General features: G+C 40.4%; 13 protein-coding genes and 2 long non-coding RNA genes across 46 annotated transcripts; 8 read left to right on the top strand and 7 right to left on the bottom strand.

Moving 5' to 3' along the window:
* Positions 1 to 29,876: 29,876 nt before the first annotated feature.
* efcab14 (EF-hand calcium binding domain 14) lies at positions 29,877 to 36,965 on the top strand. Its single transcript, XM_037083414.1, has 9 exons — positions 29,877 to 30,587; positions 31,281 to 31,429; positions 31,567 to 31,712; positions 32,270 to 32,368; positions 32,483 to 32,590; positions 33,854 to 34,006; positions 34,570 to 34,678; positions 34,768 to 34,884; positions 35,431 to 36,965. Exons 1-9 carry the CDS (start codon positions 30,412 to 30,414, stop codon positions 35,607 to 35,609), a joined length of 1,236 nt encoding a protein of 411 aa, XP_036939309.1. The 5' UTR covers positions 29,877 to 30,411; the 3' UTR covers positions 35,610 to 36,965.
* znf830 (zinc finger protein 830) lies at positions 36,957 to 38,319 on the bottom strand. The gene has a single exon (XM_037083415.1). It carries the CDS (start codon positions 38,246 to 38,248, stop codon positions 37,208 to 37,210), a length of 1,041 nt encoding a protein of 346 aa, XP_036939310.1. The 5' UTR covers positions 38,249 to 38,319; the 3' UTR covers positions 36,957 to 37,207.
* A 93-nt stretch (positions 38,320 to 38,412) lies between these two features.
* Positions 38,413 to 50,089, top strand: LOC119010862 (ankyrin repeat domain-containing protein 13C-like). The gene is made up of 13 exons (XM_037083413.1): positions 38,413 to 39,286; positions 39,417 to 39,458; positions 40,107 to 40,211; positions 42,701 to 42,786; positions 42,990 to 43,035; positions 43,130 to 43,196; positions 43,375 to 43,519; positions 43,609 to 43,740; positions 44,869 to 45,030; positions 45,135 to 45,214; positions 45,555 to 45,653; positions 48,421 to 48,521; positions 48,618 to 50,089. Exons 1-13 carry the CDS (start codon positions 38,911 to 38,913, stop codon positions 48,746 to 48,748), a joined length of 1,572 nt encoding a protein of 523 aa, XP_036939308.1. The 5' UTR covers positions 38,413 to 38,910; the 3' UTR covers positions 48,749 to 50,089.
* A 707-nt stretch (positions 50,090 to 50,796) lies between these two features.
* LOC119011254 (serine/arginine-rich splicing factor 11-like) lies at positions 50,797 to 58,048 on the bottom strand. Of its 3 annotated transcripts, none has more exons than XM_037084217.1 (12): positions 57,927 to 58,048; positions 56,657 to 56,790; positions 53,862 to 53,977; positions 53,259 to 53,339; positions 53,112 to 53,149; positions 52,879 to 53,012; positions 52,688 to 52,772; positions 52,475 to 52,594; positions 52,309 to 52,398; positions 52,081 to 52,164; positions 51,558 to 51,726; positions 50,797 to 51,440 (listed from the first exon to the last, which is right to left on the bottom strand). In XM_037084217.1, the coding sequence occupies exons 1-12, from the start codon at positions 58,046 to 58,048 to the stop codon at positions 51,252 to 51,254; spliced, it is 1,362 nt and encodes a 453-aa protein (XP_036940112.1). In that variant the 3' UTR covers positions 50,797 to 51,251. The 3 variants fall into 3 exon arrangements, with proteins under 3 accessions (XP_036940112.1, XP_036940114.1, XP_036940113.1); XM_037084218.1 differs by having other exon boundaries at positions 51,252 to 51,440; positions 51,567 to 51,726; XM_037084219.1 differs by lacking the exons at positions 56,657 to 56,790; positions 57,927 to 58,048 and having other exon boundaries at positions 53,862 to 54,203.
* Positions 58,049 to 60,462: 2,414 nt separating this feature from the next.
* rpe65a (retinoid isomerohydrolase RPE65 a) lies at positions 60,463 to 65,388 on the top strand. The gene is made up of 13 exons (XM_037084347.1): positions 60,463 to 60,659; positions 60,825 to 60,975; positions 61,412 to 61,519; positions 62,380 to 62,521; positions 62,649 to 62,796; positions 62,881 to 62,962; positions 63,063 to 63,195; positions 63,287 to 63,426; positions 63,515 to 63,644; positions 63,730 to 63,844; positions 64,497 to 64,591; positions 64,687 to 64,798; positions 64,891 to 65,388. Exons 2-13 carry the CDS (start codon positions 60,929 to 60,931, stop codon positions 65,034 to 65,036), a joined length of 1,398 nt encoding a protein of 465 aa, XP_036940242.1. The 5' UTR covers positions 60,463 to 60,659; positions 60,825 to 60,928; the 3' UTR covers positions 65,037 to 65,388.
* A 1,688-nt stretch (positions 65,389 to 67,076) lies between these two features.
* Positions 67,077 to 72,566, bottom strand: LOC119011411 (RING finger protein 11-like). The gene is made up of 3 exons (XM_037084494.1): positions 71,912 to 72,566; positions 71,312 to 71,481; positions 67,077 to 69,680 (listed from the first exon to the last, which is right to left on the bottom strand). Exons 1-3 carry the CDS (start codon positions 72,032 to 72,034, stop codon positions 69,509 to 69,511), a joined length of 465 nt encoding a protein of 154 aa, XP_036940389.1. The 5' UTR covers positions 72,035 to 72,566; the 3' UTR covers positions 67,077 to 69,508.
* Positions 72,567 to 73,824: 1,258 nt separating this feature from the next.
* cacna1eb (calcium channel, voltage-dependent, R type, alpha 1E subunit b) lies at positions 73,825 to 137,080 on the bottom strand. Of its 8 annotated transcripts, none has more exons than XM_037084043.1 (49): positions 136,947 to 137,080; positions 133,478 to 133,925; positions 125,932 to 126,201; positions 120,074 to 120,179; positions 118,868 to 119,007; positions 106,209 to 106,312; positions 105,155 to 105,367; positions 103,770 to 103,960; positions 103,596 to 103,699; positions 103,398 to 103,513; positions 101,530 to 101,583; positions 100,123 to 100,203; positions 99,820 to 100,029; positions 99,611 to 99,723; positions 98,304 to 98,416; positions 98,028 to 98,159; positions 97,690 to 97,759; positions 97,136 to 97,253; positions 95,845 to 95,912; positions 95,542 to 95,609; positions 92,753 to 93,520; positions 91,688 to 91,950; positions 91,297 to 91,426; positions 91,081 to 91,210; positions 87,592 to 87,651; positions 87,341 to 87,447; positions 86,879 to 86,890; positions 85,825 to 85,921; positions 85,530 to 85,690; positions 83,867 to 84,004; positions 83,514 to 83,715; positions 83,256 to 83,420; positions 82,605 to 82,715; positions 82,411 to 82,491; positions 82,021 to 82,140; positions 81,795 to 81,860; positions 81,175 to 81,266; positions 80,777 to 80,951; positions 80,560 to 80,687; positions 80,150 to 80,246; positions 79,852 to 79,957; positions 79,391 to 79,498; positions 79,205 to 79,305; positions 78,870 to 78,973; positions 78,683 to 78,782; positions 76,814 to 76,918; positions 76,277 to 76,412; positions 75,963 to 76,111; positions 73,825 to 75,645 (listed from the first exon to the last, which is right to left on the bottom strand). In XM_037084043.1, the coding sequence occupies exons 2-49, from the start codon at positions 133,891 to 133,893 to the stop codon at positions 75,124 to 75,126; spliced, it is 7,221 nt and encodes a 2,406-aa protein (XP_036939938.1). In that variant the 5' UTR covers positions 133,894 to 133,925; positions 136,947 to 137,080; the 3' UTR covers positions 73,825 to 75,123. The 8 variants fall into 8 exon arrangements, with proteins under 8 accessions (XP_036939938.1, XP_036939939.1, XP_036939942.1 ...); XM_037084044.1 differs by having other exon boundaries at positions 76,277 to 76,409; XM_037084046.1 differs by having other exon boundaries at positions 75,124 to 75,645; positions 105,209 to 105,367.
* LOC119011149 lies at positions 85,933 to 90,553 on the top strand. The gene is made up of 3 exons (XR_005072132.1): positions 85,933 to 86,138; positions 87,981 to 88,243; positions 88,694 to 90,553. It is a non-coding gene; the product is annotated as an uncharacterized LOC119011149 (long non-coding RNA).
* Positions 137,081 to 137,094: 14 nt separating the features above from the next.
* Positions 137,095 to 137,710, top strand: LOC119011147. The gene is made up of 2 exons (XR_005072131.1): positions 137,095 to 137,230; positions 137,344 to 137,710. It is a non-coding gene; the product is annotated as an uncharacterized LOC119011147 (long non-coding RNA).
* Positions 137,711 to 142,458: 4,748 nt separating this feature from the next.
* On the bottom strand, positions 142,459 to 167,312 carry klhl14 (kelch-like family member 14). 2 transcript variants are annotated; one of them, XM_037083819.1, is made up of 10 exons: positions 165,951 to 167,312; positions 163,754 to 164,016; positions 156,550 to 157,450; positions 154,437 to 154,558; positions 149,664 to 149,753; positions 148,984 to 149,062; positions 148,399 to 148,589; positions 146,340 to 146,498; positions 145,137 to 145,294; positions 142,459 to 143,864 (listed from the first exon to the last, which is right to left on the bottom strand). In XM_037083819.1, the coding sequence occupies exons 2-10, from the start codon at positions 163,800 to 163,802 to the stop codon at positions 143,724 to 143,726; spliced, it is 1,890 nt and encodes a 629-aa protein (XP_036939714.1). In that variant the 5' UTR covers positions 163,803 to 164,016; positions 165,951 to 167,312; the 3' UTR covers positions 142,459 to 143,723. The 2 variants fall into 2 exon arrangements, with proteins under 2 accessions (XP_036939714.1, XP_036939715.1); XM_037083820.1 differs by lacking the exons at positions 163,754 to 164,016; positions 165,951 to 167,312 and adding an exon at positions 158,358 to 159,609.
* Positions 167,313 to 167,479: 167 nt separating this feature from the next.
* Positions 167,480 to 186,716, bottom strand: LOC119011044 (coiled-coil domain-containing protein 178). 10 transcript variants are annotated; one of them, XM_037083796.1, is made up of 23 exons: positions 186,574 to 186,716; positions 186,138 to 186,252; positions 183,071 to 183,225; positions 182,916 to 182,974; positions 182,745 to 182,824; positions 182,106 to 182,309; positions 181,793 to 182,013; positions 180,471 to 180,613; positions 179,904 to 180,057; positions 179,709 to 179,804; positions 179,343 to 179,479; positions 179,039 to 179,222; positions 178,883 to 178,945; positions 178,389 to 178,517; positions 178,168 to 178,281; positions 177,808 to 177,953; positions 177,335 to 177,494; positions 174,050 to 174,199; positions 170,451 to 170,585; positions 169,835 to 169,866; positions 169,205 to 169,402; positions 168,230 to 168,265; positions 167,480 to 168,148 (listed from the first exon to the last, which is right to left on the bottom strand). In XM_037083796.1, exons 2-23 carry the CDS (start codon positions 186,193 to 186,195, stop codon positions 168,097 to 168,099), a joined length of 2,706 nt encoding a protein of 901 aa, XP_036939691.1. In that variant the 5' UTR covers positions 186,196 to 186,252; positions 186,574 to 186,716; the 3' UTR covers positions 167,480 to 168,096. The 10 variants fall into 10 exon arrangements, 8 of the variants coding, with proteins under 8 accessions (XP_036939691.1, XP_036939693.1, XP_036939692.1 ...); XM_037083798.1 differs by having other exon boundaries at positions 169,219 to 169,402; XM_037083797.1 differs by having other exon boundaries at positions 183,071 to 183,207.
* A 1,632-nt stretch (positions 186,717 to 188,348) lies between these two features.
* Positions 188,349 to 212,344, top strand: dtna (dystrobrevin, alpha). 12 transcript variants are annotated; one of them, XM_037083807.1, is made up of 24 exons: positions 188,349 to 188,742; positions 193,207 to 193,274; positions 193,949 to 194,029; positions 194,115 to 194,328; positions 194,647 to 194,732; positions 195,254 to 195,408; positions 195,517 to 195,622; positions 196,122 to 196,288; positions 196,535 to 196,659; positions 198,095 to 198,103; positions 198,534 to 198,617; positions 198,856 to 198,936; positions 201,246 to 201,341; positions 203,338 to 203,419; positions 203,744 to 203,838; positions 205,693 to 205,806; positions 206,023 to 206,119; positions 208,068 to 208,091; positions 209,689 to 209,848; positions 209,936 to 210,025; positions 210,117 to 210,210; positions 210,328 to 210,445; positions 210,561 to 210,599; positions 211,090 to 212,344. In XM_037083807.1, exons 2-23 carry the CDS (start codon positions 193,208 to 193,210, stop codon positions 210,576 to 210,578), a joined length of 2,163 nt encoding a protein of 720 aa, XP_036939702.1. In that variant the 5' UTR covers positions 188,349 to 188,742; position 193,207; the 3' UTR covers positions 210,579 to 210,599; positions 211,090 to 212,344. The 12 variants fall into 12 exon arrangements, with proteins under 12 accessions (XP_036939702.1, XP_036939700.1, XP_036939701.1 ...); XM_037083805.1 differs by lacking the exon at positions 188,349 to 188,742 and adding an exon at positions 189,961 to 190,248; XM_037083806.1 differs by lacking the exons at positions 188,349 to 188,742; positions 198,095 to 198,103 and adding an exon at positions 189,961 to 190,248.
* A 1,276-nt stretch (positions 212,345 to 213,620) lies between these two features.
* Positions 213,621 to 228,847, top strand: mapre2 (microtubule-associated protein, RP/EB family, member 2). Of its 2 annotated transcripts, none has more exons than XM_037083822.1 (7): positions 213,621 to 213,749; positions 224,013 to 224,140; positions 224,790 to 224,935; positions 225,031 to 225,247; positions 225,472 to 225,614; positions 227,027 to 227,185; positions 227,437 to 228,847. In XM_037083822.1, exons 2-7 carry the CDS (start codon positions 224,020 to 224,022, stop codon positions 227,539 to 227,541), a joined length of 891 nt encoding a protein of 296 aa, XP_036939717.1. In that variant the 5' UTR covers positions 213,621 to 213,749; positions 224,013 to 224,019; the 3' UTR covers positions 227,542 to 228,847. The 2 variants fall into 2 exon arrangements, with proteins under 2 accessions (XP_036939717.1, XP_036939716.1); XM_037083821.1 differs by lacking the exon at positions 213,621 to 213,749 and adding an exon at positions 220,401 to 220,664.
* Positions 228,848 to 229,959: 1,112 nt separating this feature from the next.
* On the top strand, positions 229,960 to 262,236 carry spidr (scaffold protein involved in DNA repair). The gene is made up of 20 exons (XM_037083795.1): positions 229,960 to 230,193; positions 230,559 to 230,720; positions 230,816 to 230,879; positions 231,563 to 231,751; positions 232,011 to 232,150; positions 235,300 to 235,535; positions 236,380 to 236,480; positions 238,902 to 239,121; positions 243,678 to 243,882; positions 245,355 to 245,596; positions 252,454 to 252,612; positions 255,218 to 255,305; positions 256,702 to 256,842; positions 256,950 to 257,015; positions 257,513 to 257,711; positions 258,509 to 258,697; positions 259,904 to 259,997; positions 260,084 to 260,195; positions 261,228 to 261,284; positions 261,705 to 262,236. The coding sequence occupies exons 1-20, from the start codon at positions 230,179 to 230,181 to the stop codon at positions 261,822 to 261,824; spliced, it is 2,799 nt and encodes a 932-aa protein (XP_036939690.1). The 5' UTR covers positions 229,960 to 230,178; the 3' UTR covers positions 261,825 to 262,236.
* A 101-nt stretch (positions 262,237 to 262,337) lies between these two features.
* Positions 262,338 to 263,774, bottom strand: cebpd (CCAAT enhancer binding protein delta). Its single transcript, XM_037083823.1, has one exon. The coding sequence runs from the start codon at positions 263,546 to 263,548 to the stop codon at positions 262,664 to 262,666; it is 885 nt and encodes a 294-aa protein (XP_036939718.1). The 5' UTR covers positions 263,549 to 263,774; the 3' UTR covers positions 262,338 to 262,663.
* Positions 263,775 to 266,749: the final 2,975 nt, after the last annotated feature.

The following is a 266,749-nucleotide window of genomic DNA, read 5'->3' as shown; positions in this document are numbered from 1 at the left end:
ACCAGAAATAGATTTTTATCAGCAGGATATGCTCGTATGGTTACATTCTTTCTGCTGATGGCCACCAGATAAGACGAGACGCCTATTCAATCACTGGTACATGACAATTTATAGACTAGTCATTCAGTGTGGAGGATATAAAATGCCAGCGCCCATGGCTGTAGAGCTGATGGTGGAGGTTTTAACTTTTTCTTGCACAGATAAGGTCCCCTTACTGTCAATTTACATAGTTCCCAGCTGGAGATGTGGTGAAGCAAATCTAATTCAAACTTTTGAAACCTCAAAGACACACAGCAGCGCTCCAAATAGCAATAAAGCCACTGGCCTCTGCCCTCTGGTGTACTTCCCATTGCCACACTTTATAACCCCAGTTCTCGGTGTTGAGATTGGAACATGTGCTCACCAATGGATTCAAATAGAGTCAATAGGCGCCTCTCTCCCCTTCAGCAGTCAGCATGTGGATCTCAAATGGCAAAGCCGTGTGATTAGCATGCACATACTTGGTTAGAATTCAATCCATTATAATTTCCACTTCATATGAAACAGAATGGGAATATAAATGTTAACAGGATGCTAATCCTTCCTTTTGTTAAAAAAAACAAAACAAATGATGTCTGAACCTCACAGTGTACATTTTCTTTGAAGGGAATATTTTACAAGACTATAAAAGCTCTGGTATAATTTATTAAGAACAAATGTCGCAGCTATTCTGTCGAAGGGGAATATGGAGAGAGTACGTAAATCTGGTCCCCTGCTGTGCGCCTCTACCGGCTTTTAGAGTGATTGTCCTGTGCAGGTTTCCAGAAGCCTAGAGACAGGGGAATGCCCTTGACACACTAGGTATGAGAGAAAAAAAGAAAAAAAAACTGCTGAAACCCGAGGGATCAGCGGGGGCAGTGAAGCAGGTTGTTCCATTTCCCCTTCGTTTAAAAACTACTGCCAAGTCCTGCGTAGGCTTGGACCCATGTGCCTGGGCAGGAACAATGGGAGCAAGCTAAAATTAATGAAACAATTATCGGCAAACCTCGCAATTAACCAGCTCTCCAAATTCTACTCTGCATGAGTTGCTGACAGTATATCAGTTTGGAATAAAATATACATAGGTGCCATAATAGAAAAACAGAGACTATAATAGCCTCGGTGGGTCTCGGGTGCTCCTGGGACACAGAGATGGGCCTCCCTTTCCATTTCCTGTTTCCTTTTCCGATCTAAACTATTAGTAGTGATAATAGCTGGGCATGCAGACCAGCTGCTACCTTGCACCAGCATTTCAATTAGCTCGGTGTTTAAAGTATTTCATTATCATGGAGAAAACGTGATCACTGGTCTATACCAACCGAGGGCATTCAACACCCCTGACAATAATATGGCGCTAATTAATGGGATAAGCATGAGCCCTACTGTGAAAACATTCTGCATTGTCACCTTTGATCAAGTGCAGCCGTGATGTATGAGAGGTAATGGCACTAGCATGAAACAGCAGGGGTGTGCAGCATGTTGCAGCATATGGTAGTGTTTTGAATCATTCCTGATCCTGAAATGGATTTTTCAATGTATTGTGACATTGTGGCGCAAGCACCTTTGGGTACCTATTAAGTGCAATTTCATGGTGAGTGTGGCTCGTTAGTTAGACTGGTCAGTGTGCCAGCTGAGCTATAATGCAGGGGGATCTATTCTGCTCTTCAAAAGGTGGAAACACAAATAAACATATTACGTTCTGTTTTAGGTTTTAACATATGAATAATATACCACAGAGATGTGTTATATATCAGTAACTGCAATATACAGAGTTTAAAACCAAGCCAAAAAAGAATTTACCACAGCTGCAGCAAGTGGGCTGCATTGAAGTTAAAGCTGAATATACTGATTAATTCATCTGTAATCTAAAAATATATATTTCATGATAACTGACATCTAATCCAATCATTTAGGAGGAAACATCTAAACATCTCATCTCTAGCCAAAGCTAATGTAACTGGTAGAGTGGAGGTAATCCTCGATGACTAGTCACGTGGTTTGGTGAGGTTAGGCTGTATATAAATGTCAGCTCCTATATTGTTACTTTAGTAGTTAATAGTTTTAAACCCTTGTAAAATAATAGTAGCTGGATAAACTTTCACCTAGCAAGATGACCTGCAGATTGTAAATAATATATTGCAGATAGGCTATATGTCCTCCTACACTCCATCCAAAGGTAGCATTTTCAGGTATTATGTAGGGTTCATGGCAATATTTAAAATGATTATGACAAGCTGAGCTAAAACCAAGTCAAACAGATGTAGCAAGAGGGCTCTATCAAGTTAAAAGCTAGCTGTTGAGGTTAGACACAGCCAAAAACTAAAGCTCAATTTACATATTGATCTGTAATATATTTATATATCAATTTTAATTAACTTACATCTTGGTTATGTAGTTATGCCATGTGGCCAAATGAGGCTGTAGCTAAACATGATCATTATGGATGAATAATACCCGGCCAGATTCAAGCTTAAGCTAATGCAACGCAGTTCACAGAGTAGCAGTGACTATATTGTTAATTAGTTTATAATACTGAACTCATCTAAATACCTGGTTAAACTCGAGCTTAAGCTTACGTAATGGGGAGAGTAGCAGTGACTCTCAATGTGGGTTAAACTAACATTAAATATGGATGTGCTATATTGTAAATTAGTTTAAATATTGAAATCATTATGAATATTAATAATAGTTGGACAAACTTTCACCTCGTCAGACAGATAAGCTATGGACTGTAAATAATGTTTGTAGATACTCTCTTCTCTCCTGGTGCTGAGTGAGGATTATCCAGAGGAAGAATGTGTTATCTACATTTTTCAGAGATTATTAAGGTTTCATGTTAGTAATTAAAATGATAAAAATTAAGGTTAAATTAAGGTTCTATATGTTATTCAGTTTTCCACTCATTGTTTAATTTATTTCTCCACCTCACTATATATTTTCCACCCTTTTGATGAGTATTACTACCCAATTACTGATTGTTGTTTCATTAAACAAATAGTGAAATAACATGTTCAGCATGCAACAGAGATAGTCCGAACTCAGAAATATCTTAAGGGAAATGTGTGCTTCCAAGTCTACAATATGTGGACAGTGAATATTCATCAATGACAGAGATGCAACTTGTGAAGTAAGTGTACGTAAGTGTATTTCAAGAAAACAAATGCACATAAAATGTTTAATGCACAACTGGAACTTTGTCCTCTGGACAAAAGCAGCTGCGGCGGTGGCTGCATTGACCAATAAACAAACACAAGGACATAACGTTTCATGCCATGCAGTCAACCAACTGTTCAGGTGATTGTGTTTTAACTATTCTCTTGAGGCAAACCCCTTAGTTTTGCAATTCATCTCGCTTTACTATTTCGAAAAAAACATTTGAATTTGTCTGTTGTGCTGCCAGGTTCATGGTCTGTGTGTACAAATGCAAATGAAATAAGAAAGACTTGTGGCGCATTGGCGCACATTTGTCTGACAGTCCAGAATTATAGTAGGCAGACTGGATCCGGGCCGTGAGTGTGAGGAGAGAGAGAGAGAGAGAGAGAGGGCCCCCGGCAAGCTGCCCTGGCTTTGTTTACAACAAAAAGCCATTGTTTGATGTGGTCGCACAGCCGGCTCCAAAGCTCCCGCTCCCACAGGATATGCTCTGGGTAAAATGCCAGACGGAGGCCACTGCTGGATGACTTCGACCTCGCCATACTCTGAGCAAAGTCCTCCTAAGGCCCCTGAAGACCTCGAGAAACATATAAAACAACTGCAGTTTGATGCATTTTTGTTTATTGTCTATTACAGGAGAAATGTGTGAGTCATATCAGTCAATTTCAGATGTTCAAAGACCATTATAGTTGTCAATTATACTGTGTTCCTCAAACGGCAGGATTGGTGACATTTTAAGTAGCGAGAGTCATAAAGTTATTCATCCCCGCGCCGCATATCTTCTATTCACACTCCTCACTCCCCGAGAAACATAATGAATTTCTAATTTTTTTTCACTCACTCAAAGATTTCGCTCTCAGTCACGCTCTGCCTGACGCTTCTCTTCTCTGCCAAATCATCAGCACAATCAAGCCACACGCTACCAGTTTACAGAAGAAACAAAGAGAGTGCTCATTGTGTTTATGATATCGAAAAACAAATGTAGGCCACGTAAAGGATGTGCCGGCAAAGGACACTGCGAGCGTACCAAAAAGCTTTATTAATCTTTTATCACACACAGCGGCCTGAAAGGAGTGTCCGACTGAACGCCTGGCTGGCAGTCATAACAATAAATGGAAAAGGAAATGGCTCCCGTCATTATGTGAACCATAGTGTATGATACCAATAACTTAAAGTAAAACATCTGAATGTTCAAACTGCTGAGAGTGGCACACAATGAGAAGTAAAGGTAAGGCTAAACATTCAGTCCACGCATTGAAGCGCATCCAGCTAAAGCTCTCTAAATATGGCTCCCAGCTCTCCTTTGTTGATGTATATTTCAGCTGGAAATCCTTTAAGAAGCGCTTTAAATTCCTTGATGTTTGTGTATATTTTTATAAGTGAGTTGAATGAAGGGCTTCAGTTGCATAAATATGAAAGGGGAAAAAGGTAGGGAAGAGGGGAGAGTCTCCTGACACGCCAATCACGATCTGTCGTGGTGCTCCGGCCACAAAGGTAGACTGTAACAGTAGCTGGTATATGGTGATAATCTGAGCCTAAAGCAAGACCGGGCAAGCAAAGAAACATGTGGTGGAGAGCCAAGCTCAAATCCCCTCTGACCTTACCCCCTTTCCAGCAGCCAGGATGAGATGAAAGGAAGTGTTGATGCCTCTACTGCCCCCCAGAGGTGCTGGATTCACAAGCAGGAAAAGGGAAGCATCTTCAAGGCTAATCTTCAAATAGATCACTAATAGCTTGTGTGTTACATAAACTATGCGTTGGCCGGTGCAGCCTGGGTTTGAATTGTTATTAAATGCAACCTTTAACATTATGATTCACTGGACAGGAGGTTCAACACACTGTATGTCCTGGATGTTTCATGCAGGATCCATTCCTTTAATTTTTCATGCCAGTGGAAGTACAGAGTAAGCACTAAACCCCCTGAAAAGAGGCTACCTGCAAAGTCCTTGAGGAATCCAAAGAAACAGTCCTAAGTGAGCTGTTGGGAAATTAAATATGCTCTCTGTCCTTCCTTCAGAAGTGATGGCTCTGGCATAGCTGGGGAAATGTAGCACAAGCGATGATAGAGGAAATAAAAAATCATGGACACAAAGACCTTAACTGCGGCTGTCCTTCCATTTCTTTTCTCTCTCTCTCTCTTTTTTTTTTGTCACACAACACAAAAGTTTGTCAAGATAGTTTATGGCCAGCTGTTTCATCTTTCAGCAGTCATGGCTGGATTTAATCGACCCTTAAACACAGGCAGCTGCGAGTTTTCTATACTGTGGCTTGTGGCATCAGGAATAACAGTTGTTTTTCCGATATGATGAAACATCCCTCTATATAGTGTGGTGTGGCTGCATTATTTCATCTCACTGAGCAGACAGACAGCACGCTATGCAACTCAATCGAACAATCAGATTTACTCTGAGGTGGCTTTGATGAGAAACTGGTGATCTCACATTTGGTTTGCATAGTTATTAAAGAGATGCATTGTGTGAAAATGAGGCCAGGCTGGGATCTGATTGGCATCTTTTGTGGGTGTTTTTTGAAAAAGGGATTGATAAAAAAAAATAAATTTAAGTAATGGAAGTCAGTATGCAAACAAAAGGGTGTCTGTTTCACAACCAACTGTCACATGCAAATGATTGATTTGCTTTTTGTTTGGTGATATCACTGGCACAAAGTATAAGCAGATTGTTTTCCTCCAGTGATATGCAGCGGCACTCTTAATACTGCTTCCTGCGCCATGATGAGTCAGGGTAAATCTATACGCTGAATATAAATAAGATTGTGTCTGCAGAGCTCCGTAGTCTCGATCTGCACCTCCTCTCACAGCAGCAGCAGACTCTCTTCACTGCAGAACCAGAAATCTGGGAGTCTGAACTGTCAGTGACCTGAGCGGCGAGCAGCTCCTGCTGAATCTGCTCGGCATGCGCGTGTGCACAGGGCTTGTAAGCCTCACCAGGAGCTGGTTTTGCTCCACGCTGTCAGGACAGCTTCTTCTGAACTTGTCATGTCATGACAACACCTACCATCACGAGCTTTTCGCTACCCGATCAATACGCTGTTGGACGCTGTGCAGATACGGGCACCACTCTGCATGAGCAAACAAGCATCAGCCAACACCTCTGCACGATCGCCAGCCCGCTGCATCTCTCGCCATTCATTATGATCTTAAATTAAACATCTTAATAATTATTGCAAGTCTTTCAGAGATATATCAATATTTCACACTATATTTCTGTTTGGGTTTTCATATTTGGAAACAGCTAGTTGTCCAGTGCTACCTAAACATGTACGCATTCTCTGTTCCAGCTATGGTCGTTTTAAACAGTTACATTACCACCATCTTTTGTGTAATGATCCACTTTTTCCAAATCAATTTCCTTTACCTCAGCAGCCAGGTCAGTTTTTTTTCCCCTTGAAAGGTCAGCTCTACGCCATTTTCTTATTAGACTGGCATTATGTTTCTCCGAAGATACACATACACGTCTCAGGAGCACACATACAGGAAGGGTTGTATTGGCAACTGTAGGTTGTATAGGCTGGCAGAGGAGCTGACATGTGAGACTCACACATTTTGACTGTGTGATGTGCAGACCTGCATGTCAAGCAAGCTGATTGATTGACTCAACTCCTGAGGGAAGCGGGATCAAAACAGGACAAACAAAAATGTATACATCATACAATGTACAATAAACAGTATGTAAGAAAAAGCCAAGATCCCAGTGCATGTTTGCTCACATGCAGCCATAATTCCTTTCGCCCAGAGCTTGGCATGTTGCTCCCAAGCAGAATCTTATACCAGATATCTGTTACGAGGTTTCAATCCAAATCTAGCAAATATTTTAACTTAATCATGAAAAAAATCCACAAATTGTTGCTTGTTCCATCTGCCACCAATCAACAGGAGTTAATATGTTGAGACAAGCAGCTGGTTGTGCTTATTTTCCAGTTTGAGTTCACTGCAGGAGAAGGGAGCGCAACAAGGTGACAATGTCTAATGTCAGTGTCTTCATGCATTTTACCTTATGGTCTATTCATCACTCCACATGATTTGAGATGATATGATTTCTTTCATCTGCCACTATTTTTCATCTTGAGGGATCAGAGTCTTTTTTAAGTCGCATGCATCATGAGCATCAAGGTTTACCACTTCCATTGCAATTTGTCATATTCTGCTTTTAATTCAGCCAGTGTTTATCAGGAAAAACAACCCCATCGGTCAACAGTGACAGCAGCTAATTACAACAAATATTTACATTTCTTGTCAGATGCAAACGCGGTTCACGTCCATTGTAAAACCAGAAGTCAATGTTGAATCCTTTGAACTTACTATTGTAAGTTACAGCAAGTTACATCTCATATGAAACATAAAAGAAGTTGCTTATGATACATAGGTACATTTGTAACTGATGTTACAGATGTGACCTGGTGTTTTTTTTTACCCAAACCACAATGTTTTCCTGAACCTAACCCTAAAACTAAGTACTTTCCTTGCTTAAAACAAACCAAGTCGTTTTTGTGCCCATACCTGACCAAGTAGTTTAAAAGCCAAAACTTGACCAAGCAGCTCAAGTGCCTCAACCTAACCAAACAGTTGAAATTCCAGTACTTAACCAAGTAGTTTTAGTGCCTATACCTAACCAACTAGTCCCTAAAGCTCACCAAACTATGCACATAGGAAGAAGGTCCAGTGCACCTGGGCTGATAGATAGATAGATAGATAGATAGATAGATAGATAGATAGATAGATAGATAGATAGATAGATAGATAGATAGATAGATAGATAGATAGATAGATAGATAGATAGATAGATAGATAGATAGATAGATAGATCATGTTTATTTTACTTGTGAACATTTACAAAGCTTGTTTTTCTCAGCTGTATGCCTTTATGTATTCATTTTCTGTATTTGTATTTACCTAAAAGTTTTTTAACAATGGCAGGAAGCCAAACAACAACCAACACAACAAAAATGATAGAAAATAAGCCATAATAAATTCCTAAAAAAAAAATATCAACATAGATAAATTAGCATAAATCTTTCCCATTTACATCGTTTTTTGAGTGCTTAATTAGAGCTTGTCTGTAAAAAGGTAGCCACAGGTGTCACAGAACAACAATAGGGGGCATTTTGTTCAGCTAGTGACATTTCTGACACATTGCTGTGCTTGTCCGAACAGCTCATTTCTAGCCAATATGTGTATTATCCTGCATGGGAGTATTTGACAGCTCCACTGCTTTTAAAACTGCGATTAGAATAATTACATAGGACCGCTTTTTCAGCTGAAACCGTAGACAACTTTGAATGTAGCAGCGGAATTTCAATCAGGCTCATGCACAGCATCTTACATCTCTGTAGAACCATGGGAGAGTCAGAAACTTTCATGATCACTTTCATATTAAATGTATCTGAAGTTGAGCATCTCCTTGCAGTCAGACTAAACCAATGTCTGGCAGCTTTAGAAATACAACATAAAAAGAATTGATGATACACAAATCTCAATGGAACTGCATCCATATCAAAGCCAATGACTATGGGAGCAGAACCTTGTCTGATTGCAATAGCAGCCAGTGAGAGGGCTGAAAAAAAATGGTTCAGCATGTGATGTCTACCTCCATGCCTTTGAAGAAGCATTGCATGTGCTATAGGGGGTAGATTGCTATCATCTTTAAGTGGTGTCAAAAATGTGAGAGAGTCAAATGGATGTGGTGGCATCATTCAGGTGGCAACACATCGTGTCCTAACTCCCACTGGGCTGCAAAATGTCAGCCTTGACTGCCACTTTTATGAGGAGGGAGTAAGTTAGGTCGGTAGATAGATAGCTGGTGGGACCGAAAAGGGCAATTTCAACTTTGTTTCTGTTTCCTCGTGGCATATTTTTTCTTAACCAGGCTGCTGACATCATTCAGGCTTTAGATGTTATATACAATGGGTAAGTCTGACTGCTGGGAGATTTTTCTTTGATCTTATTATTGGCTTACTTTAGAGGTTGGCTTGATGGTAACTTTGTTTGAATTGTCCTGAGTTGTATGTCTGACCATTGATATGTTATAAATATATATATATAGATAGATAGATAGATAGATAGATAGATAGATAGATAGATAGATAGATAGATAGATAGATAGATAGATAGATAGATAGATAGATAGATAGATAGATAGATAGATAGATAGACCCCAGCTTCATATAAAGTAATGTTCTTATTTTGGAAGAATTTGTCTGGCCTGTGCAGAGCCTTAACCTCAACCCCTTCAACACCTTTGGGATGAATTTGACTGCACCGGGTGCAAGCCAGGCCTTATTGTCCAACACTGGTGCTTGACCTCACTAATGCTCCTGCGGCTGAATGAAAGCAAATCCCCTGCAGCCGGCATCCAAAAATCTTGTGGAAAGCTTTCCCAGAAGAGAGGGGACTGATATAGCAACAGATCAATGCCCATGGTTTTGAAATAAGATCCTTAACAATTACAGTACATATGGGTATAATCTTTATACGTGTCCACATACTTTTGGCAAGGTAGTGTCGACGGACGAGTACATAGATGAATAAGGTTCGTATTCGTGATAAGTATATATTTCTTGACCCATTTTCGACAGGTTTCCTAGCATCGCCGTGACAGAAAAACAAAGTGTGTCTCGCATTGTAACAAAAACACCAGATGTGGTGTCAGAAACAAGAGATGTGATCTCATCCACCACAAGTGTTCAAGAGAACAAAGTGCGTGGTGAATTGTTTAGGGCACATGTATTGAATCGAGAGCCTTGTGCTGAACAATCCAATATAATACAACTTATTGTTGCGCCACAAACAGACAGACGGAATAATATCAGTAGTGGAGGTAGGTAGTAGCAAATTGTTCAGAGCAACACATGTATTAAATTGAGAGCCCTGTGCTGAACAATCCAATATAATACAACTGATTGTTGCACCATGTAGAGAATAATATCAGGAGTAGAGGTAGATAGTGGTAGTAAATGTGCCAGTGGTGGTGTAGCGAGGTTCTCACAGCATACAAAGGGAAAGTTGTTAGTGTTCATTGGCCCGGCAGCTCTGCAGAGGCCTGAGGATAAGCCTTAAGCCAGAGCACAGCAGATAGCCAGGGGTGAGGTGAAAGCTCAGACAATACGGTTAGGCTCTGAGGCAAGCATCCCGCTGCAATGGCAGACTACACCAGATAATGTGTCACACAGCAGTATGTTGGGTGTTGCAAACAACAAGACCCTTATTCACACTGTCAGGAGAAGCTTCATGGAAAGAATGAGAAAGTACGCAGGGAAGAGTTTGAGAGGGAAGGAGCGAGCAGGGCAAGGAATGCAAATCTGTCGAGCAGGATCTTAAGAGTAGGTTAGTAAAGGTGTGATGCTGCTGGCATAGAGAATAGAATCTCTAGATTTCATTCTGTCCCTCCCTCTGTAGGAATTGAAAGGGGCCTGGCCGGATAATATAATTGGTTCCAGGAGCGGTGAATGATGCGGGGAGGGACTTAAACGTACCCCGAGAAACCTGACAGTACATGCCGGAGAAAGAAAAGAAAAAAGGAAAACAAAATAAATGCAAGTTGACAGGCAAAATGGGGGACAGTTAGGCTTAGTGTTATTACCATGACAAAGAGAAAAGAGCACAGTGTCTACTCCCTGCATGGAGGGTGAAGAGGTTTAAGGACAGAGCAGCAGGAGATGAGGAAGTGGCACACTGAGCTGTGTGTGTGTGTGTGTCTGTCTCTGTGCTTGTATCAGCCTGCGGGTGTGTGTGTGTGAATCCGTCGCTCTCCGCCTCCCTCTGTCATGTGTATGTATGTAATCATACCTCTTGCGAGGCGTAGCACTTTGTCTGCTCTGATATTAATACTCTGCAACCAGAACATAACTAGGGAGGCTCGCGGAGGATTTTCTCCACTTCTAACGACGGAAATGATCAAGCATGTTTGTTATATGCTCACACAGGGCCTGAAGTGATGTTACAGATTGAATCGGCTGCAACGGAGACAACTATCAAAGACTGATAACTCCTAAGGGGCCCTCTAGGCATGCAGGAGACTGATTGCTCCTCTGCAGGGCAAGAAGTGACATCATCCTGGGGCTGGAAGCTGTTACGGAGAGGACTAGCAGAGAACATGCTTCATATAGCATCCTTGCATGGCTCACACAAGACTCAAAGCATTAGCATGGTGACGGGCTGGTGCATCTTTATGCATACAGTTGGCTGTGCCGCTTTGCATCAGCCGACCACATCAAACAGCAGAGGACAGGGTTAATCTCTCCCCACGGTGATGCCAAGAGGTTTTCCACAGAGATGCAACTTTTAAGCTCGCAAGCGTTCCTTGCTGCCAGATTGCATGTCAAGGGCAGATGAAGCCCTCTTTTCCATTTTTTTCCATTTAATATTTAATAGAACTTAATTCATTAATTAACAGCCAAAAATAATTGGATGAATCTGTCTCAAGTGAAGAGCTTCATTCCTCAAATTAAATTTCCACAGAGCATAAAAATGACTTTTTATTACAATTCTAACAAAAACAAAAGGATGCAAATTTTTGGTGAATTTTTCAGGATTCTGGTGCTTTGAACATTTCAGAAAATTAAAGTACGAGAGCAGTTTTTTTCTGGAATTTAACTAAGTCATTTCGCACTAAGACAAAGGGGTACATGAGTGCAATTGCAGGTGGAAAAATGGACGAGTGAGATCTTAATAAAAAGAATGTTCTGTTGAATTTAATTCCATATGTAGCAGTTTGGAGCCCATAGAACTGACACAATGCAGCAGAAGCTAATCAGACAAAATACTACATTTCTTAGAAACGTCTTAGACACCATACATCCTCTTAACATTATCTTCATCTTCAATGATGTCCCTCGTGTTCATGATGTAAGGATTTAATCTCTTTTCTTATAATGTTGTTAGATAAACTAAACAAGCATCAACAGTATGCACTACAGTCTAAGCGGAATAAGCACTGGTGTGATTAGCTGATGAGGTTAGATTCAGCTAGCTTGATAGCTGAAAAAGCTGCTCCCCACGAGTGTCTTTAACCACCAGTGATTTCAGTTGAACTAGCTAGCCACAATACTCTTGATTTGCTCCACTAATGTCATACACACACACACACACACACACACACACACACACACACACACACACACACTGAGCCAATCACTGCTCTGTGCTTACAGGGACACGCCCATCTCATTTACATAAATCCCTCAGGAAAAATTGGGAATGTTGTAAGAAACGTGAGAATTGTTGCATAAGGAAATCAGGCCACAGATACATAATTTAATGTATGCCATGACAATAAATAAAATAAAACAGGAAAAAATAGGATAATGACGGCAATGAGCAAGCAAAACATACAACGACTGTTATTGGTAGAGGAAAAAAGGGAAAACGTTGCTTTTTTCACCAATTGAAGTATGAAGCCTTACATAATTTTTGCACTGATTTTATTTATTTATTTATTTATTTATTTAGTAGGATGCCCATTATCATCAGACTATGGGACTGCTGATGAAATCTAGCATTTCAGCTAAGTAAGGTGCTTTTCTGTTTGCACCTTAGTTAGCTGTTTGTTTCTTTTTGAATGTTGAATAATGTACACTGCCCTTTTTCAAAAATGAAGAACTGAATTTAATCATTCATATCACTGTATTCAGCAACATCTTTCCGCTTTCTCTAAAAATATCCCACTGCATTTTATCAGTTTTGTGGCTCTGCAGAAAGCTCTCCTATTTTGCCCAATCAAATCCAAATTCATAAATATGTGTACTTACTTAACAGCCGAGAGTGGTCACTTGCACAGAATGACTTCTCCCTGGGTTATCTATTATGATAAGTAATGTGGTGCATTTTGGATGCCTAGCTCGCCCCCCCAATCTCTCAGAGCCTTGCAGACCCTCATAAAAATATCATGATGGTTTTCTTTTTTGTTTTGTTTTTTATCAAAATTGCATGGTTATCACCGGCTGTGACACAAACAGATGGGTAATTCATTTTGTCAATTCCTCAACCCAATTATCTGATTAGGCATTATGTTTTCTCATCTGACTCTACTGAGTGCGCTATAGAATTAGAGTGGCCAACATGTGTTATTTTCTCTCGCTGGCACAGAGTGGTGTTTGGATTTTTCTTGCACTGGGAATTAGTGAGAAGCAGCAGGACCTTGCACAGCATATTCCCCCAGACAGGCAGGTTATGTTTGCCTAACCCCTTGTTTTTAAGCACCATACAGTGTGACAAAATGCACTGTTCAGCACTGGAAATCCAGAAGTAAGTGATCCGCAGAAAGTCGTGAAGAACAGTAGCAGCACGGCTCCACAGTTTCACAACACTGCACAGTCTTACTTTTTTGAGATTGACCTATCAGTCTGAATTTCATTTCATACAATAAACTGAGCACCTCGGGCTGTTTCTGCACTGATTATACAGCCGACCCAGAGTGTTACCAGACACCTATTACAGGAATTATGTTACTGTGAAAAAGACGTGTTGACAACATACAGCAATATGGATTTTTACATAGGGTCTGCACTCACAGCAGTTAAGGAGACCACCACAGTTGTGTTAACACGAGACCTGACACTAATATCACTCAATTGGTGGTGTTGTTGTGTTACACTCATCATGTTCCGGCACCTTGTGGACCAACTGACTCTTTGACTTGCTAAAAAGATGTTAAGCGGCGTTGTGCGCATTCCTGTTGAGCATCCCAGCGCAGTTTACAGCGCTGACAGTTGTACTTCCGAATGTTTATCCAAACGCAGCGTGATATGAGGGACAAACCAGAGGGTATGAACTGACAAATGCGTTGTGTCATTATCAGCATGACATGTAACACAGCAGTGGCACGGTGCGGTGTGAATTATACAGCAGCGAGACATTTAAGACCGTACTGTAGGCAGGGCAGGGATTATGGCGCAGAGTCCCGGGTCGCCCTGAAATATGACTGTCAAAAGATATTTCAATCACAATTATTGTGTTTTTGTTACTAGTCGAAAAAGTCCAAGTTATTATTAACTCTCTGGCGTTTGATTATGGCGATAATCTGAAAATGATTTACACAATCCCTCACTTTCACGCAACTATTTTTTTCTATTTTTTTTATTTTAGCAGATGAGTCGGAGCAGATTTGTGTTTGAACAAATTAAAAACAAATATTCCATTTTTTTTTCTTGACTTAAAAATTTTCACTTTTGCAGTATTGTAGTTAATAACCTATATAAGATGCTTACATTTGGGGGATAAGGCACTTGTTGGTTTTACCCTATTAAATACATTTAGAACATTTTATAAAATATTATAAAACATTTTAACAAATTCTTTTTTTTTTCACAATACACACCAAGAAGAGACAATGTTATCCAAACATTCATATGATGATATCAGTTATATTTGTCCTTTCAGTGTAAATCAAAGAGTTTAAAAGCAAACACAAACAAAAGTTGAAACAGCGTGTCCCTAAAAGACTTTCAACAAAAACATTATAACCTTTCATTAAGGTCGGATTTATTGATGAGGTGCTGTAAACTGTGAAATGTGTGATTGCTAAACCAGTTACTAAAGTCCTTAATTAAAGAGCCCAACCAACAGTTTGATAATTTTCAATTTTTATATATATGTTACTGTGATATCACAGATATGTAGGTCACAGCATCTATGTCCAAATACTGATATATCAGGATAATCATTTTACGGAACAAAATGCAGGATGAGATGACTGAGATCAATAATAATTATTTATTTCCAAGTGAAATTAACTGTTTCATTGCACTGACTTCATGGAGGACAATGAACTTTATTATTAAACTGTGAATCTTTGTGCCTCCATTATATATGTTTATCACAAGATGTCACATTTTGAGGGGTCATTGCAAAAACTGCGTGTGTGTGTGTGCGTCTGCTTGTGTGTGTATACATCCATTTTTACTTGCACATTTTATATACACATTTTTTTATATATAGAGAGAGATTTAAAGATATTTATAATATGTTTATATAAATACATTTAATTAATTAACTGACTACTGGATATTTTGCTATGCACCACCCTATATATACCCCACTGATAATTGCAGCATGTACATCAGATGAAGTACAACGTAACAAAGTCTATTAATTATGTTAGAAGCTGTGGTCGTACATAACTAATATTGAGGGGTTTTTTTTCTTTTTTTTAGCCTATTAAGAAGCCAGATTTTTGTCTTGTTATGCTTAAGTCATGTTTAATTAATTTCTCTGAGCGTAGATCTACGGTATGTCATTGCTCTAATTAATTAATTTAGAGATTCATTTCTATTCTACTGAAGTACAACAGCTATTAATACCACCGCTATGTTTTTGGAGGATTGTGTAACACATTGAAAGCTGCGGTAGGCACTGAACTTGAGTCTTTAGACTGAAAAAGTCTGTCATAAGGGCTCCAAGCTTTAAACTGTTTTACCTGTGACAGATCAAAAGGTTACTTCCTCTATTTTTGGGAGGTTTTATTTATAATATAAATGTTAACTAGGAGGCAAAGGAAGCAGGAACAGAAGGACAAAAAAAACTAACTTATCATCTTTTTTCTTTCTCCTTTTTCTTTCTCATCATGCAAAGGTTAACCTTCATCTGCAGCTAAAAGGAGGTTTCTGCAGAAATACACACAATCACGGAAGAGAGAATTAGATTCACGATGCAGCTAACAAATTACAAAACTTAATCGAAAAAGAAAAAAAAGAAAAAAGAATGAAAGAAATCTGACATTCTTCTGGTCTCCTTGTCAGTTCACGTTAGTCATGATCTGTTCCCTGAGCCTAACTTTGAACGCGACTTAAGAAGCAGCTGGTAACCCTGAGCGACAGGGAGCAGTCTCACTGCAGCATATATGAAGGAAGCACAAAATCTCAGATCTCACTTGTGAAAGCTTTCCTAAATTTAGGTCTAGCGGCCACCACTCGCCCTGTAATCAATTTGAAATAGTCAAGCACATCCAAGCCTCTGACCAACACCTGGATGTTAAAAAGCTTCTAGGTTCAGTTTTCCTCCACTGCAATTTGAGACAGGCAGAGAAAAAAAAAGCAACTTCACTGGCTTTGCCATGTTTTTTTCCACTCTGCACCCACGTGACAACAGTGTAGAAACAGTGACAGTCTAAGTCGCAGCAAGGGTTGTACTTCTAAAACACAGAGATTAATGTTAACCATGTCTCCTGCTTCTTATTGAGTGATATTTTTAACTCTCCTGCTAAATCACATCAACATGACTGTACATTTCTGTACATGCAGAGGTGTTAATGACTTTTTTTATTTCTCCTCCTGAGGAGAAAAAGCACGCTCTCTCTCTGCCAGGTTTCTCTGTATTGTTGCCGATGAATGGGATATCCATGGAATCCGAGGTTTCATTTTTCTTTCATTCTTGGCTATTGTGTCAACTGCATGTGTAGGGGAGTGTATAAAGAAAGAGAGAGAGAGAGAGAGAAAGAAAGAAATGCATACATGTCAGAGTTTAAACTGGCAACTTACAAAAGAGAGAAGGCGTTTTTCAAATGTAAAGCATTATCACAGAAAGTAAACACACCCTGCTGCTGCTGCTGCAAAGAGAGCTCATGAAAGCCCGAACTGACGTCATTTATACATAGTATTATCCTCTTTATCAAAAATGACCAATACATGTACTTATACACTTATTATTCAAATAAATAAAATAGAATAAATAAATAGAAAATGACTCTTAATGAATAGTGAAAAGGCAACAAGCAAAACAAAAGATGGACAAGAACTAACTTCACCTTCATCATATGTGTATTGTATTATCAATATATCCTGTTTTAATATCAAGTTTAGTGTGAATATTGCAATATCATGACGTCCTACTGTCAATCATTTTCTCAATTAATCGGTTAGTTTTTAGGTAAAAGAAGCGATGAATGGTGGAAAATGTGGTCCACGAATGTCTTGTTTTGCACTCAAGCCACAGATATTCAGTTTATCGTCATAAAGGAGTAAAGTCACCAGGAAACATTTAAGAAGCTGGAATCAGAGAATTGTTGCTCTTTCGTCACTTATCAAAATAGCTGTCGCTTCATTTGACAACTCATTAAATAATCGTTGCAGCTCTCTCCAACAATTCCCTTGTTAACATAACAAAACCTGGGTCACCTACACTTTATCCCCTTATTTCACTGTCTTTGTTCAGGTGTGCTATATCTTCATGAATTATAACACTGACTAATCCTGTCCATTAAAAAAGCTTAAAATCATACACATACATGCATACATAAAAATGATCCATGTTTTTCTGTGTTTTGGGTCAACATTTGCTAATCATAACTAAATGATCAATAAAACATGTCAGGATCTGTGAACCAGAACTTATTAGATGTCCACAAAACAATCTTTCCAGAGCTATACTTCTTTTGGGTCTGATTCGTGGAATATTGGCATGAAGACTCTGGCGGAGACTCTGCAATTCCGGCAACAGGATGTCAGACAAAGGCTGAAGTTGAGATGCTGCTTGGCAGGAGATTCTCCAGTTCTGCTGGTATTATAGACAAATTAGATACGCCGCAGGCCGACTTCTTCCCCCTATGGAAATGACCCGCATAGTGTAATTTAGGAAACATGCATTGGACGGCACAACCGCTCCACCTTCTCTCGTAATCCCTCCTGCTGAAGATTTTCAGGACAAGTGAGCAAACCGGCTGTACTCCTACACGGCAGTGGGGCTTCTATTCAGAGCCGCTGTAGTTGTTCATTGTCTAATGGAGATTTCCTTTTAATCCACTGAAAAAAGGACAGTTTAGCTGTTCAGTTGTAATAACGGTGGCTCAGTAAACTTTTTCACATATTTCTCGACTGTATTCCAAGGATAGTCGAGAGATATATTACCTCTTATATTAACTCCTATTTCACCAGTCTGACATCATTCTGAAAGGGGGTCGCTTTTGATTTAAAGAAAGAAAAAGTGGTGAATAGAGGGAACAGATATCACACTAAGCAGTGCTCATTATTGTGTGGGTCTTTATTTCGCAGGAGATAAATCCAGCAGGGTGGGTGCTCGGGCTAATAACTATTTCAAGTCCCAATAAAGCCCAAACATCTGATATGACTTAGGGAGTAGATAGAGGCTTGGCGAGGGGAAGCTTGTACAAAATGTTGGAGCCCTTTTTTTTTGTCAGAGACATCCTGCTTCAAAAATCCCCACAGACATACATAATCACCTTCCCCTCGTTTTATTTATTTATGTCTTATTAATGTTTGCGGATGGCACAAATGCCAAATCACTCACTCCGCAGGCAGTGATTTACTGTATGTAAATAAGGGCAGAGAGCGATTTTCGCTGCTCTGCCAACGTCTTCATCAGTCAAAGCCTTTATTACCTGGATTTGACAATGGGGGCGAATGTGGGAATAGTTTCTTTTTTGGCATGCATCCACCACATTTGGCTATTCCGTCTGGTTCTTCTTAAGCAAATAAACATGTGTTCCACTCAGTTGACTAATTACTTCAATTGCAAAATTTTGGGCTGAGTTAACCTTGAACGTTTTCTGTTGCTGGAATGTGCTCCAAATGCAAGTTTGTCAGTAAATCCTTTGCACATGGTGAACACAAAGGGCGGCGACTTAGAACGGCAAGTCTTCTTTGATAATCACATTTCTTAGATTATTTTTTACTTTTTTTCACCACGGTCGTTAAATTCACCCTTAAACATTTTCAGGATGCTTTGGGAGCATGTCTGCTGCCAAGGCGTTTGGACACATTTACTCACAATTTACAAGAGATTATAGAAAATAAGCTTCAGGTTCGGTGACAGCGGGATTCAGAACACGCGTTTCACCCTTGAAAGTCTGAACCTCGGGAAAACATCAAACGATACTTTAGTCCTTGTCAGCATTGTGCTGAATACATCTGTTGACCTTCCACTCTTTATCTATCTTATCTATTCAAGAAAAAATCACATCTGCCTCTATCAAACATCCCCCCCCCACCCCCCACCCAACCAATCAACCGCTCCACTTTTGTCTTGGCTATGAATCAATTGTAAACAGGCCCTCACACGAGCCACAGGTATTCTGCATCAGGGCACACTTGTCTTAGTGGGAGGCTGCACACACATTATCAGACTTAATCCTCTTATTTCCTCTCTCCTTTCAAAAAATTTGTCTTTCCTCTCGACCTGATCAGAGGAGGTAGTATTTCTATGCTTACACGCCGTCTAGCAGCTGCTGCAGGCTCTCACTTCATTTTTGCGGGGGCTACACGGACCTCGAGGTCCAGAGAAACACAAATAACACATGCTGCCGAAAAAGATAGAATGTCTTTTTCCATGTGCTGCTCGTCTGCACTATAGGCTGAATCACCAAAAGGATCTGGCTGGCGGGAGAATGCTTTGAAGGTTTTAGTCATACCCAAATGTGCTGGTTTTCTTCTTATGCGCCTCGTCAAGGTTTCTCCCTCGTGTGTCTGGATTGTGGATGCTGGGAGAGGATCTGGAACAAAGAGAATTGCAGATCAACTTCAGCTTGACAGTAGATGAATGCAGCCAAAGCACAAAGAGCCTAAACGCCGTTGCCTGCACCTCAACATAAGTAAGAAGCACATTTCATTAGGGTCCAACATGCAGAGGAGAAACTTGTGTTTTCACATCAACAACTATTTTTAAAATTCCCCTTTTGTTTTTCTGACAATGTCATCTCAAAAAAACAATGATGCTCTCCTGTTTCATAACTGGGGCACATCGCAATAATCGGGGAACCATCTTGGGTTTATTATTAGATGCGTTACACCATTCATGAAAGTGAGTCGCTTCTACAGTGAATCAGAGGCACATGGCTGCCGCTCGCAGTACAAAGCAAGCAGACAGGGCTTTGAGACGACACCGAGGGTGCTGCTGCGATTGTCCTTGCCAGGCACGACGGTTCCAGTATCTCATAAAGTGACACCCCTCCTGCGCTTTTCATGAATTGGACAACCCACAACCCCTCCAGTCAGCAATAGTTCTGGGGGCTCATTAATGGAGAGATTGAGGGAGACTAGCAGGAATCGGGCGAGTGAAAGGAATGGCCGCAAACAAGCAAATAACAGCACAGTACGGCATTCTAGATAGAAGAACCGCATGATGTTGGGGACAAGCTTAAAACGTCTGTGCAATTTTTTTTTTTATTTATTTTTTTTTTTTCCCCAAGCGCAGCTGTGCCAGTTTTCAATGACTAAGATGATGATCAGAGGGCAAAAGAATGTATTTCTGCCTCTTCATGTTTGTTTACATAGGAGGAAACATGGACTGGACCGTTTTTCTCTCTCATCCAACCATTCTAAAGAAAACCTAAAAACGTTCTAACATCGTGTTTTTCTCTTTTATAAATATCTTACAATCTAGCAAAAAAAAAAAAAGAAAGCTCCAAATCATTGGGTTTGCACCTGATTGTCAGATGTTTCTGAATAATTCCTGGCTAAACTACAGTACATGAAAAAGTAAATACCGTAATAAGGCTGTAATTATCCCATGACCGTGTGTATGGATGTGATTAGACCATTAGCTCGGTGTAGTTGCTCTCTTGGTTTCCCCAATCAGGTGTAGCATGCATTAACACTGAGCAGATGTTCCTGTTAGTTCAAACCCCACATGTGTAAAGACAATATGAAACGTGCGGGCCACAATTAAGGCATTATGAATGCTGAGAGAAATAATTTGAATTCTCACACCTGACACATTTTTGTGTTAGAGTTAGTAGAAATATCGAAGTTAGATCAGGATAATTAGACTCTGGAGGGAAAAATCACGCGACTAGCTGATATCGACACCTAAAGGCAGTTAGCAAAACACTGATTTTCACACATATTTCCGTTCCCTTGAAAAAGAAGTCTAGTGGGACTGCAAGCAATAAGTGCACAACAAATATACCACTTATTTTTTTAAGTTAACGTCACTCAAGTGCAAGTGAATATTTCTATATTCAACAGCATCAAAAGAGAAAGATTTTACTTTTTGCTATATTCATTTGACACCTTTAGTCACTAGTTTCTTTGCAGATTCAGATTGTAGGATGGATATTCAGTTTATTTCTCCCTATATATATTCAATATATATATATATATATATATATATATATATATATATATATATATATATATAAATAAATTAAATTAGCTTATCATTATTATTAGTTTATTATATAAATTAGTCTTTGGTCTCACTCAAAGTCCCGCTCACAACACTACCTGACTGGTCACAAGGCATGTTGCATGTAATAGCCTATCACCTCTGAATAAGTAACAAGTAACTAGCTCAAAAAAATGCAGTAGAATGGAAGTATGGAGCAGGGAGAAAATGGAAATACTCAAGTAAAACACCTCAAAGTTGTACTCAAAAAGGTCATATCTAATATGTATTAATTTGATAACTGCACAAAGGAAAATAAGAGCATAATAGGGAAAATAAGGTCCCCAGAAAACTGTTAAAGCTAGAAAGACGGCAGGGTCAACCAAATATATAAAAAAAAAAGTGAACCAGTCTCGTGTTGTACTTTAAGGTCAGTTTGTATTCGGTTTAAATCAATCATGAAAATGAACACAATGTGATTATTTCGCTTGTTGAAACATGAAGATCAATAAATGCCCCACTGATTAAAATCTCTACCCAAAAACCACACAGTGCACCTTTAAGGTGGTTCAAATTAGGCCCATCTTTAGCAACTGCAAATTCTAAAGTAACAATTACGCAATAATGCATCGATCACAATGCAATTACACAACTCAAGCAACGTCTTGAATGCTTTTACTTGTAACCATGTATGTTCTACACTGGGGAAACAGCTACTTTTTACTTGAGTGGAAATGTTCTTGCACTATAGCCACATTTGCCGTAAATGTTAAACTCTCTTTAACAACTGCACTCAAGAAGATTGCAGCCACACACACACACACACACACACACACACACACACACACACACACACACACACACACAATCCAGTTTATGCAACTGCCAATACAACTTACAAATTACAGTGTGTGGGATAGGATGTCACATTTCACTCCCCATCTTTGAGGGAAAAAATAACTCCCTCTGTATTTGCCTTGGAGACGTTTCTTCTTCTTTTGAAACCGCTCGGTGTGAAACAGACAGATGTGAGCTGTCAATGGTAGGTTTTCTAGGAAAACTCGAAAAGAGAAAGGAGCAGGAATACCAAAGGTGAACAACCATCAGACGAGTAGGGATGTAATGAAACTACAGGAAGTACAAACTCGGAATTTCCATCTCTGATAGCGGCAGCTACGGCGAATGCATATAGCTGCATTTCACAGCACAGAACCCATCAGCCCGTGTCACAGATGAGCTGCAGTAAAGGGAGTCTGGTCTGCTGCTGCAAGCTGGATGTGCTTAATAAAATAGCCGCTGTGTGAGAGAAATCTAGGCCAGCGCAGTATTTCTGTTTACCGCAATTTACCCCCTCCGAGGACTCTGAGGGGTTTCTTGGAAAAACGGGTACAATATCTGTGCAATCCATTTCCACCTTATTAAAACAGTTGTGGGAAATTAGCCCAGGTTCTTGTCTTCTCTGAGCGTCAATCTGCACGTATGCTGCCATCAATAAAATCAATTCCCCCTCCGTCATGCCGTAGTCACTCACATAAACAGTTTTTAATCAAATCGGCAAAACTTCAATGAATTTCTTCCCCTTCAGATGTTCGACGCCCCCTCTCGCCCCATGATTTCCTTTACGCGTCAAGTGTTCCTCCTCTTCCTCTGCTCGGCTTTTTATCCCCTCTATTGTTTTGTCTCCTTCTTCTTTCACACTCTCCTTGACTATGCTGCATTTCAGAAATCTTGCTTGAAACCATTTCCAAAAATGTCTCTTTTTTTACGTGATTATGTGGATTGAAATGATCTCTTATTGTGTTTTTTATTTCTTTCTCTTTTTTCACAGCAAATAACAGAGAACCTTTAAAAGGAAGAAAGAGAAGACACCAGGTGCACCGAAGACATTACCAGGAAAATGAAGGACCTTTTTCTGAGACATGGATTAAAACTAATCCTGGTCTAATACACTGAAAAGGGGGGAACTCTGGCCGTCTGTCTGTGAAACCAATCCTTAAATCTCATTGAATTTAAAATGCCTGATATTTCTGCGTCATACCCGGCTGTGGACCTATCAGTACAACTGCTTTATCAGAGGTTCTGTTGATTTACATACCCATGTTTAAGAGCAACAGAATTAATATAAACAGCAAGCGGTGTTTGAGTGCGCATACAGTTGGAACTTTACCCAAATGTTCAATCAAAGGATGCTCTCCCCCGTCTGATTATCTTCCCCTCACCTCTTTCATATGCTTAATATATTAATCTATTCCCTTTTATCCATTCTAGATGCTATCAGACCACTGCTGTATCACTGCAGCGGCGGCCTCTACAGTAAAGCGTCGCCACGCTGTGACAGAAGACAGAGAATTAAGTGCTAAATCATGATGTGCCCTGTCTCCTACATGTTCGGCTCACTTTTAAAGCATTCATCTGACACTTCTACATCCAGGCAGCCGCGCTGAAAGCTGCAAATAGTCGTCAAACTGTCGTCTCCCGCCTTCTGCCTCTGTGACTGAAAACATTCTCCGGGCTACCCCACAATGGCAAACGTTACAATCGCGTCAATTATTAATCACAACATGATCTCAAATGCATTTTTGCTGCCGAAACATAGCTGGCTGTGTATGTATGTAACTGATGTTGGCAGGGGTTTAAAATATTCAGGTGTACAAGCCCTTCACTATCACAAGGATAGTGGCAGAGGACAGTCATTGTTAACGGCACAGACACTGTCAATGATGACCCCTGTGTGCTTTATATGAAAAGTCTTTGCATTGTTGCCACTGCCAGTGATGGTGAGCTCCTCTGTCCTTGACTCAAGTGTTGTCTTCGTGCTGCACGTTCAGGACCGTTTGATGTGAGAACATTGCCCCCTGCTGATTCACTTTTGTACAGAGGCCTCCACGAGGCAGGCTGACTGACACGAGACATGTGGGACGGGGTCGCTCAAATGCTACGGATCACTCACAGCTTTGACAATTCTTACTTGGCTCGCTTTACTTCGATGTCGCACTCGTGTTTCTGAGCGTGCCGCCGATGTAAGACCGGACTCCACACAGCAAAGCAGCTGGAGAAACCACATGGAATAAAAGTTTAAGCAGTGTAAATAATTCCTTCACATTCAAAACAAATATTTGTTACATAATGAAAACAAACTAACAGATTCAGGGGCTTCTTATTCTCACTGCAGCATTAAAGCCCCCCCCCCCCCCCGATAATATGCCTTCAAATCTTAAACATTTCTCTATAACATTAAATATTCATAACAAAATAAGCAACATTCAAAGCTGAAGTTTGGTATACAGCCTAATTAAATTTTGAGTTTTAACATCAGTGGAGCCGAGGTGGAGCAGTTGAACAGTTTATGGTTCCTGGGAATCAACACTGGTAAAGAAAAAGCTCATAAATGTCTGTATTTCTTCGGGAAATTCAAGAAGGCAGAATTCCCAAGCTGAGTTCTTGTGAACTTTTACATCAACAGAAAGCATTCTGGCTAGAAACTTTAAAAAAAAAAAAAAAAAACTGGACGGGAAGGCTCTGCAGCAGGTGGTTAGAACCGCTCAGAAAATCTACTGAGCGTCCGTGACATCGCTGACATGAGGCATCTGCTCACAGGTGACTCTTGCTGCAGCTCTGGTTTAGGGGGTAGAGCTGGGTCGCCATTAATTGGAAGGTCGGTGTTTTGATCACCGCCCTCCTCCAGCTACCTGTCAGAGTTTCCTATAGCGAGATACTGAATCCCAACTTGCGTGACAGCCCCTGCCATCAGTATAAGAACGCGTGTAGACTGGACAAACTCTACATAAATGCAAGTCTGTACCATCAATCTACCACCACAGACACTGAAGGATACTAAAAGACAAAACCCACCCCAGTCTCAGTTCACCCTGCTGCCATAGCACCAGACTACAGAGTGGATTCTTTCCCCAGGGTGTCAGGTTTTACGGCCTGTGTCTATTTTAAAAACATATTATCCATTCATCCATTTGTATAATTTTGGCTTTGTGAGAAGCATTGAGAGACTATCACTAGCATTTTGTTATAGAGCCCTGCATTGTGTTGAATAATGAATAAATTAACCTTGTACCATGTAAACTTTTAACTAAACTGCTAACTTCACGGGTGCAGCTTGATCATATCTGACAGAAAGCTACCTGGCAACATCAGCAAACAAACCCCAAGTGTCATGATGTTTTGATTCACACATTGCTGAATCCCAATTGGTGCACGGAAGTCAGTTACATCACCTTTTTCCAACTATGCCCCATCTGCATTAGGCAACTGTGAGGGCAACAGAGAAAACAGCCCGATTAACACTTAATTGATTTAACACTGAATTTGATTTCAGTCACTCAGCTGGACATTGTGTCCACATAAGGGAATTTTCAGATTAGGCAGAGTGACACTAACTGGGTTGTTTTTCCAACATGAAACAGTCAACTGATTGCTTTTTTGATATGCAGAAAATTAATCAGCGGCTATTTTGATAATCACTTAATCATTTAAGACATTTTTTCAAACAAAAATGACAAAAATTACCTCGTTCAAGCTTGAGGTGTGTGAAATTATTGTGTCAATTTTCAAATGTTTTAAGGAGAAAGCCCCTTGTCTCAAATACAAACTGCAGATTAATGAAGACAACTGTTGGTTACAGCGTGTTCTGTTAGATAATTTCCTGCCAACATAATTTTCATTTTAAACTTAACGTTTCTTCAACAAACACAACAATATGTCGATTATGGATGTGTCAATTTATTGGTTGATTCAGAAAAACAGACTCGTTGGCTCTTGTTGCCATTTCTCTGTTGCCATTTTCTTAGATGTAGCTGGGTAACTAGCTCGCTATCTAGGAAGATAACGCACCCATTGTTAATCTCGCCTACAGAGGTTCTGATTGGTCAACAACTCCTCTTACCAATAGAGACCCAAAACGAAACTGGAAGTTCTGAGTCCTGTTCCAGAAGTGAGGAAATGTCATCGAAAATCGCACTGTTCTTACTATTAGCGCTGATATTTCCAACAGCGCTAACAGTTCCAGCCTTTGGACAGATGTGTCATGTGGCTCACGTCACATGTTTAGATCAGGGCAGTACGTTTTTGAAAAATGATCTATTATTGTTGTTTATTCAATATTTCTTTATCTTAAGAGTTAAACATGTACTTAAGAGGATAGTGTTGGTGAGTTTAACGATATGGACAAAACCAAGTTGCAATGACATAAATACCTGCATTTGCACTTCTAGTATTTTCTGTGCTCACACAGTAAAAACAAACCTTGTTACAAGACAACTGTTTTCAATTTTTCTTACAGCAACTGCTGGAGTAAACCCCAGGAACACGCTTCATTTTTCCAGAAGGACAGATGAAAGAAAACGTTGAATGAGAAAACTGCGTTGAGTTACAAGCTAGTGGAACAGAGGCTAGCCCGGACATGAAGTCATGACTTTGGCTTTTCTGTACGAAACAGCACAGACATAAACCTCTCATGTGAAATAAATAAAACCAAAACTGTTTCAAAGGAATTGGGGAGGAAAAAACGTGCATGCGTTTAGTTCCTTGTGAAAGCTCAACAAAGCTCATGCTTTACTGTAAATTATGTGTTTGCATCAGACGGCGGCTGTCAGAGATAGAAGTTCATAAATTCAAGCGTGTGTCACAGTTCTAAATACCATGTGGGCCCCATCCCATGTCAGCAGGCATACATTCATGATTACATTTTCATGTCCACTCGTTGAGTCATCCAACATAATGGTTGAAAGATCCTAAATAAATGGGGAAAACAACGCCTGGTGAGAGAAATTGGTATTCTAACAGCAGCACTGCTTCCAACTGACAATAATCTGTATTCACACAGTCTGCCATGTCAGATGAAAGCCTTCAATTAGCAGTCAATTCTATTCACTATTTCCTATCGTGCCACCACTATTTACATTCTCTGTCAGCACCCACGCCAGCTCCCAGCTGACAGTTGCAGGAATCACTCCTGGTGAGAATATGAGAAACCCTGCTGTGAACAAAGTGTGAAAACAAGTGTTTAGTAGTAATCAGAGTCGTGGGCTTCAGAGGCCTGATGCTCCCTACCTCGTGACTGTGGATGTGAGGAGCCATAAGTTGAAGTGTCATCCTTATAGTCTTAACCCCAGATAAAAAATAGAGACACAAGCGAGGAGATGAAACACCTCTGACGCTTTGATTTGCAGCCTCATGCTGGCGGGGTTCTGCGCAGGCCCTCAGCGTGATGCTTGTCCCCTCACCAGGTGTTCCGAGTGCAGGCGAGCCGCTGATTGAATTTCTACATGACTCTACTGGATTCACAGTAAATGCATTCAAAACAATGCAGCGGCTGTCCCCCTGTTTAATGCACTTAAATAACAGGGCAGGCACATCAGTCTGACTAAGCTATAATAACATTAGCTTTGTATTTGAGTGGGTGGCATCATGCTATTATTGTGAAATGACAAGCATTGCCTTGAGGTATTCTTTTCTGAGGATAATAAAGCATCAGCAGTGGGCCTCATCTCTTGCAACTCAATAACAAAACTCATACTGAGATACTGAGGAGCATCTCAGCTCCATTGTGTGTTTGTAAATTGGTCCAGTGTGGAGATTTTCATTCAGTGTCATTATTATTAGTATTGTGCCGTGGTAGTATGGGGGTCCAGCCACATAAAGGGCTATATTTTCAGAGCCAAAGGCAGGCCAGTGGGAGTCCCTTTTCATTGAAAAAGAGCTAAAGGCCACACTGCAGCAACCCTGCATCTACTCAGCCCATGTGTCTTGCTGGGTCAGCCCAATAGCTCTCCAGGTCAGCTGGATTTCTGGCCGACCCCTGCTGGTGGAGGCGAATTGAAACAAAAAATTAAATCCTGTTTCCTAGGATGTGGTGTATTCTCGAAAAATATTATGTCAACACCAAAATACGCACACAAACAAAGATAACAGGGGTCCAAGGGATAACCCGTTGACACAGCTACAAGCAAGCTACAAATGTGAAAATTAGAGCCACAAGGATTAGTCACATAATAAGTTAGTCTGTGTTAAGAAAATGATTGTGAATTTTGATAAGTGTCACATTGTTAAGTTAATTTATCAATATAAAATGCCAAACATTTGCTAGTTGAAGTTCTTCAAATGAAAGGATTTGTTGCTTTACTCTGGTTTGTAACATTTTTAACTAAACGTGTTATGTTAAGCAATATGATATTATGATCATTATTAAATAGTGCATTAGTGCAGCTAATTAAAGTTTGGGTAACAGTTACGTCACTGTTAAACAATGAAGTGCATCAGAAACAATGTATTGATTGTTTTAATGAAAAGTAGGAAGTGATATTTATGAAATGGTTAATAGATTACTGTTTAGCTCATCCATAAACATTTTTATGATTGCTATCATAAAGATGCAATTGATGTTAGTCATAATTTTAACAATTGCTTAATTAGTTATTTATAATATATCATTGATTGTTAACAATCCTATAACTATTAACTATAAATATACCATTGATTAATGATGGTTATTATAAAGTGTTGACTTTTCAGCACTTTTTGTTTGTATCAAATAGGTTCAAAATGATGCCATGATTAAATCATGTTCACCTATCAGTTAATAACTAAAAAAAAAAAAAAAAAAAAAAAAAGAAAAACATATCTAGAAAGACCAATACTGCAAACAGAAAAATTTTTTTGAAAAAAATATTTAACATTAAAGGGGTGCAATGTAGTTTTGGAGGGTAAAGTCAGAGTCAGAATTTTAATACTAACAATTTTTATTTGTAATAATACTAAGTTAGAAGTATTTTTCCATAACTGAGTAAATAAATAGTTCCCAGAGGAAAATAACATCCCCAGCTGGAAAGGTGGCAGGGTCCGCCAAATATAAACACAGTCAAACAGTATGAAATTCTATTGTGCTTTGAAAACAGTCTTGTTATTCAGTTATGGAAATGAAAACAGATTATATATTTAGTTTGTTTAGATATAGAAATGTTGTTGTTTTTTAGTCAGTCAGTGGAGATGGAGATGGTCTTTCTCTTTTTATTCAAAATCTCTTCCCCAAACTATATAATGCGCCTTTAAAGATGACCTGCTTTTCACTGGGATTATTTCACTGGACCTTGAAATTAGCTCCATGATTAAAGAAAAGAAAAGAAAAATCCTGGGTATTTAATGAGCAGAAAAAAGCTTAATGCAAAAAAACAATAAACACACTCAAATGAAGTGTGTAATTCATACTGTAAGATTAATTAAATTTACTTTTAAGTGGGAAAATAAAATAAAATTGACAGTGAGTGACTACAGATAGTCAGGTTTGCAATTAGCTATTTGGCACCTAGCAAGACTTTTATTTAAAGAGCACTGTCAATTTTAGCTGGTTACCTGTCCTGGAAGTCCTTCTTGTTGTCTTTAGCTTGTTAAATCGATGACTGATATCGCCATCTCCGTTTTCTACTTTTTCTAATTTAATTTACTAACACTACATTAAATTCTTCATGACATTGAGCTGTAACTGTGTGGAGAAAGAGGCTGTCGCTGGCAGGTGGTGTTGTGCTCTCTGTCGCTCCCCGGCCGAACACGGCACAGGAAGTTGTAGCTGCTTTTTGAACCAATCAGCTGCGAGGTTACTTGGACGCCCAGCCCAAACAATACAGACAGCAGGACAGATTGCAGGAAACACAGTGCCGCATATTGTGATGTTATGATAGATAGGTTTTTACTCTGTTTATCTTTTTTTAAAGGCATTTCGCGGTGCTTGTAAACTGAGCGACGTCGGTACAGGTGGTTATAAACCACGCCGAGACGATGTGACAGCACAGTAGCGACAGACAGCAGTTGTTAGCTATCGTTAGCAAGGTGTCAGATGCTACCAGAGTTAGCTAACGGATGGTATGCGATTACCGGCAGCTAGTAGAAAAAGTTGTTTTGGAGACGCTTTTTTGGGAGAGTAGCGAAAGTCTGATCAGCTGTTGAACGTTAATATTAATATATAAGTGTAACTGAGCAGGACACCCAGCCGGTGAAGTCCGATGTGTATATATCCGTTAGCAACCTTGCATGGTTGAAATTCAAGCTAGCAAGAGAACGTTAGCTTAGCCGCTACATAAACGACAACATCTACCAAACTGGACAAAACTTTGGATTTAGTCGGATTTAAATCGGGCTCGGCAGGTTCGCTGACCCCTCAGAAGAAGATGAAGAAGAGGAAGGAGTTGAACGCCCTGATCGGACTCGGGGACAGCAAGAGGAAGAAGACTAAAAAGGGCTCTGGTCACCGACTTCTCCGAACCGAGCCGCCGGACTCGGAGTCCGACTCGAGCTCGGACGGAGACGAGTTCAACAGCCTGAGCAGCGGAGCTAACTTTGGGAAGTGAGTAAAAATTTTAACAAGGCTTTGTTGTCGTGAAAGATAAAGTGTGGTCGTGTTTTTGTTCAGGCAATACCGCCAGTATTGCAACTTGCTGCGTATTAACTCCCCAAAGTATGGGTGACCTGAATATGAACGAGTTAAACAAGATGGTAGAATCAACAGGTTTACAGGACACTGGATTCAACAGCCATTTAAACTTTGCATGTTTGCTAATGTGTTTGTAATGATATAGTTAACCTGTTTTTTTTTTTCCAGGTTATTTTGGTACTTATTGCTTCATTTTCATTCACTCAACGTCTTGCTGAAGAATCATATTTAAAAAAAAAAAAAAAAAAATTGAAACAAAGAGTAGGATTTTACAGCAACACGGTTTGTGAGACTAAAACCACACAGAGAAAATATGAGTGTCGCCAAATCAATGCACTTGCTCTTTTCCTGTGGTCAGATTAAACACAGGCTGTGCACTAAGAACATAGAACATAGTCTGGCTTTTTTTCTGTATCTTATTAGCCAAATTAGAAGTAATCAATATTACATTCAGCATGAGTATGATATGATAATACTGTATGACAAAGCACCAGTATTTATCATTTTTCCCATAATTCCCATGACACAGCATGCCGTCTTCTGAAAATATCTCCTTCATTAAAAATGAAAGAGGCTCTAACATGATCATGTTTCTACTCCTTACAGAAGAAGCTACACACAGTGCTGCAATGTGTGCTACCCCCTGTTTCTGTTCATCATACTAGCTGCCTGCGTCATGGCCTGTGCTGGACTCATATGGATGCAGATTGCTCTGAAAGAAGATCTAGATGCACTGAAAGAAAAGCTGCACAGCAGTAAGACTTATTGTCACACACACACACACACGCAAATTAACCTTGTGACATTTATAAAAGCTCTGTGCCTTTTGGAAACATATCTTTTTATATCAAGCTCTTTGTCTTTCATAACATATTCTAATGTGTTACAACAGTGGAATCCAGCCAGAAGGCATCATCAAGTGAAATACCAAAACTAAATGAGGACCTGAAAAATAAGGAGAGAAAGCTTGAAGACCTTGAAAATGGGGACAAGGGGTTGAGCAAGCTTTGGTCTAACCTCACAGAAATTAATCATAAGGTTAGTTATTTTCATCAATACGGGTTTTGGAGCCATTGTAACACATTCACACAGTGAAGCAAGAACTAGAGCTCATTATAAATTGTTAGACAATATCTTGTCTCAGCTTCTCAAACTTCAGTAAATGCACTTTTGATATTTTACTGCTGAGAATCCTTGTTAAATATGAAATATACATCTGGTAGTAACTCAAAGGAAAGAAATTATGTCAGCATGAATAGTGAACAATTTTGCGTAGTTGTCTCGGGTTTGTGTAAACAAAGAATGTGAAAGTGCGAGCAGTACATTTTTCACATGCTACAGCAACAACATATTTAAAATGTAGAGAAACAAATCCTCGTACCTTGCCTACAATACAACAGCCAGTCAAGCAAGTATGCAGTTGTTCCTGCAAAATACAATTTTGAAGCTTAAATGCACAATATTTTTATTCTATTTCTCCCTATAGTCTCAATGTTGAATTCACTAAGTTACAGTAAAAAAGTGAAGAGCTAGATAGAGTAATTATTCCGTCTCAGAGATGTATCTCAATGTGTTGTGTCACTTTGTTCCTGCAGATCAGTCTGTTGGACTCTGCTGTAAACCATTTAAAGGCTAACTTGAAATCAGCTGCTGATTTAATTAGCCTTCCCACCACAGTTGAAGAGCTCCAAAAGGTAAAGGCAAAGCAAAATTGGATTAAAAGACAAATTTGGTTGACAGTCTATTATAAAAACTCTATTTATGCTTTCATAAGTGACCTCACAGAGTGTTCTTTTTTTCCTTACCAGAGTGTTGCAACAATTGGCAGCACACTAACAAGTGTACAGCACGATGTAAAGACTATGCAGGCTGCTCTCGAAAATCAGAAGAAAGACGACGACTTAAAGAAGACAATGGTAAATTCAAGATGGTGACATTTGTAATTGTTTCTAATTTTGACGATTGTTATGAGAGCCTGTTCAGATTAAATTGGACGTGAGTGCTTGCAAACCGAAACGTATGTCCCAGGACTCCAAATACTCATCTCTATGAGTACTTGGAGATTATTGTGAGGGTTTCATATTACCTACTTTAGTTCATGTCTTTTATCTGTTAAGGGAATTTTTATCTTTTATTTTGTTTGTTTTTCTGCGGCTTACGAACATAATTTGAAGTTGCGTACCTTCATACTGTAAACAATATGGATCTGCTAGCTCTCGTATTTCACTTGAGCAAAGCTGATGGATTTTTAATGAGCCCAATTCAAGCTGGATTTCTCTTATTTTGTGCGACAGCTTGGCTTTTTTTCTTTTTGCTTACATCTCTACACACTATGCAAGAATCAGCGGAGGCTGCTGTTCTCATCTATTATTTATGTATGATTGTATGGAGAGCAGTGTTTACATAAAACAATTTCAAAGTGTATAGTGCCTAAATGAATCAGTCATGCACCAATGTTTAATGTACTACTTCTCAATTGCTGGTTTTAGTGGCGCTTCAGCATATTTTTCTCACTCTGTTCTGAGGAAAGTCTACTTACATATAGCCAAGATGTTTCTGTTGATGAAATGTTGGTTGATCTGCTTAAGTGTGGCAGAAATCCAAACCAGCAGCCATGACAAACTTTGCAACTGCCAGATTAATTTATTTGTTTATCCAGCATGCAGGAATGTATTGCAGTTCTTGTCAGGCTTACATGGTAGGAGTCGTTGGGTTAAGAAGGTCGTGTCATTTCTTGGATCCATGCGTCAGGTTTTCATTCATAATGCATGAAACAAGTGCCAATCTATTTTGGGAGCTTAGATGCTTCAGTTCTCGGAGTAAAACTAGGTCATAGACAACTGCAGAATGTTTTCTCTGCTTTATTTTAAAAAGCAAAATAGAAAGGGCTAAGAAGATCATTGAATTATCACACTCTTCGACATATGTTTTACACAGTGATGCCAATAATTATGTGGTTCAGTAATAAATTGCTAGCTGGCAGAGACCTCTTAGCTTTGGATTATGATGCGCACACTTAACCTGATCATACATAAGAATCTATTCTTTTAATTCACATCAAATTTCTCTTGTGCTTTCTTGTGTCAGTAACTGGATGTCAATGATTCTAAGAAAACCATAGAAATCTCATCTATTAGTAACTAGCAGGTTACTTTGCATTTATTATTTTTTTGTTATAGGACTTAACGGACCTGAGAAAAGCTGTGAGTGAAGCTAACAAAACGGAGGAGCTGCACGAAAGGCAGGCTGAAGAGCAGATCCACATCCTCCTCTCTACGGTTGCAGATCTTCAGCAGAGAGTGTTGTCATTGGAGAACGGGTCAAAGCAAAGTGTGAGTAATGTGATGCTTCACACTTAACTACTGCATCGTAAAAGTCAAACCTCTGGTATTGTGATCAGCCTTGTCTTAGGTAACAATTTTAAAGGGGCACGATGTAGATTTGGAGAATAAAAAAGAATTAACTCAGATGTTTTTAATATTTATAGTATTAATGAGGTAATAGTACAAACTTTATTTTTCCATAATTGAATAAACAAGCTGTGCTCAGGGGAAAATAAGGTCCCCAGAATACAGTTTGAGGCTTTAAAGTTGACAGGGTCCACCACATGTAAATAAAGCAAAACAGTATGAAATTGTGTTGTCATCTTTACTTGCTAACTAGCCAACCATAATCTGATGTTCAGGTGTCATACCTGAATGTGATTACATTTACTTTTTGATTCAATGGTAATTTCTTTTTTTTTTTCAGATTAGTTGAGCTACTATGCAATCTTTCCACACATCTCCAGTCAACTGCAGAAATGCCCCAGGCATACCTTGGCTGGAAGTCATTGGCCTACAGACTAAATCGCAGCTTGACTCATTTTACATGTCATCTCCCATCTGCTTTACAGTCAAAAGAAAACGACGAAGCAGCTCAACTGCCGATCACTGATGAAAGTCCAGCAATCGAGGTGGTGAATGAAGCTGCAACAACCAAAGCAACACCTGAGGATATGCAAGGTGCAGTGCAGGAAAAAAGTGCTCATTGCAGCAGTTTTATCTTTAATCTGTTGCATTTTAATATACTTTTTTCTCCTTTGTTTAAACAGGGACAGAGCCTCAGACAAGCAGACGTCCACGTTTCTCAACTCTAAATCGCTCTAAGAGGAATGCTGCAACAAGATGTCCAAAGAGTGTGATCCTGCCAGGCGTCAGTTCTCAAAAAGGTGAACACAATTTCACATATCATCTTTCACTAAAGGAATAAAAGAAAACATACAAGCCTTTTGTTGTTCTGTCAAGATAAACTCCACTCTCATGTTTGTTCTGGTCTGTAAATGTAAGGCTATGATATATTAAGTCTCCACTGGTTGCCTGGCAACCTCAAAAGACTTTAGGAAGTCAACCCTCCCAGCCAAGAAATACTTGGCATATAACACCCCATAAAACTTTCACTCGTTGTTTGTACACTTCATCTTTTGTACAGACAAAAAAATGAGATATTATGAGGTCATTAGTGAGTTTTAGAAACGCTGGCATGAGGACTTGTTTTTTCTTTGCACAGTACCAGGTTAGCAGTTTCCCCATTATCAGTGAATGCTGAACCAGCAGCTAAGCTTTAGCTGCATATTTAACAATCAGACATGAGAATGAAAAGCAATAAAGTATATTTCCAAATATGGTGAACTAAAGATTCTGAATTAAAGGTTTTGCAGTGCTCTCAGCCAAACCTGTGTTGGCAGATTTCTGAAGTGAAACTATTTTCTTCACAGATTTGGAAGACATCCTCCAGCAGGCAGGCGTTGGACCGGATTCTCGCGGACTGACCCATCACGGCCTGAGTAAAGTATTTGGAAGATCCACGCCCAGAGCTCGTACCATGGAGTGTTTCGATGGTGACAGGGACCGGAGGTACTCCCTGCTGGAGCTGAGAGCTGCTGTAGGCTTATGAGCACATTATCACTGACAGCAGTGAACAGTATTGGAAAACCCAGCGGGGTCTGGGGGTTCGGAGATCCCGACCCTTTTCTGTAATTGCTGCACTTTTGTGAACTGAATATTTATCATACTGATTGTGGAACAATGGCGCTGGCATGCCCCCTACTCACCTCCCCTCCCCATTCCAACACAACTTCTTCACAGAATATGAGCTTAAATTTTAAAGTTAATCCATCTTGAGTATGCAAAATATTTAGCTGTTATTTTAGCAAAATCCATGGTAAGTCCGAAATAAACTGTGGAAATAATTGTACATCATTTTGACCCCCATTTTCCACCCTTAGTTATCAAACCCACTGTTTCCTGCACCTATGTATTTGTTTATTTTGGTCATTCATTCTGTCTCCTTTTGATGTCATTTTTTTGTGTATCAAGCTTCTCTGGAGGCTGTAATTGTCATTGCAGATGTCTTCACCCATCAACACGAGCACCTGGTACACCTCACCTGAACCTTATTTATAATACCTGAGATAGAATTTTATGAATGTTTACAAATGACTACTAGAAACAGTCTTTTGAGTCTTTTGTTTGGTTTTTAGACAGATTCCTAACTTTACTGAAACACAGTTGGGCATAGAGTGTGAGGACTTGTTTTCGCTCTTTTCTCAGTTAAACAAAGTTTCAGATTTATTTCTGTTTAGTTTTTTTCTTCCCCTCATTTATCTTCAGCTGTACATTTCTGTATTTTTGCTTGTTATTTTTTGCAGTTTTCAGTTCTACAAGTTTCGAAGGGCTATGAACACTTTGAATCATTCAGAAAGTTTTGAAGTGGTAACTCGTGAGGCATATGTAGCAATAACAAAATGACATAGATATTGCTTGTTTAAAGTTGCAGTAGACAGACAGGTGGCACACCTTGCTCACAATGTGTAACAGGTAGTATAAGAAGCACTGACATCACTCTTTACTTGATTCATTTTATTCCATTTTTATGGGCCTAATAATGATGTATTTACATAACTTGTATTCTGTAAAAATGGTTTAAATGTACTCAATAAATTATCTTGTGAAAGGGGGTCAGGTTGGTAAAATTTACTTTACAGTCTTAATCTCAACATTGTGCTTTTTTAAAAATAATTCTGTTGTGTTTTGCATGTTGCTTTTAATGTAACATGAACCAATTATTTATAAACTTAACATAGTTGACTCCTTGTTTTTTGCAGGACAATGGTTAGTTGAGCTCAACATGTAACAGCTTTGGCCATCATGATGTAAGATTTTTTGGATCCATGCTGCTACTGTACATGGGGGAGATTTTATGAATGTTTTTTTGTGCGAGCACCAATGAATAAACACACAGTTAAAGGTTTGATTTGTGGTCAATCTGTTGTTTTTTTAAGTCATGAACTGAGAAACCGTATTTTCCAGTTGCACCAAACAGTGTTTTACAAGAATATTGTACATCACTGAATCATATTTAAATCAGTGTGATACATACAAAAAGATGATGTAAAGATCTTTTCACAAAGATATTTACAGTTTTTGGAATACCTCTCTCAGCCCTGATTTATATGCAGTCTTTTCCAGGGTCTTATAAGCTCTTGGGGAAACTTAGGACAGTGCATCTTTAGCCCTCCAGTCCCGGGACAAGAGCCCCAGCAACTCCTCTTCATCCTCCTCTTCCTCGTCATTGCTGGCATCTGTCTCCATGTGCTGATCTTTCCTGGCCAGAGGCTTGCTCTTCACCACATCCCGTTTGTCTCTCAGCACCTCAACCCTCCTATAGCACTCAATTTGTTCATCAATTTCATCAATCTGACGTTCAAGGCGGCCCTCTTCATCGTCCTCCGCCACGATGGCCTCTGACTTTGTGTTCACCTGTCGGATCTCCTTCTGAAACTCTTCCCACTCCTTGTCCATCTGATCTTTGGGTGCGTCGACGTTGCGCACTTTGGCGTCTCTCACGGGATCGTCGAAGAAACCCTCCGGCAGGGCTTCGGCTGTGTTGTCTTTCTTTTCGGCGCTTTTCTCCTGGATGTCTGCTTTGAGGATGGAGCCCGAATGGGAGATGGCGGGTGTGGACGGGATGGAGCTGTCAAAGAAATCAGATGGTAGTAGTCCTGCGACTTCAGCCTTCTCGGGAGCGGGACCTGAGGTTCCCGCCTGGCATTCCTCTGCGGCATTTTCTTCATCATCGTCGTCCTCATCATAAACACCAGCCAACAGACTCAAGCCTGCAGACTTTTGAGTAGGCACAGCTTCCTTTTCGCTGGGTTTCGCAAAGAAATCTCCCGGTAGCTCTGACGCAGACTGTCCTGCACCTGACGAGGGTTTTGCCTTTTTCCCGTTAAGGTCCTCGTTGTCCGGCGCTTTGCGCTTCACCGGCTGACTCTGTTGTGTTACCGATTGAGTCTTTCCACCCTTCAACTCAGCAACTTTCTCTTTGTGCGGTTTTCCGAGAACATGTGTTGGCCACAGTAGCTCGGACTTCACCTGCACATTACACAGGATACAACTGAGGTGCCCGAGACCGTTGTACTTAGCGAAAGGAGACTCGACGCGCTTCTTGTCGGTTGTTTTCCGCTGTTTTTCCCTCATCAAACGCCGGAGTTCCTCTTGATTAACAACCTTCTTCCCCTTCTTGGAGGCCATTCTCGAAAATAACGCGGCTTGTTTGCCAGCTAGCTAGCTGCTTTCTTGCAGCGAAGTTAGAAAAAGAAAATGCGTCTCACGAAAATGACGTCGACTGCAAGAACTCGCGTTCAAACTGGTAGAGTGGTCTCGCGAGACTTCGCAACTCGCAGCATGCTAGCGCGGATGTAGCTGCTGCTCAGCTGGCTGTTTGTACCATCCCGTTCGCCCGTATTTTGCCGCACAGCGAACTGAATCGATGCCATTTAGAACGTCAAAGGAGCGGTAGAAGAGACAACGATGTAGCCGCTTGTTCCTCGTCCTCATTCATAGCTGTGTGTTAATTTAGTGTGTGTGTGTGTGTGTGTGTGTGTGTGTGTTGTGTTATGTTTAGCATTATTTTCTGTTTTCATCGCCGCACCCACCGTATTCATTTTTTATTGTGGGCTGGCTAGCTAACGTTCGCAGGGAGCTAAAGCTAACGTGGGCAGCAGGTGTAACGCTATTTGAAAGGAGAGCAGCAGCCAGCTACGAGACAGCGTCGCTGTTGTTGTAAAATAGCCGAGAAGCTCATTTGAAATTATACCTGCAAGACTGCCTCCTCCCGGGTTTGTGCCACATCTTTGCTCGCCAGCCTGTAGCAGTTATTTTAGTATAGCCCGGCTAAGCGCACGGTAGTCACAATGACAGGTGAGAAGATACGCACCTTGCGAAAGGACCACAACAAACCAAACAAAAATGACGAGATAATGGACACGTACGATGAGACCTCGAACGGGACTATCCCTAACGGCACCGGGAACCATTTCAAATCCAACAAGGCTTTCCAGAAGTCAGTCAAAACCTCAGCACTGCAGCAGCAACAGCAGCTCAACGCAAACAACATCAACGGGAATTCACCATCCATCGGCACAGTTGTCAATGACAATAACAAGAACCCGATAATCCTCACAAGCGAGGACCTGGAGTTCCCTGTCCATGAGTGTGTCTTCAAGGCAGATGTGCGTCGGCTCTCCTCTCTCATCAGGACCCACAGCATCTCTCAGAAAGATGTGCATGGTAAGCTTTCTATCGTTTGTTTGTTTGTTTGTTTGTTTGTTTCATTAATCAATTCAAATGCATTACATAACGAGGAATCTCTGAACAGGTGGATTCATTGTTGTTTATCCCTGTCATGCCTCTCTTTTAGGGAACACACCTCTTCACCTGGCTGTGATGCTTGGCCACAAAGGTAAAGGTGAAAGAGTAATAACATGAATTTAACTCGTTTTTTGTTTTTTGTTTTTTTTGGTGTGTGTGTGTTTTTTTTTTTTTATCATCTTAACCTGTTGTCATATGCAGGATTAACCTAAATGAACGGAAAAGCTTCTCAGAGGGGTAATCTAGCCCGGAAAATTATACCAAATCTACTGTGCTCCAGGGCTACGCATCTGTCATGATGTGGCTCTGTTAGAGAGTATTTAGCATCCTCATTTAAGGCTTTTTTTTCCTTTTTTTTTTAAACCACTTCAGTTCCCCTACAGATTTTTGGAGAAGCCTCTGTACTCCTGCTGCACTCAGCATGTCTTACCTGACCTCTGCAGTGTTGCTATGACAAAGTAGGTAGGCTGTACTGGCTTGTCCTGTGCAGTAGTCCAAGGTACTATTTTTTTTTTTTTTTGTTTTTTTTTTGTTTGCTGATTGTAATAAATGATCATTACGTAAAGGTCAGAAGCAACATGTTCGAGTGTTGTCATCTTTTGTATAGACTCTGTCACAAAGTTAACTTTCAACTTTGCCACTCAAAACAACATTGAATGAAAAGTTGTGTCAATATTAACACAATGAATTTTACATTATCACATTTGTCTCTATGATATTTGTATGTTTTTTCTTCCAGAATGTGCCCTCCTGCTCCTGGCCCATAACGCTCCCGTAAAGATCAAGAATGCACAGGGATGGAGCCCTCTGGCAGAAGCCATCAGCTACGGCGACAGGCAGATGAGTAAGTCGCTTCGACAACACTGCTCTGAATAGCTGTCTGCTCTCCTAGAGTTTTGGATATTTGGATGTGTTGATGGTTATCTCCACAGCATACCTGCAATCATGCACTCACTGTTGTAACATTTAGGTTGAGTGCTGCGTATCTGATGGGTCTATAAATTTGCAACGGCTTCGAGATGATGTCAGCTTTAGTCACTGTTTGTCGGTTCGTCAGTCCGACATCTGGAATGGCTTTTCTGCTTGAATGCTAATATTGTAGCAGTATTGGTAAATGTCAGCCTAATGGTTGTGATGTGTTCAGTATCACATTTGCTTGGATTGCTCTGATTTGTTCAATTGCCAGCTGAATGATAGAATATACTTCCCTAATGAAATATGAAGTTGTGATTTTATTCTCCCTCATAGTCAATCAAATATAAAATCTCAGTGTAAATTGAATCCTCACAGAAACATTTCTTGGCAGTGTGCACAGTTTAAAGTCGTCTTGGATACCTCTGCACAAGCTTGGCATCTCTGGGTTTCGGGCAGTTTTTCACTTTCTTTTCTGAGTTTGTGTGTCAGCTGTGTTGCCCGCAGTTGAGTTCCAGCCATGTTGCAGAGACGAAGTCAAGAAGGAATTCCAATATTTATTTCTTTTAGTTTATAGAGGTATTTCCTACATGTAAAGGTTCATCTGTGCACATCATTTACAAATTCTAGTTTCATCATCTTTTCTTATTCATACAAATTGTGGAAAAAGGCAAAGGGCTTTAAATACGGTTGGATGTCACGGCTTATGTGCGAGTGCTTGAAGGACCTTTTATGGGTCATTTAATTGTTTAAAGGTGGCAACAGCTAAATGGTCGGTCCAGCTAAAAAGCTAAAGGTGGGGATTTTCTCTGAGCACTCGTCATCCAGATGGGCTGGAACGCAGCCTGAACGATGGCTTAGTGTCGGGAAGCCCTGAGCTTAACAGCTCGGTCACTCGCCTGCTTAATGATGCCACTGCTTTTAGATCTGACATCCAGTGAAAAAGAGTCAAATGACATGTGAAAGGCACCAGCTAATGCCTTTGGGACTAATTCACTCCTCTGTCCTTTTTTGTGTGTGTGTGGTGTTAATTGTGTTTACATAACCAAGGATAAATAAAAGATAAAGGCCGGGCTAAATGTCTAGTAATGGAGATGCATACTAAATCACTTATTTCCATCTTTGCTGAAAAAGTCTGTTACTACGATTTGGCTGACTAGATATCCTAACAGGGAATTATCAGCATCATCTTCTTGTACAGCTTGTGATGGAGGTTGTGAGGCCCAGCAGCTTGAGCAATGACCCTCAACCTTGTTAGTATGCGTCCCGGCTCCCTGTGCCTGCTGTGGCACGCTGGTTTGGGACTGGGACCAGGAGTTTTCGCTTTGAGAAGGTCACATCATTCTTAAGGGTAAAGGGGGGAGGCAGAAAGGGGGTTGGGTGTATTCACACCATCAGCAAGGGCATGCAGAGGAAGCCACAGCTTTATTTAGATTTGAATAGCATGCAGCACACAGCTGGCTATCCCTTAATCATAAGGACAAGTGGAGAATAACATGTGCTAAATGCGCAGATAACAGCTTTTCCTGAAACACTGCAGTCTTGTCATCAGTCATCACCTTTCACTTCTACACGTGTGCACATTGCGTCAGCAGCTCACTCACTCGTTGTCTGCGTATGCAATGACAAAATGCCCCAGTGCAGCGTGTGCCTCATCAGCATTCCTCTCCTCAGTCACGTCCAGGCCAATGCTCCCCCACCTGGTCGAGATGACCAGGATACATCTGAGATATGTTGATTTGTTGTGGTCCATCCTGTATTATGAAGTGGTTGTTGTAGTTGTAGTATGAGAGAGAGAGAGAGAGAGAGAGAGATGCACCTCATGAGACAGTGAGTTCAGCTGATCGAGCATTAAGCATTAATTGATTGAATAAATGATATCCTCCCAACTGTGTATCTTACAATCACAAAAACAGTACAGTATAAACAGTATAAAAAAACAGTTAAAGAAAATTCACATTCATTATAGAACAACATCAGCAACCCCAACAATAACATGTTAAAACATTAAAACTCTACAACAGTTAGAATAAGACGTTTCCTTTATTATCATAAATGGAAAAAGAAAAGAGGTATGTTTTTACGTCTCAGACGCTGGAACTATAAATGTCAAAACAGGGCAGTGTCGCATGAATAAGACTCCTTTCAGCACCAGTAACATGCTGCGAATGGAGCCTGACAGGTTGTGCACTTTTGAAGCCAGTACTTGAGAGTTTTAAGTATGATAAGAATGTATTCTTTTCATCAAGACATGAGTGACATATGAATTGCAAGTTGTTTCCCTTTTTGTAGAGTGGCTATATTTCAAAGTGAAAAGTGGACCTCATTCTGAAAGACTTTGGATGTACTGGACCATCACCCTGTTGTACATTTGCAAAACTTCTAATTGAGATTTTTTTTCCATCCACCTTTTTTTCTCAGTCACAGCAATACTGCGAAAGTTAAAGCAGCAGTCAAGGGAGAGCGTGGAGGATAAGAGGCCAAAGTTGCTGAAAGCTCTCAGAGAGGTGAGGATCACACTGGCTTCATTTGCACACCAAATTCAAGTTTGGAACTGCATCACTGACTTTGACTCCTTTAGGGCACATGGTTACTGAAAAGCATAATGCGAAATCTTTCACTGTACTGCGCTCTTCTTCTGACCCATGAAATTACAGTCGTATTAGTATCTGGATCCCTCCATCAGACATGTTTTATGTCTTCTCTGTAGCTTGGAGACTTTTATCTGGAGCTGCACTGGGACTTTCAGAGCTGGGGTGAGTTATTACACAGTTAGGTTGAAACTAGAGTTAGAAATACTTGTTCACCAGCCACAGATATATTTATTTACACTCTTTTTTTTTGCTTTAGTGCCTTTGTTGTCCCGGATGCTGCCATCTGATGCCTGTAAAATCTACAAGCAGGGAATAAATATCAGGTAAAATGTGAAATCCTATTGTTAAGTGTAGTGGATAAAGGCTGATACTGTGCTTGTGAGAGAAACAAGTTTTCAAAAGCAACAAATGGTCGTTATTCAGGTCAGAGACTTCTTTTAGATCTAAAAACTAGGACGTCACAGTCTTCACACTGTGCTCTCCTCCTCTCTCTTGATTTAGACTTGACACCACTCTTATAGACTTCACCGATATGAAGTGTCAGCGCGGAGATCTCAGCTTCATTTTCAACGGTGATGCTGAGCCCTCCCAGTCCTTTGTGGTTCTGGACAATGAGGCAAAAGTGTACCAAAGAATACACCACGAGGTGAGTGAGCAGTACGACCAGCTTCACCTTGCATCATCAGCTGTTTGATGTGAGCCGCACAGCGTAACTGTCACTGTCCTGCCCCCAAGGAGTCCGAGATGGAGACGGAAGAAGAGGTGGATATATTGATGAGCAGCGATGTCTACTCTGCAACCCTGTCCACCAAGTCCATCTCTTTCTCTCGTAGTCAGATCGGCTGGCTGTTCAGAGAAGATAAAACAGTAAGCTTTATGGGACAACTCAGTACTAGAGCTACTGAAAGTGAGAAAAGGAAAACTTGGTTATCTATATTTTCACAAGGTCTTTTTTTTAAAGAGTTTACAGAGTGATTTATGGGCTCAATCATTACAAATTGAGCCTGACTGATACTCAGTTTTTGGGGCAGGTACTAATATTACCAAGTAGAAAATACAGATATCAATAAAGCGCCATTGTACACAGTGATTCCTCCAGTGTAGTAATCAAACACATGAAAGAGCTCCAAGAAGACGCAGGATATTTAACAGAGACTTTATTGTTTGAAATGACATCATTGCCTCTTGGAGGGGTCTCGACCCCCTGGGTGGGAATGACTGGTGAAAGGGACAGTTCTCCCCAAAAATCCAAAATGATAAATATCTTTCCTCTCACCTGTAGCTCTATTTATCTATCAGGATTAATTTGCTGTGAGTTGCCGAGTTTTCAAGATATCCACTGTCAAGATGCCTACCTTATCTTTAATATAATGGACTTGATGGCACTCGGCCTGTGGTGCTCAAAGTGCCAAAGAAATAGATTTTAAAAAAGATGAGTAGATGTACACTTCCTCCTGGCATTTGTCAGTTGATGAAGTGCAGTAGGAAAAGAAATGTTCCTCACAACAGTGTTAAGTAACCACATCATGATTTATGGAAAGAGACAGTGCTGTTGCGTTTCTTAAATGTATTTTTGGGCACTTAGAGCATCACAAGCCGACTGCCATCTAGCTCCATTACATTCAAGAGATGGTAGACATTTCTAGGGCCCACATCTCCAAAACTCAGTAACTTAAATGAAAACGATCTAGATGGATATATAGCACTATGGATTATTTTAAGAGTTCTTAAGAGAACATAACCATATGTTTTGTTGCCCTTTAATTCTGAAAAATGCTCGTAACCTAATTGCTCTGTTTAGTAATTTTATAAACTTAAAAAGAGATTTGTTTTGCTATGAAGATAAGAGAACTTAGAATTTAGGTCTTGTCTCCTAAGATGTTAGCTCAGACCAGCCATCAGGCTTCATGTTTAAGAAATCAGTGGTAATTCTTAAAATAACAGGGTAAATCCTGCTTAATCCACCAATGTCTGATGTTTTCTTTTTCTGCTCAGGAGAGGGTTGGAAACTTCCTGGCTGACTTCTACGCGGTGAACGGCCTGGTGCTCGAGTCACGAAAGCGCAGAGAACACCTCAGTGAGGAGGACATCTTGAGGAATAAAGCCATCATGGAGAGCTTGAGTAAAGGAGGGAGCATCAGTGAACAAAACTTTGAGGTGAGAGGAAGAATTGAGTGTTCTGGATTCGTCTACCGTTGGTAAATATTACAGTACCCTGAGGACTGTGAATATGCCACTGACTGATATTTTCTTGTGCCCAGCCTGCGAGAAGACAGTCCCTCACAGCTCCAGCACCCAACACCATTTCATGGGAAGAGTACATCACTGCAGAGCAGGGAAAGTAAGCATCTCGCCTTTGTTTGGGGGGCTTTTTTATAACTTTATTTGATTGGACAGCCTGAGATATGACAATAACTGGATTGGGGGAGAGGGGGGATGATCTGCAGCAAAGGGACACAGCTCGGACTCAGACCCTGGGCCACTGTAGTGAGGACACAGCTTTTGTATGTGGGTTGTGCGACTGAGTTTCTATGGTGGCCTGCATATCGCTTTCATCAGTTGATGTCATAATTACAAATTTAATCTATGTGGTTGCAAGAAAAATCTGAGTGTGAAACACGTGTGAGCCGTCATGGGTTATAAAAAGCTTTGTGTGTTTGTTTGTCCCTTCAAACCTTCAGGCCCCCTCATCTTGGGAGAGAGCTCGTGTGTAAGGAAAGCAAGAAGAACTTCAAAGCCACCGTAGCCATGAGCCAGGATTTCCCTCTAGGCATCGAGTCGTAAGTACAGCCCTCCCTCCTCAGATCTATTTACAAAGCTTTCTGCACAGATTGATCCTGGGTGAATGCGCAGATACACTTGGGACGTTAGTGAAGGGGTGGCGCAGAGATTAAATAGTGTGGATCAGATAATTGGGCCAGGCAGATACCAGGGTTTCTCAGATTGTGTGGGGTACCGACTGATGAGACGATTGCAAATCAACAGCTTCACTGTGTGACAACAGAATCACAGTGTGCTCGAGCTGTTTGAAGGAAAAATCACCTTATTCCTCTCATTTCGTATTCACTTATGCCTTACCCTTGGTGCATCTTTGCACTTGTGGAATCTGTTTCGGGTTCAGTTTGTAAGTGGATAGCCTTGCAGATTCAGGGTTCTTAATACAGACAGCTGTCTTTGCCCCGTACTGGTTATCCATTGTAGAAGCTTTATTTTGTCTAGTGATGGAAGTAGAGTAGTTAAATACAAATAAAGTGAAAATCGGGTCATCGCGAAGTCTAGACCCTGGTCCTCATCCAACCAAGCAGCAAGTCGGTCCTGACTCAGCTCAGCTGTTGAGTTTTTGCATTAACAACATAGAGAATAATTTGCTGTCAGCTCTTAAATAGAAATAAAATGCGTATGGTGTCTCATTTTCTGTATCTCATTACTAACTATTTCTGCAACTCATGTAAATGTAGTTAGAAGAATATGTCTGAGTCAGAATCAAAGTCCACCAAGAGCCAAATTTGGATCTATTATCTGTTTGATGAGTAAATCTGAAAAGGCTATCAACAACACTGGCACGTTAATGTGTGTGCCAATAGGCTGGCTGCTTCTCTCCATAGATGAACTGCATCAACGCTTCTCTCCTTTGCTGTCTGTGTCGGAGTTTGACACACAGAGGGGCTTCATGTTGCATTCAGGTGCACATCATAAACTCGAAAATCTCGAAAGTGCATGAAAGCTGACAGGATAGAGTCTATATTTGTTATCATTTTCTTGTTCTTTCATGACAGCACCCTAACCCCCCTAACAATAACCCTCTCGATAATTAGATGATGAAATGATAATCCCCCAATTATTTCTATATAGGCAGATTTGAAAATAAAATCTATTTAATCTGTTGTTGTTATTTGCCAACTCAACCATATTCTTGAACAAGAGGTCCCATTTCCATTTCTCCTTTTCACATTTCACTGCAGCATCTTTAAAATACTAAGATACTTAACACGTGAGATGTGATCGATGTGAAGTCAATTAAATGAGTAAATCTTGTTTTATTATAGCCAGTTGTTCTGGGCCCCTGACCCAGAATAAAATCAGATGCCAGAACTTTGAGTAATACGTTTGAAAACCCCTGGAGTAAATCGTAACAATAGCTTAAGTTTTAATGATAGCTGCTGGGTGAAAGGGTCATTGCTGCACATTTTCGTGTTTCTTATATGTAAGCAATGTAAAATTAAACTGCGCACAGATTTGAGTTTTGATTTTTGTGCAGCCAAGAATGCTAATTTGATCATGTAAGGGAGAAGCATGTTACACAAGTAAGATGAGGAGGTTGGCTTCAAAACAGGACAGGGTTTTGTTTTTGCATCTACTGGGTTACAGGAATTGCTGTAAAATATTACTAGGACCTAATGTAGTAAATTGCTTTATTTCCTCTACTGAATGAACCTTAATGGAGCTAACAATAACAACCAAGCTGTTGTAATAGCTAATGGTTTTTTAATTTGATTTAGTTATTTCCTCTGCATTCTGTGCTTTTATAATTAAAAAAATGTTTTATGTCCTACTCCTAAAATGTTCAGTTTAAAGTCATTAATCACCAACAAGAGACCAACGTTTAAAAAGAAGTTAGTTTTGTAGCTGATCACATTATTGTGGGTCTCAGACTCGCTACTCATTCTCACCATCTAATACAACTGGGCCGTAGAGTGACTGTAATAGAAAACCAGTGTTTGTCTGGACCCTCAGGGAAAAAAGTCTGTCAAAGCTCATATGTCAGGATACAAATAATTCATTTATTCCAGTGGTTTCCAACCTGGGGTCTCAGGAGAAAGCTAAGGTGGCAAGATTATAAACATTTCTGCAACACGTATTTGTTTAGCCAGTGAAATGCTGGTCTGGTGGTCCAACACTTTGCTTCAGACTTAAATAACTCTGCAACTATCTGATGGATTTCCATGAAATGATCTGTTTCCATGTGTGTTGGCAATCATGCTCCCCAGAGGATGTATCCCATTGTCTTTGGTGATTCTCTTACTTTTGCTCTAGTGCTACAATCGGGTCATTTTGAATATATGGTTATGACCTAATAACTTTAAAGTCCGTCTCACATTTACTTTTAGTTAATTAGCAAATATTACCACGCTAACACGTTAAACTAAAATGGCAAACTTAATGCCTGTGTATGTTTGCACTTTCATGTTAGCATGCTACATTTGCATTACCTCAAAGCACACTGTGTCTTAACATCAAAACAGAGCTGTCATAACTCTTTTACATACTCGACCTGTGAAGAAGACTTTGTTTTCTACCTAAAGGGTCACAATACAGAAAGGTTGAAAACCACGTTTTCATTCCATACATGTTTATACTCCTGTTCAAGTAGCAAAATGTCCTGAAGTTTGAACCATGAAAATTCTCTCAAGATCTCGAATTTGGAGTTTGACCTAATATCTCTTCCGTTCCTACTCAGACTTTGTGAGTTTGTCTGTAGCCAACGGCAAATGCTTGCTCAGAATAGACTTTTAAACAAATTGCTGACTCCTTTTTCTCTGCCTGCAGGTTACTCAACGTGTTGGAGGTTATAGCCCCGTTCAAGCACTTCAACAAACTGCGAGAGTTTGTTCAGATGAAACTTCCGCCTGGGTTTCCTGTCAAACTTGGTACGCACGACAATCTACTTCTGTTTTCATCTGAGTGGGTGCGCTTAAGGGGAAACATCCCAAAAATAATGTTGTCTCTGTTTTTCTCCCTTGCAGACATCCCCGTCTTCCCAACGATCACGGCCACCGTCACATTTCAGGAATTCCGCTACGATGAATTTGAGGAGTCTATTTTCGTCATCCCCGACGAATACAAAGAAGACCCCAGTCGCTTCCCCGACCTCTGACCTGTAAACACATCTGACGCTAAGAGGAAATGACCAGCGAGCTGATAGGTTTTGGAGGTGGAAAACAAAAATAAGGAATTGGAATAAGGAAATGTATTGTTTTATTAATATATATATATATATATATATTATCTGTTTAAACAAAAAAAAGAAAAGGTGAGAAATGATCTTACTCATCAGTTTTTCTTCATTTTGCTGATGGCTCCAAGGCAAATCAATGCAAGCAGATGTTACATCTCACTTATAGATGCATATCGGCAGCCGTTACATGTGAAATGAGTGATAGGTTTCATTGTGCTCGCTTTTCACCACGCAAGCGGCTCAATCCACTGCTCTGAGCTACTGTCAGAAGATGCAGTCTGGACTCCTCATCCTCACTGTTTTAATATCTCCTCCTCCTCCCCTGGAACTGATCAATGAATTCTCATAACTGAAACTGCACTGACACCATCATCTGTACATAACTCACACCTTATCTGTAATTCATAGCAAAAAGAATCACAAATAATCGCTATATCCTCAAATTGAGCTTAATATTCATTTATAAATTATGTACTATATATAAATATATATACTCAAAAGGAGTAACACTGTGTAGCAATACATTTACAGTACTTAAGAATGTTTTTAACCAGCTGGGAGAAAGTTTAGCATAAAAAAAAAACATTCTTAACAGTCTGATATCAAAGCCTTTTCCCCTGTGCAGGACGCAGTCTCCTGTGTTTTCAGGTTCACTCATGTTACCTCTCAACCGTCTCCATGTTTGTCGTGATAGTATGGACTCTGTGCTCCGTGTGAGTGAGTAATTGTACTGTATCAAGGATCGTTGTATGTACGTTTGTATGTGGGAGAAACCCAGATGGGATATCAGGTAAACTGTTCTTAGTTTAATACTGCACTGATATTAAGTATTTAAGGCATGCTATGGCTGTGTTGGCCTACTGGATCACATGCATCTTTAAGGTATATTCTCTGAACGTTTGTTACATTACCTGCAGGACTTACTGGTATTTAGATTAAAGGAAAAGTTGTAACACTAACACTTTGAAACACCTTTTAGTGCTGATAAAATCTCTCCTCGATGGTAGTCTGCGCACTTTTCCTTTTAGTTTTGTTTTTGTTTTTTTCAATCCAAGGAGAGCAAACCAAGCTGTGAAGTTAATTTTGCTGGATATCCCAAAACTGTCCAGGTGGGAAAATGATCTGATCCACTGAGTTGTCTCTGGCTTCAGCTAATATGTAATGCAACCATACCTACTTCACATCCCTTTAAATAAAGCACCAGCATCATGTTTCAACTGACTTTGTGCAAGTATAATAAAAATAGTATTGTATAAGAGACTTCAAAATAATACTTATTTGTCACATTTTCTTAAACTGGGGTTTCACTTTCTTTCAGCTTAGGACTAGTGTATAGCAAGGTACTTTACACTATTTGCTATGTTGCGTCATGACTGACTAATCTATTTGCTAGTTTAGCCAAAAACAGACTTGTCGCTTTTGATTAATCTGCACATTATGTTGGTAACATGTTACCAAATCAGAAACGATACTCATCACAATTTCCCAGAGCCCTGGATCAATCTTTTGATTCCTCTTAATTTTGAATCTTAATTTTAATTCTGACCAACAGCCCCAAATCATCTGAATATGATTTAAGCAGCTTTTTTCCATTTGGAAAGCTGGAACCATCAAATGTTGAACATTCTTACTTGAAAATGAGTAGAAAACAGTTAATTACTAATCAAATCAGCGCTTGTCTTGTTAAAATATCATTATAAATACATTTTTTTGTGAAGTATACTCTTAGCATGATTGGGAATGTTTACTGTACTGGACTTCCATACATCTAGTTTAGATGAATGCTGCAACATCGCTTTGCTGTTATACTCCTGAAAAGGTTTTTTGGACTTTGAAACTTCACCTGAAAAAACATCAATATATCACAATACAAAATGACATTTTAATGTGGAGGACTTTATCCATATCACGCTCCCGTACCCGAGGAATAAAAAAAAACAAAAAACTGCAAGAACAATAACTTCAAAGACTTTGTCCTTCAACTAGGCTTTATTATAAAAGAAATCATTGATAAAACAACACTTTCAGAAGACAAGAAGCAAAAATGTGTCGAAAATGTCGTAAAGAGGCCTGAGCAACACACCACAACAATAAACAATAATGTAAAGATTCAATAAGCGAGAAAGTGACAACACCTGACAACACAAGCTCAAGAAAAACAAAGCCTACTTCCAGTTTTAACCGATTACGTTAGTAGAGGAAAAAAGCATTTGGGTATTTTAAAGCAACGTGACAGTGTCTTTGGGCAAACTAACAATTCTGCATTTGCAAAAAAAAAAGTAGACGACTCTTCTGTACGAAAAATCAATACATTTCACGCTCAATTCACATTGTAGATTTACCCCAGTGGGCAAAAAAAAAGTCGTAACACGTTCACAACAAAACAAAAAGGGATAATGTTGGACAAACCAGGACGGACCGCTTAATCACTAACGTCCATGTCCTCTTCATGGCGATCGTCAGCGCCATTAACTTTAGCCTTCACAAGCCGCGCTGTACCGTTACCTTCTACTGACTGAGGAGACAGAGCAGAGTCGTCAGAATCCTTCCTGTCCTCACGCTCCTTCTCACTGTCGTAGCCTTGTTCTTCTTCATCATAATCCCTGGTGATCTGTGAAAGGAAACCACTGGATGAGATATTCAAAAGTATCAACACTTCCTAAGTCTTTCTACATCAGAACAGCAAAGCTCACAGTGAGTAGGAATGATCGCCGAGTGTCCAACTTACTTTACCAACCTTGACGTCTCCCTTCTCTCCATCTGATTTCCTCTCCCGCTCCCTTTCTTTGTCTTTGCTTTTCTTTTTCTTGCTAGAAGAGCGTTCAGGTTCCTCACGACTTCGATCTTTATCACTGTTGCGCTCCCTCTCCTTATCCCTTTTCTTTTCCTTCTTGTGTCTGTAGGAGGAGGAGAGGAAAAGGTGAGACAGGGTTGTCATAGAATGCCCTAGATGTACCCACACAAAGGATATTTACTGATCCGGACCAAAGAATAGAAGCCAAGATTCGCTTTTAAGTTCTGGTCCGGTCTGTTTTTACACTAGTGGTGGAATGTAGCTAAGCACATTTACAAAAGTAGTGAACTTAAGTACAAATTTGAGATACTTGTCTGTGAGGTATTGAACCAAACAGGAAAACAGACCAGAGTTTGTTTCAATCAACACACGTTAAAAAAAAAACATCATTACCACAAACCCTAAATAGGCATGCAGTTTTTGGTTTTATACAAATAATAAGCATCAATACACCAACCTTCTAGGAGACGGAGACCTGGAGATTCTCCTTTTAGGAGACACTTTAGGGGATCGGCTGCCGCTTCGACTTCTCCTGCGTCTCCTGTGTAGCAGACCAGGACAAAAAGCCAAGAATATTATTCTGCAACTTAGAAACTGAGAGGATTGGGTGGCTGCAGTAGAAAAGTTTGTATATATACACGCACATTTTTAAATTACATTCTGCCTGAGCTCATACAAATCTCACCTGCTCACACTGCGTGACCTTCTGGCTGTGCTGTAGCTTTTCGGTGGTGTTTTGGATCTTCTCCTCCCTGAATCATCCTTCTTTCTGTCTCTGTAGATGAATTAGATGAAGGTCAGCTACATCTTTAGCTATGATTGCCATAAAGAAGTCTGAACGCTTAACCCACCTGGATCTGCTGGGAGATCGCCTGCCTCGGTCTCTCGAGTGGGTGCGTTTTCTGCGTGGGCTTTTGGAGCGCCTCCTGTTTCTGGAGTTTGACCGTCGTCGGGATCTGCTCCTGGATCGCCTGAAATCAGATAATTTGCCAATTTCCTCCTTATTCTCAAAATACAAAAAGCCTCTCCATCTCAGCTCTTCAGAGAATGTACATTTTAATTACCTGTGTCTTGAACGTGATCTTGACCTCCTCCTTCTTGACCTGGACCTTGTCCGGGATCGAGTGCGCTTCTTTTTGCTCTCCTTATCTGCACGACAGAAAAAAACAGAAATGACTTAATGACATCAAGGCACAATTTGCAAAAAACAGTATTGTTAGTTAGTTGCAATGACTGCAGTATTTTGTTCACTCACTTCCAGGTTCAATGGCCGCAGAAATAAGCGACTGGGCCTCTCTGACTCTCTTCATGGCCTCTTCGATTTCTTTATTCGATGCATCTGCCTTCAGGCTTGCACTCAGGTTTAAGCCTGCGGCCAACGGATTCAGTCTACACAAAGGGATCTTAGTTAGTTGAGTCACCATCACTGAAGACACGTCCAACACAACTTTTGTCAGAGCACAAAGAAATTACTCAATAAAGACTTACTTAGGATCTGTCATGAACTTTAACAGCTGATCAGCAGCCTGTAAAATCAGAGGACAGTAGGGAAAATAGTTTTTCAAATACACTGCATGTCTACCTCAACGAGTTTAAGGAACAGATTTTTTAAAAAGTCACAAGAAAACCTCCCACCTGGGGATTCATATTGGGTCCTGGGAATCCAAATGCCGCCATTGCGTCCATGTTCGGAGCACCGAAAGGGTTCCCTCCCATCTGTAGAAAAAACGAAGGCACACAAGCCTGTAAAGGTGCTTTTATTATACTAGCCTACTGTTGAGGTCACATGCTCATTATGGTGTTGATATCATTTTCCCATTTTGACAGATGAGGTCATGCATCACCATTTCAGTTCTGAATCATCATCGCAAAAATTACAAGCTCTGCATCACAAACTGACTGCTTTCTTTGTTTGATAAAATATTGTCATATATAATCGCAGAGAAACAAAGGTAGTAAAAGTATTTTCCAATATCGTGCAGCCATACTATCAAACTGACTTTTAGGTGAGATTGTCTAGTCTACAGAGCATAATCTGATGTGACACGACGTCCCTGCTTCTGCATGCCAAGAGTAAATCCTCACAGTCAGAACAAAACCAGATCATTTCATATCATAAGGAACATGATTATCTACTGAAATGCACCATCAAGTTCTACCAATTTTTGTAATCTAATGCGCTTTAATATATTTCCCCATAATCAACATTTGTACCAAACAATGCATCTGAAGTCTTACAGGTGGATTGGGCATGGGATTGGGCGTTGGAAGAAGTCCTCCTCCTGGCAGAATTCCTGCAACAGCATTTGCTGGCGCCAACAGTGACAAAGCTTTAGCCTCATCTGGAATAGATCCTACCGGAAAATAAAATACAGGCATTAGGAAGGAGTTTCACAAACCTCAAACTACAGAGAAGACATGTTGGAAAAGACAAGAAAAAAAATGTCTTCACACTGCATTTTCAACAAAATGGTTACCTTACAGATCAGAGAAGAGGTCCCTTAATTCAACATAATCATTGCAGTGACATAACTATTGCTGGAATACATCACACTACTCCAATGAACACTGCCAAGAATATATCACCTGAACGTGTTTTTTAAGTCATGAACCAAACGTTAGCAAGCACAGCTGCTTCTCCAGTTGGGTGTGCCCTCAATTTTCATTTAGACGTTTACTGAAACAAGCGACTCACGTTGGCGGCTTCGCTACTAAAAGCACACAGAGAAAAATCGAGATACACACAACAGAGAGAATTTTAGGGATTTGGCAAGAACACTACACAAGCTATCAGTGTTTACTTACCAAAAACACAAATGTCAGATATACTATTGACAATAGCAGAAATGGGTAGCGTGCCGGCTGTACATAATTATTCTAGTATCCTTACCTGCCACTGCATCAATTAACCAAACCAAGGCAGAGGATAGCTGGTTTGATTAATCTGCGCTACCACAGTCCAATTAAAAATAATAATTGTATCATCTTTATTTGCAATAAGCCACTGATTTCACTTTTAAAATGGCCCCAATTAGCAAATAAGCACCTCATAATCATCTCACAATAAATCCACCCCCAAAAACAACTCTTTCACAAAAAGACATGACCTTGATACAGACACACAACAATGACAAACATTTAAATAAAAGAGCACACTGAAGAGAGAAATTGCTGCAGGAGACAAAACTGTTGGATGGTATTTTCAGCAGGGCCTGGTTTACAGGACTGGCTGAGCCAGGAAAAAGAACTGTAAAACACAACAACAAAAGAAGAAGACCACTGTTAAAGAGAATAGATTTTACCAACATTGTGTCACGTCGGCAGCTGTAGTCTGACTTTTATGTAAAATAACCAATCACTGACTATTATTGCCTTTAATTCCCCAAATAAGCTGCTCACATTGGTACAGCCTCTTTACCAACAGCCCCAAGTAACTGCTTTATAAGGCTGCACAATACGATTAGAAAAATAAACATTACTGCGATCATTTTAATTACAATTTTATTCATCATTAAAATGATGATGGGAAATTTACTGGGGTCTGTAACAAACATATATTCTGCCATATAGGGAACAAGGATTTGTAGACCAGGGCATCTCTGCAGCAGTACAACTCTAAAAGGCTGGTTCGTCACATTTTACCTTTAGCAAAAAAAAAAAACTGCAGACGCTGCCATTTAAATATCGCACATGGCAATATTTTACGACTTTGATAATATTCTAATTTGGTTCAGCCCTATTGCATTATAAAGTTTTGTTGTTTTTTTTTTTTTTAAGTTTAACTTGCACATTATAACAGAATGAGGCTGGCTTGTTGGTTATTTTCAACAAATCCTGTGAAAAGACCAAAACCAACATTAGCCCAAATTTCTGACTTTTTACCATACCTGTGACTGTTACATGAATAATTTGTTTTAATAAAAAGGCTAAGTGATTTCCTAAATCAAATGGGAACTTAAGATTTAAATATTGCATTTGGTGGGGAACATTTTCAGAGGGGGATTACTACACATTTAGTGTGCTAGTGACTATAAGCAACCACAGGATGGTGCCTATGGCAGTGTCTGCATCAGAATGAATAAACATGTCAACCAGCACAAAAGGTGTTGCTCACTGGTGGGCTTTTAATAGTTTTCTGGACAACAATGCTCTTTTGGTCTTTTTGAGATTTTGTGCTGACATCAAAAATATTAAAATATTGCCAGCCTCATCCATTAAGGCCACAAAACAAATTGCAAAGCAGTGTTCAAAACAATGCAAAATGAGCACTGCTTCAGGATAAAGATGAAGATAAATTAGACAAGAGGGAAGAGAAAGAGGAGGCAGAGAAAGAGAGAGAATAGAGGACACAAAAAGAGTGGGGTGGGACTTGAATGCTTGCTGGCCTTTGCAAATGTCTATAATCCCCTGTTGGCAGGCAGAGGACCACTTTCAGCCATCAACGAGGGCCTTCTTCACTACAAAAATCACACACACACACATACACACACAAATAACAAATAGAGAGAAGTTTAACAGAGGATAGTCCAATATGGGGGAGAAAATAAAATGCATATGGTTAAGAGTTTAAACAACTTCACTTCTGAATTTTGAGGTGTCTGTGGCGCCGGCAGCTTGAGAGTGTTCAACTCAAGTCTGCAAAGCAGATTTTGGTATACTGCCATTTCAATGTACAGACATTACTGTTTCAAGCAGACATAAACAGCTTCATATGTACTTTCCCATCAAAATAAAATCCAGGTTTTTTGTTAATGAAAAATCAGTGGGTTGGTTTGCGACTGGTTACACAGTATACCAAATATCTGACAGGTCTGCTTTTTACTCTTCTTACATACAATGGGAGGGAATGGCATTACCAGTATGACTGAAGTTACCAAAAAAGTTCATATAAACAGACCAAGGTGAGTGGATTTGTGCAGTTCACAGATGGAATGGATGAAATCCTTTTTACTCCTTTACATTTTCACTATTCAAGGGGCATGCCATTCGATCAACATGGAGCACTCATACAAGGAAATATCAAAGAGACAAACCTTCAGCAAAGGGTACCACTATCAACGCTCTGTCCACAAACACGGTATTAGTCAGATGTTGAGACACTCCAACAGACTCTGGCTCCTGGAACTTCACAAAGCACACCCGTGATGTCACTGGCATCGGAGAATCACTGTGGAGGAAGTAAAATAAATACATTAATATAGGAAAAAAAACTACAATGCTTTGTTTTATCATGTCTTTTGATAACATAAAGGGCTGGGGATTTGGCATGTTAACAGATTAATATGAAAATGCATTAAGACCATCCTTTAAATTCAGATATCTTCACACTCCACTGCCATAAAAACAAATGCGATCCACCCAGGGTTTGAGTCGCATCACTACAACTTCCCTGCTCTGTTGGCTGAAAAGTTATGATTACGTAATGATGTTCCAAGTTAAAAAATAACCAAGATCCACAATACACAATTCTGAGATACTACCTACGTCGATCAAGACAGTTAGCAGCAAAATGCCAAACACTTCCAAAAAAAAAAAAAAAAACTTGATAACCTGCTGCCATTTTCTATATAATTCTCTTTGTATAAACTTTACATAAACTTTGATTGGTCACACATTTCCGATCAACCCAAACATTATCACAGGACAAATCAATAATGTGATCATTGTTCATCATTGTCATACTATCATCACATGGTATAAAAAAATACGAGATCATAAATCAGACATGTGACACTGAGCAGCGAAAAACACATCTCAGAGCTTTCTCTTACTCAGAAAAAAATCACGATAATTGGGAAATAATAAACCAAATTAATATTTTTATGTGATTCATTCCTTGTTTTTTTATCAGAACAGTAATAACAACACTTTTTTTTTCAAGATACTCATCGACACTGATATAAAAGGAACCAACACGCTAAACGCTTGGAAGAAGGTGTATTATTTCACTATTGCAAAATCAAAATACCACAGGAGTTAAAGTCACAACCACATTAAATACAAATCTATATTTGCTGTCAGATTTGACCTATGATTATTTAGCTGCTGTTTTAACAAAACTTTCACCGCTAGTCATCATTTTAAGAAACGTTTGTGTACAGTTGTAAGACATGATCAACAGTGTTATCCAGGTTAGGAGTATTAAATTACTGCTAGCTAACGTACAACTCCGGTTAGCACGCCGGGCCTCCTGTTTATTACGTCTCCTTTCAACGAATGTTTGGGGAAAAATACACGAATAATATGTGAATACATTTATATTAAAAGTTAACGAGCAACTGAATCACCAACTAGTACACTCACTCTGGTGGAAACAACTTCAGCTCCTCGATGGTTCCAAGAAACCCGAACAGTGTTCTCATCTGCTCCGATGTTGTGCTCGGAGAGACGTTCGTCACCTGGACCACCTTCGTGGTGTAATTCATGGTACCGTCTAGAAACGTCTAAACAACAAAAACTAACGCTAATAAGTAAACTTAAACTAGAGTAACAGCTAACGACTGGCGGTTAAAGCCGCTTGTTTAAAGGTAATTAGCGGGCTAGGTGTTAGCGAGCGACTACATCAACAGAATGTTGGGTTTCGCCGCCATATTGTAATTCCCGATCGAAGTGCGCATGCGTGCAGTTAAATCTCTATTGCAGTGAAAATAACAGATTCATGAAAACATCTCAGGTTACCATGTGCATTATTTGTTTTCACCACATTTACTTGATCGATGTATTTCCAGTTTTGCCCAACAGCGTGTGGGTCACTGATATTATGTAGGTCAGCTTTTGAACTTCATTAAATAACCAACAGAGGTCTCCCTCCGCTTTTATACATGAAATAAACAAGGAGGGGAAGGGGGGGGGGAAGTAGAGCATGTATAACTTTGCCATGGCCAGCCTATGACATCACAGTCATGATGACATAGTGCTATATATTGCATTTTTTCTCCTACCATTTATATATATACATAAGTTGAATATTTGCATTGATAGTAGTTCAACTCAAGGATGTTTTTCTGCAGCTTTCGATCCATGTGCTGACCTGATCAAACACATCCAGAACCTAAAACTGTCAAAGATTAATCTGCCTTTGGATTTTGAAATCACATGCCCACAACTTGTTGTGAAATTTTACATTGACTTCCTATTTGCTTATTGGCTTTTATTCTGGAGCTTTTGATCACAATGCAGAGTTTTCATCAAATGATGGTGTTTGTTGAGTTTTCATAAGATGGATCAATAAACCTGCAAGTGTCATGATCTCCATAGCTTGGTATGAGATCCATGACAACTGAGCAGCCTCCTACTCTTGAGGACCATGTGCTGTGGTTGAAAGCCTCAGATTAAGATAAGTGGACTTTGAGTTTGAATAGTCATAAATATTGACTTCCAAATTATTTGCAGTAGCCTATGTGAATGTAAAATGAATTACAGAAATCCTCCCTGACTAAAAAGTATTAAATCTCTGACCCTTAATTTCTTTATTAATAAATCATAAGATCATTTCTCTGATGTGTTTGTGTGTGTGTGTGTGTGTGTGTGTGTGTGTGGTTTGCAGCTTTTGTATTATTATTGTCTTCAAAGTGTCCTTGGGTGACTTGAAAGGCGCTTGCATATAAAACATTATTATTGCTGTTGTTGTTGTTTGTTTATTCTATTATTATTATTGTAAAGATTTTTGCGAATAGCTGGTTAAAGTCAGTCCACGTGTTGGCTGGAGGAGCCAAGTCACAACACTGCCTCTGACAAAACTGCCTCTGGTGAAACTTTCTCTCTATTAATGGTGTTTTTTCCCAGGAGGAACAATGCAGCGCTTGTCTTCAGGCTACGTCGAGCATAATCCCTACACCAAGATTATAGCTGCACCGAGACAAGCAAGTTAAGGCATTTTTGTGCTCTGACCAAAGAACCACTGGCCACATTTCATCCAATTAAAACAGTGTGTAACCATCGCATTGTTCAAGATTGCCTAATAATAGTGGTGGAAGTTCATTGTTATTGTAGTTTTATAATGGACCTTTTCTATTTGTGTATTATTAAAGTGGTGTTATTGCACTAATATTATAAGAGGTTTGGGGGGGGTTTGCCAGTTTAGTCCTTATCACAATTCTTTTTATAGATTCAGATGTCATAAAACCTAAAAGTGTGTCAGTTTGTACTGGCTAGTAATGTAGATTGCACATGTTCTAAATTAAAGTACAAGTAAGTTTTGAAGTGCACATCCCCTCTCTGTTGTTTTGTTGCCCTACATCCATACTCTGAAATATACTGCACCTAATATGACTCAGAGTAACTCTTCAAGCCCAAATCAGAACAATTGGGTGAAAAAAAAAAAATCACATGCGCTATTGCGACACATTTGCCAATTCTGCGCAATTAATATTCTCTGCAATAAATCTTCTCTGCAATAAATCCGGTTTCAGTGTTCCCACTGAGTCATCCAACAGAGGATATTGGCACAATGGGATTCTTGTTCATGGTGTGACATGATTGGTCAGGAGGAAGGTTTAGAGGGTAGATTGCAGTGGCAGACCAAACGAATAAATATCCCCAAATCCACTGGGGGAGCAGAGACTTCCACTTCAGAAGTGACCAGAGGGTTTGTTCTCAAGAGTTTTTTTCCTTGTTTGCTACCACAACGAGAAGGAAACATGGTCAGCCGGTGAGTTTCTGATCAATCAAAGCCAGTCAAAATGAAATGTTTATCTCGTGTTGATTATAAAGAGGTAAGAAGAGGGCACCACATAATTGAAAACTAGACACAGTGATTTAAATGGTCGGTGTGTCTGCAGCTGATTGAGGCTCCAGACAGATTTAAAAGTTCAAGCTGAACTGCATGACCAGTCAGATTTTCAGCTTATAGTGACTTCATATCTTAGAGACTCCTACATTTGACTCTCTGGAAGTTTAATTAAGTTTAATGTACTTTGCAATGTTGGTTATTGTCATCACTTTTTGCTAACAGATTTGAACACCCAGCTGGTGGATACAAGAAGATTTTTGAGACATGTGAGGAACTGGCTGAGCCTCTCCCGGCAACAGTCACAGGTTTGTTTGCATATTTCAGACAGAAATAGACTGCAGGCAAATAAGTCTGTGACAGTCATATACCGCACTGATAGCAAGGGATACGGCACCAGCTTTCAAACTAGGCCCTGGATGCCTTCTTTTTTTTTTTTTTTACAAAACAGTCTTTGATTTGATGCTCTACAGGTAGGATTCCTTCATTTCTGAAGGGAAGTCTTCTCCGTTTGGGTCCTGGACTTTTTGAGGTTGGAGATGAACCTTTTTACCATCTCTTCGACGGCCAGGCCCTCATGCACAAATTCGACTTCAAGAACGGCCAGGTCACCTACTACCGGAAGTAAGACCTTGAAGACAAAACAAGTGTTTTGTCATTTTTCAGTCTGTATGCATCGTTTTACATTAAAGCCATGTAACAGAATCAACCTACGGAGACTCAAAACTTGTGAATGTTTGTGCATCAAATCTCATTTTTTTAGTATTATTGATGCATGGTAAATGCCGTGCAGGCCTTTCTGATCATCTGATCAAGCTGCTCATACAGCTGTTACCTGATTACCTAACACAATGCAAGTTCTCTGCAAGTTGATCTTCTCATGGTAATGTTAATAACGGTAATGGCTGTAATCAGTGATTTGCCATTTTAACACCTATATATTCAGCCTGTGAGGATATGAGGATTTTAAAGAATTGAACAATACATTTCTATTTAATATCTTTTAGTTTTTCAAAACGTGTGTATAATGAGATTCTTCTCCATTCTTTCCTTCATGCAGGTTTGTCAGAACAGACGCCTACGTGAGAGCCATCACAGAGAAGCGTGTGGTGATCACTGAGTTCGGAACGTTTGCGTACCCCGATCCCTGCAAAAACATTTTCTCCAGGTGGGTTTTTTTTTCAATGTAAAGACACAGAATCTGTCCATAGCTCGTCCTCACTTTCACCTAGATGGTTTTAATTGAAAGGAAAAAGATAAAACAATTTGGAAGTTGGAAAACTGATCAAGCAAATGTACATTATGTTTCTTCCTGATGAATCCAGATCCATAAAAGCACTCCATTACAGTCCAAGTCAAATGTCTGCACTTAAACAAGCACGATAAAGTATCATCAGGATAATGTACTCAAAGTAAACATGTCCCCTGTGACTGTCGTACTATTATAGATCATATAAATAGAAAAAACAATGTACTCGGGTATTAATATAAAAACAGGTTTAACTGTTGTAGTCGGTTTTACTTTTCTACCATTTGTGTCAGAGTGCATCTATTTTTTTATCTTATTTATTTATTTATTTATTTTTGCATTTATCTGCTGATTATTTTAAATTTTACTTGATAGTTTTGCCTGTATAATTTCTGAAAATGTGTTGGAATTACAATTACCCAGAGCCTAAAGGGTAAACAAGTAAACACAAATCCTTATTTTTGTAATTAAAGGGAAAAGGCAGAAATTCATCACATTCATGAAGCTGGAACCATGAGTTGTTTTTTTGCATAAAGAATTACTTGAAAAATTAGCAAGATAGTTAGATTCATAACAGAACATCCTACTTCATAAGCCTTCATGTGTTTTGTGTGTAAAAAAAATCAGTCTTCAATTATAAATGAACCAGTGCTTACAGTTGTCAAAAAATAGTAGTGAAGTAAAAAGCAGAATATTTCCCTCTGAAATCAATAGGGACTCATAGTGTTTCAAATGTACCTAACAAACATCTTTATGTGAAATCCTTATTTCGTTTGCAGGTTCTTCTCCTACTTCAAGGGTGTTGAGGTCACGGACAACTGCCTGGTGAACGTGTACCCTATTGGTGAGGACTTTTATGCTGTAACAGAAACCAACTTCATCACGAAAGTAAACACTGACACCTTGGAGACACTGAAGAAGGTACATCAGCTCAAATATATCATGAAATGTGTGAAATGTATGATAATGTTCTTCAGCTTCACACTGTGAGAATCTTCACATTAAAGCTCAATTAAAAAAAAAAAAAATCCTTGTTCTTTTACTCTAGGTTGACATGTGCAACTTTGTCAACATCAACGGAGTGACAGCCCATCCTCACATTGAGAGAGATGGGACGGTGTATAACATCGGAAACTGCATGGGGAAAGGAGCCACGCTGGCCTACAACATTGTCAGGATTCCACCCACACAGAAAGGTTTGCATCTCAACTAACATTTTATAAAATATGTTTTCTCTCAAGGTCACTAAATATAACAACCTCTGCCTTTTCTCCCCCTAGATAAATCTGATCCCATTGAGAAGTCCAAGGTGGTGGTGCAGTTCCCCAGTGCTGAGAGGTTCAAGCCCTCCTATGTGCACAGGTGTGTGTAGACTCCAGCCCCACAGGAATTCTGTCAGCGATCCAGCGTAATTAAATGTTGTCACAGAGAGTTTTGACATTCTCTCCTTTCGTATTTCCAGCTTCGGCATGTCAGACAACTACTTTGTCTTTGTGGAGACCCCGGTGAAAATCAACCTGCTGAAGTTCTTGAGCGCTTGGAGCATCCGAGGCTCCAACTACATGGACTGCTTTGAGTCCAACGAAGCTCAAGGAGTAAGAACCAGAAGTAGGATTGTAGCGTCAGTGGTTTTAAGTTTTCTAACCCTGAAATCTCATTATGTCTGTTCCAATGCTTGTTTTGCAGACCTTGTTTCACATTGCCAGGAAATACCCAGGAGAGTACATCGATCACAAGTTCAAAGGGGCTCCCATTGGCATGTTCCACCACATCAACACCTACGAGGACCAAGGCTTCATTGTTGTTGACCTCTGTGCATGGAAAGGGTAACTTAAGAACCAGATGCTGGACTTTTATTCCAGCCATCCTGTTTCTCTTCTCCTGTTTGATTGATTGAGACCTTATTTTGTGCAGTTTTGAGTTTGTGTACAACTACCTCTGGTTGGCCAACCTGAGAGCCAACTGGGAAGAGGTGAAGAAAGCGGCCATGATGGCGCCACAGCCAGAGGTCCGCAGATATGTCATTCCTCTGGACGTCCACAAGGTGAGTCTGCTGTTTCATTTGCACGAACTGCAAACAGCAAACGTAAAGCGTCACATTATTTACCCTCGTCTCTGACTTGATGTAGGAGGAGCAGGGGAAGAACCTGGTCAGCTTGCCGTACACCACGGCCACAGCGGTGATGCACGCTGATGGGATGATCTGGCTGGAGCCAGAGGTGCTGTTCTCCGGGCCACGCCAAGGTGCAAGCACACCCAACAAACTTAGTTCACTCAGTGTGTCGTGGAGGACACATTAATGTTTAGTACAATCTTGAAATATTTGCAATATTTTTTTTACACATCTGCAAACTTCATTGTAAGTAGGTGGTAATTACCGAGCAACATATTTTAATTTATTATTAAATTACCGCCAAATTTTCACAATAAAAACCTCAAAAGTTTATTGAAATTTAGAATAATATTCAGCTTTTTTCCAGTGGTTTTAATGAGTTGTTACTGCTAAATGTCCAACTAGTCCCTGTCTAACTTCTGCAGGTCTGAAAATGCAAGAACATTTTTTAACCTTTTACATTCTCACCCATTTCTATAATTTCAGCAGATCAACCCAGCTTTGGTATACAGTTAGCCACCATAAAAATGCTAATTGGTGACAAATACAGGGGAAGTTAAACTAGCTGGAAGTTTTCCAGGAAATGTCATTAAAGAAATGACCAGCTATTTATTAACTTCTTATTGGAAAATAGGAAATTATTAATGAATAGAACTTGGGTAATTTCAAGAAATATCAAATATGTTACAAGGTAACTACCACCTAATTACCCTGACATTTGTAGACCTGTAAGTGTTACCAAAATATTTTCACCATGTAATCATTCTGATGTTGTTTTTGTAGCCTTTGAATTCCCTCAGATCAACTATGAAAGATACGGAGGGAAGAACTACACATATGCTTATGGCCTTGGTCTCAACCATTTCATTCCAGACAGGGTAAATTAAAAAAACAAAACCTTAAATTATAAAGAAAACAAAATGTGTAAAACTTACTTTTCCCTTGACTTATTTTGTTCTTTATCCCTGTGCAGATCTGCAAGTTGAATGTGAAGACCAAGGAGACCTGGGTTTGGCAAGAACCAGACTCCTACCCCTCAGAGCCCCTGTTTGTTCAGACTCCCGATGGAGTGGACGAGGATGATGGTACATCAGCAGCACTGTAAACACAATATTTCTAATCGGACACCTACTATGTTAAGAATGGTTTTATGATAATGTAAATGCCGCCCCCTCAGGTGTGCTGCTGACCATTGTGGTGGCTCCCGGCTCCCAGAGACCAGGATACCTCCTCATCCTCAACGCCAAGGACCTGTCTGAGATCGCCCGGGCGGAGGTGGAGTGCAGCATGCCCGTCACCTTTCATGGGATGTACAAGCCATAGTAGTGCTTTTTCTCAGGGTTATCAACTGCCGCTCAGTATTAATAAATAATGACTACTGTATCATCATCTCAAGGAAAATAAAGCTTTATCAGACAAAATGGTTTAATGTTCTCACAATCAAATCACCTCTTTTGAGTCTAGTTGCCATGTCCTGACCCCCGAATCGTCAGCGCCGGTATGATGAGAATAAACATGGATTTGATTACATGCTGTGGATATGTAATGGTTGAAAAAATAAATCTGACAAAATCACAACATGTGGCTGTTTTGTGTTTTTCCTGCTATGTGATATGTTTACGCGCTTTGTACGAGGAAGCAAAGCGGCAAACTGAGCAGAGACTTTAATCCCAGTGAGACTGCATATTTAAGGATATAAACACTTTTGAAAATGTCACTGCACACACTCTCACCGCGTAAGGCCACAAGATGTTATAATGAGGTACGTTTGTAATGCTTGATGTTTTCTTACAACGAGCAGGCCTGTCTCTTGAGATACTGTAGATCGTTTAACACCACAAATAATCCCCTCAGCCTAAAGGCTTCAGATGTTTGAACAGATTTATAATGTTGCCACACATAATTCTTATCAGAGTTGCATTTGAACGAGTGACCTTTCCACGTCGATCCCTATTGTGTTGCCCAACGCTGTCTGAATGTGATTAAAAAGGCAAAAGCTGCAGGTCTTGCAGAACGGCAAAGCTGATTAGCTGTGTCACAACTTAATCTGACCAAACAAAGAAAAAGAAAGAAAGAAAGAAAGAAAGAAAGAAAGAAAGAAAGAAAGAAAGAAAGAAAGAAAGAAAGAAAGGGTGTGTATTTATTTCGGATGCTGACCATTGTGTGTAAAGTCAAGATGAGGCAACATAAACCAGGTCATTCAATTATTTTCAACCCATATTAAGTTGAAGAGACAGTATATTCAGTGTTCAAATGGATAAACATTATTATTCTTTTCTAAATATATACTCATAACCTCCACCAAGGTGGTAATATGTTGACCCGTGTCCGTTTTGTTGTCAGCAGGACTGCTCAAAAACTGCTGCAAAGATTTCACTGCAACTTGGGTGGAGGATGGGTCTTGGCCCAGAATAGACCCCATTAACTTTTGCGAATCTGGTTAAAGGGATAGATCTAGGAATTTCTTTTCTAATTTCCTTAAAGTGGAAATAGACAGCTTTACAAGTTTCCTTCCAGGAGTGCAACCGCGCAGAACAATGCCTGTTTGGGTTGCGCAATGGCAGACTCACTTCCTTTGTGCCGTGATGTGGCCTTCTCTTTTGCAGGAAAAAAAATCAAGCCCACTAGGCCAAATGACATATCATAAGGCTTATAAGGAACTAATCTAGGTGCAGATGGTGTCATTTTCCTATCGTCATCACACTTTGCAATCAGAATTTACCTGAGAACGATAACTGACAACAAAAAAGTTATCTATTTCTGACATTTTTGATATGTTAATGTTTCGATCTTGTTAACAATCAAGCATATTTAGGCGCCTGGTCTCTATGAGCGAGTATAATTTGAGTGCCATCCTTGTTTTGGATTTGATGCCTGCAACTACAAAACTAAAGAACCACAGCATCCCAGCTCTTTCTGGAAAACCAGACTGCACATAGACATCTGTTCGGTTTGAATGGATTTTCTGTGGAGAGGTACATACAGGGTTTTACCTTCTGTTACCTTCAAATGTTTAATTACAATTCCACTGTGATGTTTGTGTGTTGCATATAAAACAGTCAATTTGACTCGCATGTTTCCACCCCACAGCTGATGCAAGCAGAGGAAACAAAGCATCAAACATTACTAATATGGCTTGGACTTGCTTGCTACATCACCGTGATTATGTAGTCACGTTTTCAACTCCACTGCCAGATTTTAGGATTGAAGTAATGAAAGGCTCAGGGGAATATTTTGCAATCGTGTATTCTTTAATCTCTCATTTTGGTAATCATAGGGCCTTAAAATCCAGTCCACTTGGTCCAACTGACACCAGCACATTTTTAAAAATGGGTTAGAATTAATCAACAACAACAGTAAAAATGATTTTTATCCTGTTTATTTTATTTATTGTTTTACATGAAGGCTTTTTAGCCTCCCAAAAAGAAAGAAAATCAAACAAGATTACAGGAAATATTAATTTTTCAGAATAAACGCTGAAAAACACAGCAAAGGAAAAGCTGAATGGAGAAGTCGATATCTCAGTTGTTACTATCACACCATAAAAGAAGTCTCTTGCACTCTGAAATTCATTTGGGACAGAGGTTTGCACAGTCCGGCTTTAACCAGTGTAAAAGTTATATGCTTACTGTCCTACATATTCAGTGATTTTTTACACTAATCTAACAAAAATGTGAAGGAAACAGAACAAAAGTGAAAGAAAAAAACACAGCCATTCTAACATCAGACAATGCCACAAATCAATAACTGTAACTAAGCAACAAAATACATCAATTATGGTGAAATAAAGCAAAAAAGTGACATATACTAAAGAGAGTGATGTGACTAACACTAATGTGGATTCAAAATAAGTTCAAGTTCTCCTTAAATGTAGCCTCTTTTTCTTTATTAAAGGAGCAGATCAACATTTTGGGAAATGTGCCAAATCCTCACTGCATGTATTATGTGATGCTAGATGCCAGAGGCAATTAGCTTAGCTTAGCATAAAGACTAGAAGCAGGTGCAAAAAGCTAGCGTGGCTCAATCCAAATTTTAGAGAAGGTCCAACGGCATCTCTCAAGTTCATTAAGAAACTCACTATAAATCATTTGTTTAATCCCTCCTTAAAGTGCAAGCAGATGACTTTTCCTGGGGTATTATTGTTGCTGATGCTGCTGCCATGATGAATGAGTTTACCCAGTCATTTAGTTTATAATTGGATAGACAGAAATGGTGCCAATCAGCCTTCATTTCCCTGGAAATGTTCATTAATCGATGTAATTATTCCTAACCCATTACATTGTGCGATCCATATTTACTTTTTAATGATGCGATAAAACCAAAAACTTGTCCATTTCTGGTTTAAGTCCTAAAAACTACCGATTACTGTGTTTTAGAGGTGCTTGTAGGCACACCTTTGAGATTCTCAGCTATGTTGGCTGTTTCCCCCTCTTAACAGTCTTAATGCTAAGCTAGTCTGATGGCATGTTGGTTTCTGCTTCTTACTTTACAGAATTAGAATGACATCATTAGATATCAAGATTGAAATCTTACATGGCACGGATTAGCTTATTTCCGGAAATGTAGAACGTCTCCTTTAAACTGGAGCAAGCCTCTGTCCCTTCACTTACACACAAAAACACACAGGAATACAAAAATCAAGCAGAACGAAGCGGAGGATCACACTACTGAATCACAGATTTCATGAAATACATATCCAGGCTTACTTCGACGTGACTACTGACGGCTTTGAAAATCTCTTTTATCAGCTATATAATTTTTGCATCTCAGGAAATTAAGGAATGAAGTATTGATAGTGCAAGGTTATAAGGTACATATATTAATATATTGTTTAGATACTGTCCTATAAGTAAAGTGCAAATCTCTGGATCAGATGAAAAGTGTGTGCAAGCATTTGTAGTTTTTGACTGACTGATCCACCCACCTGTGCACAAATGAGCCCTTTACATTGGCTGCCAGCTACTTTACACACCGTTCGGGCAAACATTCATGTTACACAACAACATTTTCCCTTCAACTCAAAGAATTTTCTCTAAAGTCTGGAAATTTTGAGTGGCCAGTTATTATGTAGCCTTGAGCTCCTTTAGGTGTAGACAGTGTACTTATAAACTTTGGGTGGTTTCTTTTAAGCGTGTGCATAATTTTTCTGTAGTCTTGACTAACTGGACAGCAATTTCTTCTTTGTTATCTAAGACCAACAGTGTAAACTTTAGCTGTGTATTCCCATAACCTCCAAAGTGTATGGCCATTTTCATATGAGGGCATGTCTGGGGTAGATCAATATGTTGAGGAAGTTTCCGCTTACGGTTGCCACAGAAAACTGAATTTCCAAGCAACACCGGGTAACATTTTGGTCAATAAACTGTCAACCTAATTATCCATTTTAGTGACAAAGTGGGAGTGAGGGCGAACTGGGGAAGAATACCACTGAGACCGGCTCAAGTGGAAATGCATCGAACAGCCCAAACACACACATCCCAAGCGCTCACCATCAGCATGACAAACACACACAAACACAATCACGCAGGGTCGTCTGGAAGCAGTTCCTTACTGAGCTGTATAGCTGATGTTTAAGACCAGCCTTTTTTTTTTTTTTTTTTTTTAGACCAGAAGGGGCATGGAAGGCCAACATTAGGTGAGTAGATTAAGATTTTTTTTTTCAAAGTGCAAGAAAACAGAGAACACATGTTTTAGCTCCTCTCACTCTATAAGAGGGCAGTTGTTGGGTTTGCGTGAGTGCCGGGGCTGGAAGGGCCGTGTTTGACCTAAGCTCGGGGCGGGGGAGGGGTGAAGGATCAGTTGGTCTCGTAGGTGGAGAGCAGGGCAGCATCCACAGGCTCCATGCAGGAGGGGCAGGTGAAGGATCTCATCAGCCAGTCGTCTATACAGTCCATGTGGTAGATGTGCATACATGGCAGGAACCGGATGGGGTCCCCGTATACAAAGTCCAGCATACAGATCACGCATCTGAAAAGGAGATGAGAGATTTAGCGTCATTAGATGTAAATCCTTTGAGACTAAAGAGTAAGATTAATATTTATTGTCAATATAATGAAGTACAATGAAACGTTGTTTGGCTTCTCTCTTTTAAACACATAAAGGACATGTATCTAGAAACGGAATATAGAACACAGACAACCAGGTAAAGCTAATAAGTGAAAGCAGTATCACAGTCTAGTTATTGTATTAATATCTTTTAGTGATATTTAAGAATGCGAGTATACAGAGCTTAGATGATTCATCGGTTAATGTAGGTGAGTGACAAAAAAAAAAAACTGGCAGTGGCAAAAATTTTGATAATCTTTTCATTGTTTAAGCCAATTCAACAATGGAGACTAGAATTAACTGGAATTTGCTGATTTTCTCTTCTTTATATAAATAAAATTGATGTCATAGACTCTGACAATATCGGCTCAGTGATTAATCGAAAAAGTAATTGACAGATGTATCAACAGTTGAAATAATACTTGGTTGCGGCACTGCAGTTATTAGATTTTTTTTTTACTCGACTTGGTAAATAAATGAAACAATTAAAGCTTTCCCTGCATATGTGCTGTTAAATCCAAATTTCAAATAAGCCACAACCATATTGGAATTGCAACTCACAATTAACTTATTATGAACAAAACAGGTTCTCTTTGAATGTGTTCAACTAAAAGAATATTTTAAAACATTCTCACTTAGAAACAAAAACCATCCAATGTTTGGCATTTCTACACACTAACTGACTTTCAAGCAAGGTCAATACTATTCATACATACAACCAAAACAAAATCACAAATTTGTGTTGTCACGAAGTTGTACAATCTATGAAATGCTAAACTGAGACTTTGACAATTAATAGATGATCAAAATTGCTATTGCTTTCTTTTTCTGTCATTTGGCAAATCAATCAATCAACTCATCTTTTCAGCTTCAGTTAAAAAGGTGCCTTTTGTAAGAAAAGAGGATTTTGGTGTCCCATTCCCAACTCGTAAAAAACCTGGGGTTTGAGATGGCGTCTGACTCATCCTTCACTGTCAGAGTATCATTATTTGAAGAGTTAGGAATGAGACTCAAAAATCCACTTTTCTTACAAGTGGCATCTTTAATGAAACAGTTCCAGCTACACCTGCAATACAAACCCCTTACTAATGACTTGTTTCCCCAATTAATGATATCATTCACCGTTATTCTGAATTAAACATGGGTCACATTCAATGTATGTCAATATAGATACTATCTTATCCTATACATACTATAAATTAGGTATATAAAATTATAGTCAATAACCATATAGCTCATGATTAGTGGGAATGATTATTTTCCCCATCACATTTTATCATATTCACTGAAAAATATCAAAATCATGACTAGGTGACATTTGTTGGGGTCTGTACTTGAATATGTCTTCTTACACCTGGAACAAAAAGATTTGCAGGTCAGGAAATCTTTCTAATGAAAAAAAACCCGTCAGCTTCTGTGATTTAATTGTGCAGATCTAACAAAAAATGAGGGCTTAGTTAGTCGATATTGCTCAGCTCTGGTGGCCTGAGACATTTCTTATTTTACATCAACATCACATGCAAAAAAAAAAAAAAAAAAGGTAAAATGCTCACTCTCGGATCTTTTTCTCTGAACCATCTTGCCCTCCATCATAAACACCCTTAGGGAGGTGCTGGATGAGGCCGATGCGCTGAGCTATGCGGATCTGTTCCTCCTCCGTCAGCTGAGTGGCCAGACGGGCCTGACTAGGTGTGGGATGGTACATGGGCATGTGAGCCTGCTCCTGGTAAAGAACAAAGAAACATCAACATTTAACAACAACTGTTAGCCTCCTTTATCAGCTCGATTTGTCTAGACAAAGTGGTCTGGTTGGTGTGGCTCTGTGCAGGGTTAAACTGAAAAATAAAGCAGCTGTCTGGTCTGGACAGTCTTGACGGGCCAGTCAGTGGGAATGACTCCAACATCCTTTTGTTTACACAGGTAAACTACTGACTGTATTGGACTGAAGCCAGACAAACATAAAGGCCACAGACATGACACCGATTACCCTCAAATACACGACAGAAATGCATATTTTCATCAACACTACCTGCTGCGTATTAACATTTATATTATCACCTAATGTTATGGTCATCATGACTTGTTCTTTGTGTGTCAGAAACCCTTTTGTCTGGAATCAATACCCTGGAAGTTCAGTGTTAGCAGCCCCTCACCTGATACGGCGGAGGTGGCTCCAGGTCTGGATCTGTCCCGTCACCGAAACTCGCCCTGTCTGACTGGGATTCATGAAGCAGAGAGATGTCGTCTGATGTCGGAGACTTGAGACAGTTGCCCATATCTTCGTGTCTCCAGTCCTATCCTGCCCGACGCTAGAAATCCGATCTTTGTTGCTAAAGTTGCTCTCGGTGGCTAATGTTACTTTTGTTTTTCTAATATCCCAGAAACCATTTAGTTTACAGGTTCAGCTACTTACTGCCATAGACACCATGTGCATGATCATACAAGTCCTACATGAACGTTAAAGCAGGTGTCCACACTAGTTTCTCTTCATGTTTACACGGACCTCCACCTGAAAAACAAAACAAAGAACTCCCTTGCTAACGACAGCTAGCAGCCTAGCTAGCTACTTTTTCGCTAGCCAGCTGGGCTACTTCCTTGATAACTATCGCTCATTCCTTCGTAAGAATCGCAATTTCTGCGAAATGTCAACTTCGTCAGCAACTGTGGCTGTAACGGTGAGCGGTCTACGGGTTGAAGCGTAGCGACATCTCCGCCTTTAAACTTCGTGAGTAACATTAAACAGTTTGCTTCTTTGCTAGCTTTTTCTTCAACCAGATGACTTGTTATCGGTCCGTTGGATATGACGTATAAGTGTGATTCTGCACGGTGATTGGTTGGTTTCTCATGCGTGGCTCCATGAGTCCCACCCCCTTCAATGATAAATACAAATAATTAAGAATAATGATGATTAATGTTTACATGATTAATAATTGTAAATAAAGAATAATTTAAAAGATCACCACATTTTTGTAAAATGTTACACGAAAAGCTTTTTTTTTTTTTTTTTTTTTTAAATATCATGCTTCTATTTTGTTTAGAGATTAGCCAGATTCTCTTACTTTATTTAAGTGTAAGCTTTGGGTCAGATTCTTGATTAATTTTCACCTCTGTAAACACAATTTTATCTGTGAAAGATGTAATTTTGAGATGTTTTGAATGTATACCTTCAGACTGCATTGCATATGTAGCTTCCTGTGGTTCTCTGGTGCTCCACCTCGTAATGTTTTTTGTTATCACATTATAGCATTTATGTTTTATGTCATAACAATTAACAATATAAACTATATCATATATTAAGATTAATTCGTTTTATTTCACTAATTGTTTTTTAATGTTTTATTGCTTGCTTTTAATTGCTTTTAAAGTTTATCTTTTCCCTTTGCTTATTGCCCCATCAATTTGTGAATTACATTTTACTCAGATTAACTTAATACTTTATTCATCTGTAACCCTGTATGACAGACCTATTCAACTTGAGGCCCGTGGGCTGAAGGCGGCCCTTTAACAATGTCATTCTGAAAGTATTTTCAGTGCAATGCTCCAAAGATTGATCTCAATGCAAATGTTATGATCTTGACTTTCAATACAGCCTTTAAAATTAGACTGAAAGCCCTGCACACCCACTCGGACTCACTCTGTCTGGATCGCTTTAACGCTGTCGCGGCTTGAACAGAACAGAGACACCGTTAATGCTATTAGTCACGCCTGTGCTTTTCTTACAACAACAAATTAAATGTTAAGTCTGCAGTCTGCATACTCCCACACAGTTGCACAGGTCTAATCAGGCACCTGTGTGGAGGAACCATAGGTGTAAAAGACCTTTGCTTTTTTATATTATCTTATAAGCTATGAAAGTACCATAAATCTCTCTTGTTCAACACTATTATTACAATAAATATAACGCTGAAAGAATACCTTAATCACTTACCCCCATGACAAAGGTGGTAACAGCTAACAAGAACACTATGAAAATAAATCTTAATAACAGCACAAACCGTCAGTTTCAAAATGATTTTTGATGTTTTCGAGACACTACAGTAAAATGAAATAAAAAGACATCCAGTAATAGTGGCAATTTGAGGACACCTTTATTTGTATATACAGCTATTGTACACATAAAAACCCACAAAGTATTTGCATTCCAGGAACTTATGATACAAATCTCCATGTTTTTGGTTAAGTGAGTTTCACAGAATCGGCCTTTCTTTAGGCAAATAAAACAAAAACACAAACCTTAAAATGAACATCTCCAAAGATTCCTTTACCTTTAAAGCTCGTCAGCTGATACTGTTTTATTATTTCTTTTCTCTAAAGGTTACAAACAGCATAATTCCTCTGTACATTATTAGTAAGTAATAGAGTAATGTTAATTTGTGAAGCAGATGTGTCATGGTTTGCGTCTGCAGGAGTTTCCACAGTCATCGTCTGCAGCGGTTCGTACAATATTCACAAGGAAGAAATAGGTGAGAATAGATGAAAGGTTGTGATGTTTTCATATCATTTCTTTGTAAAATTAACCATCCAACAATCCTCAAAATTAAACGTGATTGTCGGAAAAGTCTCATTTAAAGGGTGTAGACTGCAAAAAAAATAACAGTTTCAAAGGATTATTTTAAAGGTATGAGGTTTGTTGGAGGTTCAACAATAACGCAGGGTGAAATAACAAAGAAGCATCTTTTTCTATATTATTCTATTACTGAATTCATATCTCACAACTTATAATGTTCAATACCAAAAAGAAAGATGACGGGGAAAATCAGGCAGTTTTTCCCCCTGCACCGTCATTCATACTGTAAAAAAATCCAGCATTATTGAGTGATACTTATAAGTATCCACATTGTCTGGTAAAGTATCAGATCGCCTCTTCATGATGGCTTCCTGTATTGATCTGGTCTGAGAAAATGGCGATGATTTGATGGTCACAATGTTATTTACAAAACAATTATTTTCTAAGAAAATGTAGTTACATATTCACACACCCCACAGATAAATACCGCTAAGAGCAACACTGAATCATTTAGAAACATCTTCAGAAATGAAAATACCTGTTGACACAAATGACATAATTTTGATTCCATTCTTTATTTTCTGCATCCCGCGACTATTTGAGATGTGTTATTATTACTCTCTATCATCAAGTACAAGTCAGGAAATAGACCTTAGTTATTGTCAGTGTTCTGTGTGAATTGGCAACTACAGTTTCAGGAAGTATTGTTCTTTTTTGTTTCGTTCGATTTGGGTTCACATTTTACCAAACATCAGGAGGGCTCGTGGCCTCGCAGCACTGATGCAAAAAGAGTCACATTGACCTTGACTCTGCACACAGAGTCCTCCAACACCTCCCCTCATGCTGTGCCTCTTGTCCCTAGCACCTGTCGTCCTCCTCTGTGTCGCTGAGAGGATCGCAGCCCGCAACGGAGGTTGTCTGCGCCAGGCGCTTTCGAAAATGTCCGTTGGGGACCTGCCAGCCAGTCCGCAAGCGCGGGCGAGCTGAGCTGATGGTGTTTGCGCGTCCCAGGCTGCAGGCCACAGCCGCCTCAAAGGTCAACGTCTCCATGGGACCGGAGGGGTCTGGGCTGTGGTCGTCCTCTTGGGAGGCGAGGAATGGCTCAGAGGGATAGCGTCGAGGCGGGGACGGGTGCAGGGACTCGTTGCCCCTTTCGCGTTCATCCCCCTCCTGGGCTTTCCAGCTGGACTTGCCCCGTCTCACGGTCTCTGGGCTGCCCTGCTCGTCCTCGTCTTCGCCGACGGAGGGGTGCGTGCGACAGACAAGCGGGGAGTAGGAGATGTGAGGGCGAGAGCGGGTCGGGGTCTGTGATGAAGGTCGTCGGGCACTGGGGGTGCTGGACTCTGAGGTGGAAGGCACCGGACTGTCCGAGCTGTTGCCCTGGAGACGGGAAATCAAGAAGAAAAATGGAACCCACAATGATGTTTGGCAACATAGAAATGTCAAAACATTTTAAAGGGACATTCCAGCAGTTTAGCATCACACTTCCACAATGTTGCACGACTAGTGAGAGACAAAAATACGGCAAACAGAAATGGCCAAACTGCCTTGTCAGTTCAACTTTATGGTTGAATTTAAATACAGAGTTGAGCTTACCTTTAATTTCCCAGACTTTAAAGTGTTAATTTGTGATGCTGTTTTGTTGCTCTTTTTAAAGTCCCTGAATTGCTCATCTGGACAGAGTTCGTCCGACCTACCTGTTTATCTTGGGGGTGTGCTCTCTCTGTGCTGGAGGATCGTGAGGGCTGCAAGCTTCTCTCCTCTGAGTTGCAACGAGAGGCGTCCGGAGAGAGGAGGTGACAGCGCTCCTTGGACCGGCCACGCTCCCCGCGCTCAGACCGAGAAACTAGAGGGAAGATGTTCAGGAGAGGTGGCTAAAGCTATAACTATTGGCTGTATTTTAACACCAGCGATCTGTGTTTGCAAAAAAACTGGTGAGAGAAAAAAAGACAATCGCTTCACACTTTATCCGCACAATCTGGTGTGACAACAACATGCGAGCAGGACTAACCAGCAGCTTTGTAGCTTTTGTGACGAGGTCGATAAATGCGCTCGGGACTTTTCTCCTCCTGCCAAAGACCGTTCACCCGCTGATCTGCGATGGTGGAGACCGAGCGCTTCATGGAGCCACTGGCAACCTCCGCCTGCTTTTGGCGTGAAAACACACACCAACAAAAAACGGCACAAAGTACACACACAAAGAAAATATTAACCATTCTGTGATTACCATCAGATAATTCAAACAGGTGGAAGATTTCAGGGAGCTGTCATGCTTTAGTCAGTGCAATAAAACAGTGCATCCTCATAGACTATTAAGGTTTAGTTTCCTCTATTCTGTAGATAGAGAGATGAAGGTAAGAAAGGCATCGGCATTCAGAGATCACTTCCCCTCAATCAGACTCCGAAAGGAGCCAAACACAAGCCAAAACTCGACTGATTTTTACTTCTCGTGCACGTGGAGAGCAAGGCACTTTGGCATCAGAGCCCATGCAACCACTGACGTCCTGGAGATCCAGCACAGAGGCCGTGTCGTGGAAGAAGTGTGTACCTGCAACTCTACAGCCAGACGGGGCATGGAAGAGGCCCGCACACACAGGCCCCTCCCTAGTGGAAGCTCCAGTGGGGCTTCAATCCCCAAACTGCACTCGCCCACCTAGGTGAGTACAGAAACACAAGAGGAGGGCAAGGAGAGACAGAGCACTGATCAGGCTCGTCCCCGCCAAGGACTGCCTCTATATACATACGGAGGTCCAGTTCAGGTGAGTAAACTCATCACTGAGGATCATCTATCAAAGCCATCACCATCCAATCAGAAGCCATTCCAGCCAAAAGAAACGGACAGATTAACAACCAGAAACAGGGAAAACTGACTTCGAGGAGGAGATAGAAGAGGAGCAAAGAGCGGAGGAGAAGAGTGGACAAGAAACAAACAGTTCACAGGGAAAAATGAGATTTGTATTTCAGCTTCGAGGGACATTCAGTCATGCACGTTCAGGTCTTAAGAGCTACACGAACAGAGCCACACAACAATCCGTCTACTGGCCGAACACATTCCTTTGCAAGACCAAACACTAATTTCAGAGTGATTTCATATCATTCTACGAGCACGCAGACCAGTAAAACCAGGCAGCAAAGACAGAGCAGAACATCGACAGTTTGACAATCTGTCCTCGCTATTCCGACCTCCACAGGACTAAAAGACAGGGACACAGAGAGCAGCGACGCCGTGCTCTGCAAGGCACGGAGAGAAGTTATAGCAACGTCATCCATTAAAAACATGTCCAGACCTTTTTTGTGAGGTTAAACACAAGTTGCTTTAAATAAAAAAGTTTGGAGGAGTTAAGCGTGTAAATCTGTGCCTTGAAGACAGTGGTTTGAAACCTAAACGATCACAGGACATTGTGACCCTAAAGGACAACACACATCAGCGACCTCAAAAATCAAACCTAATTTACCTTAAGGGCCCTTCCTTTAAGGAAAGGAGAGTTGAATGAACAAAATTATAATATTATGATAAAAAGTTTTATAGAGGAGGGAGAATTTTTGCCTGATGGTATGTTTTTTGAGGGTAGAAGTTACAGTGGAGCTGGTGTCTGTTGTGAGTGTGTGCTGCGCCTGGTGCAAGCTGCACTTCATATTTGAAGTGGATTCACTCATCACTGAGCCTGAATCCACACATCCAGTGATGGATCGGCTGATATAGGAACAGAAATGTGTTTTTGTCACGCTGAATGCTTTTACATACGGACGGTGTGTCGACCAAAGCACATATGTATCATGTTTTGTGGCTAAGAAATAGACAGAGGGACCTTTCTGATAGTCAGACTGTAGTCATATGTGTTTTTCTAATGACAGACACTGGCCCATTATTATTACAACTGCATATAATTATTATTGCATGCCATTGTGCAAAAACAGTGATATTCAACACGTGAATTAATGCAAAGTTTGTAATCACCAACCAAACTTTTTACATTCGTCTGCCACGTTTCTGCATGTGTGACCAAAATGTCATGTACTGAGTAAGTTTCCAAGTTGTTAAGGGTGGTTCTTTAGGGGTCATTTATTCATGAATGTTTTACTTTGAGTTCTCAGCTAGTCCCTTTACTTAATGATTTATTCTGCACGGATGATGCGCCCGATGTTATGTGCATCAATTAACGTGACACTTGGAGACAACTCGGATGTGTGTTGCTCTTTAGAGGCTGTTAAAGGATTAACAGGATCTACTCTTTGAATTTAAGCCCCAGATGTGCCATTTCATTTAACTGGTTACAACTCGTACATAAACTGCGTATGACATGTCGAGCAGGCTTTGTTTTAAGGGGTCACAAGTTATAAAAAGGTTAAGAACCACTGCTGTAAGACGTGTCTGTGCGATTATTAGCTTCATGCTCATGTCGGTCCTCTTTCTCACCGGATTCTGCTGTTGACTAGCTTCATTGTCGGAGCTCATGGGCTGCAAAAACAGTTCCTGGGGTGAGATGGGGCTCAACGCCACAAAGCCTCCTCTGGTCCTGTAGTGGAGACAGAGACAAACAAGTAAGCAAACACATGAACAGAAATGCAAAATATGAGGAATGTGCACATGGCCACGGACTCACAGGGCCGAGCCAGCGCTGTGGGCCATCAGCGGCATCTGGGTGTTGGACAGGATGTCCTCGGGGAGGGTGGAGGCATCGAGACGCTTGAACATTAAGCTGCTCTTCTGAGATGAGAGAAACAGAAACACAACATATTAAAAATACAACTGGGATGGCTTCTTTACAGTTTCGTTATTACATTATTTATCTTTAAAACAATAAACTCTAAGGCACGAGAAGACTTTACAGGAAACACGCTTTTTCCTCCCTGTGTGTATATAGCACTGTTTGGAAACAATGCCCTCTTAAGAAATTTGGAAATTGGTAAGGAACTCCTTCTTCTTTTGTATTCTGACCTGAGCTTCAAGTTGTTGCCTGAGCTTCTTGGCTTTGTTCTGTTTGAAGTAGTCCATTATCATCATGGAGGCGTAGATCTTCCCCACGGTCATGTCCGTATCTGTGAGGGCAGACGCTCTGCATTAGCTGCTACTGCGTGCCTGTCAGCATGACAATATGCATTTCTTTCATAGTTAGACTCAGACCTTTGTTGATAGGTACCAGTAGGTCCAAGGTCTTCTGGGGCAGATAAGGCCAGATGATACTGATCTCTTTCTGCAGCTCACTGTCCAGACCGATGCGGTCCTCACCACCTGAAACAAACCAGAAATTAAACATTCAGCAACTTTTTTGCCAATACAATACTTTATCTTTAAGCCATGTGAGTCCATTTTTCAGGCATAGAAGTAAAAAACACAATACCTTTCTGAATTGTGAGGATTTCCTGCATTTGTTTGTTTGTTTGTTTGTTTGTTGATTCTTATATGACAGTGAACTGAAATTTGGTTTTGGATTATTGATAGACAACAAGCAATTTTTTTCTACACTATATACACCAACCAATTAATCGATTATTACAATAATTAATCATATTCATAATAATAATCATTAGTTGCAGCCCTAGATGCCATATCACAGTCATTACATGCTTCTTGGTGAGGCTGACCTCGAGCTATTTTGATGTCCAGAGCTGTGCGGATGAGCGACATCAGGGTGGAGGTGAAGTGGACGGTCATGTCCTCGTCCACAGGCATGTTCATCAGCACCAACCTCTGAGATGCACATATACATCACACATTAAGTTAATACCATCCAGTTATTTGGTCTCTCAATATAATATAATAATAATTTGAAAATAAAATGTCCTTCTGTGATCATCATCTGCTGACTTTTACACAAACAGGTAATAATTCTATTTCTAGCCCGTCTGTGCTTGAGAAAAAAAGCGTTAATTTTTTCAGTACCTTATAGGCGATCTTTGCAGGACATTTTTTGCCCAGGCCCAGCGGAGGAGACATGTGCGTCAACATCTCGTACATGGCAGTGTAGTGGATACGACCACTGCAGAGGCAAATTAGGGGAGACAAGTGAAGAGAGAAGCAGAGGCAGAAGGGTGAGAGGTTGGCGATCAGATCTAATATAGACGAAGACAACCGTCTGCTTGGCTTTTCCAGACATTTTTAGAACATTTTCTTATTCTGTGGCTTTAGCACAGTGAACTCTGGATGCTCTCCTCAACATGACAGTTCAGTGTACTGAGGAAGCGTATGCACATTTCACACTCTTTGACAGCCCTCTGCTGGATAAAGATAGAACATGAATGTAAATCGGATCGGCTTTAAAAATGTGAAAATGCAGCATAGGAAGAGCTCACCATGCCAGACGATCGTATTCCCCCCAGATGCGAACAAACTCGTCCAGGTGATGCGGACCGAGGATGGAGGAGTCTCGTGTGAGGTACTCAAAGTTATCCATGATCACAGCCACAAACAGATTCAGCATCTACAAAAAAATAGAGAGACATGAGAAGAAAAGCAGCAGAAATACTGACAAAACACACAGACGGAGGGTTAAGGTGGACGAGTCCTGACCAGGAAGGAGCTGAAGAAGATGAATGAGACGAAGTAGCAGTAAGCGAAGTCGGTCCCACAGCCGCCTAAGTGGTCCGGAGACGTGGTGAGGGGGGAGATGGAGGGGTCCGGTTCACACTCCTGACCTGACAGACATGAAAGCATGATCTCCTGCCAGGACTCCCCTGTCGCACTCCTGGTGGTTTAAAAACAACCATAAAGACAGAGCTGAAACTGTAGGTGCAATAGGTGTGTGCTGCTTGTATATGGAGGCTGCTATATGTGCGCAGCATTTGAGTCCAAGGAAAAACTGTCCTTATGGTGACAAGTATGTTGTAACGTATCGTATCGCAGATGAGATTAAATTCAAATGAAAACTAAAGACATCGGGCTTGAACGATGTTCTTTGATAAACCCACCTGAAGAGCAGCATCAGTGCGCTGAAAAAGGTCTTAAAATTGTTGTGTTGATTGATGTGGCTCTCATCATTCAGCTTGATGTTTCCAAACACCTGCAGAAAACAGTAAAAACTTCAGTAAAAGGAATACTTTGCTTTTATTTCACTGGATCTGCCATAGCAGTAATCAGTAATCTTCCTGGAGTCTGTGCATTCAGAAAATAACATAAGAAACATAAATAGATTAAAAAAAAAAAAAAAAGGCAGCTAATCCAAATCCACAGGATCTACTGGATATTAGTACATAAGCAACCATATGCTTATAGATGATCTCAATTTCAACATATATATGTACATTAAATTAACTAAATTGTGCCTCTCTACAATTTAATTACAAATAAAATGCACACAGTTGTTCCAAAATAGATAACTTGAGGATACTGTGAGGATACTCAAGATTTAATATACTTTTAAATGTTATCTGAAATAACAATAGTCATAATGATCATAATTTATACTTTTATTATAACATGATTTAATATTATTCATAATATATTTAATTCCATATACGCTTCACCAGGGGGTACAGGGAGACTCTAACTGAGATATGTTATGTTACTTGTGTTTGATCTTGAACGGTACCTGCATTCCAATTATGGCGTATATGAAGAAAAGCATAGCGATGAGAAGACAGACGTAAGGAAGAGCCTGTTGGAGAAGAGACAACAAAGACAAGTTATTCAAACTTGTCATGGAGGCAAGAATACGAATTTGTCATATTGCCTGAAAAAAAAAAGAAAAAAAAATTGGCATCATCCTCGTGTGAGGAATGAAAAACAGAAGCGAGGAGATTGTCAAAATGTCCGACCTTGAAAGATTGCACGAAGGTCCACAGCAGTATGCGGATGGTGTAACCCTGCCTCAGCAGCTTGATCAACCTGGCCGCTCGGAAAAGCTTCAGGAAACTCATGTTGATGGTGTTCACCGACTAGGACAGACGCACAGGCGGTTGGAGAGAGGGTGACACAAGACGGAGGGAAGGAGAGCGAGAGCGGCAGACAGACGGGAGAGACAGGATGTAAAACACAGATGGTGAAATTCATCACAATATGACTAAAGTTGTGTCTGGAGGCAGGGATCGTAACACGCCAGGAAACTTGGAGAGAGAAAATGACTGCTTCTGGAGCTGGCTATTTGTGTCATTTTCATTTAGGGTCACAACATTGTGAAAATGAATGGTGTCTTGGCAGGAACTTACCTGTAAATCCACAATTATCTCGGTGATGCTGCCAAGAACAGTGATGAAATCAAAAATATTCCAAGTATCTCGAAAGTAGTTCTGCAGCAAAAAAAAAAAAAGGAAAAAAGAAGATGAAGTCATTTGACTGAATATAGACGAATTCCTGAAAATCAGTAGAGCTAAATGTGATTCTTCTTCTGTTTGACACTCACCACTAAACCAAAAGCCATGATCTTGAGTATACACTCCAGGGAGAAGAGGACAGTGAAGGCTGTGTTGAGGTGTTTCAGGACGGTGTCGTAGGCTGCCGGGGCCGAGTAGTACTGAAGGAAAAACAGGACGAGTCAGAAAATGTACAAATATAACTATTAATTCACTTTGCTGCAAACACAACATCCACGAAAGCCTCTCGTGATGACATACAATAGAATTCCAATTTTAGACAAGAAGCCATGAAGATCACGTCACTGCCATTTCCTGCCAGGAATTAAACATGTTAAGTTTTGATTATTTTATCAAATGTGCTCATTTTTGACTCAACGGTAAATGCCAACATTATCAGTGACCTTGAGGTTGAAGTGCTCAGTAACATGTGAAGCAGCCAAAGGGAATTTGTGCCTTCATGTGCATTTACACATGCTGTGCAGAGAAACAGAGAGACTAATATAGGAGAGACAAGCCTGTATGTGTGTATTATAGTGGACAATTAAAGGGCCAAATTTTAAATTGATTCTGGAGAAATTCTGGGTGTTGTTCTCAGTTTGGGGTCAGTTGCTGGAGTTTCATATCACCGGCACTTCATCAACATGACTTGCTTCTAAAGTATCTACTGTCCCACTTCTGTTAAATGAATCCTGTCTTACCTTCATCATGAGGACCACAGTGTTCAGAGCGATCATGATGAGCACCGTGTACTCGAAAGAGGGCGACGCCACAAAGTGCCACAGCCTGTACTGGAAGGTCTGCCTGTTCTGGGGCATGTAGCGGGTCATCGGCTTGGCGCTGATGGCAAAGTCAATGCACGCCCTCTGATGGAGAAACAGACAAGCGGAGCTGAAGACGAGCTTTTTGAAATACATGAATACCTTTGTGAATGCATCTGTGCTCCATCAAATCCACACCTCGTTCTTCTCCAGACTGCACTCCTGGATCATCTTGTCGCCCTGCTCCTGGAAGGTGATGATGATCAAAGCCACGAAGATGTTGACGAAGAAGAATGGGAAGACCACAAAGTACACCACGTAGAAAACGGACATCTCCATCCGGTTCCCTCGACTCGGCCCCATGTTTTCCTCTGTGACGTCGGTAGAGTGCTGCAGCACCCTAGCAGGAAGAAGGCATTAGAGGAAACAGAGATCATTTATCTTTTTTAGGCAATCAAAGCTAAAGTTACTATCTGTGAAACTACATTTCTGGAGGGGGGAATTGTAGGACATGATAAAGAGTCCATTGTCTTGAGTGTAAATCCACTTACTGAGGCCATCCCTCCCCTGTCGAGACGGTGAAGAGTGTGAGCAGGGCCCAGCACACATTGTCGTAGTGAAACTCGTGTCGCCGCCACTCTCTCCTCTTCACTTCCTTTTTGTCTCTGGTGTAGTCAATGTAGTAGCCTCTGCAGGGAACAGAGCGGCCCAGAGGTCATTGGCTCACTTAATTCGCCAACTAAATGAGCAGTTTTAATGAGGGGAAAGACATTAGAGTAACTCGTACTATTAACCGGTGGATCTGCAGACAATCACAGGTCATCTGCGGGTGTATAAAGACTATAAAGGAGCTGCTGATATTTGTGTAGGATGTGTCATTGCTCTCTTATAAGAAAGTCGTTTTAATTATATGGAGATGCTGTAGAAGATTTAATTCTTTTCTTCTTCTCTCCCGTTTTTGGGTAGTTAGATTTAGTGTTAAGTTAATAAAATTTCAGTGTTTTGGTCTTAATATTAGCCAAGGTTATTTGAGTCAGGGTTTTACTAGACGTTCTCTTCAAAACCCTTTCTTTTGTTGTGTTTGTGGATTAAGCAATCAAGATATAACATGTTAATTAGGGGCGAGACATTAGCGATATGGCTGCATATGATATCGCTTCCTCCATACATTATTGAATCCCTGGCGCCAAATACTGATATTTTATTAAAAGATGCCGCCTCTCTTCACAGATTCCCCAGACAATCTGACTCAACAGAGCCACCGTAGAGAAGCCAAGTCCCGTCCATTGTGCCATGAAATTTAAACAATAATTTTGCAAGCCAAGAAAAATGTTTGTCTTGAAGATGGTAAAATACCATTTCGTTTTGTGCAAAACCGTTCAGTGACACACACACATCGTCCCTCCCGATAAACATCACCAACGCTGACGTGTACATCACCTCGGCTCAGGTTAAAGTATTTAACATAACACTGCATTTCCTTTAGAACTGTATTTACTAGTTACTTTACAGATTTGGATCAGTAACACAAAATAAAATCCACCAATAAATTATAGTCACACATTATTATATGTTAAGATAAGGGTTAGGGTTAGGATTCAAAACCTAACAAGCAGTATTCTATGTAAAGTAATTAAAATAAGCTCCACCTTTACCAGCTGCAATATCTAAGTGATTAATTTGTCATTAATTATAATCCAGTAATCTGATCTAATGTATTCTGAATTTGGGCCACTCTCCATAATGATTAGCTTTACTCAACTTTACTTGACAACTTCGATGATTTTAATTTGGTTTTACGAAAAAACATTTTGAAAGCATGACTTTTACTTCCAACAAAGTATTTCAGAGTATTAAGCAGTGTTAATATAGAAAAATGGAACTGTGTGTGATTTGGCGCCCCCCACAGTGTCTGACTGCAACACCACTGAACATACAAATCTCAGGTATCTTAACAATTCATAAGTCATTATGTCACAACAATGTTACCTGTTTAAAACTTTAATGTTGCAGTGAACATGTATGCACCCCCTCAGTGGAGCTACATTCAGCAGAAAAAAGTGATGGGGGCGGAGTGGCTGAGACTGAGCCACCATTCATCCTCTCACAAAGACACTGTACCATCAGTGCAATTTTGAAGCTGTTATTTTAAGGGGGGAAAAGTTACATAACGTTGCTTTAAGTAAAAGACGTGGTTCAGACATATCCACTTACTGGCATTCTTTCTCTGTATTCATGGAGCTGTCAGTGCAGTAGAAAAACTTCCCCTTGAAGAGCTGCACCGCGATGACAGCGAAGATGAACATAAAGAGCTGATACACAATGAGGATGTTGAAGACGTTCTTCAGAGATGTGACCACACAGTCGAAAACAGCCTGCGGAGGGAAAATAGACAAGTGGGCCGACGAAGCGAGATGCAGTCTGTCAGAGATCTGTGAAGCAACACCAAAACCCAAAAACAAACTAACAAAAAAAAAAAAAAAACACTGGAAAGCGTTACAGATCGCACCTTGAGTTTAGGAAGCCTCTTGATGGTTTTCAGAGGCCGCAGAACTCTCAGAACTCGGAGGGACTTTATTGTCTTGATGTCTCGGCCTTTGTTGTTTCTGTTGACATTGAAACGCGGCACTTAGGATCGTAATCGTGTGCTCACACTAAAGGTACATGGACGGGTGGTGTGTACACACATTTAAAACAGTGAAAAAAAAGCACAGTTAAAGGAAAATGTCAACACAGGTGCTATTTTTTTTAAAAAGAAAAGAAAATGAAACATGGAATTCACATTGAGTGTGTTTGTACGGAGCCCAGCAGGTGTCACAGCAGGTGAAGATGTTGATCATTTGTGTTTGGGTGCTCAAACTGATATAATTTGGTTGCTCAAATCATGGAGTTGCACCTTTAAATTAGAATAAAGTTATAACCTTATTATAGGTTAGAGGCTGAACTTTCATGTAGCACTGCCCTCCATTAACTAAATTTATTGTTTCTAATCTTGAGCTGTGTGTGTGCCGTAAAGTTTAATTTGATTTTGAACTGAGATACACACAAAAAAGTATTAATTTGATAAATTAACTGATTATTATCATCAATATATAACAATATATATTAAAATATATATATATACTAAATAATTGAATTTTCTTGTGTGAAACTGAGAGATTTGTTTTCAGTTTTGTACATATTTTTTAGCTTTTATTGAAAAAAATAAATACAATTTTACTAGTTTTCACATGAGGAGACACAGGAGAGAAAATAATCTAGAGCAGACTTAGAAAATGGATCACTAGAACAAAAATATCTCTATTGATTACTGTGCAAAATATATAATTTAAGGAAACAAATCAGGTAAAAGTGTGTAGATCATTGATGAGTGTCCCCTAATCATCAAAAATATTATGATACATGTCCGACTCTGTAGTTTGGCATGAAAAAATGAAAAAACACACTGAATACAAAAATGGGAAAAAAACAAAAAAAAAAACAAAAACACATACATGAAAGTAAAAGAAAGACACAAGAAGCTTATGGGCGACTTTCACATTTAGTGTGACAGAAATTTTTACCCCATCACATTCCTGGAAGCCCCAACAGTGAAAAAATCCACAGGAACAACAGAGAAAAAAAATCGAGGCATAAAGAGAGATACAACGTGAGCACAGCTCCGAGGATCACAGCCATATTCACAACAGAGAAATTAACATACAGTACAGTCCTCTACAGTACAACAGGAGTACGACAGCAGAAAGAAAATACTGAAGAGGCCGTTTTAGCGTCAGTCATGACAGGAAAATACACAGAAACACACTTTTTCCCTCTTGTTCTAGGACCACAGCTGAGTTACACCCTGCACGGGAGCATGCATCCCTCCATCAATGCAGCTTTTGAGCTCAATGAAGCACATATTTCGCAATAAAGTGTCTTTGAGGGAAGGTCTTTTATAACAATACTGTATGCTCGATAAACGATTTTTTGCTGCAGTGACTCAGTCGTTAGTCATCGGCAGGCACCAATACACAGTGACTCACGTTAGAGCGAAGGCAATCAGAGCTCCCACCACCACAATGAAGTCCAGGATGTTCCACATGTCTCGGAAGTAGGAGCCATCGTGCAGAATGAGACCCTGGTCTATCATCTGGAGGACAAACACACGCCCACGCGGACACATGAAGTGAACAGACTGAGTACACCTCTGAGTTCACAGAGGGCACGGCAAACTCTTTTAAAAGTGTGATTTGAGGGCGTCGAGGTGGTGGAAATATTTGCTTCAGTTACGCACCTTGATGATCATTTCAAAGGTGAACACTCCCGTGAAGACATAATCGAAATAACGCAGGACCTGAAAAAGTTTCAAACACACAAATTGCATTGCATTTTGAAGCAGTTTTATTTAGTATTAATCACTTTTTCATTGGGTGTATGTGAACAGATTGTTACATGACGTGAAAAATGAGACCCTCTTTCTCTTGTTGCCTCAAAAAACCTGTAGACAATTTGTTTAATGCTGCTGGACTGTGGACAAACGGTGTGAATCATCTCAGTGCATCTCTCTGTTAACAGAGAGCAACAGGAGCTGATGTCTGCTAACATAAACTAACAACCGGCTTCCAGCACAACACAGAACTTCTACACATCCCGTTTTAACATCTTTGCCGTCCTCCGTTACAGAATCTGCGACTGGACGTGATGCGGATCCCTCACACAAAGAGTAAACATGGTTGGCAACGAGAAGTATTTCTGACACCTCTCAACGGGACAAAATACAGCACTTGGCAAAAACCAAGCAGTCGAATTCCTCGACACCTGGGTCCATTTGGCCTTCTTCTGTGCTTCATTTTCTCCTATTGTGAAACCATCTTGTGCATCAGCTCCTCTTTCATTAATCACAGACCACTGGACTCTGTCTGTTATTCATTTTGTCGCTATACTTGGTAAGATAACTTGGAAGTGGGCGGGGGATGGGTGGGTGTTTGGTCTTTGTTAATAACAAAAAAAAAAGAAAGAAGCTATTGCTCGATTTATTAGATAAAAAATAGCCTTAACGCATTGCGACTGTTCCCACGCACCAGTCAAGTTGCTGTTGCTGGGTTAAGGCGTTGAATGATGGCCAGAACATGAACAGGACACGTCAGGATTTCATCATTTTATCTTGTTAAGACATTTGCCTAAAATCTTGTTGTAACTGTAATCATGGCCAAAAATGTGTTTTGGGAGGGCACGGTGACAAGTTAGTTGCTCAGGGCTTTGGGAATCGAGGGTGCCAGTTCTTTAGTTTGATGAACAATATGACATCACCATAGCAACAAATCGGCATGCTTGTTTAGTCCTGCCTTTGCTGCCATTCCGTCCCACTGTTTGTTTGTTTTTCCCGTGTCGTCCAGAAGGTGTTGTCCATCTGCCATTCACACTCTGACTGAATCCATGTGAATGAGGCACAATATCTCCCAACGGCACGCTTAAATATTGACCATATTTTGGATCCATGGTGTCTGGTTTGAGCATTCCTTTTGGTGAAAACACACGTGCTTGGACTTAGTGTGGATTTGGGACAGTGGTACGGCTTCAAAGGAGTATATGAAATTCCTTGAATCCCATCCGATCAGCGTGATCATCTGGTTAAAAAAGTCTGCTCTGTCTACCTCTGGATCCCCTTCAATCATTTGGCTAACTGGGTGCTGTTTGGTGCTGTAAGTTCTGGGTGGTGGTACTCCAGAGGTACCCACATTTAAAAATGGCTAAAATCCGTACAGCACACACCAAGATATCCTGATTTTTTAGTCGCTAGTATGAGTAAGGCTCCCAAATTTCTCAATGCTACAGTTCCCATAATGCAGCATGATGGCATCTTTTGTTAGAACGTTGCTACAAAGTCAGCAGACTGCCCCTTTAAAAGGCAATTTAACATCACTATGAGAACAGTGATTTGCCGTTCTCCCTGGTGGACAGTCGGTCTCACCTCTGAACCTACCCAGGATACCAACAGGTGTTGTGAGAAGTGTGCACCTGTAGCCACACCCAGCCAGTGATGTCACAGCATCCAGGAGTCCACCTGTACGTCACTGCAGCCAGGTGAGCGCTTAAGCCACTGGATGTCAGCAAAGACAAGATTTTCAAGCTCCTCTTCAAGCCTGCCTGCTCTCCTTCATCAGCAGGACAGTGACTAAACAGATTTCTTTTTTTTTTTATCTGGATCGCTCACTTCAGATGGGAAATGACTGGCAGCGCGGTATGTAGATGGCGTGTCACATCTTCTAATGTGACTTTGTGGATTTTTCTCTCCCTCTAGCTTGTGCTTATTTGGTCACTCTTGACACTTTGCGTGATACTGAGTCGCGAAAAGCTGTGAAAAACAAACTGCGCAGCTCTCCCTTTCCCAGGCAGAGCTGCCGATTCTCACCTTGCGTGTGCGTGTAACCAAATGTGTCACGACACATTGTTGCTGACGGAGTGTTATGTCAACCCGAGATCAAACAGTAGACCTGAAAGCTAAAATGTGATAGGTGGTATTCCAGAAGGAGTTATGTCGAAATTCATTCTTTTAGCGTTTGAGATTGAAAAGCTTCAGATAAATGTCTGTAAGAGACGGAACTGATCTATACTTGTTGTTTTAACTACATTGGCCTCGGTGTAACACCTTCATGTTGCTCCGCTGTGATGTCAGCGTCTGATTGTGAGCCCTTTGTGTCACTTGCACTAATTAAAGACTGCTGAATAAACCGGTTGACACTTCAGACATCAGCTGCTTCTTTAAGGCGTTTGTGTGCGACAGTCTGACATTCACACCCACTTCATGCTCTTGTGCTCATGTTGTCCTCGTCTCTCTTTCATCCTGTGTGTGTGTGTGTGTGTGTGCACACTTCAGCTTTTGTCTCCTGTGTGTTGTTTGTAGTCTGTCCTCTTTTCAAGTCTCCGCGGTGGAGACGAGGTCGCGCGGCTCCGGTCTGTTTGGGGACGCCTGAAGCTCGCGGATTCATATTCTTCTGATACGTTCACAATCTATCCATCATTTTATTGTCTTAATTACTGTAATTTAGATGTTTTTTTGTGAAAGTGAAATTTCTTTAGTTTTTTCTCCGTAACAGATTTTGTGTATGTGTGTGAGTTTTTCCTTGTGAAAATCATGTGTCTAAAGCTGCTTTTGAATGAAATGAAGACAAGAACCAGATAAAATAACCTTTTAGTTCATTGATAAGTCATTCCTGGGATTTTAAGTTCCACCTGGAAACATGACAGTTGAGTTTGCGCGCCCACTTCAGATGGGATTTTGGTTTAAAATGGATCTAAATAACAACTTTTCAATCAGGTTGGGACTTTGGGGCTTCCGGAGTCAGAGGATTAGGCTGAATGAGCTGTATGGAGCCATTTTACGTTTTATTTTTGCAAACTGTCTTTTTTGTTTCTTCACACAGTCCTGCCACTTTAAGTATGTGCAAAGCAGGGCAACACTACGGATGCCTTTGAGAAGACACTGTCACACTGGAACAATTAGCACATCTCATTTTGCAGACACATCTTGCTCGGATCAGCTATTAACAGTTTTTTCCTGCCGTAGTGATTGTATTTTTCTAGCTGCTCCTGGATTTTAGTATCGTGGCTCTGAGTTTTAGTTTGGTGTTTTCCTGTTTTATGTTTTACTTCCCACATCCTGTCTTTGTCTGTTTCCCACCGTTTTTCCTTTTGAATTCCAGATTTTGGGGCTTTTGCCTTTTGTTTCTGGTTGATGTGACATCATATGGACACTTACAAGAGAGATGTATTCTGAGCTCACCTTGTTTCTGTCTGAATTGGTGCACACTGGGTCCTCAGCAGCCAGCGCAATGCTGCTCGCCACGATCACAAGGAGGATGGTCATCTCGAAGTAGCGCAGAGTGACCACATAGTGGCAGATCCTCCTGATACTGCGAATCAACGAAGGGGAAGGTGTCAACACAAAGAGCCAAAAAAAGATAACTCTATTGCCATGGTAGATTTCATCGTCTCTTACGGGTTGGATGACTTGAATATGAACATGCTGTCTGGAGCAACACGTTTGGGAGGAGTGGGAGCAACTTCCTCCTCCTCTGTCTCATCGTCTCTCTGGTCAGAGCTGTATGCCTCCAACTCCTTACTGTTCCCTAAAAGACATATAGATAGGGACAGCCGGGGATGTGAGAGAAGAGAAGAAAATGTTTGAGCTGTACAGGAACAGTTATGACAGATAAAGAACAATGTGAGTCACCGTGCCGGTGCCGGTGGATTCATCTGAAAAAGACTACAGGAGTGGCACTCTCATCAGATGTCAGAAACACCTACACAAGGTCACCCAGAGTGATACTGATGATAAATCCCACTCTATGATGATGTGTGACTGCAGTGAGAAGTGTTCACAGCGCTACCTGTCATGGGTGTGAGCTCCAGCAGCGGTTGTGCGGACATTTCAATTGCCACGCTGCCCTCCAGGTTGGACTTGTTACGTTTGATGGAGACCGGGCGGCTCTCAGACTCGATGGCCCTCACAGTGGACTCTGTGGCCTCCAAGGCGGCTTCCACTGGGACGTTTTGGCCGTCGTACTGGTCGGAGTGCCCACCACCCTGCTCGGACCAGGTACAGTCCAGCAGCTGCTCACATTGAGGAGGGTCGGGAATGTCGCCACCAGCTCTGAAAAGGGGGAAAAAGATCATAGAGGGTGAAACAGTACGGGTTAAGCTTTGGTTCATTTAACTTGCAGGGATCCCAATAGTCCGCTGAGCAATAAAATGGTCCTCAAAACATTTTCACAAATAGCCCACTCCCCCTGAATTTATTTTGCCCTAAATATTTTCATGTTGAGTTTGGGTTTGGGTATGTTGCTCGGTATATGGCCAGACATGTAGCCTACTGAGGGCAAAACCAACACTGATTCAGCACTTATACAATTCTAATAGAGGAGCTGTGGGACAAAATCCACCCTCCATCTTCTGTGCAAAAGAGGAAAATTAAAGTGGAGCACTACATGGCCTCAGCAGCAAGACAAAACAAGTCGATATCTTTGAACGTCAAACTCCTTTTTAGCATTAACACCTTTTCTTGCGTTGCTAACATCATCCAAGGACAGAGGAAAGATTAACGTCTAACACTGGAATATACACAGCTGACTTGTTTAACCTGGACTGTGGTGATGTCTTGCATGAAAGGTTGACCACCTTCATCGAAGGATCTCTTCTTATCCAGGATGGACAGGTAGACAGATTACAGCAGGTAAGACCTTTCTAAATGCACATGTAGGCATGTGGATAATGTTTTGAGATGGATTTTTAATGTGAATCTCTCCATCGTAAGAATAAAAGAGAGAGACGACAAAGTGCCATTCTGACTCAAAAATATCCACTCACATTTCAGATGATTACATACAACGATGACAAAATACGGGGACATTTCTTTGGAAATCTCTTCATTCAGGGGAACATGAGAACAGCCTTACCTCCTGTAATCTTCTCCCACTTCTGCGTACGGGTTGACGATGCATGTTCCATCATCTTGGACTGATCCTCCCTCTCCTTCTGTTTTCTCCCTCTCCTCTCTGTCTTCCTTCTCCTCTCTCTCGTCCAGTATCTTCCTCTCCTGGCTGAGCGAGCGTCTGACTAGCGGCACCTCATGCGGCGCCTGGGCAATGTCCAGACTCTTGGCTTCAGGACGAGCTTCACGGTGGCGGTGCCGTCTGTGTCGCGCCCCTTCCTCTGGCCCCTGACTGGGTCTGAACTTGCGGGCCATCCTGTGCCTGCCGCCGCCTGCGTTCCTGTGGTTGGCTCCTCCTGTTTTCTCTTCGCTCAGGTTGACCAGAGGCTCTGCCTCAGGAGGCTCGGGGATGGGGATGGAGATGGACATCGGGGGCTCGGGGAGGGGCATCCCCACAGACATGGGAGATTCAGGCAGATGAGCCGGGCTGGCCTCTGGGGAGAGAGTGGTGGCATGGTGGGTGGTGGTTGGAGTTTCGGCGGTGTCCTCCGTAGGGCTGGCAAACAGCTCCTCTCTGCTCGCCATCTGGCGTCGCTTGCGTAGCTGGTTGGCTCTCTGCTCCCACACAGACATGTTGACCTTTCTCCTCCTCTCACGGCGGTTGGAGAAGGCCTTGGTGTTACTGATAGGCTGTTCTTCCGCTGCCCCTGCTGGACCCTCGGGTTCGTCTGGGAAGGTCGGTCGGCCTCGGTGGATGGCTCGCTTCCTGTAGAGGTAGGGTCTCCTCCTCCCACTAAGGACCACAATATATTTCACATCAGTACAGGACAGCAACAGGCCCAGATTTAAGGAAACTGGTGACATAAAAACATCAAGGCTTGTGCCCATTTAGCATACCAGTTATTTAAAACATATTCAAACAAATCAAAAATTGCAAGAAAAAGACAAACCTTTTTTTTGTGAATTTACAATGTTAGTTGACAATTAACAACAAGCAAAATACTCCCATGATAAAAATGTGCAAAAATACTACAAGCTACAAAAATAACAAATACATCAAAGAACTGAAAAAAAATGAGGATACCTGAGAGGTAAAAGACGGATCAAAAGAAAAACCACTATGACAAAAATAACAAAGGTAAGGTGCAGGATTTTAAGTGCAAACATAGTTTAACATCAAGAAAATAATCTCAATAATTGAGCAGGAAAACTCAAGGGAGAAATTCTGTGAGACAGAGATGCATACAAATATACTTACTGGCGTTCGGACTCTTTTGGTGTCCATGTAATCAATGAGTGATTATTTGAAAACAAGACATTAGTGTTTTACAACATACACAGAACATTTGTTGTGACACAGAACAAAATGTGCAAAGGTGGTTCTAGCATTTAGTACAAGGAAGGCCCTCACTTACGTCTGTTAACAAAATATTACTCTTAATTTAAGGGTTCAATATGATTCCATAGCTACACTTACATTTTGTTCAGTGTCACGTAACAGGCATAGAAACAAGACAACGTGATGGAAGCAGCAAAAACACTGTAGTACACGTCAAAATCGGCATCTTGGTAGCTGCAACACGTACATGGCTAACATTCAAATATGTAACAGACAAATGATACATTCAGTGTTCAGTGTTATCTGTCATTGATGTGGGTTTTTTTTTTCTTTTTACATTTTTACTCATTTTCACCTTTACTCCACAAAAACTGAAACTAAACTGAATTGAAAACAAAAATTAAAGCGAAATAGCCATAAAAAACTAATGAAAAATACAAAAATGTAATAACTCTGGTCCGGCTGACATTAACTAATAAATAAAGGTCCTGCACATGAGCAGAAAAAACACGTTTCAATCTTTAATCACATTAAATATTTTCAAAAATCAACCTAGTAGTGGAAACAAATAAAAAATTGCAGTTACTGGTGAAACTGAGCCAGGCCACTGCTCTCAATAAGACACTTGATGTGTCCCAGCAACTTTCTCAAGCACTCTTGAGCCAGAGCCCATTTGGAAATCAGCCACTCTGATGTGTCACGTACCACAGAAGCTTAATGGCACCTTCAATAACTCCATTGTCACACTGGCATGATGATCAGAGTCATTCTAAGTCGGGAATCTTGGTCAAAATGTGACACCGCTCTAAAATGTGCCTCCTCCCAGTAGAGTGACACGTTGAGACTTCCCGCTGTTCCCAAAAATCCTCCTCCCGACTTACTGGATCATTAGGCCTGTGCGAAAGCCACCAGGTCATCGGAAGGAGCAGGAAATGAGTGACGGATTACTCTCGTTAACGAGAAGAGGCTTCCCATTATACCAATGACAGGCCGAGATAATTATAGGAGGAGTTTCAGTGATGCTGCAACATCAGTCTGTCAGGGTTCATGCTTCGAAATCAGGCACGTTCAATCAACATGTCGTCGATGCTTTAAACATGCCTTCGCTAACTTTGCATTCACCATGCAACTGAGCTTATCTTCAGAGAGCCCACATCCAGTTACATTGTGGATTTCTTCATGAATTGCTTTTTAAACCTTTAACAGAAGCAGCAAGACGATCAAACTCGGAACTACCACCAGTAGTCCCACAGCACCCACACTGTCTCTTAAGTAAATCTTAGTTTGATTTGCTGCTGCAAGACAAACAAATTTGAAGAATCGTGACCAATTTTTTTGAGGGGCCAATCTGACGTGAGGAGTTCTGATCGAAGACACAGTCAATCACTCCCGACTAAGAGCTACTTAGGAGCTGTGAATGCTCTGGCTGTCTCGTATGAAAAAAAAGCAATGCAATTTTGTTAAGAATAACGTACTCAGATATCAGGCCGTCTCTGCCTCTGGCATATCTCTGGTTGAAGAACTCCTCTTCCTCCTCTTCATCCTGACGAAGACAAACGATTTATTGATAATGATAAACTTTCTTGTAGGGCACTTTTCAAAACAAAGTTAGAAGGTACTTTACAAGACAAAAAAATGGTTGACAAACAATGACTAAAGGCAAGAAGTGTGAAGAGAATGCCTTTGCATAAAAATAGTTTGAATACGACACTTGCAATGTAGGTGACTGAAGGTGTGCGCTATATAAATACAGATATTTTATGGGAAACAGTACAAACCTTTGTCAGTTCCTGTGCGTTGGCCAGATTATCCACAGCGATGGCCAAGAAGACATTCAGCAGTGTGTCTGTCAGGAAAGCAGTTAAGAACAAAACCAAACTATGGGGACGTGTCGAGGTTGGTGCCCTCCTCGCCCTTCTCTTAATGAGACTGAAAACAGATTTCCAGTTTGTGTGACAGAATCATGTAAATATAATCTCTATTTTCTCACATCTCATGGTCTCATGCCGATGTTAGCTTTACGTTTGCCTCACAGACATCAGAATGGTATCCTCTTACAGAACTCTCTCAAAGAAGCCAAACTATTCCTTTCAGTTTCAAAAAAACCTGTAATGACTGTAGAAGAAATATAATGGGACGTTATGAATTTAACTTCCCGACACTAAGTATTTAACAAGAATATTAAATTCATTTAACCTGACTCACCAGATGGTTTGTCAGACCATCTGGGACGTTGTCCTTTCGAAACTGTTTGGAAAAGGGCAGGCACTTTCAAAAAATACTTGGCAGTCAATTGGAAGAACCATCTGTCAATCACTGTTTATGAGCTGGTCCTGGAACTGGTTCCCTCGAAAAAAAGCCCATGGGATTGGGTTTTGGATTATTGCAAAAATTAAGCTCACATGTCACTCAGCAAGATAATCTTCATAAGTGAACGTTGCTTTTATGATTTTTGTGTGAAGTGTAAATGCAAACACCAAACGCAAAAAGATAACGTTAGGCTTCAAACAAACTACATTTGGAAGACTTCAGCCTCACTAACACTAGACGCATTTTACTAAAAATTATAATACACAAGACGGAAAGATAGAGCTTCATTGGTTGGGATCTTTGGGCACATCTCATGGTCTTGATCAGCAAATACAGGTGGCTCAATGGTCATCATGTTACCTGAGCATCAGTAACATCATGTCATTGTCATTAGCGTGGCAGGGGCCAATATGTTTAATGGGCCGCACAACCAGGAAGTAGACACAGAGGCCAGAAAACATTTTGGGCATATGCTCTAGACAAACAATTGTCATTGGTGCTCAAGCGATTATCTTGAGCACCAAGAAACAATAAACAATAATAAAAAAAAATGATATTATTCTGAAAGAGGCTATTCTGCTGCTATTTCTGCCATATAATGACTTTTCAGGACTTTTAACTGCACTGAGGTATTCCTGCACTGTGTTCGTTCCACTTTTACTCGAGTAAAATATCTGAATACTTCCAACCCTGATCATGTACAGATTTAACCACTATATCAGAGCTCTCAGAATGCTTTAAAAGAGTCAGTAAGGATACAGTTTCCAAACAAGGTGAGCACTATGAAGTAGATCGATGACCACATGCCATACTGGACTCCACCCTGCGAACGGATCCCGTTGTACATCACCTCGTTCCAGTCCTCACCCGTCAAAATCTGGAGGCAAACCCACAGAATACGTAGCACGAATAAATTACATTGCTCGCGTGCGGTTCAAGAGATCACCGGCCTTAAAATACATTAATCAGGAGATGTATTATCGTCTGTCTGCAACACCAGTTTATGATATGGTATTAAAAGTGACAGCAAGATCAGTAATTACTACGTGTGCAGATCAAAACAGTCTTTCACAGTGCGGTTGGTTTTTGCAGCCGATCTGATGTGCATTCGTTCACGTTTCACTCGTCTCAATATTCATGCGCGCATATGTGTGCATGGATGTGTGGGATGATAGCGGAGGCAGGGGGGTGGAGAGCGAGTGAGCAGAGTTGTTTAATCTGCGCCTGGGGTGAGAAATATCCCAGGGTGCAATGTGTCATGGAGAGCAAGCAGAACGGGGAGGGGGGGAGGGAGGGATCTGTGGGAGCCAAACCTGAAACACTGTCATGATGGCAGCTGGAAATGTGTCAAAGTTGGTGGGAGTGTAATCTTCAAAGATGAACCTAGAGGGAAGGAAGATAGAAAGCAGGGTCAGATATGACCAAGGAAAGAATAGGAGGAGGAAGGAAGAGGAGGAGGAGGATGCGGAGCTATTTTCATCCAGGCATGTAATTTCCTCCCCTCTTCATCATAGACGCCATTGAGAGAAAACTGCTGATCGCTTTGCGGGCCGTAGAAACCGCGTCAGAACTGCGGCACGGTCAGATGCCGAGGTTAAAATGTGAACCGAGGAGAAAACTGGCCCTCGATAACTGTGAGGACGTCGCTCACCTCCCTCCAAACAGCTGCATCCCCAGCAGAGCAAACACCACGATGAACAGAAAGAGAAGGAACAGCAGGCTGATGATGGACTTCATGGAGCTCATGAGGGACACAACCAGGTTCCTGAGAGAGGCCCAGTATCTGACAGAGAGAAAATCACACGCCGTTTGTCTTTTTGAACACAGCTCTGTAAAAATATACACAGACAAATATGCTACAAACCAGGCCCCCGAATCAGCCGGAATGCGTTGTTTTTCATGCGAACGATCTCGTTGTCCCACTTACTTAGTGATCTTGAAAATTCTCAGAAGTCTCAGCGCCCTCAGCACACTGATGCCAAATGACATGCCCGGCCTGAAGAAGCCCCAAACCACCTCGAAGATGCTGCCGACGATGACCTGCAGAGCACGTCGAACAGCAGAAAAGATGATTTGATCCTAACTCGAGACATAAAGATTATTAGAAATTAATCTGTGGGGTTTTTTTTAGTTTGATTGCCAGGAAAATAAATTAATTTGACAATGCGCTTACTGGACTTTGATTCAGTCACCCATACTAACTAAAGTTAAAGCTGCTGTAAGCGGTAAGTGTTGAATAGCTCTGTATTCCAACAGTGATCGCTGTCACAGAGTGTTTTGGTCAGTAACCCACATCACTCCTTCCCCTGCTCATGCAGCGTAAGAGAAAATACATTTTCTGGTATCCCTGCCCACTTTATCCAATCAGGACAGAGAATTACACAAAGAGGCGCTCCTGTTTGTCGGTGACAGGGCAGAGAGCAGGATCGTCCTGTCTGCTGCCATGTCTGATGATTACCGTTCTGCGTTAGTGGGCTGACCGAGAGGAGGGAGGGGATTGCTAAAAGCTAACTAAAATGGCAACACTTACAGCAGTTTCAACAAATAAATGTAGTGGAGTAAAAATTATATTATTTGCCTCTAAAATGCAGTAGAGTTTCAGTATTTAGCGGCAGAAAATGAAAATAAGTTAAGTACAAATACCTTAAAATTACACTTAAGTGCAGTATTTAAGTGTCATTACATTCCATCACTGGTTATTCCAAATTTAGACCCTAAGCTTTCCATTTTTACTGCACAGGTACATTGGTTCCACATATTGGTTACCGGTCGGTTTGATTACTGAAATAAACAGAAAAGGCAACAACAAATCAGTCAATCCTTAATCCTGACCCTCTGTCGTCCACGCTCACTAAAGATTGACTTCTCAAGGATCAACCAGGAGGTTTGATTCAGCAACTTGAATAAGTCTGTAACTCTGAAACTAAAATTGGACTAGTCTTTATTAATGTAATTACATGAAGTTTTTACAGTGTACGTGTAAAATGCCCTCCCCTCAATTTTTAACACTAATTTCCCCCTGATATTCTACGTATTGTATTTATGAATGCGGTGGCTACAGGCTGGTGTTCGCGTGTGCTTAATACATCTGTCAGACTGGTTTACTTCCTGATTTATTGGCTTCCACACCAGAAATCGACTTTTTTCCTCTGTGATATAAAACAGAATTGCTTTGAGTCAGTTTTTCTTTTTCTAGTGCAATATGGAGTCAGAATGAGAGATGAAGGACCTCACCCCACAGTCGAAGCAGTTGAAAGATGAATGGAAGTAGAGCCGGAAACCCAGGCCATACATTTTCAAAAACATCTCAGCCAAAAACAGCCCCAGGAAAACAAACTCTGCATAGTCTACAGATGAGGAAACAAAAACAGCAATTCAATCAGAGGAGACGGAGGCAGACATGACACAGAAGTAGTAAATCGAGAACAAGATGAGAAACCTACAGAGGAAGATGGTCAGCCAGTCGGGCTGGTTGTGGTGGACGATGGCCACACAGATGGTGTTGAGAGCCACCAGGCTGAGCACCATCAGGTAGAAAGTGTCCGTCTTCACCATCCGGCGGATGGAGATGCGCAGCATGCGCTCTTTGCGGCGCAGGTAGGCAGCGGGGCCACGCCGGCCGCTGCGGAAGTTCATCCTCGATCGTGACATACCTGAGAGAGACGGGTGGAGAATCACAGGTTCAAGTCGAAACGTGACGCAGCAGGCGGGCGAGGACAGAACAGAGGTGGTGAAGCTTCACTCACTGGCTGTAGACGTGTCTGTAAACTTCTCGTCCCCTGGCGCTCCTCTCCGTGCACCGGTCTTCTTACTCGCTCTCTTCAGCACTGTAAGTGAATTTCGATACATTTCAAATGGAAGAATATTACGTAGTGAACTGCAAGGTCATCTTAGAATTTTGTAGGCAGCGTTATTACACCTTTCTGTCATGGTTTGAGTTTTTGTTTTAGTTATTTCCTGTTCATTTTGGAGAATTCGTCCTCACGTGTCTTGTTGTGACTTTCCACTTCCTGTCTTCGTCTCTTTCCCGCCCCCTCTTTGTGATCCCTGTATGTTTACGCTTGTGTTTCTTAACCAGACTATCTGCGTTTGGGTCCTCCTCTTTTTTTAACGTATCTACATTTAAAATAATGATGATGTCAATTCATTCGCACTTAGATTCACTTAGATCACAACTTTGCAGCCTACTCATATGGGGACACCAAAAGAGCAAAGAGAGGCGGCGCTTGTGGTCAGATTAACCCTCAGGTCAAGCATGTAACATTGCCGGTGCCATGATGCAACGACGGCTTTTTACCGTTCAGGCGTAGGTATCGGTTGCGTAAATGCCTGTTTATTCAGAGCTCTCATGGAGGTGAGAGCGAGGTCACTGCTGAAGGACAGATATGAGATGAAAAGTTTATTTATACGAGGAAAGAAAAGTGATCTCAGTTATCTAACAGGATGAATCGGTGAAGGATATTAAACCTTTATTTTGCCGCTGATTCCCTGACCTAACAAGTAATCAGCTCTCGCCCCCGCTCCTCACTCATCGTTCATTAGTTTAGTTCATAACTTTAATTTGACTTTACTGCCTATTTCATTGCAAGGAATCATTTATTCTCGTGCTGTACGTGGGGCGGGAGGGGAGACTGCTGATTGTGTTTAAACATGACATGAAAAGGATGGTTCTGACATGGGAAGAATCTCCTCATCACCTTGAAACAGACTCATTCACAATACTTCAGGTTTTACGCTGACTGACTTCATTTCCTTTTGCACACAAGAAGTGATAATTAGGTGATAAGTAATATAGTTGAACACGACGTGAAGCGTCTCAGGCGTATCTCTACTGCGATTTTTTTTTTACGTAAAAGTGACTCATGAGACCGACGTGTTGAATTGCCAACATGTTTATGTAACGAGATACATATCGGAAAGAGGCCGAACCGGTAAAAACAAGCATTGGTGTTGTTGCTATGGTTACCTGCAGCTTGCACAATGAGTTACAGTTTGGGTTGTGGTTAAACTTGACCGGAAACAAGGCTTTGACGCGTTTCCACACATGGATAAACAACGGAGCATTTTCCCTGCGGCCGTTATGCAACATGCAATAATCGTGGATCCACGTGTGATGAAGTGTAGGTGTATTTAAAGTGTGCGTGCGAACTCACCGTCTAACGGCGATCTCCCTGAATTTTTATTCTCCTCTGCCAGCATTACCTCCTCTGTAACACAATGCAAACTGGAGGTTATACACAGATTTATTTTCATACTGCACAATTCAAACCATCAGACGTGTAAATACACATTTCAGGCTTGTGTTCTTTAGGCTGTCTGCGAACGTTAACAGGAACTGAGGCCAAACTGATGTAAACGTGTGCTTTGAGAGGCCAGCATGACCTTCTTCAGAGAAAAAAGCTCTTATTATCTCTTACATTCTCCCAATCTCTCTCTCTCTCTCTCACTCTCTCTCTTCCCACTCTCACCCACATCCATGCACACATAAATATGCACCACAGCTCTCTCTCTCTCTCACACACACACACACACACATGCATGTAAACACACACACACACACATGCTGCACACAAATTTAAGTCAGTGAGTCAGTATCACCTTTTTCTCACCCTCTCCTTGCGTGGGAGACCAGCAATGTAGATTGCCATTGCCATATTGTGTGTGTGTGTGTGTGTGTGTGTGTGTGTGTGTGTGTGTGTGTGTGTGTGTGTGTGTGGCTACTTTACTGTAGGTCCAAACACTCTGAAAGTGTCTGTAGCATAGCGAACGCTTTACAGAATCTGTAAACTGGAGATAGACCGACCGTTGAGCGATTGAATTACTGTAATCCTGAAGTGTCTGTACATTTTAATTAAGTCTAACATTGATAATAATGATCAGAAATTTGTCCTAAAATAAAGGAGTAGTTTCACTTTTGGTAAGTAAGCTTTCTTGCCTTTAAAGCGTTCAGTGAGGAGATTGATACATCTCTCATATCTTCCTGCAAAACATGAAGCATTGCAGGGCTCACGGGTTCATGAACACTAGAGACTTTAGCCCTCCGCTAACTTCAACCTCTGCTAAACTTTCAAAATGAAATCTGACCAAATGGAGCAAAATCTCATTCTGAAATGAGTCATTTCAAGGGGGTTGTGATGCTTAAGTGGCTAACTTCCAGTTTGACCCTCAACTAACTTGAATGGGAATAAAACATTTTAGAGGCGTTTTAAAATGTGCAAATCCTACTCGACTGTATGGATCAAATTCTGAGAGTGAAATGGTTCTGACAGTCTGTTTGGGTTCCTGTGCATCACGGGCCTTTGACACTATGTCAGATTGGCTCCAGAGCAGCCAGTTAGCTTATCTTAGCATAAAGACTGGAAACAAGGGGGGAAAAGCCAGCCTGGCTCCGCTCATCGACAACCAAATCTCCCTACCTGCACCTCTAAAACTCACTTATTATGAAAATATAAATAACGTACATATTCGTGTTGTGCTTCGATACCTGTTCACACTAACCATAGACCGATGGAGTCCGTCTGTCTGTTTATCTGTTTCTCTGTTTTTTAACACTGACTATTATGTAAAAATGGGCTGGGGGTGGTTGGGTGGGTGTTGGTGGAACGTGGGAGTTTGTTTATTGTTTATTTGAACTCATACACTTTGTCTTTTTCCTGGAGTTGTTACGGCATTGAATCTCAAAGAATAAAGAGTTATCCTTGTACCGAAAAGAAAGATTCAACCACAACCTGTTAAATTCTTATCAAAAGTAAACTATACAGTTATTTCAGCACCAGCAAACATTTTCCTTCTCGGTGCTGTCTGCAGGAAAACCAAAAAATCATCTGGATCTAAACTGCATTACGCGGGACTGACAGCACTTGACCAAGGGATTAGGGCAACTTTCCCTTAACTAAGAAGATCGCAGGTTCGCCCACGTGCATCCATAAAACATCTGCACTCACTGTGTCGCTGCATACCTCCGCACAACTCAACAACAGGTGTGTGTCTGCAGATGTGAAGTTCTTCTGCTGCCCAGTACCTGCCCTGTCTATCCAGGCTCGGTAGCCATTCAGTTCTCGCTCCACCTGCTGCTGCCGGCGTAGCTTCATGAAGGCCCGTCTGTTCTCCACCCTCTCCCTCTCCTTGGCGAACTCTCTAAAGAGAGAAGCATTAAAAACTGGCGTCATAATCCTGGTGGAGACACCAGCGATATGCACATAAGAGGAGTCACACTCACCCCGAGAGGACACCCAACACCAGGTTCAGCACAAAGAACGAGCCGATAATGATGAGAGGAATGAAGTAAATCCAGTTCCACGTGGGACCCAAGGCATCGTTGGTCTGAAAATCAGTCATTCATTATTACACATATACAACAGCTGTTCTGTGGTTCGACCAGAACAGAACTCACGTTGTAGAGCACGGCCGTCCATCCCTCCATGGTAATACACTGGAATACGGTGAGTACAGCGAACAGGATGTTGTCAAACTGCGTGATGCCGTCGTTGGGCCCGATCCAGGTGTCGTTGCAGTCGTACCTCTCTGGACACTTCCTGACTCCGCAGGCGAACGCCAACTCCGACGAGTCAACAGTCTCATTGTCTACGTCCAGAGACAACAGCAGTATAATGTGGATAAATATCCATTCAGCTACATTAAAACAACGTCCACATGACTAAACTAATATTTAGGTCTAGGCAGCTGAGCACCGCCACTAAACTTCCCTTATATTCGAAGTGAACACTATGAATCTTCATATATAGAATCTGTACCACATGCTGTGATGATGCATGTGGTGTACATTAAGAGCTCACACAAAGTCATATTATGGTTTTCGAACCATCTGTCATATGCTTGAAACCGCAACTGTAAAGATTTATTTAAAGATGCCGATACACTGATTTTGTTACATTCAGACGGAGTGGGGTGAGCTTTTACACACTGTTTCCAGTCTTTTTGCTAAGCTAAGAAAATAGGCTTCTAGCTGTACCAATAAGAAATCGGCCTAAATGCCCCGTGACATCAGCCATCCAGCGCCAACAGTGCAGGGCAGTAACTGTAACCTTCAAGCCCGGTGTGTTAGGGGCATTTATGCGAGTGTGATGTGGACACGAGCAGTTAAACTTTTAATGAAGAATAACAGACACAAATTATTATTCAAAGCGGAGTATTTCCAAATGTTTTTAAATGTGTCTGGAGGGCATCTTTACAGAATGAATCGCTTTATAATTAGGGGATAGATAGAAACTATCTTTTCCTGCTCTAAATACTGTGAACCTACTCGAGTTTTTCAGCTCCGCGTTGCGCCTGGTAGTGACAGTAAATGCTGTGGTGTGGCGTGTGATTAGAGAGGAGTTGTTGACTAATTAAGCAGCAGCAAAAGCAGCCTGCAACAACTCTAATAATACCTCCTGAGCTCGCTGCTACTATAATCTGCGAGCGCCTCAGGTTCTCAAACAAAGATGCTCACACCCTCTGTTAGAGAAGTGTGAGTGACACATGAGGTGTACCTGCTGGGAGAGCAGGGTTCTACCTGCTGGTAGAAACAAAGCGTGACAAGGATCCTCTATAGACAATGGTATTGTGATAAAAGAGGATGAACCTCAGGACAGGAGGAGCCCACAGATGGTGAGGTGGCCAAGCCAAAATTTATGCTTATACAGTCGGTCTGTTGGATATCATAATGCCTTACAACGGTTAAAACTAGCTGGTGAGAAACTTCGGGAAATCACTTACACTAGCTATCTACTTACTTTACAAACATAAAACAAAATTACATTTGGTGCGTGGATTGACCTTTTGGCTTTAGAAATGAAAGAGATTTGTGAGCAGTGTGTGCGTGGACCGCACCGAGGATATCCACAGATGGCAGGCAGGTGTGATGAAGCTTCCCGCTGTAGAACTCCAGACCGATGATGGCGAACATGAGGATGGCGAAGAACAAAAGAAGGCCGATCTGGAGCAGCGGGATCATCGCCTTCATGATGGACTTCAGCACAATCTGCAGGCCTGAAAGTATTCACAAAGAACAAGACAGAAGACCAAAGTGTTTAAAAGAAAAGGTCTGAGTCCATCAGTGTATTGGAGGCTGCTGATTCAACTAAAGGTTGAAAAGAAATTGATTTTAAAACATGTGATTTTAAACTGTGTGTGACCTGTTTTTTTTTTCCCTAACATGAGTTTGCATCATCACAGAGATGTCTGGTTAACTAAACTGAGATTAAAGAGAACACATTGAGTTTTGCTTTTGCACCTCACAAGATGAACAAAGCAGAATGCAGTCTTGTTACTGTAAAGTAATTAGCTGTTGTGCTGCAGTTATAGATTCACGCTGAAAAGCAGAGGTGTGGACATGTCTCAATTATAAGATACATAATAAAACACACTGTGATGCAGAGAGGTGGCATAATCGAGAGCCTTGTTTGGACAATAAAGTTTTAAAGTTACTTGCGACATGGGTAGCATAGATCAGTCAGAAAACACCAAAATCAGCCAAAATCTCAGGCCACTTGTTGGTTGTTTTATTTCTATGTACAGCGGGTCACACAGATACTGGTATTGGAAAGATCCAGCTTTGCACTACACTGTCATAGTCTGATTATCAGAAGGACTTTCTAAATAAAAAATAATAATGAATAGGGAGTTTTGTGCAGCCATGTGGAAAATTGAGGATGCCATACACTGAGATGCATTCAAATGAATCGTCATCAAATTGAATTGTGAGGTGAGAGAGGATTCACATTCATGAAGCCCAGTATTAGAATCACCCACAAAGAATATTCATTTGGAGTACTGCACCCGTTTCGTTGGGCCTTACAGCGCAGCTTTAGAGGTCAGTAAACGGACTCACTGGGGATCCCGGACACAAGCTTGAGAGGTCTCAGCACTCGCACGGCCCTCAGAGTCCGAAGGTCGACTGGGATGTTCATGTGAGCACCAGCAGTGGCCAAGATCCTGATGGACAACACAGACATTAATCGGCATGATCACTTGATTTAGAGGCGTTGATTATGTTTATCTCGTTTTTAACTTTTTGTTGAGACAGTTAAAATGAATATGGCCCTGAAAAGGAGAAAGACATCTGGGTTAAAATAGAGAAAATGCAACGGGGACATATTAAAAAAAAACATTAGTAGCTAAATCTGGCGCCGAGATTGATGTTTCTCGTCCGTGGTGTCTGACAAATCTAATGACGAAAATAGGTAAAAGGCAACAAAAGGATGTAACTCAAGGACATTTTGGGAGTTGAGTCATTTTAAAGGGAACAAAACAAACACGTTTTAATGCCATGCAGCGTTATAGTACATCCATTTAGTGCACCAGACTCGTATGGCGAGGGACAAAGAATGCACAGCCACGTACACCTGGCAGGCATCTCTACTCACATCTGCCCACGCACACACACTGATGTCCCTCCACCTACACACAAACACTGAAAAAAAACAGCAGCAGGAGCAACCGACAGGCAATCTCTATCCGGCACACACACCAGAGATCACATCTGAAGGTTTCTTGCAGCAATGGAAAAAGCAGATTTTGTGCGTTTTTTCTTTCTTTCTTTTTTTTTTTTTTAAATTAAGAGAAGATAATGTTGTGACAAACAAAAACAGGAGTGCCTGCCAGAAAAAAAACAAAAACAAAAAAAAACAGAACATTTTCATTTGGGCGATGTTTTGAACCTCAAGGCGATACCAGCTGAGCCGATTTGATGTCCTGTAATCAGTCAATATCCACCGCTAATTTGCTAAGTAATATTCTGAGCTGTGAATATTATCCTAGAAAATTAGAATTAATTTCCAGATTTGTCTGTCTCTCTCTGTAACACACAGAGACGCAAATTTACAAACTCATAAAATCTTTGGCCAGCGTTCGGAAATGTGGGGGAGGGTATATGTGTGTGTGTATGTGTGAGCAGGGGGTAGAAAGCACATGGCACAAACTCAAGTGTAAGCCCACGCAGAATCTCTCCTGAAAGCAGTAGGAGGGAGAGAGGCCGAATGAGCGAGTGAATGAGCGAGGCCCGCGTTCACACCGCTGCGGATAAACCTGAAAGCGCCGTTCAGAGCGGTGAAAGCTCACCGTCCACGCCACCGCGTTCGACAGCTGCGTGCGTTGGTTACAGGTGATGTGAAAATCCATATCCGCGCTGAAATGTGAGCTGGCGGCTTCACGTTCATGCAAGTGCGGGTTGAAGAGCGTTCTTCGCAGAGTTTTTGGCAAAGAACCTGCTCCGCTTTATAGGTAAACAGATTGTGTTGTATGTGTAATATTCAAACCAACCCCAAACATGCTTATAAAGGCAGAGTTGTACATTTTCATCAGGTAAAACTACCGGTAATCCCGGTGATGTTCTGTGCTGGACCAGCTTTGAGATTTTGGAGCATCAGAGCTGTGTCAGTAATGACCACTCATGTTAAATTTTCCCATCCCCTTTAAAAGCAACACTCGCTTTAAGGACCTCTTAGACTCCAGGTGTCTCTGACAACGCCGTGTTGAACATCACAATCAATGTTGCAGGACCATTATAGCAAATGACCAATTATGATTCTGTAATGTCAAAGCTTTGCAACCCCTGTTGGTGTTGTTCCTGGAACATCAAAATATTGCTCCAGGACCATCGTATCGATTAAGGATAAAGCAACAAAGTCCACATCTTGAGTCAGCCATTGTGGCTCAATCAACTAAGTATAGAACTTTCACCCAGGACAGTGGAGTTCATATCCCATTTGAACATTTTATTATACTGCTCACTCACTATTTTTTATGGTATGTTCATGTATTTAATTTCATTCTTTTTCAGTTTTCCATGTGGTTAGGTTGCGGCAACAGAAAATCAGGTCACAACAGGCCCTTTCACAATGTTAAAACACGTGTTTGAAAGGATAACTTTTCCCATGTGCGTATTTTGGGGGTCTTTTTTCGGGTCACTAGGCTACAACATTACAAAAATGTGACTGATCTGTTCCAATGATGGTCCTGGAGAAACAATAATTACGATGTCCCAGGAACAACAACAACGCTGGGATCTTTGGGGGAGACTGATCAGTTGTTCATCACAATTAGCTCATAGTATACAGAGCTGTAAGTGTTTAAGGAGAAGTAAAGCTATTTACTTTTCACTCCCCTGAAGTTGAGAGACTCTTGAGAACCATTTTTAAATGAAACAGTCAAACGACTATATGACTGTATAAGTCAAGCTTACAAAAAAACGTCTGTGGAATATTATCTGACATCAATGATCAGTTTATGACTAAATATGTGACATACATGACATTTCCATAAGCCTCAGCTGTACTGTTAATTATTAGATATTACTATGTTAACACCAAGAAATGCTTCACCACTGGACAGACAACCCTTGCATAAAAACTCGGCTTAACATCAGCATCTTAACACTGTCACAATTATCAAGTATGTTAGCATGCTGAAATTCTCATTCCCTAAATCTTCTTGAGGTTGAAATTGGAGCAGACCGTAACCTAATTAAAGAATTGTATATTACATGTAAGTCTATCAAATCACTGTGGCATGTCTGGCTTTATTTTGGCACATGCGTAAGAGGAGTTGTAACGACACAGCCAGCGTTGACGGACTATCAGATCCAATTAATGCACATTCATTGACAAGACAAACACAAAAGAAGTCTTTTTTCTATTTGTCTTCCTCTTATTACTGTGGCACTAATGAGGACACAAAGCAATCACTATGACTTCAACATGGTTAATAGCGTGCACACACTGTAACTGTACTGAGTGAGCGAGTGAGCGAGTGAGTGAGAGAGTGAGTGAGCGAGTGAGTTGAGTCAGACAAAGAGACGACACAGTGAGAGACACTGAAACGGAGCGGGAGCAGAGGAGTGGGAGTCTGTGGAAATAGCCTTCAAACCAAACACGCTGAACAAAGGCAGGCAGCAAAGCTCCTTCAAGGCTGCACTTTGAGCACAACAATTCAGTGGAGGCTCCCTCAAAATTAAAGTAAATGTTCTGTCTGCTTGTGGTAGCTCATGATTCATCCCTATGCACATACACACACTGTGGCCGTTTTTCTTTTCGTGTAGTTTGGAAATTGGTTTCTTGCAGAGACAAAATTCCCCGGCACAGTCAGTTATCATGCAAAGCAAGCTCATTGTAGTCTTTCAGTGTCCAATATCATATCTTAATGCAGTTAACTGGAGATGCTGCATGGGCAGATTTGCATCTAACCCCTTTAGGAACACATTTTTGTTGGATAAGTTCAAAAAGCAGGCAGTGAGAGCAGTCCTAAACTGATTCAAAGCCCAAAACTGTCTTCACGATGCACTAAGCTCGTCAGATGACATTTGATTTTTGGATTCCGGATGTTATACAGTGTGGCTGGTCAACATTGTCTAGAAAATAATGCTGCTTTATATGACAGGTCGAGATTTTACAAATTGCCTCTCATTCTGTCGGTTTTGTTTAATCTCTACATGCTTTCACTCTTATCCGCAATAATAATGTTTCTCTAATAACAACAGCATGCAGATGATGTTCAACCCTACATATCGATGTTCTGATGATTTAGTACACTGACCAGATTTATCATTGGATACCCTGATTTCTGAATTGCTTTCACAATAGCAATGTCAGCAAATCAGTCCACTGCTTTAGTCCAAACTAAAATGTCTCAGTTCCCACAGTGACATTTTTGGACTTTAGGGAGCCCAGGGGATGAAGCGTACTGATTTTTCTACCAGAGGAATAAAAACGTGAACACATCGGATTCTGCTCTGTGTTGGAATTCACCTAAGGAGGAATTAGCCTGACGACCTGCGATAGGGCCCCTGTTGTCGGTGTTAACATAGTGTGTTGACTTCTGATTGGAGCTGGAGGGAAAGTGTACTTCATATCATGAATGTACGTAGGAGACGGGGAAAAGAAGAGGGATTCTGAGGCTCTGGAGAGCGCTGGGTTTATTGAGAGGCTCAGCTGAATTTAAATCACACTTTGCAATTTTACTTTCTTCAAACTGTTCTATACAACTGAATTCTCCTTGCTCTGCCTGTCCGACATGGGGCCGGCACCCTACAGAGACAGGCCAGGTTTGGAGGAATGAAAATTCACCCAGCACAAACACTAACACAATCACTTCATCGGGGCTTTCAGTACAGTAAAGAGACACTAGAACACACAGGGCAGCTACACACATTCACATGCCCCTCTACAAATTCAACTGTAACAATCCAGCAGCGAGTTAATGTGCAGAGTGAGAGGCTAATCTCTTCCTCGTTGGCTCTTTAAGTGAAGCACTGTTGCACAGTATTGTACAAAACTGGCTCATGAGAGGCTGAATTCATTACACGCACAGAATGCAGCCTCTCCCACACACCTCCACCTACACTCGGAACACCACCAGAATCTACAGTAATCAGCAGCATCACGTTGCCGACCGTTTCAACACAGCTCTGCATATGGTAATGTGCAGTTGACTCAACATCATCATAGTGCACAAACAAATTAAGGGCTTTAAATTAAATCTGGGAAAACATAAGCCACGCATGTAACGGCAACATTAATCCTGCTCAGTTGAATTGGGAATGCGTTCAAAAAAAAGACATTTATTCACTATTAGTCACTGAATAAATGACGGGGTGTATGTTTTCCCAAAGAAAACCCACCGGGGACTGTAAAGCTATTAAGCAAAACTAGAGCTGAGACCACTGCAGCCGTCCTTTAAATCTACTGAATATATGCACCACACATGATGTTGACGAGATCTTGAACTTTTACTCTCGATTTCTGGATCGGTTTTGTGGGTGACTAATATGGCTGCAAACACTTTTGGCTGCAATTTGTATTTTGACCCAAAGTTTTGAGGTTTCAGATGTGCTGGTGCTTACTGGTGGGCTGAATTGCAATGCCACGAATGTGCCACATACAGAGAGATCAGACTGATTTATAATAGAGACACAAGGATCAATTACCACTCCGCCCCAGAGTCCAAAACACAAAACCTCCAGGACTGGGTTGCACCAACTGCACAAATCCATCGCTTAGATTTGTGTAAAAATCATTCAGTTCTTTGCATTCATTAACTAGTTATTTTCTTATCAAGTAATGAATGTGTGAATCGCTTAAAACATCTTCAGCCACCAAAAAACTACAGAATGTAACACTGTGGCTGTCCAGTGAAAAACACTTATCTCTTAATTTGGTGTTTTTCCATAAGTGGTTTTCACTGGACAGCGACGATAGGCTAGCTTTCAAAAACAGCAATTACAGGGGCTCATGCAATGTTTTGAACCAAACTGTTAATGACTTATTTAATGTGGGTATAGGAGGGACATGATGTTTGTTTCAGCAATGGGCCTTTTTTAGCTCAGTGAGCGGGAAATAAATCTTTATGCTAGTCTAACTGACAGACGTTTAACTTGATGTTTTTAGCAAAATGCTTTAGAAACTAAGGTGGAGTATATTGTGTCATTTTTCTAAAATATGATCTTGAAACTTCCAAATTTAGTTTTCAGTTCTCTGCTTGTATTAGTCTATACTGCAGCAGACTCAGGCTAAACTAACTTACAAACAGCTGCAGCAACCAGCTCTAAGGGACCAAAATGACCCCCAGGTCTACTGAGTGTTCTGTGGTCGGCATTGTGTCAAAATCCAATCGCTTTTGTTTGTTTACTTCAATTATTTCACTTTGGCCTCTTCCTCCGTTTCCCTTCTTCTCTTACCCTGGTTTCAAATTGAATTTGTTGCTCCCCTCATCACCTGGACATTTTGAGGATGGAACAGTATTATAAAAGTTCATCAAACTCTCACAAATTAACACAGCACACATTAAACGTAGGAAGAAGTAATCAAGCACTGGTTGAATTTCGGCTCATAACAGGATTGCCGTGTACAGCTATGTGCGCTGGACTGAATGGAAACTACGAGTTGACAGGGTCGAGGACGGTTGCCCGCGTGCCCCCTCTTAGGTTAATTTGTCCATTTATGCACGTACACACACATTAAATGACACCGATGCAAAATGCTTTGACACGCCAAGGCCGACACGCAAGAGTAAGTCTTTTTCTCTCTCCTGTGTGTCTGTCTTTGAGCCAGATGGCTAATGAATCACTCCAAACTCCCACCCGGTTGTATTATTCATCCTGTCTAAAGAGCAACAATTTTAGCAAAGTGTCACACTCTGTGAGAGGGACGGGGGCAAAAAGGGAAAGCTGATACCGCTCATACAACATGATGGGACGCTGACAGCCTGACACACACACACACGCAGGAGTATATGTGCAGGGCAGACACAGCTGGGGATCAATATAATTGAGGTCTGATGGGGGGAGTTTGTCAGGACTGATTTAACAACACGAGGGCAACAGGTTCGCTGGCAACAATCTGTACCTGCAGCCTGATAAAAGGAGTAACAAGCACACACGCACACATTAACAAGTCATTTGGGACGCATTTAACTGCTAATCAAAGCATCAAGTCCACCTGAGCCGATCTGTTTGCCGCGGGATATAATTGACCATTTTAGGAATCCCATTGAATTAATTTGGTTTGTGGGTAAGTTGTTTTAGCTGTGGTGCTTTTTTTTGCTACACACTCTTCACTCAGATTAGGGATTTTAATTGAGCTCAGTGTCCCAGCAGATTCGCTTCTAGCAATTCATTAATATGAAATGGAATGAATGCCGCCAGCGCTGGCCCAGTGGCCTCGATTTTTATTCCCAACCGGCCACTATGACACATGTGTGTTTTCTTTTAAGTCTGACTTACTTGTGCTGTGCCACCAGAGTGAGGGAGAGAGTCAATGTGTGCATGTGTGTGTGTTTGTGTGAGTGAGTGTGTGTGTGTGTGTGTGCGTGTGTGTGTCTATGTGTATGTGTATGTGTATGTGTGTGTGTGTGTGTGTCTGAGAGGGAGGGAGAGAGAGGAGAGCAGCATATGTGCTACCAGAAACTGTGTCAGATAGGTGGCAGGAAACCAGGTCGTCAGTTACCAACCAGCTGTGGCTGGAATAAGGCAAGATGATCTGTGGGCTACAGAGAGCACACCGACAACTTTGTGCGTTTCACGATCTAAGTTAACTGGAATCGGATGTATTAGAAGAACTTTAACTTAAAACGTTGATAAAACCCAACGGAGTTTCACACCACAACTCATCGGAAACTTCACTGTCAGGTGTAGTTACAGGTGCAACGAAACAACACTTCAAACTACGATGAAATACCACTTTACAGCCTGCAGTCACATCACCATTTAAACCTGCAGTCACTTTTTTTTTTTTTTGTCAGAGTGACATTATCCTGCATTTGAGGCCACGGTTATGGCCACCTGATGAATTTAAGTCCAATATGCATTCTCTTTTAGCTCCAGTTTTGGTCTCTGCCAGCTCCTCAGGGTAATTTCTGGATCTTTACTGGCTAAATGCTCCACTAAGTTCATAAGCCTGCTCCTACCACCTCAAACGTCTGTCTGCTTCAACAGAAACGACACCATGAGAGTGGTGTGGATGAACTAAAGCTCCAGAAAGTTGAGGGGAGCTGCAGATTCCGGTAATAATTCTTTGTAGGTTCATTACAACCCCTATCGGAATATTTAATTCATGTCATTTTATGATTTGGAAAATAAGAATTACAGCCTATTTGAGGTGCAAGAACACTGATGTCTCTATCAAAAACTTTTCAAATCTCCAAACACTAATGTATAAGCTTTTGCCAAACTCCAATCCCACACAAGCCCCACTATTAAAAACATTATTGGACAATTGTGAGTCAAAACATATGCACTGTAAAGCGCCATAATGTCTTTACTATGAGCTCATTCTGCTCAAATACATACAGTGTTTAATCACAGTACACACGCAGTGGAACAGAAACAATAAGATGATTCATTTAATGTAAAAATGAATATTTTCTGTTGGCTGACAAACTGGAGATCTGAATATGTCCACCTGGGTACGTTTAGTTTCAAACCACACGTAGAAGAGGGGATGGGAGATAAGAAAGGATTGGGTATTCCTGGGCAATGTGAAATTCTTGTTTTTGCCTGACAACAAAAATCAATAAACGCTAAATTTAAAAAAAACATGTCCACCTTGGGAATTTTGCCTTCAGCTAGAAAGTTATTTTTTTTCCTGTGTCCATTTGAATGGGGTTTTTTTGGGTTGTCTGTTGATTTTTTCTGCAGGTTTACACAAAAAACTACTCAATGGATTTCCACAAAGACTCAGATAGAGGATGGGTCTTAACCTTATATAAAAATCCAGGAATTAATTCTCACTTTCTTCAGCATTGCTAGACATTTTTATTAAATTCTCAAGGAATCATATGGATCTTGATGGGGGATACAGGTACTATAGAGTTTGATACTGGATTTAACTTGACGGAATTAAAGGGGACTTCTGGTTGGGCCATGCCGAAGGTATGAGCTTGACAGATGGGCCGTTCTAGTTTGGACATATTTCTCCTAACAATTAATGAGGTGATTGTGAAAATAAGTGGGTTCATGCCACAACTCGCTCTGAACGCTCCTGAACTCCATCAAACTGTTACATAACTTGCACCACTGGCCATCGAGTGACATCCTACGCTAAATCTCTATTTTTGGTGCCACTTAACACTTTGGTAGGCTTTACTGGTTCACTGCTAAAAAAAAAACAAAAAACAGATTCCTTTTTTGGGAAACTGTAGCTGCCGTCATCTGATATCATCATAACTTATTGAATTAAGCTTCAATAAAACTACAAACTAAAAACCTGGTAGAAAATTTACATTAAATGTGTCATCTTTGTTTTTTGATGCCAGTGGAGAAGTCACGTTGTTTAAGGTTTAAGTCACAGATCTGCCTTTGAAGACAAGAAGAAGATCATCTAACTGTTGCTCCGGCCACATGTTGGGTTTCAAATCCACAACTAGTGAAGGTCACGTGAATAATGAGCTGTTCCTTTGTACCAAACAGAGCTCTGCTTCTTTTAAGCTAACGAGCCGTCGATTGGGAAACCGAGAGCAAGCGGTTTTGTAGCAAACTTTGACAGATGCATAATGAGAGAATTTCAAAGTATCCCACTGAAGCAAACAGCACTGCCGAGGTAACAGCTGTGCATAATGGATTATTAAAATCGACTGGACAGTTTAACCCTTTTGAAAAATTCTATGGAAATGTGTCTGCAACACAGCTGTTCAGCTGTTGAGTCCGGCACCAACTGGTCTGCGAACGTGATGCTGATTTTGTGCCTTTTATGTAAGAGGCAGAGAAAGGGAGAGAGACAGCGATATAGAAAGACAGACAGTCAGAGAAATAAGAGATGCTGAGAAAAATAAAGATGTGGGTGTCAGGTTGAAATGAGATGTCAACATGCCGACAGCAATCTTCCCTGAAAGCTGAATACTGTACACTTAGCCATCAACAGTGGTAACAGTGCTTAACTCCGCCACAATTAATTGACTAAAATCCCCAGTCGTAAGTAGAACAAACAAAGTCTGTCATTATGTTTTTTTCTTTGGGTCTGCCGCTCCATCTTCCTTCCTCCCCCCTTGTTTTCCTTCCCCCTTTTCTTCTCTCTTTCTCCGCCATCCATCCATTCTTTTCCATGCTTTTGCATAACATCTCCAGCGCTGCATTCACATTTAATTCACAGAGGTCCTGGGGGCGAACCGGAGCAGGTTTTTAGACACAACTGCCAATCCACTTATCCACCCACATATTGCTGACTGTAGAGCCTGACTGTTCCACGGAAACACACATTTTCCTGCATTTATGTGCTTTTCTTGCGGTTTGTGGTGTTTAAATGTATGTGTTTTATAGAGAGAAAGCACATCAACACATAAACAATAACACTAAAGGGTCAGCTGTTGCCTGCCATTTGTCAGTCACAAGGTGCAGCACGCAGGGATTAGAAAAGCCTTTAAAATGCGGTACAAGCACGCATGGCAACAATAATGATAAACGTTGACACAAGCAGCGTCACACGCGTGAATGCACCAACATAACTTGACAATCAGTGTCTTGGAATTAATCTTTTGCTTCACCAGCCACAGCCGGGGTAGAGTAAAAATGAATTCTGTCAGAATTAATTGCAGAATCAGTTGCTGAGCATTAATTTAAAAACTTTATTTCAGTCTCTCTCATACAGTCAGTGGAGTTTGTAATTCATCACGGAGTTCAACCAAATTCAAAATGAACAGAGGGCAGCTGGAGGCATATCTCCAAAACACACACACACACACATGCGTCTATATATGTACACAAACCCATTCTGTTATTTGTGGCTTTTTGATAGGCTAGTAAAAGAGTCCTCAGCTGACCTTTAACCAGACACACCGAGAGGACAAAAAAGGCCAAAATCAACAATGAGTTTATCCTACTTACAAGTAGCGTCGGTGTGGCTGCACCCTGATATATATAGTTTATTTCTCTGTGCCATAGACAATCGATGACCCACACTGTTGCACTGGGTGAAATAGATAACAAAGGCTACTGCAGTTTATTTTGAGTCCCACATACGCCGTCCTGCTGCTGCAAATACTCACTAGAGCACCAAATAATCCACAGCTGAAAATAGTAACCCAAAAAATACACTACATCCTACGTTCATGTAACATCTTCTTAAAACTACAGTCACCAACTATTTCAGGAAATTCCTGCCCCCTCTTTTTTTAATGAAACTGTACTTGTGGCCCATTAACATCAGATTTATGTCTTCAGTGTAAGGATAATGTTGGGGTTGAATGCCACAGGAGACTAACACACCACTGATTTTGGTAATATCAAATAAAACATATTAAAATTCCACCAGATCCAGATTTTTATTTGGATCTGCATCACATTTAACTCACTACTGATAGTCAACTGAATATGACAGTTTTTTTTCCTCAAGAATCATGCGTTATTAAATATTGTAAAACATAACTTAAATATAAACTGGCATTAGGCTCTAAAGACAAAAAAAAGTGTATTTCATTTTAGTTTGCTCACTTCCATTGGAGACTGACCTGTTATCTTGTAAGCATGTTTGTGGTCAGTGCTAACAAACTGTTGCTCAAAAACTCAAACACATCCTGTGACTGTGATGATATTAAGTGCCCGTTGCTGTCACATATTCTGAAACAAATCTCCCATTTATCTCTTTGGACATAAAAAGTATATATTCAGCTATATTGGTAGGTCGGCATGCCACCAGAAGTAACTGACCTGCTACTTTGTTGGCTTGCTAGCTTGTTTATGGTCAGCCCAAAACTGTAGCTCAAGGACTAAAGCACGATTACTGACAAAGTTACATCAAGTTACAGATGCAATCAGATGCCAACACCAAAACAAACAGCAGAAAACACAGTCAAAGCCATGGACCTCTAGCTAACGTATTAGCAATGCTAAAGAGTCTCATGGCTAAATGAAACTGCAGAGGTTGTCGGGGACATTAAACATCATCACTGCGAACATGGAGGCTCATCTACTCACTAGTACATCTTTACAAACCGACATTAGTTACGAACTATTCTAACGCCAACTTCATAACTTGTGCGTTGTTCAACTTACAGGAAACGTGTATAGTAATTGTGTAGTAAGATACTAAGTGGTGATGATGCTTAAATTACACTTTGCAATCTCACTTGCAATCTCTCTTGCGATGTTCACCTGTTAAGATTATTTTACTAAACAAAACACGTAAGCACCATAAACCGCAGAGCTCAGCTTTTTGTCGAGGGAACCAGAGCGATGCTAAATTCCAGGTTAGCCTAAAAAAATGTGTTGTCGCTACATCACTCTATAGCCACACATGTGCATTAGCAAGGCAGTGAAGGATCAGACATGCAGTAGAAGCTGTATTGTAACTTACTAATTCGTAATTCATAACATCTTCGCTATTAACAGCACAAAAACACAACAATAATAACAGTAATCTAACATCATTTTCACAGCAGATATTTTTTCACATGCTATAATAAGAAAAGTGCAGGTGTAGCTGCTAATCTTAACGATGGCTGCATTCCATTTAAGTGAGCCAGCTTTATGGTCCTGGTATTCTGCATACTGGCTCATTTACATGGACGCTTGGTGGAACCGAGCCAGTGTTAATTTATTAGTCACACCTGTGCTTTTCCCAGCTATGACCGCTTTGAAGATTTATTCAGCATCCAAACAGAAATAAAGGAGGAAAGCCTCGACAGAAGTTGATGTCGTAATTTCATATCGGTCTATCCCATTTATTCTAACATTTAAAGGTGTTTTTTTACCCCCCTCATCCGAGTTGATGGTATCGGGATAGTGGGTGTTGAAGCTGTTCAGATTGTTAAGCACCATTAGGAAAATTTGTTTGACTTGACTGCCGCCAACCCAAAATCTAAAAAAGTCTTCTCTGATTTGATTGGCTAACAGTCAAAATGTTTGTTAGTTAAGAAACTGAAATTTGTTCTTCCTCCGTACACACTCTCACCACAACGTTTGGCAAGAAAGTCAGAGAAACTCAGCAATCTGACAATTTACAACAAACATTTTCTCACTTTGCGAAAACTAAAACTCAGGTTCTCATGGAGACTGATGTCACTCACCCGCTGAGCACAACTATGAAGTCCATGACGTTCCAGCCGTTCCTCAGGTAGGAGCCTTTATGGAAAACAAAACCAAGAGCCACCAGTTTGATCCCCGCTTCGAAGCAGAAGATCCCAATGAAGTATGGCTCTGTCTTCTCCTGTGGAAATAATGTACGAAAAAAAATGGTCAGTAGTGTCTGAACTGTAACCTGCTGGATTTGATGCATATTCAGTTCAAAGCCACTCGTATACTAACCACTATGACAAGTCCTATATACAAAGTGAGATATTTCCCCCTAAATTGTAGTGGATGAGAAGTATAAAATAACATAAAATTGTTTTTAAAATAGGTATTAATTGCTTTGGAGTAAATATACTTAGTTATTTCCAAAACTAAAGGTACATTTGTATGTGGCATGACTTTTAAAAACAGTGTATGCTGTGTTATTTTAAAACTGCATACACTCATTCATTTCAATGCAAATATTAGCAGTGGGATAGTTCATCCACCCCCAAATTAAAAATGTTTGTCCTCTTAGCTGTAGCACTACTTATTCATACAGATTGTTTTGGTGTGAGTTGCTGAGTTATGATATATCAACCATAGAACTATCTTCCCTCCCTCGACTACAAGGGAACTAGATGGATTGTAGTGCTCAAGTGCCAAAAAGTACACATCTGAAAAACTCAACAATGCAACCGTGACCTGTTTACTGAAGATAATCCTCAGACATTACTATGAGCAGTTTCATTTAGGAACTGTTTTCTTCCCATCAAACTACACCTGCCAGCCATGTCATGGTGCATCGACTTATGGGATGTAAACATTGTTAGCTCGCTGAGCTGTAAAGCTGCAGGTATAGTTTGATAGAGAGAAAATAGTTCCTATGTGAAACTGCCCACAATAAGCTCTGCGGGTTACCTTGAGTAACTATTCATGATATCTAGAAAGAGACAAATGGACAAGCTGAGTGCCATTTTCTTATTTCATATTGACGAGGAGGCAGACATCTCTATCTCCATGACCGATATCTCACACCAAAACGATCTACATGGATAAATAGAATTAAAGGTGAGAGGAAAAATTAGCATTTTTTTACTTTTCTTTTTGGGTTTTTCTAGAAATGTTTTGGTTTGATTCGTATTATGTGATTTCATTTCACATGACCTCACGCACGACACCGTGTATGCATCGAGGATGTGAAAGGGAGATTTTGTCCTCACCAGTCTCTTTGCCATGGGGGTCTTATCCTCTCCGGGGAGATGCTGCTCCAAGGCCAGGACAACACAGTTGGCGGTGATGGTGGCCAGGATCATGTACTCAAACGGTGTAAAGGCCGCAAAAGTTAAGGAAAGTACTCTCAGCGCAACGCATGGACGAAACCAAACAACAAAAATATGAGCAAACAATGCCAACAAAAACATGGAAAAACACAACTAACGCTGCAGCTTGTAATGTATCAAATCTTTCTTTGTGGATCATTAAGCATGATTAAACATGACAGAACGAATACTAAACAGGTTAAAATGTCCAATATGCTAACAGCAGTACTTTAGCCATACAAACAGTCTCTGTGTTAAACTGTAGGAATATTCCCTGTGTGGCTCAGCGGAGAGGGTAAAACAACATAAACGGACGGATGATTGAATGACAGATGAATTATAGCATGGTTCATATTCTCTGGTATTGGAAGCAATCTGTGAGAGAGATTGCAGTATCCATGGCAACCTGCTTTTAAAAGTCCTTTTCATGAAGAGAAAACGAGAGCAGAGAGAAAGATAGAGACAGAGAGAGACAGAGAGAGAGAGAGAGAGAGAGAGAGAGAGAGAGAGAGAGACAGCTCTGTGAAGTCACCTTGGCCTGACTGGTTTAACTACACAAACTACAGCAAAACAGTTGTCGTAACTCCTTTCACTGCACACAGACACCAAACACAGACCACGGGCTGTCGATTCCAGTAATCTTGTAAGACAAAACTCTCGTCTTCAAAGAGTTGCTAAAGAAAGGTTTGCGCTTGAACTTTTCGATTTGTGAGGCTTCATAAAGCAGACAGTTGTGAAAGTCCAGCTATTAAAGCAGGAGCGACTAAAAACATTTGTTCATTCAGTTTCAGCATACGGAGAACAGATTCTAGAGCTTTTGCGGCTGTGAGAATGTTTTGGCGCTTGAAAACAATTATTCAACCAAAAAAACTAATAACAAACAAGTTTGATAGCAGCTTGATTGTTTGGGTCATATTTGAATAAAAAATACCAAATGATTAGAATTTTGGACTGTTGTTTGGACAAAACAATTAAGATTTCATAGGTATCATTTTGTAGATTAACGGTTAAACATAACTGACAATCATCAATAGTTGCCTCCAGAAAACAGCGCAAGAGCCGCAGAAACTAGAGAAAACTGGAAATGTGAAATATTCTTAAATGCAGCCCAAGCCACCAGAATAAAATGTTTGCATGTTACGTTGAAAGCTTATCAAATGTATCATATCAACATTTCCCACAATGTGTGTCACATTCAGATTACATGAGCTGACTTCCATGACGGAGACGGTGGTGGAACACCTGGGCAAGACTGCTGACGTTCCAACATTCGTAAGTGTGAAACCACAGGATATTTTTTGAGGAGACATCAGACATTTGCCAACTGTTACTGGCGACAGAACCTGGTATTTTAAGCCAAAACATGATGGGTTTTTGATGATGTCTAACCATGTGGTTTTTGTGCCTAACGAGACAACATAAGACTGAAACTGTACTTAAAGAAAATTAGAGTTGCAACTTTTTAAAGTTTCTACATTTAAATATTTGAGGTTTGCAGGAATGTAAACTGCCAACATTGATTTTGGCTATTGTGTTTGTGGTTTCATAATGAAATAGAGCTGGATAATATTGCTTTAAAAAAATATTGCAATGTATTTAAGCAATTTCATGACACTCATACATCTTCATATCTTGAAATCTGCTTAAAAGCACTCGGACTGGAGTGAACGACAAAACAAATACCTCGATACTGATATTGTGACAGTCTGATGAGATCAGAAAGTTACATCACCTTCTAAACTGAATATTTCTGGATACTATTCGGCCAAAACAACAATGTGATGTCATTGCCTCGGGCTTTTGGGAAATGCTGATGTGGATTTTAGATCGGCCAGATTAATCAACGATGAGTTGCAGCCTTAGATCACAAAGCTGCAGATCCAAAAAGAACATGAACACGACTCCTGACACATTTCTGACTCATTCGCGTAACTGCAACTTTGGAAACGAGATACATTTCTCTTGCACATTTCTGTTTTCCTGTCAGGTTTAAAGTCCCCCCCTACTTCCAGAAGCTCTTGCAACATTACTTTAATTTCTCAAAAGTAGCATCTACCCTCCTGCAGCTGAAACATCTGTATGTGTGTGCATGTGTGTGCATGTGCACGTTTTGGCCCCTCCCAGTGTGTATATGTGTGAACCGACATGCAGGGCCTCTGACTATATTTGCCCCAACACTTGTATGTGCTTGTGACTTTGAGTCCCTCAGAGTTCCCATGAGGCAGCTGCTTCTTGTTATTAATTTTCCCTGCCTTGAGAGAAATGGGGTCACTGACTCACAGAGGAGTGCTGTGATGGGGGCCTCTGGGACCCACACTGACTCACATTGACAAGTCCACGTTGTTGCCATTGAAAAGCAGTTGAAAATAGCTAAAGTGGGAAATACTTCATGAACATCGCCCACCCTGTTACTACCTGTTACATGTTTCAGACCATTTGGGATGAATCATAAAACCATTTCACTGAACAAACCATGCTTTTGTTGCATTTTTAAGATACATGGATATATTTAACTGGCTTCTGACACAGCCATTGAGTGTCGGAGTATCTTTATCTAGGCTCTAATCTCTAATCCTTTTCTTTTTAGCTTCTTATGATCCTTTCAATGTGTTTCACTTGATTGATGACTGATTGGATATTAAAGGATACAAACTCATCATATGGTTTAATTTGATTTAACTGAGCAACATTTTAAACAATGGCTGCAATGTTAATTAATCTGTCAATAATTTATCCATAAAATGTGCTGAAAAAAAAAGAAACACTATTTCCTAAAGCACAAAAGTGTTTGTTTTTATCCCCGACCAATAGTCCGAGACCCAAAGAGATTGTGTTTACACTCGAAAAAGACAAAGAAGGAAAGCAAAGAAAAAAATTATTATCCGTCTGTCAACTGCTGTACGACACTCTCCTGAGATGCGCAGCCCACTGCAGGCAGCACCAACTCTACATTTATTTTGTCAAAGTTACTTTCCTAATGTAGCTGTGACAGTAATAAATGGACTGAGATGGATTACATCACAAAAGAAAGCTTTAGGACGTCTTGTGTCATATGCAAATAAATGGAAACTAATGGCTGTCTGGGAGCCAGAAAACATATTTAAAAATCTGAAACGGTACAGCTCACAACAGCGCAATCTTTTTAGATGTGCCTCATGATATCACTAGAACGACATTGAATTCCTTGAGCACTGAATTCATCTGTCCGAGGATCGGGCAGATCACTTTATCTGTAAGAGCCTATCAATTTTTCTCCACAACCACACAGGATTTCTTCCATGGCAGCTTTTCCATCTCACCTCCCTCACATTAATTAAGCTTACTGCTAAGGTGCCCACAGAAATTGCTAACTTGAGTTTACAGCACTACTGACGACAGAACGTAATCCCAGAGACTCTTGCAAGTTGCCCTGCAACAGGTAGCTTTCAACAAGCTGTTATTACTTGTTCATGAGGACTCGCACATTGAGAAACTACACACTACAACAGGATTATTTTCACTGATAATCTTTTCTGGTGAATACTTTCTAAGTTAATCAGCATGTCTATCATTTAAACTGTACAACAGAACAACACAGCCCCCTAACCCCTGAACCCTCCTAACCGTAACCCACAGCACAAATAACCCGCCCTGGTTTCTCAGACTCCAGGTTGACATCTTCAAATGTCTTATTTTTTCTGACCAACAGTCTGAAAATCATCCATATTGTGATACATAACTTGGTATTTTGAACTCTCCTCTAAAGCATTTCATAAATGCTCGGACTGGGTGGCAGAATCAAATATCACAATATTTTTCACCAAATACCTCAAGTGGGGGTTTCACAATACACTGATAATGATTATAATCCTGATATGAAATTAAATATGTTTGGTATCATGATGACTTTATTTGATAACGTTAACCTCTCTAGTTGCAATAACTAGCTAGCCACTACCGAATTGATGAGGGCTACCGATAATGTGGGAGAATATCATGATAATATTGTTATTGTGAATTCTTGGGGCCATGATGATCGTGTAGTGAAAATCTAATATCACGAAAGCCGTCACCTCAATATCAATGTGGTGACAATATTGTAGGGAAAACTATTGATACTTCCACAGTATGTTAACCTGATAAGATTTCTGATCAATAATGATTAGTAATGTGGATATGATGACTAAGACAAGTATTAGAACAAGCGGAACAGTTTGGTAAGTTTGGGGGATTACTGTAATGCCGCCTTTAAAACCAGGAAAAGACAACACTTACGTCATATTATCAACAATCCAAAATCAAAGCCTGATGTCACGATAATGACATATTATCAATATATTGCCCAGCCCTACGAAAAGGACAATGAAAAGCAGCAAATCCTCACATTCAAGAAGTTTGAAAGTGATTAATCGTTTGTCAATATAGTTGCAAATGAACCTTGAAAATGAATCAACTAATCAACTAACAGCTGCAGCCTTTAACTCCATGGTGCAGAGACCTTGACCTACATCAGCCATCATGAGTCCCAGCATATAGTAAACTTGTGAGAAAAGCCATACAGTAACTCTCCAGTCTATTTCTGCACGGACATACAGTCAAAGAAACACACCATCGCTATGAATTCATCTGAATCTGTAATCCCACTTGCGAGCTCAGAACCTGGACGCTGTGTGCAAAAAAAAAAAGAAAGAAAGAAAGAAAGAAAAATCTGGGTCTCACCCAGTCAATACTCTGACATGTGCTGCTTTTACAGCCCACGATCCACCACAGTACTACTGGCCAGCTCTCTCCCACATACCTCTGCCTCTGTGATACCGACAGTCACATTTACACTGCTGCCGGTGGCCAGCTAGTCTTGACCACTAGCCCCACTCCCACACACCACACAGAGCCTGTGGTTAGGTAACAGTGGGAGACTGGCACGCTGCACTGCAGGGGGGTGTAAGACAGGAGGAACTGTGGGTAGATATGGCAACTGAGGGATGCTGTTGAGCTGATTATGCTCCGAAAAACATCAAAATATGTACGTGATTCAACACTTTAAACACGGTTAAGGTAAATAAAAATACATTTCCATGAAGGGGGAAAGAGCAGCACTCTTGTGTTATTGATCTGTGTCTACCTTATATTTATTCGCTGGATAAATAACTTCCCTGCTCGGGTTGTTGTTCTTTCGATCCTGCAGAAGTTGAGCAGAAAAGAAACTGTTTGGCTGCAGCAGGAAGCGGAGAAGCGCTTGCCTGGTGGATTTGAACTGACACCTACTCATGGCCAGGTTCATATTCCAATGAGCACTAAGGCAGCAGAGATGTGCCTACATGCCACCCCCACAGTGAGCTGAGCTGCGTCTAATGATCACCACATGCTAACTTTCTGTCTTCTGCCAGCACCGGAGCACATGGATGAATCGAAATCAGAGGCGAGTTACTGAGCAGAAACATGAGTGGAGGGTTAAAATCTAGGTGGTAGTGGTGTGTGGGGGGGGGATTAGTGAAAGGCCAGTGGACCTCATGGAGCAGGTTATGCAGATCAGATAAGAAACCACTGAGGCAGATTGCTAGATGTGAAAAAAGCATTAAAAACACTGAGGAGGAGCTTTTAAAAAAGGCATTTTTTAGACATGGTTTAACATGCAGGAGTGAATGTGAAGGGTCAGACGCTGCCTGCAGCTGTCCATGGTGCTGACCTGACGTCAGCCCAACATGCACTCACTGTAACAAACTAAGGAAAGCAAACTTAACACACAGCTTCTAAAGGTTATCAGTATTATGGAAGGATATGGCCATTCAATGATTCGCCGTGCGTATTTCCTAATGATGTTGTCCTCTGCGAATATGAAGAGCGACCTGTTGACGGTGAGGCAGTTCTGCCGGTGGGGGACGGGGTTGTACAGAGCCATGGTCCGGGCCCGCTGCGCCTTGGCTTGTTTCATAGAAGCCGTGAGTTGCGCCGCCGCTGCGTCCTGGCCGTCCCCGCTGCCGCCGCGCTCCAAGTCCCCATCCCCGGCGTCCGCCGCGTCGGGAGCGGACTCGTCTCCAAACCGAGCCATTCTACAAAGAGATGGGGGAGACCACCCGGCTTAGATAGAGTGTTTTGTTTTTTGTTTTATTCTTACTACAGGACTTCAAGCAAAGAAGGAAAGAAAAAACGGATCCACCTTCAATCCACTGAGAGCTTTTCTAACGCCAAGAATTCCCTCCCCCAAAAAAGTTGCAGATTCCTATCACTCCATATCCACGAGAAACAAACGATTATATCATTCAGTTGGATTACGGGTTTTTTTTTTAACGCTGCAAAAAGCTCAACATCTCTCGTTATCCCATCTGTTTATCAGCGCGTAAAAAAAATCAGCTCCGGACAACTTTTAATGTGTAGCGCGTCTCAAAGTCAAGCAGCGGAGAGGGCTTAAAGAAGGAGAAGAAGAAGAAGAAGAAAAAGAGGATCCACTGGGTTTCTCTCTCACAGTTTTTCCTCTCAACATCCAAGCTCGTTCTGATCTGCCTGGCCGAGAGCTACTCTGCGCTCACGAGCTGGAGAGATCCGGGAAAAGTCTTCGCAAACTTTACGCATCTTCTCGACCCGGCGAACTTGACAACAAAAAGAAGAGAGGAAGGTCTCGTGTGTGGAAAAGAAGCCCGTTTAACACCTCAAAATCAAGGTTCTTCGTAAATCTGCCCGTGGAGTTATTCTATGAGAAGCCAAAAAAATAAAAATAAAATGTGTCACGAGAGCCGCTCGAATCGCCAGATCAAGACGGAACCTTACAAATCTGATCACCTGCTGGAAAACGATCACGCAGCCAGGAGCGCATAAGCAGCCCGGCGCCACCCCCTCCCTTCACCTCCCCTTCCCACAGTAATATCTCATGATGGCGATTTCGAAAAACGCATCTGAATGAAAGCCGGTGGAAGAGGAGGGACGTGCATTTTGTTACCATAGCAATTAGAGTTTGCTGAGGATGAACAAAAACAGTTTTGAGAGAGAGAGAGAGAGAGAGAGAGAGAGAGAGAGAGAGAGAGAGAGAGAGAGGAGCCTATATACAGCAGGCTGTGTGGGTTCAAAAACAATTATGTAAAGATGTTAGTGGGTGCTGTGGCAAAAAGAAGGGGATGTGAAAATACATTTAACACTGGTAGGAGTGACAATGCACAGGGAAAAAAAAAAAAAAAGGCAACAAGTGTGTGGACAAAGAGGACCTAAAGGTGATTCATTTAGAACAGGAGCCTGACTCATTTCCCCTTATCCAAACGCCATTTGATTAAGTCAGACAGCATTGCCATATTTTCATTAATGGAGACAGACTATTAAAACATTTAAAAAGTAGGCCATTGTGCTAATACTGGAGTAAAAGTCAGGAGTAAAAATAGAGCATGAAATAGATCTTAGGGCTGCTCCCTTTTTGAGGGAGAGGAGAAGAAAGCAGGGTCTTTTTCGCACTCAGTGCCATAAGTGAGACCTCATTAGGCAATTGGGCTCTCTCACTCCATCTGCTGCTCTCCTCCCTTCCCCACTATCTCCCTGAAGATGACCACTTCAGCACCCACCGACATTGCTTTGATTTCTATTGCGTATTTCAAAACCCCAGGTTGCTCTTTGTCGCGTCAGACAAACGCAATTAAAATCCAGCACAGCAGCAGCATCAGTCCACTTGAGATCCTGACACAAAATATCAGTGTGCCGCTCCTCCTGCTGCTGCTGCTGCTGCTGCACGGTCGTCATCCAGGCAGCAGCAGAGGCACAGTGCAGGTGTCACAGTGTTGTGCAGACGGGGTAGGGCTCAGGCAGGGGATTGAGAACGCAAAGCCAGGAGAGAGTGACAAATTTATGCTTGGCAAACAAGTCGAGAGATCTGGGGGAGAAGAGGAGGATTAAAAAAAAAGAAAAGAAAAGAAAAAAATCGATTTAACAGGATCTATGAATAAGTCCCAAAAGCTCTGTTACCTCCTTTTCCTCTAATCTGCATGAGGCGGGCGGGCATGAGCAACAAAAGGCTGACCTACTGAGTGCAGAATGTAAAAATAGCAGGGCCATACTGCGTGATGTGACATGTCTGCAATCTGTTTACAGATTGTTTACATCTGTATATCTGTATGTTGAAAAAAAAAAATCACACATTCAACTTCACTTTTTTAATTTAAAAAAAAAATGTGGTACATCATTACCACAAAAAAAAAACAACCCATAATCTACTTGTCTGATGCCCAACAAAAATATTTGTCCATCTCTGCAAACAGCACATATCTGTCTCTATCTCTGCGTCGCTCGCGCTCTCTTTTGCTGTTGTTTCCATAGCGACATAGCTCTCTCGAATTCATTTCTGCCAACAAAAGCCATGTTGCACAATAGAGCTCTTCCTACAGAAATCTGTTTCTCCCAACACACCATTTCTCATTAGTTTAGTTTTTATTAATTGCAGTATTCCTTCTTTTTTTTCATCATAATTTAGGGGGTGTTTGTCAGTGGCTTGACTTAACGAGTTACTCCATCAATTTCATGCATTGAACTGTGTTTGCAGGGTCTTGGGGAGCTGGATTGCATATGTGTAAAAAGCAGTGTAAAGCCTTTTGTGGCTCAAGAGGAAGCTGCACACAATCTGATCAATTGTCTCCAGTGATGTCACTCAGAAGTTGCATTGTGGGTAATGTAGGCACACTCCTCTTGCAACGCTGTTGGACTCATCGTGGAGAGTTAAAGAATAAATACGGTAGAGCCAGAGTCAACACCTTTTCCTATTCCAGGCCTTCTTCCTTCTTTTCAAAACATGGTGACTTCATTACCCATAATGCAACGGAGCCCCTGGGAGGCAAAAAAAAAAAAAAGCTTTATACTACTTTTCACATATTCAGTAGTACGTAAATTGGTGAAGTTACCCATTAAAGAGGCGCTATGAAGTTTTGGAGAAGAAATTCAAACTCAGCATTTTGATATTTATATAATTAATGAGGTAATAATACAAACTAATAAACAAGCTGTTCTCTGAGGAAAATAAGCTCCCCAGAACACTGTTTGAAGCTAGAAAGGTGGCAGGGTCCGCCAAATACAAACAACATAAAGCAGTGTGATATTTTGTTGTCCTTTAAGGTCAGTTTGTTTATTCTGTTAATTCAGTCATAACTCTTTTATTTGGACTAATTTAACTGGACTACAATTTCAGTAAGTAGTTACACCATGACAGAACGTGCAACTATGTTTCTATAATAATGGATCTAAAAGCAAAAATCTTTGCAGATCAGAGACCCTGGGATCTGATAAACTCATGAAAATGTCCTGCAGTTTTGCATAGTACACCATATAATATACTAAATATAACCAGCCCATAAGCACAACATTGTCAAAACATAAAACAAATACAAAAAAATTAAACCAAGTTTCAACATATCTGCGGTTTGCAGAAGTTTACATTGCCAACATTATTGTGGCGATTGGGTTGAAATGTCCCCCCTTTCCAAAGATGTCCTCGCACTGTTGATTAAAAACTTCAAGTCCTCACTATGTAGGAAGTACATGTACACACATTCACACACACAATCACACCTCCCTCCATCAAGGTCATTGTACATCCTCAGGAAGCTGACAGCCTCCTGCACAGCACCATCACTATACTGATCATGAATTGTGCTGTATGTATGACCAGATGTAGTGTGCTTTAAGACTGTTTGGCTTTTGTGATGCTCCTGCTCACAGCCTACTCAAAGCCTTCTAAAAATAGCTGCGTGAACTGTTCATGGCAAAAGTAGAAAAGCTAACATCGACCTGCTTCAATAAAATGAACTTAGCAGCTGATCACAGGGTACATTAGTGCCTTACATAAGGACAGGAGAAGTGCAGCAGTAGCTTGCAATTTGTTTTTTGTTTGTTTGTTTGTTTGTTTTTTTAACATCTATTGTCCAGCAAAATAATATCTTATGAAAAATCATATAGGGGAAGATGGATGGAGTGAGGCTGCAGGTGACATGCACTGTGAGTTAAAACGTTAATGGGCGTACTTTGTGCCAGAACTCTGAAGAGCATTTATATAATTGCAGACAGGCTTTCATCCAACGTTGACTGGAGTGGTTTTAGCATTTTATTTTTCTCTCTGTTCCCTAGCAACAGACATCCTCTAGTACTGAGATATGTCAGATTGATTGGACCAATAACTGGCGCTTATATCACCGCAGATTACCTTGAAACATGTCTACATCATGGCTGTGGTTTCAGAGCCTCACCTCCCTGCAGATTTGCAGCGAAATAAGATCAAAATGTTAATAAAAAATCATCTGTGAAGCTGAAGTTTCTGTTGCGAGAAAAAAAAGTTTTTCTCTTTTTCTGAAGTCATTATGTAGAAATTAAACTTCTCTCTTGATTTTGATCTGTTTTTTAAATGTCATCATGCAGTTTTGCAAAACATCATTCATGTCTTAGTGCTGGAGTTGTGCAGGAAAAAGTCAACAATGTCCAAACTCTGCTGCTTAGCTCTACAGACATCATGTGCTGCCTCCCTGCTGCTCTTCTACTTTGATTCCCTAGCATCCCCTAATGGACAAATAACCACAATACATGTAAAGTATAGCTATGAAATCAATGTTCTGCTCATATCCTTTGTTCCCTCATTGAATGTTTTGTACTTTTATGTAATATAGTTGATTATACACTCAACATTTACAGGTTGAAAGTAAGAAATACTAAGTTGTGTGTTTCTGTGCCTGTGCACGAGAGAAAAAGATGAAAAGCTGGAATGACAGAATGACAATTTTCCGTATGACAATACACTAGTTAAGATGATGTGGAGTGGGTGGTGGAGGTACAGTAAAGAGAAATCAGGAGATGGGGGAAGGAGGAGGAGGAGGAGGAGGAGGAGGCGGGAGGGGGCTCGATGGTGGGCTGGGGGTTACGCCGATGGAGTGCCACTCCACATTCAAGTGGTGGGAAGCAGATAATCAGAGCAATGCGGCTCCGGGGTTCAAAGGTTCATGCGCAAGCACCCTCAGCGCCGCCATTAATAACGCTATCCAGTATCTGATTACAGTAAACCGCCACAACAATGTGACACAGGCATTAAAAAAAAAAAGAGAAAAGAAAAAAATCAACCGATGAAAGCAGTGGGAACTGATTTGGTGATTCATTGGTGGAGCTACAACAATGCTGGAGACAAAGGCCTCGGCGTATGCATTGCTGCTGAAATAAGCACTTCGTAGCTAAGCAACAAAACAACCATAAAAGCGCTATACTTTAGATACGGTAATTATTAATCATTTGAACCCTTGAACCTTGAATATTGTGGAATTTTCTGACCACTAGAAGCACAATGGGGCAATGTTTATAAGAGTGGGTCACAAGGACATTGGTGAATGATGTGGCACACAGTCCCGTCCATGGTTTGACATCATTCCACTGATCAACGATGTAGAAATGTTGCAACGCGCCAGTGAATGCACATAAATATAAATGCAGAATCTAAAGACATGAGGTCTTGGCTTCAGAAGCTTTCTAGTCAGTTATGTTTGAGTGGGCTTTGGTAGCTTGCAGGTAAACAATCCGTTTGAAGAGAGAAGGGGGCGAACGCAACAACGACTTATCTTGTTATTAAACATTCATAAAAAATAGTATCCATTCTACTTGTGAACCAGTTTCATCATGGAAGTCGTCTCTCAACTCTCAAGTTTCTAATCAGCCTGTCACAAAAATTAAGAAAGTGCTCTCTGAATGCAAAATTGGTAATACATTCCCCCAAGTGCAGGATGAGTCATGAATCGAGAGTCTTCGTTTTTTTTTTTCAGGAAGAGAAATACTCTAACACAAAATACCTACAAAATACCTTTTTTTGCCATTTTGGGGCCTGATACTGAAATATAGACAAGGGATAGACAAGATCTATGTGATAAAAACACTTAAACATCAATTTTTACTTCTTGGGAGCTTAAATTTTTTTCAATAGAGGTTCACTTTGTGAGAAAGTTGATTTTTAAGTCCCCTTCCCAGCTCTTCACATACTAAAGCCTTAGGATTAAAGATCAGGCACAAAATATTTCATATCTTTAAAAGCCTCTGGACCTTGTTATACATTCAAAGTAAAGTTCTGCAGCTTCACAGTGTGTGTTTGTGATAACGGACCCACTGAAACGGTTCAACAGGTTGAGCAGTTATCCAGTATAATGGTGTTTGTCCTCCTTCGTGGTGATTTATCATCTTTAAACTAGACTCAAAAAACTTCTTTCTCGCAGATTGGACTTCTAAATAAAAAAGCAGTCTATGAGTTGAAAGCAGCATGGCCAACCCTCTCACATCATATAGTATTAACTAGACTGACATTCCAAGTTAAACCTGCATCGGTGTGTTTATTTCTGGCCACTTGGGGGCAACAACTTCAAAACAAAAAACGGACATAATATCATCTTGTAAAGATACATGCCGTTTGCCACAGCTAACGGTTATTATTTACACCTGGAGCACCATTACCATTCGTTTGGATGTGTGTTCTCTGTGGGCATTCTTCACTCGAGTCAGCTCCAACAACTCATCAGGCACTTTAGCGCCTATATGCCATATCCACTATAGGTAAAGTAGGTTTACCTTAACATTTTTGCAAAAGAAAGAAGAAAAAAGAAAAAAACATCTGCCAGTTGTGGCTGTAAACAAGGCTGATGAGAGCTGTGAGAGAGAATCAAAACAGTAACACTGTGGGCCATTCAACCAAAACAATGGGCTGAAAGAAATTAAAACGCTCCATAGATCTGCCGGCTGATAAATCTTCGTAGGTTAAAAATTTGACCCATTGAGAATTTACTGTAGAAATACTGATTAGTGCAGCTTTAAATTTGTCAATTGTGTCAGAAAACTATTTGTACTGAAGAAGCTACAGTGTGTCACAAATCCACGGGTCATTTTCATGATAGACGGTTGGCATCATAGCAGGACAAGAACAGGTGTCATTAATAACATTAACGAAGGCTAGACGGAATTGAGCCATCATTAATGTTATTAATTACACCAGACGAGTCAAAGTGTCTGCAGGAAAAAAAGGTTTATTGATTCAAATAATGGTAATCGTCACCGTCACCATGTCAAAGGGGGAAATTCTGCATCCTTTTGCATCACTTTTGTCACTGTTCCATAAGATTCAGCATGACATATTTCATATCTTTAAAAGCCTCAGGACCTTGTTAAACATTCAAAGTAAAGTTCGAGTTGGTAACGGACCCGCTGAAAAGGTTCAACAGGTTGAGCACTCTTACTGCATAATGGTGTTCTTACACTGATGCTTTCATCCTCCTCCATGGTGATTTATAATCTTTAAACATACAATTTAAGAGGAATCATTTGCCTCTGAATCTCTTTTATACTCACTCCCACTCCTTCCTGCGGGCCTGCGGCGTGCTCTGGATTTTGTGCGCCTGGTGCGCCATGATGATGTCCTTCTGCTCCACGAGTCCTCCCCGCCGCCGCTGCATGCCGTGGGGGCTCAGAGACCCTGAGCCCTGATCGGACGAGCCATCGTCCTGACCACGAGGCACATCAAAGCTGGCTGCCCGAGGGGGCAGCCCCAGGTGCTCAGGGACAGCATGAGGGACCTGCAGGGAGCTGGAGCGGGCTCCTTGAGCCAGGCCGGGGCGGGTGGTGGAGCTGGGTCTCCTCCAGGGCTCAGGCTCGGGGAGGGACAGGGAGGACTGGATGTGCCTGTCTCCATCTGGACCACAGCTGGATGGAGAATGGCGTTTGGGCGTGAGGGAGAGGGAGAGGGACTGGTCTGATCTGGTGAGCATCTCTACAGAGGAGTGGCTGTTTCACCATAATGCTACAAAAAAAAGAGGGTAAAGAGGTAGAAAAATTCTGCGTGAAAGGTTTTCAACACACTCATGAAACACAGAAAACGCTTCACATCCTCATCACATACACATCTGTCTCTCTGTCTGTTTTGAGCCATGATAGTGGCATGGCTGCAGGGATGGCAATATCAATCAGGTGGTAATCAGAATGAATTCTCTCAACAACTACTAGACGGTCTGGTCATGAACTTTGTAAGGTTGGTCATGGTCCCCAGAAGATGACTCCTCGCTCAGCGTATTCACAATCCATTAAAAAATCTTCCACTGGAACAATTGACTCCCTGATATTGTACACTAATGACTTTGGTGATAATTGTGGTTTTTGACTTAACTATTTTACTGAGTGAATGAAATAACAAATATCTGACAGATTTGAATGACATTTGGTTCTGACACTCTCGTCCCCTGAAGAATGAATCGCAAACATCACTTCTGTTTTCTTCTACCGACATCATCAAAATATCAGTTTGCCTAACACTTCAGTGTTGGGAAAAATACCTGAATAACATCCAATGGAGGGGACAGATGTATCTTTAGTCACAGGAAAAAGATGTAGAAGAAAAATACAGTTATCAACCATTTAAAGGATAAGTCCACCCAAAACAAATGAGAAATCAGTTATTATAACAACAAAAATAAGGTTGTAAAAGTGCACCACATGTCTGAAGAGGGTGCACAAGCTTGACAGGCATCGAGGGTTTAAGTAACATCGTTTCAACTCAATCTGGGATCTTGGAACTTCTGGAAACTTAGATTATCCCACATAGAGATGTTTTGTACGTTTCTATCTACTCCAGTTGTTCATGAGAATGTGACTCTGCAACTCTGTTTTGCTGTGAAGCTCAAGAAATTTTTTCTGGACTACAAAACATAACTTGTAGTTTCATTTTTGCATGAATTTATCCTTTAACGATTTCTCCTGAATCACTTTGCAGACGGTTGTTGCATAGTGTCCACTGCCGTCCTTCAAAATATCATGTAATGCAAAAAGTTAAGTTGATTTATATTACTACTCATGATTTACTTTGTGATTTAATAATTGGTGTAAAAAAGGGTTAATATGAGACAACCTAACAGAAAGAAGCATCTGAGTGAGATAGAGGCGACTCTTTTTAGTCACTTTTCCACCTGTTCCATTGGCACATATTCGTTAAGTTACTCACAGGCAAGTAACACCTTGTTTTTTTATCAGTCGTTCCACTTTTTGAAGTAGCATTTTTTTTGTTCCCGGCACGAACTCCGTGCGGTTCTCTCTTTAAAGCAAACTGCAGGGTGATTATGGAATATGGATGAGAGACACGCAACAGATATACTGACGGTTCCTGGAACGAGAGCTAGACTCTCCTACGTAACAACGCGTCTTTAAATTCAGAACCGGTGCCACCCTGTTCGACTCCCACTGTGTGATCTAAATGATCAGCTCAGCCAGAAGGGATCTTTTGATGCTGGCAGTGCTTGTGACTGGAGGGAGCAAAAAAGCTTTGAATCAGCAGCCGTGCAGAAATAGCACCAGTAATTGTACTGGTGAGCAGAATAAGACTTTGTTCAGAGAGTGGGTGTTGTATAAAAAGTAATGAGGACACATTAGGGGAGGTGAGATTTTCCTTTCTGACCACAGTTTAGAGACTTTTCTCACTGCTCCAATCTGCTCCTGTGGATCCAGCCCTGTTCAAACCACCATCCCCTTGTTGCTGCTGCTGCTGCCATTTAAGCATAGACTTGTGTGTGTGTGTGTGTGTGTGTGTGTGTGTGTGTGTGTGTGTGTGTGTGTGTGTGTGTATGTGTGTGTGTGTGTGTAACCGAGACAGAAGACATATGAGGGAGATGAAGTGGCAAGGCTGGAAAAAACTGCATCTTTTTCTTTTTCTTTTTTTTTTGTCGAAGCGAGCCAGTCGGAGACAGACGAAAACAAGGCTGTTTCCACTGAGCCGCGGCTGAAAGGAAGATGACTGAGTGTGGGAGAGCTGAAGCAAAAGGCGCAGTGACTCACTCATCATCAGCAGGGGCCCCTCAGACATGAACTGGACACAGTCTGAAGCTCTGAGCTCTGCCCTTGAACGCAGCGCAGCCGCTTCGCCCCTGAAAGCGCGCGAGAAGGGCTCGCAAGGTCAGCGCGCGCATTTTTTTTTTTTTATAAGCGGGTGGCTCCATGCGCACGCTCTGGCACGCGGGCTTCTTCTTCTTCTTCTACTTCTTCTTCTTCTTCTTCTTCTTCTTCTTGCCTCCGGTTTTAGCAAGGTCAAAGTTCAACACATATGTGATACCTTTAATTGCAAGGTGGGTTTTTGCAGACGGAGGCTGTGTGGGGGGAATTAAATGTCAAGGCACTCAAACGGGCACACCTTGGAAAGAAGCAGCAGGGGCGGGCGGGCGGTGTTGAGGGCAAATACACGGCATCTGCGTTACTTAGACAAACAAATGAGATTAATCAGATCTGATTAGAGATTTGAAAAAAAAAAAAAAAAGCATCGGTGTGACTACAAGAGGCGTCCACCTCGTCTGTATGATTCATTAAAGTTAAAAGCACCCGTGTGAAGACGCTCTCCCATTTTTTTTGTTGTTTTTTTTCAAATTCAGATCATCGCTGTGATCTTCTTCGCTTCTAATTAGTGCAACCTTCTGCAGGGCTGCTGGAGACAACAGGCGGACCTCATCACCCCCCCCCTTCTTTTTCCCTCTCATGTGCGCGCGTCAGGCTGCAGGTCCGCGATGGTTTGAGAAATACACTAAGTGGGCTGCGATACTAATTAGGATTGCTTTTCTTTCTTCTGGTGGAGTTAAGTGTTTGACGCAAAGAGTGAGCAAAGAGAAGAAGAAGAGAAAAAAAATACGCGGAGCGGCGGCAGCTGTTCCACAACAAGTGGAAACAATAGATGCTAAAAATATTCACTGCGAGGGGGGGGATAAAAGGGATGGATGAGGCGCGCGAGACAGGAAGAGAGAAAAAAATAACAGTATCAATTAACTAATGACATGATTAATGAATTTACCTTGAGGCGACGCGCGCTCCTTCATCGTCAACGCGGATGAGATCAGATCAGATGAGATCAGGTGGGATCCTTCAATATTCTCACTCGGTCCAAGTTGAGCGCGTCTCCTTCCAGGTGGATTCTGCGAGCAGGATTCCTCCGCGCGCCGATCACTCAGCTGTTTTGGCCATAAATTCCCGCGAGCCGGAGAGGAGAGAGCTCAGCTCGCACGAACGTAAACAGGCACGGGGACCGGAGAGGCATGGAAACGATCCCAATCATCTTCACGAGCCGGCGGCGGAGAAGTGAGTCACTTTTATGTGGGTCAGCAATGAATGGCTCCCTCCTCCGAAACTTCTAATCTCGCAGACTTTTAATTTGGATTCTTCTCTTTTTTTCCCCCCTCCGCTCTGAGGAGGTGGTGCACCTGTTCCTCGAGGTCCAGGTGAGTTTCAGACGCAGGAGGGTGGATCAACAGGCTCCGCACGCCGCTCGGATGAACCGGTGAGGCTGCTGAGAGCGCAGACACACTGAGCTCAGACACGTTTATCCACTAGATGGTGGACTACAGCTGCGTACCTGACGCCCAGCGGGGCTCAGAGGAGAGGGGACCGCCGTTTCACCTTCACCTCCGTATGACCGGGTCATTCTGTGGAGACATGTTTCTGTCCTCAGACTGTGCAGAAAGATTTTATAAAACATTTGATCATAATTTATGCTTCTTGTTTATGTTTCACAATAAAACAAGAGGTTATTTGAGCTCTCACTGCCTCTTGGGGCATCAATTTGGCAGTATTTGTTCAGTTATTTTACATTCCAAGATCCCCACAGTCATATATAGAGGGAAAGTGCAGTATTTTGATTCATTCTTTCCACCATAATGTATTCATAACAATCAACTATACGAGAGAAATTATTTTTAAAAAAGATACAATTCCAAATTATAATGGAAGTCATGGTCCTCTAGAGTGGAGTCACTGGTGTAACCAGGTGACAAAAGTCTATTATTTTGAAATCAAAATCACACTGATGACATCACTTCACTTCCTCTGACCTGTTTCCTGAAGAACTATGACGAAGTGGCGCATTTATGTCAGTTATAAGACATTTGTCACATTCGCCTCCAGATCTTTTCTTTTCCTTCTATTTGTTTTTATTTAGTCTTGACCACTTCATCGTGGTGTGGACTACAAACACAAAACCATAAGATAGAAGTAAACAGCCAGAAGAGATTCCCAGCACAAGCCAGGTTAGGACAGGTGAAACATGACTCAAAAATGTTCAGAGTTTACACACAACACAGAAGAATGACTAACAAAGTTTATTCATATAAAGCGCTTAGTTGACATCACTGCTGTGACCTTCTTTATTGGTCAGGAATGGTAAAAAAGAAAAAAAAGTCGACAAGTAGATCGACTGACAAAAAAGTGGATGTTTATGCAGAATAACCCTACTCTTTTTATAGATTTCCCCCAAAGTGCACCTGTTTGTGTCATAAAACGTCTTTCCTGAAATTACATAATGCACGTTTAATGTGTCAGTTGTACTGTAGTTAAGGTACAATATTTGCCACTGAAATACAAACAAGTCAAGTGCGAGAATACCGATATACTCAAGTAAAGTAAGAAAGAGTGCATGATTAAACTTATTGCCATACAATAGTTCTTTAGTATTATCGTACGTGACACAGTGGACTGAAACATGAAAGACAGAAGATGCTGAAACAAAAGAAACCTCACAGATTGTCACTTCTGATTAGTTTTGTTGAGTTTAAAAAGCGGTGCGTTGACTTCTGGAGAAAAGAAACGTCTCCTCGTGACCTCATGCAAGTCTTTTTTTCATGAACATATAATTGAAAACAATTTTATTCATATTATGTTGAATTGAATACATGTGTGTAGACAAACTGCACTTTTCAGTCGCCGTGAAAACTCTAAACTAGGTTGAGTAGTTTGTAATGAATCACTTAAAAAAGTAACAACTGAACTCTGTTTGGCCAACAGTGAGAGCTGAATTACATTTAGGATGTTTACAACAATAAAAAGTAAATTCATTAACCAGGACTTCTGTACTTTCTTCTCTATGGGAATTAAAAACATGAACATTTAAAAATAATTAACATGAATAAATAACAAAATTAGCAAAAATGTCATATTCTTTGTTTTTAAGTCAGTTGTCAAGAGTATCGCCCCAAAAAGAGGCTTATACGCATGTTGTGTTTGATGTTATTTATTGATTTCTTTGTGATAAAACCTGTTCTTGCATCGCACATTCAGAGTATAAAAGGTGAAAAGAAGAACTGAGGAGTCTCACAGCCTGAGGAATGGAGCCACTCTGTAGTCTGGTGGTATGGCAGCAGAAACTTCTGTATCTGTTTCCCAGATTAGACGCATGAAAGTGCAAGTACAACATTTTCACTGTCTGTACACTACTGAAGATGAACACATATTGTCACGTTGCTCAGTTGGCTGACCAAACTCTGTTCACTGAGCAAGCCCTGCATTTTGGGTAAAAGGCATGATCAAAAAAAAGAAGAAAAGAAAAGAAAAGATACAAGGATGCTCCGTTCTCACAGAGTTCATCAAGAGTTCGACTACAGTGCATCTCTGAATCTGAATTTTTTTAATTGAATAACTTTTGTGCATGCTTAGAAGAAAAAAGTGGGCTCACAAAAGGTTACAAACACAAATAGATACTAAAAACAAGATGCCGGGGTAGGTGAGGTACAACAGGATTAAAGCACAGAATCACCCTGCAGGGGTTTTTAACATTCTCGTTAGCAAACATGAAAAAAAAAAGACTGAATATGAAAAGAGGCGCCTGCAGCTGCTGTACGTTGATTTGGCACCCTTGCAAGAATAGATGGAACATAAAAGGTTTCAGGATAAAGAAGTTCATTTCTAAAGCTAAATCCATGTTCTCAAAAGAGACAGATCACACGGAACCTGTCATGAGTGAATCAGATAAATCGTTGCTATTTTGCATGGGGAAACTCTTTATTCCAGCACTATCCACTGCGATATGATGCTTGTCTGCTTCGTATGTTTTCTTCTAAAAATCTTTAATATATTCCTGCTTATAAGATATATGAAGATAAAGGTTTTCTCCACCTTCCCTCCAGGCCACAAGAAGTGAGTCCACGTGTCTGAACTATTATGAAACCAAAGCCAAGGACAGAGAATACTTTGTCTGTGATTAAAGCAGAGCCATGATGGTCCATGTACTTAATTAAAAGGTCGTCTCTGTTCATTTTAACCACTCCTGATATTCCCCAGGCTGGGGAAGAGGTGTTAGCAGTGGGACTGAGAGTGGAGCAGAAACCATCTGCCTCCACCGGCACTGAAGGGTAAATGGAGATTTTCAAATCCTCACCAGGCTCCACACTCAGCATTTCTCCGTCCAGACCTCTAAATGTTTGTCCTGGTGTGTTTTGTTAGTGATCGAGTCTCCTGTGATTCGACTGACCAGAGAGGAAAAGCGTTCAAATGCCTCCTCGGTGGGTTGTTGTCTGACATGTTTCTCTCTGAGGATTTTTTTTTTTTTCAGACAAGAGGAACACTGTGTGAGTATTTTCTGCTGTCCCGCTGCCATATTGTGTGAATTAGATATGGATTTATGTAATCTAGCAGAATCATCTCAGTGAGGAAATAATTGCCGTATAATCCTCCAGGCACGTGGCCAAGTGGATGCATGAAGTGGAGACGTCAAGCAGAGAAACTGCTGCCATTGAGAAGAGGGGGGGAGGAGAAAAAAAAAAACCGAAATGCTGGAAATAAACCACCAGGTGTATGGCGTGCGTGGGGACGAGCATGCTGCTTGGTGCTTGAGACAGTTGGTAGTAAATGGTTGGCAGATCAAATCTGGTCTGGCGTGAGAGGCTGGCCTGAGGGTAAACATCAGGTTCGCTTCCCATGCTTGCTGGTTCACATTTTACAGAATCCTGCTTTTTTCTAATGCTGTGTCTCAGTGTCAGATTTATCAATAATCGTAGCTTCTCCAGGCTTTATTATCTACGACAGTCAGTCTAGGAGAGGCTTGAAGTGAACTGCAAGTTGAATGAATCTCTCTTTGACTGACATCGACAAGTCAAGTCAACTGTAGGAGGTGGAGGGATCAGATAAGTATCGAGGTCTGGCTCTAGTTTGACACGGCTCCAAGTGGAGCGAGCAGAAAGGGAAACTGTTCCTCCTGAAAACATTTTTAATGTCCTTATGAGCTGCGAACACTTGGCTCGAGTTGTGTCTCTGAGCTTCATTCATATCAAAGTGTGAAGTTGTGTTTCTGATCATGTAGATGAGTTAATAAACAGATCTGTCCCCCAAACTTTTGGTTCATAACTCCAATTTAAAGCCATCCCTGCTCGATCGGGTGAACGGCTGAACCAAAGAATGATTTTGCCTCTTTCCGTCTGATTAAATTTCAGGCACAAAACGATTCCAACAAAAATACAACCAAGACTGGCAATTATCTGTGAATGTAGAAATACATTTTCCTGTGTCACAAGTCCATCTCAACGTCGGTTTTAGCAAATGTGAGCTACAGTAGATGGTTAACATGCAAGGATATGACCATTCATCATCCTGATGATCCTTGCCAGGATATATTTTGGGACATCATCCCAGTAATCATCAAAAATATGCTTTATACTCTTCAAATGGCACGAACACGTACTGGAATCACTTAATCTTACCATCCCCTTCGTGGCAATTCAAAATAAATCAGGAAATTGGAGGTCAATCATCACTTGTGAATGTTTCTCATCACGATTCACATTAAAAGCCTTTATTGTCCCATCTCTAGAGACAACTTTGGCTTCATTTGAGTTAAAATATGTTGAATTGTCTCCCATCTCATCACTCGCATTAAAAACCACAAGAAAATCTGCTCATATCCTGTCTCGAAAAGTGGAAGAAGAATAAGGAGGAAAAAAAGTCAACAGATGCTATTTTAGGCAATGTAATGGGGGACTGTATGAGGTTGAAGTAGATGTTTACATCAGGCTTACAAATTGTATCGTATGATAACATTTATTGGTGCTAGTTACTTTTGGGACATTGTTTTTATAACAAACTAGAAAATGAATTTCCTGTTGAAACTGCAGTGTGAACACCATGATGCAGATTGCTAGAAATGCAGGAATTGCATCACACAGCCTTACCAAGAGCCAGGATGCGACCCAGTGATTTTGCAGTGGAGAGCATGGAGATGAGCTCAGTGCTTTAACCTCTTGGCCACTGAACCGAACAGCAGAGTCAGCGTCACACTAATTATCTTTTTAAAAAGCATTTAGGACGTGTACCCAGCGTCCCCGGTATAAACCACACCTGTGTCTAGAGTGTCAAAGAACTGAGAAAGGTGTTTTAATCATCAAGAGTCAATTTATTTTTCATATTCTAAAATGCAAAGGACATAACAGGATTTGAGAATAAATCCAAGGTCGAGTGCACAAAAATGTTTCACTGCAAGCGATTATATACAAGAATGAAATCAACAAATCTTTACAGAATTCAACAGGTACTGCATCAATATTTAGAGTCAATTTTTTTTTTTTACCTAATAACGTATACTAGACTGGACTCAGATTCATTTGCATTGAAGATATTTAGCACATTAATCAATTTACATGTCAGTGAATTAAAAGTGCTGTATTAAAAGTCCACTATTAGTGCATTCAGGGCCACTGTATGCTCGTTTGTTTTCAATACATTAAAGATTAAAATCGAGGTAATGCTACGCAGCCTCATAAACGGGCCTGTTGGCATCAACTTGGGAAGGAGGACAAACCAAACGCGCGTCCTCTCATCTGTTAACACGCCACCAATAAATACATCGGCTAGCAATTACAATTTGATTGTACCATCACTGTATTATTAATGTGAACATTAGTGCGTCAGAATAAACAGCAAACCTTGATTTGTTTTGCTTGCATCATGAAGAGCAGTGGCCACAAACGTGTGGCGAGCAGGTAACCCGTGAGGAACTCTCTGTTCATCAAGTTATACAGAAACACGACTTCAGTCTGGATGTAAATTATTATCAAGATAATCAGTTCAAAATTAGGGCTGGGTGATATGAACACACCCTCAAAGACTGGTGTGTAACTGCGTCTTTTCTTTTTACAGTATTCTGGTTTTAGTTACAATGTGAGCTTAATAATGACAACCGCAGCAAGGGAATGTTTCTGAAACGACACAAAGATATGTTCATTTTTAGAGAGAGACAACAGAACAGCTGCGCTATGATCCATCCAGGTGATGCTGCGGGATAAGTGCACAATCCACCCAGAGAGAAATGAGTTATAATGTGAGCCATGAAGAATATTTATACACTTTGATCATCACCCAGCCCTAGTTTAACTTGAGTTTGGGACTGATCACCTTTTTCAGTCCATGAAACAACACTGCATTTTGCTGGAATTATGCCTCTACTGAATACAAGATACAATGGATTTGAAAGCTATAATTCAGTTCAACACTATGCGTGCTATAGAAGAGAAGCCAAAAACACTTACTATCAGTTTAAATTAAATCAAACATGAAACCGACCATTTCTCAGAACACAGATGAGTTTAAATACATGAGTTACACAATTCCTCTCCTTCTTCTTCTTTTTTTTTTTGTCAAACCTTCAGCAGGGAATAACGAAAGTGCTCTGGTCAAACCTGTAAAAAAATAATTTATACACACCCCCGTCGTCTGACCGGAGGGTTTGTCACAAAATTGTGGACGACTGTTTTGCTTATCAATCGTCCTCCCCCCATTCACTCTGCTGCTTCTCGCCCTCATTCGCCAGTAGTTGTCATTTGTTAAAAGGAAGGCAGACAGGCAGTATGACGTTGGAACAGGCTGGGCCCGCTAAAGGCTCTGCCACCTCTCCCTCCAACTCTGTCCATGTTCCCTTCTCTGGGCTGTAGCAGATGGTAGAAGACTTATAGGCCCCCTGAGGGAAAGAGGAAACCAAGTTACTCTCTTCAGTCATCTTAAGAAAACACGGTTTTATACAAATGCATGTAGTCAAAAAAACAAGTGGGACAACTTCAAAGATGAAATCTGGTGATTTTCCATATTCTTTTGTGAAGAAAGTTCTTTAATATCACAAAAACAGACAATAAACCCACTAATGAACATTGCTTGAGTATTCGAGGATTGATGCAGCTTATTGAAACAGAACTGCACTGTTCTTTAAAAAGCACAAGGTGTCACGTTTGGTGATGATGATCCTCCATTATAATCAACATATATATCCAGTGATGGAATGTGACTAAGTAGATTTACTCATGTACAATTTGGGATGCTAGTACTTTATTTGTCTATTTCCATTTTCTGCTGCGTTAATATCCACTCAAATATTGTACTTTTTACTCCACCACATTTATTTAATATCTTTAGTTACTAGTTATTTTGCTGATTCTTTGCTGCATCAGAGCTAAAAAACAAAAACAAGGCACTGATTCTGATAATCGGAAAAATGCTGAATACAGAATCCAACAATCAATTGACCCCAGCATACAGTATAAACATGCATGTCAATATATATGTAATTTACTTTTCCTTGTACCTCTGATGCTTGATTACATTTAAAGGGGCCTTATGTAGCAATTAGTAGAAATTTATATGTATTAATTACCTTTATATTAGCGATATGTGAGCATATAGTAACACTACAGGAAAAAAAGAGCCCTTCCCCATCTCTCTTGGTTGTCTATACAAGCCTGTGGGTGATTTGTTTAGGTTGTTTCTTGCTGCTGGACTGTGGATTTCTTTGTAAAGGACACAGATTTTCCACGACAGTCCAAAGCATGTGATGTATGTTTTCAAGTGCATCGCCTCAGTAACTCAGTAACAGAGCTACAGTTGCTAACGTTAGTACGCAATATAAACTAAAGACCAGGTAATACTTTAACACAATATCTTTCTTTTACTGTACTTCTGGGAATGTTTTCCAATACTGCAAATACAATAGTGTTATAGATGTAGATATATATGAATCCGCAGCTGAAAACAGTCCCAGAAGAATCCACTATTTACTCCTGTTTGAGTGACATTTGCTAAAAAACTATATAGCCCAGAAATTTAAATTTATTATTCAGCCTTTTTAAGGATGGAAAGTAGTCCCGACCCATCGAGGCAAAGCGGAAGAGAATTACAACAAGAGCATTGTAGGTCTTTTCATGGGATTTGTTCATAGTAATACAAATGTGTGAGAATATACCATGCTCCAGCTGTAGCCTCCCACAAGAAAGATGCTGTCATCCAGAATAGCACAGCCTGGGCCGCTGCGACCCTCAAGGATAGGCGTCTGCAGGATGTTCCACTGGTCAGCTTTTGGGTCGTAACACTCCACCAACATGACGTCTAGATGGGAGAAACCTTTGTGAGAGAGGAAGAAAATAAGAAATAAGCCACTTATTTGACTTAAAAAAAAACCCTATTTTCCTACTTTTCACTCTTCTTACTGGTTTTTCAGTGGGTGGGACCCTGTTAGAAAGGAAAAAAAAAGCCTCATGCTTGAGTTGTGGGGTTGTTTGCACTTGCTAGCTGCATCTAAAAATAAAATCAAACCATCCAGTATGTCCAGTTTAATCTATGCCAGTTTTCTTTAAACTGTTCAGTCAGTATACACTGATAGTGACATAACAGCCACACTATACACTGTATATTCAGGTAAATACAGGAGAGAAATAACAGATGACACATTGACATTGTTTGTTTTCTTCACTCATTTCTCTCAGGGCCTCTGAAGCCTTGTGGATTATATTTCCAAGCATCTGCTTTTTCCTGAAAGTACCTGAATATTGCCACATTCTGAAGCCAAGGCCATTTATTAATATCTCCCATTTCACTACATATAAACTGAATGTGTTTTACACTGAAATGGACGTACAAACGCACAGAGCCACAAAGTAAAGACAGTAAAGAAGCCATAAAAGCAAACCATGGACAAAGACATTAACAGTTATGCACAGACACACATGCAGTAATGAATCATATGCCTGAGAAAATAGAAATAAAAAAAACAAAAACAAAACAGTTTGCTTTTGAATGTGGATACAGTTGTGACAGATCTCAGAGCACTTATGGAAAGTTTTTACAAGCTGAACTTGAAACAGTGGCAGCGAAAAGCCAATTAAGTAAGTGATGAAAGACAGTATCTCTGCTTTTATTATTCCCATTAAAATGATTAAATACAAACTGCATGAAAGAAAACAGCAACTCAGTTGTTTGTCCTGTTTTTTTCATTTGTATCTTGAATGATAAACTCTAAAAGAGAAAGACTGCTTATAGGTCAGAGAGCGTAATAAAGTTCATTGTCACGCTCACAATGGCAGCATCGCTGTCACGCAATTTTGAAAATATAAATTATACAATCTTGACCTGTTTTTCAGTTCATTTCCCGAAATGCTCGGGTACTTACCTTTCAAATGGTTTCCACCAATAGCATATAGGCGGTCGTTCATTCCAGCTAGGGCATGAATGGCACGCTTTGTGTTCATATCCTGTTTCCGAGCCCACACATCCATTATAGGGTCGTAACAGTAGAGCCAGGACACGTACTCTCCATTGTGAACTCCTCCTGCAACAGGTAGACGCACAACTGTGCCGTTAATGCTGTGACTCATTGGCTGCTCTTGTAACACAGGCTGTAGGGCAAACTTGCATATAAGCTGATCAATGACAGTCCTCATTAAAAAAAATGTATTGATCTACTGCTGAACCTTATAATTACCCGGGTTCTCATGTTAAACCATATCCTAACATTATCTTTAACATATAAATTAATACCTTCCTGCCAGATGTGCTCACAGAGAAAATTACTGGCCCATTTTTTAAATGCTATCTTCACTGACTAGATGTCTTGTTTTTGTCTGATGGTTAGCAGTGTGTCAGCGTTAATGGCGCTTTCTCCAACCAGCTCTATTCAACCACAGGTTCCACTCAAGGTTAGTGCCTTTATTCCTTCTTTCTTTCAGTTTCATATTCTAATGTCTGCTGTGTTGCATAATATGGTACAATAGCCACGTCACAGTTCACTGATGATTCAGGGATAGTCAGCTTTTGGAAGAGGAGGATTTGGTCTTACTTTATGGCTTACTGCGTCAGTGTCATGAGTCTTTGACTGATTTAAATGTCAGTAAAACAAGAGGTAGCATTACATATTTCAGACAGTGTTACTATTGTATAGAATTCATATTGAAATCATGTCTTCAGGAATAAAGATGCCTTTCTTCTTTGTTTTGCTGCCCATCATTCTGAGAGAAGAGTTTGAAATGTGCTGTTGGGTACCTGGAGACAGGCAGAAAAGATGTAACTCCTGATTAAAGGGAAACTGATTTCACACATCAAAGCCTGTTTACAGGTCTTAAGGACCGCTACTGCATATGTGAAATAAAGTTGTAAAAGTTTGGGTGGCTAATGTAGTAATTAATGTAGGAGTTGGACAAGGAAGCAGAATGTGTGAATAAACAAAGATATATCTCGTTCTGAATTGATTTTGATCCTTAAATTAAATCTGTTCATTGTGAGTCAGTCTGTTAGAGGAGTACGATTATAAATCAGTGCTCTTTAAACACAATATTATCGTATTACTGTTGACACTTTCGCACTTTGTTTAAATGGAGCTTGTGAAATTTTGGCTTGGTTAAAGGTGTTATTGAGTACATTCAGGCGCTAAATGTGGCAATCCACCCCCTGCTTCCATTGCATTCATGAGCAACACCACTGTTGTATGAATCATCTGCCCTCTCATGTGGTTGCCAGTTTGTTGTACTAGCTAACGTTGCTAATGCTAGCTAGCAAATGTTGCTGCATTTCTGCTTCAAAACTCCGAAAGTATTATCAGTACAAGGAAGCACTTCCGGAGCTCTTAAAAGTAAGAGCTCATTATGGAGCAGAATGACTGTGTTAGCAGACTTCAATGTTGCAAATGGTTTATCTTTAATCTACAGAATATAATCTATGACAATGCAGTGTATTTTATAAACTGTTCACATGTTTCATGTATTAAATCTTATTCTAGAAAGTCATTAGTAACTGTAGCTGTCAAACAAAAGGAATTGTGTAAAAGCCTTTCCGGAGGTTGAATTGATGTTTATAGTAGCAGAAAAAGGAAACGGAAAAGGAAATCTATATTCTAATGAATAAAACTACATGAAGTTTGTACTTGGGTTTTGTACTTAGTTACCTCCATGCTCTATTTTGTACTCTGTATGTGTTCATAATTGTTGTCTATAGTCATTGCTGTTCTAACATGACTGCACATTATCCATCTTGATAATAAGAATTATAAATATTCTTAATATAAGCAAAATTCTTATGTGTGTATTTATCTTTTTCATATGCTGAACAATGAACATCAGATACCTTTTGTATATTTTACTTATATCTACTTAGACTGCAAAAAGTTAACTGGGGTTTTTCCATGACAAAGGGTGACAAGACAATAACTGTGACTGAGTGACGGCTTCTCTCCTGACCTGATATGTAGATCTTGCCGTTGTGCACTGCTCCTGCATGGGCAGCCAGAGGCTGCGGCAGAGAGGACACGTAGTTCCACTCATTGGTCTCCAGGTTGTAGGACTCCACGCTGGAGAGGTAGCCACTCTCGTTCCTACCACCAATCACATACAGGTGCTTATCCAGGCGGCAGGCAAAGAAACTGGCTCTCCTGAGGAGGGAAGTGTCAACCAGACAACATCATTAAACCAGCAATGACGAGATATCATAGGACTTTCCAGTTTATTTTTCTGGGTATACCAAGTTTTGGATAAGGTTTAGGAAATATAATGACTTCATATATTAACATATAATAAACAGAATTGTAAAGATTGTAATCTAGAGAATTATACAGTGTCTTTAAGCAAACTGATACAAAAAAATCTGAAGAAAAAAATGTTAAATCTATTAAATCACTTTACCACAAAGTTGTTCTTGTGTTTGTGTTTCTAATGTTTGTGCAGTTCTCCCAAAACCCAATTAAAACCTTCACTCTCTTAGTGCATCATCAGATCTAAATGTATATACACAAGAACAATTCTGTATGCAACCACAAACAGACTTACCTCTCCTGCATTGGAGGCAACTGTATCCAACTGTTGAATCTGGGATCGTAGCGGCTGACAAAATTAGTGCTGTGCTTTCCTGTGAAACAGATAAAATCAAGATCAATACCACTGGCTACTTTAATGACTTACAGTAGTTCAGTGAGTCTTGCAATGCAGGCTATGACAGTGCTCGGTTCTAATTCACTAGCTCTTTGCCAAAGTCCTGGATTCATTACTTCCAGTACTTTAGACTAGACTTCCAGTCTATATAAATGCCAGTTGTAAACAGCGTTGATGTTTACTGTTATATTGTTATGATAATGAGTGTAATAAGAACAACAGGAAGGTTGTTTTTTTATCGTTTACTGTCTTTGTTTCTTTCTACAGTGTGGCATTACCAGTGTTTTCACAAAAAGCACTCAACACTTTTACACCACAAATATTTCAGTGTCAGTAACAGTTATTTTTCATTGCCAATTATTTACAAGTGTTGACTGGAGTGTTGTTTGTCCACTTAGAGCTGATCTGGCTCTGGGACGAGTGTTTGAGACTATCTGAAAGTGTTGCATTAACTCTGATGGCTGAACTTGCATCAACTCTGGCGCAGAGGAGCGCTCTCTAAATTAATTAAATGCTGACGAATTTGCCTCGTGAGGTCACTGGCAAAGCGAGACATTCAGTCTGTGGTGTTACTGTACCGTTGGGGTTCCACTGGTCCTCTCCGCCCAGCAGCAGCAGGAAGTTCTCCACCTCCACCACGCAGTGATGGGCACTGTTGTAAGGCATTACTGGACGAGACACAAAAATCAAAGGCATCAGTCATGAAAACATGAAAGCTTTTATATGGTGTATTATAAATGCACGTGTTGTAGAATATCCCCAAATGAAGGCAGCCCTGACCTTAACCCTAACTAGGGTTGTAATGTTATGACATTTTCATGGAATGATAACCTTCTCAAAAAAAATAAACACGCAATTTCATGGCAAAACAGTTACACAATTATTATTATTATTATTATTATTATTATTATTAGCATCATCATCATTACATGTGTCACGTATAATACCGTATAGTATAGTATAGTATATTGAGTTTAATAAACTCTAAATTACCCCATGAACATAAAGTTTAATTTTAAAAACACAGTAAGTTGTGGTTCTAACAATTAGGGTGCTGAAAATATTATCTAGGAATAAACAATACCACTGTTTATTTATGGATAAAGCTTTATATTAGGTACATATAAGATTCTTATTAATCTCAATAAGAGTATTTAAGTGTTAGTAATAACAAAATAAAACACGTCCATTGTCAGGTAAAACTTTTGCTTACAAAAGTTTGTAATCTTTTGAAGTTTTTACAATTGTTAACTGCATTACAAACTCATATATTGAGTTTTACTATCTTTCCTATTATGTTATTGTTACACCTTTACAAAGCTTCATAGTTGCTTTATTAAGATTAATCATAATGTCTTTAAAATTCATTACAAAGTCACTACACAGCTTCCAAATCTAAAATGAGAACAGTGCCCTGTTAAGGTTAGTAAGTCCTTTATAATGCACCTGTTGTTTCTCTAAAGATTATTTTTATTGGCTTTTGCCTTTAGCACAATAGCAGAAGTGGAATTGAGCCCTAAGAACCAGAGGGTTTAATAAGTTTTGTGTAAGTGCATCTAATTGTTTTATAATGTCTCATGATGTTTCAACTATGTCATTATTAACACATATATAGTCTCATTATTACAAGGACCAGAATATAAAGCTTTACCAATTTACATATTCAGTCAGGCAACACAGTACATAGAATTTTGTACACATTGAAATCTGATATCTTATATTTTGTACCTTTAGCGCCACAGCTAAGCACTTTTTTCTCTATTTTTTTAAGGACTTAACTTCCTACAAAAATGAATGCCCTCAGATAAAATCCTAAAAAAAATGTTTTCCTTCAATGAATTATAATACAAACAACTACATTGAAGCTTTCAAAAAAGTTAGTCACAATTAAATAATTCATATAACATATGAACATACAAAATTATTATCTTCACTACACAATGCAGTATTTGTCCTGGCTGTGTTTGTCATCCAGGGACTATTTTTATTTTTGTCATGCTGCATGTCCTATTGTTTAACGAGAGTGCTCATGTTAATGTCAAGATTGATTTAATTTGCGATGTACTCGCTACAGCAGGCCGACAGTCTGGTTACAGTGACACAGGAAAAGATCTATTCACAATTGTCAGTGTGAGCCAATGTTATGGGATTGATTTCTCCTCTTCATTGCTTTGGTTTTGTAAACTTCCAGTCATCCATCCACAGGAAGTGATTTCTTGTGGGGAATCAAGCCTGTTGACTCTTAAGCTGGAACAAATGAAAGTATGAAGCAGAGTAAACGGACTGCTGTTTCTATCCATCTTTCTATCTGACTAACTGTCTGTTTGTTTGTATCTATATATCTGAGAAGGAATCAAAGTTTTTATTACACTGCAACACTTTTCCTTTTCTCATCCTCTGATATTAAAATATCCCAGAGCAGCTATTTATCTCAAAATATGTTGCGCATATTCAGTAAATACGATCTTTAGTGTATCATGCTCCTCATTCTATGTTAGCACACGTTAGCATCAATGGCTACAGTCTCACAGCTGCAGCAGAGCTCTGCGTGGAGGATTTCCCCTTGTGTATGTTTTTGTGCTCCCCTCCTCTCCTCTCCTCCATCTTCTTTTTGCTGAAGTGACCCCATTGAGATGTAGAGAAATGGTCTTAGGTGACAGTCATAATGAACATGATCGTGTTCACTCAATAAATCTCAGGCCCGGTGCTTTTTGAGCACAAATCAGTGAAATGTTAAAGCCCACCTGTCTGTCTCCATCAGTCATTTCCACTGTCACCCCCCCAACGCCTGATGGATCACAGTTGCTGCAAAATTAGACAGCCTTGAATCTCATTTCTTTCCAATTGGCCTCTCCCTGCAATCTCACTCTGGCTGCCTGACATGTGCCGGTCCTCTATGGGAGGGGAGTCTCAGATAGGAACTAATACTACATACACTAAACACAGCTTTATCTCGAACGAGGGGATTAGGTTGCCTGCCTCCACTGCACCTCAAAGACGAGTGCCATATGACTGCCAAATTCCCTTACATGCTATTTACATTATCATTCAGTCAGCAGTATATAGGACACGGATGGGCGGCTTTTTATTTGATGTCTAGCGACTTGTACTCATACTAAAAATCATCTCGCACCCACGTGAAAAGAAGATTACCGCTTTACAGTATGTCACAGGCTACAGTGAGAGGAGCGCTGTAGGAGGATTTGGGACATTTGCCCTCCCTCTACAGGTTTCTCGGATACCTCTGAACTGCGGTATAAGTGGCAGGCTATAATAACTAAGATAATAGTCTGGTGGGAATAATAACATTAATTATTCTCCCTTCTACAATGTGCAAGAGCTTTACTGAGAATATAACCTGAAAAAAGAGGGTGAAATTCATCCACCTATCTCCCTGAAATCTTCCACTAACCCCAGGGGTGAACAGCCACAGGAGGGCAGGATGAGCACGTCCTCTTACGAGATGGACGCCATCACTCCAGTCTACAGTGAGCTCTAGGGCTCACTAGAGGGAGTCAGAAACCTCTGCATAGAGGCACAGTCGGGGTTGGTTGAATGACTCCACAGCTAATGCACCACTGCTGCTCGAGCTCTGACGTGCCTTTAACACCATTACAATTGCATCCCGCTGAGCAGAATTCCTTTGTTCTAAACCACGCTGCGTAGATGAGGTCCATTTCCAAGTGAGAGATTTTAATATCAAAGCAGGAGATGGTCCAGCATTGTGACTGAGCCTGTGTCTGCCTTTGTCTCGTGTGTGTCCACGCTGCTGTGGGTACACTAGATGGCAAACTTTACACTGGAATCAGCGAGCAGTAGATATATCAACGTGGAGGGATCAGATTCTTTCCCAAATTGTGTTGATGAATGTCTTAATCAAAGGCTGTCCCTCTCAGGTTTCGCCTCATTGAAAAGTTATGATTGAATGTTAATAATCTTCTATTCCACATCCATTGTGTGGAGGCTACATCAGATGGTCACTGATGTGTTAAGGGGATGATTTTGCAGTTTTGTCCTTCCACTTGGCCACGGACCATTTGAGTGTTAACTTTTTAGTTCTGAGTGATGGAAATCCCTGTTGACCTTTTGCTTGTTGCAGTTTATACCCATGAGTGTGAGCTAAATGAGAAAATGACTACGTAAACAGCAGTGAGTTTCAGGCTGTTATGTATAAACGGCTCCTTTGGTAAAATGCACCCTGATAGATTTGTCCAAACAGGAGCTAAAATAACAAATGGCTGCCAAGAAATGTTCCAGCAGAGGGTGAGAAAGTATCCAAAACTGCCTTTGAATTTGAGACACAACAAGAGAGACACCACACTGGATTCATGAAAAACTTGTGGCATCAAGTGCTAACAGAAACTGCACAATGATAAAAAAAAAGACCCTATGGCTAATATGTACGAATGAAGAGACACTGCTGAGATAGGGTCCCAACCAAAACAAGAGGACAAAAACTCAATATATCCGGCAATGATGATTCAAAGCACAAATATGGTTTCCCATTAGCTCTCACTTGACCTTTGCAATATGGCAACGATGTAGTGGTGAGCCTCAAAAGGTCAAGGAAGACAGAGAGAAAACGGAGCATAGGACACTTTGAAGAGGTGAGTCCTGCAGCGATGTCTTCAAATGTTTTCTCCATGGACACAACATTTTTTTCAATAGAGTAGATTTTTTATAAAAAATGAGTGCAACTTGCTTTCAATATGACATCATGAAATCAATTTCATAAACTGTACCCTAGTAAAAATCCCTACAGATTACAGGATATATCTTTTATCTTTGCTATTTAGTCAATAAATCATACAATGTTTTTGGATGTTTGCAACATCATTACAGCAGCTGTGCTGCACTAACACCATCCATCTCTCGATACTTAACTCATAGGTCAGCAGGGTAATTCCATGTTACCTTTTAGTACAAATGGGGTAATTCAATCTCATGTATCGATCGCTGTGAGTGACTAATCAAGCTACATTTAAAAGCTATTGAGGAAAAGATGGCATTCATTATTGTTCTATCTCTGCCACAATAGATCATTAGATTCAAGTAAATCTCATCATGCATCCTGCCAGCATATTTCAGCAAAAAACAAGGGAAACCGGGCATGACGCTCCACAGTGCTGTGAAGTCACGCTCTGATTAAAAACTTATATTAAAAGTGATAGTGATACATTATTACCTAAAGGATTTAGGGAACTCCTTCCCCTCATTTTCTGTTGGAAATTAACCTGTGTTAAAGTCATCCATAGGAACAACTTCCCCTCATCATAAAAGCCATGAACACAAGATGCCTCGGGTTAAAAAGGAAGGAAAAAAGAAGAGCAGCAGAGCCTTTTGCTACTCACTTGTGAGGATCTTCCATGTCTTTTTCTCGTCGTCATAGTACTGGACCAAATTGCTGGGGAGACGATCAGGTCCAGGAGGCAACCCACCCACCAGTAGCAGCATTCTCTTATTGGAACGGATTCTGTAATGTCAGAAAGTGTGGGTGTGTGGACAAGTGTTAGGAAACAGAGAACAAAACAGGTATTAAGGCTTGAAATAAAACCCCCGAAGGAACACTGAAGCTTGGACACCTTCAGTTCCTTCATTTACATAATTCCTTTGATAGAATTAAAAGCACTTGCATGCCATATTTCTTATTTTTCACTGTGAAAATACTAAATGTATGAATGGAGTAATGATTGAATTAAATAAAGAACAAATGTATGGTTAAATTAATAACTGCTTATTGCCTGTGCACAAATCCTGAACTTGAGAATACTAATAAAGCAATATGTGGTCACGTTTATCATGATTAACAAAACAAGTGCTCAACAGAGTACTGATGTGTTATTGAATGGTTATTGTACTCTAAAGATATCTTTTCAATTAGCTGTGAAGCGAAGACGGTCATGCAGGGTGCCATGCTGGAGGCTAAAAGCGCAATTGAGTACATAAACCTGCCTATACAGTGTCTCCATTTCATTGGCTGAGATGATTCATGTGACATCTCTCAGCCAGTCGTGAGATATTTCCTGCTGTTTGTATATGATATATAACCCAAAAGCCGCACACTTTACTGTACATTAATGACCATTATCTGGCGCCTAATGGATTTTATAACAAATCCACCAATTAATCACAATATGCAGTAAAAAAGATTAAGAGTAGCTGGCCTTTATATTCAGTCACATTCACCTTTTTTTCCCCTTTTTCATATTTTCTTTTTTTATGCTTGGGTAAATCACCGTCGTCTCGGTACATTCTCTCGGCTACTGGCCCACTCTGAAGTGTTTTGGGGTTATTCATATGCAAATGAGCCCCTGGACATAGATAATGGTGATTAATTGAGAGAGGAGAGAAACAGTGGCACGTGAAACTAATTATGAGGATTCCTGACTCTTTGCTCATTTAGGTCCATATGTGGTGATAGATATGTTATTGGGATAATGTGGTAAACAAGACACATGGAAAATGATTCCACTTGAAGATTCTTTGTGCTAAAATTGATTTTCAAGTTTGGAGATTCTCAGTGTCGGGGCTCTAAATTGCTCCTTGAAAATATGAGATTAAATTTGAATATTGAGGCCATCGCCACTCAAAATAATTTCAGCCTTGACTGTACAGCCAGCACTGTAAACACAATCTGACAACAGCACTGTCAATCAATCAACTCACTGACAGTGTCTGTCTATTTACCTACTCCTCAAAGTGCTGATCAGGACAAAACCGGAAGTAAGACGTGCAGTTTGGCCTATTTTTTAGTGAGTGAGACATGTGTGTCTAGCCTGAATATAGGGAGCATCGTCAGATTGCTGCTTCATTGATAAATGCTGCATTTTCTATATAATATACACTCAAATATATATCAAATTGCCTCTGACTATATTTTTGCTTACTGTGGCCTCAATAGCTCAAGCATTCTTGTTATGCAATTACCATGTAATTTTGGTAACAATTCAATTACAGCATCTGAAATTGTATTCATGAGTTGCTACACATCAAACGCAAAACCTTTATCTAGTTTTCTGCATGTTGTCTACACTGATTACAGAGCAATTACACAGATGTGTGAGGAAATAAAGATTTGTTTTTTTTCTTCACTAAAACGTGAGGTAACCTTGTAATTGTGGATACGGTGTAGCAGAGAGTAGATCAAGCCCCCTGACAGCTGGCATTCTTGTACAGGAAAACCCCCTCAACCCTCATTTACTGGGCCTGAAACCTCACAGCTCAGACTGACCGCCTACATGGTCCAGACTACACAGGCGGTGGGACCAGTGCTTGAGCAAGTGGGCAATACTTGAGTCGGCAATTTGTTAAAATTTAACAAGGGGGAGGCATTTAATTGCCTTCCGTCCATTCTCAAACAGCTCAGAGCTGTGTGTGTGCTTGTGTGTGTGTGGGTGGGTGAACTCATGTCTGTGTGTTTTCCTCTTTTTGTGTCTGTGTACATTTTGTCTGTCTCATCCTCACCTGCTGGCCACGGTCTGCCTGCAGTGCTGCCTGAAGGGCATTAGGTGGTAGTTCATGGCATCCAGGAGTAGTTTCTGGCACACGGGGTCACTCCTCATGAAGTCAACAGACTGCACCCTCTCCACCAGCTCTGGAGCAGGTATGAGGGCGAAGCGCAGCCTCTTCATAAGGTCCGGCGCATAGTGCATGCGAGTCTCCCGGTCATGCTCCAGCCAGAGGACTGACATCTGGAACAGAGCCAGCTCTGACTCCACCGGAGGTGGCAGAGCATCTAGCATGGCGCACATCTCCTCAAAGTTCAGCAGCAGCACATCCTCCACCAGGTACTTGTTGGCCAGCTTCTTGGTCTCATCCAGTCCATGGAGTGCGGCAATCTTGCAGATCTGCTTGTAGTTCTGCACTGAGATCTGGTCGTTGAGGAACTGCACGCTGAGCTTGGTAATCTGGGGGATGTTGAGGATTTTGCTGACTGACAGCACCTCTTCCACTGTGTCCAGGGAAAGAGTCACGTTGGCAGTATACAGGTACTCCAGCACTAATCGTAGTCCAATGGAGGAGCAGCCCTGGAGTACCAGGTTATTGATGGGCCTGGCACTGGGGGTCACCAGCTTGTCATCAGGAGAGGATGAGGGGGTCCCACTGCTGCCCTGGTCCCCTTTGCTCCCCTCATTGTTGATGACATTGTGAGAAGAGAAGAGAGATCTGAAATACTGGGAGCAGGATGCCAGCACAGCTTTGTGGCAGTGGAACTGCTGTCCCTGGGCAGTGAGAGTCACATCACAGAAAAGCTGTTTTCTCCATAACAGATTGAGCCCGTGCAGCAGGGTGTCACTGTGTGTTGGGTCAAAGGTGGATGTTCTATCACCCGATCTGGACATGACTTCCTGACTGTGAACGCCACCTAGGCAACAAATAAAGCATGCAAGCCATTTACCTCAGGTCATTTATTTTGCACAACACACGGTAGCCTACAGATGCGATCAGTCAACTATTACAACAGAATACGATTTCTCGAGTAAGTCATTGAACAGATCTCGCGTCCGTCCGGCGGGGAGCGACCATCACGCCATGCCTGCCGGCGACAATCTGCATCCAATACGGCTCCGGTCGCTTTCAACTTTGAGCTCTGGTCGTAAAGCAGCAAACAAAAACGCAGTAGTTCCCACGGCGTGCCACTCTTATTCATTTCTCAACTCGAAAAAAAAGACGCGTGGTGGTTTTAAATAGAGGGGCTGAGGTTTGTGAAGGGCGCTGTCAAAACAAAAAAACAAAAAAAAAAACGAGGATACGGAGATGCTGCAGCGCGTCCCCCCCTGCTCTCGGCTGAAGTTGTCGGATAAGGAAAGAGCGACGAGCCGCCACGGTGGACGGAGAACATGCAGCATTCAGCGTACACTTATCCCTTCTCCTATCCTGCTGCACACCCCCACAATGAGGACATTACACATCGCACAGATTGTAAGGGAGTCATACAAAAAAAAAGCAATTAGTTTGTCTCCGAGCCTTCAGCAGCAGCAGCAGCAGCGGTACGGGCGCGTTTTCGCTTTTTTTTTCTTTTAGCCTTCCCTGAGTTACGCGGACGTGAGTATTGAGAAAATATTCGCCTGAAAATGCAAGCTTTCGGCAAAGTTAAACGTAAAAATGCACATCGATCGTTACTTCGGCACTACACGAAAGCTATTTCTATGTGCGTAATGTGTGTAAAACTTGGCACAAGCGTGCTGCAAACGTTTGTCGCCGGATTCACTAAAAGCGCCTGTCACAACTAAATGATGTGAGCAGCTCGCCTGAGAAGGAGCCAAACTTACCTGACTTCAGCTTCTTGACAAAAAAACAGAAAGTAAGCTTCAGGTTCCCCCAAAATAATCTCCCTTGAATTTTTCCTTTGTTCTCCTTTTCTTAAAAAAAAGAAGTGTCCTCTTTTCTTTAAAGTCTATAGTCGGTGGTGCCTCAGAATAACCATTGATTCCAACTCATAAAGTCACTATTTCAGGTTATTTGTTGACGTTGATCATTTGTTCTTCTGAATTAACAAGAAGTGTGTGAGTGTGTGAGAGGGAGCTGTGCTTTCTGCAAGAGAAGAAGAAGAAGAAATATACGTGTGACAAATTATGCTACCAAGAAACAACACATCATTATCCTTGGGCCTGGGGCTCAGTGAGTCGTAACGAGAGTAATAGGAAATCCACGGTTGGGGAGAGAAACGGTCGTGCATGGCCGGTGGAGAGAGACCATGCAGGGGTATGGATGCTGGAGAGACTCGCAAAATTATGGCTCAAGGCTATTGTAAAAACTGTCGAGCGTAAATGACTGCGATTTCAAACATCTATGGAAGAAAGAAAAGAGAAAGGGGGAGAAAAACCGAGTCTTTCCCTCGCTGTTATAGAGAGAACCGTCAAGTTTTAGTGCGCATTGCTAATTAGTCAATTTCTCTCTGCCTTCACAGCCCGACGACTTTGCTGCTGAGCTGAAACTGCTAATTTCTGGGACCAGCCTTTTTTTGGCTGTGAACTGGATGGATGAATGGCTTGTCTCGCACAAATGACAAAAAGCCCCTGCCTTAATCTCCATCGCCAAAATAACCCCTCATCTCATTCTGCTCCTGCTAGTCCTTCAAAAAGAAAGGTGCTCTATGCAAACTCAAGTTTTGCATCTGTATCATAAATAACACATGCACTATAATGTACACACATTGTTTATTCTATAGAATTAAACACATAAACCCCCCACCTCGTTTTCCCCCTATCTGTGTGTGACAAAAGCATCAGCATGAAAACACAACACATGCACAAAGTCAGGTAAACTTATAAAAGCAGAGAAAAAAAAATAAACAGTGTTGTCATCAGGTCATTGTGTCACTACCTGCAGGCCTGAAAACACAAAGGGTGGAAACCTAATACACTATACATCAGTGCACAGTAGTGTTATGGTGTATGTGAGAGTCCTGTTTGGATATTTAGATTCAATATACCAGCACACTTTCACAAGATCGGGTGTTTTCCCATTAAGTTTACTGATAATGAAAAAGACTCTTTGTTGTCTTATATGTAATTAATAGGACTTTACCAAATACAACCAATAAACAAAAAAGCCCCGAGGTACTTCCAGTCCTGTATAATCTAGTCAACGTCTTAATACGTTGAGGAACCTTCGTTCACGTCAGCCGCAGTGAAGTTTGGGGTCTGGATGTCTTTGAAAAACTTGAAAACAAAGCTGTCTAATCTCATCATCCAAAATTAAAACTCCCTCCCCTGCTATGACCCTTTTCATCATGAATAATCAGGCAACAAGAAAACCTCTAATCATCATCATCATCATCAGGTTCACACCAAATGGTTGCAGGTTTTAAAATAAGCACAAAATAAAATAAAAAAAAATCACATTCTTGCAAAAATCCAATCAAAAACAAACAGCTTCAAATGACTTATTAGGACACAGTAAACTGTCAATTAAATAAAGAGCTCAATTAGAGTAAAAAAAACTTACATGCAGGACTCCCGTGGGACCGCAAGTGACAGATACCTCACAAGTTATGAAATGACAGATAGGGATAAATGGGTTTGTTCATGTACTATGAAATAGAGCAACACCATGCTACCGTCAAGCAATAACAGGCCACATATAGGTAGCATTTATAATAGATGGAAGCGGTTTGATGTTTGAGTATTTGACAAGCACGCAGCCTGCGTATCCCCCACTTGTAGTTATACTGAGCAATTTCAATCTACATGAACTCTTACGAGATGACTGATTAGACTGCGCTCTGCATCTCAAATAATAATCATCACTGAAGGAAAACTGTGATACTGTAGTATTAATCTGTGTTTTGCATTGTTGTGTACGGCCATTATGGTGTTGCCTTGTTTTCACTTGACACCACAGAGAGCATTACAGTAGAAGTCCACTGTATTTCACTTCGGAGCCACATACTGTTATCTGTGTTAGCACTCAGTTAGCACTACATTACCCAAGTCTCAAGCGAGCTATTCTAACGCAATAAAATGACCATTTCCAACTCTTTCAGCTCTTTGTAGCAACTCAGTCTCCTGAGGCCACTGGTCTTCAGATTGCAGGGCGTTTATGGTTGTAAGTTGTTGCAGTGTGCAGAGGGAGGGGAGGGGAAGGAGGGGGGGTCATCAGATAAGAGAAGAATTTCCAGACTAATTAAACCCTTTGAGACAAAGAATCACACCACAGTGATTTACAACTCTCTGTACCAGTTAACCCGACTCATATTTATCTGTCATATTACTCAGATACCATATCTACCTCCATGGATAAAAAGTCTTTTTGTCCTCAACATTATGGGAACACAAGAGGGAAGATATTAGAGCGAAGAAAAAAAAACAAGTTACATGAGATTTAAAAACTGTAATTCATTCAAAGAGATGCTGCAAAAAAAAGGTACACAACAGATCCCAGCACTGATTATCTACTTCATACAATAAGCTCCTTTTTTTATCCTCTGCTATACAACTTCCTGTGTAATGCTTACATGATAGCACGAAAGTCTCTTTATTTATAACACAGGAAAATTAAACTAAACAACACAAACCTAGACGTTTTTGTGGCCTTGAATAACCGATGAAAGAGTGAACGCTTTAATCTAATCAGTGCAACGGAACAAAACAAAAGGAGAAGCTCCAAAGTTGTGAATAGCAAAGTCTACCAGGCATAATTCCTTTTGCTGGCTGCTGCAGAGGGGGTATGCTAAGATAGAAAGTATTATTTTCCTAAATGGAAGGTGTCAGATGGTCACGGAAATGTGATCGGCTGTTCAAGATCACTGCTTCCCATCTGCAATTTGTGACGTGTGAAAGATTCAGCCCAAATGTGCTCACCAAGCGTAAATCCTCAGCACTTTCTCTTATCGTGGAAAAGCAAGATAACCAGCTGTTTACAGATCAGAGAACATATCATATTAATATCATGGAGAGGGTGATAGCATCTTGTTTGTAAAATATTTGTTAACTAAGTGTGGTGTGGTATGGCAACCTATAAAGTGAAAGTTGTAATTTATGTGCTAGTGAAACTGTTATAGTTTAGAGGTTTTTGTGTGATAAAAAACGTTTAAAGGGGGGAAAACAGAGGATGCTGCAGGAAGCATCTTCAAAAAGGCTTTAGTGGGACAAGACTGAATACAAACTGCAGGTTACAGTAAATACTAAATTATGAAGCAGCATTATATCAGCAGTAACATTTAAATCAAACGCCTGAACACAAGCAGGGTTCCTTTGTTTAAACATCTGCCTCAGTGTATTTAAATGATTTTAGAAGAGATCACAGTTATGTGTGAAATGATCTTATAATGTGATAGCACTGCTCTGGATATGGAAACAGGGGGTTAAGGGGATCTGATTGGGAGTTCCTGATACAGAATCTCAGCAAACTGTAACTTTAACTGTTTGTGGCAACGAATGTACCAGTTTGTCACATCCTGATATTAGCTATGATATAAAAGTGGCACAAGCTTGCACCTGAAGTAGGGTTGTCATGATATACCAGTACTGACAATAACCATGATGTTTCAAAATTAAAGATTTATATCACGTTAATATTACACATATGATAATTAGGCATGGGACAACATGAACATTTCATATCATAATTATCTTGCCCAAAATATATGTGATTCACGATAATATCCCAACAATCGACAAAACTAAAATACACTGGAATCACTTTAACCTTACATTTAGTTCAGAAACAGAAAATTATCATTGCATCACAGAGAGAACACACATCATTTTACCTGAAAAACAATCAAAGAATCTCAAGAATCACAAAAAAAGTACAAACTATGGTATCCTCATCTCCTTGTTGATTTGTTAGTTTGGAATGCATAGTATTTACACACATGATGCACACATATAATTTGTTTTAATGGGGGATACAATGCAAGCTATGCCCTCTGACATAGTGACAGGCTTACCGATGTGCTAGACAGCCCTTTCAAGCTATTATCTAGATAATAAAAAAGCACTACAATTAACTTGTGTGTGTTTTTGATCCTGATTCTCAGTAAATTATTTTATTGTCCCATCCCTAAGATAATGCAATAAAATCGCCTCTTATATAATTATTTTCGTCTCTTTCTGTTCTTGCTTTGTCATAGTAGGTGACATTAACGCACCTTTATGCTGGGTGCCACCTGGCCTAAGGGGGAGAAAATTCCCCAAAAATGTGTTAGGCACTCTTGTTGTATCTTTTGTACAGTTATGGTTACAGACTCTCTCTCCTGCTCCCTTAACTCATATTTTCAGTGTAATTAATTTGTCAAAACAGTGACAAAACACACAATACACAAAGCTGACGATGAATTTGACTGTTGGTATTCGAGTCCGACTGATACTTGATATTTGGAGCCAGAGTAAAAGATTCTGATATCGATATATCGGCCAACATACAAACTATTTTTTGCAAAGGTCCCTCAAATGTGGTTATCAAACACAAACAACGATATGTAGCATTGACAAGATATTAGACAGTTTAAACAAAAAGAAAATCTGTCCGAAACCCTTTTTCTGCATCATAATTTAAATAAAAAATTCTTACCAGTGTATATTGGTCAACATATATGCTGATACCGTTTTATCTGTCACAGGCCAGTATCAGCCAATAATATCAGACAATCGATATATCAGTCAGCATCTAGCTAGCATTTTTTTCAGATTTCCTTTCGCAATTTCGTCTTCATCGTGAACTCTTTTAATCATGATAACCATGTAGTGAAAACCTGACATGAGCCCTGACTTGATGAGTCAATAAAAGTGAGGACAAGGTAAACTTGAGTGGATGCAGTCGTGCAATTTACTCGATTCAATATTTTTGACATATATAATGATACTAAGACTGATTAGCACATGCATGTCATCTCAGATCAAAGTTAGTCAGAGATGATTCATAAAGCGTCCACGGGGTAATAAATTGGAGGCACTTATATTTGCCATTCAGGGAGTACAGGAGGCCTGCTGTTTGAAGCCCCTAGATCCCCACACATGGCGTAGCCACCACAGACACGGCTCAGAGAGTCAGCCGGCAGCCGGGAGGTGAGCAGAAAGGAACAGGCGGTGTCCCCTTCAGAGTGAGCACAAGAGCGTGTGTATGTGTGTGTACAGTGTGTGTGGCATTTCTCAAATGACAAAAAGGATGCCAGTTGTGTGGTTCATGTGGGAGGAGACATGGAGGTGGTGTGGAGACTCACCTGAGGGAGAGTCTGGACTGGTGGGACCGGGGCTGCAGTGGAGACCCATAGATATGTAGGGGCCGCAGGAGGCCACTGTGCCGTGGAGGAGGTTTGGAGGGCTGGTGGGAGAGGGGGCTGCTGTTGCGCAGTCTCCCCAGCGTGATGCATCTACCTTCAGGGTGGCAGCAGGCGTGGAGTGGGGTGCGATGGAGCGAGCACGGGCTCAGTGGCGCGGTCACCTAGGGACGCTGAAGCCGCTGTAGCAGGACTGATAGTTATTCCTTGGGAGAATTGCAAGATGAGCCCCATTGTATTAGCAACCCCCTTCTACTAAAAGTGTATCAATGTTCTCAAGCCTTTAAAGAATAAAGTTGGGGTGCATCAGAGAGGCAGATGCAGGTTGACTTAAAGTAACATCTTTAAGAAAAGACATACCTCAACAATGTTGAGGTAGTATGTATAGTCTCTCACAAAGAATAAAATGTAAAATATAATCATGAACAAGGTCTCTGTAATTCAACACAATATTATAAAGGGTATGTTTTACTGTGAATCACAATGACTATTCTGTTCTGTTGTCAGAGTTAAACTTCAGTAAATTCCTTTGGCAATGGGAAGCCAGCAAATTATTCCATACTGATTTGAAATTCTCAGACATTAAGCTTTTTAATTTCCCAGCCATACTTTTGTGTTGTGACTGTTTGAGTCGTATGTTTTAGAAATTCTCTGTGTCTAATATGGTCAGCACTCCCAATTATTCACTCCACTGACAAGTGAAACAAATGGGACCAACCAGTGCATTCTGTATTATCTACACCCCTTGGATTCCCTGACAATAATTAATACAATGGCAAGCTGCTGTTAGCAGCCCCGACGACATGAGCTCAACAACATAAGCTCTCCCTTTCCAAGAGCTCCTGAGAGGAAATTACATCCAGGGCTGAGGTCATATACATTGTGACCACTAACAGTCAGGTCATATCATGCTACAGATAAAGGTCCTAGTGTGGGGTGCTGTTAACATCACCAGGTTATTACTCACATCATTACACCATGAATGCAAGGTGCATGGAATATGTCAAGAATAATATGAATGCAGCTCTGCACACAGATAGACACACAGCCTTTAACCATAACCATGTCCCATACGTATCAGGGAAGTTCATTAACATGCCACATGATATATCTGAAGCAGCAGTGCTGACCACCTCGCTGGTATGGTCACACACCATTATGTAGTGTTACTTCATTTGCTTATAATACACATAAACAGGAAAACTAACATAAAAACTGCTTATACTGTATGAAAGCAGTCTTCAGTAATTAAGGTGTGTATTTCTCCGAAGGACAAATAAATGCAGACACATTTAACAGTTAAATGACCAATATATCCTTTTGCAGATTTGTCATTTAATCATACTAACCCCTCTTATTTTAGCCTGCAAGGATATTAACAGGTTTTTTAATTATAGAGGAGCACATTCCCCCAACATCCATTAAAGGAATGCCATGCTAATTTTAAATCCTCGCAGCAGGCATTGGCATCAACAGAAGAAAAGTGGATGAGTTTCTCTTTAACAGCTGTAATTTGTGTTTTCCAATCACCATGCTGATTTCTGCTCATTATACTCCGGTTTCACACCGGTAAGTGAGCAAAGTTTGGATTGATTGACTCTAATTAACTAAAAAATGTTCCAAGCCATGGATTTATTATCATGCTAGCTAGCCACAAATGTCAGAGACTTTCACAAATTATTATCCTGTTAAGATAAATATCTTCGAAATCAAACGAGTGTGGAAACACAAGGAACATGTATTGTTCTACTGATGAATTTGTTTGGCATGTTTTCTGCAGAGTTCCACATTAAAGACTCACCTGGGCAAACACACTGTTCCAGTGTATTGTTAAGCTCCACAGTATGACTGAATGACAGATGTTGTAGTCACCTAAACTTTTTCAAGGAACACACTGCCTAATAACTCACTGCAGTGTATAAATACTGAAGGAAGGAAGCAGTAGACAATGTTTAAAATGGTGTAGTTAAAATAAAATAAAATCTTCTCTGTAGGATAAAAGATATTAACAGTTAAGTAGTGCAGAACTGCCTGGTCCACTCGATGTTAACAGGGGACCTATTCCCTCTTGTGTGCTCCAAAACTTGGCAGCATCTCCCTCATTGATATTTTAGACACAGTAGCACCTCTCTCCACTCACATTCTTTCCTTGACTCCATCAGCTCCATGGCTCAACTCTCCACTTGCTCATGAACAAAGACAGGACGGTTTGACTGGACACCTCCGTATTTCCTGGTTTTTAAAGGATCTCAAAACAGAAGTTTGGGTTAGCTGGAGAAGACAGAACGTTGCTCTGATTCACTTGGCTTCACGTCAACGATCAGAAGCGATCACCGGGGTGAATCCAAACGAAACGGGCCCATCGTCTGCATGGTGGCGCCAGGCTGAAATTGAGAATCATGCTGCCTGTAAATCAGATTTTCCCAACATGTCGCTTGCAAAACAAGCCTTAATACCAAACCACACAAAATCATCTAAACCAGCTTTGATGTCTCACAGAATACAACAACACAGTGAGGCTTGTGCCATCCTCATCATAATGTAATAAACATGTAGAAGAAAATACATCTGAGCTGTCAAATAGCCCCATCAGTATTTCCACAGTCCACCCTCTTTTAGAGTAACAGCATTAAGGTGTGTGCACTGTGAGGCACGCCTGCAGATAAATGTGATGACATCTAGTTGTGGCTCACTTTCATTTATTTAGGGGATTGATTAGATGCAAAGAGAGTAGATAAATGTGTTGGGGAGGCACTTTCATTTGACATATTACCATATAGTCAGTAAGGAATATGAGACGACTGAACATTTTTCTTTTCAAGGTGCTTTTAGAGATCTAGTGGCATCATGGCTTTGCGAGTAGCTGATATGAGGTTAGAGCCATCATGCTTGCATTTTTGTGACTACAATTATCATACAGCATATTTAAGTAAAAAGAGCAGATAAATAACTTTTTTTGCATTCAGAAAACTATAAAAATTTTAATTATTTTATTCCAGTTGAGAGATTAATAATAATCCTTCACTGGGGATGAAATGCTAGGGCCATGTGAAGGTACTAGAATGGACCATGCTGCAGTCAATTATGTGTTTCTAAGGTTGTTGTGTTCACACTGCCCCCTTCTGTCCCCATAAGTACAAAAGGCATCCCGTGTACCAACAAAACAAAAGCATCTCTATCAACCAGACACAGACAGAAGGAAAGGGCAACACATATTTCTAAGGAGCAGCCTGAAAGCATCGACCTTGACACTAAAACTGCAAAAAGAAAATCAACAGCAAATTGTACACTTTGAAGGGTTATATGAGCATAATTATTTAGTAAATGAAAATATTTAAGTCAAGTATTGTTTATCTAGAGACATCTTACTTTACTTTAAAAGTCTATATGGAACAGGCATTAGCGTTGTGTACCATTAGTATGACATTGTTGAAACATGATGAAACAAAAATCAATTTTCCACAAGTACTAAATGTGATTCAGTTAAGATTCCAAATTGAAAACAGTGTTTCCCCAGGGTTCTTTAGAAAGCCAGTGGATAGTGCGCACACAACATCCTTTTGTGCACACTATTTACCCCTGGATTGCTTCAGGCTAATGTCTCAATAATTTTCACTCCTTTCTCAGGTCCTTCCCACAAAGGACTTAACTAATGATCCATGGACAAAATGAAGCATTTAAATTTATTCATTAATCATTCATCTCCAGCTCATTGAAAATGCTAAACTTCCACAAAATTAAGATTGAATATTGAAAAGTGATTGAGGGAGACAGCTTTCGGAGAGTGAGGCGAGTGAAGGAGTGTGGGGCGCAGTAACAATAACAGGGTCTTTCGGAGAGACAGTGGTCTTCACATGGGCATGGTCAAGGTGGCCAAGGTGCACTAAGTGCTAGTTAAGGTCACGGGGTTTCACTAGTTGTAATTAGATCTTGGAATCTGGAGAAGCGTAGAATTTCTGTCAACACTGCCTGTAATTATTCTCTTTTCCAATTAATGGTGACATAGATTAATTATCTGATGAGGCAAAGCCAATTGCAATCATTCACCCAGCTAAAATTAGATCAGTCCTGACAGCAGCATGAAAGTCACCTGTTTCATTGTTATGGATTTGCTGCAAGTAGAGGGGGGAATAGTGAAGCGTGCTAGGGTAAGTAAGTTGTCTGGTACAGGTGAATGTCCAATTACACTGCTATTTGAACTGAAGGCATCTACTCATTCGATCCAACCGCATCTGGACTGGCTTGTTTGTTCGCCCCGACATCATCGGTGGTAGTAGAGTCATCTGTCAAGGATTGCAGGAACGAAGAGATGAGCTGAATTCCTCCTGACAACCTCTCCTGTTTAAAAAAAAAAGGACAAATACAAGAAATGGGAAACAAGCTAATTAAGGAAATGCTGTTTTTTACAGAATTACTTACTCAGTGTGCATCCCACACACACAGCTGATGGTGGATCTGCAATTGTGAGAGTAAAGTTACCATCTTGTTCTTATTTTTGTGGGGAAGGAGTACAAGAGGCTCCTGGTGAACCACGTCCAGGTTCAGTGCTCTTCTGTTTTAAAAACCTCAGCATCCAGTTTTTCTATTAAACTGCCTGGCACTGTCAACCAGCTTGGGAATCTGAACCGGCCTAGCCATGCAGAAATTCTCTGACTAACAATTATATCAGCAACAGGATCTTGGATTACTGTCCCCTGGGACTGGGGCAGTGGGCGTCTGCTCCAATCATTACTGGCCATTCAACAAGGCTCTGCACTGCTCTCCACTGTTAGCCATTGTCAATTATGCCATCCCTAGTGTAAACTCGCAGAACACAAAGCTGAACTGCCAGTTCTGGCAGGAGTGTAACAGGATGACAGCCCGCCGCCCCCCACGCTCCCACCACCAAACCCCCACCCACTCCCACCCGCTCACCCTAGGGTTCCCCGGCCTTCCTCCCCTCAAGCTACTTTAGAGAAAACTGCCATTTGGCGTCTGATTCGAGCACGCCTTAGCCGTGAAAGTGCGAACCTGACCTCTCTTATGTTCTGCTTGTGGGGTTAAGTGGACATGATGGATTAGTACAGGCCTCATCAGGATTCAGCCTGGTTTAACTCCAGTTACAACTGGTATCAGTAACAAAGTGGCAATGATACTGATAATTCATGTATCATGTAACTGTGAATCTCACATACATTATCACTATCTGCATACCGTCACTGTAATTCTTTGTGCATCACAAGACCACGTTAAAGGTTTTTCTATTCATGCAATCATGCAGATTAGCTGTTTATGCCTGTTCATAAACTAATCAAGGTATTTTTCTTCTTCTCTCATAAAGGTTTATCTACACTTTTTGGAGGTTAGACCCTGAGCTGGACTGTTCACAAGGAGCCTGTTTAAAGTGAGTGTTGCCTGCTCTGATGGACCCTGTGCTGAGCTGTGACGGGTGACGGTGTGGTGCGCTTGAATACACCAGCTCTTTTGTCCTTCACACTCTGCAGCTCTCTGATAGCTCCTCCCCCCTGTGCCCTACTCCTCCCTGCCTTGAGCTGTGATCTGCTGGGGCCTTTTGAGGCTGGGCCAGTGAGACATGGCTGCTCTCTGTAATGTCTGGACCAGACCCATCAAAAAAAAAAAGAAAAAAAACATGTCAGCAGTCAGAGGAGGAGGAACTGAGAAGGAAACCACTTAATAGTATTTTCATTGGGTACTCCCCTGAAAAAACCTCTAATCAAATCTGAGCACATTTTGCCTCCAGCATATCTGATGAAGTTGAATTTGATGTCTGGCAAATAACAAAAACTACAGATTGCAGCTGACAAAGATGGAGATTAAGGAGTTTGGGATGCCCTAGTGTTATAGTAAGGAAGAAGTAAAAAGGGTGGAAGTAGTTCATAATACGGTTGCATGCCACCTGGCTCTGCGTTAATGCTGGACAGGACATTTCATAAAGATTCATCACTGTCTCTTTGTCCGCTTTGACCTCATCTCACATCGCAGCACAGATTAGATACCGATTATCCTCTAAATGAAGATCCTTACTTCTCAACCTTGCAGGATATGCCGCTACTCCTCTGCAAGACAGACAGAAGGTTATCCTACTCACAAAGAAGAGGCTGTTACACAAATTTCTTCCATGCCGTGTACTGAACTCGCCCTGAATTAGCCGTAATAGCCACAAATGCCCCTTCTAAACGGGAAACAGGCTCAAATGCTGATGTGATGTGACCGGGCACAATGTGTCGTGTATATAGAGTTATCTCAAGAGGCAGAGCTACCCTCAGACACGGAGTCACTGCATAGGCACTCTCGCAGACACATCATCCATCACACCGGTCTGCGATCTGATGAGTGAATGTATAGACTGTAATGTAAGAGTGGTGTCTTTAACTCCACCACAGCAGTGAGGCACAAAGCCTTGGTGGATGTTTGCCTGGCTGCCCTTGCTTGGCAAAGAAGACACAAGGCGACTGACTAGCCGGATGAGGCTCAAACAATGCCAAGCATAACATGGAGTTACTCTGGTATGCAAAAGAATACGCTTCCATCCGGTAGAATACCTACACTGGGATAAAAGTTGAATGAAGGGATTTACCATTTAAATGAATGGCAGTTTGTGAAGTTTTCCAGCCTGTTTTACATGTATATGTACAAATACCTGGGCTGTTTTTATTTTCTGGTCGGTCTCTTGAGAAAGAGCCTGGCACCGGTCCAGTTCAGCCCGGCTGTAGAGGCTGCGTTGTTTGAAGTATTTCACCAAAGCTTTGTGCATCCTCTTCTGCAACAAAGAGAGCTAGGGGGAGAGAAGGCAGAGAAAAGGAATTGGTAAGGCAGGAGAGGAAATTAATGGCAGTGTTCAAGAAGAATGATGGAGGGGAATAGAGAAAGCAGTCAATAGCCCATTCTGCAGTACACGGGCCTGACAGGAATTTCACAGTCTCTTGGTTTCTCTGCCCACTCGTGTGCACTCATCAGAATCCAGTCACATCTGGCTGCCAGGATGGGGGGTTAATTTTCTCTAAATGCTTCAGCAGTTTTGTTCTAGCCGAGGCAAACTCTGTGACTGCAAAGCTGATGAGTAAAATATTTCTACTTCACCCAGTTTAACTTTATACCAATCCCCTCAAGACATATTTTACACATACACACAGAGTCATGAACCCCCCACTGAAACCAGAAATTATTCCTAGTCTCTTGGAAAGACATGCTGCTTGCTTTATTATTTGAACACAGTTTCAAGCAAAGAGGTTTAAATTCTGATAGATGCCATTGCTTTTCTTTCCCCTCCATCTCTCTACTCTCCCTACAAAGCTTATCATTGCTTGGCAATGTGTTCCCCAGTGCATTGAAAACTAAAGCGAATTAGCTCAGTCATCAGCTCCTGAAGGAAAGACAATAACAAGAATGCTCTTTATGGTGTACCCTGTTAAAACCCAAGAGCTGAAAGCCTCCACATAAACAAAGCAACACTTTACATGTACAGTAGAATCAAGAGGATTTTTATAAGAGGAACATACTTGCAAGAGCTATCAGATGCTAATTTATTAGTTATTGTTAAATGTATAAATGAGAGTCTGACTATGTGAGTATATTTATACTTGCTGAATTTTGTATAAATCAATACTACATCCTGCTTTTGAAAAAGAGATTGGTAATATTAGTTAAACGAGCTGAAGTGTGTCTTGACTGGACAATTAATAAATAGGACATATTTCTTCCACAACAAAAATGTTGTGTGGCTGAAACTATTTCATTGAGTGATTTTATCTGTATCTGAAATACAAACATATTAAAGCTGCAATATGAAAAAAAAATTAAGTCATACATGTATATAAAGATCCCCAAATTCTGCAATGAAATAATACTGATGGATAATGGTTGCTTAATAGCACCTAGTGACATGGATTTTAAATGCAGAATAAATAGATGTAATTCACTACTATCAGTGGTCGATAAAGATATCTTTTATCTAATTAAACATAGTAACACTGCACTACAGAAAATAATCCATAACAAGTAAACATCCTGAATTGAAAATGTCACTTGTGGCTATTTCTATATAATCATGATAGTTACTCTTCCTGCTCGTCACTGGGTTGGATTCCCACACGAATCTAGCAAAAACGATTTACAGTGTGAAAACTACAAAGAGCCTTTGTTTTCCCAGGCAAAGTACTGCGTAATATGTTATCCAGTAAGAAGAAAACAGGAGATTTCTTTAGATAATTTCATTTTTGAATTTATATCTTGTGGTTATCATGAACAACTGGGGCAGGATCACCAAAGAGAAAAAGAAAGAATGGAAGAAGACCAAGAAAAAGTGATCAAGTCAACAGTCATTCAACAGATGAATAGGATTGTGGGATTTGAAAGGATTCAAAACTGATGTCGAACGAGCCATCTTCCTCCTAGACAGGTATGTAATAACAAGAATGCTGGTGAGTTTAGTTTTCTTAATAAAATTACTTCTCAAAATTACTCCTATCACCAAACTGAATCAGGTACCTGTAGGCTTTCATGTAACCTAGGTGTATTAAAAAAATTGGCACAAAAAAAAAGTTTACTTAGTTCCACCATCATCATGATACTCACTAAAATTCAAGGTATGTGGTTGGTAACGATTCACTCAACACTCACGGTTACTTTAGCTGGACTTCAATGTGACAACCTGTGGAAAGTTAATCATTTCAGCTTCAGAGGTAGAACTATAACCTGCATTTTGTGAAAATGTGAATGTGAATATTAACTATGGGCAGTTTGAAAAGGTTGAAATCACACTTATTAGCTTACTCTTAATCATTTATTACAGATATTTCAGATCTTAATGCAAGATAATTCATTTATAAAAACAAATTGTGTGCTGTTTAGTTGTCATCTTGTCAGCATAATAAGGGCTGTTTTTGTCTTGTCACTTGAACTATTTGTCAGGGCTGCCTGCTGTCAGGATTATATTTCTATAAAAGGATACTAAAGAGATGGTTTTCATTGTATCCCTCAGCTGAATATCATTAAAGAGATTATGGGCTCTCCAAACACACACACACACAAGTGGTGTGAGGCATCTCACACACGTGCACTAATGTTTGATCTCTCAAATGATCCTGACAATGTTAAATGCCTTTACCTTATTGCCTCCAGTTATAAACAAATCAATTAAGGATGATAACATTGTGTAATATGTGTACTAACTGGGACATAAAATCCAACATTATAAGGATAATTATACACATATAAAACTGGAAAGAGGAGTGCCTGGATGTTCCTGTTGAAATCAGATTAAATGTGATAGGCCTACATCTACATTTCTGAAACATGTTGGATTATAAGCTTGTTATAAAAACTAAATTCAGGCATAAAACAGTAGCCGAGAGGCTGCTGTTGTAGAAGTCTAGAGTTGAAACAAACAAAAATGGTGAAGGCTGAATCCGGAGTAAAAGAAAATCAGGCTTTGATCATGAGCGTGGAAAATCCTGTCCACAGGATTTTATTTTTGCATGCATTTTTCACTTGATAACATTCATGCAGTTAGATGAGGAATTGCTCAAGTAAAGGTATTAGTCATTTTTGGAACAAATAATATGTATTTTTCATTGCAGGAATCAGTGTGGCTTCTTCCTGGTGTTACGGTTGTCATGTGTAATTTTATTCCAGTTAAATAGTGTCAAAAACTATAAAGATTAAACAGGAAAATGCTGCTGAGGTGTCTCCTTCAACTAGTCAGAACCTCCAGTGCTATTTTAGCACTAAAGGCACATTTATTGTCTGATCCTAACCTGTGTTTGCTGCTGATCCCGAACAAATGATGTGTGTGAGCTGTGGTGAGCAGGGGCACGTTTGTAGCTTCCAGATAATATAATGTTTCACCTCTGACCACCTCACAAAAACTATAATCAAGGAAATGGAGAACGTAAAGTATTTACATGTACCATCAACCTCTCTCTTTACTCCCCTTGGTGGCAAAACTACATGGCTATCATTACATTATGTCACATCCATCATCCTCCTCCACTCAAGTTATCTCATCATTATTAGATTGCTGCAGTAACCTCCTCGCTGGTTTGACAAACTAAAACCTTCATAGAATTACTGCCCATGAAAAGAAGAGCTATCTGGTGTAAGGAAGAATAGCGTGGAATAGAACATACGATAACATAGAGGATAAGATAACGGCGCAAAAAATCGTCAGTCATAAACCATAATTAAAAAGAGAGGGGGTGGAGAGATAGTAAATTTAACAAAAGGTAATATGAACTGTACCTGAGTGTAATAATGAGAAGATTTATGTGCATGGTTTCTCTCACTCAGAGTATACGCTGCTTCCTGTTTGGCCTCCATGAGGATCTTCTTCAGACCTTCATACTCGATTGCCAGCTGTTTGTTTTCCATCAGTGCATTTTTCAGTGCTTCCTACATACACACAAAAACAAAAGGTTTAGGTCAAACAGTAAAGGTAAGTCAAATGATTACACCATCTATTAAAGGTACAGTGTTTAGGATTTAGTGGCGGTGTGGCTGCAGACTGTAACCAACTGAACACCCCTCATCTCACCCTCCACAATGGTGGCTGCTACAAACTCGAGAGGCCTTCTATAAAGCCAGTGTTAAATTTGGCTGCTGTGGCAATTCAGCATGACGGACTCTGAGGACGAGGACGCTCTCTCTTTGTTATTATAATAGCGCCATTCTAAGCAAGCAAAAGCACAATGATTCGTAGTTTCATTTGACCATACACCTAAATCCCTGTCCTTAAATCCTATGCACTGGACCTTTAAATAAACAGGATAAAAGCAGGTGCAAAGTCAGCTGCAGAGCTATATTGTACTATAACTAGTGACATACCTACACAACATTGTCACTCTGACAATCCTGTTTCAGATCAATGAAATGTAATACTGCACAAATCTCACTGGATTTAATTTAATGTAGGCTAGGGATCACTGTAACTAGAGCTAGTGTTCTTCTGTGACTCCTTAATGAATTACAAAAAACATTACCTGTATAACAACAGTAAAGGGGCTCTGTGGAACTTCTGCATTGTGCTAGAAGCCGACTGTTAGTTTATGTTAGCAGACTCCATTTAATGTTAGTTATGGCTGATCTCTGTTAGCGCAGCAGAAAGAGGCACTGAGGCAAGGCCTTTGAGAACCTGTACAAAGTCACTTCCTGTGGACTGTCACTGAAAATCGAGTCCTTCACAGGGAAATCCACAGTCCAGCAGCATTAAACGACTTAAACAAATGACCCACACATAAGCAGCCGAAACAGATAGGAATGTCAGTTTTTTTCACATCACAGTACATGTTAATTGATACAAGTTATTACATAGAGCCCCTTTAATATATAAACCATTTTTTTGTGGATCAGTCACATCATGGCTAAGGTCAATATCAGCCCCTGTTGTATCCTGACCCTAACTGTCACCATTATATTAGATAACTTACAAAGACAGGATGCAAGTGCCTCTCATTTTACAGTTAGAGCATATAGCATTTACTGTACAAATTGATTTTTTGCTGGTATGATGACTGTTTTACCAATATTTTTGCTGTATGCCACAGCCAATCCATTGTGGCGGCATTTAGTCAGATGTTAAATACATAATAAATAATCACATGAATCAATGTTTTCATAACTCACAATCTGCTATTCACATTTACCTAAGAAAACATTATAGGGTGAAGGGCACTGGAGAGTCAATATACAGTTGTAACATACTGTATAATAACACCACACTGAGCAGTTAGAAGATACTGTAGTTGTACCACTGACCTGGTAGAGTATGTGTGCGTATAATACAATGCATGCATTTCTGTATTTGTGTTGTTAATTAAATATATACATAGCAGGCACACAACAACTGACACTTTTCTGTGAAATCAAGCAAATAAATCACAGTGAGTATGTGTCTCGCTGCATGTCCTCTTTTCATTTGAACAATGGTTCCCAAGTACTGGAGATGTGGCTGGTGAATATCTCAAGTCTACCTGCAGACATAATGAAGTGTGTCTCTGCAGTAAAACAGAACAGCACTAAAGTGATGAGTTTAACCCAGCAGAAAGAGGGGCTGTAAACATGACAAATGCCTGCTATTGATTTCAGGTTTAATTACTCCATGCAGCACTGACAAAGCCCATCTGATGCTGTTGTGAAGTGTAAATGGAACAAATTACACTTCATTGCCCATAAGAAACTGATAGCGTCGGCAGTTTGCATTGTTTACTTTGTGCTCGCCAAACGACAAGCACTGATCAGATCAAAAATAGGTGCATGCATGAAAGATGGAACAATTCCAGACATGTAGGGTTGGAGGAAGATGACCAAAGACTTCACAGGGCTGACATGTCAATCTGCTTCACCTTGACATATCCTGTGTTTGTATCTTTAAAAATAACCCATCAGCAAGCAGTACATACATGCAAATTGCCATCAGGCTGCTGGCTATATTGACCCGTTTCACAGAGGTCTGCAACCTTCAGAGGTTATAAGAGTATAGTATTTGGTCAGCGTTTTACAAGAAATCTCCTCTATAAGAAATATTTGCAAGTGCCTAACCATTCTGCTTCATGCACTGTGGCTTCTGAATGCACACTCCTTATTATGTTATGCTAATGCAGACATTATGTGTGCTGTATATTGGTCTCAATGATTAAAGTGACCAATTTCCTTAGAATTTGAGAGTCTGTCTGATCTTTTTATTTGGTGAGGAGTATTGTTGTTATATCATCTTATTTCGTCAAGTGGAGAGACTAAACCCCTTTTTTGCATGGCTAACTTTTATCTGGCTAATGGGAGTTGTGTCTATGAGGAAGACTTCTAATTCTTAAATTGTCTCACGCCAACAACTTCTTTAAAGTTGCTGCACTTGGATGCATGGCGGCTTAAGCTCCATTGCCTTTTCTTGTTTTGAACTAATGCATTCTTGATCACCGTTTAATGAAACTATATACCACATGGCGATTTCACATTAGATAAGCCATGTGAAACCCCCATCAGCAAAGAGGCTCTGGCTGGGGCTGATAATCCTGCAGATGAAAACCTTACAATAAATAGGGGTTTCTCTTATAAAGGAGTGTTCAAATGCAAGTCAGGCTGTGCACAGCACGTTTGTGTTTCTACCCGAGCCTATTTCTGACAGTAATATAAAAAAACACTCAGGATTATATGCATATTTGATGTTGTGAACTGTATGCTTACAAGGAAATTAGTATTGAAAATGTTGGCCTACAGGTAACAAAATGTGCACAGCATCTCACCACGACACGCATCATCAAATTCGTCCAGACAAAAGACTATAACAACAGTGAGTTGTCATTTGTGGGAAAAGCACTTAAACAAGATTGACCATGGCTTGTAATTTTAATTGCACTCAGCTCTTTTCTCTGCATCTTAAGGGATGTATTGTGACAAGCAATGTGCTGACACTAATCCACAAACAAATAAACAATGAGATGTTTTTTACAGCTCGTCTCTGATTGCACAGTATTTGACACAAAAAAAAAGTCATGTACTTACAGAGAGTTATCCTGAACAGCATTTTGTTACCTTAGTGTCTTCCATTTCTTTTTTTCTTGCAGTAACATGAGCGGTGTGTGTCTGCATGGATCGCTGTGTTCGTCGTTGGCAGTTATTAATATCAGACTGCAAGGTGCTCATTATGAGAGCAGCTGATTTGTTTTTGAATTCCACCACATCAAAAAGGCTTCTGGAAGGAGAAATCAAACACACAAAATTAGATTATTTTCTTCAAATCATTTCTGAGTATCATAAATATATGATTACTGCATCAGTGCTCCCACTGACGCAGTAATCATAGCAGGTAGAAATTTAGATTCAGAGCATTGATAAAATAAAAATACCTGAATAAAAATTCAAAGAAATATTAAAAAAAAACATTTTTGGAGTATTTTTATTATTTATCCATTTTCTGTCAAAAAAGCTGACATAAAACAAAAGGTGGTGTTACTCCAACAAACATATCTATTACATGAAATGATTCCTGTGTATGTCTAACTTACTGAAGTTCTCTCATGATCTCTGGCATGCTATCAACTGTTTTTTCCATTTCATCTGATGCGTCTCGGTATTCTTCGCTCTTCTTCGTAAGGTCACTGATTTTGCCCAAGGTGTTGTCATATCTCTCTACAGTAGCAGTGTGTAGATCCTGTAAACAAATAGCAACGTTAATGTTTCTGTTAACCTTATTTTGTTCAAAGTGCTTAGAGCAGGAGATTATTTTGTTCCACAAAAGAATGACAAGATAAATAGCTGTGACTAGCTGTGTGCTCAATGAGCTTTGCAGAGTAAACCTGACTTAGCAACTGTTCTTTGACTCAAGAAGAATTGCTTTATGCAACCCTTAACTTTTCTTCTCTTACCTGAGCAGCTTTAAGGTGGTCATATTTTAGTTTCTTCTCCTTCTCGAGGTTGACTAATGTGTTCTTGTGTTCACACTGTATCTTCTCAAGATTTTCTGTCAATTTCCTGATTTGCTATAAAAACAAATAAGTAAGAAATACAGTTGAATTAAAACTTGAACACATTTTTAATGTAAACTGATACTTGGACTAGGATTAATCATTATTACATTCATCAGTACCTCCACTTTTGTCTCCAGAGCTTTTGTTGCTGAGGATACATCTTCAAATTCTTTCTGGAGCTTTCGGTTGGTTAGGTCTGAGCTCCTCTGCAGTCGACACATTTCTTCATTTTTATTTGCACACTGACCCTGATGCAAAAGAAAATAAAAAGCAGAATGTCATCATCTTAAAGTCTACAAACATGTACAGTGTGTGAAGACATTAATGGGAAATAATGCAGCTGAATACAGCCAGACATTTAAAACTACCTTTATGAAATGTATAATGTGCGGTTTTTATTGAGACTGTGCTTTGTGAAGCTTCACCTCTTCATGCCTCTCTCATCACAGCTATAAAGTGTTCCACAGAAGCAGAAAAAGTTTGCAAAAATAGATAGATATATTTTGAAGATTTCAATTTAAATCTACTTTGTTTGCATGACAATTTTGTGATAACATTTTTCTTAAAGTCTGACTGAGCAAAAGGTACTCAGGGTTCAGACTCACGAATTTACCTTCAGTAGTTCCAGGGCAGTCATCTGTCCTGTCAGATCTTTCCTCAGCTTTTCTATCTCTTTCTGTAAAGCATAGAAAGGGCACTGAAAGCCATTTTCCTTACAAACTATGACCCATGCAGTATACATAGCACATGTACATATGTTGTCACTGACCCTGGCCCTCTGTTCTTCCATGAAGGTGAGCTGCTCCTGCTCTTCCAGTTTAGTCTGGGCGACACTGTGCTGGGCTACAACTTGGGTCACTTCCTCCTTGGCCTTTTCCCACTGCTCGTCATTGTCAATGATTTTCTGGAGCATCTGCTTCCTCTCCTCGCGCATCTGCTTCACTGCTTTCGCACTAAGGAAAATCACACAGAAAAGTAACAGTAAACACAAATAAGTGGCATAATATTGTATATAGTAATACCAAATATAGGATGTTGTCTCTTCTGCCATGACTTTGGCTTTAACACTGTACCTTTCAGAGAGTTTTAGCTTGTAGTCTTCTACGTTCTGCTCAGACTCCATGTTCTCTTTACGCAGGGCTGCAAAAGCATCACGTTTTGAATGGAGCTGCTCTTCTATGCAGGAAACCTCTGCTTCCCCATTTAGTCTCTGTGGATAACGTAACATACAGGGCGACACTGAGTGGATGCACTTATCCAAAACACCTTACAGCGAATGAATTCAGACATTATTAGCATGCATAGCTCCACTGAGAGTCTAAATGTAGTCTGCCAGTTATGTGCCATGCTCTACCCAATGAACTATCAAGACACACATAAGTAGCCAAAGCAGCACCAAGATTATAAAAACATTCTGACACTACTGTAACAATACTTACAGTTTTCTCAATGTCTTGTTTCAGTGCAATTAGTTTCTCTTTCAATTTTTTGTTCCGTTGCATTTCATTTTCAATTTGAAGTTTCAATTCCAAAATCTGTCATAGAAGAGGAAAAGAAATGTGAATTTGAATATTTCTGTATTATGTCGACAAAAAAAACCCTTTAAAAATCAAATTATGCACAACATCAGTTACCCGTTCTTTTTCAGCTTTCAGTTGTGCCATAACTTCAGGGATACGTTGTTTTATGGCTACGCACTTTTCTTTTGTAAGAGCGACTGTCTTCTCAGCATCCTTTATTTCAGCACAAATATCTTTCTCCTCTATCTTCAGCTGGTTTAAATCCTCCCTGATAGAAAAAGAGAGAAAAAAATAACAGTTTTGTCCGTTGTTACTAAGCTGATTTATTAAAAGTAGAAATCTATAGTTAACTTTTCACTTTTGGGAATGATGAGATAACTCAACAAAATGACGAAAGGATCTCGTGATAATCCATATATTGGAAAACATAAATAATACCCATTTATTTATGTTTATGTTATACCTATGCATATATATCCAACCAACTGTATTCAAATCAGTTTCAGGTTAAATGGTCTCATTCTGTTAAATTGACACTTCATCATTAATGGTAGTATGGTTGCAGTGTTATTAACAGACACCTTCCAGCCAGACATTATGGCATACGTAATTATTGTATACTTCTTTAGTCCAGTGATGCAAAACATGTTTATTTCTAATGTTGGTAGGATAGATACTCACAGTCTGCAAGAAAGCTGATTTTTCATTTCCGACAGGGTATTTTCCAATGATGTCTTTTCATTTTTGGCATCCCGCTCCATCCTTTTAAACTCCCTCTGAGCCAGTGCAAGATCACTTTGTGTTTTTGAGTACACTTTGTCAGCCTGAAAAAGAAAGGGGGAAATCATTGGCTTTTATTCTTCCTAGATACTATTTGATAGCAGTTTCAGGTGCTGATTAAGACAATACATTATCCTGTTATCAAATCATGACCTGTTTAAACTAAATCTTGTGAATCTGATATACAAAGTATCTGCCACATGTCAACACTGAGGCCACACACTTCTGGCCTCAGTGTTGGCCACACAAGGGGTTTTTACTTATTTTTTTGGCTTTGGCAAATCTAAGAAAATCCAGGAGGCCCAAGGCTGTCTGTTAACCCTGGGCTTTCAGTAAGCCTGCTTTTAAAGATTCACACTTGAACATCAGAGCCCAGAGTTATTATCTTCAGTTCACCCACAGCCAATGATTTGTTGAGTTGTACAAGCAAAAACAAATATTTCATTTGTTCTAACACTGAGTCGGTGCTGCTGTTAAATTCATCAGCCATTAAGATGCAATGGTTCTGAGTCAAAGTTGACCTCTTACATGTTCCCTATTCCCTGTGTCTTCTCTCTACTGGCACACTTTCATGGCGTATTTGCCTGACGGCAACGGTACAGCCAAGGCTGAATTTGGTCATTAGATTTTCAAGCATCCTGACTTGAACTAAAAAAATTAACAAGAAGAAAAGCTAAATGATAAGTCTGGGAATTATGTAAGTTATTAGGATTCATCCTCTAGGGACTATGAATGTCTGTACCAAATTTCATGGCAATCCAGTCAATTGTTAAAATGGAATGATTTTAGTCTAGACCAAATTGTTGGATGACCACTGGACCAATGGACCAACAAATATTGTAATTCCTAAAGCCATGGCACTTGTGGATTAAAAATAGAGTTAGAAAAGAGAGAGTGGCTGAGTGAGATAGAGCTAGTGCATGATGGAGAAACCCATCAGAAACAAAAGAAATAACCTGATTTCCTTGTGTTATTGTGCTTATTTGCTAATGTATGAATGCACCAGATGTTTGATGTTATCTTTACACAACTGGACAGTGTCAACAACAGACTTTTACCCCATTCGCCGGTTAATTCTTGCAAAAATTTCAAAAACAATTCTCCATCTGTCACAGACAAGACGTCACTATTAATTGTATCCCTGGCACACAAAAATGACCAACCTTTCTGAGCTTGAAAATATAAACACAACAATTCCAGAATCAATCAGATTAGAAAGTTACCTCAGCTTGCGCAGAGTTAATTTGTTCTATGATGCCTCTCTGGAGGTCAATGTTTTCTTTCACAATGGGAACTTGTTTTTTGGCAAAGTTTATGTCCTTGTGTAAGTGCTGGTTCAACACCTCAGCGTGCGACAGTTTCTCCTGGGCTTGGTCAAGTTTTTCTCTTTCCAGTTTAAGTTGCCACTTGAGTTCAGTGATGTCTCTGATGCAAGCCTCGTGCTCTATGAAGAGGAATCATCAAAAAGGAATACATCAAAATACAAGGCACAAATGTGTCTTTGGGGCGATGATAACACACTTCTCAGTCACTGACCTTTTTGGACAACAAAAGAGTGCTCTTGTTGCTTCCACAATGCGATGCTGTCAACTTTGCTCTCCAAAAGTATTTTTCTCCTCTTCTCTTTGTGGAGAGCCTCCTCTGCATACTGCCTATCAGCCTCTAGCCGCTCAATCAGACACACAACCTCTCCAAGGACATCATTTATTTTCTTCAATAGTGGCGATAATGGACAACTTTCTAGAGGATGAAAAATTAAGAAGTATCTGCACAATGAATTGTACTGCATCATAACTATCAACTAGAAAGCATGAAGAAGTAAGCTAATCTTTGGCAAGGTATGTTAACATAATGTGACCAATTACAAAGTGGAGATAGAAATAAATTGGATCCATAGTATATTATTAGCAGAGGTGAACACTAGATAGTAGATAGTATTGTAGTATCTTAATTATAATGTAGAGAAAAGATGTGAACCAGTTACTGGGACTCATTTATTCTCACATTGACTAGCCAATTCTGGAAGGAATGAACATATCTAAACCCAGAGCTTAAGTAAAATGTTCACTATACTTTTATGTGTTGCTATTTCATTTTCATGTGCTTTTGCTTTGATGGTATAAGTAAAATTATGAAACAAATATTTTAGAAATGACAGAATTGTTTGTTTTCCACCTCTTGCGCTAATTGCGATGCCTTCGACGAACAACTCTGTAGATGTCACAGATTCGGTATCCGAGTCTCTGGACTGAAATCTGTTAAAAGGGAGTTATACTTGTGTCATATTTTAAGTCCTACTGAATATAACAGAAAGAAGTAGGGGAGCAAAACAACATAGGACCTCACCTCAAAGTTTTGTTGCAGTGGTGCTTGTCCTGATCAATCTGTGAGTGATATTTTCCAGACTGGTACAGGAGGAAAAGGAAACAATAATTTTAAATTGATTGTACTCCTATCTTATATTGGTCTGACAATATTTCATGTGTCACGCATCAGTTTACCTGCTGACACCAACTTTCCACCATCATCTTCATCTCTTGTACATGGTAAATACCACTGCTGACACATGGAGACGGACTGTTGAGCAAAGCACATGTGCGACGTCTACCAGAGCAGACGGTTTGAAGTTCTGCTTGATCTTGAGAAACACAAAATACTGAAATGTGTAAATCCACTTTAAATTTTGTTTATCGCCAACAATCACTAGTTTTAAGAGAATGCATGATAACTGAACCTTGCCTACAGTTTTTCTTCAAAGCCCCTGAAATATGTTATGACAGACACTCCTCCAGACACCAGAAAACAACTTTTGTTGGAACGTTCACCCTTCTTCATTAACTTTATTTTGAAAAGTAATTACAAAAATGTATTTGGCTGTGAAAGATGTTCTTTGAGTCTTTACTTTCTCTTTGACTCTGCTTGCATAGACTGCAATATATTGAGAGCATCAGTGAGAAAGCAGAGAAAAACTCATTTCAACATCTCAAGACAAACCCAAGGGCACAATTCTTAGTGGTGAAAGGACGCCATCTGGCTGACAAAAAGAGTATAAAAATTTTTTTGAAAAAAAAACACCAGTGCTTTGGACACCAATCCCTCTCTGGAACATCTAAGATGAACTAACTTTTGGAAATAAGTCCTTTATCTATATCATAGAACAAAGACATGTCACATTTATTCACAAGTAAATGTAACCTTTGGGCCACTTCAGAGTAAAGATTGTTGAAGATAGAATTGATGTTAACATCAGAAGGGTCCCTGTACGATATAATTTCTATGTACAGTATATAAAAGCTCCAACAAGTGGCCTGCCATATGGTTCAATCTGGCATGTAAAAATAAATCACGTTTGTGCCATTTCATTTTTTCTTTAAATACGTATTATCCCAAATCATTAGTTATTATTCATAATCTTATCATGGAGGGTAAAGTGAAGTCATCCCGTCAAGGGAGCCTGAGATCCTAGTACTATTTTGATCATCATTCAATCAATCATTTAGAATAACGGAACAGTTATTAATGGAACACAAATAATATGTACAGTCAAGTGGAGGATTTGGAACAAATCTGTCAAGTACAAATTAATTTCACTGTATGCAGAACTGAAATATTGGTCCCTGTGCATTATGTTGTCACACTGATATGATCTCTCACATAAAATTCACAGAAATTGAATATATTTAAATTTGTAGATGAATTTATAAGTAGATAGAAAGGTAGTAAATTACCCCAAATATTACAGGAGTTGGACATTGTTTCGATCTTCAAATCTAGGTTGCATGCACTTTGGCATGCTTCAGTTTTGTACTAATGAAACTGTAAAGATGTGCAGAACTACAATGTGAATTCTCACTGCTCTGTCTTATACTGTAAGCTGCACTGTCATATAGCAGGTAAGATGAAAGTAGCAATCTTTTTTCACTGCAAGGCCCATGAAAACGAGGTGGAGAGAGCTAGGACTAGATGTATGGAATATAGATAGACAACACTGGATTGTCACTCAGTAAGTGAATGTTTGGCTTGGTGTGAGGACTAGCCCTGGATAAAGGGTCCAGCCACAGATTTAGCTTAAAGAAAAGGCATTGCATGTTTGGGGTAGCTGATAGGCAACTTTCTTAAGTTATGTCCATTGTGTGCAGATAGACAGGTGAGTGACGAACTGGTACTGTTGCCATGATATTTCATTTGGAGGGTGGCTTGTGACTGAGCTGACTCAGACTAACACAGGAACAGTCCAGGAAAAACTGCGGGGACACCCGAAATAAAGGCCATCTGTTGCTGAGCACTTCAAATGAATAATACACAGTGAAAGAACCAAGTGGGGTAGGAAGGTGGTAAGGCAATATGTCATCAGCAGGCTGAATAAGCTCTAAATCATACTGGCAGGGTATATTATAGCGACGGAGCAGGCCCATGTGAGCCTGAGGGCCAATCACCTTCACCTGCCACACTCACTCATGATATTAGATAGTTTAATCTAATTATCATCCATTTTCTTTAAGAAAATGACTGTAATTGCATCAAACTCCTATCTGTCAGTGACAAAATGGATCATGGTATAACCTTGAACCTAATTCATTTCACAAATAAAATGTGAGAATTGTTAAATAACTGTAAGCAGTATTGGAATGTAAACTTCAAGCATCTGAAGGATAAGTTCACCCTAAAATTTAGTCGGTATATTGTCACCCTAATGTGTATGTAAAATCAGGTGAAGTGTATTAGTTCACAAAAAATGTGTTTTGTTGCTAGTTTTCTATTTTTCAAACAAGTCCCCATTATTTTCAGTTGAATTTGATGCAACGTTATGCTTCTCACCTTTATACTACTCATCTCAGAGGCAAATATTTAACTTCACCTTAACTTTCTACTCAACTACATTTTGTCTCTCTGCTATAACTACTTTTCAGATTACATTTTTCATACCTGCATCTTCAAATTTTGGTGACTCTGAATTTACTCATCTGCTCATACATTTTCGATAAGCTGATTAATTTTGTGTTTATAGTTTGAGCAAATTCTGCTACTTTTTACCTTAAAGGTGCCATTTGGAAGAAAAGTTGATTTTTGAGTCTCCTTCCCAACTCATCGAAAACTGGCGCTTTGGGATGGTGGTCGACCCATCCCACCATCCCAAAGCGTCATCATTTGATGAGTTGGGAATGAGACACAAAAATCTAATTTTCCTACATATAGCAACTTTAAATAAACTATTTAGAGATATGTGGTTACCACAGGAGGGCCACAAACGTATGATGATCTCATAGAATATGATTTCTGTAGATGTAAGGTAACATCTACAGCAGTGAAATGCAACATACACAGTAATGCAACAGAAATTTTAGTACAAAAACATCGTATATAATAGCAAAACAATGACAGGGGCCATTTCTGCATTCATGAGTAGGCTACTTTTACTTTGTACTGTTTAAATCAAATGTTGCAAACCATACTTAAAGAGGCTTTTACCTGTAGTGGAGCATATTCACAGTGAGCTATTCCTACTTTTAAGGATCTGAATACTTCCTCCTCCACTGTGTTTACATACACACCGGTCACTCCTCTCACCTTGCTGGCCAGGTCGTCCTTCCCTTGATGGGAATCTGAGCGGTTCAACGTCTGGCATCGCTGAAACTTGGCCGATACTTTCAGGGAAGACGCCACCAGTCTTACCTCCACCGTCCTGTGGAAAACGAAGGTGTAGACGTTCAAGATTAACTTAAAACCTCCAGGCTTCAAAAATGCTACCCTGTAATTAAGGTTGGCTGTTTTATTTACACATCACAAAAGGTTTAATAACAGCCTTTAAACTTTCACACGAAGTGAAACGTTAGGTGGCGTTAGCTTGAGTTGGAGCTGGTGCCTTTCACTCTCTGGCTCTCTCTGTTAGCTAACGTTAAATTTACGGTTAATTAACTCAGCTAATGATAAATTCATGAGCAGGTCGGGGGGTCGTTGTCATGGCAGAAAGTGAGAGCGAAAAAATGGCAGGCTATCAACTTACTTGTATTAACACTCCTGTGGCTACCAGCTAACTGTTAGCTGTCCATGGGGTGAGTTGTTTTTTGTTATTCTGAGCTGCTGCTGCTGTCCGTTGAAAAGTTGAGTTTTGTCAAAGTCTCTCAATGGATGAGTCAACTCCGGCTGCTGTCAATCTACTGCCTAGGTTGCTCGGCAACAAGGGACAGCGGGAGAGCTGCGTTCAAGAGCAGCAATGAAGGTTTGTGTTGTTGTTTAGTGGCACTAATGGGTGTTTCCTGTTCGTTATATGTGAAGTTGGGCAAGTTTTGTGAAAGCAAATGATAGAGTAGGATAAAATAATTAATGGGGGAGTAATTTAACATGAATTTATTTTGATTTAGATCATTTTCAATTATGGCAGTTATGGTTAATTATAATGTTACATGCTTTAATTTTTACTGCTATACAGTAATGTATGATACATTTATGATGATTTGGTTTCATCTTAGGCTAAAAAGAGGTAGACGATAATTACTAACCTGGCTGATTATTGGTGCCAATACTCGGCATTTTAAAATAAACTATTTTGTTAATGTGCTAGTTTGGCTTTGATGCAACATCCTGTCACACATTGTCCCTCCTACAACACTATCTGATTGTAACACATTCACAATTATTGGCTTATAATCACTGTAAAATGGGAATGTGCAAAGTAACTAGTAACTAAATGTATCAAATAAATGTCAGAGAGAGGAAGAACTCAAGTAAAGTACAGTACCTGAGTAAATCGATCTTGTTTATTTCATCAGTAGTTGTTCAAAATTTTGACAAAAAGAATATCTGTCGCCTTGATCTTCTAATAATCGGAATCAGCATCAGCCCTGAAAAAGCCATATTGGTCAACTTGATATTTTGAGTTTCACCTATGATGCAATTACACTTCTGATAGTGCTTACATGAATACAGCACAGTACAAGCTCACTGCAAACATTATTTGGACGTTTCTTGAGTGGGTGTGACATAGTGTTTGGAAAGCTCAAAAGCTCAAACATAGACTAGCTCATATGCAAAAATCATATCAAAACTATACAGCTATTTTTTCCATATTTCATTTGTGGTTGGAAAACTTGTGCAGTCGAGTGATTATTTTATTTACTAGTAGAGTACATCCCTTATCTATCCTTATCTAAACTAGGGGTCCATTGTCCATTGAGAGTATTTTCTGCTACTTTATACTTCTTCTACACACTATTTATTTGACACATTTAGTTTAGTCATTATAGTGTTTATAGGCAATTAATTGTGATTACCGATCAGATAGTTTGACATTGTGTGAGAAGTTATTGTATCAGGGCCAAAGTAGCACATTTTCAAATTAGTTTATTTTATTAGCAATTGGACAAAAAAAAATACTGTTTAAATGCTGCATATCGACCAGGGCGGTAATCACTCTAGTCTACCAATATAATAATAATAATAATAATAATAATAATGATAATGATAATGATAATAATAATAATAATAATAATAATAATAATAATAATAATAATAATAATAATAAAAACAATATAACGATATCTAGTGTAGAGTTGCATTCAGTTTATAAGCATTTCCATCATTTAAACAAATAAATTTAAAGAAAAGACGGTTACAACGGTTAAACAAAGATTTGTCGCAAAGTGAATTATTTTCTTCATTCACAAAAGATTTACTGAAATAATGTATTCCATGACGTCATCTTCCCCCCCTCAAAGCTGCAACAACAGCAAGTGAACGCATCTCTGCGTGACCTCCTCTGTGCACATATGTGAGTGAATCTGCTTGTTTCTCCCCTCCTCCCTCCCTCTCCTTTGTTGTTTTCCTCCTCTCGTTTCAAACTTTAACATTTTTTGCAGCCGGAGCACACTGACGCAAGTCAAGAGATTCCGCATTACGTCATCGCAAAGGCCACATACAGGAGGCGAGCGCTGCCCCGTGAGCTCTGCTCGGCTCGGCTCGGCTCGGCTCAGCCAGTAACGCTCGCCCGAAAATTTCCACTACACGAGCTTTGCGGGAGAGCGGCGGCGGCGGCGGCACCAACGACGGCCGCTTCGTGCAGTGATGCAGCAGCCTACACCAAAGAAACCCTGATCGCACCGCGGGACACGACCGGCTGTCGGCTTCCTGAATGGAAAACAGTGATGTTGCATGACATGCCTCGGAACAAACACTGGTAAGTCTCGTGCAAAGTGCTGCAGCTTGCTGGAGGAGCGACCTTAACCTACTTTGTCACTCTGGGTGAGATGAGTTTGTCGATTAACTTGCAGTGATAAGAGAAAAGAAAAAGAAAAGAAAGGAGGCTGTGCGAAGAGAGAGACATCAGAAATGCGGTCGCATGTGCAGGGGAGACGTTCGCTTTTGTCTCCAGGACACACAGGTGTCTCTGGCGTGACAGGTGATGCCTGAGCCCAGTGTTTACCATGAGGAGCCTGTTGCCCTTTTTCCTTGCTGCACCTTTACCTTTGCCTCGGACAGTATTATTCCTGTGGTGTGATTTTGTTTGTGTGCATAACTCGAACTCTAATCAATCCTGTGACTGACATGCAAAATCTGTGTTGGCAATGACATCACACATTTGCACAGCCACAAACACATTGTGCTCCTATTTGTGTCATTTTGTGAGCAAAGAACTCCAGAACAGCTCTAGCACCAGCACCAGCAAAACCGTAAATGTGTAGCTGCGCTCTCAGGGTCCCCAAAGTTTTGGCCTTTTTGCAGCTGAAACCATGGTGATCATCAGCACGGGGACACAGAGCAGACATCACCGGCTGGTACCAGACAGGAAGGGGGAAGACTGTTAAAGCTCAACATCTCTCTGGCTACGCCGAGCTCCTGCTGATTAACCTTAAGTCAGTGCCGCAGCGTGTTTTTTTTTATCCATCAGGGATGGGACTTGGGTGCCAGTGTAGTTTATAGTCCGTGATGTAAAAATAACTCTGGCCAATCAGTGGTAACAGCTGCGATGTACTGTACTGAGCCGGCCAAAACACAGATTGCTCTCCAGCTCAAGTTAGTGCTTGTGTTTGGAAATGTTGCATGACAATCTGTTCCAAGTACATCAAGCGGGACATGAATTAACAGCACCGTCCACTCTTGTTTTATGGAGCCGCTGCAGAAATAGCCTCATAATGTAAATAAGTGACTAATAAGGCTTTTCTTTTCTTGTTGCTGGCCTGACATGGCACTTGAGCGCTCGGCCAACAGAAGCCCCGTGCAGCATTTAAAAGACAGAGTGAGTCATTACCGCGAGACCCCTTATTCTGCTTTTGGCAGTGCCTGGCCCCACCAGTCTCTCTGTAATGTTAATGGCACAAGATGATTTGCTCTTTTAAGAGCGGTTATATTCTCATGCTGCCGGTGTGACGGTGCCACAGAAGGAAGAGTGATGTTTGCTGGGCACATGCCAGGAATGAGGTCTGGGGTCTGCAACTAGAGAGCCAGTAAAGCTGGACAAGAATGTGAAGCCCTCTCATTTGTAGTTAAAGATAGAGGCAGCACAGACTGTATCCTAGCTGACAGTGTCTAATTTCAGATATGTTCAGTGTGGCCTCCCGCACATTTGGGCTGCTTTTGTTGTGACGCTTCCGTGTCAGAGAGGAGTTTGAGTTTCTTGAACTTGGCTTTGTAATAACTCATCCCAGGCGAGCGTGAGGAGGACGACCATGGTGCTTTATGAGAGGTATGTTGATCATTGTGTTGCCTTCGCCGTCCCCACAGCCTGTATCAGCTGTGCTGGTTTAATATCAGCTCTTGCAGTAGATTGTATCAATCTCAGTTATTTCTGAGGCTGAAAACAGACAGCAAGAAGGTCACGTTGCCGGGACTCAGGATGTGTTTACTTGCAGCGTGGAAAGGATATCAATGTTGATCTGTAAGACGGTGTATGTTTTTACACTTTTACATTTACTCACTCTGTACGTGATGAATGGGCTTGCATATCCATTGCTATGAAGAGTCCGTGACATTGCTGTTTACTGCTGTAGGTGCATTCATCGTCGCCTCATAACTGGTGAAACTCTCATTTATTATATTTGTTTTTACAGGCTTCTTCATTTGTAAAGGTGCATTATGTCGATTGGGTTGGAAATTGTAATCCGGTTTCATATAACAGAAAAAACAAACTGACCTCGAAGGACACCGCAGTTTCATACTATTTTACTTTGTAAATGTGGCGGACCCTGCCACATTCTCTAGCTTCAATTAGTGTTCTGAGGGCCTTATTTTCCTCTGAGGAACAGCTGAACATGGAAATATTTAATATTTCCATGTTCAGCTGTTCCTCAGAGGAAAATAATATATAATATTACCTCATTAATGCTGTGAATATTGAATTTCGGAGTTTGGATTCCTTCTCCAAAACTGCTTAGTGCCCCTTTAAACCCGGTGAAAATGACTGAATGTTCTGTCAAGTCGTGATAATATAAGCAGTTTATTTTTTTTCTGTTGCTCACACTGCTCTGCTGTGAGGCAATTTTCTCAAATACTCTACGATTGATTCTGTAATTCCAGGTTAATTTATTAGCTTAATCTAAAATCCCCTTTAAACTGGATTTCAAAGTTTCCTAGAGCTCCTTAATCGACTGCCTGTGCTGACTGGAAATCAGAGCAACAGGGAGGGAAGCAAAAATAAAAAAAAGAGGAAAAAATGTATGCCGTTGTTTGCTTTTTAAACACTAGGTGAATTCTAATTTCCACACCCTGGGTCCCGGCAGCGTAACATTTTGGGTCTCCCAATTACTGTCAAAGTAATTTGAAATGCCATGCCTGAATGAGTGTCTCCTGCAGAAAAAAAAAGTGTTTTTAAAACCACTCGGCCAAGAAGTGTCGCCGAGCTCTCAGCTATCATCCCATCCAGCGATATATCACAAAAGATATTAACTCGTGAGAAGAAAGTTTTTCTTGACGAACTTTGCTCGTCTGCAGTGGGAGGTGTAGTGTGTGTGTGTGTGTGTGTGTGTGTGTTTGGGGGGGTGACTAGCACTATGTTTTTACGAACAGAGCGGCTGGGATCTTTGCTGCCATGGCAACAAACCACATGACTAGGTGTATTAGATTGCCTCGGACAGAGTGCAGTGAGGCATGGTGTGAGCATTCTCTCTGCTGCTCTGCCCCTTTGAAAGTCTTGTCCTTGTCTTACTTAAGTTTTACTGTGCCCCCCCCTTCACATTTCTGATAAGCACTGTAGTGTGCTACATTCAATTTGCAAATGTATTAAAAAAAGAACTGGAAAAGTGAGGTCAGTGTGGATTTTACCAGGGCCGGAGGAAGCTGCTCTGTGGGCCCTGGGGTTACAATAAGCCCCCCCCAATGCTCTGGGTTCCTTTGCATGTTAAAGTGGTGCGCACAGGGCTGTAATAATAACATTTTATCTTTGAGTTTGAAGGGTGGGTGGTCCTAAATTTAGCCTCTCCAAAACCACAAAATCCCAACAGCAGAAGTGAATGCATTAATCAGTGTGTTTATCTGCATGGACCTAGCATTTTCCCGCTAACTTCTTAATAACATTGTACCAAACGATTATAAGTTACGTTAAAAAAAGAGCCATTGACAACTAGAACATCTAGTTCATAGCATGTCTTAGCTGTGTTGATGCTGTTCCTGGATGCTCTTAGAGTTCAAGCTAATGTTAGCGGCTATGCTCCGCTCTTTTGGCAGGTTCACACTCCAGCTACTTCAGGCAGTGTTACCTGATACAGTGTCATGATACACATGTAATACAATGCAAGAACAATGGTGTAAATGTGTTATGGTGTTAGCTTCAGTCTTTTAGCACAATATCATGATTGTAACCATCAAATAGATATTTTAAGGTGCAATATGTACACATTTTAGTTTTAAATGTTGAAAAATCAACTAAAATGATCGACAGACTGTGAAGAAATATCAGAATTGATGTTGTGATCAAGCATTTGTCTGAAAAACCTCCTCCTGGCAGTCCAAATCTCCACCAACACTCCCTTTGAACTTCCAGTCTGGACGGCTAGCTGCATGGCTAACTGAGCTAACAGGAGTTACAGTTTATATCAGTTAGCGTTTATCCTGGTGATATGCTGCCCCCTTTTTGTTTAGAGTATGTGTTTGACAGGTGGGCCAATTGTCACATATTGCACCTTTAAGACGCTCTTTTATAGGGCTGTCAATCTCGCTTTAGCTTGAGACTTTAAAAAAGTCGGCAAGAGTTTTTAAGTGACTCATGGCGCTCATGTTAGCTTAATTAATTAGCTACAACTGATAAAAATCTGCCAGTCACATCAGCCAGAAGAATTAGATATGGGGAGCTGATTTTGTCTGCCTCTCTCTGAACCCATTATTTAAAAAACTTACAATAAATCTTGAGGGATAAATCTGCTGCTGGTATTTTAAAATGCATACAGGTAAGGGGTATCAGTGCCCTGTCAATCACTGAACAGTAAACCCGGAAACTTTGTGTGGCATCAGTAAGTGCTTCTAGAACATTTTGATACTATCATGGTCCAGATTATTTTAAGTGGAATTAACACATGTAATTGTAATGTAATTGTTTTCGAAAAGACTCTTTACGCACAGTGGTTTAATTAAGGCTTCTGGATGCCTGAACTGTTTCTGTTAAAAGCAGGGATACGCAGCCTCTGACATTGCTTTCTCTCCTCTTGATCAGAATGATTGAAGACTACGGGCAGAGCGGTGACAACATGGCAGATAGAAGGCAACTGTTTGTCGAGATGAGTAAGTGCTCGGAGCCTTGGCCCAGCGTGATCTATGTCAGACTGTTCTACTCACCGACCATAAAAATGGCAAATTCTTCTCTGCAACTTTCATGTAAATCAAATATCATGAAGATCAAGTGTCCCTGCTAGTGTCAACCAGACTGATTACAAACAATGAGAGACACAAGTGTGACCTCATTCTTCTTTTCTTTTTTTTTTTTTACACTATGTGAAGGCACACGTCTATGGAGATGCAAAGTATTGAGAGAAATCTTTAGAATAATTGCACACAACATAATATGACCTTGACATTTTTAGATAATACACTCCTGTTTAAGATGTCCTGTTTGAAATATCCTTTGTACGTAGTCTGTTTTTATTGCACATCACTATGTTTCCAAGTGACTATTTTATTTCACAATGCCAAGGCTTAACCTGTGTCAGTGCTCCATACAACATATTAATTCAAAGCAGGTTTTTGTGTAATCCTGCTGACAAACCAACCAACAAAAGAACACGGTTGAAAAAAGACAACATCAAATAAATTGTATTAAAAAGACTTATTTCATAGTGTCATTTATTATACTAATTTTGTACACTTGCTCCGTGAATTCACCCTCCAGACTTCCACATTATCCATGAACTGGCAGTGACATTTCCAGTGTGATTTGATTATGAGTGACTCTTCCTCAGGGGCTCAAGATTTGGATTCCATACGATTATCGACATACAGAACCGCCTGCAAACTCAGATTTGTGCAGAAGAAATGCAATCGTAAGTATGACCCAGTGTGCGTTTAACCACATCACTACGCTCTTAGCGCAGCTGTTCATGTTCAGTGTTCCTGTTTGCTTTCCAGTGCACTTGGTTGACATTTGGAATGTCATTGAGGCTTTCCGAGAGAACGGCATCAACACCATGGACCTCAACGCTGACCTCTCTGTGGCTCGTCTAGAAGTGGTGCTGTCCACCATTTTTTACCAGCTGAACAAGCGCATGCCCACCACCCACCAGATCACCGTGGAGCACTCCATCAGCTTGCTGCTCAACTTCCTGCTGGCAGCCTATGACCCGTGAGTAACGCGTGACGTGACGGGCGGCCGCTGCTCTGGCGCTTTAATGTCTGGGGTTCTTCTGACGTGAGCTGATGTGGTGTGACTCGGAAGTGTCTGCCAGAATGGAGTGAAAATACAGACTATTTACCTCTGTCATGTCACAACGTGTTCGTGAAGAGTGCGAGAGGCGCTAAAAGCCAAGCTAAACATTTTTTAAGACGATGATCACTGTGATTCAAGTTTGCCTTTAAAGGTTGTGCTTTTCCTTTTGGCCTTGACAGCTCCTTTTCAAAAGAATCTGTGACCGTAATGTAACATTTGTATGCTCCTTTTTAGGGAGGGCCATGGCAAGATATCTGTCTTCGTTGTGAAGATGGCCCTGGCAACCATGTGTGGAGGGAAAATTCTGGATAAATTAAGATGTAAGCAACACAACAAAGCCTTATTTTACTTTTTAATTGTGAAAAATGAAATCAAAAAGACCCATTTTACCTGTAATAAATCAGCTAATTGTCTCTGTAAAGTTCACACAGTTTTGAGTCTGAGTGCTGCTTCGGAAAATTATAATACAAGCTTATTAGTGTCTGTGTTATCTATATCTCTGTCTGTTCTTAGTCTATTGTTCCTAAAAGAAGAAGCAGTGCTGGCCCAGCGCTTCATGGCTGGAAGAAGTCATTATTCATTATCTGAAGGATAGAGTTTATTACATAATGTTCAAAATCTGTGGGAGTAGTTGCAATGGCTCGTGAATGGGTGGGGGGGGGGGTGTAGTGCTGGGTTGCTGATGTATTATAACAATTGATTTGAATAACTGCTTCACTTTGATTTGTTTTCACAAATAAGTGGGATAATTGTATTGTGTAAAACTGTAATTAGCAGACTGTGGTGGCAACTGACAATTAGTTTGATTCATTCCTGTAATGTCTGCCCGCGTTGTTCCCAGATATTTTTTCACAGATATCAGATTCCGCTGGAATAATGGCGTACCCGCAGTTTGACCAATTTCTGAGGGAGGTGCTCAAATTACCTATGGCGGTTTTTGAGGGACCTTCTTTTGGTTACACTGAGCAAGCTTCCAGAACGTGCTTTGCGCAGCAGGTGAGGGCTCATTTACCACCAAGTGTGATATTAGTGAATCTGTGATTGGTTCGGCGTCGACGCTGTGGGGGAATTGTTTCCGCGTTGAATCTCACCTCTCCTCCACAGAAAAAGGTCTCCCTCAATACATTCCTGGATACGTTGATGTCAGACCCGCCCCCTCAGTGTCTGGTGTGGTTACCGCTCATGCATCGGCTCGCCAACGTAGAGAACGGTAAGACACTGCGCGGAATATTTAGAAACGGGAGAGCTGGCAGGGGCCTGGGAGGATGTAAAGTTCAGCCTTGCATCATAATCTTGACTCACCACGCGCACAAGCAGCCAAGCAGACATATTCAAGGAAACACATACACACACACACACACACACCTCCAGTGATGATGACCCATAGGGAACCTTACACCCTGCGTATAAGTGTGTGCGCTTGTGCGTATTTTGTGATGCAGTCATCATCACAAGTCACCTCCAAGTGAGCAGGAGAAACACATCCACGGCGCGCTGGAGCGGTGCGGCTTCGTGCGGTTGAAATGAGACGAATGTCGCTGTCAGAGCGGACTCGGTTGCACATCTGTCCTTAAATTAATTGGAAATTAATCCTCTCTGCTGGTTGTGATGCGCAAAATATCTGTTTTTTACTATCACATCTGTCTGTGTGCATGTGTTTGTCCATCTGCGCGTGTGTGTGTCTGACCCCTCTCCTCTCCTGCCTGCAGTCTTTCACCCGGTCGAGTGCTCCTACTGCCATACTGAGAGTATGATGGGCTTCCGCTACCGCTGCCAGCAATGTCATAATTACCAGCTCTGTCAGGACTGCTTCTGGAGGGGGCATGCCAGCGGTTCCCATAGCAACCAGCACCAAATGAAGGAGTATACGTCATGGGTAAGGAGAGGAGAGGGGAGGAGGAGGACGAGGAGGAGGATGAGGAGGAGGAGAGGGGCGGGCTGAGGGAGGTGTGTCTGCACTAGACCAGTCGTAGCGGCTATTTTTTGCTCCGCTTCACCACAATGTGCGGATGCTGACTGCTCGATGCAGGTGGTGGTGGTGGGGTTGCTGCAATGATGAGAAGAAATTAGTGTCCACACGTCCTCACAACTGGCCCCTCGCTCCTTTTGTTTTTCTCTCCAGAAATCCCCTGCTAAGAAGTTATCCCATGCCCTCAGTAAGTCACTGAGCTGTGCATCGAGCAGAGAGCCTCTTCACCCCATGTTTCCTGAAATGCCAGAGAAACCTCTCAACCTAGCTCATATTGTGTAAGTTCATCTTCTTGCTTTTTTTCATTTCTTTTTTTTTTAATAAAACTGAAACAATCCAGTTCTGTAGTCCTGCAGTCAGAGAGCTGTGTTATTTTCAGAGCATTCTGCTCCGCGTTCCAAAATGCTTGATTCCATCCCCTCAGCTGATAATTATCTCGTTGCTGCCTCGAAGTCTGAAGTGATTCCAGTCAATCTCCTGGGTCAACTGATCAATGAGGCTTAATTATAGCCTTGGGAATGATTGCAATCTGCAACACTCCGGCTACCTTTTCCTTGACTTGACTGATGGTTGTGTTGTTTTATGTATAATGAAACAAAACCACAGACTTTGTGGCAAGCTGAGGCTCTTTATTAAGGCTAAATCAGATATAGGAATAGAAATCTGCTTCAGGTGCAAAACATAGTCTGTTCTTTTACCTTCAAATCAAAGGTAAAAATGAAATTCTTCCCTCTTTTTTTAGTGTTTTATAACCCTTAAAAAAGCAAAAGGATTCCAATTACGGCAGCCAGTTTTGTTTGTGTACAATGTCGGATGTCGAATGTAGAGTCTGAACAATACTGGATTTTTTGAGTCCATGATGATATCAGTATTTAAGGATTGAAACATATGATGATATATATCAGTTTTGCATGAACAAAAACAATGGTTGATAAGGATCCATTAAAATATTTAGAATTGAAGGGCCCATATTGTAGAAAGTGAGATTTAAATTACTTAAATGCTCCACCCACAAATAAATGCACACATCAGAATTCCTGTAAGTTTGTGATGTCAGTTTATGAAACCACAGTTATGTCGATACTTCAGATTTCTTTAAGTTTGTCTGAGCACATCTGAATCACGTGGCAGATACATTGATTATTTTCCAATGTAATCACTTGATTGTGAACTTGGTCTTGGTATGATAAATACCATACATCTTAAAATCCAGATCATGGTAAATGGAAGTTATGTTAAACTGCAATGCATAATTGTAAGAAACTGTAGAAATATAATGACTTTATATCACAATCCACATTTTCAGGTACCGGTAGTCCACATGTAGTTAGCTGACCTTCATCAAAAAGCAGTTGTTAACACTCAAAAGAGTGGCTTCATGTGAAAACTGGTACAGTTGTAACATTGCCACAATAGCAACAAAGCTTACATAAAAAGCAAGATGTGGCTATGGAGATATAAATACACACACATCATGCAACTGTACTCCAGATGTGAACTGTCTGCAATAAACTACACCCAATGTTTGATTCTTATGACTCATAAGAACAATTGTTTGTTGCTTACTGGCTGAAAGAATCAGTATTCTGAAACCGAAACCTGTTCTAAGATGATATCTTGTTTTTTCTTAAAATGACATTTAGTGTAGTCTTTGCTGGGCTGATTGTAATGACTTATTTTAATTCCTTTTTCTTGTTCTGTGTATTCCTCAAGAGATACATGGTGAGTTTAACTTTGATTATTTAACACATCTCAAAATGTGTCTTTGCACATTTTTGTTCATGTAGGTTTGAATCCTTTGTACCATCCTAATCATATACAGTGTTGTCAAGTCCTATCCACCCTAGTTACTGACAGTCACTATTGTTCATTTCTTTTGAAACACTTGCTGTGTTTGTCGATCATTCCCTCCCCCTCATTGCATGTTTTCATTGTGTACCACACCCTACGCGACTAATTATATCTGACTTTGTTGCAACATCCTACATCAGTTCATCTGCAGTAATTACCCAATTCCGGAGTTTCAAATTTGGAGGAAAAACGGCAAGATTGAATGAATGAAAGACAAACAACAAAGAAAGGAAAATTTGCTGTCTCTGTAGCATAAAGAAAACAGATTAAAAAAAAAACAACATTTTGTTTTCCCATCCAGGCCACCAAGACCGGTGAACATCACTAATGACTACTCATTCTCCCACTCCATGCCGACATCAGGGAACCCTTACTCCACCAAAAAGTGAGTGCAACAGCTGAACAATGGATGTCCTGGATTTTACAGCAGATCCTTTCAGTTTGCCACACTCCCTAAAGGCCCCATGCCCTGTAGACTCTGTGACCCACACTGTCTTTATTTTCTTCTCCTTTATTTCCCAAACTGTTGTGTGCGTGTGTGTTTGTGTGTGTGTGTGCGTGAACGTTTGTGTGTAAGCGTGCTTCTTCTTTTCTTTGTGGCTTTTTCTGCTGAATGTAAATAGTTTGCCTTACAGCAAGAATAATGATGTTGAGCAAAGAAAGCCCTTGACTGGGCCTGCTCCACATCTGTTGAAAGGGAGAGGGTAAGTGACACAGGTGTGCGTACGAGAATGCCTTTGTAGCTCAAATGCATGTGTGATCTAATATAGATAATGATCATGGGGCATAAATGCGGCGTGCTTATCATCCTAAGGAAACTATTACAGGACCAGTTTTCTTATGGAGGGGTTTACATTGTTGTACTCGAGGGGCTATCTCTGAGACACTAGATGAAGCATGCATCATAAAGATCATTGGCAATTATTTCGCAAGGGTGCCTATTACAAATCTTTCCATTCACATAGAAATGGGAAATACTGTTTCTTATTTCAGCCACTTTGAACGATTCTCTCAATCACATCTTTGTTGAAGCTGTAGCAGTTAAGTAGTAGACATTCCCAGGCTCATTGTTTATGATTTATGTGAACAGGTTTGGATGAAAATGGCATTCGCTTTTTTTCCCTATACGTATTTGCCGTACAGTTTGATCCTGATTTCTTTAGTAAAAGGGCCACAGAGCTCTTATGCACCTGCGCTTATAGAAGAAGGTGAACACTACTCCCTTTCATAGCTCAGGCTTATAGAAAAACATACAGATGTGATGAATGAGTGGCCTTCTTAAGGTTGTTCTTGATGTTCATATCTGAGCACCTGACTGGGTACTGTTTGAACAGACTGAAGCGCCATATAATACAGCGCTTTGACTGAGGGCGACTGAATGTCTTTTGCCCTGATTTTGTTCCAGACATGCTGGAATATACACTTAAATAGCAATCGCATTAGTGATTTCGTATTGCACTTTCATAAAGACATATATCCTTAACGTTTCGTCCTTTATGTTACTCAAGCTACCCTACATTTCTCGTGAAGCAACACAATAAACCTTCCTGGTAAATGGCCACCTCTTTCAAATGTCGTACCCCCAGGTTGTAATGCAGGCATTCTGTTAAAGCTGCACTTAGCAATATTTTTATATTGACAATGGATTAAATGACTGTGTGTAATGTGAAAAGGGGTTGCTCATAGTGGGAGATTATTATTGGTAGGTCCCCTCAGCTCAGCTAATTATTTTGGTTTTATGGCCCACGTCTTGATTGTTCTATTACTTTACTCACGCAGCAAAAACCTCTGATAAACTATTATCCTCCCAGCACCAAATACCGGTACTATAATACCAAATCTAGTGCCTCCTGTGCAAGAGCTTTTTGTCAACATTGAGGAGGAAGGCGATGAACGACTAAGAGATGATGGCTATCCTACTGTAACAATATGCCTATAAAGACGCACGCTGCTAGCTATCCATTTGCAAAAAGTTACTCATAGCCAGCTCACCCTTCAGCTCTTATGTTGTATCATTTCTGCCAATTCACCCATCAGTCCGCAGGTGCTACGTTAGCACAGGGAGGACTGCCGTTTCAACAAATGATGCGCCGAAATTCTGTCTACTTGTTTTGAACATTTAACTACTGCTAGCTAAAACTGCATAAGCTACCGACATTGTAATGTCGTTGTTAACGTGTTAACAACAAGCAAATGCGGTTTAGCAAATCCATTTGTGTGCTTCTCTGCTAAACATTAGCTTGTGGCTAGTGTGCATTGTAGCCGTCATTATGAAGTCAACATGCGGTAGCTGGTGGTTTTTGTAGCTCCTTTGCTAAATTCGCTTGATGGTTTTTTAGCTAATGAATATAACCAGCGAACCAAGTCAGCTTGCTGGTTAATAAAGCAAAATGCCAGTTTTTGAGGTTCACCGGCTAAGACTTTAAATGCTTTAGAGCTAAAATAAAGAAGCAAATAATAGAATCAGAGTATGATTGGATTCACAGTGTGTTTCTTTGTTATTACTTTTGTGAGACATTTCTGCAAGTAACTTCATAGCAGTAGGTTGCTATAGGGGCTTGTGATGCAGGTGGTAAGCCTCTATAAATAAAGGAGCTACATCAAAAAGACCGCATGCTTGACATGTCTCGGAGGGTAAATTGTTTGACTCAAAAAATAATGACTTTCAATAGTTTTAATAATAGAGCACTGAGTGATTGATGCTTGTAGAATGTAAACAGTGCACGTAGCTTTTAGAGTCTTCCTTTTTTTTCTTTTTCTTTTCTTTTTTTTTCTGGGCATGTCCTTAATCGTGCTCCTAGCCTTCATCAGTGTCTCTCCCAAACATAATATGGCCTTGTTTCTCTCTAGTCACCCATGAATGGCTGCTTTTCAGCCTCTCTCCTCCTCTTCTCTTTTGTTGCTTTCTCTCCTTTTCTCCCGCAGCTTCCTCACCCCTCTCACCCCCCTGTCCCTCTATTGTCACCTGTGTAATGTAATGTTTTATGCTTTGTGAAACCCTGCATTGTTCCAGGTTGAACTACAACCTCGATGTTGCCGATAGACTTGCTGACGAACATGCTCTGATAGGCCTCTATGTGAATCTGCTCCAAAACAACCCCAAAACATGGTTAGTCGGTGTGGTGCTGTCTTTGCCAAACACCAGTGGAAAGTATTTGCTCTGCTGAACTGCCACCTCGCAATCCTTCCCCTGATCTAACCTTATTCTGAGTGTGTTACAGCCCTAACGCTGCATGCTGTCAGTTTTTACAGACTTAGTCTTCCCAGCATTAGTGTTAGTCAGCAGCAATAGCTGTTTCCTGCCTGGTTTATGCTCAAAATCGTGCCAGAGTTTATTTCTACCAAGACAGAGGTAAAACATTTGATTTGATTCTTTGCTCATCTTTCATATTTGAGGATTTTTAGGATTTAGAAATAATGATTGTTATTATGTTTTCACTAGTGTAAAATTACCTGAAACCAAGAATTGTTATGTTTCTGTAGATTAGAATCAGCCATGCGCGTTATTATGGATCCCACTAGTTTTCTTGGTAGAGCCACTGCTCTCTGCCTGTGATTGGTTCGTTTTTGTGCCTTGACAGCTTCGTACTCCTGGTACTCTCTGCTAAACACATCCAACAGGCTTCTGACAGAGATTCTTGTGCTGGTAGTCTTGCAGGACAACAAGAGTAAAGAAAGGGAGACTGATACAGTGGTTTATGAATGGTAGTTTCCCCAGTAAATATACTGACCTCTTCAGCTGTTGTAGCTGCAATGTCAGCAGCAGCCCACTGTGCGGACACCTGGACTGTTCGCTCTGCTTAGCCCAGAGACATACTTGGAGAAAGAGCTGCTCTGGAGGATGAGTGACTCTGAGAGGAGCTGCAGAAGACAGGGAAGAATGCCAAGGGTCAAGGGGTTGGTTTGTTTACTGGGGAAACTGCAGCTCATAAACCACCATATCAGAACTGCAAGAAAAGCAGACATAACAACACTACACAAGTTTATAGTTGGAATCAAGCATAGAAAACCCGACCACCGAGGGCATCAAATCAGAGGTAGAGTAAGGTGGGTGTCAAAAGAAATGCAATAGGATCCATGAAAACGCGAGCCTTAAAGAGAGCGGGTCCTCCATGTTGCATCGCCATGTTTCCATAGTAACCCAGAATGGACAAATCAAGTGTAGACATGACTACATAACGTTGATTTAAAAATTTGTCACAACTACAATAAAATGTAGTTATTGTTGTCTTTGACTGACATTTGTGAAATATGATAGGTAAAGAAACCAGATATACTTTATTGATCCCTGATGTGAAATGGTTTCATATTTGTCATGTTGAAACTCTTATTTTCCAAAAGCTTAGTGCAGATTGGTTCAATAACTGGTACCTAAAGCTTGAAAAACACTTAGCTGGTGTTTTCCTGAGTCTTGACTGCTTCCTTATAAGGTAATATCAAAAATGAGTTTGGTGTGTTTGATCCAGTAACTCAGGCTGACTGTTTTTTTATTGTATAACTGGGAATATGGCTTATTCTCTCCTCATCCCATGAATATTGGGATGCCTGTATTTCCTGTGTGCCTGAGTGTGTGTGTGTGTGTGTGTGTGTGTGTGTGTGTGTGTGTGTGTGTGTGTGTGTGTGTGTGATTTGTGCTGGTTGCTATGTCATCCATCATTCTGTCTCTCTGTATTATATTAGCAGTGCCATAGATCCCCCCCATGTCCATCTGTTGGAGTGAATTTGAGTGCTTTTACTGTATGTGTGCTTGCAAATACATAAACATATTTTTTCATCAGACTGTACAATCACCCCACTGGTCTTTAAATACAAGTGGACAATTACTTCACCCCCCCTTTTATATAATAACCCAACTTCATTCCTGCTTTTGTGGTTTTGCATAAGTAGCTTAGCATGATTACGCGAGGCTCCTTTATAAAACTCAGGAAGCTTTCCTGCCAAAGAACTAATCTGACTCTTAACTCTGACAGCCAAACTTTCTTGGATTTTTTTCTTATTCTTTTTTTTCTTTTTCTTTTTTTTTTTGCATTGCTTTCCTGAATCTGTTGTAGCTTGTAGTAACTGTTTCATTCTGTGACCTCCATCTCTATTTTCCTCTTGGTCAGTTTGCTGGAGAGCAGTAACCACCAAGATGAAGAGCACAGTCTCATCGCCCGCTATGCTGCTAGACTGGCTGCTGATGCTGCGGTGAGATACTGTGTATATGTGATATTTATTGCGCACAATGCCATCTGTGTCCCCTGCCAAAGACCTGTCACTGATGAGAAGAAAGTGCCTTTGGGATTTCAGGCCTTCTTATTGTTAACACGACGAAGGGATTTACAGGTGGTGATCACCTCAAACCTGGCTCGTGTCCCTGTTTATGCTCTGAGCAGGTCGCGATGGATGGCTGGTGACTTGACTGTTTTGTTGCCCCCTTCCCTGTGAGATATATGAGATAAGGTAGTGGATGACATCATCCAGAGGTAAAGCCAGCTCACGTGACTGTCTCTTGCTTGGTTTCACCGACAGGCTCAACAGCAGAGGGTCCCTACAGACCTGCCCTGCTCTCTGGATGCCAACAAACAGCAGCGGCAGCTCATCGCCGAGCTCGAGAGCAAAAACAGGTTAGGGATGACTGCCTCAGTGAGACTGTTCAGATCTCGTCTGTTTGTCTCTCCTCGTCTTTTTTTCACCTCAGCAATAAGAAATTCACCTGGAGAATAAAGGGAGTCCTAGTCTGACACTACAAACAACATATATCACTGAAAGCTGCCTTTGTTATGATTATGAGCTTTCATTATTAGCCAGGGTATGATATTTCTTTACTAGATATTAACATTTTTTAAGAGGGATCTAACTGTTTATACGTTGTATAAGATATAGGCCATGCAAGGCAAGTAAAGGCAATTTACTTCTAGAGCTTTACAAATTGATTAAAATAAGTAAAATAGAAAGACAAAGCTCAGTTGCAGGCAACCGTGAACAGTTGCATAATATATATCAAATAAGCTATAAGTAATATTTTCATATAAAACAATGGCTCATATGATGATTGTATGATGACAGAGCATAACCACCAGACTCTGCAGTTACCTTCAGTTCTACAAATGTTTATGCTCCATAATGTATGTAATTTGTGATACCTGTATTTTTCTTACGATGACACGTCACATTCTTTGGGGTTCACTGAATGCAACTTTACAGTTTTTTTCCTCTCTTGCCACTTTGATACATGCCCCTCCAGCAACAAATGAAGGTTATTGACTAGCTGGTTACCAGAGTGGAGCATTTATCAGCGTGTGTCTGCAGGTCCTAAGAAAGAAATTGCCTAAAATTCAATTCAATGTTTTCGGGTTGTCTGTCCACCCGTTTCATTCTCATGAATGAGAGATCTAAGGAATGCCTTCAGGGTATTTTGTAAAATTTAGCAAAACTGTACGCTTGGGCCCCAGTGACGAACTGATTAGTTCGAAGTCACATTTTTAGCCAGTATTCAACCATTCGTATGATCATTATGACAAGATTTACAATAATGTCATATCGCATGAAATTATGACATTTTATATCCAACCGTGAGGCAGTATTAATAGTATTAATATATGGCATTAACATCATCACATTTTATCCAATTTCATTTATTCATCTTTTAATTTCATTTTGTCAAAATGAGTCAAGCTGTTCTGCGTTAAAGTCCATAGTTCTTGCGACACATATTTCTTTTATATGTGACAAATCTTTAAACCTACCGCTGAGCTCAATATTATCCACTTGTTCTATACTTGCATTTATCTGTTGGCAAATGTTGATTAACTGAACTCCCTCTCCACCTCCCTCTCTGCAAATATTTATATACTGCATGCCTTTATACTTTATACAATTCATGAATAAGAAAAATCATGATTAGTCCAAAAAAATCAGTCTTAACTGTGGTTGAATATGGTGTTTAAAAGGTCCTAAAAAGCCTTAAAATGTCTGGTACCTGCAGACATGATGAGTTGGCAGCTAAAGAGTCAAATATTTCCCTCAGGAGTTGGTTGAGACCAAAAATGGCTGAAAGGGAGTGAATATTTGACTAATGTTGCTCCATATCTGCTTGTCCTGTAAATAACAGAGGCTGATGAATGTTCACAGTTTGTTTCTGCTGCCCCCAAGTGGACCAAAAAAAACAGTCATTGCAGGTTTAAGTTGAGATTTAAACATGGTCAGATTTGGACAGTGCATACATACATTATGTACATATATATGTGTATATATGTGTATATATATACACATATATATATATATATATATATATATATATATATATATATATATATATATATATATATATATATATATATATATATATATATATATATATATATATATATATATATATATATATATATATATATGCAGGTTTCACATATTCTCTTTTGACTTTTGATGGCTGCAGTAAATCCTGGTTTAGTAATTTTATACATTCGTGCCTGTCACAGAGAAATCCTGCAGGAAATCCAGCGGCTGCGCCTCCAGCATGAGGAGGCCTCCCAGCCTCCACCTGACAGGGGTCAGCAGAACCCCACTCTGCTGGCTGAGCTACGACTTCTCAGGTAACTCCTTGTGTTTATAACAGAGGTCTTTTTTTTTTTTTTTTTCTTTTTTGCCTTGGCTGCAATTCAGCATACATGTTGTAACTGCTTACCTTTTAAATTAAACAGCATATATTAGAGTCTGCAGATGCTCGTACACTATTTTTTTTATACCCATATTGCTGCTGACGTGACATTCTGGTACCATCACATTGTACAACTTGTTTCCTCTGTTAGGCAACGCAAAGATGAGCTTGAACAAAGAATGTCTACTCTGCAGGAGAGTCGCAGGGAACTCATGGTGCAGCTGGAGCAGCTAATGATGCTTCTCAAGGTACCACAGACGGGCCTTTCATCTCTCTGACTTCACAGTGCTCAGATACAGAGTGCGGTTAGGATGCCTTCATGATTATTGAATGCATACATTCTGTTTCCTGTGGGTAACAGTGAGGCTGTTAGCTCCTTAGACAGGATAAGTTCTGTTGCAGCTGTACGTTGTATTCATTCATTCACACTTTGTTTATACCGAAGAGATCATAGAGGGGAACACCCTCATTCACAATAGCTGTGGCTCCGTGGGCGATATTTGTTGGATCTGATCAGTCGGGTCTGATTAAGGTGGTTACATGAGGCAATTTTAATTCTGATTGGACCATTAGGGTACATGTAAACACAGCTAATGACATCAAGCCAATTACAGGAACAAGAACATGAAAAAACAAAGCAAGAACAAGGAGAAACGGCAACAGAGAAAGGCAATACTTGTATGAAAATATTTTTTAAATTGTATGTTTTTTGTGATTATGTTAGATTATGTAGGTGAATTATTACATATAAAATATTGATCGAAGTGAGCGGGTTTGAGATCTTTTACGATTTCTTAGGAGGTGTGGTATTTTGTTCCAGGAATCAGGTAAATTAAAAGTAGTTTTCCCAAATTTAGGCCAAACTCGTGAAGAAACGTGACGGAAGAGCCGGCCAGCAAAGCATGTCTGATAAACCCCATCTGAGTGGCGAAGCCATTCCGAAAGGTAATATGGTAATTTTCCAGCAAGGGTTTTATAGATTAAAAGATACCAGCGAGTATTCAGTCTCTCCCGAAGAGAAGACCACCCGACCTTATCATATAAAATAAAATAATTGTGTACTATAAACGTCGTTGGTACTAAATCTTGAGGCGGATGAAAGACAGAGTGCAGTAGATTTGACGAGGACATGCAAACATAAATCACATCAGCGTAGTAAAGGCTGACATGGAAACTTGTGGGTTTTTGCGTCTCATGTTGATGCAGACGGTAAGCAACGTGGCCGGATGATGAATCCCCCTTTTGTTGCAGTTCCTCCCAGTTAATGCGAAGCGAATACTGCACTCGGCAGTAATTTGTAATTCTTTAACTGTAAAAAATACAAGATATTCACATATATTTTTGAGTTATAGATGAAAAATCTGCTTTTGCGTGTTTCTCACCTGACCAAATATAACATGTGTTGATGTAAACACACTTGAGCAGCATTTAAAAGTATTATCACATTGTTAGTCCTGATTTTAAGTGACACCTTGCTCCGTTGCCGTGTCGAAGGATAAATTCGTACAAAATAGAAAAATAAAGTCATTATCTACTCACGTCTGTTGAAGACATTTCTGGAGCATACTCCGAAACAACTGAAGTAGATGGGGACTTGTTTTGAAATGTAAGAAAACAAATGAAAAAGAATCAAATAAAATGGCTCCTTACAGCTCGCCCGATGTAATCCAAGTCTCCGGAAGCCCTAAAACCCCAAACAGATTTGAAAAGACATTGTTTTAAACCAAAATCTTCACTTCAGCGTTAGCACAGCTCGTTGGAAGAGGGTGCATGTGTGCCCTTTGCCAGCCATGTAAAGTTATTTCAAGCTGCCAGACAACACCAGACAGACAAGTTAAGAACAGGATATTGAGTCTGGGATTATGCTCCATCACACTTTACGAGCCAACACGTCTGCCCCCCGTCTAACCTTTGGTGTGAGAATCTTTTCTGCAGCCAGCCGGACAGGAGTTCCTCAAAGCCTGCTTAAACTGCTTACCACACTGGCTTAAGTGGGCAGGATATCAATCTAATTAGCCGAAAAGATCAATGTTAATCCATTAAACTTGCATGAGGAAGCCACATGATTGTCGCCTCCTGGAGGAGATACTGATTGATATACTGATACTGATACTGATTTTATTTTTTATTTTTTTTTTAGAAGTATTCAGTGCAGTGTGGTTGTTGTATCATGAGCCATAACATATTGTTTTTCAGCTGGAGGAGGAACGGAAACAAGCTGTAAGTGTGAAAACCGTGAAGCAAAAAGAGGACTGAAGCTGCACTTTGGATTCAGATTGACTGCATGTTTGGAATAAATGCTCAGCTGTTGCAGAGTGAAAACTTTGTCTCTCCACCGCTCCGTGAATCTTCATTTTTTATCCGAAATGTGGAGACACATGGTGTTCACCAGACAGCATGAACTCATTTGGTTTTGGTTTGTGGGAATAATTAGAATGCCTCTTTCGAGAGAAAAATAAGAAAAACCTGTTTTAACAGCATGTTGATTAAACGCAGCTTAATGACCCCACATACCGTACATTTCTAGCATGTGTGTAATGTTTGTTACTCATGAATCTATTAGGACAAATGAGCTTCCCTGCTGACCCAAAAAAACTGTTGACCTCATTTGTTTGGAACTGCTTTTTTAAAGGGACAGTTCACCCCCCCAAAAAAAAATCTAAATACATTTTTCCTCTTACCTGTAGTGCAATTTATTTATCTAGATTATTTTGGTGTGAGATATCGCTTGATATGATGGCAGTGGATGGCACTCAGCGTGGAGTGCCAAAATCATATGTATCATATTTGTCACATTTTCCATCCAGCAAGCTACACCAGCCAAACCATATTACAGTACAGAAGGAGAACGTGCATCTCCTCATGGATGAGAAGCTTGGATGTAAACATTAATGCCGTCCTCCTCAGCTGAGCTGTAATGTTAGCTCGCCTTTCACCGATGCGTAGATGATGCATGCTCCCCTCTGCACAGTGATGCAGTCGACAGGTGTAGTTCAGTATAAAGAAAACAGTTCCCGCATGAATCTGATTACAGCAAGAATTAGCTTGAGTAACCAGGTCATGATTTCTGGGAGGAGACATTGTTGTTGAGTTTTTCAGATGCATTTTTTTGGTCCTTTGTGCTCCTTAGGCCAGAGCCATCTACTTCTATATTGTTCAAGAGAACTTTGCAGCTGATATCTCCGAAACTTGGTAACTCACATCAAAAGAATCTAGACAGACATGTCTAAAATGTTTTTGATTTTGGGGTGAACAGTCACCTCTTTGCTGTGATTTGAGCGCTGAAAATGAAGACTAAGTCGATGCATTACTCATAAAGGTTTTCTGTATAATATTCTTCTCACAGTCGTGCCATAACAGCATGGTTTTGTCTCTCAAAATAGTTGCAGTGATGGAGTTAACTGTAGTTAAGTACCATATTAATGTACAGCTACATTACTTTTATTTATTTCCAATTTTTTTGCGAATTTATACTTGCAAATATTGCACTTTTTACTCCATTATATGTATTTGATAACTTCAGTTACTAGTTGCATTGCCGATTACAGGCTTTATGTTCACCAAAGTAGCATTTTTTCTTTTGTTTTTTTTTTTAAATCGAAAAACAAACCACAAGTTTACAGTGTATATAGATAAATGTAAATATATCCATAATTTATTTTAATCGTATTTTTGATTGACTAGACTTCACTGTACATTCATTGCCAGAAAATTTAAGACTTAACATTTTCAACACAACATCTGCACTTTTACTCAACCATTAACTACGTTAAAAACACTGACTAGTTGACACTGAAATCATCTGTACTTGTTGCAGACTCAGGGTCCTGGCTCCCCACGCTCTTCCCCCAGCCACACCATCAGCCGGCCAATCCCCACACCGATCCACTCGGACTCCGCCGGCACGACCCCGACTCACACACCTCAGGACTCTCTCATGGGCGTGGGAGGGGACGTTCAGGAGGCCTTCGCTCAGGGTAACACAGAGGCATTCGTTTTGCAGATATGATGTCGATAGTGCGGTTAGAAGCTTTGTGTGAGCCCATTTTAAAACTGTCTCAAAGGTCCCAGGAGAAATCTGAGAAACGACCTACTCATTGCTGCTGACTCCATCACCAACACAATGTCATCGCTGGTTAAAGAACTCAATTCAGGTAAAAATAAGTCAGTGAAGAGCTACTATTTTGCTCTCTGAGTTTTTAGACATGCAGCAGCTGGAATAAAAAGCTTTTTCTCCCCCTACAGAGGGTGGAAGTGAGACTGAGAGCACTGTGGATTCAGACTTTGGACGTGGTGACCTGTTGGCCTCTTCAGACCCCTTATTCACATATAAACCAAGGTACATACTCTTTCACAGCTTATCGATTACTGCAGCTTAACCTGTCAAACTTTGGCTGCGACAATCGGTTCGCTTCTCAAGTTCATTTCAGGTCTCGTGTCTTGTTTTCCGTCACAGGAGCTCCGGCACTGCAGAGGAGGAGAGCTTCGAGAACGATCTGGAGCAGCAGCTGGAGGACGAGCTCAAGTTAGAGGAGCTAATGAAGCACAGGCAGGAACCAGACAAGACATGCATGGTGAGGCCGGGGTGGAAGGAGAAGGCGGCATATTGTGTGTTTTGTATTATTTAATTAATCCTTGACGATTCGTGTGTGTGTGTGTGTGTTGGCGATGTGTTGTACTTTGGTTCAGGTGACGCTGCAGCAGTGACCATGTTGGTTCAGGTGACTGGTAGGTGTCAGTCTTACAATATGAAGCATACAAATGTTAACGTTCACAAAGATGTTGAAAATTGTGAAAATGCAGCTGCAAGTTATAACTGTTATTATATATTTCTGCATATTGCAAATGTATATTTGACTCAGTTACATGTATAGCAGCTGTATAATTGACTTCAGCACACTGCCTAACTCCCAAAAATATATGTATATGCAACATTTCGGTGGCAGGTCTCAATCAGGCTAAATGTCAAACTGACTATCTTTTAATGAAATCTGAATTTGAGAAATCAGTATCCCACATTACAGAGAGCAATTAGAATACCTGGATAAATTGCTTACATGCCACAGTATAAATGTTTCGGCATCCTCCAGGTTGCATGTTTTGGTTTCTCAAACCAGGATAAAGCTAAAACTGAGATATGAAACTCTTTCTTTGCTTTATGTGTCGAGCACTTCCATTTCATTGGGCTTGTTCGTAACTCGTTTCGTGTTCTTTACAGGCGAGCAATATGAAAAGCAACAATAGTAGAAGACACTGGACGAGACAACACTGGGAGGACGCCACCGAGCACTGAAGATATGAAGAATTTTAAGTTGAAGAAACGGCTGAATCCAACCATAGAATACATTTATGTAAAGATATATTTTTTAACCAACCACATATTTAAGGTAAAACTGTGAGCTGATGTAAAGAGATTAATTAGTGAGCTGTCTATGATACCACAGGTGCCATAAAACAAACACATGACCTTTGGGGAATTATTGCTTAATTTGTATCGTTTTTATATGATTTGTCAAACAAATGTACAACAACACTGTTAGTACAGGGTGGCAAGCGCAGTTCATTCAAATTCTCATGTTGCTGAAAAACAGTCAAGCAGGTTTAACTGTTTGTGCATCATCTGATTTAAAACATAAACCTGAAGTTACGTCGGGGCTGCAGTTATGGTTGATAACCGTTTGCAATATTTTGTAAATGCGTAACTCCGACAAGGTTTTACCACTATTCCATAGATTTCTTACTGTTGCTGTCAAGTGGCTTTTGTATTGTTTTTGGGGGTTTTTTTTGGAGCAGGCCAATAAGATATGTTTATTTTATTTGATACATGAGTTAAAATAATGCACACTGCCTTAGCTGATTGGATGAGGATCTCATTCAAACTGTCAATGCGGCATGTAGCCAACAACAAAACAGACATGTTCAGCATCAACACTAGCTGGACAAATGAGGCTAAACTCATTTAATCTGATGCTGGCACTTGATCTTGTCTGCTGAGGGACTTAGTTTGCAAATATGTACACTGTCTACATATAAATTGTCAGTTAAATATAAGATATAGGAGGATTGGTTCTAGTATCTTGGTTTAAAGTACACTGAAAAAGATGTAACGTAGAGACTTGTGAATCACTCAAAATTCAAAGGTTTACACTGGCAAGGGCATTGAACAAATTGTGTTTACTACCAATGGTTTATGAATTAAGGTTCGACCATAGATCATTTGCCATTGTTTCAGTTATTAGCTCTTATGCACACAAATCTCTGTGTGACTTTCACACCTACATACACACTCCCGATGTATTTCCAGAGTGTGCGTGAAACTTTACTCAGTCACTTTGGGGAAGAAAAAAAAAGTGGCAAGCCAATCTAAAATCATAAATGTGTGAAATATGTCTAGTTTGATTTTTTTGAGCAAGTTCATAGCAGTGATTTTGCATGGTGGTGACGCATAATAAAGTGTTGACACAATATCACAATTTTTGCCTATGAACTCCTTTTTTCCTCTTTCTTTTTCCATTCCAGACCGGCACACTTCAATTGGCTTGGTTTGGCAGTGCACATTTATTATCTGTCATAAATGCACTGTTGGCTGCCCTCAACCTATTGTCTATAATTCATCACATAGAGCCACCATCTGAGGTAACATAAAAGCAGCCATCCAGCACTGAACCTCATTCATGTGAAAATTAGGATGGAGAATTTCGCTCTCGGGCTCATGCAATATTATAAGCATATGAATTAACTCATATTAGTCTTTATTAGTGGGATTACCATTAGTGCTTCATAGAAACATCAACACAGGCCCTTGCGTTCACCGCTCAAGGACAGTATTTACAGCATCCATAATGATAGATAATTATCACAATCTAGTAAAATTGAGTCTTCATGCAATGTGTCCTTTCTATATATTGTCTTTATTGTGATTACTCTATCAGCTTAGTTTGCAAAGCAGCTGTAATAACCAGGCAATTTCAGGATATCGTTTGTCCTGTCTTGATACATGACTGCACCCTGGTGTTAAAACACAGGGAATGCAGTTCTGTCAGTAGCTCCACTTCTGTCACATTATGCAAACTTTGTCTCCTGTATTCCCCTCTGAGAAAACTTGTGTTAATCTTTGCTTAGAATTATAATTTGGTGAGTAAAAATAATAATGAAAAACATTATTTCTCAACAAGTCTTCATGTTACAGGCTCAGAGAGGTGATTAAGATACATTTTTTCACATAGAAAAATTAAGAATAACATTAGCCACTAATTCCATTAAGGATTTAGAGTAGAAGAGTAGAAAATGCCCATAAATTAATATTTTTTTAGTGGTTCTATCCATCGAATTAATTGATAATTTAATTTGTTTTAATTTGTCATCACAGTAACACTACAATGTTGCTACCCACAAGATAAAGTGTTGTCTAATACTATGTATTCATAAGTATATTAGCAATATTTATGAATATCTATTCCCTTATCTTTTATTTTGTTATCATATAGGCTGTGTGCTTACATACTCCTCTGTAGTATTTATTTAATAAAAGCCCTACATTTGATCTTTTATACATATTAGATGATGATGGATTGAATCAGAGGTAATATTTATTAGATTTGGACAGATTATCGCTTTCTCTGTGGGAAAGCCGATATGACACAGAGCGACAGGACGGAAAGCTGTCTGCTGTTCTGAATTATCAACGCATCAGAATGCGATTGGCCAAAATCACGACAGATGTCACTGGCCGACCAATCCGCTGCAACACCGATGACGCGCCGTCCAATCAGCTCCCCGTTTTCAACTCCTCGTTTACTAGGCGTTTTGAGGGTGGGGTGACTCAGCCGGAAAACAGCAAATTTTAACACCTTGTAACCTGCGGATTGGAGTTCACTGGTGAGTCACATTTGCTTTGCTGGACAATTCCCGGTCTGTAATTTGGTTTTAAACGTACGACAGGGTGTGTAAGCGGAAAAACCGGATCGTTTTGACGTGTTTCGGTGGCTCGTACGGTGATGTTACCCCGGGGTCAGCGCATATGTCTGCTGTCACTATCCTGACAAAGTGTCGGCAGGAACAAAATTAGCTTACTGTAACTTGGCGGTTAGCTGAACAACATGTACTATCGTCAAACATAAGTAACGTCTGGCTTCATTAAACACTCTTCATTTGCTTTGGTATAGTTTGACTGTGTAGTAGCTCGCTTACCAGCCACTGTTTCTTATTTAGCTGTCATTTCTAACACGACGCCGAGTTAGCTTCATTTAACGAGATTTACTAGCTAGCTGCTTCGTTGCGGACTTGCTTTAAAACAATCACAGATTTAGCAAAGACTCTGTCGTGTCTTCTCCCCTAATCAGTTACGACAGTTAAAGCTATTTCTGATCAGAGATGTGCACCGGGGACAGACGAGAAGAAGAAGGAGAAGAAGAGGAAGAAGAGGTGAATTGGACCTCTTTTGTCTTGGCCGCCAAATTCCCCTCCTGTCAAATCGCAAATGAGAGCTTTTCCTCCCACACATGTGATATCTTAAGGGATAGCTCTGAAAGATATTCATTTAAGATGTGAGACTAGCAGTGCTCCCTCCTCTCTGGTCCTGGCCATCCCTTTGCTCTCATTTTGGTTCAATATGAGGATCCACTCAAAGTGTTTGTGACTTATAAAAAGCACCCGTCTCTTTGCCATTGTGCAACCTCAACTAACTAGCAAACCCTTTAACCTATCCTACATACAATTCCAGATAAGGATGACCTCCTTGCTATATTTTGAATATGGAGGGATGGGTGTGTTGGGTGGAGCAGCCACCCCTCACCCACCCAACTTGATCACCCAGCTTGGTGAGATATGGATGGAGAGAGCAAGCACAGCTCTAACACACAAGAGCCCAGTGATTGATTGTAGCCTTGCATACAGCATTAACAGAGACTGCTTCTCCAAGCTGTGCATTACCAACATGCCACTCCATCCTCGCAAAATGGAAAGCAAGACGTACATAAAAGCAGCTGGTTAGAGCGAGATGATCTTGTTTGCGTACCGTGTGTCTGAATAGCTACGAAACCCACTCAGTGCCAACAAATACATAATTAAAATACAAAACATAACATTTGTGGTCATTGTTTCCCAAACAGACAACACTGAACTTGATACATAATTTGACTGCAGTCTCATTTTTTTTTCCATTCTTAACCCCTTTAAGTATCCCTATTACATATTTTATATCTAACTCACCAGTCTTGGCAGACTTTGGGATGAAGAAGGAGATCTTAATCACATACAATCACACAATGTACAATGAGTTAAACTGGTTCTCTGCATTTAACCCGTCCCGAGGGAGCAGTGGGCAGCCAACATACAGCGCCCGGTGGGAACCAACACCAGATTGTAAGCCAGACTTGGAGAATTAACCCAGTGTGCGTGTTAAGCTGGTGGTGGAGACCGTAGTATTGGAAAAAAAAAACACGCAAGTGCAGGGAGAACATGCAAAGTCCACACAGAAAGGCCCTAACCCTGCAGGGTTCAAACCTATGAGCTCTTTCTGTTTGATTATTTTACTGCATTTAAAATGTTAAGAAAAAAAACAAACAAAAAAAACGCACCCTGATTCGTTTCAGATGCAGAGGTCGTCCAGCAAGAAAAGTTGAGCCCTAGTCAACACAGGACGGCATTATCTGGCAATACACTAATGCACTGCATTGGCCAATGAAACTACAGGTCAACTGACAGTGTACTTTACAGACCATAACAATTTCAAGCAGGAAAAAGCAGAGAACAGAAAAATGTGCTGATGGTATCAGGGGTTAATCACGTGCACATGGCCCTCAAATGATCAGTTATGGCCATTGCACCTATGACTGCAGCTAATGACCATTGCTTGCTAGCGAAACAGGGACAGCATGCGTTTGGCAGAGCAGCAGCTATGTTTAGTCTAATGTATTAAAAATACCATTCTATAACCAACAACCTTATCATGCTCCATATGTTTAAATAAAGCTGTCTTATATAAAGTTAACTTTGATTTAGATACAAATGATCTCTGGCAAACAGTGACAGTACTTGTAATGTAAAATGGTTTTGTCAATCCCTGTATGAGTGCTGAAGCCAAATTCAGCCAGTAGTCCTTGTAGTGCCGATTAATTGGTCAACCTTTAATTTAAACTTGTGCCACCCGTATCTGACACTACAACACTATGCTGTTTTTTGTCTGAAAGCCTAGTAATACATTGACAGACAGCTTTCTCACATCAGTCTTTCTTTTCAAAATGTTTTTGAGGAGATTCTCATACTTATGTGCTTTTGTTGCAATATAACTGCAGATTTGTCTTTTAATTTTTTGGTTTTTGGACATAAATGCTAGCCTTTTATCAGGAGCACCAAGGAGGACAACCCCTCTACAGGTGATGGCGTAAGCAAAAACGACCCAAAGGGCACTCGTCTCTTTTCTTGTGGCTTAATATTCATGTATATAATTCTTAAGCTTCACAGTTGGATCATTTATTTTAGGGAGGACATGCATGCTTCACCTCTGTGGTGACACTTGAAGGCCTGTCAGACTGGGAAGTGACAAGTTCATTTCAGTGACAGGCTGGTGATAGCTTTGCCACCCAAGTGGCACATTATGGGGGGGTTGCAATTGCTGTCCATGTGAACGAGCACATCAGCCTGAAGTTTCACCATGGAGCACTTTTGCCTCTGTGCTCAGTGTCATGATTATGATGAGACCAATACGGTCCACTTTCCAGTCTGAGAGGGCCTTAGCATTTCTGTAGTAGAAATGTAGCACTGCATGCTTTTTGTTCCTAGTAGAGACATTTCTAGTGTCCACATTCTGGTCATTTTATGGCATTAGCATTTGGTAATGCCTTGTGCTTGGCTCTGCAGGAATTTTTGTAAAGACTAGAAAGTACTTTTGAACTAGTAGAGGCTGAATATTTATCTTTTAAGAATACACTAGAGATGGATATCCTGCCTTAATGTCACTGCCTTGATTTATTTCTAATATTTTGACAACGGTGAAAAGAATGGCTTTAATACACTTTCAGTACAGTTCTGAATTACTGCAGTCAAATGTGGAATCCGTAGCACATACATCCGCTTTGCTGACATGTGACTTTTTAAAGCACCAGCATGATTTGTTTAAGCTGAATGAATGAGTGAGTGAAGATGTAAAATATGGCCACTATTTCACAGTGAAACGCAGTTGGAATTGGGAACATGTGTTGTAACGTCTTCAAAGCATAGCTTTACTGGAAATCCTGTATCATTCAACAGAAGGCAACCCCATCTAGCTGTTGCTGTGCATACAGAGAACGAAAATCCTGTTCAGCAACCATGAGCCTAGTGAAAATTGGATTAACTTATATAACAAGATAAAACTCAAAATGGAGGTCAATACTGTTGGGTAAAATTAATCAGACTTCATGTCTTTATGTATGTGAGATTTATCAGATATCCTTTTAAGAGACTTCAGCTTTGGCCTGATGGTGGCACTAGAGGAACAATTTTAAGTGAGCACACAGATCAAGTGTGAGTATTTCACATGCCTTACTCACTTTCAAAGCTTTGAATGGCAGTTTAATATATTATTTGCCATTTTGACACCAAAAGGAATTGGTGGTTCTGCAGCTGGAGGTAGAAGAGTACACTGGAAGATTAAATGTCTGTTGAAAAGTTGTTTTAAGGGCTAATAAAAGATGCTTCCATAGTTGGGCTTCAGTGAGCTTTTACCAGAAGAAGCACAAAAGGTGTGTTGGACAAAACATTCTGCCTTGTGGCCTTGTGACCTTGCTCCCGTCTTGACTCCAGAAACGATAGTGTTGACTCACAAAAAAGTTTAAACATTATCTTAGATATGTGAGCTGACCTGTGGACTCATGATGGAGCTGGATGGATTATTGTATCGATCTCAAAATCACTATGACTGAGTTATGAGCTATGACTGAAAACTAAAGAGACTACCAGAGGGGAAAATGTGGCCCTTTTTAAAAAAATAATAAAATAAAGCAAGATAAGGTGAAGGCGAATCACACACCACTTGCTGCTTTAGGAATTAAACCCTCCCAAAATTAATTCTAGGTAAAGAAAAAAAAAAAAAAAGAAAAGAACAAATTCCTACATATACCTTTCACCACTGCATTGATTTGATTAATTAATAAAGGTTGATGTGTTAATCACTGTCTTGTGAAAGTGTGTGCAGGAATATTCTCTTTATTGCTGGAATTAGACATTTTGAATGAAGCAACAAAACAATGACACAAATAAGTACATTTTTGGTATAATGATTAAACTGCAGGAAAAAAATCAAGGCAGTAAAACAGCTTTACAGCTGTAAAGAAATGCTGTATCTTTGCCCAGAGGCCTTTGCTGTCAGAGGTAAAGATCTATGAGAAGAGGTAGAAGCCGTATGAATGGCTAGGCTTCTTGCATAAAATTCCTGCATAAAACATTGTAGCTGTGTTGTATTAGCTTGTGGTGCAGCGCTTTGTCAGTTTTCCATCATGCCTGTTGTACCTGCTGGTCCATATACAGTAGCTTTATATCACTGATTACTAACCATGCTTGTGTAAGGCTGGACTGAGTAGGCATAATGATTCACTGGACATGTGGATATGTTGTCATTCCCACAATTTGGCAAATTTAGATTTTGAAAAGAAGTTTTAGTTGCCAATGTATCTTTTTTTGTAATGTAGTAAAAGACTTAAATGGAACAGTGTAGTTTTCTTTGGCTCATTCAGAGCAACTTGTTTAGCAGAATATACAGCACAAAACAGCAGATGTGGAAACACAAACAAGAGATAGTTAAGCAACCACAGGACTGCATTGTTCAGATTTTTTAAAGACCATATGCACTAAATTAAGATCCTTGCAAGAATAAGGCTAATTTTTGTCCCCAAAACTGGATATTTGTAAACTCATACATGCACACTGTGGATGATCAGCTCATCATCAAGCTCTGCTCATTCATTTGAATCAGGTGTCGGGGCAGAAAAACTTGTATAAACTAGGCAACAGAAAATTATTTTGGTGGGAAAAATAGTACTGGTTTCAGCTTGTCAAATATGATTATTAGCTATCTTTTCTAAATAATCTGTGATGGTAAATTTAACTAGGGCCGAGTGAACTTGCATTGAAATAATATAATGTTTTTAGGCTATATCACGATATATGATATACTGGTATATCTTTATCTTTTGAAATATCCTCAAAAGCACATTATAAATGCTAGATCTGAGTGACAAAAGCAAATTTTACGTTTCTGACCACATGTCTCAGTGTCAATATTGTGACATGACTATTTGTACTTTCATTAAAGATTAACAATAAAAGTATTTTTGTTAAATAATCACTTATGTGGATATAGTGACTAAGTGGGATAAAGAGAAGTATCAGCTGAAGTAGAACAGTCTGGTAAGTTCAGAAAACCACATAAGTTTTCTTTAATACAGCTTTTAAAACCAGGAAAAAAAAACATATTCCAGATCACGACATAAGTACACTATTGAAATATACTACCCAGCCCTTAATTGAATATGTTTGGGTTTTGTAATGTTGATGAGACAAAACAAGAAGTGTGCATGACATTTTATAACTTAAACAATCTGTAGATGAAACAAAAATAAAAAATAAGGATTACTTTCATCATCTATTAGCCTACCTGTTATTTTTCTTGATTAATGGTTTATTGATTGTCAGGAAACATGGAAAAAATCACAAACACTCAGAGCTCACGGTGAAATATTTTGATGTTGTTATGTAAACTCGACATAACATAAACCTAAACAGCTTTTTCTGCATCATTTCCTTCAAAATTTCCAAACACCAATACCGATTTTTGGTGACTGGCCAATATTTGCAGATTATATCGGCCAGCCAATGTATCACTCAGGCCTAGCCAATGAAAAGTTCGAAAGTCACATTTGAAATGCTTTAATCAGAGAGTTTGTGCTTAAAAAGACCTCCCATAATTAATGGGTTATCAGAAGGGTTGCTGATGAAATTTCAGTCAATTTGCCTAATTGATCAATCAGCAAATAGTTCTGCAACTATCATTTAAGTGACAGCACAGGAGTAGTTTAAGTGGAGTAGTTTCATGGTGATAATTTGATTGATTCGAATGGTTAGTAATCAAAACATTTTACTACACCTCCTCATACCATTACGCTACCATCATTGTCACCACTTTGATCTATTAGGGATCTGCCTGCATTTCTATCATCTTTCCACCCCACATCTGTTGGATGTCATAGTGCCAAGTAAAACAAATAATAATGTTTAAATGTGAAGGTGAAACTGGGTTGGGCTGCGTTTTCCTTTTCAGTCAAATCAGTACTTTCCAGTTGATTGGCTGTTGTCTCTGATCATTTGATGGGTGCCATTAAGTCGATCTGCACCTCAAAAACGAGAGGCATTAAAGCATCGATCTGGCCAACAGTGGTGCTTTTTTAGCACAAGTGATCAATGTAATTTGGTGGACTGAAATAGCCCACCATAAGGAACAGGCAGCCAGCCCCATCAGTCACGTGGTACACGGTGCAGCAACGTCATTAGGGCAGAGATTTGTGAAGAATAAGCAGACAGAGGGAGAGAGAGCCCCGGAGGTGCGGCACTTTCTTAGCGTTTGCATCGCTCCTGTTGTTTTCTTTTCCCGACCAGAGAGAGAACAGAGTATCTGTTCAACATTTTAGAGACCCAAATGCCCGGTCCCACCCAAGCCCTTTCCCCAAATGGAGAGAATAACAACGACATCGTCCCGGACAACGGATCCAACATCATTCCTTACAGGAAAAATACAGTGCGGGGAGAGCGCGCCTACAGGTAAATCAGTGTAACGTCGCATTTGCTTTGATGTACGAAAAAGAAACCCCATATAAAAAGGACAAACACTGCTGCAGACAGGGACCTGCACCCCCTCCTTCGTCGTGTGCTGGTTTTTGCTTCTGCACCCATCCGCTCCTCTTCCCCCTGTTGTCTCTCCTGTCATGTTAGCTCTCCGTACGTGTCTGACACCATGGCGTAAATCGCTTCCCAAGTTAGCTTAAAACGCCGCTCCTGCTGGTGTACACCACCCACAGATTATTGCCAGCGCTCGAGTACACGCTGTCAAAGTGTTTCGGTGTGCAGTAGCGTTAGGATTTCATGTGGAGGAGTGGATCTGTGGGGGGAAAAAAAGGTCCAGCTTTTTTTAAATGACAGGCAGACAGCCGCCCCTGCTCCCGCCGCTGCTGCTGCTAGAATATTCCTATCGTGACATGACACTTCGCAGCTACCTTGTAATCCCTCAAAATCACGATGTGTGGTGTGTTTGGGTTGCTGTTTTTCTTGTGTGGAACACCCCATGAGCTGCTACACAAGTCCGTGTCCACCACCACCCCCCACCCCCTTGTTTGAAACCAGCCACCAGCCCAGCCCTGGTTGTCGGCTGGCCGGCTTGCTGGCTAATATCCCTGCCCGGCTAACAAAGCATGCTAGCAGCTCATACATCCGCTTTGTTGACATGAGATCGGCTGGCCCAGTTTCCTTCCTTCCTCCCAGAGAATCAGTCAACCGAGGCTCTGTCCTGCAGTGCTTTGATAGACCAACTTTAATGCTGCTGAAGGGTTATTGTTTTTGCTGCACACCCTGGTGTCGGTTAGCTGGTGATAGTGATGGTGATGATTTAGCATGGTTTCATAGCACATCAGAGGCTGCTGTAACAGGGCTGTTTCAATGCAGATGCCCTGCTGTTCTCCATCAATGAAGTAGGCTCAAATGGTTATGCTGCAGGACTGCACACTTGATTATTATACAAATATTACGAAGTATTGCTTTATTATAATTGTAAATGTTTGGAGTAGAGACTGGCTGATGTGCCTCTCTCATGGCGGATAGGAATACTGATTATGAGTAATCAAGGAGGCTCATAAACCATATTTTGAACTGATATACATTTGAAGTGAAAGTAGAAATGTCAATCAAAATTAAGAATAACCAGTGATAAAATGTAACTAACAACTGCTGTATTTAGGTACAATTTTGAGATGCTGTACCGGAGCATTTCCATCTAGTACTTTTATACCTCCTCTCCATTACATTCATTTGATAACTTTAGTTACTAGAATATTCAGATTATTCAGTGTTGAGGGGCTATCATTTGTGATGTGTAACCAGTCAGATGATGTTGTGGGTGGGATGTTGAGTATGACCACAGAGGGGTAAATACACATAGAAGAAGGATGCTGCATCAGACCCAAAGTATTGCATTTTTAAAATAATCTATTTTATTGGCAGTCAGACACAAAAACACAGATACTGATAATCATAAATGCTGAATATTGGCCTTGATAATCAGCCGAGCAGATAATCAGTCAACCCCTAATTTGAACTCTATAGTATCTAATCAGTTACTGAGCAAACATACCTTTTTTTGACTGGCAGTTAAAAAAAAAAAAAAACCCACACATTTTGAAAGGCAACCTAGAGACTGATAGTAAGATTTCTCTCTGCATGATCAATTGAATTACTTCGTTACAAGAAAGGGTTGAGTTGTACTTGGGCAGGCTTTAATATACGTGTCTTGGTTGTTCAGGTACATCCAGTGTGTGGGAAACACTGAACGAAGCTGCTTACTAAGAAGAAAACAGTTTTTAAAAATATTGTGGCTGTGCTGTGTATCTACTGTTTGTAGCTTAAGGGTCAAAATTTGAGTTCTTGATGTATGTTCATGGCACTTGATACACTTTTGATATACTGTGGGCTTGAATATCCTCAGTACAAATGGGGCAGTTGCACTGGGGCCTCTGTTTTGCAAACAGATAAAATAACAACATCTTTCTAATTCATCCATGCTGCAGCCTCTGTTTACTACTCAGGTAAAATCAAATCAAATAAAGGCCCACAAGGCCTTCTTCAACCAAGATATTATTATAGCATAGGTGTATAGCTCTATAAGGCCTGTACTGTATATTCTGTACTTCATTCTTTGCTCCTCAAGCAAAGCAGATTTGTGGTTTGAAGTGCAATGTAATTTTGATATTTGTTTAAAACTGTGATGAGTCTCTTTAAGGGGAAATTCCCAAATTCTCTGGTTTCAGCTTTTTTAAAGTGAAAATGAAAACAAGACATTTAAAGCATCACCACATGCTCTGGGAAATCGTAATGATCATTGTCTGACATTTTATGAACCAAACAATGAATTGATTAATCAGCAGATTAATCCATAACGTGTGTAAGATGTTGCAGCCCTGCAGGTTTTACACTCATGAAGCAATTATCAAGATTGTTGTGTATCTTCTAGATAGCTGAATCTGGGTTTGGGTGTATGTATTAGTATGTTGATATATACCCACTTATTTATCTTATTCATCATTATTATTATTATTAATACCTTTATAATTATAGTACCTACATGTGCCTTCTTGTTCTGTTGTTCCTTGTTACCAAAATGTACAATAAATAGATGTTAAAAAAAAAAAAAAAAAAGATTGCTATGTATAGTTTTGGCCACCATAAAATTAACTTGCATTTACACAAACATCACAAATCTGCATTCACATTCACACACTGGTGGCAAAGGCTGCCATGCAAGGCACCACTTGCCCGTCAGGAGCAATAACCATTCAGACACACCAAGAGACATGTAGACCGCAGGGGCTGGGAAATCGAACCACCAACCTTCCCATTAGTGGACAATCTGCTCTACCGCTTGAGCTACTGCTGCCCTGTCAATGAAAATGTGTTATTTATAGAGCCTTGACTACTTTGTGTCATCAGTCTAACCTTGCATGACAGAGGGTGCACTGTATTCAGGGGTCACACATCCACACATCAAAGAATATGATTTTAGCCATGGTAACCATGCTGGTGCACACTTCGGAAGCCTGATGTGTGTTTACTGAAAGTTATATTAGTTGCCGTTACTGATTAAACATCAGAACAATACGACTGGTCTGGTCGAACTGTTCCAGTCATTATTAATTGGTCTTTTGAGAGGATAAGTATGTGTGCAATTTATTTCTTTTATTTTATGAGTGCTTTTATGTGCTTGTTCTAAAATGCACATGAAATGGCTGCTATGTTTGTTCATCATGTCTTGGAAAATCCGAAACTGACCGCATTTGGAAACGGCACCTTTTCACCCATTGCATTGCTTTTGTTTTGAAGTGGTGTTGTTCTTCTCTGTTGCAGTTGGGGGATGGCGGTCAACGTATATTCTACCTCAATAACCCAGGAGACTATGAGCAGGCATGACATCACTGCCTGGGTTAACGACATCCTCTGCCTAAACTATACGAAAGTGGAGCAGCTCTCCTCAGGTGAGAACAGAATGAAAAACGTTATCCCTCTCTTCACCTCGTCCTCTTCCCTCTGCTCTCATTAAAGAAGGAGTCCAAGACTACACCTTCACTGGTGCATCACAGGGTTCAAATGATTTTGTTTGTAAGCTAGCAGTTAAAGCAACCTGTGGAATTGTGCTCACCTCTCCGTGGCATAGAGTCGTCTGTCTAAAAATAAACACGTAGCCTCCCATGTTCTCCTGCTGTGATCCAAGTAATCCAATTTCAGTCACTCTACTCGACAGTCACGCCTACAGAAACACCCTCCACCCCCCCTTTTCTTAAGGTGTAGGCTGCTTGTTTGATGTAGATTACTGCTTAGGTGCTCTGTAGTTGGCTTTATGCGAGTTTTAGCTAATACCTGACCTAGTGCCAGGCTCAGCTAGTGCCCTGATTTCAATTGGATGAAGGGCTAAGTTAATATTAGCCATGTTACTGAGAAGGTGCAATAATAGTTTTCTTTTTAAGGAAACGGGGGCAGTGATATGGGTAGAGACAAAGCTCCCAAACCCTTTGAAAAAAGAAAAATCCAGCAGGCTTGATAAATCCCAGCTTGTATTTTTATCATAGCCATCTCATTTTTGAGCGGTGGCGTGCATACTCAGCTAACATTTTATTCTGTCTTCAGGAGCTGCCTATTGCCAGTTCATGGATCTGCTCTTCCCTGGCTGCATCAGTCTTAAAAAGGTCAAGTTTCAAGCTAAGCTGGAGCACGAGTACATTCACAATTTCAAACTGTTACAGGCGTCCTTCAAAAGGATGAACGTGGACAAGGTGTGTTTTCTTATTTTATGCTCTGCACTATATGCTTGGAGGAAACTGTGCATTTTTACATGTTGACTCTCTCTCCCTCCTCATCCTTGATTCAGATAATTCCTGTGGAGAAACTGGTCAAAGGCAGATTTCAGGACAATCTTGATTTCATCCAGTGGTTTAAGAAATTCTTTGATGCCAATTATGATGGTAAAGAGTATGACCCGGTGGCAGCCAGACAGGGTCAGGATGCCATTCCCCCACCTGACCCTGGTGAGCAGATCTTCAACCTGCCAAAGAAGTCCCACCATGCAGCCAGCTCCCCTACGGCAGGTAAGCATCATCTGTTCTTTTGATATCCAAGTGTAGGTGAAGTGTTTGCAGACACTAGCATGTTTTCATACGTATATACCTGGCCTTATGTACCTATTCTCTGTTTTATTATACGGTAATTTCCAAGCTCGGAACACAGAGGACTTGTGTAATTTCCTGTGAGAGAGTTATTATTACATTGTCAGTCATCCTTTCTTGTGTAATAAACCCTTTCTCTGCTGCAGGAGCGTCAAGGTCGAGCTCAACAACCCCCAAGTCCTCAACACCAACATCTAGACCCTCGTCAGCCAAAAAGATCCCTGTACCATCGGCTCCTGCCAAAGGAGAGAAAGAACTGGTAGCACAGGTCACACAACTTACCGAGCAGGTGTGTTCATGGAAATTCTGATGGCTTCACGTCAAATTTTTAGTGTTATTCTGAAACCAACAATCAGTAATGTGACATTCAATATATGCAGGACAGAGACACATTTCATATTCTCCCTTTTGAGAATCTGGAACCAGGGAATGTTCTTTTTTTTTCTTTTTTTTTTTTTGCTTGAACAATAATGAGACAATTACTCGATTATTAGAATTGTTGTCTAACAGTGTTCTGCTGACTAATTGCTCTAGACGGCAGTGATACTGTAGAGAGGAAGTGCGCTTTCACAGAAGAGACTAGAGAAGTGCTAGAATCAGAGCTGGTGTGTAACGCAAACCATCAAATGGTGCTACTTGTTAATGTATTATTAATCTTTCTGTAGCCATTTTATTAATCTTCTATACTGAAAACTACTTCCTTTTTGTAAGCTACCCCTTCACTAAAACGACCAGCTTGACCCACATACAACAGTATCTGGTCTAAAAAAATATGGTGCAGTTTGGGTTTTTTTTGACGGGATTAATGATGTGTTGCCTGATCTTGACCTAATTCACTATACTCTATATCCACATTAGAAGGCTTTATCAAACATGGAACCCTTCCATACTTGGCATCTTTAAAGCACTACAGCAGATCATCAGGAACACAGCTGGTGCAGAGGCAGACAACTAACAACCATTAACTAACTGTTTGATGATTTCTGTGACTGCTGCTCTTCAAACAGTGGAAGAAATGGAATGTAAATACGTCATTTGCCTGTCAAAAAACACCACCATCTTTGCTCAGTGATAAAATCATCTTGATGGTGTTCGTGTTCAAACCCTGTGACCTCAATCCTGAATCTGTGGCAAAAGAAAGATGTTGAATCAAGGTTGCTCAAATGCATCGAGGGAGATTGCTGCAGAGGCGATTGTCATTTGGTTGTGTGTCTGTGCTTTGGATGGATGACTTGTCATGGCAGTTTTAATTGAGGTCTGAGGGTTGAAGATTTCCTCTGTGGCCTCACTGGAGACTGGAATTACCAGCAACACTTAAGTCAGAGTTTTGAAGTCAGGGAACATTTCTAATCCGTCAAAATGATGGACGGCCCTCAGATTTTTCCATCATTTTTGCAATATTCAGTGACCCCCTAGGATCTAATAAAGAGAAGTCCTAACATTTGTGAAGCTGCAACGTGCATGAATGGTAGTTTTACTTGACGAATGACAAAACAGATCAATAGATTAATTCAACAACATTGAAATAGAGACTGAATGTTAGTCCATAGAATAATCAATTAAGCAGCTCACTCTGGACCTCTCTGGTTACAGGAGGTCTGTCCACTTCAGACTACTTCTCATAATCAGTTGTCTTTAACCAGAATCCATATTGTTTTGTTATGGATGGTAAAAGTCATCTCTTGGATTCTTGTTTTGTAGGTGAACACATTAAAGGTGGCACTGGAAGGAGTGGAGAAGGAGCGGGACTACTACTTCAGCAAGCTGCGAGAGGTGGAGCTGCTGTGCCAGGAGCAGGGTGAAGAAAACGCTCCTTTTGTGGATCGGCTAATGGAGGTCCTTTACGCCTCAGACGAACAGGTCAGTGACCCCAGATTGATCTGAACTGGGTTCAGGACAATCAGTTGCTGTTTTTATCCTGAGTTAGATATGTTTTTGAAGCAGTGAACACCAGTGAAATGTCTTTGTGCCTTTTTTTACTAGTGGTAAAGTCATGTGAAAGTTATAGTGCGGTTAAAACAGATAAGAACTCTGTTTGTGTAGTCACATGTTTGCCTTGGAGCAAAATGCAGTAGCATTTTATTAAGCTGTTTTCTGCCCCCTGTTTTTAGGAGGGAGCGGATCTGGCTGAGGGTGAGGGTGACGGAGAGGAAGCAGACCAGCAAGGCCACGAGGAGGCACCGGACGATCAGCAGGAGGAGCAGGATGAATACTGACTGCCTTCATCCTTCACCGCAGTCATACCCTCCTTTTTAATATGTGAGAACTGTTAAAGGATTTTTATTTTTCCTCATGGTTTCATTTTTTGTCCTCTCCAAGACTGAGCACATGAAGCAACCTCCTGAATAGAAGCACCATCACATTTTTTTATTTTTTGTATCCCTCTGCTCACTGTTCGATGTTTTTTGTGACTTTTGGTGAACTGCTGTGGCAGACGAGCTCAGACCATCACAGAAGTTTTCCGAGGACTGTGTGGGTGGAAAAATCAATTCAAAAGCTACAGTAGATGTGATGAAATGCTGAAGTTGAGACAGATCAGTTATCTGTCAGTGCAAGTGTTAACTTCCCAGCTTCTGTCCTTTTTATTTTCATTTTATTTTGTTTTTGTTTTTGTTTTTTTGCATATCAACAATATTAACCACAAGAATGCAATAAGCAAAGCCCTGAAAGGGCTCGTAGTAGCTCTTATTTAACCTCCTTCCATATGTTGCACTGACATTTGACTCTGTACTGGACAATCTGTCCATAGACCCTCACCATATTTATTATTATTATTAAGCCTTAGAAATAGTGCAAGATTCTGCATTGCTTCCTCGTGAAGGAGGACGATACATTCAGTGAATTGTGAATAAAAATGTAGTATAATGCCAATTTATGACTGTTTGACATCCTCACAAATTACAATATTTCAGATAATCAAGTGTGCTCAACAATGTGTTACTCACGCCATTCAAGGTGCTTTGGTGATATAGTTTACTCGGTATGCCATTTTTCATAGGGAAGGAAGAAACATAATTGTGAACTAGTCTTATTATGATGCAGCGTTTTTAGTTTTAAACCTCAGCTGGAACGTGTGGTCTGTTCAGATTTCAGAGTTTTTCGTTTGTCTTTAAACCACAGGTGTTTAGGGAGATGAGTCAGTTCACTGAGTAATTTGCCATGCTATATTCCAGTAAGTACATTGTATACCCTTTCTTAATATTGCATTTACTAATATTGAACCGGGCAGTGCACCATAATGCTTAAGTCATATATTATTGTGTAAATGAAAAGGAATGTAAACATGTACTGTCAATAATTAATGAATGGTAAATGTTTTTTTTTTCATGTCCCACTCATGATGCATTCCCCAAAAAACGTGTTGCATGTTTGCATTTTATTTGTGAATAACTTGACCTGCTTTTTACATATTTAATAAAAAACAAGTATGTTAAGTGAGCTTTTTGTATGGTTAACCTGCAATTTGAAAGTTGTTGAGATTCGGATGGATTTGCTGTAATAAAATTGCGTTTTGAGTCCACAGGAGCGTTGTCCTGTCACTCCAATAGCAGCAAGTAGACTGGGTCATAGTTGGGAAATTAAGCTCTGCCTCAACTATCAAATATATTCTATATACTAAAACACACACACACACAGCAGTGTTTTGAAGAGGTGCCCCTACTTTTCACTAAGGTAAACCACACTTTTCCAATTTTCCAAATAGCAGGAGCTGCAATTTGTTGATAAAGGTAAACTGTAGACAAAATAGCATTATCAAGTACTGCTGAGCTGCAGTGATGTAAGAAACTACATTTGTACAATACAGGCACTTTTTTCCGGTGAAACTGGAAAAGTGCAGCACAAATAATTTTTCCTACTAATTGTGAATCATATTGCAACTGCAATAAAAGTAAATAATCATAATGTCAGGTTTTGTTTTGTTTTTTTACCTATAATGTGCAGCTTTAATACAGAATTATTATTAAACTAGACGTATGTTAGCAATGGGTATTTACTTGAGCCCAAATGATGTATTGGTTGGCTGATATTGTCAGTCTGTATTATCTATATCGATGTTGATGTTACTCTATATTGGCCAATATGAAAACTTTTTTAGAGATTACACTACACAAAATCAGTTAAGGATATTAGGATTTTTTAGTAATCAACTTAAGCATTTATTTTGTGTTTTTGTGAATATATTTGGTCCCCAAAAAGCAGGGCAACACATTCCATTTTGACTTTTATTGCATATGCATGCACATGTATATATGCAACTGTATCCCAGTATCTTTAAATTTAAGTAGTGCACATTGCAGAAAAAGAAGCCTGAGGTGATGTGCAATGATTAAATTCACAGTGAAGTTTACTTTTTCAGTGCACTATTGTCATTTGGGACTATAAAGTCCTAAATGACATTAGTTTATTTTGTTAAACTTTTGTTATACTAAAATATGCTGCATTTACTGACCAATATATCAAGAATCAAGAAGATATCAGATTTGTTTTATATTGGCTCAGGAAATCCTGAACAATGCAGCTATATCTATTTGAAGATTTTAATATTACATACAAAATGTCGATTATCTCACTTACATACTTTTAGTCACCATGGCCATCATTCTGAAGGGAGTCTGACAGGCTGGCCACCTCCGGTCCGCGCTGTCGAGTAATCAAACACACCCCTCCTCTGGTTGAGTAACAGTCAAGTAAGTTAGCGTTAGCTTCGTCTGCAAACTGAGGAGGTAGTTAGCAACCACCGGCAAACCGCAACAGCACCAAGATGCGTGAATGAAAAAGATTTAATCAGATAACGATTTGTGGACACCCAGATAAACTACCGCAGTGGCGCAAACTTGTTTTATTTTGTCGCCATGTCTTTCGGAAAGGTAGGAAAGCTGCTGCCTTGCTAGCTAGCTAGCTAGCTAGCTAGCTAGCTAGCTAGCTAACTTGCTATACACTTTAAGCTAACTTTAAGCTACCTGTGTTGTCTGCCTCGGCCCGCCCACAGCTCAATGAGTTGAAACTGTCAACTAATTTTTTAAACTTTTTTAGATTGTCTTTACTTTCATATCTAAACACATAGCTGCTCTTTATTTAAGCTAAGTTAAAATAAGTTAAATCAAACTACTGCAGGACAGCCACAATGAGGCGCATTGTTAAATAAGAGCTGTCGAACCAGTTGTTTCATTAAGTGATGTAAAACGTGTTTGACATGGCCTCACCGTTTGTCCCCTTTGTTCATTCTGTGCAGCGTAAAAGACACTACAAGGACATAAAGTGTGTTTTCTTTCCCGATGATGTGGATAATGGTCTCCAAAAAGTGGGCAGAGAGCCAGCAGCACTTTCATCTGTGTCTTCTGCCAAGAGCTGGGAGAAGTGTGGAGACAGTTTTCTGGACAGTCCAGCGATGAAGGTTGAAAAAGACATAATCATTATAATACTTATAATATAATCCCAAACCTCAACTCTTTACACTGGTCATGGTGTTGATGCTCTTTTTTGGTGCAGAACCTGAAGTCATCTGGAAGGAAACTGTCTGCCATCAGGAAGTTGGCACAGTCCCCTGCTTTAGGTAATTCTTACTTCTTACTTCAGTCTAATTAAATTGCCTCACACATCAAGTGCCTGTGCAGTATATTTGTTGTATCACAGCTGCAATCACATTGTAGACTTTATACTCTACTCAGTTAAGATCTACATCTAAAGTTTTATTTGGATTAAATCAGTTAAACCTTTTGAACGTTTCTTCCACCAGAAAACAGTTTTAACCACTGACTTTATCCATGATCTACGCAGAATGAGAGTGGGCTATATCAGGAGGCAAAAGAACAGATCAAGTAATAGCGAAATTAATTGAATGATAAATAAAAATAAAGGAAATTGCTTTATTTGAGCTGTGAGCTCCTGTCTGACACTATTTGACATTTGGCTTGCTAAAATTCCAGGCTGCTGAATGGCTTAAATGTAAGAATATCTGTATGTAGTGTGTTTTTATATTAATTACAAATTAGTTGTATGTTAATAAAATACATTTACTTAATTTTGATGTCTCTGATAACTAAGCAAGTATTTGTAATTTGTAACATGGCACTTCTCAGTGTGTTCATGCCTATCTCTGATTGTTGGTCGATACTTTTTTAATAGGTCAAAATGGCAATTAATCGTTATCATCCCTTGCAGACAAACATGCTTGTAAGTAAGGGACTTTGTTTGATTTCAACCAACACCCACCACTATTTTGTTCTCTTAATGCAGACAGTCGAGAGGACTTGGTGAACATTGCGTGGAGCTCCAGTGGAAGTGAACAGTCTGATAATGAGACCCAGGAGCAACATCTGTCCAGAGGTGTGGTTCAGCAGCAACAACGTCCTCGGAGACCATCGAGACCCACAGCTCCCATCCAGTCTTACACAAGAGCACTGCGCATGCTCAGCACTGATAAAGGTGAATGGATGTTGTGAGCCGCTGAGTCAGGGCTGGGGAATGTGAGATTGTTGAATACACAGATTTTCCAAAATGTCAAAGTCCTGCGTTTTCTCAGTTGTTGCTGAGAAAGAGGTTTTAACCACTTGATAAGATCTGAGCACTCTCTGGCCATTGCTCAAAAAAACCCTTGTAATTAGACCTTGAAATAGATTATTTTGTGAAACATGTGTGTACTCATTGTTTTAATTTATTAAGTTTTTCCCCTCTCTTTATTTAGACGATCTTCCTGTTATTGACACAGACAGTGATCTGGATGAGTCTGAGTCTGTTGATGAGGACAGCGGGCAACAAATCTCTGACTGTGGGTCAGAGTCCTTCGATGAAAAACAGGAAGACTTGCCTCCTAAATCTACAAATGTGAGTACTTTCAATCATTAAAGCAATTCTCATTAGTGCATGAATCAGGTGCTTTAGACAGGTACAATAACTATGTTTACATGCAAAATGATTATGCATTGTTATTCCCAATATGACAGTTGATCAGATGGAGGGACACACTTACATTAACACATTATGAAAGACTTTGATGTTTGCAGGTTTTTGCATTGGCACAGATATTCTAATGTCTAATGTGTTCTAACTTTTTCTAAAAGTTGTTTGCGGGAATAAAAAGACAGAGGCTGTGTTTGTTAGTTGGAATATGCATGGATGCTTGTAACAGGACTATTAGAGGAATATTCCTTTTCATTATCCATGTATAATGAATAAAAAAAAATGGCTTAGTAGGAACATTGCCTTTTTAGTAACTGGGGCACACGCTGGAGTATTTCTGTAGGACTGTGGTTTGTGCTTTTCTCAAGGGTGTTATGTGCTTTAATGAACACTAGATGGGGCCACACGACCTTCAAAATTCTATGTAGCTGACTGAGTTCAGTGTATGTTCCTAATTTAAAAGTATCTGCTCACTTCCAGTGTATGCCCTGTTCCTAGAAGTACTACCACAAGGGTCAGTACTTTTCCTAAAGTACAGAGAGTCTCCAGATGTCTTTCTGTTGACTGCATGTGTAAAACCTGATGGCATGGACATGTATGTCACAGTGTAACATAAGATAACACTGATGATGTTGATTTTCATTTTAAGACTTTATGTTTTGTAGCTATTTTGATTTAAGTTTATTTATTGTATGCTTAAGCGATCACACAACCAGCAGGTGGAGTGTTGCAGTCAACGTGTCCTGAAAGGGCCTCACAGGCTCAAACCAACATTTCATTGTGAACCCTCTAGATTCAGGGCTATGCTCCAAAGTGTCAAAGTTCACAGGCTGAGGTAGCAATAAAACACCGACGGAGTATGGAGCTGCCAAGTAATCATTGATCCAAAGCTGATATTAACAGTTGGTACACTTTGAACATTTCCATGTTGAGAGACATTAGTTGCTCCGTCTGAAATGCTGATATGTTAAGAAATAAATAGGTTTCATTAGTGTTATTTATGTAAATCAAAACACAGTAGAGGTAAAACGCAATTTATTTATTGATTGACAGAAGACATTTATTGACCACTAAGTCATTTTTCAAGCAAACATGCAAAATGTTTGATAGTCTCAGTTTCTTAACTGTGACGATGTACTGTTTTTGTGGGTAACATTACTGTAAATTGGAAGTGTGGACTGTTTTCAAGACAATGATGTCAGCATCAATGAGTAATTGCAGTGGGTATTTTTTTTCAGCGTTCTCTGAAATTTTAGACTAAATAATCAGCAGATCAATCGAAAATGAAAATAACCGCCAAAATATGACTCAGTATATTGCATGCACTGAACACGCTTCTCTTGCTACTTCATGTGACAAATATACGTCTGTGTTATCACTGAAGTCAATCTTTTGTGTACCCTCCTATAAGTGGTGGAGACTTGGATTGACTGTTCCTTCGCTGAAGTCATTCAGACTCAGTGTTTGTCTAAGGCAGGGCTGGTGAGGAGAGAATGTATTAGGAGTGGTGAAGGTTTAGCACTTGCCATGGCAGAACACATTACAACATGCAATTGATTGCCTAGAAGTGGTCGAATTATGAAGCGATGCCTTCAGCCTGATGGCGGTTTTATGAAGATGTCCTTGAACATGCAATCAACTGAATCAGCACAGTGCTCACTAATCAAACATATTCATACTGCAAAACACAAGGTGAATTCAAGCAACCCGGGTGTCGTGATGAAGCTCCAAATTTGCAGGCTGAGTGCTGAGAGGAAGCCTGTACGCAGATTAACATCACTGCCGCAGACCCAGCTACTTCCTCTTGTCACACTTTAATTTGCTGCTATCAGCTCTCTGGGGTCAAACAAGATTTAAGATCCACTAAAAGGAGGCTTGTGGTCAGAGCCCAGCTCAAAAGACTGACTCTATAAGGGTCCCTAGTTTTCATATACGGTTGTACTGAAGTGTATGCACAGTTTGATTGTTCAGCGCTCAATGCATATTCAGTATTGGTAATAGCGTTTTGCTATTGAACATGTATTATAATAGTTCTGCTTTATATTTCTTTTTACATGTACTCAATTTTGATTCAATTAGAACAGCAAGATGTAACCTAGTTTGAATTTTTGTGCTGCCCGGAAAGCAATGCTTGCATTCAGCCAATTGTAAATCAAACTGGATCTAACAGGATACAGTGGAGACGATCCCAGTCCAAGTCAAAGTTTATTACTCCAGATAAATGTACGGCTGACTCACTTTCAGAACATCTGCCAGATTTCTGTGTTATTGTACTAGCGCTGTAAGTGGACAGGCGGAGCTGTGAGGGTCGACTCTGTGTTTCAAGGCCGAAGAGGACGGCCGCTTCCCAGATGAAGCGTGTCGCTCCCTCCCTCAAAGGGGTCAGCGACCTCCACCGCAACAGGGCTATGCTAGATCAGGGCCGTGTCAACAGAGCAGGACTATAAACATCTTTTTTACTACTGTTTGTTCAGGAAAACATGCGGGTGAATCAGGCTGCGCAGAGCTGTGTACTTACAATGCTTTCAGTGCCGGGTGAAAACATTTTTGAGCCGGAGCCAGGAACATAGTGTTCCTTATTCTCTGTAGCTGGTTAGAGTGTGACGTCTGCTGGCACTCGGCCTAGCAGGGTCAAGTTGATTCAAATAAGAGAGCTTGTTGGCTGACAGAGCCTGGTATGCTGGTCTTGTCTGCACATGACAGGAACTCAGGTTTCTTCTGGATTTTTCCATGAGAACTGATTCCCTCAGGTGTAGTGAGCGGTGAGACAGCAAAAAAGATTGTTTTGTTACCTTATCACCTGAATCAATCAGCCCATCACTGCATCAGTGTACCATATCCACCCACTTAATTATTGAGTTTGTTGATTTTTTTTTGGTATTTTATAACTTGTGATTAATTTACTGAAGGCCTTTATAAAATATCTAATACTCCCTTCACATATAGTGGAACTTTATCTGTGATGTAACATTTACACAGCTGTGTACTTACAATGCTCAAACGTGACATAATCAAAATTAGGGAAAATATCATTTTTTAAATTAATTAATCAGTGATTATCACTTAATCCACAGATGGCAGAGCTAGAGATCTCCGGCTACGTATCTGACAGTGAGAGTATTGGCCACACGATGACGTCGAGCCGGCTGGACTCTGAGAGCTGTCCTCTGCTAACTGGTGAGGGCAGCAAAAGGTCAGTCAGTGACTGGGTCAGATCTGCTCAGGCGATGCTGCAGACGCCTCAGAAATCGTTCGCCAGGCAGTCCAAGACCCCAGAAGACTCTGCCAAAAAGAGAAGGAAATTTCAAAGGTTTGAAATGCTGCTCTTGTGTTCTAAAGTCACATTAAGGGAACAGAAATTCAGCTTTTTCTCACAGCCTGAACACAGAACTGTACAAAGAAGAAACTATACTTACTAGGGTGGCAACTAATGATTGTTTTCATGGTTGACTAGTCAATACATCTGTTTTGTTTTGTTTTTTTTCTCAATTAAATGCTATGTTGTTTGGTCTATAGAATGTCAGGCAATAGTGAAAATTGTTGATGAGTGTCTCCCAAAAGCCCAACTTGACATCCTGGGATGTTGAATTGTTTTGTCAACAACCCAAAGTGATTCAGGATTTCAGGAAATATTCACATTTAAGAAGCAGGACTCAGACAATTTTTATTTTTTTATTTTTTTTATTACTAAAGTTTATTCATTATCAAGATAGCTGACTCATCAGTAATTTAATTAATTGATGCAGCTTTTGTATGTATTGTGTCGCTGACGACTGATCTTAATAAGGTCAATATTGGCCCAATACTCATCTGGTATATCTGTTGCCTCATAATAAGAGCAAACAAAGCAACAAAGCGTATTTCTTGCTGCCAGATGACACTCAAACTTTGGCGGCAATGTTTCCACGGCAGAGCTGATGATGAAAGGGACACCTGGTGTCATGATGTGGGTGCTAAATGTCATTGCCATCTCCAAGCCCACCAAATCTGACAGATGGCTATCTGTAGTCTTTGACAGCTTGTTTTGTTGCATCAGAAAATCTTTGAAATACACATTTTTGCACGTGTTTTTGTTCAAGTGTGCGTGTGCTTTGTGAATTTATCAAGTAACATCATTCATTTATCATCTGTCATCTGTGTGTGTGTTTGCACAGCGGAGGTCTCGCTGAGAGGTTGAACCGACTCCAGAGCAGACAGAGGTCAGCTGTTAGCTTCTGGAGGCACCAGTCCATCTCTGACACCTCAACGGCCACAGGTGATCCGCACAAACCCACACTATTATCCACAGTTCTTCTAATGATGTTGCTCATTCGCACTCTTAATCATCTATCACATTTAGCAATGTACTTTGATTTTGTGAGTGGGATGAAGTCAGTCTGTAAGCATGCATGATTGTACGGGGAGGCCACACTGAGGAAGTGCCGGCTGTACGTTGATCATCGTGGTTCTGAACTGTGAACTCAATATGTAGGTGACAGGAAACTGCTTGCCTAGGTTTTTTTTTTTTTCCTTTCCGTGGTGTACCAAACCACTTATGTTCTCTCGTTAAGTATCTCCTTGTAATAGGACAGTGGCTTAAAGGTGGCAGTTGATTGTGGAAAAAGAAAGCACCCACCTGATCCAACTTTGAGATCAGTCAATGGTTTGATTAGAGTGACATGTAAAGGGTTGAATTCAGGGTTAAAATGTGGAGCTGTTTCTGTTTTGAAGACACCTGCTTCCATTTATTCAACATCAGAGGGTCCTCGTCAGGTTTTTCTCAAACATTAACGCAAGTAGATTTATTCACAATTAGTCTTTTTCAGAAAAAGTTATTTGTTGTCGGGCAAATTGTGAACAAAAACACAAAAAACACTGTTACCGGACTAGATCCTAGTCTACTAGATAACTAGATGTTATATGACCCCTGTTAATCGTTGAAGTCATTTTGTGTGTTATGTAAATGTGCTCATACATGCACGTGTGACCTTGACTTGTTTCCTGACGTAATCTGACTTATCAGATCGTTTTAGGTCAGGAGGAGGAATTGAGGGCAATCTGAGTTCTGGCTCGCTGCCGGTGGTTATTCTGATGATCTTGTAATCTGAGATGTGAATCCACAAATGATGGAACTAGCAGAAAAAAGTAACTCATTAAAATATTTAGAACAAACACTAACTGGCTGTGTACACAGTCTACAGTTTTCTATATATTAAGTTGTCAGTGTGCAGCAGGGTTCAGTGCATATCTTGCACGTGCCCTGTGTGTGTGTGTGTGTGTGTGTGTGTGTGTGTGTGTGTGTGCATATGCAAGGCCGCACCCTGTTCTTATTCCCACATTCCTTGCACGTGAATGAGAGAATTTGTGAGACAGCACATCATTAAAACTGCTTTATTCATTTTCCGTTGGCTATTGAATTTTTTAAAATTCTGCTTTGACTGTTCATGGCTCTGAAAGACCCAGCCCAGGACCATTATCATCGGGGGAGGAAACCGTTCACCTGTCCCCTGGTCATAAGATGCCTTATCTGTAGTGTTTTATCCGTTTTGAAATGGTAGGCAGTTGGAGGAGATGAAGAAGGAGTGAGACAGTGCCAGTACAACCCGTAACTGGATTGCCATAGTTAATAAAAGGTATTTAGAGAGTCCAGTCTGCAGTCTAGTTCAGACGCTCAATTGAGAGTTGTAGGCGATCACTCAGCTTAGAAAGTTTTTCTGTGGCTCCCTGATAGCTGACCTGATTCTGCATGTATCATATCGATAGTGGCTGAGTCCTCCACAGCAGCCGAGGTTTGAAACCAGACTGTGGCCCTTTGCTGCATGTCTTCCCCTCTCTCCCCCATCTCCTGTCTGACTTTCCGAGCTGACCTATCAAAGAAATAAGGCTAAAAATCCCTCAAATAATCTTAAACAAAAACCTCCATAATTTAGAGCCAGCTCTATAGTATATACTTTTAAAATTAAGTCTAAACTTCTATATCAATCAATGTTTTTTTTTTAATAATGATGAAATGATGTGACAAAATTAAAATGTATTATGTAGTCCAACCAGTGTGAAAAGTAAGCCTGCATCCCTACTTAACACTCATGTTTGGACAAATGCATGCTCTCTAGCGATCCCTTTGATATGATTTACTATTATCATATTAAAATCCTCCCTCCAGCCACTTTCAGGCATCGTTAACCACACATACACTGAGCACACTGCACTGACTGTGTGCCCTCATTCTGCATTTTTCACAATGCAATGCAATCAACTTTACACAAAGAATCCACATGCAGCCACGTTGCTCTCTTATCTCAGTGTGATTTATAGCTTTGGGGCATTGTCTTGATTTGCTCTCCATAATCATCTCTTGACTTTAGTGTTCAGGCCAAAAGCACAGTCAGTGCTGTGGTAAAATTCCAAACATTTGCACACTCACCCAGTGGGATTGACTGTGTTTCATGTCCAACTCAGCCTGAGTCAGGAACAGCTTTTACAGTTATGCAGTGCGAATTGTTCTGATGCTACAAGTGAATTACTCTCATAACACATAATGAGTCCCAAAGAAAGCGAGAGTCCATGAGAGCGTGTGTGCTCTGTGTGCATAGACACAGAGGCACGCACACAAAAAAAGACAGACACACGCACGCACGCATGCACGCACACACACACACACACTCAACATCTGTGTTGTTGTTGCTGTACTCCCCAGTGGACAGGCCTGGCGTACTGGTGCTGGAGGTGCTGGAGGTTCAGGAGGAGTGCAGCATGCAACTGGCGCTCTGCGAGCACCAACGGCCCCCTGGAGAGGGTCACCAGCACGAGAGTCCTGTCTCTGAGGGGAGAGCTCACATGCTGGCGTTATTCAACAGAGAGACTGCAGCCCAGCTGCTCCCTGCACCCAGGGATATCATCCACATATACCCACCATGGTGAGAGGATGCAATACATGACGCACAATAAAGTCCCCATCTGAATATTGTTACTTCACCATGACGTCTGACCTCCACTGTGCAGAGTAATGAATTTGCGGAGTCTGACACTAGGAGACTGGTTTCATTTTCATCTGCTAAAGAAGGAAAGTTTTTTTGTATGCAGATCTTGAAGTTTAATACGTGAACATGAGAGCATATTTCTGTGACTTCACAACTAGTTTGGAAGCCAGTCCCGCTCCAGTATACAGCTTACACAGGTGTGATGTAGAAGCTTGAATTCTTCAGTGCAAATACATGAAATAGACTTTATAAAGTGATTTAACAGATTTGACATTATGGCAAATACATCTAGTATTGTGTTGTGGAGATAAAAGTTGACAACAGAAGTTGCCCCCTGCCTATCCTGTGTCATAATACCACTCCGAGCTCCCTGTCTGGGCTGCTAGCACCATGGCTAATTTAGCTAAAGGCACCTACAGTGAGCACCCATTAATTCTAGTGATTTGCTGCCGCTTCACTTATCAATGAATTGTTTCAGGTGTAATAAGCACAAAAAGTTTTACTTTACAACACTTCTGGAGCTATCTCTAAATGCACTGACAGCTGGTAGAGTTGCACATCTCTGCAAAAGACAAATGTTGTACTAATCAGTGAAATATTTTCTTGAATTTCCCTGCAATTTATAGCCGACTTGTGTCATGGCAGGTGATCAAAAAACCTACCAAAAGTAAAATGGACGGTTAACAGACAGTTACACTATACAACACTGACTGCAGAACAAAGAGTAACAGGATCTCACAAAGTAATGCTGAGGAGGCAGAATACTACACGTGAAGATAATTTATGATTAAATACAATACTTTTACTATAAAATGTTCTCTTCTAAGCTCATAGTAACCAGCAAAGACTCAGATGTGAAGAAAAGTCCCTCTCATGCAGGGGCAGAGAGGATAAGAAGAGGTGGGGGCGTGTGTTTTTCGGGATTGTTTTGGAGCTGGAGCGAGGCAGCAGTTGACTCCAGCTGTTGGGAGTTTGGGTCGAGTGTGCTCTGGAATATCCAAGCTGGCGGAAGCGCAGGGGCCTCCTCAGCGTTCTGACGTCACGAACAGCTCCAGGGAATGCTTCACATTCCTCTTCCTGGCAGTGGTTAGGTCATTTCCAGCAAGCCGGGGGAAAAAACACAGTAGGATTATTTTCTGGAGCATTTGGGAGCAGAGAGTGGAAGGAGCCAAAGGACTGAGATTGAAAACACATGGCGGTTTGAGTATCTCTGGCTTTAGCACCTCTCCTTCCCCTGATTTCTATTCCTGAAATCACAAGATAGAGTAGAGCTCCCCACCACCACCAAACACACCCATTTACTCTTTCAAAGAATTGTTTTTTCATCCTTAAAACCTCTTTTGTTTGTGTTTATTACTTTCAGCAGCTTCAGCATTTGGTCTATATTCTACAATTAACCAGTATGATAACTCAATAAACATCCCTAAAACAGTCAAAGCTGATGTCTCATATTATATAAGAAATATTCATTCATCCAACTCTACCGCCCAAAGGATAGGCCATAGTGGAAAAACACGGAATTTAGGGCACTTGTCAGACAATTTCCGGTGTGACACTCCAGGAGTTAGCCTCCCCCGCGATTCCTGCAGTGAGTAGGTTGGCTCCTCCCTCCCCGCACCTCCCACGCCTGAGCGGAAATACCTGCAGTTATGATTCACTAAGGGGCTGTGACGCGAGCAGCCGGGGCCACTCCTTAACCTGGCTACCTGTACGATGATGACAGCTGCCCACTCACCTGTTCACAATGGGGCCACGCTTCCTGTTTGGCTCACGTACAAGTTCTCATGAACAGAACGTTCTGCCCCACTAACATAACAGTAATGCTTTCTCTGATTGCTAATCTCTGATCAGATGTTTGGACTGATTACACATGCTATGAGCAACTGTGCTGAAGGAAGTACTGTTTGAATAAGTAAGCAGCAATATTACACCAAACTTTGAGTAAAATTCTTGAGCTCAGATGTTTTACTTTTGTAAAAGTGTGAGCAACAAAAAGTATATATATATATATATACACACACAAATAAAAGTAAACAGTGCAGAGTACAGATTTTGCCTCAGTAGTATATTCAGAGTCAGAATATATTTGTGTCAGAACAGCATAATGAAGCAAGACTGCAGTAGAAAATAAAAATAAAATGAGATTGTTGAAGAATAGAGAATAGTTGGTATATTGTGTTGTACGTATATTAGTATAATAATGTAATATTAGTCATAAAAATCGATGCCTCAGCATGCAACCCTGTTGGTTGAAGAGTAGCGTGTTGTCGATGATTCATTTTGTTTATTTTAGTTTAATTTATATCATAGCATCATGTGTTTTAAATGTAATATTGATCTGCAACTAATAACTAAATCTATACTGCCACGCAACTATATTTTCAGATAAATGTGGACCATATTAGGATTAAGTGTCATGAAATGGAAATACTTGAATAAACCTCAGAATCTAAAACTTGTAATGCATAGAACACTACTTAGATGGCCTTAAAGTGGAAACAGATGACCCTCCCCCATTTCATTATTCCTTTCCTTTTTTTTTATTCTTTTTTTTTTTTTCAGAGTTTGTTACAACAATATGGGCAGTATCATGTCTTTTGCCATCCACAGATATTTACAAGATATAGGAGCTTTGTAACGTGACAAAACGTGAGTTTTTTAACTTGTTAGGTCTATAATGGAGACGTGAAAATTGAGCAAAAATGGTGCTGGATCACCAGTTAACTGTAATTTTCCCTGGATATTTTGTCCCTGGTGTCAGACAAGATGGCATAGTGAACTAGAGGTTTATCAGTAAAAATGCTGATAACAACAAGATAATGCAACTTTCAAGTCTAAATTGTAAAATAACAATTTTGTAGTATTTGAAATGTTGAAAATGATGAAGCAAATTTATTAGAAAATATCATTTATGAATTGGCAGGAAGATTTTAACGCTTTTCAGAGTGTAACCAGCTAATGTACGGCATGTCTACTTGATAGATGACTGAGATCACTGACTGGCATGGTGCTAGTGGATTAATATTCAGTTGATTGACTCATGGATGATTCATATAAGTGTCTGAACCACCATGATAAGGCAAACAGTACACTGCCAGGAACTGTATGTACTGTAAAATACAATTGAGGACAGGAGCCTCACAATAAAAACTGCGGCTGTAAAGATTAAAATCAATTCATTTAGACAGTCTCAGGTGTTGATTTCACCTAACTGTGTTAGTGTTATAGATGTCTGTGTAATTATGTCGGGACCTCTTTCTACTTTGTTTGCTGTTAATTTTGAATATCAAATTATCTGTCTTTTAGATGTATAATAATGTCTGTAGTTAATTATTATTAATAACGCACCAGTACGTATGATATCACAAAGTGACATTAGACTGCGTTTACATATACCTAAAACTGATATCTGCATGTATAAAATAATTTGGTCCCTGAATAAAGATCTCTCCCCTTTTTGTTTTTACTACATGTCTAAACAAATAGCTCACTCCACTTTATCTGTGTGTTTGATTTCTTTGGTTCAACTCTCATCACAGGCCTGAGACGAGCTGTGACATGTACTGAAGTTCCAGTCACAAAGTGTACTTGGCTCTGAGTCGATGATAAGCCATCACCACTATTATTATCTGTGTCACATTAATTAAGTCGTAACTCAGACGTAACACAAACAACATGCCATATCATTATTTGGCTTTTTATTTAACCTATTTTCTTCACAGGCTTGGTCCCATTCTGGTTCATGTGTCAGTAGATGAGCTGAAGCACACGACCTGAAATGTTTTTCTTAAGATCATATAGAGAAGTACCATCTCCGACTTGGCACACACTGATGGAGGCAAAATTGAAACCGGTTTAAAATTAAATTCCAACACAGGAGCACTTCAGGTCACACATATACAGTCTTTTCATTTGATTTGGTGTAGCTCACCAACGAGCTCTCTCACCGGTCTGTTTGATTGTGACGAGCGATGAAGTACTTTTTTCCACAGATGATGTCACGTTTGGAAAGCGTTTTAATCAAGCTGTGCAGCCCTGCGAGGTGTAGCCTTTTAAGAACCTCAGTTACATGGAAAATGCATCTTTTACCTCAGTTACAGAGGACAAATGCTTCCAGTGTGTATTTATACTTTCAGGAGTTTAACTTATTTGAACTTGTACTCTGTGCAGGGTGCTACGTGCTGAACAGACCTGCGGAGGTGGTTGTTACCTTATCTGACATGACATTCAGTCTTGAGCTCTCGCCCCCCTACGTTTGTGCAATAATGTATAACATTTAATGTGCTGTAAAACCTGAGTTTTTGCGTCTGTTATCTACACAATCACAAGCATTGCCCAACACCCTAAAGTGTGTTTAATTTCAGCTCCTAAATTCATTTTTTTGTGCCTTTCATCGAGGACGACAGCACAATCCAAGTGTATATAATGCAACTGAATCACTGAAACAACACTGTTCCCTGAATCTAAAACAAAGTAACTTTATATCTTTGCAGGCAAAGTCTGTCCATCGAGGGGTTCAGCTGTGATATTATTCTGAACACACACTTCAGCCAGAAAGTCTTCTCTGCTTCAAAGCTAGCGAACATGTCCTCTCCCAGAGTCCTGTTCTCAGCAGAGAGGTGCATTCCGTATTCTCTGTGTCTGACATTTGGACTGGAGGACGTAAGCAGGACCACAGAAGAGAACAATGTCAAACAGGTGTGTATGCTTTGATTTCATGAGAAACAAGTGCATTACAAATGTATTGTTTTTCACGCTGTTGTTATTGTATATCATAGATCATATAGGGCATTAAACAAACTTTGTTCAAACCCTCGCTCACTTTCTGTGCATGCTCAGTTACTGAAAAATGTCATTAGTCCACTAGATGAGCATATAAACAGAGCTTGTGGTGGTCGTTACAATATCTTGTATGAAGGACAGTATTAGCCATAAGGTCGATGGTCTCCTCAGGTTTAGTTGTTTATGTGCAAAAGATAAAACAAAAGTTCAATAACACAAATTGAGAGACTTGTGTCAATATTCATAGAATACTTTAGTCCTCTTATTTTATTTTGAATTCATATTAAAACACAGGTGCAAGTGTGGAACATCAGTTTCACTTCTCATTGTTTTTTGTACAAAGAATAATAAATAGTCTCGTTGGGGCGCTCAACCCACATCAGTCAGCCACAGGTGCTTTCACCCTGTACACTGAGAATATCATGAGGGGTTGGCTCACATGCATGTCTGATTTCCCCTGAATCTCAGTTGCCATGAGAAAATACTAATAAATTAACCAATAAATTACCTCTGGTAATGTCTGAGAAACAACACACCCTCTTTTGAAAGGAGTGAATGATGTAAAAAAAAACTTCTGGGAATGACTGCTCATACCCAAGATTTGTACTGTCAAACAACATGCAAATACTGTGTGAGGGTGAAAACAGTAAGTGAAATAAGAACTGTGTTTTGTATGTTGCACAATTGTGGCTATTGACTCAAACGAATTGTGAGGAAAGGAAGAAAACCAACTATGTCATATTATTTTGCACTGCAACTAACAATTATTGTCATTATCGATATTGATTATTTTATCTTTAAGTAACTTAATCATTCGTTTCAAACAACTAGCAGTCCAAGAAAGTCTTAAATGATATCAAACTCAATAAAACACCAGTAAATTAATCATACTTGAGAGGATGAAGCAAGCATTGTTGAAAAGAGACATATTATGCTCATTTTCAGGTTCATAATTTTGTCTTGGTTTACTACTAGAATAGGTTTACGTGCTTAAATGCTCCAAAACAAAACAAAACAAAAAACTAGTTTTAGCTCCTGTCTCTTTAAGATCCCCCTTTCTAAATACCCACTATTCTCTGATTGGTCAGCACACACACGCCTGACCCAGCACTAGTAGCAACAACAGAACGTGGTGTGATGTGGCTGGACTCAGCATGATGTGGCGATGTAGTGTGATGTCAAAAGTTTATAAAACGATAAAGGAAAGGGAAAGAGGATAACAGGTCTCCTTAAAAAAAAAACTGACAAATAGCTTAATAAAATCACTTGAATGAAATGAAATCAAATGAATATGCTGATAAGCTAGTTGATTAATGGACTAAATGTTGAATGTGAAATAAAAAATCAAAAACTGTGTACTTTTGTTTTCCTCTCTTTTCCCATTTCAGGTTGCCCTCAATGCTATGTGCAGTTACGGAGGTTCGGGAGGTTTGACGAGACACTGCCTTTCCCTCCTGGAAGCTATCGAGAGCCTGGGCCAGGCTGGCTCTGTGGAGCAGGACGTGGAGGTGGTGGTTCAGAGAGTTTACTCCATCCCGGTGCCTGACTGCTCTCCAATGACCATCCTTAAACCCAGAGTTCCCTCCAGGTCTTCCACAACTCCTCCTTCGGCAGAAAAGGGCAAAACCAGGTACTATTAGACTGGCTTATAATGAGCCACCCAGTGCAACATTTGTTTTTTATCACTTGATGTCAAAATACAATGAATCACATTTGAGCTGCTGTGAGTGTTTCTCTCCCACAACATGAATTATTCTTTTTTGGGAAAAAAAATCATGCACGCTGGTCTTCTTGGTCTCAGACCTTGCATGCTTCTCCTTGGTGGCACAATGTGAGTCTCAGTGGTGGAGCTATTGTTCACAGCGCAGCAAGCCCCCACAAAGTGCTCACGCTGTCTCCAGCCATATGGCATTGTTTGACAAAGGACACAAACATTTCTAATTGAATCCAGCCGCTCAGTGAGCGATTCAGGCCAATTCTCAGGGAAGACAACACAATGTTTTCGGTTTTTCGTGCACCAGCAAGCCAGAGTTGAATCGATGCCCACTTGTTCACCACTGGGTGGAACAGGTTTGCAACAGCTTCTATTACCTTAATGCTCAAAAGTAAACCGCAAGTATATACAGCACTGTTTTATGTGGGTGTTGAAATGTCAGCATGTCTTATTCTCAGCATTTAAAAACTGCAATTGTGTGGAATCAGGTCACATTTGTTGCAGCTTTGGTTACTTTATCATAAAGTGAACCCAAAACATTGTATTAATATTTATTATAAAACAATTACATTTATTAGAGCTGAAGTTAGTCAGTGATTAGTAGACCTTCTTCTTCATACATGATAGTAAACTCGACTGTTGGTCGACTAAACAGGACATTTTAAGATGTCATCTTGTGCTTTAGGAACCATTAACAAGAAAATAAAATACTGGCATGTCATAGCTTTATAGATTGTTATGTGAACAGTGTTGGCGTGTTTGTCTATTATTTGTCAAGTGTAGTCATTCAATTCAGTATTGATTTGAGTCACTGGGTAGCTGGAAGCTATTGAAAGAACTGCAGTTATTTTCTTTTCAAGTATGTATGTTAAACAAGTGAATTACATATTAGCAACCAAAGTAGGTGAGCTACATGAGACCAGTTTAGTGGGGTTAAAGCAGAGCTCTGGGTTAAAATAAAGACCTTTTTACACTCCTGTAGGCTTAAAAAATACAAGCCAATCACATTACAGGATGATGGGACTAGGCAACATTTTCTTGTGGTGAAAATGTGTCAAGTTGTGGACTGTGATGCCAAAATAATGTGCTAAAAGACACTAATAAGTGCAGCAGAGCTGAGGGGGAACTGCAGAGTGGAGTGATATTACTCTGCAGGGTTGGCACTGTTCAGGGTAAATGCTGGTATGACTGTGTTGTGAATGAATGGAGTGACATTTCAGGGACCAGTGCCTGAAGGGTTATGTCCATCTCATTAAGGAAACTGTCTCATGGAGCAAGCGATACAATCGTAAGACTATGCTAATGTAATTGAGTCTTCGACTTTTTAATGGCCACGTATAACCAATACTTGTTTGTTGAATATTAAATACATCACAGGAGCAACAAACACAGCTCCTCCCCTGCCACTGTACATACATACATACATTAAAGCTGTGGTAAATGATCGTTTTGACATGGAGAGGCGGGAGGGGATTGCTGACTGCCAAACAAACAGGAAGTTAGCTGAAACGATGACAGCGCCTACAGCAGCTTTTAGCCTTGTCCCGTCCTCCTCTTCTGTTGAGTTTTATGGTGGTTGGCATCCGCAAGTGTCACATTAACGTCACGTGTTGGGCTGTCCCTAGTTCCATTTATTCTGGCATTGCTGTAGCATGTGTGAAACAGCGAAAAGGACTAGCTGTGCCAGAAAGATTATCCCAGTAATTTAGCGAGAACTATGTGTGAAAGAGGCTTATGAGTGATCTATTTCAAGTCATTGTTTTTCCCTTTTGTTGATACAAGAATATTGATTGGTGCTGCTTTAGAGTTGTCCAACCATTAGTCTTATCTCGATAAAAATAATGATGAAACAAGAGCATATTTTGATCCATTGAGGTGTAGTCTGAGTCATATCAATAGCAAACTGTTGTTAAAAGACTTGCGGTGTGAGCTGTTCAGAGTTTCCTGTGTCATTGAAACATCTCAAAAGTTTACTCGAGTGGTCTTGTGAAAGTTAATGAATCAGTGAATGTTCTACTTGAAGCAAATCCAGCAAGCCTGACCTTTAGTTGCCTGGCCCTCCCCGGGGCTTGTTGTTTTTGTCCTTTGCTGACTAATAAAAGAAAAGGATTGGTTTCTCTGAGCACAGCGGTCCGAGGGGCCGCTCTTTGGTGAAGGGAGGAGAGCCCCGGTCAGCTGACAAGCTAACTGACTAAACGAGCAGCATCGAGTGTAATATGACACTTGGTCCTGCCATGCTGCCTCTCCGGCTGGTAAACAAACGCCGCCCTCTGACCGGAAACACTCCTGCCCTTCCCTCCGGTCCTCTAGAACTCAACCAGATTCAACAGGCTGGGCTGGTAGTGAAACGATGGAGGTGGAGTGGAGGTTAGGAGGTTATCACTGGGACTTAAGTTCAGAATATCTGGGTGACCCTGACCACTTGTTGAGAGACTTTGAACATTGTCTGGAAATATTTATTTTTAGTCTAAATCCTAAATTTGAAGGATTTGTCTAGAATATAATAAGATACAAAAGTGCCCAACACTTTTGACACTTCTCAGCCTTTTTATGAGAGGTTGTTGCTACTCAGGAATGACAACTTATCGCACCATGTGTCTCTTATAGTACTTTTCCAGGATGCATGCCTGCCCTGTGGAGAAGAGGGTAGTTTACTTGGCAGCTCACTGGCCCCATTCTTAATAAAGACAAGGACAGTTTGTACCTCTCATGTTGTGTCCCCAGCCTCTATGACTCACTCCACTGGTCAGCATGCTTATTTGATCCTTTTGTTGTTTTGCCTCTGCGTTGACACACACACACACACACCCACGGGAGAGAGGCCAGTATGATATTTACGCCTGAAGAAGATGTTAAGTTCCCGTAAATTTGGAATAGAATAAACAAGAAGATTAACTGTTTGCAGGAAGTGAGGAGAGGCTAGTTGTTTTTTTTTTCCTTTCCCTCAGTGGAGAGGGAACACAATGTGCTGCGAGGATCCAGTTACAACCATGTTTATCACTCTGCCTGCACTGATTGGTGGACAACACATAGGAAGGAATCCCGCCTGTCCACCCCCCACCAATGAGGCCTCTCTGCTGTATTCTTAATGTGTGGGTCACTTACTTAGTGTGTTGCCAAGTAATGTGCATGTGCGTGGGCTAGCATGCGCACGCAGTGTGACTATGAGTGTGTGTGTGTGTGTGTGGAGCAGCTTGTGTGTTTGCACAGACTCAGTGGATCGTAGTTCCTGGAAGAAAACCTGAGTTGCTGAGAATTCTGTGATGGCTCACAATAACAAATTCCTGAAAGCAGCCTGTGACTGAAAGCGGCCAATGGCTGGGGTTTTATGGGAGTAAGGGGTCGCTGTTTGAGGAAGTGGGGCTCTGAATGGCTGAAAAGAGGAACCAAGCAGGGGGAGCTGGTTGTTTATGTCAAGCTGGTACCACAAAGTGTCTCATCACCCTTTTCTTCTCTGTCTGTCAAGTGGCATATATCACATTTCATTCCAAGTTTTATCAAGTTCAGACAAGCTCCATTAAAAGTGGAAGTGTATATTTATCCCCATCGAATATGAGTCTTGCCGCTGTTTATTGGAGGCAAATATTGGTTTATTAGTTTAACACTGTACATTAAAATGTGAGAATATTTGTTACAGAATTTATTCTTTACTGTATATAATAAATAGATAAATAATGTAAATACTCACTAGAGCACCAAATGTATATTAATCTGCACCTATTTCCCCTGTTTGCTCCTGAGGAAGCCAGGTGTAATCTGATAACTTGCCTCCAATGATGTCACTCAGTGGATAAGTTCCATTGTGGGTAATGTTGGCGCCATGTTTCTAAAAGCAATCAGCACACCTAGCATTGCACTATAGTACTGTTGGAATCATTAAAGTCAGTTTAAAATACAACTATTATTTTTATGCCACATATCTTTCTTACTTTTTCAAAACCTGGCGCTTAAATTATCCACCATGCAGTTTAGCTACTGAGTGACATCACTGGAGGCAGGTTATCAGATTACGTGTACAGAGGGTTTTGCTCAACCATTTCAAATATGCAGTAGTTGTCCCCAAGACCTGTGAACACACTTTAATTTGTCAAATATTTGAAGTTACCGTCAAACCATTTCCGGTGGTTGTACCCAGGGTGAGCATTTGCATTAATCATGATCTTGACAGACTGTAGTGTCTAAAAAAACAAAAAAAAACAAAAAACAAACACATTATATATTAATAGCTTCTTGTTGGCTTGAAAGGATTAGTTGAGAATTTGGTCAATCATCTGAAGTTTACAACAATTTTGACATTCAATTATTTGTTAATCATTTGTCAAACACAAAAAAGGCTAATAGGGTTATAGTACTTAAATGTGTAAATTAGCTGCTCTTCTCTGTGTAACATCAATCTAAATGTAATGTCTGTGGGTTTTGGACTGTCAGTAGATAAACATTTTCCTCCTGTTTTGATGTTATACAGACTAAACATTGCATCTAAAATAACTTTTGAGCCCCACTGGTTGCAAGTATTTGTGTTTTTCTGCAACAGGGTTCATCGTAGGACAGAAGCCTGTTACTTTGGTTTGTGTGTGGGAAGGAAGTGGAAGTGTTCTGTCAAGTAAGACAAGAAAACACCCCATGGAAAATATAATTTCTTATTAAGTGTTCAGTGTGACCTTGCTCTGATCAATAAATAGCTTTGTCCTGAGGTGTGTTCCTGTTGCAGTCTGAACTGTGTGTTTGTAACCAAAAACACAACTTTTCTGTTCATAACCACAGTTTATAACCATAAACACAAAGACCATAGAAAACATTTGTCTCACCTCTGTATGTTCTACATTCCTTGTTTTTTTTAACAAGATGTAGTTTAGGTCTGATTTTGGATTCCGAATAAAGCAAACAACCGAGAATAATCTTGGTTGAAAAGTTGGCCTTCGCCACCAAAAGTCATGTCAGGAATGTTATTTAGATATCTATTCCCAGGTCTCTCAGAACAAACACAGACCGACCCCATGTTTACCAACAGAGGACATTTATAGGCCCAGTCAGGTGGTTGAAAACAGTCTCCAAACTTTCCCAACGTCTGGGATGTGCGCATGCATGCACATGCATTATGGGCAGGCTGACAGTCCTCCTCCCTCAGCCCTGTTTTTCATCCTCCTCCTCCTCCTCCTCCTCCTCCTACTCTTCCTCCCTGGCCGTTGCTTGTTTAACCAGGGGATATGAACTCCACTGTTTACTCTCAGGGCTGGTACGAGGCTGTGTCTGGGCTTGACTGACTCAGATACTGGAGCCTATAGCAGTTCCTGCTCCTTGCTCACTGGGAGCAGCAGAGTGCAGGAATACACAGACCTTCACTGCCTCACAACTTTGTAGGTCAAAGGGCTTTTCTGTCAGCAGCAGCCGGTCGAACCAGCCAGCAGCACTAACACTTCCATATGTCAGCGCTGAGCCTTAACTGTGTATAGTTATTGTCACACTCGGAGCAGAGGTGTTTCATTGTTATAGATACTCCTAATTGTATAAATGACATATTATTTATTTAAAGTTATTCATGAGGGTGTCTTTTACAAATAGAGGCATTTATATATTGTAAACATTGAGCCCCAGTAGATCACATACGCAGCCAGGACAAAAGCAGCAAACAAGCACAAGTAGATCGGTTTTGGCAAACCAAGAATAAGTCATCAAAGTCATCAATACACCCATTTCCGCAATTACACATTGGCTCAACCGAACATTACACAGAACAAGGGAGCTGGCAGTGTACAGTTGGTTCAGTGTGGCAGATAGCTGATTTAAACACTTACGTTCACACGAACAGCTCGTTTGGATAATGTTCCAGATAAGTTCAGGGTGTGATAATGTGTTAATGCATGTGTGAATACAGCCTGTGTTGGTGAAGGTAACTTTTGAGAGCTTTAGATATTCAGTGTCCATAAGTGCTTCCTTCAAAAAAATCCAGGTGTTTTTTTTAATGAAACACCAATGATACAAAGGAAGTCTGGCTATCTTAGAACAGCAAGCTAACAGTTGCTACAGGTATGGATTGATAAACAGAATGCCGTCAGCAATGGTTAGCAGTTACTCTGGGGATATGCCGCGCTTATTTGTTGGGAGTATGAATTCTTTACATAGCTGCTGCTCAGCAAATGTAGCAAACATGGAGCTTTATGCACCTTACTCTTGTTATGCCTGTTGCTCTTGTACTTTTTATTGCTATTTGCATTCTGTTTATGTTTCTTTTTTATATGTTTTATTGCTTCAAACATTTTATTGCATTTAGACCTTTTACTGCAGTTAAAATCTCTTCATATCTTTATTACTTATCTATACTTATTTACTATGTTCTGTAGAAGAGCCTCACAGCCAAAGACTTTCACACAAATGTTTATTGTCCCTCCAGTTGTAAAGGTACATCTTCAATCTTGAATCTAAAGAACCCTAGCCCATGGTGAGGAGGAGGAGCAGGAGGAGAAGGTTGAGGAGGATGTCACTGTGGCTGCCATGACTCACATGCTAACGATCAAGTATGGTCTCCCCAGATCACAATAGATTGGAAAGCTTTATGTAACTGCCCCCCAGTTCATGATGAGTCATTGAAAAAGATAAACATATCACAGAAAAGTGAAGGATTTTGACATGCGAGACCTTCTTGTTATTTATTTCACAAAACAGGATTGAACAGTTGATACAAAGACAGGATTAAGACATACTAAACAGATTTCTTGTTTCAGCCTGTCTTTAACTAGATTAAATGTTCTGTTTTTGTGTTTTCATTTTCCCAGACTCTGTGTGCTTGTCCAGGACAGCTACGGCATGTTCAGCGTGGTCCAGCTCCACCTCCTGCCCCACAAAGACGACCTCCACCAGTACTGCCGCATGTGGCAGGGGAGGACCTGTGTGCTGACAGGCATTAAAGTGGTGCAGCGGGTCACTCGAGAGAGGTGAGAGCCACACTCGCTCTTCTGTATGCATGTAGCCATGCCTCCTAGTCTGGTCAGCTTTTATCTGAATATCAGATCACAGCCATGAGTAGACCATTACTAATTTGTGATATGGATTTCTGCTTTATGCGAGGTAATCTTATCTTACTCGTTAGCCACCTGGGACGACAGCCCTGAGTAAATGCCTCTGATAGATGTCCCCTGATATGATATGCTTGTATTACAGCCTTAAGGCCTTATGCTATAGAGGCACTGAGCCTTAAGCTAAACTGCAACACATTTACATGTTGGCGTTAAGTGCTTTCACTGTGGATCTCCATCATATAAAACACAGCTAATTATATCTTCGAATCCCTTTCCCATACATTAACACCCACAAACAATACAATAAGAATTTAAAGTCTGCACTCATATGCACCTGATTATGCTCAGCTGCCAGCAGTGCAACTGTGTTTACATGTAAAGTGATACCGAGGCACACACTCTGTGTCCCTTGTGAGTTTCCATAGTCAGGATCCCAGATTAGAAGCAGTTAGAAGAACTGACATGGGAACATTTAGAGACTGGCTGGGGGTATGTTTACATCTTTGGTATTTTCAATGCCACCGCAGCCTATAATGTCTCTGGAGGTTGTCTGTGGTCGCACTGTGATGGATGGCCTATCTTCAGTACTCGCACATGGGCTATCCTATTAGCTCCGGTGGAAAAACACGTGGCTCTGGTTGGGATAAATTAGGCATTCATTTTTTTTCCCCACAGATTCTTAGAACCGGTAAATATTTGAAGTCTAAGTTTGTCATAATAATCTATACCTTAAAGGAATAGTTTGACAGTTACACGCTTATTTGCATGTTTGCCGAGAATTAGCTGAGAAGATTGAAACCACACTCAAGCTACAGCCAGGAGACTGTTAGCTCAATTCAACAGCTGGCCTGGCTCTGTCCAGAGGTTAGATAAATGTATATCCAGCTCCTCTAAAGCTCGCTAATCAACATAACTGTAATGACAAAACTCCAGGAAGTGAGTCTGCCAAGGAATGGTTTGACATTAACCCTCCCCCTTAAAGCACAAATGGTTGTTTTCAAGCTCTGGTTTGTATATAGATTAAACAAACAAGATATAACATGTTAATAAGTGAGCTTTAGTAGGTGGATTTTCAGAGACAGGCTGGCTATTTTCCCCTGATTTCAGTATGTATGCCAAGCTCTGCAAAATTTCTCCTGACTGCAGCTCTGTAGTCAATGGACAGACGGAGAGAGGGGAAGACGTATTTCATCGATTGCATTTTTCAGTTGGGTTTTGGGTTTATTGCAGTTTATGATACATGTTTTGTTCAGCAAAATATATAATATTTTTTTTCTAACCACAGATGTTATTTAAGGCATCTAAACAAAAACCCATTCAGATAACCTTTCAACTTCTAGAGGATACAAGCATAAGTACAAAAATACTAACTCATTTCTGGGTTCTAGGGCCCGTTCCTGCAGCACTCACTAAGAGTAAAAGCAAATAATTGAATTTCCTGAAGTCGAACTGTTCCTTGAGCAGTATCAGTCTGTGAGGGGTGCGGGGTTTCTAAACAAACACTCAGAAGCCACCCTGGCACCTGTGTGAATAGTGTTTCCTATCAGTATTGGCCGGAGCCGAGCTGGGAACTAGTTTCACAAGAAAGTTTCTGCCTCTTGGAAGTAAGCCAACTAAAAAGAAAATGAAAACTTGTGTTTTAAATTATTGATCATCACCTCTGCTCTGAATTACAGTGACTCCAAATTACAGCTGCACCTTAAAGCATCTAAAAAGCTGCATTAACATGTGTCAACAACAAGTGTATAAGCTCAGTATCACAGTCACAATGAGTTCAACGAGTCCTCTTAGTGTTGGTGTTGCTCATCTGTGAGCAGCCCTCACTGGACCTGACTGGGCTGCAGAACTGGTTCCACACAAAGAAACCCTGTGATTACAGGCTGACTAACAGGTTGTTAACCACTGACTGATAGGACAGCACACACATGGATGAATAAGTAACATTTACCAGCCACTCTGAACTCAACAAGCGCTTCTTAGAAGAGAGACAGTGAATCAGGAGATTGACGTGCCCTGTCCGAGTTGCTACTTGATCATTTAATTATTTAATCCATACTTCCAGTCTCTGTTTGACCAGAATGAATCACCACAGTAACACATAGAGTACGAGCTAATTTCAATCTGTCGTTACCAAGATTAAGAAGATGGTGAGAGACTGTACTATTAGAACTTGCTGTTTAAGTCACTTCTCAACCTTGTTATTCTTGCACTACAATGATATTGTGATTAACTCAGGGTGTGAACTGTTTCCCACCATTCAGTATCTCAAAACCTGCTTCTTCTTTTTTTTCTTTGTATGTCTGCTCTGCCAGCCCGAGCATGCTCTGTGTTATAGTAATGTTCAGTGACGGTAAAACAAGCTCTGTCTGAACAGATTCATATTTCAGTGGTAGTGAAACTGGCTGTAAAATCTCTTTATCTTCCCAGAAGTCCTTTATTCACTAGTTTCTTCTCCTTCTCCCCCCTTTTCTGTGCCCCCATCCTTACTTGTTTGTTTCCCCTCTTTTTGTTTCACCCTCAGGCGCACCAGGCTTTTCAGCTTGATAGACAGTCTGTGGCCCCCAGTGATGCCTGTTAAAGATCATGGAAACACACCCTGTATGTCTACTGTAAGTTTCTGACACAGCAGGAATCCTGTGTATTATACCTAGATTCATTTAAGTATGGAGTACAGTTTTCTCCTTTTGATCTGGCTGAATTATCACTTGGCTACATGTTGCGTCGTGTTCATGTTAGTTGACTTGGATCATAAACATTAATAAGACAGGGTTTCTGGGTCTGAAAAGTGAAGCCACTGCTGAAGTGCCTAAAAGATAAGCATTCTTCTAATGGCCAACTCAACTGGTTGCAAAAGATGTATTTAGGCCTATGAGAAAATGACCCCACTTCTCACTTTATTTATTATCTCAATAAACTGTTTCCTGAGGTGTTTATGGTCTCAATCAGTTTCAAGTCTTTGTCAATACAGCATAATGTTAATTTTGTAAACTTTAAGCATAAAATAGATGAAAAAGCTGGATGTAATTTTAGGTATGGCTAACTTGTGATTGATGTGTCGCTACCACTGCGTGTCTCGGATTGTCAGTGAGTTCCAGTAAGGACATTCTTGACCACTGCATCAAAATATGGTCACTCTGGCTCAAAACAAACAAACAAAACAGACGCCGATGGTCATAATGCCAAACTTGAAAACAGTCATCATGATGTCTCACCACCACATCTCCATAAATTGCTGAACAGACCTGAGATATAGGCAGGGATTCAGTCTGGAAAACAGGCTAACATTGTTTCAATCTGTCGTTGCTTTGAAGGCCTCTAGTAACACTATGGAGTCATTTCTATTTCATTTATTTATTTTGTCTCAAGCACATGCACGCACGCATGGTTGATGCAATAAACAGTCACACCAGTGTTTTCAAACATGACAATATGGAGAATTCAATTTCTTTGGGAAAACAGGCTTTGCAGATGTTTTATGGTGAGTGAACAAACATCAAAGAAACAAGTTTGTTAAACATTAAGGATGCACAAAATGTGTGTTGGTATTTAACGCTTAACATAATGGGGTGGTTTACAAGAAAAATCCACAGTGCACCTTTAAGTTTCAGTTTTTTATTTAAATCAAATCAAAATGTACTATTACTACAGTAGTAATGGAGCTGAGCCAAGTATGAAAGAAAGTATTTATTTATGTAAGAGTTGGAAAGTATGGTGGCCCTGAGAGCACAATAAACAGCAACTTCCACAACACATGGAGATAAACAAAAAACACTAAAACAAAGAAAACATTTTGATCCATTCAACAAAGAAAAAGCTGGATTGAAATTTTAAAAAATGGGCAAAACAAAACTTTATGCAAATTCAGAAAACACTGAAAACTGTTTTCCTTAAGTGTAGAAAAAGTTAGTCTGTTATGTCCTCAGGAGAAAGAATGGCTCAGTAATTTCCCTCTTTGTCATGAGGCTTTGATTCAAATTTATTGATCAATATATCTTGGTGTTGCAGGAAAGTAGATCTGCAGGTCCAGCTCCAAGTTTCTGCTACCTTCTGTCTGGTCAGGAGAACTCGGTTGAACCCGTTGAGGGGCAAACTGTGTCCCCGCTTTACCTTCCGCCTACAACACAAACGTTACGAGACATACAGCAGGTGAACAGTTTGCCTCGCACACACAAAATGCAAAAATAAATCTGCTGATTGTGATATCTTATCTCCAGCGGGTTGATCTCAAACATGTTTTTTTCCTTTTTTATTAGACTGAGCTTAAAAGTCGCTGTCGCTGCAGTTTTATTGCCACTGTCGTATACAAGAGAACATTGCAGGTAAGTTTGTCTGTTTCAGTCATCCCCATTAAACTGACTTCAGTCTGAAGAGCATGACAACACTGCACCCTTTAGAGCTCCTCTGTCACCTTTTGCCAACAAATTGATAAGGTTGAGCTCTGACGTAGAGGGCAGTGTTCATGTCGCTGTGTGTATGACAGTCGGCCGTTCTTCATCATTGATTGGTGAGACCTTTAAACTTTGACCAAGATGAGATAGCAGCTCAGAACAAAGTGGTGGACTTTGCCACACACTCACACCACTGAAACACAGATACAGCTTATACTGTTGAACCAGTAACCACCATTGTGTGTTACTCGTGAATGAATAATCTCATCAAAGCAGATTATTCTTAAACATAAAGGAAGACTCTTGTCTAGTTCGTGCATTTTAAGCTTTTGTTACGTAATATTTACTTTAAGTTGCCTTGTTCTAGGTCACTCTGGTTGCTTGTTTCTAAGAAATGATCTTCCTTTGTGTCTTGGTTGCTATTTCAGAGCAGTGATGTAGGACAGGGTGAGGTTTGCTTGGTGCTGACAGACCCCAGTCTTCAGGAGGAGCAGCCCGAGAGGCCGTGCAGGCGAACAGTGGCCCTATGTGTGAACACTTCCTGCGTGCTCACTTCCTCTGTCCTCGAAGCACTAAAATCCCCCGCCGCCTGTCGCATGTCATTCAGAGATGCCATCAAAGAACATGGTAGAGCTTAACTGTGACCTGACATGCCATTCAACCGCTATCTCATAAGATGTTTTATCTTACAGGACTGTGTGTACATGTAACAGAGAGGGAAAGTAAATAAGAACATTTACTCCCGAAAAAGTCTGATGTACTGGAGCATTTTTTGCTGCTTTTTACTTTTACTTTAATATATTTAAAAAGGCAAATATTGTAATTTTTAAACCACCACATTAATCTAAAAGCTATAGTTGTTAGCAGTGGTGGTAAAAGTACTCAGATCTTTCACCTAAATAAAGCGGCAAATACAATAATGTAAAACATACTCAATTAAAAACTTAAGAAATCCTGCATTTAAAGTATAGGTTGCACAGTAAACTGTCCCCTGTGCCTGATATATTATTATGTGTCACATTATTGGATTGTTTAAGCCCCTCTAATTGCTTTCATTTTAAAATAACGATTTTGACCTGACTTAAGGGGATGTTCAGTGCACCGCCACTCTAACGCATTATAACTAACATTTATCAGTTGAGTTTTCTTTAAGCCAGATTTGAAGAAGAATGTGTGGAATAAAAACTATGTTATCTCTGGTTGTTATTTGGATATTTTCTATCAGCCGGAACACTCTTCTAAGACTGATTTTGAATGGAGAAATTGTGCTTTCCACATTGTTGTACTGGTAAGAATCTGAGTGCTTCCTCCACCACTGCACCCAGACTTGTCTGCTAGCTTGGGAATAAACTAAATCAGCATTAGATTTTTACAATGAACATTACCTTTGTAATACAACTTCAATTTTAAATGTCCAAATCTAGGTGTCATTCTGTGTGTGGAGCAGTCGGTTGTAGAAGTTTGCCCCGTGGCTCCTGCCAGCAACTCCTCAGCCCGGCCAAACTCACATTCACAGTCACTATCTGAGCCCGAGGCAAAGACCCTGCCCCAACCTGTGAGACTGGATCCTGTGAGTCCTGAGATAACACCCAACTCCCTCTGCTCTGTCACAGGTCAGTCCCTCCACCCCTTCACAGACGCCTGCGGTTTCCCTGTAACTCGCCTCATCTGAAGCGATTCCTGCAGAACATGCCGATGTGTTGTTCTGCAAGGGGGGAGGAAAACCACTTGTTTTTTCATACACAAGTATACAGCTCAGCAAGAGGCCTTGATGTGGCTTCAAGGCTTCACTTTCTGCTGTTTGTTATTCAGTGTATTCCAGCTGTCATTGTTTGGGACTGTGAAATACAAACACATGAAAATTTGCTGGATTTTTGACAATTCCCATGTCAGTTTGAATTGAGATGAACGTGCCTGCGCCCCATACGGCTTTACATTTCAGATGAGGGTGTGGTAACATTGTAAAACAAAGTTTGAAGTGATATAGCAGTCAGGTTGCATGCTTCTTTACATTTTTAAGCTTCATTGCCACAGATATGTGTATATTTAAAAAACTTAACTTTGCAGGTATAGAAGAACTGCTGCTGCTTTTGATCAAACCCCATTTCATAAAAGTATCTGTTTTGTATTTCTTTGCTTTCTTTGATTCCTTTTCTGTTATGTAAATGTGGTGCAGAAAGGAGCGACCTGAGTCAGATAATAATCTGCATCTGTCGACTTTGTGTCACAGTTGAGGGCAAAGATCAAACTGTAAACCCTCTAGTTTCAGGCTCCTCTGGCCCTACATGTTTGGTCAGGTGGCTGAAAAAATAAAACAAACTTATCATGTCTTGCAGTTGTGCGCAAATACTATCTTCTGGAAATTACCAGTGGAAAAAAAAGGGGCAGAGAGCGGAATGTACAAGATCAAATTATCTCTGTTAAACGCAGTATCTTATTTAAGGTTTGTGTTTGTGTTTGTTAGGCAGTGGCTTGGGTTGTTAAGTGAGATGGTGTTTAGGCAGGGAGTACTGTGTTGCCTTTATCACTGCAATCTTAGATAAAAAATGAAAAGGGATGTGTTTATCTCACACCCTCACCCGTCACAAACATACACACAAAATCCTGTGCGTAGATGAATCGACCACGTTCCTTCTAGTTAGGCGTCAATGCATCTTCCTGCTGAAAATATCTAAAAATATAAATGAATAATAAAAAAAAAAACCTTGTGGTCCCAAAAGAGTTCAGTTAAACCATGTAGAATAGTACAATGTGCATGGATGTTTTTGTAATGATTTTGTGAGATGATATTAAACTTTAAGTTTTGTTTTTGTCTGCAGGAGTGATAGTGGGTGTGGATGAAAACACTGCTTACTCCTGGCCCACCTGCAACCACTGTGGGAGCGACAACTTAGAGATGTTAGCTGAAAGAGCGTAAGTTCTCGAGTTTTAATCAAAATGACCCCAATGGTAAACCTCACGGAAATCATAACTTTTATTTTTTGATTTTCTTTCCACAGTGAAAACTTTCGCTGTGTTTCTTGCAAATTGGTGGTGGACAAGCCGAACACGAGGATCCAACTGGAAGTGTTCCTGAGTTCTTCGTTAACTAATTGCACTTTAAAAGTTAAGGTGAGAACAGTCTCATTATTTTACCTGTATTTCAGTATCAATATTTTGATGTCCACTGTATGGTGAGTCAAGTTTAATAAAGCAGATTAAGTGCATATTTTTAAAGGAATAGTTCAACATTTTTGGAAAAGCCCTTCGTGCATTAGATGAGAGGTGTCAGAGGTATGAACAGTCAGATTGGGTTACCTTTGCTAGCTCTGGCTCTCTGCTTTTGAGTCTTTGGGCTGAAATAATGTATTATCATATTGTTATCTTGATATGAGACTAAGATCTTCTGAGGGCCAAATTATATTTGCAAGTGGGCTGTAGCGTAACCTATGCAAGTGGCCTATGCCATTGTGAGCATTTGTAGATGTGTGATCGGTGTGTTTACTAGGGAGACAACCATTCATAATCCCCTGTTTTAGCACTTCTGCTAAGGATATTGTCATCATACTTCCCTTTACCCTCTTAGTTGTTTATATCTGCATTACTGGTGATATTTATCATAAATCTTGTTGTGTTAGTATTTTGTGAAAGTACTGATGCAGTCATGCCTATAATGTTGATACATTATTAAATTATTAATATTAAATATTTTTAAATATGAAGATATATATTATGCATAGTGATACAGCTTTAAAAATATTGCAATATTATTTTAAGGCCAAATCAGCTCTGGTCTTCTAAGTGGGTGTGCTGCATCAAACCTTCTGACTAACAAACCTGTCTGGACTATAAGAAGACGATAAAAAAAAAAAAAAATAATGTTCACATCAAAAGGTCAAAGAAATAAAATGATAAAATGAAAATCTGGATGACGCCATTTTTATTACATAAAACCTGCCTCGACTTGTTATCAGAAAACAAAGTGAGCTAAAGTGATAAAACTATCAGTGTTCTTCTTATCGGCCGATTTATAATTTAACCCATTCTGCTAGACTGTGACTCACCAGCAAGCACACTATGTTAGCACTGCATTTGTGTTTACAACATCAAGACGAGGATTAAAAGGACATTAACGGGCCGCCGCCTTCTTTATCTCTCCGACAGCTGCAGCAAAAGACGATCATGTCCATCCTGAACACCGCAGCACTGGAGGGCACTGAGGTAGGTTTGCGTTTAACGGTTACATAATGCCGGGGCTGAACTCCCCAGTGCATTGATCTTTTATCAATGTGTTCTTAAAGCACAGTCATCTGTACATGTCAGCCTGTTCTGTGCACCTCCTCCTGTATTTAGTGTTGTTTTTAAGTTTGCATGAAGATGGTGGAGTTCTAAATCTTTATGTAAGCGTTAATGCTCTTTAAATGGGGAACTGATGGGTGCAGAATAAACAAGAAATACTGCTGATCAGTGTGCAAAGGCCAGGGCCTTGAGTGCACTCAAATAATCTTGCAGCATAATCAGATTAAAAGTCTTGCAAGTTTTTTTTTTTTTTCCCCACGTGTGTTCAGGTAGTGGAAGAAGGTTTAATGGAGCTACAACAGTCTCCCCAAAAGTAGCGTGTTTTAAAGTTTTATGTTTCAGTTCCCAGGTTACGATGTTGAGAATGTCCTGGGAAAAGAGGTTGGTCCCCTCGCCGTGTACGTCCGAGTCGTCACCAGGAAACCTGCCCTCTGGATCGGCCTGGAAGAGATCAGCCTGTGAGGCTGTCAAGGCGATGATATCAATCCTCAGGCTTCAGCTGGCTCCAAGGATCTGAACACTAGACTTGTTGGCCTGAGCCAGTTCGGCCTCCCCCCCCCCCCCCCCCCCCCCCCCGACCCCCTTCTGAAGGCCTCCCTGACAGCTTCAGGCTGTGCTGGGCTGCAAGAAGACAAGGTCTTGTTTGTGTTAATGATATGTGAGCCTGAAGACCAGGAGTTGACAGCCCAAGGGTAGACCAGTGGCATGCAGTGTGTCAAAGCAGCCCACGTGGTTCATCAGATGGGTTGTGACTTTTTTTGACAATAAACAGATTTTGTGCGCTGAAAGAAACTTATTTTTCCAACTCATCTACCTCTGTATTTAAGATTACTGACAATATGTGTCAATAAAAGCTGTACTTTTGCTGACTTTACTCTCTATTTCCTGTTGCACTTCTTGTGAGAGCACACTCCCCCTCGACACAACTTTAACCTCTCTATGCAAAAGAGCACTCACAGACGGGACGACTTCTGCTCATTTTTCAGCAATTTTATTATAGATTCCATAACAAATATTTTCAAGGTTTCATACAAACTATATAAAAGATCATGCTCTGGCTCTTATACAAAGTTTGGAATTATAAAACATGTACCATATCAGGTATAACATCATGTAAATGCAGTGGTAAAATAATTTAATACAGAGGAAAAAATTCCCACAAAAATATGGCAGCAACATCATATATTTTTTTTCCAGTGCCATTATGGTAAGCTTAAAAATACATCTGGTACAGATGGTAAAAACGAGAAGTCTGTTGAGGTATGTCTCCTAAAACTCAGTTCATAGGATTAGTGAGTCTGTCACCGGCTCTCTGCACTCGAGGAGCCCACAAAGGTGGAGTTGGGCATCTGCTTGAAGAAATCTCTGAGCCCGGTGAGCTCCCTGGTTAGCTGCTCGATGGTTTTATGAAGCCTGTCGTTCTCTGAGCTCAGTTCAAGCAGCTTCTGCTGCATCTCCAAGTTGCGCATCTTGGCTTTGTCCCTGCTCTTCCTCACTGCAATGTTATTCCTCTCTCGCCTCTGCCGGTACTCCAGGCTGAACCTGTCCACCGACTTCTTCGACTTCTCCCTCCCCATCTTCCGTGGGGAGGACTTGGCCGAGCTCCCGTTGGAGGAGACGGGCTCCGGGGTGGTGGGGGGAGTCGGCTGCCCCGTCGGGAGGCTGACGGAGGTCTGGGCGCAGGTCTCGATCTGCGAGGGCAGGGACGAGGACATGTCGCTGTCGCTCCAGTCGGACTCCTGCTTGATGGGCGCGTTGAACGCCCCCTTCTCCAGCACGCCGTCCGCTCTCCTCTCAGCTGTGTAGGCAGCTGACAGCTGCTGCATGCCGCCGGGCTGCACGGAGCTCTGCATGGTGTAGAAGTCCACCTTCTCCTGCTTCACGGTGTTGAACAGGTCGAGGAAGAGCTCGTCGTTGCACAGCTCCAGGTTCGGCACGGCTGTCATCGACTCGATGTACTGGCTGAAGTCGATGGCGCTCTCGTCGTCGTACATGGCAGGGGCGGTGCTCAGCTCCACCATGGTGCCGTCCTCGGCCGCGCCGTCGCCCCTGCTGCCCGGCTTGCAGCCCCCCTGCTGCGGGCCACCCAGCTTGGTGCTCTCGTAGAAGTTAGCAGGCTCCATCGCCCAACTCATGTTGCATTGTGGAGACACGCAGTGAGAGTCCAGGCTGTATATGTCACACATGAATCCACGTGGTGAAGGAAGTAAATAAAGGTGTTTAAAAAAAGTGAACCCACAGGTGTGACAGCACAGTAACCTCTTCACGCGCGCTGCACGCGCCCTTCTCCCTTTTTTTTCTCAAAAAAAAAAAAAAAAGTAGTAGCTTTTTGTTTTGATGTGTTGTTTTATCCCTGGGTGTTGACTGTCAGGCTCCTGTCATAGAAACCACACACTTCTCTGAGGCATCTCTACTTTCGCGGAGTGTTTTGTATCGTTCGCCCGCTGACGTCACACGTGCCGCCCTCTCACGAGCCAGTCAAGGCAAAACGGAGGTCACGTGGTGTGCCTTAACTTCCCATTTGAGGAGAGACGGGGCGTGCTGCTCCTGACACCCACGTCTTACTACGACTGTATGAATGGCTCACAGTTGTTTACATACTGCAGCCTCTGGGTGTCTTGGATTAGGATTAATTTTCCCTGTGATGTCTGCCTCAAACGGTTCTGGGAGATCATTTTCTTAAATAAATGTAGCAGTATTACACCCTGAAATTACTGCATTACACATGGAAGCACCGGTGTTGAGTAAAAGTGAAGGTGTCATGTTTGAAATGTGTCTTTCACAATACAAATGGTTTCAGTGTAGTTTTGAGATCTGCACTGACTGATTTACTTGATGCCTCAACAAACGCATACATAAACAACTTTCTTTGTAACAGAATAAAGAAACTAACCTTACTGGACCCTGTGGCGGACCCTGCCACCTTTCTAGCTTCAAACACTGTTCACAGGGGGACCCTGTTTTCCTCTGAGAACAGCTTATTGTCTATTTAGTTATGGCAAAAAAAAGAAGAAATTCTGAGTTCATTATTACCTCATCAGTATTGTAAATATCATAATTCTGAGTCTGATCTCTTCTTCAAAGTCAGAAATATAACTAAAAGTAAATCATAAATATATTTTGCAAATAGCTGTTTATTAGAGGTCAAGCCAATTTAGGATCCCCATATCAGCATTACTCAAGTTCAAAAGTCACTACTTTGGCTCAGAAGCAGAATGCAATCTGCTAAATAACTAGTAACTAAAGTTACAAATATATGTAGTGGAGCAAAATGTGCAATATTTGACTCCAAAATGTGGAGTGGTGGAAGTAAAGTAAATGTACTTTCCATCACTGTTGTTACTGACGCATTATCATGAAATGAAGTATAGAATGTTTTCAAGCAAAAACAGTTAAAGAATTATTATCATATCAATGTATCATTATTACTCAGTGTTGTAAAAGAACTCAAAGTCATACTTGACTAAAAGTAAAGATACTGTGAAAGTCACTAATATGAACAGTACTTAAAAATCTAATAAAGTGTCTGATATTAAACATATCTAAGTATCAGAAGTAATTTCATGGCTATAAATGTGCTTAACTAAAAGTGAACTATATATACATTTACATGTATGTATATACCATATACCATGGGTCGACCGTTTATCTGATCCGATATTGGGATATTTTTTGTCGCTGACAAAATCATTTTAAAAACATTGGTTGTGCATTCAAATGTGTTTTTGGCCTCTCCCTACATTTATCACTGAAATTGGCAGGTGTTATCATACCTGATGTGCTTAACGACTTATTGCAGGCATCGTCAGGGCACCACTGATTGGTGCGTGTGTGTGAAACGTGTGACACAGTTTCTGAAACAACTTTATAAGTGAGTATTTTGATAGTAGGGCAATTATTTCATTTGTCGTCTGGCGGCTGTTATGATAGGCCAGTCAATTAATCAGTCGTTCAGGTTTTTGTGCCAGGCGTTTGTTGGCGCCTACCTCTCTGCGTAATGACTGCTTCTCTTTGTCATGTATGATTCATCTATAAATTGAACATCTTTTGGGATTCGGAGCGTTGGTTTCATTTCCTGTGCTCCCAGTTAACATGTGCAAAGGTGACAAATCTGTTTAGTGGCTCCTGATTTGAGGAGCAATTAACCAGAGATTACACATTTGAAATAAACTTAAACATACAGTTTAGCTGGACAACAATCTATCTATACATGTCAAACTGTTACATGAAGGAATAAACACTGTGTGAATAACAAGCAACTGTTCATACACAGATGGTTCATTATTGATATATGTTCAGGGTATACAGTATGAACAGTGTCTTTATTAATGTATGATGTTGAAGAGTCTGTATAATGTAGTCTATTGGCATTAATTACCCTGTAATCAAATGTTATTAACATCATTCCACCTTATAATAAAATACAATGGAGCCCCCCCTGAAGGGACACATGTGCTGACACTTCTCGGAAATGCCCCTGTGTTTTCTCCCTGAGGAAGTCTGCGGTACTTTTCCTCTACAAAAGCCCCTTTTGAAATGGAGGCTGCGCCACCTGGTGGTTCACAAACGCACCTGCAGGATAAAGTCACATTTTATTAAATAAAACTACTTTGAAATAACCTCATTCATTTTTAAGAAGTGCATCATAAGTTTAGATGAGTGTTACTGAATAAAATTTAAGTCATCATTTCCACACACCTATGGAGGACTTGATCAACCAATGGGCGTAAAAGTTTGACCTGGTGGACTTTTGAGCGACAGCCATGTCATTTGAATCCTATAGCTGAAACTGATGAAGATATGTAAGTGGTACAGAAATAAATACGTTTGTGGAAGTAAATGGGGGTAAATGCAAAGCTTAGACCAATGCAGAAATTAATGTGTAAATAAATACATACACAAAATGAATACACTATCAATAAATGGAAAATTAAATGGGAATTAGGTAGTTACATTAATGCAAAGATGAAAAAATACCGAGACAAATTAAAGCAGAAATATCAGTTTATGTCACACTTCATAGAGAAATTTATTCCTAAGTTTAAAAAAAAAATGTATATATTGTGTGCATTTTATAGCATATTTATTTGTTTATTAGTCATGTATTATTTGTATATTTGATTATGTATTTGTTTCTGGTATTTGCAGTTTTGTCTTCTGTATTCTTTGACTTGCTTTTACAAGTGACCCTCTAATCTGACCTCTTGGATTTCTCTACTTACCTTGACTGATTTTGGATATGATACTTGGTAAAAGTGAAAGTTGCCCATACAGATGGTACTCAAGTGAAAGCCTTAAAAAAGCGTCTCATATTAAATTTACTTAAATATCAAGTATACAAGTATACAAGGAAATTTGAATTCATGTATGTATGTACTGTATACCAT

Source organism: Acanthopagrus latus, chromosome 21 (assembly GCF_904848185.1).
Source record: "Acanthopagrus latus isolate v.2019 chromosome 21, fAcaLat1.1, whole genome shotgun sequence".
Classification (NCBI taxonomy): Eukaryota; Metazoa; Chordata; class Actinopteri; order Spariformes; family Sparidae; genus Acanthopagrus; species Acanthopagrus latus.
The sequence above is the reverse complement of the archived record's forward strand: the minus strand, read 5'-3'. Positions and strand labels throughout refer to the sequence as shown.

Excerpts from the sequence above, each read along its gene's own strand:
- cebpd (XM_037083823.1), bottom strand. The coding sequence starts at position 263,548 with ATGTGTGACATATACAGCCTGGACTCTCACTGCGTGTCTCCACAATGC.
- LOC119010862 (XM_037083413.1), top strand. The coding sequence starts at position 38,911 with ATGACAGGTGAGAAGATACGCACCTTGCGAAAGGACCACAACAAACCA. Across the intron at positions 43,036-43,129 it reads CTGGGACTTTCAGAGCTGGG|TGCCTTTGTTGTCCCGGATG; the intron begins GTGAGTTATTAC and ends TTTTTGCTTTAG. Across the intron at positions 45,215-45,554 it reads ATCACTGCAGAGCAGGGAAA|GCCCCCTCATCTTGGGAGAG; the intron begins GTAAGCATCTCG and ends TCAAACCTTCAG.
- efcab14 (XM_037083414.1), top strand. The coding sequence starts at position 30,412 with ATGAAGAAGAGGAAGGAGTTGAACGCCCTGATCGGACTCGGGGACAGC. Across the intron at positions 30,588-31,280 it reads AGCGGAGCTAACTTTGGGAA|AAGAAGCTACACACAGTGCT; the intron begins GTGAGTAAAAAT and ends TACTCCTTACAG. Across the intron at positions 32,369-32,482 it reads CAGTTGAAGAGCTCCAAAAG|AGTGTTGCAACAATTGGCAG; the intron begins GTAAAGGCAAAG and ends TTTCCTTACCAG.
- rpe65a (XM_037084347.1), top strand. The coding sequence starts at position 60,929 with ATGCACAAATTCGACTTCAAGAACGGCCAGGTCACCTACTACCGGAA. Across the intron at positions 61,520-62,379 it reads TGCAAAAACATTTTCTCCAG|GTTCTTCTCCTACTTCAAGG; the intron begins GTGGGTTTTTTT and ends TTTCGTTTGCAG. Across the intron at positions 62,522-62,648 it reads CCTTGGAGACACTGAAGAAG|GTTGACATGTGCAACTTTGT; the intron begins GTACATCAGCTC and ends CTTTTACTCTAG.
- LOC119011411 (XM_037084494.1), bottom strand. The coding sequence starts at position 72,034 with ATGGGCAACTGTCTCAAGTCTCCGACATCAGACGACATCTCTCTGCTT. Across the intron at positions 71,482-71,911 it reads AGCCACCTCCGCCGTATCAG|GAGCAGGCTCACATGCCCAT; the intron begins GTGAGGGGCTGC and ends GTTCTTTACCAG. Across the intron at positions 69,681-71,311 it reads TCAGAGAAAAAGATCCGAGA|ATGCGTGATCTGTATGCTGG; the intron begins GTGAGCATTTTA and ends TCTCCTTTTCAG.
- dtna (XM_037083805.1), top strand. Across the intron at positions 195,409-195,516 it reads GAACGTGCTTTGCGCAGCAG|AAAAAGGTCTCCCTCAATAC; the intron begins GTGAGGGCTCAT and ends TCTCCTCCACAG. Across the intron at positions 201,342-203,337 it reads CAAAACAACCCCAAAACATG|TTTGCTGGAGAGCAGTAACC; the intron begins GTTAGTCGGTGT and ends CCTCTTGGTCAG.
- cacna1eb (XM_037084043.1), bottom strand. The coding sequence starts at position 133,893 with ATGCTCACCAGATCAGACCAGTCCCTCTCCCTCTCCCTCACGCCCAAA. Across the intron at positions 87,652-91,080 it reads CCAATTCAGACAGAAACAAG|GTCCTGCGTTATTTCGATTA; the intron begins GTGAGCTCAGAA and ends AAACTTTTTCAG. Across the intron at positions 76,112-76,276 it reads CAAAAGCTACAAAGCTGCTG|TTTCTCGGTCTGAGCGCGGG; the intron begins GTTAGTCCTGCT and ends TCTTCCCTCTAG.
- znf830 (XM_037083415.1), bottom strand. The coding sequence starts at position 38,248 with ATGGCCTCCAAGAAGGGGAAGAAGGTTGTTAATCAAGAGGAACTCCGG.
- LOC119011254 (XM_037084217.1), bottom strand. The coding sequence starts at position 58,048 with ATGAATTACACCACGAAGGTGGTCCAGGTGACGAACGTCTCTCCGAGC. Across the intron at positions 56,791-57,926 it reads CTGAAGTTGTTTCCACCAGA|TGATTCTCCGATGCCAGTGA; the intron begins GTGAGTGTACTA and ends CTTCCTCCACAG. Across the intron at positions 53,340-53,861 it reads ATCCCATGCCCAATCCACCT|ATGGGAGGGAACCCTTTCGG; the intron begins GTAAGACTTCAG and ends TTTTTTCTACAG.
- LOC119011044 (XM_037083796.1), bottom strand. The coding sequence starts at position 186,195 with ATGCCAGACGTTGAACCGCTCAGATTCCCATCAAGGGAAGGACGACCT. Across the intron at positions 182,825-182,915 it reads CACTGCAACAAAACTTTGAG|ATTTCAGTCCAGAGACTCGG; the intron begins GTGAGGTCCTAT and ends CCCTTTTAACAG. Across the intron at positions 182,310-182,744 it reads CATCGCAATTAGCGCAAGAG|AAAGTTGTCCATTATCGCCA; the intron begins GTGGAAAACAAA and ends TTCATCCTCTAG.
- spidr (XM_037083795.1), top strand. Across the intron at positions 236,481-238,901 it reads TGACACCTCAACGGCCACAG|TGGACAGGCCTGGCGTACTG; the intron begins GTGATCCGCACA and ends TGTACTCCCCAG. Across the intron at positions 255,306-256,701 it reads ACACACCCTGTATGTCTACT|GAAAGTAGATCTGCAGGTCC; the intron begins GTAAGTTTCTGA and ends TTGGTGTTGCAG.
- klhl14 (XM_037083819.1), bottom strand. The coding sequence starts at position 163,802 with ATGGGTCTCCACTGCAGCCCCGGTCCCACCAGTCCAGACTCTCCCTCA. Across the intron at positions 145,295-146,339 it reads TGGTGGAAACCATTTGAAAG|GTTTCTCCCATCTAGACGTC; the intron begins GTAAGTACCCGA and ends TCTCTCACAAAG. Across the intron at positions 143,865-145,136 it reads GAGGCTACAGCTGGAGCATG|GGGGCCTATAAGTCTTCTAC; the intron begins GTATATTCTCAC and ends TCTTTCCCTCAG.
- mapre2 (XM_037083821.1), top strand. The coding sequence starts at position 220,543 with ATGCCCGGTCCCACCCAAGCCCTTTCCCCAAATGGAGAGAATAACAAC. Across the intron at positions 224,936-225,030 it reads AAAGGATGAACGTGGACAAG|ATAATTCCTGTGGAGAAACT; the intron begins GTGTGTTTTCTT and ends TCCTTGATTCAG. Across the intron at positions 225,248-225,471 it reads AGCCAGCTCCCCTACGGCAG|GAGCGTCAAGGTCGAGCTCA; the intron begins GTAAGCATCATC and ends TCTCTGCTGCAG.